Below are 288358 nucleotides of genomic sequence, written 5' to 3'. Positions count from 1 at the left end.
GGACGCCTATTTCGATTGCAGGTCAGCGAGGAACAACGTGTTCAAAAACGCGAATATTAGGTCGCCACACGCGCGGTGAACAGAAGCGGGAGGCGTAATTCTTTCGCAGCGCCTACATTTCCATAACATTTTTGTTGTATATAGAACGCCACTACCTTTCTTGCCAGCAAATACAAACGAAAAATTGAAATATTTTCTTCTTTGTGTACTAGGTGCTGCGCACAATTTGTTCCGTTAATTTTTTAAAATACAATCAAGCTTTACGGAGCAGTGAGTTAGGTCATGAACTACGTGGCTGTTGTCCGTTTACATTTTCTTTCACCTGGTGTTCATCGTCTCAGAAGGCAGTGACGGCACTTTTGTGCTTTCTCAGAACGTCTGGTTTGCGCGAGCGGCTTTAACTCAAGCACTGTCCGTACATGTCTCTACACCTTCTCTCTTCCTTCTCTATCTTCCCCTTTTCCCTTCTCCCAGCGTAGGGTAGCCAACCAGATCCTTGAGTGGTTAACCTCCCTGCCTTCCTATATTCCTCTGTCTCTCTCTCTTGCAACCACTCAAAGGCAGTGAAGAGCAATCGTTTTCCCGAAGGGTGTGCGAGTATTCAAAATTTCGAATGCGAAACGAACAGCAGGGGTTATTTGAATCGTATTCTATTGAATAGTTTACTATTAGAAGTTGTTGAATATTGCTTTCTTTCGAATATATAAGAGGTAAAAAGATTTATTGGAGTTTCAGGCGAGAGAGAATGATAAGGGTGAGGACTGTTCTGAAAGGTTCTGCTGCCGGCTGGAGGTGGTTGTTGCGTAGGAGAAGGCAACGGTTTCTGCTCAAACGCATGGGGGCAGGTAACTTGTGCTCCATAGTTACCAGTCGTTCAACAAGAATGCCTCGCTTTTAGGCACCCTGTTTACGAATTTGTTTCAATTTATTGCTTGGTCGGTCTGGCAATGTTTTCACTCCTTTAAAGCCATGTGCGGTGCTGTACACTGTAAACGAAAATAAACCCAGCTGAGAGTTTTTAAGAGGTGATGTGCCCTAAAACCTCCCCTCCTCAAATATTTACTCCGATGTATGGGAGCAAAACAGCGCCATTCCCTCGTTTCACTCCGCTGGCTAGCTGCGGGAGTTTTAACGCGACATGACGCGATTTTACTCCGCTTAAAAATCTTGTTCTCCCGTGAAACTCCGACAGGGAGTTTTAGAAAACTCCCCTCCGCCGGTCACGTGGCGCTTCCCATGAGGCTGTGCGCCTCGCCAGCGACCGGGCGCGTTCGGCGGAGCGGGCAGTGCTCATGGCTGACGGTTTGTTTACGTCTGTGAAGTGTCGTTCCGTGACAGCGTTTCGTCAATTTGTTTCCCGTATCTCCTTCCAGAAAGTGTTATAGGCATGCCTGAAGCTCACTGTATCTCAGCTTCAAGTACATTAGCTATGATCACTTTGCTGACAACGATGATTGCAAGAGCCACGTTTTCAAGTGCGGAAAAAGGCTTAGGTATACCTCGAAGCTGCTCACTGGCTCGTGATGTCGGTTCACGTTCTGACTGTGTTTTCGTGCTGCGTCACCCTGTCTTGTGTTCTTCAGTACGTGAAATGCGACTTCTATGTCCTTTTTGAGTACATGCTGACAACGTCCCGTGTAGTGTTTGAAAGGACCGCGTAGCAATGGCAACAGCAGCCACTGTTCGAGCGACGACATCCGTGCTAGTCGCGCATGAATGGCGTAACCCAAGTTCGTTGCGGTGCTGTGTTGCCAGTGAAAACGACCGGAGTGCAAGCAACTGTTTTTTATTTATCTGTGAACGGATATCCTCGCCCGAAGAAAAACGGTAGGACATAAGTATGCGTGCTGAAAATAAAGCTTCTTATTGAGCGATGTGAATCGAATTGTTATCGCGCATATAGGTTATGGTCACGTCGTTGCTTCCGATATTGCATTAACATTACGCTCTATCCGAGACACTGATTTAGACGCATGCCTGCTGGCTCCGAGTTTAGCGATTCACTCGCCAGATCAGCGATGTAGCTCCTTTTCGCAACCGAGACAGATTGCTTGGACGCAGAGCAAGTAGTGCGGTGTATAAAATGTATGTCTGCGCATTTTTTGGTGTCACGTCGGCTGCTGCGGGTCATGCTCACACGTAATAATTTCTTGCTACGCTTCCACTATATCGCAAAAATTTAATTTTGCTATGCAGCACATGCACTTACATTTTTCTTGCTTACTGTACCTAACGCACTACTTTTTGGCCGCGAACGCCGGCAGTGTGCGAAGTCGCTTCAGCACTCACAGACTGGCATGATAATTTTGAAAAATAACGCCATTAACTTTTTTTCTCTCACTATTTTGAATTAACAGTTTTGTGTTGATTAAGGTATTCTGTTAATTTCAAAGAGGCAGATCTCGTATAAACGAGCATGTGAGTCTTAATTCTGAAAACAGCACAGCTGCTCCCTAGGCGGTTTCGAGGCACACAGTATCGTGGCTATATATACTGGCACCGTTGCTTCTTTGAGTATCGCGTGTACGTGTGATGTCTTTCAAATTTGTGCATTGGGCGTTTCTGGAATGTTTATGTATGTTATGATATATGTGCTTTCATTGACTTGTTTCGTCGAATTTGACGCGGTCTCGTGGGCATATTTCTAAATTTGACCAGCAGCCTCTGCATGTAAACATGATCGCGCAAACTCACGCGATGCCTCTTTCGCCTCTTTTTATACTCCCGTTGCACCTCGAAAAAACTCCGTCAATTGCAAAGCAAAAAATAAAGAAAAGACAGAAAAAAAACTCCCATAATTCCACGCAAAAATTCCGCTCGTACGGAGTAAAAATTCTACTCCGATCATACGGAGCATAATAAACTCCGAACCGGGGGGTCGCTAGAGGACAAGCAGTATACTCCCACCTCGGAGTTATTTCCGTTTACAGTGTAGAGCAACGTTTCTCTCCTTCAGCTAACACAACGCCGCACGTGCATCTGTTTATATGTTGTTTTCTTGTTTCGTTACAGTCGTGGTGCCGCAGATAAATGAAACCAGTTTATCATTTATAAGCCCCTCAGCTACCTGACTTCCAATTTTGATTGGCAGTACATGCACGTGTCGACGTATATAAGTCTCATTTCTATTTCTTTTTTTTTTTCAATGGGACTCCGTGAGAATCTCATAGTTCATGTTCCATTGGAAATGAACAAAAATATGTACTCGATATTTGGTTCAGTGATAGTTCTCGAATATTTCTATTCAACTCGAATAGAAAATTTCATTATTCGAGCACCCCTACTTTGTTTCTGCCAAAGTTTAATCTAGTCTTATGTTCAAATTATTTTTTTTCATAGCCCTACGTTTTCAGTTATCTTATTGCGAAAGTGTTCACTGCAGGCTATATAAGGTATATCCTTCTAAGACGCGAAAACTGCTTAGACATACAATTACTTTCAAGTCGGTTCTTACGAGCGAACTCTTTCTTACAAATGTGAAAATGGAACTTTTTTTTTTTGTTTAAATACCATGGCTATTTGCTTAAAGCATTATCTTTGTACGTGGACATAGTAACCGTCTCTTCATGTTGGTTATAGGAAAAGCCTCTGTTCTTTGCTCATAAAGACACACACGAATATGTAACATCGTGTTCTGTGTAGGCAAGTTATCTCGTGGCACTGAAAACTCATTTAGCAGCTCCTTTTCGTTGTCTGTGAAGCTAGGACGGCTTATTAAACTGAAATCAATTTTTCTCTAAAGTTCGGGGCCAGAACATGACTGTACCACGTACTTCCGTACACCTCCGCAAGCATCTGACTTCATATTCGGTATAAATATTGTACGTACTTGTTCTTTTAGTTTATTTCGAAAGAGGTCTCAGGGGAATATTAATGCTGGTGTCTATTTATTTTGCGGAGAAGGGCCACCGACAAAGCAAGAACGTCACTTGATAGTGCAACCACACAAGCACCCCACGGTTTGCTGTGACGAATGGGCTGGAAATACAACATACCTGTACCTGCTTGCGGTCATGTTCATTGAGAGCTACCTCGGAATAACTCCCGTCTCGTTTTATTTTCTTTTTCACCCTTGTTTGGGTGCATTAGGTTATGTGCTCTTTTTCTTTCTTTTAACGTGGGTGTTGGTCATATTGAGCGTTATATCTGAAATAGATGGTTTTGGGGCGATTCGATTGGTATTTTGAACCCGTGCAGTTCTCTTAGACGGCTAATGCCATGCATGCGCGCACTGTACTCCCCACGATACTTAGAAGAACCAAGTAGAACCAGTGCTTACTTCCTTGAAGCGATACCCGGTGGTTTTAGCTTAGGTTACGCTGACTGGACAAGGCATGATGGAGTGTTGCGTTTGATTTATCGCCGGTAAGCCGACCGAGCAGCATCTGACAGCCTGCGCTTCTCTTTCCCCCCGTAGGAGTCGCAGACGGGATTTTCTCTGCTTATCGTCCGACATTTGGCCATTGCCTTTGGTCGTCGGTCATAGACTCGTGTGCTGGGAGGTTTGCGACCCGCCGGTGGGATTTAGTGAGACAGAAAGCAATTTCAACTGACCTGGAGTTGCGGGGCCCACAGTAGTGCCGTCTATGCAGTCATCGGTGTCTACAGCCCCTTACGCAGCGACGAAACCGCTAACTTTTGTGTTAAATAGTGTGGGGTAGCACTTATGAAAATCATCCGAGTACGAACCACCACTCGCGCAGGCACGCAAGCGGGCGGACCAGCGCGTGGAACAGGGGATTAACGATGAGCGATGATTGCTTTTGTAAGATAGGGAGGGAGCGTAGAGGAGAGGTAAGAAAGAATGTGTATTCTGAGTTTCAGAGCTGTACCACACGCTATGCGGTGTTCCGTAGAGGGGACCCGCCGCGGTTGCTCAGTGGCTATGGTGTATATATAGGCTGCTGTCGCGGGATCGAATCCCGGCCACGGCGGCCGCATTTCGATGGGGGCGAAATGCGAAAACACCCGTGTACTTAGATTTAGGTGCACGTTAAAGAACCCCAGGTGGTCGAAATTTCCGGAGTCCTCCACTACGGCGTGCCTCATAATCAGAAAGTGGTTTTGGCACGTAAAAGCCCCGGAATTTTTTTTTCCGTAGAGGGGTGTGTAGATTAATCTCGACACACGTTCTTTAACGGGCGCAGCGATTTCAGCTCACAGGTATTTCTTTATTATTATTTTTGTCCGCAAGCAGGTAAAGCGACAGCTGCTTGTCAAGTCGGTGACTTCCTAAACAGAAACAAAGCACCTCAGTCATTCAAGTGGCATGATAGGTGTTCTTAAGGCGAATTAACAACGTTTCAAGATCAACGGCACGAAGGCACTCGTATCGCGATGAAATGGTCGTGAAAATAGCTGGATTCGTGAGCCTGAGTCATCGTTGCATAATATTGGATAATACTCTCGTATTCCCACTGCGAAAAAATCTAAATGAAATGTACTATTCACAAATAGACTAGGCGAAAATAGAAAGGAAGAGGATAAAAAGAGAGACGAACAAAACAAAGATATCGTTGTAATAAAGACATCGTTGTCTGTTATATGCAGAAGTGTGAAAGCTTGACTACTAAAGCGCCGGTGTGCCAACAGATTAAAAGAAGCACATTTCTGGGATAGAAAGAAATAACAAAGCAGATGAAATTAATTAAATGGAGTTTTAAGAAAGTAAGTCGGCAGACTAATAACCGGGACAGAAGGGGGGAGACTCTACTTCAAAGGTATACGAAGCAAAACAAAGCACCTCATTGTTGTTGTTCGTACAGCCTTACGGGCACACCATTCGCGATATTACTCACTGCCAGGGCTCGAACGCGTTTGCGAGAACTAGGAGGAAATGTGCCAAACATTTGCATCTCGACGGAGTCGTGGACTGCGGCGATAAGGCGCTCCCAACAGTCGCGGTACTTTGACTGCGAGCGGCGTGACTGGCAGCGTATATACAAGCGTGGAGGCCTTTGTGAGGCAACCCCGCGGGCAGCGTGACGTTTGCTCCAGAACGAGCGAGCGTTAGGCTCCGATTGCTCCAGCTCACGCCGTGTCGAAAACACCAGGCAGTGCCTATGAATGCGCTTCGCCTGTACAGAGAGATTATAAGTGAAACACTTTCCCGCAGTGTTTCAAAGGCCAACTATAGATTGCGCCACATGGCACCGTTGTGCTGTCACGTGCCGCGTGGGTATACGTTCGCCCTCTACCGTTCATTAGTGGGGCGCAGTTTGCTGGCTATCTGATTGCATTCCTCAGGAAGGCCGAAAGCGGTTCCTACCTTACAAGACATTGGCTGCTCTCACCATCAATGATAAAAAAAAAAAAACAGCACGATGAGCATGCGCGTGCGTGCTACACAGATCGTTAAACAAGTACAGGTTTCACGGCAACTAAGCCCAAGTGGCAAAATACGTTATCTAAGGTCGTCATTATCATCATCATCACAATGTCATCGTAATATGACGTCCACAGCAAGACGAACACCCCAAGGGATCTTCATTGCCGTTGTCCGAAGTCAGCGTATACTTCATCCCTTCCGGCGCTGTTTGAATCAGTTGGTGTCGCGTGCGGCGGAAGGATTTGGAGATGTTTTAGCTCGTTCTCTGTGAAATTTACGGGATGTCAATTCATACGGCGTCGTCTACGGACCACTGTGTAGCTTTCTTGGTGGAGCGGTAAATACAGTATGTGGAAATTTCTCTCCGCTGCGTAAACATGCGGTGCATGTTATGAGCCGCTGTGTGTTTGCGTGTTCTGAACTATTTTCGCTTTATCGGTTTTTATTCAATGAAGAGCAGCGGCGTCTACGAAGTGCCAGCGTCAATTGGAAAATCTTTTCCCTATCTGATCGCATGGCGTAAGAAATGAAACATAGGAGTGCTCGCGTACGCGTCCAACCAAATGCAACACTCTGAAACATCTAAGCGCCAATCGTTATAAAATATTTGCGTCAGCCTCAGGCATCGTTGTCACGCATTTGAAGTCTCGTAGACCCGAGATCACTATTCCATGTCGACGTTAGCCTCCTTAATGACTCCGACAGGGTTGCTCAACGCAACGATTACTGTCGTTGGTAAACCAGCATAATACATATAAGTTTCGAGCTTTGGCTTTACCTTTGGTCCTGTAAGGTAGTAACATCCAAAGGGGACAGCGTAAATATAATTTGAAGGCCATTTGTGAGGGCATAATTTCCATAAAACAGATGAGTGCGTCGTATACAGAGGGCGGAAGCAACCGCACAGAAAAAAAAGGTCGCTTTTCATCCTTTTATCTGGAAAACACAAACGCACACGGACACACATGCCGGTTAACGCCGCAATAGCACCTCGCATGATCACGCCGCATGCTTGAACCATGCGTTACAAAGTACAAACAGATCTATAACCCAGCATCTACCACTGCTAGAACGCTCGCGCAGTTCGCAGCCGTTCGCTTGACCATTCGACAAGTATGATTGCCACTAAATGGTATGTTATTAGAGATCAAAACTGTTTTATTCGTGGGCGGGAACGTCGTCCAATAAACGAGATAGTCGCGAATCGTAACAATTTGAGCGACACAGATAACGATTTGACGTCTTGTCGAAGTAAACCGCACAGCTAATTCTGCAGCTGGATGGTACCCGCGCTGTTAGGAACGTCGTACGTTTCCCAACTACTCACTGCTGCTAAAACCGCAGCTTAGAATTACGCTGAGAATGCTGCAGTAAGGTCACATTAATGAAACAATTTTTCGGAAATACATAACTGATCTCGGAGGATGACTGTAGGCTCAAACACGCACGCACGCATTGCGTTGGGTGCTCCGTACAGCTCAACACCAGCAGAAACTCCGGTCATGGCAAACTTAAATCACTTCAGTACGTTTCACAGAATCGTTTCCCACGTAGAAGACGCCACGTCATACTAAATGGACTGCGCGAGCGCGAAAATAACCACCTGAAACTGCCGCCGAGTGAATGAATATCTGGCACACAACACGGAGTGCTCGCCCAAGCCACCATGTCGTCTGCCGATATGTAGCGCCAGCGGCCTACGCCATAGGGCGGTGCCCACGAAAAAAAAAAAGAGAAAAAGAAGAAGAAAAAAATATACCGCACATTGGGCTGACAACTAACATTCACTGTAGTTTTGCATCGTCAGCTAATTTTTCCCTCTTTCCTTTGCCCCGTGTCTCCCAAAACCTTTACCCCAGTTGTGGAGTAGCAGGCCAGAGTGAAGCTTCTCAGGCCGACCCTTCTACCTTTCCTATCATTAAGCTTCTGTCTCTCTCTCTCTCTCGCCCATGCTTCCTTTTGATGAGCACATATTCTGTTACTTTATTAATAGACCACCTTTTATCGATTCTACGCATTATACATCATCTGCTAAACTTTACTAGTTCTTTGAAGTCCAACTTAAGTATCATCCGCCCGCTTTTGCTCTCTAGAACACACCGCCGTCTTCCTGTCTCTTCACGTCACGGCCTCTTATTTTTCGTTCGATCACGCTTTAGCGCATCTCCTATGCTCTCCTATGCATCTCCTATGGCTTCTTTATTCCAGTTTTGACCTCATCGCCTAGTTTTTGCAAAATGCACTCTCTGCATGCTTTCAGCTGGTTCCGGAAGAGGAAGAGCTGCCACACACGCACAGCCTCTTCTTCGGCGGGTCAAGTGCAAGGCCGATATTTTCTGCAAGCTATGCCACCTCACCGTTACCCCGTCATCCCTGATCAAGTTAGGCATCTGCAACATCGTGAGTCGAACGGTTACAAACTCACAGCATTCTGACACCGGCTAAAGGATAACGAACCAAGTAGTGCGTAACGCGGCGTGCGGAAACGTTCAGCTTACCCGCTAGGGTACGGGCAGTTTTAATTCTTCACACGTCGGCCAGCCTAATCGGTTAAGATGCTTAACCTCGGCGTGCTTTTAATGATAATTCCTGCCAGACTTGTTTTGTTCAGCACTTAAAGCGCGCTCCCATGCGCCTGCACCCGAACCTGGCCACCCGAGATCAGTTCAGGAAGCGGGAGGTGCAGCCACGACTTTCGTGACTTCCCCGCGGGACTGGATGTCGGGTCATGACCGCTCGCTGGGGCTTTGAATGTTACACCCTCTCCTTCGCATCTTACTCGCCTATCTGCATGCCTAAATTAGTGCATGATAAATGCAGCAGTACGGGGGTTGCCAGAATCACACGCACGCGTGCTATGTTTACCTGTGCTCCCGGCACTTACCAGGTGAGCGAGCAAGACAATCCCAGTGGCAGGCAGAGGAAACGAGGCCTGGTCATCTTGCATGCGCAGTCAATAACGTATGATGCTTGCTAAGTGCGTAATGGTGTTTGAGACAATCTTCGGTCTTGTAATCAGCAGGTAGAATGGAGAGCTGCCCGTGCAAATGTTGAAGTACGCAAAGAGAGACACCAAATGAAAGAAAAACTGGGAAGTTAACCAGAGAACATCTCTGGTTGGTGACCCCGTGCTGTAGAAAAAGCAAAAAAAAACCCTACAAAAAGGCAGAGAAAGGAAAACAGGGGAAATGAGAAACTGAGATTGTCTGTGTGAAGGCTGCCACACACACTCTGCCGACGTGTCACATCCGTCACACAGATACTCAGTGTTACACGCAAGGACCTGCAGCATTTCAAGCCTACATTTGAAACATTGAAATGTGGGAAATGCTGCTTCGCGTCCGCATACCTTGGGCGCACACTTTGCAACTGACGGTCAGGTTGATAGCTTGAAACCAGCCAAAGGCGCAGAATCTGCCGTTCTCAGGTACCTTGTGGTGCCTCGAGTTTCTCCCACCGAGCTTCGTTTCTTTCCGCTATCAGGGGAACGTAAGTTCTTTGCATGACCGACAGCCGACCTTGTCTCTAAATAAGACGCATTCTCTCGGCTTCTGAGGACACGGACGAAGATACCTTTCAAACAAAGTTATATTCATTCATTCATTCTCGGCAGGCACGAACCCAGGATCTTTTTTTCAAAGGGAGGGGGGGGGGGGGGAGGGGGGAGGACCCCAAGGTAACTTTTTTTATGCACACGAGGGGCGGGTCTACTTTTACTAGTACAAATGTTAATACTTCCCATCGCTCGCTATGAAGGTGCGTGAACCCGCAAAACAGAAAAGAAATAAGGTGTATATATCTCACAAGTACGCCTGCGACATACACCTCTGTTTTACTTGGCGAACGAGGAACCGAACCAAATTGACTCGCGCAGGAGAGAAACGCAGGAAGGACACAGCCAAGAACAAGTAAACAAGCGAAAGCGTAAATTTCTTGTAGTGTTTTTCTAATGAGCTCTGGAGGAATTATAGTGAAATACATATTTGCGGAACAATCATAGTTATTTTGGGTCCCTCGCTTACTGTTCTACAAGGTGAAGCACTAAAGCCCATTGAGTTTCATAGAGTAATTGCTAGAGGGAGCTCTGGCGGTAATGTCCACGGAAGCTGCAATGGGAGCGGTAGAGCCAGCGTGGGAATTACAAGGATGTGCCTCAACTTCGTTCTTCCGGCTTCATACGGCATCGTGACTTGGTAAACTTGTCATTTTCAACGATGTACTGCGCAGTAAATAATTAAGCAAACATTATCAAAACTGTCCGACCTCAGGATTCGAACACAGGACCTCTAAGCACAGACGCCCGATATTGATACCATTACTCCACTGTCGCATGCATAGACAAGTGGCATATAACGCCCTTATGAATTTATCGCGGGCCCGCCAGTGCCTGGAGACGCTATATAGGCGCGTTTCAATTTGGCCACCTTGACAAGCTGAACCGTTGCAATTAGTAGCGATCGTCTGTGTTAGCAGGGTCTTCCGTACTTGGAAAAGTATACATTGCTCTTAAATTTACAACAATGAAGGCATACAAAGCGTAATAAACGAATCCACAAGCAGGAAGATCAGACTAATCCATGTACTTCCCATCGTTCCCATGGTGGTTCAGCGATTGCAGTGCCAGAGTTCCCTTTAGTACATTGTAGGGAACTCTGTGCCAAAACCAACTCGTATTGTTATTTGGGAAGATGAGTAATGATTCGTGGCCGCCAATCCCGTATAACCGCGTAGAGCGTGGGACGCTGTGGTTCTAGACGTACTGCGCCCTCCGGGGAAGGTTAGAAAAACACCCACATAAGCACAGCAGAGAAGTGCCTACGTCGGGAGTCTCGGCTGATATCTGTAAAAGCGCCATTCAAAACATGTGGAATCATTCTCCACTTCCGGCGGCATTTTCTGTACTTTCTTTTTAAATAAAAAGATTTTCATTCCCGTAAAATATTTTCAAACTGCTAAATTCGTTAATTTTTGCTTTTCTTTCCTGTTTGGCTTTTACTTCGGCTCTCTCACTTAGTAGACCGCTTAGTTTTTAAATTTCTTGCGACTCTTCTTTCCCGTTGCCACTTTTGCACGAAAAGTACTCTACAATTAGGGGGACTAGCAGACGAGGTAACGGGTGACATTCATATTGCTTATGGGTTAAACAGTTATTGCAGGGTTTGATTGAAAATTTGAAATTTTTAGGGATGATTATGAAACGCAGATCGTTGAAGAGATATCAGTGGGGCCTTTCTAGCAGCAGCACCTTCAGATTTCGAAACAAACATCGAAATAATGAGAAAGGCGAGAACATTCCGCCATTTTTTAGTGGGTAAAATATCAATCTGTATCACGCCCAGAGTTCGGTGTCTTTTCCCTTGACCCGGTCAGCGATTGCTTCAAAGCCTTGGTCATAATAATACGGTAACAGCGGCCGAGGGTTGACCGCCGAATAGCTGTCAAATCTCAAGATTGATTTGGCGGTGCTTCAGGAGTGGTGGCGTGGCTGGGGTGGGGAGAGGGATGGGGGGGGGGGGGGGGAATACGCCACATAATTTCGGGGAGGAGGTGCCCTCCCCCCCTCTGGGTACGTGCCTTATTCTCGGCGTGATCCATGTCTGCTACATGTACTTTAAAGGAGAAAACATTCTCTCACGCTTTCTATTGGTCTCTGGGCAATATATTTTTTTTTTTCAGTATCGACGTTGCACACACAAAGCGAACTTGGTATGTAGGGCACGGACACAACCTTTTTAGAGTGGTGGGTGTAGGTCAAAGATTTTAATCCTTGTTCTCATCGTTAGCGCACAATTTTGAGGTCCCACCTCTGAGTTTAATGCCACTAAATTAGGTCAAAAAGCAAAACGTTGCGTAACACCATGGCTATGCTTCGTATTTATCATTTGTGCCAACAGTACTATACGAACGACCAGAAAAGAGCCAAAGGAAGGACACAGAAGTACAATTTCGCTTGGCGCCGTTGCTCATCTGATGAATGCTTAGTTTTGCTTACTCGTTGAGCTCTTTTTAGCTGGTTTTGTGAGTTTATGCGGGCTGCTCTAATTCTTTTGGACGAGTCTGCATGTGCGAGGACACTCGTATAGAGGATGCATCGTATTCGTCGAAACACGCAACAATATTAGCCTATGTGAAGCAGTGCCATGCATCGTAAACCTCATAGGTTATATCACCACGTAGGTTTCATAAAATATTAGCGTCGCTAATATTCTTGCTTCTTTTTCTTTTTGACATGTTTTACTTCAACAATAGTTAAAAAGAAATGATTGGTCCGAAATGTATGATGAAGCAAGCACAAATAGTGGACAAATTGAAGCAGTAGACCACCTACTACGCTTACAGCTGTTGTTGTTACTTAAGTGTTCCTTTGCTTTCTTGGCGCAAGGTTTGCCCCCCACCCCGTCCCTCATGACAATATATCGAGACTCCCTTCGCTGTATTGTGTGACGATCCGAATTTTATTTCTATGATGTTTTTGCAAACTATGTTGAGGACAGTGGCTTATGCCTCCTCTCTTCCTTTTCTTTTTGTCTCTTTCTTAACTGTCTGATTATACCACCAGTTTAACAAGTCGTTTTGCACATAATAAAAGGACTGACAACCAGCCAGAATGTGTTGTCAGACGTTGACGGAAATGAAATGACCATGATTTATAATGATAGAAATACAGCACGCTGTTCGCGATTTAACTGGGACTTATAATTTTAAATTGGCATAGAAAGTTTCAAAAAGCAGTAAGTGACGAGGCCTGGCTTCGCACGTAGTCTATGAGATTACTGTATGTAAGTCGGCTGTTACTAAGTACAACATAATTATTGCTTAAAATTGCACTTGCTATATAATTCGACCGTTGTGCTTTATTCCATGCTTCGGAAATCAAAAGCGCACGCCTGGCTACGGCGATATGCTGAACTGCGTATCAGGTGTAAAAGCGTCGTTTCGTTTTCGAACAGATTGCTTTCGTTTTGACTTGTTAAATACCAAAGCAGTTGGACAGGAAACCACGAAAACACGGAGCTACTAACACAGAAATGCTTTAACACTTCGGAAAACATGAATCGCGGGGACATCGACTTGATAAACAAAATAACACTTTCTGACAGTTGCGGCCGCACTTGTCGTTTGCCTCCTACTAATGCCGGCGTATAATCGCTATCGCCTTACCTATCATCGTTTTCAGCATGCTTCCAGTGAACGATTACACCAGCAATGCGAATCGCAAAATTCTTATAAAAACTTTTCCGCGGCGTTCTCGCGTTACCACTTCATGATTAGACACTCTGACCGGTAAGCTTTCCATTGCATAAAAAAAAATATAGGTACCATGAAACTTGGTTGTCAGTCCCTTTAAGTATTGCGTTATTTCGAAGTGTTTACTCTTGAGGTAAAATCTTGATTCCGTCGCTCTTGGCATCAGTCACTGCTCTGTTTCACGTGAACACTGCCGCCAATGCTTTTCTGTTTAGGGCGCCATTCATAATGACACAGTACATCGTATAAGTGAGAAAGGGGCAAGAGCTACGGGCATCATGTTAGCATTATTGTTCGAAAAGGAGACTCCCTCCACTACAGGCCAGTACTTGTACTCGAAAAAAAAAAACTGTTGGAAGAAACTTAAGGAGGTAACTAGCACACTGCGCAGTACAAGCCATTTCGTGCTGCTCCAGTAAAAAAGACCAAGCTGTTTTCTCCGGTGCGCAGACAATGTAAGAGACGCCAATCTCAGGGTGGGTGTATACGAACCGGTAGCTGGGCAGCCTATGCCGTGAAAGTTGGCAGCGAAAGGCAATTTGCCATCTTGCTTTTTGTTCTTTCTTTTTTTCTGCTATAAAAGGAGGAAGAGCACTACGAACATCACGATCGAGTCTATCCGTCCTCCTTTTGCACACAATGGATCTCCGTCGCGTATTCGTTGTAGAACACCTTTTTTTCTTTTCATTTCTTTCATTTTCTCGTCTCGCCAGAGTGAGCTATGCGTTGGCAGGTTATAGCGCATTGTTTTTCCTATCGTGGATCATCGCCGGCGAAGAGCTCCCTCGCGGTGTTACACGGAAGTCGACACGCCTCTCGTTCGAGAAGAGAGCCGCCGTCGACGAGAGGAGAAAAAGAAAAGTTGTTTCTGACAGTAATAAATAGAAATGGGTTCTTCCGTGTTTGTCCTACGTTCAACCGCCTATCTCGGCACCCGAGTACGTACAAAAAGAGTACGTACGCAATGTCGTCTTCGTCCACTGCCGTCTGGCCTGCTGTGGCCTTCTGAAATTTGCCTGCACATTTCGGCAAGCGCCAACTGCGCGATTAATTACTTCTCTCCACCTGGCGGGTTTCCTCAGAACTACTATGTCATAAGCATCTCTGCCTTTCATAAACGAAGGTCTTTGGACCACAACCTTGAGCGCCGCTGGCATGGAAATCAACGAGAAGTACCCCAAGTAGACAAATCTCTGCGACCGTTTGCGTACTACTTTCTGTGCATCTGCGCGTATGCGATCAACTAATTTCAATGGGCCCACCTCTAAGTTTAGGTTGACCTACCCCCAGGTTTCAACTTGGCCCATCCCTAAATTTAGGTTGGCCCACCCCCAAGTTTCAAGTTGGGCCTACTCCCAAAGTTAAGTTGGCCCACCCCAAAATTTAACTTGGCGCAATCCCAGATTTCAAGTTGGCCCACCCCCGCATTTAAGTTGGCCCACCCCCACATTTAAGTTGACCCACCCCGAAATTTCAAGTTGGCTCACCCCAACTATAAGCTTCGCCCTGCATCTTCTAAGTAGTCCTATGTATCTCTATCAGTGTTCTCTCTTTATTTTATTTTTTTCCTTTGGATTGTTCCTTATCTCTAAAAAACTAACAGTCATCTACATTTACACTATAATTACGATTAAATGCCTTAATTTTGCAGATTACGCATTTTTATGCCGATACAAGGCATTAGACATTTCGCGTGACAGGACTGGGACGCTTGCCAAAGAATGCTTACGCATTAATAACAAGATCTTTCTGCCTTTGTTATGGAGTTGCGGGTTTGGCCCCAGCCGCGGCGCCCCCGCAGTTAAAAGGGAGCGAAATACAAAAACGCTCGTGCACTTATACTTAGGAGCACGTGAAGGCGTCCAACAGGTTATTAAGCTTCACTTGTAGATAGCGCTAAATGTCGGGCCTACACATAGGGCCCACAAGTACTCAAAGGTGGTGTGACAAGGCTCACTGTAGCTTTAACGGCAGTATGGAATGTGGAAAAAAAAATGGTTTCAGTGATTGATCCTTAAACTATATGTGTGAAGAAAGGGCGGGTTGCGTGCGATAGACTCGGGAGCAGGAAGCGGGCACTTGCGGGTCTTCCAAGCCCGCCATTCAGTGCCTGCGGCCTCGTAAATCATTTTACAGTGCCTCTGAGAGACTTACCTCGAGGCAAGGATTACAAGAGCGCTGCGTGGTGACTTGCAATAGGGAGCCGCCGATTACTGAGACTTGAAGTATATCTCTTGTGCTATAGCGCAGCACGTGCACCGAAAACCCGGTTTTACAGACCGTCGAAACGAAAGATAATAACTGCAGGAAAATTAACATAGCGCTTTGAGCATTTGGTACTCTGTTATGAGCTGGAAAGTGCAACAAACGATGAAAGCATAAAAACTCAGGGTCCGTTCATGATAAATTTTTATTATCACCTTGAATGCCTTCGCACATACCTTTAGTTACGGGCACTATGTAAAGGCAGCGTCGTGACAAGGAAGGCGTGGCCGTAAAGCTTACTTCCCATGCTCCAGTATCAACGCTGTCAAAATAAGCACAGCTTTGTATTCCCAGCCAAACTACCTGACCGTGCAAGGGGAGCTGTCAATGCCACCGCACGAAGGCCAGCCGGGATAGCTGGAAAGATGCATTCCGAAACGTGGTCTCTGATGGATGGTGTGGCGTAGTCCCCTCATCTAGCACGTGGCGGCTTTCTATAGGCAGGAAAAGAGGCACAGGTCGTTCGGGGCTCGGTAAGCCTTGTACGTCCTCCAGGCTTCGATGGGCCGGCGATGTAATGGCGAGGAGTGTATGACAGAATATGACGGGCCCGAGACATCGACGCGAGAGAAGTGGTTCCATAAAAGAGAAGGGCCACACTATCAACTGCCGTGGTCTATGTACTAGCGCGCCACTGGCCTTTGCGGCTAATCTTTACACTGCTTCCGATGGGCTCTTGAGATTGCTTGTGCGCGATATTCCACGATGCTTTCAATCATTTGCAAAGTTAACTAGGACCCAATTTCGTAAAATATTTATCCTGGATATGAAGTCAAATGCACTCGAAACCGTATGGAAGGGGTTTAGTCACGTTCCATCTTTCAGCTTTTGAGGAAGTTGGCACTATATTCACGTAGACCGATGTATCCTGATAGCCATGATAGAGGACAAAAAGCACTAGTTGATGTGAAAATGCAAGGAGAAGAATCGACACGGCAATGTAGCATGCGATGTTAGAGCTTCACCTCTCGGTTCAGGCAAACAAAATTCTCTTTTACCGTAAGAAATACGACACCATGGTCACTTTGTCCACGTACGTGGAGACGTTGCTTCCAACACCTAACCATGGTATTTGAACCAAAGATGGGCTTTTCACTTTCAACACATATCATTAGGTAAGAAGAACCGACTTGAGAGAGAGCGAGGACAGGAAAGGCAGGGAGGTCAACCAGGCCAGCACCCGGTTTGCTACCCTACACTAGGGGTTGGTGAAAGGGGAATAGAAATAGGAAAAAAGGGAGTGAGTAAGCACTGAGTGTGTGTGGGAGGATGTACAGGGACACTATAAACGGTCTCTTAAGCTGGTGCACTTCAAGTAGTGCACTAGTGCACGAATTGCTTTTCGTGCCAGTGGCGGGTGTGGCCATGGTACGAGTATCTTCGACTTCAATTGCAATAACGTCCAAGAGCTGTCTTCAGTTCTCAGCAGGATGTATTGCTCGAGGCCTTACAAGATGCGAAAAGTAATTTATACATCTATGCGTTACAGCAGCGTAAGAGGTGCATATTAGTTCCCGTTGGCAGACGGGAGAATAAGAGCCGCAGCGGCAAGACAGTTTTCTGAGAAGAGCTGATGATGGCTGTACATCCATAGTATTGCATTTTTTTTTTCATGCAGCACCACCTCGTTCGTCATTTTGTGACAGGCTTATCAGTTTCAAATACAGGGCTGTCAATCATACGTGGTGATCGTCTATCTATAGCTATAGAGGATCCATTCTTCATATCCGCAGCGGATCATATACCCTTGCCCAGCATATATGTCTGAGGCGCTGCTGGATTAATGCCGGCAGAAGGATGGAAATCTCAGTCTCACGTCCGGGTGGCAACTAGATTATAACAAGTGCGCATCGAAAAAAGTTAGTAGGAAGTTACTTGTCTGTGTCTGCCACGTCGTCCTTGTCATATTTAGTTTATGGGATACCAGCCATAGCCCCCTTCCAAGCTTTGCTTAAGGATGTAAATGTTGGGTGCTTGGAGAGCTGTGGGCCGCTCGACTTAAAATGCAGACTGGCGTAATGGAGATATATCTACACCGCTCTTCGGAGAGAACTAGCCCTCGCCGGAGGAAAGCGCAACTCTTCGCTATGGGACTGAGAACACCGGGCAGACGAGTAAACGAGCTACGGGATGGTCGCGAGCCTCTTGTTTGCGTTTATTGCGGGACATTTGGCTGCGTGTCTGTGTGCACGCACATGGAGAGGCGGCTCCGGCTGAGAAGTTACCGGCCTAGATTGCCGGTCTAAGCCCGCCTGTAGCAGCAACAACCGCCACATTTCCCGTCGTTTAGAAGGTCGGTCTCTGTTTCGTCGAAGTTTATGTGGTCAGCGTCGATAACTATCAAGTATAGTCATTGTGCCGTTTGGCGAGCGCGGGCCCTCTATGTAGGCCATCCGTCCTAGTTTCTGCTAAGGGAATACCACGTTGCATTATGGACAAACGATGTCTCGTTGAAAGGCTGATACGGGCGGGCGCTTTTGGGCGAAGGTAACCAGAGCATTGCTTGCACATCTCGACGATGGTCGACCTTGGACTAGCTGGTTCTTGCGGCCAAACACTGACCATTAGCTCACGCGCCCGCTCGCTCTTGAATATGCATCCAAAGCAAATGCTACATAGGGGCGCAAACATGCCGCGGGGCTTTCGTCATCAATCCGAAATTGCCTAACGCTCCGCTTACACCCTTCAGCGGACGCCCGGGCCTTCATCAGGGCTTGCAGAGACGTCTCGCGGGAGATGAGCGTGGCCCGCGGCGGTTACAGCGGCCAATTCGAGGCACCGCTCGCAAGCGAGACACGGGGGCCCGTCGCGGCGCGCTCGGGATAATTATACAAGGTGGTGCGGTTCTTTAGCGCGCAGTCTTGACGCCTCTTCGTAGTACGCCGCGCGAGAAGGACCGAGTCCGGAACGAAAATGTCGCCCGAGTTACGCCGCCGGTCTCTCGTGCACGCCGAGCAACGAGGCGTGTGCATTCGCACGCAGCAGCGCTAATCCTCGAGCGTTCCTGCGTCCCGCGGTGTCATTAGGAACACCACGCGTAGCCGCTGTATAGAGTCGAAGCCTACACACGTAATAAGCTGAAGGTGAGGAAATTGCGTGATTGCGGCTGGGTGCATGCGCCCCGGTGCCTATATAGCTTGCGAAGAAGTGGACAGCCGAAATGTACGCTTTCTTATGTGGCGGGTGAGGTTGGCTGCGCGTAATTGCGTTTAGCGCGCACGCGCGCACTGCACTTGAGCACGCTGGGGCAATCAGCTCCTACTTTTAGCTGTATCTGCAAGACGACTGAATGTGATGTGGGTTGCTGGCTGTCACCGCTCTAGGAAGTAATGAGTATCGCGAAGCGGGCACTTTGCGTTTCGGTTGTTTGATTCTCGAATTGAAATATTAAAAAGAAAAGAACTCGGACAAGAGGTTTAATGCGCCGCGATTCTTTAGCTGCTTTGCTGCACGCACATGCGTCGGAGTCCGGAGAGCCAGATATTTAAAGTGCGCGGTCTCGACTCACTTTAGAGAGAGTTCTACAAACGGGCCGAAACACGGGACAGATAGAGAAAGGGCAGGGGCTCTGTCCCCGTGTTTCAGTTCAGCTGTTGAACTAGCCTTAGCCATGAACCAGCTAGCTCAGTTGAATACCATTCTCAAGTCAATCACTTGTCTCAATGTGGCCATCAACTCCACGTCAGTTGGCCACTCGCCATAGGCCAAAACCCTGAATGTTTTATCTTCTTTCTTTCTTTCTTTCTTTCTTTCTTTCTTTCTTTCTTTCTTTCTTTCTTTCTTTCTTTCTTTCTTTCTTTCTTTCTTTCTTTCTTTCTTTCTTTCTTTCTTTCTTTCTTTCATCGCTTAAACCCCTTCTGCGAGTGCAGGGTAGCGAACCGGAGGTGTGTCTCGTTAACTCACCTCCCTCAACATTCCTTTTATCCTCTCTCTCTCTCTACGTCCGTGGGCAGAAACTGCCGCGCACACGATTTGGGAACAACTCGAAGAAATTTACAGTGACAGGCTTCGAATTCAATTCACACCTATCTGTACGTGTGTGACGGTTGATAATTTGCCTGGCCGTGCCTCCTACAACGAAAGCGCTCGGGCGGGTGCTGTGTTGTCGTCATCAGGATGAAGACGAGCTATGCAAGCCGTTGTTTCCGTGCGCGCCGCTAATGAAAGAGGTGGGGACGCGGTTAAACGGGTTCTACTAGTCGGGGAATAAGCGGCGAAGACAAGGCATCGAAAGAGGAACCGAATGAGGCGGGAACGGCTGAGCCAGGTGGCCACCGTCCGCCGGGCCGAAGAGAGCTTCGCACAATCGAGAAGTCCAGGTCACGTGACTCGTGCCTGACAGGCACCAAAACAGCGCTTACATCGAAGTATGGTGAGCGACGCAAAGTGAGAAACAGCTTTTCTGGTGTGATGCAACTGCATTTGAAACATTACCAAACTCGGTCGCGACGGTAGACCATTACGAGCATTAGATTGATGAGCTGGAGTGGTTAGCCAATTTAGAGCTGGTATAGTGTAACGCGCGTGTACCGAAGGCAATACAGAAGAAAGAAAAAGAGGGAAGAGCAAGGACAGGGACGTTAACGAGATGCGAGTATCCGGTTTTGCTAACCAGCAGGATCTGGGAGGCGGAGGGGGCATAGGCAACGTGGTTAGAAGTAATTGGACAGAGACAAAGGAGCAAGACAAAACCCATGAGACGTAAAAAAAAAACAAGAAATGAGAGTTAGCGAATGAGAGAAGTCCCAGCCTTTTTCGCCAATTCCTGATCACTTCGAGCCTTTGGCTTATTGCGACTGTTCCGTGTGGTTTGGTAATAGAGTATCGTATACGTTTGCACAATGCATTTGTGCGCCAAGAACACTAATTCTTGCACGGCCTTCTGACGGGATGATAGGGGATACCTATGGTGTAAGGTTATCAGTTCACACAGGCTTGTAGAATCATATTTTTGGACGACTGACTTTTGCGAGACAGAATATTGTCCACAGCCTTTCGGAGGTAATGGTTTCCGGCGGGTCGCGTCCACGGGCGCTATAACGTAAAACTATTTCAATCTGTTTCTATTCCATTTCAGCCACTAGCCGTCCACGATTGGTCAAAGATGTTTCAGGCTTCGCCCACTTCGTCTGTATGTCACGCGACGTCTAAAAAACCGCGAGACTACTTGATTGGTGCTGCTGTCGGGTGCTTCAGAGTAATACGATTAATTGCTGTTGAGGTATATGTGGAATTGGATCCCGGTCCCGAGTTTAACACTGTCCTCACTGAACTACAGGAACTATCCACAGGAGAGACACAACTGATCGCCGAGATAATATATGTACAAAGCAACTGCTCGCCACTAACAATGCAATCTCGGAATTGAACAGACAAATGTCTTGTAGAAAGCCACTGTAAGCCGATCGAAACCCTAAAGCAGCAGCTACAAACTATAGAGATGACCACCACTCATACAACACGCGCCATCTCCGACATAGAAACCAGTTTTGACGACGCTGAAAACTGTTCTTGTCGCAATAACCTAATTTCATATGGCTTCGATGAAGAAAACGTAGCTGAATATAGCACCCAGGTAGAGCAAATGACCATCGTACACTGTGCTGAGCGCCTCGACGTAGTCTTAGAAGCAAGGGACATCGAACGAGCACGCCGTCTCGGTCGTTAGTCCTACAGCCACAATCGTCCCATAAGTGTAAAGTTTGCGTACTTTAGCACAAAACAACAGATCCTTTCATGCGGCGGCATGTTGAAAGGAACTGGCTACAGTATTGGTGCGGATTTTTCTCGTCCGGTACAACGTTCTAGGAAGCATCTTATTGTCTTTGCAAAGACCAAATCTGCATCATCTACGTTACGTTACAAAACCTTGTTCATCGGAACGAAACGCTACATTTATGACGAGGCATCAAAAAGCCTAAAGGAAATTACACTATCAACTGCCCCGTTGTAATACACGGGGCAATAGCAACTGCCCCGTTGTTGCACTGTTTCAAAGGCTCTGGTTGTATCCAATGTGGACGTGACTTCGAATCGAAGCGAAGGGTCAACGTGAAATATATCGGAAGATTTCGAGTCCTGATCAAACCATGTCGCTTCGCAACCACGGACAGAGATCTGTATAAGTATGCCTGTGAGGTACTGTCGATAAGTAAATATATGAATTCACATATTTCTTAAGTAAATATTATAAGAATTTACTTCCAAGTTGCAGTTAGGACCCAAAATAAGTATAAGGTCCTCCATGCCCTATCAGGCTGAAATGACACTCAAACACATTTTATGCAATACACTATGTTCCAGTTCGTGGCGTGACGTCGATGTTCTGGAATGCCGTCACTTGCAGAAACGTCGAATGGTGCGTGCAGTTTGAACGAACTGCGAGCGCTTTATTCCGTAATGAGAGCAATTTGCTCGTATAACTTCTCGGTTCTCGCTTGCACAAATACATGCTTTTATTGTTATTATTTATTTATTATTAGTGGCGATACGCTCTGTGCCGCGCTTAAGACGATGTTTACTTATGCTTATTGTACCTTTTCGATGCTCAAGCCTAATAATGCGTTATCAGTGACGCAACTCAACCTGACGTTTCATTGAATCTAATAGCCGTATGAAAGACGGCGTTGAAGCAAGCTTGACACTATGCATGCAGCGGCACGATTATTTAGTTTGGCTCATCACTGTCAGAACATCTGCTCAGTTACTATAGATAACGCGATACGCAAAAATGATCTCACTCGTCAAACACTCCTTTTTTAACATGCTTCGCTGTAAAGAAATAATAACGGTGGGGTTTAATATGGGACGCCGCAGTTCAGTGCGCTCGATTACTTTTGATCACTTTGGTTTCTTTACACACGTAAATATAAGTTAAAGAAACGTTTTTTCTTGCCCCTCTTGCAAGCTTACCGCAACACTAAGTAGCATGCGGACAATAGCCTGACATCCAGGCTGGCAGTATGTAATAAATAAATAAATAAATAAAAATAGACAATGCTAGACAGGCACGTAGAACCGGCTTGTAAGAGCGAGGACCGGGCCGGGCCGTGGAGCGCGAAGAAGATAGTCCCTTTAAAAAGTAGGTATAAAAAAACTGTTGCTTAATTCAGTTAACTTTTTTTGATGCTTTCAATACGCTTTCTGTTGAGATGCAATTGAATGTTATGTATTATTTCTGGAATAGTTAGAAGATAATCAAAGAAAGTCGTGCCAATTACAATTACAATGCAATTACATTAGTAAGATACAACGAAAACGGCAAATATCGAACCAGCGAAATGCTAACCACTTCCTAATGGATTTAATAGATCAAACAAATTCGTTGTTTTCATTACGAAAGAGTTTAAAACTACTTTCAGAAAAGTAATGTTAGCTTTTGCGTTTGCACAAAAGTGTCAGTTAAATGTTTATTTTGTGTTCACGCCATCTTCTTTCCTTTTGTATTAGCATACAAATGTTTTACTCAGCACTTGTGTCGATACATTATATGGGCGGTTTATGACGTTCTCTCTCTTTCTCTTTTTTGTAGACCCACGAACACATCGATATCAAGCCGTGCATTTGTGTCGTTTTGAAATATGTATCCTCTACTCTACTGAAGGGTGCTGTGTGTAACTGACACTGCTGTGACTATATATATGTATGGCGGCTCTAGAACCCCAAGTAATGTGAGCGCTCTCGCCACCTGTAGCCAAGGAGCCATGCCACATCTGCGCTGCACTGATAAGAAATAAGTGAGAAAAAAAATTACATAACAGACCATCACTGTATGGGCAGACTCCTCACTTCCTCTTGCGCGACTGCGACCTGAGAGGGAGGAGCCACCGTCTGATGCCAGTCCACGGGGAGGTGACGTCCCGAACGCATTGTTCCGGGGGGCGCCTAATTAGAAACAGTCGTAACGACTTAGAAGGGCGCATCGGGGGCAGGGCAGGCCAGCCAATGTGGCCATGGTCGTCCCCTCCGCCGTTTGCTGCGTCCGCTTCTGCCGCGATGACCGGACGACTGCTGATGGCTGCTCGCCCCGACCGGTTCGTTGGCTCCGAGTGGCCGCCGCGGTATCGCGGTTGTTTGCGTTACGTCTCTGTGCGGTGAAAGTTGGCGCGCACTTGGGAGCTGCGGTGATGCGTGGTCAACGTCCTCCTCCGCATGGTTCATGTCCCTTAACTACACCTCATCGCGTACGATGGCTCGCGCATGCGCGCCGCGGTGATTCAGTGGTAATGTCGTAATTGTGCTGCTGAGCATGAGGTTTCGGGTTCGACCCCCGATCCCGATGGGCGCATTCTTATGGGCGCAGAATGCAGAAGCGCTCGTATGCCAGGCTTCATGTGCGCCGTTAATAGATAGATAGATAGATAGATAGATAGATAGATAGATAGATAGATAGATAGATAGATAGATAGATAGATAGATAGATAGATAGATAGATAGATAGATAGATAGATAGATAGATAGATAGATAGATAGATAGATAGATAGATAGATAGATAGATAGATAGATAGATAGATAGATAGATAGATAGATAGATAGATAGATAGATAGATAGATAGATAGATAGATAGATAGATAGATAGATAGATAGATAGATAGATAGATAGATAGATAGATAGATAGATAGATAGATAGATAGATAGATAGATAGATAGATAGATAGATAGATAGATAGATAGATAGATAGATAGATAGATAGATAGATAGATAGATAGATAGATAGATAGATAGATAGATAGATACTTTATTGTATGAGTAGGAATGCGTTCTTATGCGGACTATAGGCGTTGTCTATAAAACATTTATGAGCACGTTCTTAAATTCGTTATTATTTTCGTTATTGAATGTTCGTGCAAGCCGGCCCAGGTAACCAGGAACCCAGCTAGTGAAAACTAACCAGGCGCCGCCCCACTACGGCACCTGTCAGAAACCCACTGTTGCTTCGGAACAATGAAGTCAATAATGCAATCCTTATTCGATTGATCAATCACTTAATCACTGGATTAGTCTATCAATTGCACATGCACATGAAGTACGACTGTAAAGCGGTGGCACGCATTTATTTATTTATTTATTATTTTTTTTATTTGATACACCCTCAGGGCCGAAGCATTACAGAGGGGAGTGGGAAACAAGATATAGAAAGAAAGAAATAGATAGAATAAGAACAGCATCTGAAACTTAACAAATCAATGCAAGATTACGCAGAGATACGCGTAAGGACAATTTATGAGTGGTTCCGAGTGTGAACTTGGTAATTTGCGTTTTCGACCATTCGGGTTACATCGATAATAGCCTTTCTTTTACTCCTCAGAGTGTGCATATCGTCACAAGATTCCGCATTCGAGAAATGCGTTTTAGCAGCCGGCGACATGGAGATAAGGAAAAAACGCGGGACCACGATTATAGCAGATGGCCAACTCATCTCAACTACCTATACAATGCTGCGTACACTCGCCGTGGTTACTTAGTGGCTTTGGTGCTGCGTTGCTAAGCAAGAGATCGCGGGGTCAAATCCCGGCCACGGCGGCCGCATTTCGATGGGGGGCGAAATGCGAAAACACCCGTGTACTTCAATTTAGGTGCACCTTAAAGAACCCCACGTGGTCAAAATTTATCCGGAGTCTCTCACTATTTTGTGCTTCATAATCGGATCGTGATTTTGGCAAGTAAAACGCAATAACTTGATTTACCTTACCAAACTAGGCATATTAACATGTTAGAAGGAATTCAAAATCGCGCGGCGCGGTTTGTTTTCTCTGATTATTCATTTACTTACAGTACTACAGAACTTAAGTCACGGGCTAATCTACGTAACCTTGTACTTCGCCAGAAAGCTGCCCGTCTCTCGCTATTCCACAAGTTCTTTCATGCATCTCCCCGGTCCTCCAACATTTGTCCAGTTTACCGCCACTCCATCCGGACCAACCATAATAAAGCCGTGTATCCTCCTCCAGCCCGAACCACCACTCATCTTTCTCCATTTTTTGTTCGTACCTCAAGAGACTGGAATGACCTTCCTGCTTCAGCTGTTCTTCCTGAGAACCTTCTTCATTTTAAACGCATCATCGAAGAACTAACTTATGCTAAAAAAATGTACGCGCCCACCCCTCATGTAAAGCTCCTTCGAGGGCCTTAGAGGTATCGGAATAAATAAATAAATAAATAAATAAATAAATAAATAAATAAATAAATAAATAAATAAATAAATAAATAAATAAATAAATATTAATTTTTTTCCCACCCTGCGTAAAATTTTCGGGATAGATATGTGTTGTCCTTACGTGAACTGCCATAACAACATATACCGTGAGCTGAATCTATAGATTGCCATACAGTTAATTGGAGTATAACGCGAACGTGGGTTGCAAGTGGCGCTCCAAGATGAAAAAAAAAAAACCAGCAGGCTGGATAGTGAAAGCCAAACAGGGCATAGCGAGCTAGCCCTGCCTTATGTTGGCGCGCGTGGGATGGCTGCCGCACGTGGAATGCGGTTTTCCTTCCTTATTCTTTTACACAGCCAGCAGGCATGCGTACTCACATTATTGCGTCTGTGAACGCGTAACCGTGAATCAAGCGGCACCCTCCTGGTTACCTCGATTTGACCGCTTAGCTGGGCGCTGGTTATAATAATAATTAAGAAAGAAAACGCTTAGAGTACGAGGTAAATTACGGCGTCGTGTGCGCAAGCCGAAAACGACGTGGCACGCGATGTTGGTGGCCGAAGTGCGGCGGCGCGGACGTGAACGTGTCGTTTGTATCGTGCGCGAGCCACGGTTATCGCATAAAACGCGGTTCCCAAAGCCAGAAGTGCACTGACTCGAAAGAAAGCCCAGCCAACTTAACCCCCGTGGAGCAGCGATATAAATTAAATGCGACAGGAATGCGGTTACAGCGCTATGACTTCTCGCGCGTGTGTGATGTGGTGCACAGGTGTGCGTTCGCGGGCGTATGTGTATTTGTGTGCGTGCATACGCGCGCGTTTATCAGCGCTAATCGTTTCTTGCATCAGGTTCGGACCTTCGAAAGCAAAGGTGTCATGCACTGAAGGCATGCGCAAGGACCATAAACATTTTCTTCATTCTGTGGACACGCGGACTATTGGGCTCAGCCGCGGCCCCCAAGAAGGACACCGAGTTCACAACCAGTAGAGGTTTAATTCTTTTTGCAGCTAAGTGAACGGAACGTCCAAAGCTAAGGAGGACGATGAATATATAAATAGATTTTGGGGACGTCCCTTCAAGGCACGGTTGAGACGGTAAGTCAGCACAGCTATGTCGACTGCACTTTGTGACTTTTGGGGAAAGTTAGCATTGCGTCCATATCACGCAAATTAACAAAATGTCATCTGTGGACAACAGCAGAATGAAGGCGGATTCTTGAAATGGAGAGTTGGGATCCACACAACTAAGGAACATTCCTTGTGATGGCCCTTTTATCGCGGCACCCAGATGAATCAGGAGTCAAGCTTTATAGCTATGTGGAATTGGAAATTTTGTTCACGTTATTTCATCTCGTCTTTCTTTCCATCACATTTATCTCCCTTCATGTGGTTACCATGCCCTAATTTCCTCTCTATTTCTCTCTTTGACTCCCTTTACCTTCTTACTCCAGATCAGGGTAGCCAGCCGGTCTTTAACTTTCTTGCCCCCCCGCCCCCTTTTTTTTTCCTTGTCGTTACAACTGAAACTGAAGTATAAAAGTGGCACGTCTTATTAAGTGTTAAAATGATCAGTCCGATTAGTGCAGGGGTTCGAGCAACTTTTCCCGTCTGGTAGCGGCGGTGCACTAATCCTTGATGTGCATAGCGACATTCACTAAGAATATAGTTGACTTAAGCCTTTGCTGCTATAGGTTACACCAGTTTGACACATGTCAATAAACTTCCTTTCGTGTCGTTTTATCCTTCCGTACTGGTTGTGAGGGTTTCCAAGCTCTATAGGCTTGTGTTGCAGTGAAGTCGCAATTTGTAACGCCTTTCCCGCAGCATGAATCCGCAATTCATTTTCCCTTTCTTTCCTTCTTTCCTTCTTTCTTTCTTTTGTTCATTCAATCGTTTGCTGCTTGTCTGCGTGCGTTTTGTGACTCTGCATGCTTCAGATATAAAATTTATGGTGGACACATTAACACACTACTGCAATGCGTCACACTAATGAAGGAGGAAATAACTTTAATGTGTCCTGAGGAACCCCTCCCCACCCACTCTTGGTTTAGTGGGCGGCAGGGGTCGCGGGCCGCACCCACGTTGGGACGGGAAGCCCGTGAGCCTCCGCCCTTTCGTGAGCCCTCTGGACGGCCCGGAGCTGGGTCTGGTGGTCGTCGCTTTGCAGGGCGTCCACCCAGTCTTCTTCTTTAGTGAACACGGTGCCGCTTAACGCGGAGCATTGCCAAAGCATGTGCGCTAGCGAGCAGTAAGATTCGCCACAATCCGGACATTGCGGCTCTACTTCTGGTGAATAACGGCTCAGTCTGCCTCTCGAGGGGAACGACCCTGTCTGAAGCATCCTGAATATCGATGACTGTGGTCTAGTGAGTTTAGCGTGGGGGAGTGGGAAGGTCCTCCTCGACAGCTGATAGTGTGTTGTTATTTCGTTGAAGGTGAGCAGCGGGTCTCGGTGCTCCCTTCCCTCCCCGCCACCTCGCTCGCCACGATCGCCGCGGTGCGTGAGTCCTCGCGCGCGTCCGTGCGCCAGCTCGTTGGCGTTGGGAAATTCCGGGTGCACATCGGCCCCCATGTGGGCTGGAAACCATTTGACGAGGTGCTGACCCGCGGCTCCCTCGCTGCCGAGGACGGCCGCCGCTTCCCGGGATATCGAGCCCGAGGCGAATGCTCTTGCCGCCGCTCGCGAATCTGTGTAGACGTAAGGACGTTCGGGGTCTCTCATTGCCATGGCTATTGCCACCTGTTCGGCCACTTCGGACGTCACCCCCTTGACCGATGCTGCGTTAATTATTGTGCCATCCCAGCGTACCGAGACGGCCGCGTACCGGTCGCTGCGCCCATACTGGGCCGCGTCTACAAATGCCGCCAGGCCCGGGCAGTTGGCGATCGATTTCAGCAGTGCTCGGGCCCTCGCCTTTCGGCGCCCCTCGTTGAATTGCGGGTGGACGTTTCTCGGAAGCGGTTCTACCTTGAAAGTGCCCCTTACCGCCGCGCTGAGCGCAATCTTGTGTGCGTTGCACTCTGCCTCGGCATTTATCCCTGCTTCTTCTAGGATGCGCCTGCCGGCCCTGGTGGTCGACAGCCGCACGACCTGTGCCTTGGTCTGCGCTTCGATGATTTCTGATAGTGAATTGTGGACCCCTAACCGATCGAGCTGCTCCGTGCTTGTAGTGATCGGAAGACCTAGCACCCTTTTGACGCTCTTGCGCATCAGTGTCTCTATTTTGGCCGCGTCTCTCTTGGTCCATTTTAGCGCCGAGGCTACGTAATTGACGTGACTCATGAGGAAGGCGTGGTAAAGTCTGATGAGACTGCTCTCGCTGAGCCCTCCTCTGCGGTTCGTCACCCTGAGGATCAGCCGGAGCATGTTCTCCGTTTTGGACGTTAGTTTCATGACAGTTTGTGTGTTACCACCTTTCGCCTCAATTAGCAGCCCCAGGATTCGTATAGTGTCCACTCTGGGAATCGGCTGGCCGGCATTCGTATGTAATTTGATCGGTATTTGATCGATCGGCGTCAAATTCCTCATGCCTTGTTTTGAGGGCCTGTACAGCAACAGTTCCGATTTGTTGGGTGACAGACGGAGTCCCGTTTCCTTCAGGTACTCTTCCGTTGTGTCCAGCGCCTCTTGAAGAGCCTGCTCGACTTCTGCGTCGGACCCTCCCGGGCACCACACCGTAATGTCGTCTGCGTACAGGGCGTGATTGACGTTGGTCACTCTCGTCAGCCGGTCAGAGAGCCCTTTCATTGCCAGATTGAATAATAGTGGGGAGAGCACCGCCCCTTGTGGGGTGCCCCTCGCGCCCAGCGTGTACCAATCGGACGTGGCCTGTCCAATTTTGATCGTGGCTTTCCTGTCTCTGAGGAAGGAGCCTATGTAAGAGTGGAATTTCCGGCCGAGCCCCATCATCGAGATCGTTTCCATTAGAAATCTGTGTTTGACCGTGTCGAACGCTTTGGTTAGGTCCAGGGCCAGTATGCCCCTGGTGTCTCTGGTCATGCCGTCAATTATATGCTTTTTGAGTAGCAACATTACGTCCTGTGTGGAGAGGCCCGGTCTGAAGCCCACCATGTTATGTGGGAAGAGGCCCTCTCTCTCTATGTATCGGTATACTCGGTTATGTATGGCATGTTCGGCCGTCTTGCCTACGCACGAGGTGAGCGATATTGGCCGCATGTTCTCCGCCGCAAGTGGTTTACCGGGTTTCGGTATAAGTATGACCGAGGCCTCTTTCCACACCTCTGGTACTTCTCCCGTTTCCCAGACTCTGTTGATTTCTTCGGTTAGCTTCTCGACCGACCTTCCGTCTAGGTTCCTCAACAGTTTGTTCGAGACCCCGTCCGGGCCTGTAGCGGAGCGTCCGTTGAGGCCTTGTAAGGCATCCCAAATTTCTGATTCCGTGAAAGGCGCGTCGAGTTCTTCGACCTCTGCCCCGGCGTATTGTGGATAGTCGCCGTCGCCTGACGGGCCCAGTGGCAGATACGTCTCCGCCAGCTCATTGAGGAACTCGCTTTCCGTTTTGCCCTGCTCCTTTTGCTTTTGTAAAATCCTATCAATTGCCAATCTCTGACTTCCTTTAGATTGTTTGTCGTCTAACAGTTGCTTTAGGAGGTTCCATTTGCGCCCGGTTCTCATTTGTCCGTCTACCGACGCGCACACCTCGTTCCACTGTTGCTTGGAAAGCTCGGTCGAGTGCGCTTCGATTTCCCGATTTAGTGCCGCTACTTTCTTTCGTAGTCTGCGATTCAGTCTTTGCGTTTTCCACCTGGCCGTGATGGAATTCTTTGCCTCTAATAGGTGTGCCAATCTTGCGTCCATCCTTTCCACGTTCAGTTCAGTTTGGACAACCCTCGTCGCGGTGTTAACGTCCTCTTTGAGCCTTCTAAAAAGACTGTCTAGATCCGCGTATTCGTTTGTGTCTTCCTTCCTTATTTTGCGGAAGGCGTCCCAGTCGGTGACCTTAAATTCTCTCGGTGGTGCCGCCCTGATGGGGATCGTGACCGCCAGTATGTAGTGGTCGCTGCCGAGGTTCTCGTGCAGGTTGCGCCACTCGGCCCCTCGCACGTTCTTGACGAAGGTCAGGTCGGGCGTCGTGTCCCGCGCCACCGACGTGCCTAGTCGAGTCGGATAGCGGGGGTCCGTCACCAGCTCTAGTGAGCACGTAGTGACTGCCACCAATAGCCGCTCTCCCTTAGGCACTGGCCTTGCGTAACCCCATGCTCCGTGGGGTGCGTTAAAATCTCCTGCCACTATGAGTGGGGCCCCCCTGGCCATTGAGGCCGCCTTCGTTATTATCGATGTGAACGACTGTCTGTGGTCAGAGGGCGGGCTGTACACGTTCACTACGAATACGCTGTTTTTCAGCCAACTGTTCGGTATGAGTTCGATCAAGGTTACCTCCGCTTTCGCGTTGCCTAATTTCAAATCTCGTTCCTGGAAAGAGCATTTGTTCGCGACGAGGGTCGCCACTCCGCGCTTACCCTGTTCGAATTTCGACGAGGCGACCCGGTAGCCGGGCAGGGACACCTCGCTACCCAAAGTTTCTTGTAAGATTATGACGTGCGGTTTGTCCGCCTGTGAGGCAACGAACTGTAGCAGCGGAGCCTTGCGCTTTTTGAAGCTAGCGCAATTCCACTGCCACACTAACAGCTCTCTAGTTGAGTTGGTCGCCATGATTGATGCCTTGGATTTGTTTAGCACCCACAGGCGCCACGTGTGCTTCGATACGCGTCACTCTTGCCGCGAGCGCTACCATGCTCTCCGCTAGTTGCTGGACCATTAGCTGCAGTGAGCTAATCGACTGCTTAATTCCCAATAGGACGCTACTGGACTCGGGTTCCGCCGGGTTTCCCTCCTCCGTCAGGGGAGGGGCCCTGCGTTTGACCGAGCGAACCGACTGCTCCCCTTGCGGGGTCGGTGTACTTTGCGGCAGCTGCTGCTGCTGTTGGTCGACTAGCTGAGGAGTGGAACCGTGTTTCCGAAACGATTCGAAATCCGCCCTCATTTGCTGAATCTCCGCCTTGAGGCGCGCGTTTTCTTCCGCTAGCTGAGCTATTCTAGAGTCTTCCTTGTTATGCTTTGGCAATGCTACCTGCGTTACCTTTGATTGTGAAGGCGGTTTTGGCTTGGCCCGGTCCGCCCAGGTCGGCCCTTCTTGAATGCGCACTTGGGAGCGGGAGCGCCCCCTGGAGCGAGAACGACCTCTCGATCGGCTGCGCTGTTGTAGTGTCGGCATTGTCGAACGTCCTCCTCTGGGGGCACTTGACACGCTGGAATCACGTGATCTACTCTCTAGATGTTGCGGATGGCTTTGCAGCTGCGATTTCTTTGCATTTCTGCGTCGGCGCCTCCTGCGCCGCACGACGTAAGGGATTTGGTATCGTTGTTTGCACTTGCTGTCCGCCGTCGGGTGTTGGCCCCCGCAGAGGGCGCACTTGGGCGAGCACTGGTGGTCTGCAGCCGGGTCGTTGGCTCTGCAGCCGCGGCACCTCTTCTTGTCAGGATTAGGACAGACGTCGACTCTGTGACCCAAGTCACCGCACCCGTAGCACACGTCGTTCTGCCGCCTGTAGAGCGTGCAGCGTATTAGGCTTACGCCACACATGACGTAGTTCGGCACTTTCATGCCGTTGAAGAGCACTACCACCGTTGAGGTGTTTTTGATCCGCTTGGCTTCCAAGGCCATCGGATTTCTTTGGTTCACGATCATGGCCTGAAGCTGGGCCTCGTTGATTTCGGGGTCCACTCCTCTGATGACCCCCTTGCACGTGTTGTCCGGCGCCGCAATGTATGCGGCCACATTGTATGCGCCTTCTCTTAGGTGAAGCTTTTGAACTCCGGCGTATGCGTTCGCGTTCTTCTCGGTTGGCGTGGACACGACGAGAATGTTTTGGGTTGCGTTCGGACAAACGATGTCTTCCTCAGTCTCGTTCGGCGGGAGTGAGGCCGCCATTGCTAGCGCTTGCGCCAGGCGAATCTGACTCACTTTTTTTACGTCGAGGCCGTCTCTCGGCCTCACTATGATGCGAATGTGGTCCCTCGGTAGCCGGGGGAGCCTCGATGCGGCGACGAGGCGCTTGACCGCGCTCTGCGGGCCGGCCGTGCGGCGGCCGCCCTTCGTCTCTGCTCGTCCCTCGTTGCCTCGGTCCGGAACAGTCGGTCCCGGTGTGGCCTTCTTTTTTCTGCCCATGGCCGTCGTCCAGCCAGGGCGATTCGCTTCTTCTTGGGAGATGTACTCTCCCGGCACGACGGTCTCCATAGCGGGCATACTGCCGCGCACACGTACGAGCGAGGCCTGGGCCTGCTCGCTCCTCGCCCCCGACGATAGGCCTAGTCGGGTAAGGCTAGCTGAGCCGCGGCGTGGTCCGAACTAAAAAGCCCCGGAAATGGAAAAGAGTTCACTGACGGGAAGAAAAATCGGACATCGGCGTGTTCCTTAGAAGAAACTGCGTCGAATAGTGCACATTTCGTTGCTAGGAATCACAGAAATCAGTCCGAAAACGAGCACAGAAGCGGGAGCCGAACATTCCACATACGCACTGGTCGGCTTCTTCTTCTTCTTTTCTCACACTAATGAAGGTCGGCTTTTTTTTGGTGTGACATTAATTCCCCCTGTACGCGCTAAAAGACGAGAGAGAGAGAGAGAGAGAGAGAGAGAGAGAGAGAGAGAGAGGGCAAGCTAGAAGTGTTAGCCTGTCTGATCACCTTAAGGGCTTCTTCTGGCATCGGGTGAAAAGTGTAGAATACAATACAAAGCGATCCCACCAACATCAGGTGCACCCACGGATACGCACATACATACATTAAAGATACCAACAAAATATCGTTAGGACCGGCGGACCTTAGAAAAACAAAAAGCGCTTTCGGAGCGGCCACGCGCGGGTACTGTTTCCCTGGAATCTGATGCAGCCAAGGTGTCCTTTTTGTCCCTTAATGCCTATGGTGCGAAAATCAATAGCAAAACAAAAATAAGATCTGCATAATTACTGAAAGTTTCCTGCAAATTCTTTGTGGAACTCTCACATATAGAATTCACTGTTGCGAAAGGTATTCGGCCTGCATTACCACCTTGAGTAGTTGCCGCTATCTATAAAGCCTCTCCTCTTTCGCTGTGCATTACTTGGCATCAATATGGTCCAAATGACAACTTCAAGGTCGTGGAGAAGCGCACCAGAAAGCTACCTTCAGGTATTTGGTTTTAATACTGTAGCAAATGATGATCTGCACAGCACGACAGCAGAGAAAGGACGGAAAGGCACGATGGAGGCAAGCGCCGCCTTCCAACTCCGTCGTGCCTTTCCATCCTTCGTCTGGTGTCGCGCTGTGTACGTACATCATAGATTACCGACTTGCCCGGTCTCGCACCTTGCTGCAGTAAACAGCCGGGCTCGTTGTCTTCTTTTTGTGTGTGTGTGTGTGGGTCTTTATTTCCAGCGCGTCATCACTGGCTTTTTTCGAGGTAACTTTCGTGCTCGAACAACATCACGACTTCATTATTCTTCATTTTACATAGCTCCGCGCCTCGCATTTGGTTTACATGCTGCCCGAACTGAAATTAGTCGGCAGGGGGGGGGGGGGGGGGGAGATCCTCCACTTATAAATGGTTTTCAAACAATATATGAAAGCTCGTTCACCAGTGTACGCTTCATTTCTCGCACCACCTGCAGCGAGCTCATGGTATACGACCATTTATTTTAAGACATGTCATACCTGCACGTCGTGCCATGTTCCTTTTATTTGTTTATTTATTTTTAACGACACGTTAAAAGCTAAGCGAAAGCAGAAGCAAATAAGATGCGCACCGTGGAACCATTTATCACGTCGCTTTCACTCCGAGAAAGCGTCTTCATCGCTCACCTGTTACGAATGTTGCAGCGACAGCAACACTGGCTGCCAGCGCAAGTTGTCTCCGGCAAAGTAGTCGCTGTGTATACTAATGCAAAGTTAGAGCTGCCTGTGCAGTTTCTTTATCGTAGCAACCGGAAGCAACGTTACGTGGAGCTTAGCATACCGAAGGGGTGCCGTAGCCGAGGGTGCCAAATTATTAAAAAAAACAAAACTACCTTTTTTTTCAGTTTACCGTGCTGTAACCATCATCTCACTATGAGGCACGCCGTAGCGGGAGACTCCGGGTTGATTTTGACCACCTGGGGTTCTTGAACATGCACTTAAACCTAAGTACACGAGCGTTGTTGCATTTCGCCCCCAATTAAATGCTGCCGCCGCGGCCGGAATCGAATATCTCAGCAATGGAATGCCACAGCCACGGTACTACCGAATTAATTTGAATCACCTGGGGTTCTCTAAAAGAACGTGCATTCAAAGCACGGTACACGAGCTTTTTCTTTTTTTCTTTGTTCTTTCTGTATTTCGTGCCCAGCTGAATACGGATGAAATACGAATTGAACCTTGGTTATCATGCTTATAGGAGCTTAAAGATAAGAGGCACCGAGTCACTGCGGTGGATGGTTATATGAAATAAATAAGCGTTACGCACTCTTTAGATTGAAGTGCTGCATATTACCCGGATGGGTCAGTGAAAACTCTCTCCGGGGTCAAAAGTGCGCCATCAGATTTCTTTTTTTAGCTTTGATGTTCAAGAATTATTTAAACAGTAGCGCTGAAGCACGTGCACGACGAAAGCAAAAGACGGCGGCGACACAGGGCTAGAGTGGATTCGATAAATTTCGCCTTTCAAAGTACGTAGCAGTGGCGGATGCTATAAGGACGATAATCGCAAACGTAACTTCTTTAATTGTTACAGTGAAACTGTCTATGGCTAGGCTTCCGGGATTTCTTCGTGGTGTAACGTCGACAGAAAACTATCATCATCTATGGCTCGTATACACTGTAAATTAATTTACACCTTTAAGTGTGAAAAAGGGTGCAAATGTGTCTATAGCTCACCCCCTTAGGGTGTGATTTATTTAACTGACACCGTAAGGGTGTCAGTTATAGACACATTTACACCGTTTTTCACATTTAAGGGTGTAAGTTATTTTACAGTACTCCCAAATGACATGGCTCATACCACCGTAAGGCAAGGGCTACAAGCACTCAGCAAAGTGAAGCGCACAGTGCATACATTCTTTGGAATCCCGCATACAACATACAGAACAGCATACATTTCAGTAAGGACCAAGCTGAAAACAAGCATCTGAACCACATAATTTATTGAGGTGCTCCTGTGCCCACATGAAGTGCGAAGCACGTAGCCCTCCCCGCAGACGTTTCTCGGTAAAGATTACTGTTGCGCAAGCTGCCGTGGCGACGGCAGCTTGACTGTAGCATACGAAGCCGCGAGTGAGGTAACTACTCTATCGTACGTAAAAGAAGAACCCTCCTACCAACTGATTTGCTTTGTGACAGTGCTATGGGACGGCCACGTATGGTTAGGACTCCTGAAGCATACGAGGGCATACGAGGCGCGGCGAATTTATCTTCTCTGTCTCGTCCACTCTTTATAGGTGCACGAAGTGGCGACACTATAGCCAAGTCGCAGGCCATCGAAACGTCGTAGGCTAATAATTAGGTGAAGCGTGTGTGAGTGTCGCCACGTGAATAATTTCAACCTACGTCGCAATGGGTAGTCGTTCTAGTTGTCGTTTACACCTTCGCTGTCCAACCACCTTCGCAGCGTGGATTGGAGGCCATTTTCTTCATTGTTGGCTAAAGCTTGCTAATGAATTAATTAAGGTAAATGTCGAAATTTGTAAATTGAAACTAGGTAGTCGTGAATGCACGTCCACTGTTCAACACTGATACTGAAGCTAAAGTATAAGCTTTTATATATCTGGGCGAAAAGTCAGTGACGAAGTGTGTTGGTTTTCCACGTAGTTTTATAACCACAGCGATTATCGAAGGAATGGTAATTGGAACGCCAATCATTTGACCGGAATATTAGGGTCAGATAACCCGAAAGTGGTGTTTGTCTCAGAATAATGAAACGAATCTGTCTGTCCAGCTTCTATTCTGCAACTGCAGATTGTATGCTAAAGTAATTATTTAGGTAAGCAGAGTTATTCAGTCAGACATCGTTGGGTAAAGAGCTTACAGGTGGTTATCACATTAGTCTTTGTTTGTTCAGGTGACTTATCAAGACCGCAACGCCGATGTCGCAGTTGTCTTCGCGCCGGAGCGCAAGCTGATTTTCACAGTGATGCGACCAGGCCTATGCCAGAACGGCGAAATACTAGACGAACAAGGTGAAAAAGCAGTAACCTCACATTTCTGCAGTGAAATTATAGGATCAGTAGGTGCCGTGGTCGAGATTGCGGTTTATGCAAGTGTCTCAGATCCGCCTACATGCAGGTAATCTGATACCACGGATACCCAGGCACAGATACTTTGCCCATGAACTTTGCACTGACAGCCGCCGTAACGCAGCGACTCAATATCTACAGCGACGCTGGATACGGCATCGTTCTGGAAAATATTGCGTGCGTTTATCGAGCCTTGTAGACCGAGAATTTCTCTCTATACGTGAAGATAGTGCAATACCGGGCCGACCCGCGGCGGAGGTAAAGCAGTCTTTAAGCACTCCGCCAACTTGCGAAAAATAAGTTTAATATCTTAGGTACCAATACAACCCGTTTCAGCTATAAAGCTGATAAGAACAGATACTACACTTTGATCCGCGTCGGCCATGTCTTCGTTCGCACCGCCCTCTCTTAGCCGGCGTTCGAAGCGCTTGCGTATCTCCTTTCCTTTCCTTCCGCTCTGCCGTGGTGGGGCTGCCCGCCAGGACCGCGAACCGTCCATGTGGCCCCCATCCCGCTAACTTAGGACGTTTCACCGGAGCAACGGCCAGGTTTCAGGAGTTTGTAGGGAACCAGTTCTGTGCTGTCTGTGTTGTGCGTGACCGTCTGGGGTTTTCGAGTGACCTCACAACCATTACTACACTGCGCAACGTCGACCAACGCACGAACGCCTTGGCTATGGTGAAGCAGTGTGTGCCCTCGGAGTGCGGTGAGGTGAGTGTCTGTTACGTGCCGGGATTCGTTAGTAAAAGGCGTCGTGCCGCGTTTTGCAACAATACATGGGTATGTATATATACATACCTATATACATACCCATGTGATGATGAGCCACCAGATGATGAGGCATCGGGGGGTATACCCCCCGGTGCCTCATCATTTTCCGAGGCTCAACATCGTTGAGGAGTAACTAGTCTCCCCTCGCCTTCCATTAATGTGGATACGGCATTTGACGCGCGGCAATGGACAGTTCGCCATTAAGGGGCCCACATACACAGCTTCGCTGCTCATCCACCTTCACAGCGTGGAATGGCACCGAATTTTTTTAAAGCCAAGCTTTCTTTGCCTCTCCCTCTCACTTTTTGGGTTCTGCTATCTTGCCGAGTAGAAAGTAACTTGGCCAACTGGTTCACTGGGATCACCTGGATCACTGGGTACGTGCCCCTAGGTATGTGCTGCTGGGTATGTAGTGTGCCCATTATTGAACAACGTCTCAGATTTCTACCTTAACCCTAACTACCTCGCTAACTCCACCAAACAAGGTTCGCGCTGTTACCTCTTAACATTGCGTTGAACCTGTCCGTTTTTGTCCTCACAGTGAGCCATTATCTTCGCGACAATGGTAACAGTAGGTAAGGCTTCTCGCAAACTGCATTTTCCGGAGCCGCCGCTCTTCTGAACACGGCTATATGATGAAACGACGAACTTCGCTCGTCATTTGCCCGTCGCTTCCCCGTAACGGAAGGCGTTCCGTCAATTTCCGTCGTCCCAAGAACTGCAACAAGCACACACAATTATAGAACTAACCAGACCGATGCACTCATAAAAGGAACAACGACCGCGATAAGCGCAGCAAAATCTAGGCACGCGGGTCAGACACATAGTATGCAATGCGCACAATCCGACCGATGCAGCCAATACTCCCCGATTTCTCGCCTATACCAACCGCATCCGTCCGCTGCTCCCACGACGCCGTGGCAGCGCCGAAGAGGTCACCAGACGTCGCCTGAGGCGCGACCTCGATTTTTTTTTCCCACCCGACGTCGGCGTTCTTGCCACCGCGGAGGTCTTCTCGGCGAATAGGGCGCGGTAGGCCGTGTCGAATTGATCGCATACCGCGTTCGAATCGCTCCGCCGCTCGTCTCCTGCTGCATCTGAATACTCGCCAGGTCTGTATACGCTGGCTGCGGGAACCCTTTAGCGTTGTTGGTGAACAGCGTGTTACGATGCGCAGCGCACATTAGAGTGGATGCATGAACGCTTTGCGGCGCAGACCGCGGGACGACTTCGGCGAGAGTAGAGATTAACGATTGCTTCTCGTTCGGCAGGGCTGCAAAATCTCTTCCTCTTCCTGGATCGTTCGGAGCGCCCACACGCCAGTCGAAAGCAAAATTGCCTCTCTTGCAGCGTCGATTAAATGCGTATTAATTATTGCGCGGTCATCTTGGCACGCGGGGTCACTGGCGGCAGTCCTGCTTCAAGTTTCATTGGCGAGCGGCGTGCGCTGGACGCGCCTTCGGGGTGCCGTGAATAGTTTTGCACGTGGTTCCTCCGCCTACTTGGAGCAGTTCAGATAGTGTGGCCTCTGGTAGCAGGCCATATGTCGGGTGTTTCAGCGAACACTTAGAATTTTTTTTTTAATTGACTGTTGCGCAGATGTCACAAATGTAGTCCTGGAGCTGGCCTACTCGAATAGGTGGGATTTACTTGCACGATAAATTGACATGCATAAGCCCTTAATTAAGAAAAATGAACTAATGAACCAAGTTTCTAACTGATTACCTTATGGCACATTAGACATTTAAATTAGCAATTTAGAAACTGTAGCCGGTGAAACTGCAAGGCATATCCGCTTGAAAATAATTGTGTAGATGACATCGTTTTCGAGATGTGGCGCCATCGAACTTACGGTAAAGTTGCATTGTCATTCCACTTGCTTTCTTAACAAAACGCCATTTTATGCTAACTATTTGGTATGTGGGTGGCGTTTGAGACGCGCGTTCTTAACTGCTACGTCATCGAGCCTATTTGTCTTCATATATTTATGGGGTGGCAGGACGCAAGTCGCAACCTCTTTAAACAGTCGTCGTTCATTTCTCTCTGTCGTGTTTTGGTAGCACTCTGTGCAATGTGAAAAGGAAAGAAAACGTGCGCCTGCCATATTTCATTGATCCAGGTGTTGGGCAGGAGCCACCGAGGTCTAACAACCAATATCTTCAACTCTGACCGTCATTCTCGACGCGAGTACGCTGATTCGCGCTTTCGACTCGGCGTATAGTCCATGCTACGTAGTGTTGGCCTGCTCATTTGTATGTAATTGCTTGTAAGATATCTGCATCAAAGAAGTCGCTATTTTTAACTCTGAAACCTTCCCTGGCATCTCATTCTTGATTGAAGGACGCAACGACACCACGGGTGAGGGTGAATACTAGACTTTCGGTCGGGAATCTGACCATGTCGGCTTGAAACAGAAGCAAAGAGGACGAAAACTAACGCCGAGATTCGCGTAATACTTTCACCTGACGCTTTCCAGAATAATGGGCCCATCGTCGGCCTACAATATTCTCACGAACCGATAAAATGCCGCAGTAATTTTCTTCCACCGTCGAATGAGCTATAGACAGTCCTCTTGACTATACTTAGTTGGCTGCCTTTTCTCGTATTTATTTGCTCGCTCACCTGCTTGTTTTATTTCCTTGCACGCTCTATTACTTCTAACTGGAACTCTTCGCTTCGATTCGTATGAGCGGCCGCCTCGCGCACGACAAATCGAGTTCAGTTCGGCCCGGATCATTGTACACACCTCGAGGTGCTTTCGTAATTTCAAACGTCGACGCCGCGGGGCAGCACGCTTCGCCGCTCGGCTCCCACGCAGTAATGACTTCGTTCGTTCACTGCCACCACATGCGGGGCGTCCAGGCAGCCAGCGGGCAGCTGATCGTGTCTGTCTCGAGGCCGCGACAGTGCGAGCTCTGAATCTCGGTCGAATAGCGCAACGACTGCACAGAGCCGATACACGCTTCGGCGGGACGGTGTGCACAAGGGACCCGCTTATAAGCGCGAACCGGTGCGTGCGGCCTGTACGGTGCGCACTTTACACCCGCACAACGTCCCTTTGTTCTTGTCTACCAACGCTGCTGCCCAGAAGTTACGTCAACGTTGTTCTAAATCTTTTTTTTTTTTACTTCGTCGCCACGGCAGCTCGCATCGCAGAGAACGGGTACGCTTAGGTTAAGCCAGACGCGGCGTTGGCTATAGAGTGAAGGCTAATTACTCTTCCTCCAGGCATTCGTGACCGATTAGTCGGAGATTAGGAAAGGACTTAGAGCACTCGGGGGACGAGTTAGGGTGCGAGCGGGCCGCCGTTTTATCGCTCTCGGTAGCGCCAGAAGCGATGGCCGTTGACGGACCGCCTCTTTCAGCGCACACAGACGCAGGCAGGGTATTAAAGTTGCAGGAAGTTTCTGATCGCTAGACCTATTTGTGGTTGGGCTATGTGCATATTTTAGACCACTGATGTATTTTTTTTCATGGGTCAATTCTTTCTTTCTTTCTTAATTAAATGTGTGCAAGAGAGGTTGGCATCGTGGGCGATGCCCGCTACTCCTTCTCTCTTAGGAAAACATTACACAGAAAATATAGGCTGGGTCGAACAAACACGCACCCAGATGAGGTAGAGTAGTAAATTAATATCTAAATAATCTCGAAACGCGCTGCGCAAAGTTCACATATAAAGTACAGATTAGAACATTGTGCGTCGCAACACACAGCGTGGGCCCAACAAGTGATGTCAATTAACATTATGGAGCAGTCGCTTGCACTTCACTCGTATTTCAAGGAAGGTGCAGTCTGCAATACAACACACAAGGTTGCACCGCAGGGTAAAAGAAGACCAAAGTCAAAAAACATTTCGCGGAACCCTAAGCTGCAGCAGGGACGTTTCTTGTGAAAAAACAAAAGAGAAAAGAAAAGAAAATCGCGAGCCATTCCACTCTGTGAAGGTTGATGCCCAGCGAAGCTGTTTATATAGCACACGACACACAGGTGACACAATTTTGGACAAAGGTACGAACTCATTTATTGTCTTTATGGGTGGTCATCGTGACGAAAGATACGCACGCACATTTATTGTCTGGATCGGTGGTCATTATTTGACTCGCAACTGCAAACACGTTCTTTGATAATGTCAAATCGATGCGCGTGCGCCGCTGGGTGGTTGGTTGGGCCGGATCGTTGCGGCATCGCAAGCGATGTGTCTGCAACACGAAACACGTAAACCGCTCCTTTTTATGCGAAGCATATTACGAGGGCTCAACCCAGCTCCTCAGGCGCGGCGGTGACCATGAAATCACGTGACACCGTGACGTCACGACAGAGGAGAAGTGGCTTTGGCTCAACTCTTGCAAGACGGGCTGGGTGGGAATCGAACCAGGGTCTCCGGAGTGTGGGACGGAGACGCTACCACTGAGCCACGAGTACAACGCTTCAAAGCGGTACAAAAGCGCCTCTAGTGAATGCGGTGTTGCCTTAGAAACGCGCTGTTTCTAAGGCGTGCGTCTCTTGCTCAGGCGCACATTTCGTTGCCGCGCCGAACGCTGCTTTGCTCGACGCTCACCGCGTCCAATGCGGGGCGCGTAGTCGCTGCCCTGTAGCCCATTGTCTTACACCCCTTGGCGGGTCGACGGGAACGCTGTCGCGTTCCACTCTTGAAGGCGAAGAAGTAATGCATGAGTTGTTTCTTCGTCTAGCCGAACCAAATATAGCCAAGCAACAGCAGTTCACCAGGCTAAACAGTGGTTCAACAACTAAAATAAAGGCTAGTATGCTTCGCATCCTGGGCTTAACCTTACCTAAGCCACAGCCATTTTTTGGTTCTGACTCATCCATATTGAAATCACCGACAATGATCACAGGGGTAGTCTCATCGCAATGAACTCCCTCTAAGTGAGTAGCCATCAACCCTACGGTGCTATGAACCATTGCATATTTTGCTTGCCTAGGGAGGTATGAGCCATTGCTTACGGGAGTATGAGCCATAGATCATGACAGTTTTCAACATGCTGTTCTGTATGTTGTATGCTTGATAGGAACGAATGTAAGCTCTGTTCGCTTCACATGGCTGTGTGCTTGTCGCATCTGCCTTACGGGGCTATGAGCCATTGCATTTCTTGCTTGCTTTCGGGGATATAACCCAGTGATATAACCCAGTGATAACGATAGTTTTTGTTCACGGAGAACACAAACGCACAGAACCCTAGCCATATAGAACATCGCTGTAAAAACATAATTCATGCGGAACACTTATGTCGCTCTAGTAATTATCAGCAATTCTCCACGCTTCTTTGATTTTCCACGACGTGCTTCTCCATCTCATTCTCATAGGGATATGAGAGCACCAGATGTTGCGTAATCTCTTTAGTCTATTTCTGCAACTTCCTAGAGTTTGTCCCTGAAGACCATCCGTGGCCGGATCGATTATTGCATTACGCGTGCGCTTTATTTATCCGCTCACAATGCACGAGGGGGCTGTACAGGGTCCCGTCGAGAGTGAGTTGAGGGCGCCTGGATGGCGGGAGGAAGAACGCTTACGCAATGAATACGGGTATATTTATTTTCGATGAAAGAAAAGGTAGGCGAGAGCACCCTATAACTGCAATGCAAATGTGCGAGATACGATCACAGGAGGGTGCCTTTGCTTCGGGAGGTGCAATGATTTATCGAGCTTCTGCCACTACCTTGCTCGCTGAAATGGCAGAAGAGAAGGTAAATTGAGTTTTCAGTCGAGGTTGACTCAATGTGTCGTTAGTTCGCAGGAGCATGACGCTGAGTTGACGCGATCGCTAACGAAAACTGGTGAAAGCAATCTACATCGCAGAAAAATAATTAGCATGTATGGTTGCACGGACTTTTGAGATTCGCGGTCACGTTCCCACATTAGCGTTAGTTAAAATTCATCGGCTTGTCTTGCATTTGCTCACTGCGGTAGTCAAATGTTAAAGTGAAAGAGGGAGAGAGAAAGACCTGTAGCGGCGAGGCTTTTACACCTACAGTTTCCTCCTTTCCCCCTACCAGTTGAGGCACAATTCCTGGAGTGTGCGCTCGGAATAACTAAGCATAACTGCTGGTTTTATTAATTGTTCATGAGTTAACTCGCCTGAAGTAAACCAAGTTTCTATGCACACAGGCGTAACGTGTAACTCTTAGCATTGAACTGCAAGCAAGCCTTCCTCTGGAAATTTACGCTTAAGATATGTTCTGCTCCAGATTTTCTTTTTAGCACATGTACTAAATGAATAAACCTGTGAAGCTGAAAAGATTCAACCATACTGGAAAATGCACGGTGGTCGCCTTCAGCAATAAAAGGTTTGGCCGAAAATACATTACGCGTTTTTTTTTCTCGTTGAATCGTTTTTCTTGTGCCCCTGTAGGCTCCAGTGAGATCGCTCTAGATGATCGACGTGAAAATCTGTCCCCCGAAATAATCACTGCTCTCACACAATGCTTATATATCACCGGCACGCGTAGGCGACGAAAAAAAAAATAGCGATTTCTTCGGTGGAGTCTATCAACACGCCTGTTTTCAAATCGTTGCATTTTTCATTCTTTCTTCCTCCAGTGCACAAGGCGGTAACATCGGTTGCGTACCATATACGGTATGTGTACCGCCAGCTTACCGTGATGCGCTTCTCACTCCTGCAATACGATAGACTCAAGAGCTCTTCCCTGGTATTAAAAGGTCGAGTAAATATAATGTTCCATTTCGTAGGGACAAACAAGATGTCGCTAAGTGGAAGTGCCACTCCCTTTACAAACGTGCCGTAAGGTGCCGACAGGTAGCTGCATATTCTCCTTCTTAGAGAGAGTACTTTGAGCTGCCAATATGGGGTGCTATGCAGGATGCGTCGAGTTTCTCGTTCACCCGAGTTTTGCCCGAGTTTGCTCGACGGCAGTCAGTGAACGGAGATAGCGCGGAACGGGCCGAAGGTGCAGGCAAAAAAATATGTAGACAAGAAGTCGCGTATGACAACATGAGCGCACCCTGCGCGGCACGCTGCTTCCACGTTTCAAGCGCAGAAGGCTGCACAACGAAACGCGCCAGCGCCGCGTATTGTTATCGACGGATTATCGCAACTTAGCGATACCGTGACTGCCCCGCTGTCTGTCAGCACACTTGCCGTGAGCCGTTTGCCACGCCTTTCCCGGGCGCGTCAAGGGCGTGCCTCATCTTTCGGGCGCTATCTATCTATCCTCAATCGAATGCGAACGGGGTACATGCGGCGCATTCTTGCACCTACACTTTCACTCAAACGAATACGTTAAAATACGACAAATAAAATAACGCACATTTTTATTTCTTTAGGTATCTGTTTTTCGTTTTCAATGCTAGAAATTTGTGATGACAAACGGAGATCGAGCAAATTATTAAATTTTGCACTTCTTGCCGTGAGTGGCGACAGGGAGGCGAAAGCTTAGAAGCGGTACATTGAAGCGGGTAGCACGCACGAGGGCGTTCATACGGTGATAAGTCGCCTAGGGGCGCTGCAGTGCTATTCTCAATAAAGTCGGTCATGATCCATGGAGGGTCATGGCCACTCTTTCTCTATTAGGGGAATAAAAACGCAGCGCCGCGGTACGGCTGTTCATCGCAGGCGCTTCACTAGGCTTTAAGGCCCCCGCTTTACCGACTAAAAACGACACAACAGCTGTCGCTGTAAAATGGCGGTATGTTATTTTAGAGTGCGTAGTGACGCAGTTCAGTAAAAATGTACCAGTTTATCTTTGTGCGCGAAGCCTCTGCGATACATTGCGAAACGTGCGTGCTTCCCCAGCGACAGAATTCATCGCTTGTCATCGCTTGCCCAGTGAAGGCGCCTCTGAGCGCATGTACGCAGTATATGAGTGTGTTGTGCAGTCGAAGGTGCTTGCGGATTACCTCTGCTGGAGCCAGCAGCGATCGCAGATGGATATCGTAACGACACCGCAGCACTCGCATTTTGGCAGGTGAGGGCTCTTGTGTGCATTTATGAAATCAGATTTCGAACGGAGGGAGGTGTTGGAACTGTTGAGTGCGCAGTGCTTGTGATGAAGAAATGCCATTGCACTGGGCCTAGAAGAGCGAGCGATTCTCGGACGCTGATCGTGTTCACGACGTTGTGGCTCCGTTTCATCACCGATGACAGAGCAGCCATCTGAAACGACTGCTGCAATAAGCACTCCTCAGCATCGTCGTCCCCCTCGACGCCTCGACGCCTTGCAAGCACCTACAGTGACGTGCCGATAATTATTTACTGTGCGCTACGCGCCGCAATGCAGGCAGTGAAACCGTGTTGTGCGGCCATCTCAGCCCGAGAGGATGTATGCCAGCGACAGTCAACGCTTTGTTTTCGATAGTGGTGCTCAGTACATCACCGATGACAGTGCGTTGTGCGTGATTTATGTCGGCGGTCAAGATTGTTGATGCCTCTCAGCTCGACACCGCGTCGCTGTTGCCGGAAGATAAGTTGGGCGTGGCCCAACTGTAGTGGGTGCGCGCGCAATAGTTACATGCCTCGCGCGGGGCGTGACCTCTGGTTTTGATTGACAGGCGAACTCGTGCTAAACTCGTACATCGCGAAACCCCCTCCGAGTTCAACTCGGGAACATGGCGGCGGCAGCAGCAGCCTGTTTCATTGCATCCAGCGGCAGCAAGCGTCAGTATGACCGTCCGGACCCGTTCACCTGCATGACCGACGGGGAGTTTCAGCGTCATTTTCGCCTGTCGAAGACATCAGTGTGCTGGCTGTGTGACGAGCTAGGCGAAGACTCTCGTCTGCGGAGACAGCGTGGCGGGCTTCATTCGCTCACCGTCGTAGAGCAAGTCATCTGTGCCCTCCGTTTCTACGGGACTGGGAGTTTTCAGCGAAGCGTCGGCGCCGAGCGTTACATCGGACGCCATCAAACTACTGTTAGCCACTGTGTCAGAGATGTGTATGACGCGCTTATCGATGCGGCAGTGCGTAAGCGGTGGCTAGCTTTCCAGAATACTGCGGCGGAGCGGGCATATATAAAAGAATGCTTCCCACTTCGTGGGAACATTACGAACGTAGTCGGGTGTGTCGACGGAACGTACGTAGGAATTAAGGCGCCTTCAATGTCAGCGTTACTGTGATTAACAGACTTTTTCTCTGGTTGATCACTTTTTGTCGATTCTTCTACTTATCTGTCAGGGTGCCTTCCAAATGGCTCACTTTCTTGGGAAAGGGGTTAAGTATAAATAGATAAATGGATATCACTAATTGTGTGAAGTAACCTATGAATCCTAATCTCATAAACAACTTGGGGTTCTTCATTGGTGAAGTTACTAAGTATGCACAATGCTGAATTTTGGTCATGCGTAATCTATCGGCCGCACTATGAAACAGCGAGGCATTGCACAATTTGTTGCAGCGCGAGATGTGGATGTTGCGCCAAGCCGGTTGTGCCTATGCATTTGTGGCGAAATGAAAATGCATTGAGAATCTTAGTGTGTTGGCTTGCATGAAGAAAATACTTGAGATTGTTTGCTCTGTTCACTGTCGATGCATGTGCCAGAGGTTCAGTGCATCTTCTTTTTTTTTTGGGGGGGGGCGGCGTTATTCTGGATGGATAAATTGTATATTTTCGTCTCATAATGGGGCTCTAATTCTTAAGCATTAGAACAATGCACATCCGATACTCTGCAGAACTCTCTGTACGTGAAGATGTCATGAACCACCAAGGCATTATTACATATCGGAAGAAATGTGGTGCAGATGCCAATGAAAAGTGGGTCTTTAACCTACCATGATAAAAATAAAACTTGCAGAGCAAATAGACCATTTGTACAGGTTTAGAGCAATGATTACACAAAACGTGATATGCCCAAACGAGTAAACACTTGCCGCATTGCCAAAGTAGGCTGAGCGACATGCAGCATATATTGGCATTGAACATGTCTCGTGACTGTTATTTTTATTGTAAGCCCTCGCTGTCACTTCTTTCCCTCCAGCACTCCCTTTACTGAAACGTGGCACTGTCTTTCCATTGGTGTCATGATGATAATGGTAACGGCAGCAGCAAGGCTGGTTAATGCTTGCCTCTTTGATTCCTGTGAGTTTAGTGGTAAAGAATATGGCACGTTCATACATACAGCTGTGCTGCAAAATTTAACATTTGTGATTTTTCGGAGAACTAATTTGTGTTGGGAAATTTCAAAGATGTGCACCATTGTGGGCTAATAACTAGAGCATTGGTGAGGTTGAAGACGGTGTATTGGTATAGAAGCTTGAAGTTTAATTGCACAACAATTCGACGGGACACAAAGAGAAATACACACAGCAGAATGCTTTGCTGTGTGTGTTACACTTCTTTGTGTGCCGTTGAATTGTTGTGCGATCCAACTTAAAATAAAGCATTGGGCTTCTTTGGTGCAGGACCGAGGAAGTGTGAGCTATTCGACAACATGCCAGTGCCTTGCCACACACTTATGGAAGTCGGAAGGTTTGCAAACAAAGCTTTGCTTTCAAATCCAACTGCTCATGTAATACAAGCGCTGATTGAAAGAACCATCACACAAAAATAATGGTGAAATCAATGGCCTGTGAAAAGTGTAATTTTTATATAGACACTGTTGACATAATAGGTGCCATACCGGTGCCATACCGGCCTCAAAATTGTACTGGACAGAGCAGTTTGTTTCCTATGTGAAGCTCGACCTCCCATTACATGCTGTGCAAATAACCAAGCTCAGTTTGTTTTGACATGCTACACAGCATTCAGTGTAATCTGTTTTTGATTCTAAAGAAGTGCCAAACACCACCTCTTTTTCAAGGACGTCATGGGAATATTTGGCGAGACCTTTTTCAGCCCCTCATAATGGAAGTGTGGTCAGCCAGCTTTGCTTGGATGCCTTTATAGATTTCTGCTCCTGATCATTGTGTGCTATCAAATTGCAGAAGTCTATGCAACTGGTGCAAGGCATTTCGTGTTTCTATAGTCGAATACAACTTTAGGAGGCTGCGGAATCTGCACTTTAAGGCAGGTGAACACAAGCCTGCACCAATGGGCACGCACTCGAGACTGATATCGTGCCGCCAGACAGACTAATATTGCTCATTGGTGAGGGACTATTTCTTTAGACGTGTAGGCAATCGGCTGCTGCGCTTTGGTCATCTGGGTGGGGCCTCTCCTGTCTTCTGAAGTTTTATCCGACTGTAAAGGATGCTGCTTTTCATACAACACAAAAGGACAAAGTGTACAATTATTTGGCCTATGAAATGGATACATCAGAAGTGTGCTATGCAAGGGCTTAAGATGTGTGAAATATGGTACATGCAATTATAAGACAATGTTAAAGAATATGTGGTATCGAACATGCATGTAATGGCACATTTGAATCGGGGAGTGTTGCAGTCATATGCACAGTCTATAGGTGATAGCATTATTAAGCTCCTGCTGTTTCCTTTCTTCATTGTGAATTACACACACTGTTCATCTTGTGGTAATGAACACGCACAGTATTCTTGCACATAGAAAGAACAAACAGCATGATGACGTGTATGCTGCATTAGTGTATTTTTTATTTACATGGTCCAAGAGTGGCACAGGTTTTCTTACGTTTTTGCCTATTTTGAAGGGACACAAAGTGCATGTTATAAGTCTCCTAATATGCACAGCACAATGTTTACTGCAATAATTTTATTCATGTTCTTGAATAATAAACAAAATATTAAACTGAAAGCTCCTTTATAAGGTGCCTTCTGTGGGCTCGACAGGACAGCAGTGAGGGCACCGATACTACTGTTGCGGAGCAGCCCTCTGGACCTTTGCCACACTCTCAAGAGCACGTGCCTGGCGCTCGCCTACTGCCACCAGGCGGGTGAGTGGCTCCAGCAGCAGAATGTTTTGCTGCAAAAAAGTGTATTGGAATGAATCAGCCACATACAAACCATTATTTACAAAGAAAAATGCTCGTTGCACTATTAGTACTAAGTGCCCTTTAATGTGGAAGCCTCTAGTGTAGTATGCTTAGTAAAACAATGCATTGGGACAACATTGCTTTATTTTTCAAAACTGGGGTTTTCTTTTTCAGAGCCAATTGTCATGTTGATTAGTGTGCCAGCAGCTGAGGTAGCCCTGCACCTTCACGAGTCTCTACTGTCAGCACTACAAACCTATTTTTGTTCGCTGCAAAACAAATGCCTCACCCTACAATCCCGTCTTATACGAGCTGATTGCATCCTATGCCTACAAACATCATATTCTTGTCCCATTACGCAATTTTCTACCATCCTTGGCTGTAGTTCTCTCTCCTTGACATTAATTCTGTAATGCTTATGTAATCACCTGATATGAATTGGCAACAAGTGATCGAATACGTGCATGGCCTGCCTGCCGATTCCTTTCTTTTTTAATCTCAACTAGCATATCAGTTGCCACGGTTTACTACGCCACTGTCTTTCTGCCTTAATGCTATCTGCAACAATTTTTGTTACTTCGCTTTCTACACAGTCCTTGACATCTCAAGTTTCTTTGTTAACCTCCAGGTTTATGTCCCATATTGCATAACCGGTGGAATGCAATGATTCTAGACTTTCTTCAAGGATAGCGGTAACGTGGCGATCACGATTCGGTAATGCCTTCCATGTGCTGTTCAACCCATGAAATTTTTGTATAAGTTTCCTCCTTTATATCAGTACTTGCTATTGATATTTCACTTGGATAAAGATACTTTTCCATAAATTTTCTAGCTTAATGTCACTCATGAATTTCTGTTGCCTCACCAAGTTAGTGAAGGTTACCTTCATCTATTCCATTGTTTCGCGGGCCCACTTGCACGTAAAAGCACGAACACTCATTGGTTCTCACTGCCTTCTTTAAACTGCTGGACATTCAGTTCGTTACTACGAAAGTGACTTAATCCGTGCACTCTTATTATGCTAAATATGAAACAGTAGAAATATACTTATCTGCAGTTTGTCGAAGTCTCCTTCACTGTGTTGGTAGCGAGATCCATCGTCGGTACCACCTCGTCGCATCGTAGCTATATAGGATGTCTACCTTTTGCCCACACTATGTAATGTTCGTGACGCTCGCAGTCACGCAGAGTGGAGGAACTCAGCGCACTCGCAGAAGCAGCACCGGACAAGTTGTTTCTTCAGCACTTCGCCGTGAACAGTAGGTGCGCGTTGCGATCTGTAAAATCGCCGAAGCTATTGGCAGTCTTACCGGGTGCACGGGAAGATTGCCCACGGAGGAACAGAACTATCCAAGAAATAGTGGCCTTCGTCGAGCCTGATCACTACGTCGCGCACTGCAAGCTCGTTGTACGGGTTTGTTTACACTGGGCCTCTCAGATGCTTAGCCGCCATGCTTGCCCGGTGAATGGATGTGATGACGCCACTACAGCGCTCCCTCGTGGTATAATGCGAAGCGTACTAAATTACAAATTAGTCTAAGACGCATTCAGTGCACATCTCGTAAGCTTCAAAATGCATCTAAACCACGTTAAAGTAACTAATAATATTGTACTAAATGCATTTGTTTTACAACTTGCTTCTGCATGTAATGCACTCGGTGGAACGACAAACAAGTGAAAGAAGGCACGACCATGCACCGACGGTATGATCACGTGAGCCCCAGTTTGTCGACCGCCCAGAAGGCAACGCCCAAGGAATGATAGCCAGCCAGAGTGAATCTAGATAAACCAATGAAACTGGAGGCTTGTCGAAAGATAAACTGTGTCTCGGTACCATTCGTGCTTTCATCTTGGGGTGTCGCCAGAGCTCGTGAAGATCCCGAGTTTCGCCAAACTCGACGCATCCTGCATAGCACCCATGGAGTGATAATCCGATCAAATACTTGTTGAATGTTTGTCCAACACTTGTGGCGGAGCGAAGGCAACGTGAGTGGGGTAGAACAAAAAAAAAATGTTCCCAGGTGAAAGATCCTCATGATCCTATCTCGACAGCGTCTCGGCTTCTATGGTGCGTTACTGCCAGAGTAAAGCTCTTTCGGACCACATCTTCACCGAAGCTTTCCCCTAATCCAGTCTCCACTAAGACACTGGTCCAGACGGGTTTCGACACTCAAGGCCTTAAGGCTTTTCTCAAGTTCTTAAGGACATGTGAATTGTGCGAACGCCTTTGACTATTGTTGCGCGTAACATCGCGTTACTGTGTGCATTCTTCTTGTTTTTTTTTCTCTCTTCCTTCTCCTTTTATTCCCTTTACCCCTTTCCCCAGCACAGGGTAGCCAGCCGGTATTTATACTGGCTAACCTCCCTGTCTTTCCTTCCCTTTTGTCTCTCTCTCTCTTCCCCTAATCCAAACCAAGGACTGTAGACACGCTAAGCAGATAAGTCCTCTACGCTCTTTAGAGCAGGGCGGCTGTTTGTAGCCATGGGCAAAGGACGGCACTAGTAGTGTACAGTAGGATATGCCTCACGAAAATTTACCAACCTTAATGCTTGATTGGTGCCGTAACCGCTACTGTACCTCGGTTGTTGGGACGCTCGCACAATTGTGTGTAGTCTCATGTTTCGAAAATGGAATTGCTAATGCCGAAGAAGGAAGGAGCACGAAAGGCAATATGGGCTAAGAGCATTGGAAGCGATTCTGCTCTACCAGCTTGGGATTGGTCTCTAAACAACAGCGTTCCCTGCGGACACCCATAAAAGCATCGGTTAAACGTATTCCCACAGTGTGTGGAATCTGCATGTTTTTTCTTCAAATGCCAGCTTCAATCAGGAACACATTCGGCGGGATGAAGCTAGACTTTCGCTATTTTCTCTGTACTTCTTGGTGCTGAAGTCGGGGGTGCTGACTGACTTCATGCATTGCACTCGGGAAGTCTGCGCCGCAGCATCTATCCCCGCCAAAGGGTCATCGACATGGAAAAAAGAGACGTCGTTAAGGACATGCACTGCAGTGCAAACACCGTGGCTTCCGTGCACTCGAGTCCTTCAGCGGCCTTGACGAATTGCAGACTGCCTCCTCCAGCGCATCGCGTCAGCCAGGCATACCATGCATTTTCAGGCAACGAGGGCCGTTGCCGACGGCGAAGCCGGAGAGGCGTCGTGCGCGATTCCTCCGGCGAGAATGGCACGTCGCCGCGGTGATTGATACTTGAGAAGATGGAGAGATACAGAGAAGCCTCATTGCGGAAACATATTTTCGCTGTCGTTGCGAGCGATTATGCAGCTTCCCGCCGAGAGCATTCCTTCGCGAAATGAGAGAAGCCATTTTCTCGCGGGACCTCGAACGCCGTGGACCCGCAGCTGCAAGTCGAGGGGGAAAGGCATGCCTATATTGATAACCATGATGAAAGGAACACAAACAGCGGCAAATATGAAAAAGAAAAAAAATGAAAAACCGTTAATAACCGCGACGTTTGAGCACCGACCATTGCGAGCGTCGTTTGTGGTGAAGTGAATCACAATGCCGTTTGGACGAGAAACTTCAACAGCTTGTTGATTCGAATTCAGTACAGTTTGCAATTTCAGTTTTATTTATTTATTTATTTATTTATTTATTTATTTATTTATTTATTTATTTATTTATTTATTCCTGCACAGCCGTTTTGGATTCAAGCAGAGTGAATGAAGCAAAGAAAGGATAATATACAAAAAATCAGCGAATATATTTGACCAAGATAATGATCTGAACACCTTCTAAGCCTATTTAGTATTGAATATTATTCCATTTATTTTTTCTCAAGGCGGGTGCATTACTAATGGCAGGGGATAATAAGTAAAACGAAATACGTTTTATTAGCATATATATAGTCGAGTAGAAGGGTTGCATTGATTCGTTCACTTATTGTTGACTCACTCGACTCGCGACAAAAAGAAAAACAGAGAAGCGTTCATTTGTGACTCGTTGTTACTGAATGTGATTTGAAGATGCGCAGTGAATGCGCAGATTTGAGTGTGAAGCGAAGATGACCGGGGAAGTGTGGAATGTACGTGTTTTATTGTTCCAACTTTTTAATGTTTCTTCTTCCATGCGTGGGAACCGATCGAACGATTGATCATGTATTACAAGAAATGGCGGCTTATTACATTGAAATTTTTATTTGGCTGCCAACTGTTATACAAGGTACCTAATGCCAGCTCTCGTTTCGGGCTCGCTTTTTTAGAAAACCAGGCCCTCCTCAACATAGTTCTGTCAAGAGCATTGGCGTGGCCATTATTTCCCGTGCGGCCTATTGCACATAAGTTGCAAAAGCTTATGCGCACCTCGTAACGTTCATGCAATTGATCCCGGATAATCTTGACAGCTCGCACAACGAAAATTAAACTTAAACTACTTTATTTCGAGTTATCTGCAATGCTAATCAAAAGTTTTATGCGTCTCTTTATCGAATGCATAAACTAAGTAGCTGTATCTAGCGTTTAGGACATATATATTGTGCGATATTATAATGTGTCTTTCGTGATGCTTTGTTATACATGTGAAACTCGTGTAAAGTAGACGACGCTATTTTCTTGGTGCCAGCAACTCCTCCTTTATTCTTACCAATAAAGAAATGAAGGGATTCGTTAAATTGTGCTCGATCATTGGTTTACGGCAGTGCGCATTATGATACGACACCACTTAATCGAGAGTCCTCCTGATAGACAAGTCGCTGACCGGGCTGCAACTACAACCGGAAATTCCCTCCAAATGCACCCGAAATGTGTTTAACTCAGGTGACATTCGTAAGCAGGCAAAGTGGAACTTGCAGGCTTATTGAATTTGTTTTTTTTTTCTCATCTCTCTCTCGTTCTCGTTCTCGCGCTCAGCGAACTGGAACCTTTTCTTGCCTCTGCATAGTATTCCAGGCATGTAGGCGAGTCTCTGAGCAAGTGAATTCCTAAAGTCGGAGTGTTTTTCGTGCACCGACTCGGCTCCGTGTATTCGGGATACGGGGACGTGGGAAAGCCCGTCTGGCAGATCGTCTGGACAGTGTGCTACTCTTCTCGGCACGAATACCGCACAGGCAGCCTCGGCGCACTGCTTTTACGGCCCCCCTTGAGCGCATAATCTCTCCGCTTTCCTCTCAGCCGTATCGCCTCCTCACTCAGCTGCTCCACCCGCCGTTTCGTTCAGCTAAGGAAATCCGTGGTCCCGCGCCTATAGCGTGCGCTGCCCATAAATTGCGCTCTGCGATATGTGGAGCACGGACGGAGACATCGACGCGCACGCACGCAAGGACCACCGGCCGGTTTGAGGCGCGCGCTCAAGCACCGGCGAAAGCGAGCGAAGTGGCCTCGCTGTATAGAGAACTGTTGAGCTGCCTCTGCTGGTTCGCTTGTTTTTGGTCGTGCGGCACCCTGCAGCGTCAATTTTGTTGTTGCTTCCTCTCAATTTGTGCTAAAGAAACGGAGCTCCCAGCAGCGTTCGCTTGTGTAGTGACAGCTCAAAGTTATGTGTCGATAGAGGCATGCGAGCTGTAAATGCATATGCAGTCGTGTTTTTTTTCCTGCGAAGCCTGACGCTAAGGAGACCGGCTGTGTGCACACGCATACGCGAGGTGACCAATGATAGGCGTCGAGTGAGTAAGCTTTGCGGCCTGTATTATGTCCTACAGTCGTGTACTTCATAGTACAGAAGATCACTGTAATATGGAGGTTGAAGTGACCACCAAGCGGTAGAACAACAACAAAAATGTCGCTTGAGCCAACGTTTCGACAAGTCGACTCGTCAGGGCGAAGACAAAAGTCGACGAAGATAAATAAGTCCACTAGTCGAAACGCTGGAGCCGGCGACATCACCTGGGACTGCGAACGCAACAAAGCATTCCACAAACACGAACACCCGAGTGCGGAGCAATGGGAGAGTCGGCTCACCAGCAGCGAGCTCACGGCCCAAAGGGCCCTAGTGCAGCACGCGAGCGATGCAGCACGACTCAGTGGAGCCTTGGAATGGGGGCCCACCCTTGCTGAAGACGACGGAGACCTCGTAACCGCGAAACTCTTGAAAAACTCAAAAGTTTTCACTCACTCACTCACTCACTCACTCACTCACTCACTCACTCACTCACTCACTCACTCACTCACTCACTCACTCACTCACTCACTCACTCACTCACTCACTCACTCACTCACTCACTCACTCACTCACTCACTCACTCACTCACTCACTCACTCACTCACTCACTCCCTTCTTCCACCCACCATTGTACCTCCCAGTAAAGTACCGTGTTCTTCAGGTATGCACACGTGTGCGTAAAAGCATACGGACCCCATGGCTCAAAAAAGAAAGAAAGAAAGAAAATGTGGAAGTTATTCGTAATTTAGACACACAAACCGATATTGACGAGTGCACTAGAAACGTCGCAAGAACGAGTTTGGACTGGAGTCTTCAATTTCAATTCATAGGCGAAGAAGAAAAACGGTTTTCTCGCTGAATCCACGGTCCGTGTACTTTTGCTGAGGGTAGTACGGTCAACCGATTCTTTAGCAGTACCGCGAGACCGTCGACTGGCCGGCCGGTCAGCGCCTTCTAACGGCGCGAAGCGACAAGATCACCACGAGCAAAAGAGATGAGCGAGAGATCAGCCAAATATTGCTGATCTCGTCGCTTTATGCCCTTGGAAGGGGCTGACCGGCCGGCCATTCAACGCTCGCGAGCTATAGCTGCTAAAGAATCGGTCGACCGTACACATCAGCTAATCCTGAGAGAGAGAGCGAGAGGGAGTGAAAAGAAAGGGTAAAAGCACGCATGTCGTCTAGAATGAAAAAATTTGGTTTGCTCACCGGGGAAGCAAAGGGCGAGGGAAGTTGAAAGACAAGAAAATAGGAGAGAGACGGGTGTTTTGAGCGAACGCTTTCAAAAAATTTTGAAAGTTGCGTGTGACAGATAGCACAATTCCAGTCCATGAGCTGGTCTACTCGACGTGGGGAAGATTACTTGCAAAAAAAAAATTGAAATGCATAATTGACTAATTAACAAAAATTATTCATTAGGTATTTAACTAATTACCTTATGGCACGTATTACACTTTACAAATTCTAGCCGGCACTTCGCAAGGCGGATCCACTTGGAACGAATTCTCAGGATGGCACCAGTTTCGAGATATTAATTCCTGAACTTCTGTTGGCGCGTTCTGTTGTGTTACAGATGTACTGACGTGGTGAAATAAATCAAATCTCAAACTTTGCGGAGAAATGCATTGGTGTTCCAGTTACCCTTTGTGCTTCAATGCGTAAAACGACGTTTCTTTTTAAGAAAGTAAGTGGAACCACAGTACATTTTTACCACAATATTGATGGCACATATCTCGTAAACGATGTCATCCACGCAAATATTTTCAAGTGGACATGCGTTGCAGTCTCATCCGCTAGAGTTTGTAAATTGCAATATGTTCCATTAGGTAATTAGTTCAAACATAATCAGAAGAAGAAGAAGAAGGAGAAACTTTAGTAAAGACTAGTCCGGCAGTTCTTGGTGTGGTGGCCTCAGGTGACGGCTCGAAGTTCTTGGACTCGAGCGGCATCTTCGGCTTGCCGGACGGCCCAGAGCTGGTCTGCCAGCTCTGAACTTCTGATAGCCGCCTCCCAGCGGCGGCGACGCCTACGGAGAAGGTCCCCGGCGGCTCCCGCATCCGGGGCGGCGTCATGAAGAACGGAGCTCGAGCCTTCTACTCTGGCAACAGCCGCGATTATGTATACGCGTCGCCAACGGAGCTGCTTTGATTACCGTTGTTGCCGGTACACTCCCAGAGCATGTGTCGCAGCGTTGCTCTGCGTCCGCATGTTTTACACGCGTCTGTTGGGTACAAACGCGGATAACAGTGGTGTAAGATAGCGGGGCTAGGGTAGGTGTGTGTCTGGAGCAAGCGTAACGTCACGGCCTCGTTCCTGTTCAGTTTATCGTGTGGTGGCGGGAATCTGCGTCTTTCGAGTCTGTAGTGTTGGGTGAGGTCTCTGAACGTGGTTAGGCGATCGCCCCACGCCCAGTGTGTTTCTTGTTGCTGTGTTTCTGTTGTAGTGTCCCGATCCGGCAGATCCGATGCCCCGCTCTCGGGGGCGGAGGCGGCCACATAATCAGCGGCGGCTCGGCGTGTGAGACCTCGAGCCGTGGCGTGGGCCGCCTCGTTTCCCGCTAGCGGAACATCGGTGTGTGCCGGGGTCCAGAGGAGGAAGACCGTAGAATTTTGGGGTTGCGAGGGCGATGACGAGTCGCCGTCGTCAGAAATTTGGAGTATGCGGGCCGCTTCCCGCGAGACACGACCGCGCGCGAAGCCGCGGATTGCCGCCTGCGAGTCGCTGATCACGATCGCAGCGTTCGGCACCGCGACGAGCGCTAGGCTATCGCGGCTTCTTCGGCCGCTTCCGTGTGTCCCGTGGTCACCGTGGCGCTCGCGAGGCACCTACCCGAGCGGTCTACAACCGCTATCGCGTGCGCGCTTCTCCCTCCTCCATATCGCGCCGCGTCTACGTACACCGCCTCGTTGCTGTTACCAAACTTCTTCTGTAGGTCGCTTGCTCGTTTGTTGCGTCTCCCGGCGTGGTGCGTCGGGTGCATGTTCTTGGGAAGCGGCGGGACGATCAGGCGGTCGCGAACAGAGGCGGGAACCGCCATCTTTTCTCCATGCTGAGTGTGGTACGCGATGCTGAGCGACCCGAGGATGCATCGACCTGCCTTTGACCTGGATAATCGTTCGTATTGCGCAATGTCGTGCGCCTCGATTAACTCGTTGAGAGAGTTGTGAACTCCGAGCTCTAGAAACTTGTCGGTGCTCGCGTGCAATCAGTGCAATTTTTTTGTTGATCATGCATTTCAATTCTCTGTGCAAGTAATGTCCGCCTCTTCGAGTAGACCAGCTCATGGACTAGAATTGGGCTATCCGCCGCATACAATTTTGAAAGCTTTTTTAGAGTGTTCGCTGAAACACCCTGCGTACACGCGCCCAGTTGCTAGCTTTTAGAAGGGCTAGAGACGTATTCCTGGAAGTGCAATAGCGCCTTCGCTGCTCTCTGCTATGCTAACTTATAAGGTCGGCATTCCAAAATGATCTGTTCTGAAAGTGGCGAGTCTTCAATACGAGTAGCACAGCTCACGTGGTCGCCTCGGTAGCACCACCATGTTCAAGACGTCCGAGCTGAACGATAATGACGGCTGCGGAACTTTAACACACCGTGCTGCACTTCGTCTCGTCTATCAGTAACAACGTTGAGAATCAATTGCGCTCCGTGTACTGGGCCGCGAGCGAATTAGGTAAAGTGAACGAAGTGTCAGGAATTGGGCAGTGCTTTTCAGGTGTACCAGTGAAGTTGTGTTTGTGCACACTGCTTTCTGGACTGAGGCAGATGAGCACATTGAAAGATCGGGCCCCGTCAACTTCAATTCCCAAGCATCCGATACACCTGAGTAAGAAACAAAGAAGAAACAAACCCTCAACACCGTCGGCTTCCAGCAGCTTCATCACTTGCGGTTGAAACTGCGACATAATTACACAGATGACACGACATCGCTATTCCTAATGACCAAGGGCGAAACCCGCTACTCAGGCCCCTCGACACCTCGAAACAGCGACAGTAAGTATAACTTGCTTCTTCGCTTTGTCGCTTCCAAATTTCCTTTCTGCCTCCTCCTCCTCCTCGGCCCTCGGAAAAGAAAGAAAGAAAGAAAGTCGCAGTGCTGGGAGTATGTGAAACCCTCGGGGGCCCTTTGGCCGTTACGTCGACTTAAGGGCCTCGATACAATAGGTATTTCTCGCACGACTGTTGCTGCAGATGCCGCCGCTGCTACGCGCTGCTCTGGCGTGTTGCGCTCATTCTGCGCGGCGTGCTCTCTCTCTCTCTCTCTCTTGTTTTTTTCCTTCTTGTCAGCGCCGTAACGTTGAAGCAAGGGGTACTTTTGATTTCGTCGCAACTTTCGAGGTGAACGTGGGTTCCTCGCATGTCAGCACACATCCACTCTTGGATCAGAAATTGACCCACGCGTGGGAAAGCTCTGTTTGCGAAGTGAGCCATTGTACAGTCATTGACCTATCCTGACGTACTCCGCCATTTCAGAATGTGGGTCGAGAGTTTGACACGTGACGGACCATTTGCGAACAATGAGGTCATTACGAGCTGCGAATGATGATTTTTCTTTTCGCCTGGCCGACTCTGGCCACCTCGAGCGTTTGAGCTCACTTTCGAGCTGTGGTTTGCCGTGCCTCTGCAGGTTGGTTCCTCTGCAGGTCAACTGGATTCCTACTGCGTGGTTTGAGAGCAGCACGTTCCCAGCTACTCTATTCCACTTATCGCATTTCTCCGAAATGGATTGGCTGAATTTTAAATAAATAAAAAAATGAATGAATGAATGAATGAATGAATGAATGAATGAATGAATGAATGAATGAATAAATAAATAAATAAAATATAAATAAAACATGTGCCAATGACACTTACCTTTCGGCTTTTGCGAACATGTCGCCACGTGCATACGAGTAGTGTGCTTCGCTGTTAAACTTAGAACAAACTAGAAAGCATTATTGAAGTTTTCTACATAACAATGAACTGACCTATGTATTATTATATTATTTTATTTTTATTTATTTTTTGAAATCCGTACTTTCACGGAAATTTTATCAGTCGTTTTTCTCCGTGGCACATCATTATTTACTCTTCCTCTTTATTTCATTGGCTCTAAAATTCCTGACCAGATTCGCCAGCATTGTAATGTTTTTTCTTTAAATGGGTTAACAAAGAAAACCTTTGTGCAGTAAATAATAAATATTGCGAATAATCAACGACAGGCTCAACTTGCTTTTAGAGGTTTTAAAGAAGGTCGAAGTGCAGTGCTCTAGAAAGCGTATGCATGCTGTTTTATCTACTTAAATAACAATTCCACTGATTCCTTCGGAGATCCCTTTGTCTCGCAAAGGCAGTGACGAACATAAAAAAAACACACGAATGAACATACAACACAAGTGTTTAGGCACGTAAATATGTTATGGCTTTTATTAGATGTTTTGTAAAGAAACTGTACACATCTACTGATATGAACATGCGATTCCTTGCGCGTCAGTCCGTTTCAACACAGATGAAATAGAGAGCACACACTGTCCCTGTTGCAGTTTTCTGGCACCCTTCAGAGTACGCAGACTTCATGGAATTGAATGAAAATGTTGTAGGCACTATAGAACACGTGTAGCGACTTTTTTGTTATTGTGTGTGTCAGATGTCAGAGTTGATTGAAAACAATGACAAAACGCTGCATTTTACACATTCAGACAGCTTTGAATGGCGCGAATGACAACACAAAGGCCGACAGCTCGTCAATGATACGCATTTTCTTGCTCTCTCTAACAGCGTGAAAAGAAGTGTCTGACCTGATAGGATACGGACAAAGTACTTGAAAATATCACGACACTACGGAACGGCCTAATAGAAAGCGCACGAGTTGCCCTGACGACTTCAAGATGATGTCCCGCTCAAGGACTTCACTGAAGTTGTCATCCTTTCACTTTTTTCAGCACTTGCGAAGTTCAGCTTTTCTCGATGGAAGAGCTGCATCGCGAAAGAAGGATCTGAAGTCAAGGTGTCACTCACGCAGTTTAAAGTAAGGCTGTCAAGGGACAGAGGGAATGGGTTACTTGACTTAAAATGTGGTTCCAATAATTTGTCCAGTTGAATTTATATCAAATATAGCATTCAGGAGCAATCTGTACCGAGTAGAGAAAGCAGCACTCATTTTGCCTATGGATGATTAACTTTTCTGAATCCATTTTGTTAGTTCACTGCTCGCTGCTCTAGAGTTCACAAGAATCAGCACTTCGCTTGGATGGCATTAAATTACGTTACGAATACGTTTGTTCTTCAAGCTGTCTTGAATGATTTGATGAAATATATTAAAGAGAAATGCAATTTCGGGCTTCCCGATGTCATGCTTGGCCTCCGAAGTTTAGTACGAGAAGTCAGCGGTTAGTGGATACGATGGCGATGTACGTGATGAAACTAAGTGTGAATTTTAACTTTAGAGCCCATTGCGGTATTTCATTTCACCTGTTTAAATAGTAAGCTACTATACTGAAAAAAAAATGGAGCGCTTAGTTCTTCTGTATCATGGTATTAAGCCCACCATTCGTTCTTCTTCCACTTAAGTACAATGTGACACAATGTGACACAATGTGAAACAATGTGAGTGCATTTCATGTTTGCATTAAATGTTGTTTTACATTGCACTGTACCGTCAGTTTATAGTAGAGCCTGGCATTTCCTGCCTGACACACCCATGTTTGTACGAATCGAATATTTCGCGAGATGCACAGGTAACCTACGCCTAGTCGCATATGAAAAAGTGCTGTCCTCACACTATGTTAAGCGCTGCGTACGTATGACAGTAATCGTCTTATTTGTTTAATATACACCCATTGTTGTTATGAATGAAAACATGTTTTTAAACTATCTCTGTACTGAAAGAAAGAAAATCTAGTGAGAGGTCTGACGCGCAAATATTAAGAAATGCTCTGCATTCGCTTCCTCTCACGGCATGATCACTTCAACGATGGCATCACGGCACGCAGGTCCACTTCGAGCGACAGGCTATTCCAGTTCCAGCACTTCGCTCACTGAGAGATAAAAAAAAATGTGATGGCATAAATAAAAAACACAGGAATTTAAGTTCGCCCACGGTTCGTGAGTTCTTTTCCTCGCGTCGTGGGGCGTGTGACACTCTCACTGTGCGGAATGTGTGTGTTTTTCATTAGGAGACGAGGGGAGGGGCCCGCTTTCACACTTCACTGGAGGGACATCCGCCCTCGGGGTCCAACGAGAGGCCCTCGTTCAGTTTGCAGAGCTGGTCCTCGACCGCACCACCGTTGGCGTTCGCGTATGCGGCGCCGCCGTTGTAATAGCCCGACAGCGCGTCGGCCGCCGCCAGTTCGCTGGGCGATGGCCCGTACGACACTCGCAGCGGCCTCGCTTGACTGCTCGGCGCCGCCGAAAAGCGATGCACGTGGCTCGAGTAAGGAGGGGGCTGCGTGGGTCGCGGCATCAGCGGCGGCTTGGCGGGTTTCGGGTGCGTCGGCGGCGGTGTCGTCGTTGTCGGCGTTGTCGCCTGAGCTGTCGTGTGCGCTGTCGGCGGCGAGTCACCGTTGGTAGCCGGCGAGGGCGACGGCCGCAGACCCTCCCCGCACGGAGTTCCGTTGGTCGTGGCGGGCGGAGACGGCGAATGGTTCGGGCTGCTGACCTCTTCCTTCTCCTTCTCTTCGTCCTGGTAGTCTTCCTTCTTGTAGGTCGCCGTGAGGTCTCCGTGGCTCTTGAAATGCCTCACCGTTCCCGGAGATGCCTGGTCCGCCGGACTTCGACGGATCCCGTGTTCTCCTCTGCTTTCTGCGGTCGGGGACGGCTGCTGCTGTTGCTGATGGTGGGCGAGCAGCGCCGAGGGACTCGTTCTCTCTGCTCCCGCGTGGTCCCACAGCGGGTACTTGGGCTTCGCCCCGAGTTTCTCGAAGTCCGGCCGTGTCCCGCATGCCACCCTGTTCGCAAGGTGCGCGGGGGGCGGCGGCAGACCCACTTCGTTGCCGAAGAGCCCCGACGGTGGCGGAGCCTGCGTCGGGGGCACGCGCCCGTTGACGGTTCGGTCGTTGGTCGCATCGGCCAGTTCCTCTTCGTCGATGCCGTCTGCGCCGTTGAAGTCTCGCAGGACTTCCTCCGACTTGGCCCTGGCGACTCCGTTGGCGTAGAAGCCGTTCAGCAGCCTAGCCCTCCTCGACCAATGGGGCGGCACTTCGCTGAACCTGTTCTTGCAGTCGGCGCTCTGGCCCAGCGGGCTGCAGCGGTAGTCGACCTGCGCCACGCGCTCGCGCACGTAGCTCTGGAGCTCGCTGCGGAGCTCGGCGTGCTGCGTCTCCTGCCTCCGCTCCCGGTCGAGGCGCTCGCGCTGGGCGGCCCGCTCCACGCGCTCCTGGCACTCGGTCTTCTCGGCGGCCAGCTTCTCGCGCACCGACTGGTTCAGGTTGAAGAGCTGGTTGCGCGTCTTGCGCTCCAGGTGCGCGATCTTGGCGTTCAGGTCCTCGTGCGCGTGGTCGATGTGGTCGATCAGCTCCTGCTTGTCCGCCTCGAGCTTCTTCTCCACGTTGTGGAAGAAGGGCGCGCAGTAGCACGTGTAGCCTTTCCCGACGGGGCCCTGCGCACGGTCAGAGCAACGAATGTACTCCAGTAAACTCTGCGCTATTCTCGTTTTCAATGGTTACATCATGCGTCGCTTGTTAGGTCGCCCTGTCTAGTGACCCTACAGTTTCTCAAGCGTTGACTGAGCTTGTGGTTTACTGAAATGAATTCCTCACACTCATGTGAAATTCAAATCAAAGTGACTTAATTAACGCGAGCGAAAATTGACACTCCCCGGACAGAAGCACGAAGCTACGAAGGAAACCCGTACATGTTTCCGTCTTCCCTTACGCCTTCCCCAATGCAGGGTAGCACTGGATGTTAAACTTTCGGTTAACCTCTCCTTGTTTCGAATCTCACTTCTTTTTCTTTCTATTTCATGCAAGTTACTCAGAGTAACCCGTACGGGTTTCCATGGTAGCTTCGTGCTATTTTCGGGCGAGTGATTATTTTTTCTTTCGTGAAAATTTCTCCAACTTGTAGGTCTCTGCAGTTATTGCATTACCGTATTTTAGCTTTTGAGTATTAGAAGTATGACAAGCACAGGCCACTATACTGGATAACGATGACAAGTCAGTCATGCTGCACTTGACAGAAAACGAAGAATAAAACGCAAGAGCACAAACAAGCTTGATGTAGAAACACAAGGTTATGAAAGAGCATTTAAAAGTGCGCGACATCAGATTTGAATGGCATGGTGACAACGTTAAGCTGTACTTCCCGACTCTTCGTCAGGACGAACGGCGCATTTGTATACCTTGCGAATGTTTCCGGCCAGGTCGAGGAAGTACTGCTCCCCCTTGCCCAAAGGCTCGGCGGGCAGTGTCTCCAGCTTGGGCGAGGGGAAGGCACTCAGGTTGGGCGTCTGGTGACAGCCGTAAGGACTCAGCTTTCCTTTCTTGTCCTTCTTCTCGTCGTCGAAATGCACCTTGTGGCCATGCTTGCTCTGAAAGAAAAAAAAAAGAAATATTATAAGATCACGCGCTAGATTTACGCGCACGCTTCGTAGCCAAGCTATGCCCATCGTGGTTTATCTCCTTGCCTTTCTCTTGTTGCTTATCATTCCTACCTCTCTCCTACGAATTAGATCCGAGCACAGCACGAGTGGGCAATTTAAAAATGAAAATTCAGATGCTGAATTCAATGTTGTCAGGATTCAACAGGGTCCAAAGAACCAAAATGAACCTGAGCTTGCTAGAAAATGGCGAGTACACCAGGCTGAGCGCAGAAATCACTAATGTGGATTACTAATGTCAACAAAACCTGTCTGAGCGAAACGCTTCAAATTGTAAGAATGCAATGCGAAATGGAAACATTGCCTTGAACCGCCTGAACTTATACTAACGCAGACTTAATCCTTCCTTTCTGTGAAGAAAATAGTGTACGCAGTAGACTTCCCTGGACGCGGCGGCCGAATTCTTATAGGGTTGGCATGCAAAAACGCTCGTGTACCTAGATTTAGGTGCATGTGAAAGAACCCCAGGTGACAATTTTTTCCTGCACTCCTCACTACGGTGGCCATAGTAGTCCGTTTGTTTCTCCAGGATGTTAAACACCATTGTTTGGTTTTATCTTATCTTTTATCTCTTTGATCGGAAGCAGGCCACGTTCTATAGAAGCGTCATGTTGTAACTTCTAGTAACATACAACCCGCTGCCCGCAGTGTGCTCCCCGTATATTTCACCCGTGGCCTTCCTGAGATGCCGCCAGAGCGACATATTCCACCGCAAGGAGATTCTTCGCCGCACCATCCAAGATACATTTCTACCACGTGATTAAGCCCTCCATGAGGAGGTGGCGTTGCGGAGACTCCATGCAATGGCGGCACTTATTTAGCCAATCGGTCACCTATGCCTGAACACAACAGCTCCATGGACCGTTCGGGGATAACTGTTCATATTGCTCAGCTCTACATTAACAGGCACAATCAAAACCTTCTCCTGGACCTGCCACAGATTTAACCAGGTCTAGTGACGCCACCTCCAAGTACTGTGCCTTCATCCCATGAGACCACCGGACTACAACTCTTGGCTCCATGGGTCCAACCAGCGACCCCCACTGATGTATATTGCCGAAGCCGGCATAGGCTCGCTCACGTAATCATTTATGCCGCTGGTCAAACTTCTAAAAAAATGGGGGTGGGTGGGTAGGGGAGCACGGAAGCCATCGGAGGACCTCTCCATACCTAAATCCTGTAATCGCTTATTCTTATCGCAACGCGGGATCGGCGGCGTCGCCCACCTTCTTGTGCTTGTCTTTGGTGCGACCCTTGTTGTGCTCGCTGTCCTTGCTGCCCTGCGAGGTGCCGCTCTCCTTTTCGCGTTTCTTGCCCCCTTCGCCGGGCCTCTGCTGCTCGAGCGGCGAGGAGGACGAGTCCAGCTGGATCACTTGCGGCGGCGGATGCTCGATCAGGTCGGCCACCTCGTTGAACTCCTTGCGCCGGGCGATGTCCAGCGCCGTCTCCCCTTGCTGCGCGACGAGAACGGCATCGCCACAGTTGCGTAAGGGGCACACGAACGTTCATCGCCAAAAACAGCGAAGACCGGAGTTTATAGTAAAACAGGGCTAGATAGATGGAATTTGGGTGGATTCTATTGGCACACCCACAGAAACGGGGCGGTCCCTCATGTGACCTGGCTCATTATTTTCACATTTCGTCTGCCTTAATTATTGGTTCTAAAGATCCGCAGTTTGTTTTAACAAACCAATTATTACTCAAAGAGAGTTTTTCTTAACACATAATTTATTTTAATTCATTTAGATAGAGCAGGACATGCCATTGCGTACAATTCCTTAAAATAAATCATGCGTACGTGCTTTGCTTTGAATACCTCAATTGCTGCTGCGGCAAGATCACCTTGAGCGTGTAACTTATACAGGGTGTCCCAACTATCACGGACCAAGATTTAAAAATGTGCAAATGCTGCGTAGTTGGACAGAACCAAGGTAATGTTGTTTGCCGTCGCTTGGAAATACTCAGATTATTTCTTTGCATTCCACCTTATTACATATGTAATCTTAATTAATTGGTCAACTCCTCAAGTATTATTATTACATGAAAAAAGTCAATGAGGAAATTGTTGAGCAACATGAAAACTACACCCGTGAACTTAGATTTAGGCGCACGTTAAAGAACCTCAGGTGGTCCAAACTTCCGGAGTATCCCACTACGCCGTGCTTAATAATCAGATTGTGGTTTCGGCGCGCAAAACCCGATAATTCAATTTTAATGAAAAAGTCCCGATACAGCTTTCTGTTGCTCAATACGTACTACACGAGTGTTTTTCTGAGCGTGAAAAAAGCACGCGAATAGACGCAAAGTGCCTCGAGCGGCCAGTCGAGCGGTAATTGCATGCGTGCACACGGCGTGCGCACATTGTATGTATGTATGTATGTATGTATGTATGTATGTATGTATGTATGTATGTATGTATGTATGTATGTATGTATGTATGTATGTATGTATGTATGTATGTATGTATGTATGTATGTATGTATGTATGTATGTATGTATGTATGTATGTATGTATGTATGTATGTATGTATGTATGTATGTATGTATGTATGTATGTAATGAAGCTATTCTCCGGAAGTTCACTGCAAAAGTGGAAGTCGTCTACATTTGTGCCCAACGTACCTTGTTCACAATGGTTGGGTCACAGCCGGCTTCCAGTAGTATCCTCGTTAATTTCCGACGGCCCATTGCTGCCGTGATGTGTAGGCCGCTGTCTCCATTCTAGAATGATCAACACGAGAGGCAATGAGATCTCCAAAGACTCAAGATTTCGTAACTGCAACTCTTTTGTCTTCTCAAGTTCATCACGCAAATGAAAGGTTTCGGATGCCGTGTTCTTCGTGAGGCTTAGAAAAAACATCCTCTAGTATTTAGCCACGTTTCTTATATTACTTTTATTCATAACAATGCTGGCACGCATGTTGAGTTTTCATCGCACGACCAGAACGCCAGCGATGAAGAGTCTGATGTTTTCTTCACGCTACGTCACACGTCCCTTTCTCTTCCTTCGACGTGTTCAGCTTTCAAGCCGGTGTAACGTATACGACAAACGCCATGAAAAATGAGGGAAGTCTGCATTTAAACACAGCATGAAACATCGCAACGCTCCACGCTTGTGAGCACTTGAATCGGTTCACCGCTTTCGAAAGGCAAATCTATGAAAGCAAAGGCAGCACATTATAATGACTAAAACAATCCTCTGTTCCCACGAAGGCCATTACAGAATATAGCGCGGACAGCAAATGAAGATGCAAGGCTGGTGAGGTGTATTACCTTGTTCACTTCGCTGGCGTTGCAGAACGCGCTGATGAGTATCCGAAGCACGCCGGCGTGACCGTAGCGGGAAGCCGTGTGCAGTGGGGTGTCGCCGTACTGGAAAGTTGAAAAGGAAGAAGCGGGAAAAAAAATTAACCCTATTTCAACGGAAAGCTTTGTCAGACCGGAAGCGTTGAATCATTCCAGCCGAGAGTGTACATACGCGCAACACTCAATTACCTTTAGTTGTATTTTCTCATCAAGCAAAGCATGACCGCACGTAATATACTAGCAGACTATTCCTTGCTTGATGTTGCGGCACGGCCACTGAGTATGTTCGCGCGAATAAATTAAGAAAGCAGCATTTTCGGGTGATTTATGACGTATTTTGAACATTACACAGGCTATTTTTGTACGTATAGGACGAGGAGTCCGTACAGTGGCCGCAACTGTCGGTTTCCTTTCTTCTCACTGCCGATGGAGTTGCGCTGCTGAGCACGAGGTCGCAGGTTCAACTCCCGGCTGCGGCGTCCGCACTCCGACTAGGGCGAAATGCAAAAACGCTAATGTATATCGATTTAGGAGCAGATTAAAGAACCCCAGGTGGACAAAATTAATCGTGAGCTCTTCCCTATGACATAGCTTATATCCCAAGTGTTATTTCAGCACGTTAAACTCGAAGCCCATGCATACATCAATCATTTTCATTATGTTTTTTTTTTGCACTGCGCGCAGTTTCGAGGTTGGAGGTACGAGGGTTTGAACAGGGATGCAGCAACGCAAAATTGCTGTTAACGTTTTCGACTTCATGCGAGTAAACTGAACTGCGTCGTCTGAGAAACCTTGCGGGAAAATAAAGAAGATTGCCTCTCCATACAACGCGTGCCACTGTACGAGTGTGCTCTAAGAACAACGCGAAAGGTGCTCGTAAGCTTTAGGATCCTGTGGTGTGGTTTGAATAACGTTTCCTTACGCATGCCATAAGGACATCTCTCTTAATTTAATCTTTGCGGCTCTCATCCGCAATGTAACTGGTATTTGGGTGCGGTTGCGCATCCATGAAATATCGTAGCCCCTGGCAAACAAGTGTCAGAAGCGTACGAAACACAGGCAGGACAGTTTTCAAAACGCTTTCTCGTTTGTGTTCAGGCTTTAACAAATAACAATCCTGCATAAAAAACACATGGTGTTACCCAGCCGGCCTTCGTCTTTTCAGACCATGCCGATAGTAGTTCGTAGTGAGTGCAATATCTGGATGTACATTCTTCTGACAAAAAAGTAATGGCAATTATCTTTATTTATTATTATGCGAAGCATTAATTCTTGGCGAGTTCAACCCAGATTTATGTAACGACTCACTGGTGAGTAGACGTTTTAGAGGGCCGATCGCGAAGATTCTAAAGTCTCACGGGCACATAGCGCAGTCCATATTTTAAAGGCGCATCATCATCATCATCATCATCATAATCATCATCAGAAAGATACAGCCCGCAGCACATCACTCCGTAGCTCGCTGGTTAGGCACGTTCACAAGCGACTTTGCGCATGGTGGCTCGGTATCGCAGGTTCCATAGAACACGCTTTTCAGCACGCACGACCGAATGGACTAGCAGCCGCTTCTCATGCTTCATCCTCGGCAATCGGCCTTTCACGAATACTTTTATCAAATACGATACAACGCGGCCGGAAAGCCTTGGAAGTCGCGAAGGCCGCAAAGTGGAGACGTACGTGTGCTATCGCATCGTTCGGCTTTGCACCTCTGTTGCCCACTACAGCGGCCGTATTGCATATAGGGTAATGCACGGAGGACTACGCCGTATAGCGCTGCAAAAAGGTCACCGTGGGCAGAGGTGTCCTGGCAAAATGGCGCCGCTTGCTTTTGAAGCAAAAATACCTCACCATGCGGTGACCTCTCGCATATGGCACCGCGAACTCACTCTGTATAGCACACCGTTATATATAGTGCTCCAGACAAGTACGACTGTGCCTTAATTAATTAATATTAAGTTGTGACATACAGAGTCCCGAAACTGGCACAGTGCGTTATGCCGAGACGTCGTAGTGGAAGGTTCCGAAATAATTTTGACTACCTGGTGTGTTTTAACGTGCACCTGGCCAAAACACGAGTGCTATTCCTCCACCGAAACGGGGCTGAGGTTGCCGGGAATCGAATCCGCGACCTTTGCGCTCGAGCAGCGCAATGCCATAGCCACTGAGCCAACGCGGCGGGGCGCCTGTAGACCGCCGCCTCGTCCCCATGGTGTACATGCCATCCCCGCAATCACGCCTCGCGGCCTGCGAGGTGGTGTTCGCGGGCACTTTCCCACCGGACGCAGTGATTGGAAAAGGCGCGAATCGTCCGAGGCAGTTTGCTTAGTATTTATCACCGCTACCGATAAGATCGGGGATCGAATCCACAACACCCCGAGGGCACCAATCACTGGTCACGTAATCGAGAAAGACAGGCGGTGCTCGCTCTAGTAACGCAGTGTCCATGCAGGCGTTCTTACTTTTTTTTTAGCTGGCCATAAATTTCACCACGCGCAGTTCCGCATCTACGGAGCGACGCCTCGATGGCGTTACCTCACTAGAAAACCAAAACAGGGTTGCGGAAGTTGAAGCCGCTGTCATCTAATTAGTTGCCGTTTTTTATATAAACTTGTGCGCGCCAAGGTCAAGAGCAGCGTGTTAATAACAGCTAGCCGTTTGCTGCTGTGTCGCAAACGACCAATCTTACGCTGTAAATAATAGCCAAAGAACCTAGCCTTGCTGTCTCGCGCACTTTTCTTTATTCATATATATTTAAAAGGGAGATTAGCGCCTTTCGCTCGAGTATTAGCACACTACAGTGCACAGTGTTACTGCGGTTACGGTATGGTTACGTCTATATCCTCGTTCGATTGGGAATCCCGCGCGTGTTTAATCTCAGTGCTCGAGGCAATATAGGTTGTAGTGGATCCGATTCCGCCGCCGCCGCCGCCGTGAGCGTCTGCACAACGAGCGGATGTTTATGTTCGCGGCGCCGGCCTCCTCGGCGTGGAAGTCACGTACAATAAAGTTTCAGTTTCACCGCCGCTCGGCTGCTCGCCGGTCGCTCTCAAAGTTCGTTCTCTTCTCTCTGCGCGCGTCTGTCTATAGCGGACGCATTTCGCGCCCCTATAGCTTGGTGACCCAGACGTAGCAAGCTCACGCAATGGAAGACGAAATGAACACTACAGTAGTCAGCAACGACGCCCCGACTCTTCAGCCCCAGTCAACAGTGCCAGGCGACATCCCTGCCCCCACCGCTGCCATGGACGCCATTTGCAATGCCCAGCTGCGGCTGCCGCCGTTTTGGCCGAAGAATCCCGCCGTGTGGTTCACGCAAGTAGAAGCCCTCTTTGATCTGCGGCGCATCACATCGCAACGTGTGATGTACCTGCATGTCGTCTCAGCACTTTCCTCCGAGGTAGCTGATGAGTTCGACGACGTCATGAGAGCCCCACATCCGGCCGCGCCCTACGACCATTTCAAGGCCATAGTGCTCACACGCAAAACCGTGTCCGAGAGAAGCTGCTTGCAGCAACTCCTCAACGCGGAAGAACTCGGCGATCGCCGACCATCGCAGCTATTACATCGGATGCGACAGCTACTCGGCGACCGTACCCAAGACTCCGAGAGTCCACTATTGCGCGAGCTGTTTCTACAACGCTTGCCTCAGACACTTGTCGTGGTTTTGGCAGCTGCGGATGATATGCCTCTTGACAAACTGGCAGTGCTCGCGGACCGTGTGAACGACTACTCCGGCGCAAGCTCCGCGGTGTCCTCGACCACTGTCACATCAGACCTCGAGGCCCGGCAATCTCGCCTCGAGGAGAAAATTGACAGGCTGATGGACACCATGGCAGCAATGCAGATGGACACGCCTCATCGCTCTCCACTGGCTAGGGGTGGCTCACGTTCGCGTTCCCGTTCCCGCCCAAGACACACTTCTGACGACTTCTGCTGGTACCACGCCAGGTTCGGCGCCAGCGCTGCAAAATGTCGACAGCCTTGTCGCTGGCAGGGAAACATGGAAGCGAGTCACTAATGGCGGCGCGTGACTCAACCGCTACGGGAAGCCGCCTATTCTACATCACAGACAGGATCGCAGGCCATCGCTTTCTTGTGGACACTGGTGCAGAGGTAAGCGTCATTCCTGCCTCTCGCCAGGACCGACACCGTTGTCCGAGGACTGCGCCTTTGCAAGCTGTGAATACATCCTCAATCGCAACATATGGCCAACGCTCCCTCACCATTGACCTGGGCCTGCGTCGCATATTTCGGTGGATTTTCATCCTCGCCGACGTGCGCTTCGCCATACTAGGTGCGGACTTTCTTACCCATTTCGGTTTGAACGTGAATCTCCGCACCCGTCAACTTGTGGACTGTACGACCAGCCTCTCCGTGCAAGGTATCCTCGCACCGCTGTCCGCCTCTACGCAACCAGCTCCGCATTCGCCATCATCAGAATTTGCCTCTATCCTCAGTGAATTTCCTGAACTTACCAAACCTACCAATTTGGAACTTCCAGTGCGGCACACTGTGACGCACCACATCGTCACCACGGGTCCTCCAGCGTTCTGCAAGCCACGACGTCTTGCTGGAGACCGCCTCGCCACAGCTCGCAGAGAATTTGATCACATGCTGCAGTTAGGCATAATCCGCCCATCGTCAAGCAGCTGGTCATCTGCCCTACACATGGTGCCCAAGCGTGACCCCGGAGATTGGCGCCCTTGTGGAGACTATCGTGCATTAAATGCCCGCACCGCTCCCGACCGGTACCCGCTCCCACACATTCAGGACTTTGCTACCACTCTTGCTGGAACAACAATATTTAGCAAGATTGACCTAGTCAAGGCATATCATCAAATTCCTGTGGAACCAGCGGACATACCGAAGACTGCCATCACAACACCTTTTGGCCTATTCGAGTATGTCCGCATGCCTTTCGGGTTGCGTAATGCAGGCCAAACTTTCCAACGCTTCATCAATGAAGTAATACGCGGTCTGCACTTCGTCATCGCCTATCTTGATGATCTGCTGGTGGCAAGTTCTTCACCAGAGCAGCACGCTGACCATCTGCGGTTGCTGTTTTCGCGACTGCAGGAACATGGCTTAACTATCAACACAGCCAAATGTGTCTTTGGTGTTGACAAAGTCGAATTTCTTGGACACCTTGTCACACCTGAAGGAATCAAGCCATTGGACAGGAAGGTTCAAGCTCTGAGGGATTTTCCACGTCCAACGTCACTTCGCAAGCTCCGCGAATTTCTCGGGCTTCTGAACTTCCATCGTCGGTTCCTGCCGAATATAGCGCGCATCATTCTACCTCTGACCGACATGCTGAAGGCTCCAAAGGCACCATCTGCGATCCTGGAGTGGACATCCGAAGCAGACGCCGCCTTCCAAGAAGCCAAGAATGCCCTGGCACAAGCCACCCTCCTAGTGCATCCCCTAACTGACGCGCCCATGCGGCTCATCACCGACGCCTCCTCCAGTGCCGTTGGTGCAGTTTTACAACAATTCCAGCAAAATCTGTGGTGCCCACTCGGTTTCTTTTCGCAGAAGATGAAGCCGGCAGAAACTCGATACAGCACTTTCGACCGCGAACTCCTCGCTGTCTACCTTGGCATTCGCCACTTTCGCCACCTTCTCGAAGGTACCGTGTTCCACGTACTGACGGATCATAAGCCACTGACATTCGCTTTCCGTGGAAACCACAACACACACACGTCCCGGCTAATTCGGCACCTGCATTTTATTTCCGAATTCACGACCGACCTACGGTACATCGAGGGACCCGTGAATGCGGCTGCCGATGCCCTGTCACGTGTCGACGCGCTTTCCACTGCTGCTGTGGATTTCGACATCATCGCAGAGGCACAACATTCTGACAACGAGCTGCGTGACCTGCGTGCAGGGTCTACATCTCTCTCGTTTGCTGAGGTGCCACTGCCGTTCTCCACCGATACGATCGTCTGCGACATGTCAACAGGCTGTGCCCGCCCATTTGTGCCTTCCTCGCACCGTCGTCAAGTTTTTGACAAGCTACACGACTCGAGCCATCCTGGTGTTCGCGCCACTCAGCGCCTCATCACCTCCCGTTATGTGTGGCCCGGCATCAACGCAGATGTCCGCCGCTGGGCTCGAGAATGTCAACGCTGCCAACGTGCAAAAACGACCCGCCACACCAAGTCACCACTTCAACCCTTCCGTCCGCCCGACTCTCGCTTTGACCACGTTCACATCGACATTGTCGGTCCGCTGCCTTCATCGCGCGGTAAACGATACATCCTCACCTGCGTTGACCGCTACACACGCTGGCCTGAAGCGTTTCCCGTACACGATATTACGGCGCCAACCGTGGCGTCCGTTTTCGTAGCCGGTTGGATATCTCGTTTCGGCTGCCCCAGCGTGGTAACAACCGACCGCGGACGACAATTTGAAAGTGAGCTCTTCGGAGCGTTAACAAGCATCCTCGGTATCCGCCACATCCACACAACTGCATACCATCCGTCAGCAAACGGAATGGTGGAAAGGCTTCACCGCCAGTTGAAAGCCGCCCTCATCGCCCGCGACGCTCGAACTTCATGGGTCGACGACCTGCCGCTAGTTCTACTAGGTATTCGGTCGGCGATAAAAGAGGACCTCGGGTGTACAGCTGCCGAAATGGTTTACGGGACGACACTACGTCTACCCGGCGAATTCTTCGCACCACCTGCAGTCCCCAACCTCTCGCCTCCTGCCTACGTTGAGCAACTTCGGTCGCTCTTTGAGCGCTTGCGACCTACATCACCTCGACAGCGCTCCACTTACGACGTTTTCGTAAGCAAAGACCTAGCTGCCTCAACTCACGTTTTCGTGCGCCGCGAAGGCATCCGACCCGCCCTCACTGCACCGTACGACGGCCCGTTCGAAGTGCTGCAGCGCGGAGAAAAGACTTTTACTATTTCTGTGAACGGCCGTGAAAACGTGATTTCAATCGACCGTGTGAAGCCCGCGTACATGGCAAACTTGTGCGTTCCTCTTGCACTCCCCACTCGTTCCCCGCCCGATTCTATCCCATCCGTACCCTGCCCCGTGAGCAAGCACGTGTCCTGGGCATCAGCGCGACAGCAGCGACCTTTGTATCTACGGGGGGGAGCCCTGTAGTGGATTCGATTCCGCCGCCGTCGCCGCCGTGAGCGTCTGCACAACGAGCGGATGTTTATGTTCGCGGCGCCGGCCTCCTCGGCGTGGAAGTCACGTACAATAAAGTTTCAGTTTCACCGCCGCTCGGCTGCTCGCCGGTCGCTCTCAAAGTTCGTTCTCTTCTCTCTGCGCGCGTCTGTCTATAGCGGACGCATTTCGCGCCCCTATATAGGTTATTTGGCCTCTCTACGAAGATCGAAAGACACAGGAAGTTCTCTTAGACGAGAAGAGTATGTGTCGGGCCGCCTATAAGATCATGTGAATCTTCACTAGCAGCAAACGAAGAAACACCCCGAGCAGCTTTATCGCGTCCTCTGGGCCGGCGCGGATTCATAAGCTCCTTGAACCCGCCGTGGTTGCTCAGTGGCTATGGTGTTAGGCTGCTGAGCACGAGGTCGCGGTATCGAATCCCGGTCACGGCGACCGCATTTCGATGGGGGCTAAATGCGAAAACACCCGTGTACTTAGATTGAGGTGCACGTTAAAGAACCCCAGGTGGTCGAAATTTCCGGAGTCCTCCATTACGGCGTGCCTCATAAACAGAAAGTGGTTTTGGCACGTAAAACCCCATAATTTTTTTAAGCTCTTTGAGTAAGGGTGCCTTTAGCCATCAAAGTTGAGGAATAGGGCCGTCCATTCCATAGTAGAGCAGTTTTTGTTGCTGGACTTGTTCCAGCTTTGCTCGTTATTTCTGGATAAATTTGGAATTGGAAATTATTGCGTTGGTTTTACAGCTATAGCAGAGCTCAATGGCGGTTCTGCAAATTTCTTGTGTTACAAAGAATGATCGCGCCTTCTATGACGTACAGCAGGCGATACCGTTGACACTTACGTTGTTCTTGATGTCCGGTTTGCAGCCAGCCAGCAAAAGAACCCTCGTGCTCTGGTTGTGACCGTTCTGGCACGCTAGATGCAATGGTGAGAAGCCGCCCTATAGAAAGAAGGAAGATTAGTCCATTTTCTTTCTTTCTTTCTTTCTTTCTTTCTTTCTTTCTTTCTTTCTTTCTTTCTTTCTTTCTTTCTTTCTTTCTTTCTTTCTTTCTTTCTTTCTTTCTTTGTTTATTCATGTTTTCGTTTTGCTATACATAAATACAACTTGAAATAGCTATAGATTTTCTGCATCAGTTTTAAAGGAAAGCATATAGTACATATATTTGAAAATAACCTGTGAATAATATTGCGCCAGAATTCCTGTTTAGACATCAACTTACCTTGTTTTTTATGTACACGTTTGCCTTGTTCTTGCAGAGAACTTCAATTGTCCGACTGTAACCTTTCCAAGCTGCCTCGTGCAGAGCCGTGTTACCATGCTGCGATGAAACAGTGATCAATCAATCAATCAATCAATCAATCAATCAATCAATCAATCAATCAATCAATCAATCAATCAATCAATCAATCTTCATAATCACTCACGAGCAAAATGAAAGCTTCTTAAGAGTTTGCAAGCTACACTGGGACTGCTTTGAGACGCTCGCTGTGACAGAATAACTAAACTTTGTATCTGGATCTTAATTCAGCGCTTGTAAAGCTACCCGGTGTAGATGAGTGTAGCAGTTGCATTTTGCCGGAGCCAAGCATAGCGCTTGACCTTAAGCATCGGTTTGTTAACTTTGCGGTAATAACCTACAGATAGATGCGAAACACTTGAAAAAATGTCTGGTATGCTTTATTTTTTTTGCATTGCACGTTATAGCAGCGCAGCTTACACAAGCACACAGCTCATTGTTTCGATTTCAGAAGCGCTTGAAATGGTTAGAGATGTGGTGCCTGCACCATATCTAATGTCCTCTTAAAATATTTTAAACTCATTTTCCCTGTAGAACGATGGGTTAGTCGCAGCTCGTAATCACTAGTCCACAATTTAGGAATTGCTCTCCGCCCTAAAGCTGATATTATTAGAAAGCTTATCGACGCCAATGGCAGATCAACTGCCTCTGTCTTCGCGATGCGTTCTTTCATTCATTTCCATGCACCGGATGTGTCACTCTTTAAAAACTGAAAAGTGTTACCGATTGTCCCCTTCCGTCACCTCGTCCGTGTGGCCTGTTTATGGTATTTTTAAAAGCAGAACGTCTTTTTTTTTTTCTTTAGACAGACTGCAGCATGAGCATCAGCGATAAGTCAGCCTGGACGATCAGGCGCACCTCATCCGCGGCGTGTCTTGCAAATAGCACGCCGGCCGCCTTACGACGTAGTTTCAAGCCTTCGTCGGATCTCACGCTACCAATAGCAACCACGTGGCCACGTTTTAGCGCGCAGAGCACGCGCCCGTGAAGCTTTTACGTCCAGCAGACGCCCAGCGCAACTCCGTCCTAACCTTTCACTCGGCGATAGACAGCCCAGCCCGTCTCTCGCCGCCCAAAATGCCCGCAACGTCCACGCATTGAGTCGCACTCCCGCATCGCGGTGCCACCAGCTTCCTCCTTCCCATTCCACGAACAATCGCACCCGCGGGGTCTTCGCATCTCCCGCCGTGATATAACCCCTCGGCACGGGTTAACCTCTGAACCTTCCTCGGGGCTCACCGGGGGCCAAGGTCGCGATGGTCGCGTGCAAGTGCCGTCGTATACATAGACAAGAACGGCACCGAGAGCGGCGCTGCTGCGCCGGCGTTGAGAGCGCCGCATGCGGAGCAAAATTCTATTAGCCGGTGGTACCCCTCTCCCATCTCTCGTTCGCGCCGCCTTGATTGCCTCCTGCACTGCTCGTGTTTGGGCACGTTTCGCGCCGCGCGCGGTGTGTGCGCGTGGACATTTCCTTCGAAGGGCGGTGTACAGTCTCTCTCACATTTAGGGGAAAACTCGAAGCGCAGCAGCTCGCGCAGATGCTCGAGGGGCGGGATCTTGAACGGCGTCGTCTGCTACGGCGGCGCACGCTGGCCGCATTGTCGAGAAACGTTCTACTGTCAGGTGCAGGGCGCTGATCACATCGTTACTGCGTGAAAGGAGCCGGTATTCTTTGCTAAGCGTTGCGCGACGCCCACTGATACGCCTCGAATGTAAGTTCATCGCTGCATGGCAGTCATAGACGACGTACTGATTCCATACATTCTTGACGGCCCGTTTCTGGAAGGCGACTATATATTCTAACGCGATAGGACGCCGATCCACACTGCTCGTGCTGTGCAAGAACTGCTAGAAGAGCGCGCAGTCACTCTCTTGGAGCGGCCGCCTCAATCCCCGGGCGCCAACATCATTTAAAATGTCTGGGGCTCGTTGAAAGTATCGCTGGCGCAACATCCCCTCTATCAGTCGCCCGAGGATAGGCTTCGATCCACCATCGTCAGTGACTGAGACGTGCAGCGAATGAACACATCCCTGATCAAGTCATTCTACACTTTTTTGCCTTCCAGGATGAGCGCTGTCATCGCTGCCGCTGGGGACATGACGAGATACTAACTGAAGTTCCGAGCGTGACGTGTCCAATTCCCCACCGGCGGGCAGGGTCTGTCTGGTGTAGCGAATGATTATCGAGAAAAATCACTTCCAGCTCATTGTCTGAACCTAAAACGTTCATTTCATCGTGTCCGTTTGTTTCACCGTGTTCGACTCCCATTGTTGAGTGCTTTGTTTTCCTTTCGAGTCAAACAAAGACTGAGCACGTTGCGCGCACATCTTGGTGCGTTTTGTCGCTGCTCATTACGGTAGCACACACAGTGAAGAAATATACGTGCACACGCTCAGTACTCCGGCCCTTCGAAAGAACAAATGAACCATGTTGTCAAAAGAAGTTTGTGGAACTCCATTAGCGCCAATGAAGGATCAGAGTGTGGCGACGCACAACGTTTAGTAAAAAATATCAGCTCAGTTCCCGCAGTACCGATGAAATCGGTGCACTGCCCCTGACAGTACCACGCTTCCCGAAAATGCGGCCAGCGCGCGCCGCCGTAGCAGACGACGCAGATCACGACACCGCCCCTCAAGCGTGTGCGCCTGCTCGAGATGCTGCCGCCGCACGACTCCATTGCTTGCCGCATCGCGATGCAATACATTCCGAGTTTTCCCCTTAGTATGAAACAAACTGCACACGCTATATTTGCCTTTAAGAAGATCGGTACGCTTGACGATTATTTTTATATGGCTGCAATGCGGCGAAAGGGCAGCGTCTGCTTAACCATGTAAGGGACGCTGAGCAGGTAATTGGAAACGACATCGTATGTGCCGCCGGAAAAATCGTCAGCACATACGATGCGGCACATACATACGGCACCTACGAGCTAAAGTCATTTTTGCAATTTCTCACATTATGTTTGCTACAAATCCGTGTTGTCTCTGATGGCGACAACGGACTTCTATCGACACTGTGCGGAAATAAACAAGATATATCGCTGCATAGCACAAGTACGACATGCGCACACAACTTTAACTAGTACGTCCCCTACAATATGGAATAGAGGCAGCAATGTAGACAGCTTGGTCATTTTTTAACAGTACTCAAGAGACGGAAGTTGAAAGTCTTATTAATCATTCCTGATTCAGCAATGCCGGCGCGACCAAGACGCGGGTGTGTATCGTCCAGTAACCCGATCGATCGGTGCGATGGTGAAGCGGGAATGAACTCCGGTCATGTTCAATGCATCATGCACATATTCAATTTCTCGGCACGCGTGAACTTCGGCCACTGCTAGCGCATACAACAGACGTGGTTTCCATTCTTAGACAGCGCACACACAAACGAAACACGAGAAAGAAGACAGGACAAGCACTCGTTGAACTTAGTTTTTGTATGAATAAAAGGATTATGTACCGAGTAATTATTAATTTCACGTGGGTTAGATATAGAAACCGTCATACACTCAGGAGTGATCAATAAACGATCTCGCTTCGTTTGCCAGATGTTTACTTCGCTCGGCGCACCGCAGTAATCCATGTCTGTCGTCTGCTTCTTTCGTACCATTTTCTTGTGAATCGGTATAATTTCACTGGTGGCATCAACCTTTTCATGTTTACATTGCTGTCGTGACAGTTAACAACACAATAATAATTTCCGGTCATCCGAAGAGGCGCCGTCGCAAACAAGAGACGTTTCGCGCGCAGCGCGAACTGAACGCGGGCGCGACCGCGAAGGGAAGCGGCGACGGAAACCTACACCTTCTCGCGTGCAGCGCGCGCGAGAAAGCCTACTCGCGTGCAGCGCGCGCTCAGCCTGGCCTCCTCTGGCTCAGCGCGAGCGAAGGGAACCGGCGGTACAGACCGGCGGAAGCAAACCCCCGGGGGATTGGAAACCGTGCCGCCAGGGGAGAAACGAGCGCTGGCGTCTCGGGCGAAACTTGGCGTGCGCTCGTCTATACAGCATCGCTGCCGCCGCGGCCACTCCGAGAATCGGTGAGAGGAGGAAGACTAAGAAAAGAGAGAGGGAGGGTAAATGGGAGGAGCAGATGACCGACGCGACTGCCATTTTGTTTTACAGCCGTCGTGCGCAGCCGTAATCGCGGACGTCTGCGCACGACACGCTGCGGGGACAACAGTTTTGGGGAAGTGCGGCGGGTGATGCAGGCACGCGTGCACGCCGCCTTCGTCGCAGTCAATTTCCCCCCTTGGCCCGAAGCGCACTTGGTTACGTGCTGCGTGATTCGTCAGATGGAGGCACGACCCTTCTCCTATCTCCCTCCTCTCCTTCGCGTCTCCTTTGTTGTTTGTCAGTCCCGCCCATGTGGTTAGCAGCAGTCCCGGGACTCCGCGGGACCTGTCATGTCTTTCTTTTGCGACTTGAGGGTTAAATATGAGCCATCTGATTTTTTTCTTTTTCGTCCAGGAAGGCCACGCAGTAATTTGCAGACTGAATGTTGCACGAACTTGATCTATTTAGCACGTACTTGCTTAAAATAGTGCTTCCACACGCAAAAGAGAAGAAGAAAAAGGTGCCATTAACGTTTCGAGCTTTACGACCGTGTGCAGGATGTCACACGTACGGTCAGGCCTAATGGACCCAATTTTATCTTAAGCTGTTAGCCATAACTCGTTCACGTCAAGTTGCCTTCCCTCCCATGGACGGCTCGTAAAGATTAGAATGATTGATGATGTCTGGCAAAAGCTTAAACCTGCATTTTCGATATTCCCTGACTAAAGCTGTACATTATGTTGTATTTTGCATTAACTGCTTTTTCTTGCCTGCTGGGCGAAAAACTTATATACCTATAGCGTTGTGCTATGTTGTCGTTTGCTTTGTATGCTGTGCTACACCGAATAAGATTCAGTTGGCAGTTGACGCATCTGTTCTGTTCGTTAAAGTGTCCCGTCGTCTTGTCTGTTCACCGTATCAAATGTGAACCAACTACCCCGGCCTAAAAATCTCGTTAAAGCTGCAAGTCAGAAGAGATCTTTCTTTTTTTCAGGTTAAGTGAGGTATTCCGGGTAATCGATAACACAGACTTAACGACTGACTCACTAATTGCCTTCAAAAACTGCTTTTTTTTTTCTCTAGTTTGCCTTGTAAGAAGCAAACAGGTGCCAAAGCAGCTACACTGAGTATTTACCATAACCTAGCCTCGTGCTACAATTTAGTTCTTCTGGTTTCTATTGTAGCACTCAAAGTAGTGAAACATGTTCGGGCTACTTGTCGTCGTCGTGATATTTAGTGGCACCTTGGAACCTGTTGTAACATTCTGCGAATTACAGCCTTTTCGCGCTGTCACGACTTAAAATTTATTCGCACATTACACGATATAGTTCCGACATTTTAACAGTGTGACGCAGCCACTGTGCAATATTTGAAGTATCAGACAAGGTACAGCTGGTGATGGTATTGCTGCAGGCGGGGTAAGCCTGGCAGACATTGCCAGAAACTGCTTCGCCTGGGCGTCTCTTTCAGCGCCATATATGTCACCATTGGTCATCTGTCCAGTCTCTCGCAGAAATGGGAGAAGAATATGCGACGCTTCCTTGCGTACTATCCACGGTCCTTCCGGAAAGACTAACTGTTCTACGCTCGTGAGGAAACCATATTCTTCGCATGCTGTCCAGAAGACTCCGACTTTCAGGACAGAATTTTGAACACCCATGCAGGCCATCAGTTACCCAATGCAAGCGATTACAAGCCCATTATAAAGCATTTGTTACAGAAAACGTATACTGTAGCAATTCGTTTACGCTTCCCGATTATTTCGGTATTCACAGTGCTGTTTTCTTGAACTGTTACAAATTGTGTAACGAGTTTTATTCCTTTGCTGTACCTCCAGGCTATGGTCTTGAGTGACATACACACTGTACCTTGTATATCCTGTGCGTCAACCTAGAATGCGGAGGCAAATGTAGCGCTCTCACACTCAAAGTAATCTGTATAGATGTGGCAACCAATCATGATAGTTCTTTTTTTATGTCACGACGGAGGCGTACTTGTGTGTGTGTGTGTGTGTGTGTGTGTGTGTGTGTGTATCTATATATATATATATATATATATATATATATATATATATATATATATATATATATATATATATATATATATATATATATATATATATATATATATATATATATATATATATATATATATATATATATATATATATACTCTCGGGAATTATGTTTCGGAGCATGGAGGCACTGAGGTGCAGATGCACTACGGTCCCGTGGGCGGAGCTTGTGCTGAATTCTTAGATTGTCGCCGAATATGTGCTCCATATTTTAGGTTACCCGGATGCTAAATGAATTCTTACAAAGATTTGCAAGATATCTTGAATTCATCTCTTTTAATTGTCTTCATGAATTATACTTGCGAAGCCTGCTCAAGCTTGGGCACTAGTGCCAAACTTGCTGCGTTTGGAGTAGCGTGTACATTCATTTTACCCCACATTGTTTGACTATCTGTTTCATCGTCGTGCCTTCACTGTGTATCAGGACTTAAACTTTAACAGACCTACCACCTATTCCTGTAACGTAAATCTGTACTTTTGCTCATTGATTTGCCGCAATATATTATGTTTCTCTTCTATTTCCCTTTGGTGACTGAGCAAGTCGAATTTAATGCAGTCCTTACAGTAGCGTGATTACGCTGTACACTGTTGTATATTTGGAGGTGCTGCGTACGTAGCAGTTTCTATGTTTCAGTTCCTTCCTTAATTGATAAAAGAAAAAAAATTTAAACTTCACTTCAGTCGGCTATAGCGAAGGTGATCTAGCTCTACACTGGCCGCTGTTTCACTCCCATACTCCCCTTTCCACGTGCAGGGTGGCCAAGTGAATAGAGTTACAGTGGCCCTGCCTGTAATAACGCGATAGCGTTAAGGGTCCCGTGCCGGCAAACATCCGTTGCCGGCATCCGGCGCCGGCGCCGACCTTCTTGTGAGCGAAAAATCATTCCGATCGAACCATGCATACCGAACCACGCAGGCCCCTCCGCGTGGCGCAGAGGTGTTACTGAACTAATTTAATTTCTCAAAGTAATGTGTATTAGAAAAATGCGTAAACTACGACTTACGAACAACCTACATTCATGATAGCGCCGGATTGTAATTTGAATATACAAGAAAACATAATTTCGTTAGGCGGAAACTCAAACACAAACCCCTTTTTTCGAACGTTTCTACCATTCAGGGAGCGGCGCACCCCGCTCGGTTCTTTGCAGCACCATATAGATGATGTTCGCCTCCGTGCATGTGCGACAGCAGCGCGCGGAGGTGAAGGAGGAGACAAAATAACCTTAAAGCTCGCTTTTGTGCATATCGTTCGCAGCCAGCGTTTACCAGCGCCATTAGTAACCTATGCAGATGTAATGCAGCACTTGCGGTTATCGCGACGAAAATACCCGGGCTCTACCAAGGGATTAGATGGTTCGGAAGAATGTCATTTACGAAGATTGCAAACCATGTCATTTAATAACCCAGTCAAGCCACATGCTATTGAGCCACAATCCTATTCATTCGAGTGTAAATCATGCGGGTAGAAAGCAGATTTGTACCATGTGGTATGGGCCTGCCAGGCTAATAGTGCCTTAGAGACTATACAACAGCCAACGTAAGAAGGATGGGAGGCAACCCTGTCCAGCTCAACCCTCGAGGATCAGCAAGCCCTCGTGGAAAGAGCCAGGGCGGCGGCCTTAGACAACGGAACTTCCTTCCCCTTTTCCTGTCAATAGAACGTTTTCATCATTTCTAAACATTACAGTTACATAAGCTGCAGTTGCCGGTGAGCGTGAGAAGCAGTCAGGGATCTTTGAATGCTATCGCGTTACACTCTTAAAGGCGAAGCTTAAGCGTCCTTCAAATTTTTTCGTTCTCCTTTCTTGTCACTTTATCTCTCTCTCTTTCATTGACCGCATACTAACGGCACGAATTTGTCGCGGCGGAATGCGTCAGCTTCAGGGTCAGTGGTCTTCCACCAAATTTCTTTCTTTTTTCTGCTAGTTTCCACGTAAACTGTCGTATCTATTAGTCGCCCCTTCTAAACTGGCTCACACTTCACGGAGAAAAAGGTATCTTGAAATCAAAGCCTTCGCTGGTAAATAGTTCCCGTTGCGAAATAAGATGCGCACTTTAAAAGAGACAAAATCCCAGATTCGTTAAGCCAACGTGTCCTGCTATAGCATCAACCGTTTCGCGAACCCGAAAGGAAGGGACGTTTGATAAAAGAAAACCAGTTTTCTCTAGACACAGACACCTCTGCCGGTCTTAAAAGACAGTTGACCGAAGAGAATCCTGTTCGGCAGCCAAATAGGCGGCGAAGATTTATGTTGGATTTCGTCTCCAAGGCTGCAGGAACGGCACGAATATAAAGCGCCGCTACGAATGATCGAGCGCTTTGCGGCCAATCTTAATTATCACGCGTCGTGAGCCTCTCAGGTGTCCGCAACGAGCTCCCCAGCAGCTCGGGTCTCTGCACAAGTTCGCGCAGCGCTACTTCGCGGCCTGCTTTTTGTGTCCCGGCCGAAACGCCCGGGAGCTCTTTTAATATTTTAATCCTCAAGCACTTTGGCGCACGTGTATGTGGACAAATGTTCTGCGTCTGCAGGCCGTGAAAACATCGAATGGCTTCCGTTGGAGCAAGTAACTGCTACTTCATTTTTCAATCCATTTTTCACTTCAACTTCTTTGGACATTGATTGCTATTTCCTATTTATTTATTTTTTTGTTTCTGCCTTATACGTATACGGCCTAACCTACTTCCCCTCTTGCTTGCTTTAGTATTGGCTGTGGGCTTGTGGAGCCTATGGCCCAGATTAATTCAATTCAATTCAGTTTATCTATTTCTTATACAAGAAAGAGGAGCAAGAGCTAACGGCCATGTGGCCTGACAGAGGTTCTTGCTACTATTGACGCTCGGCATACAGTTATATTTCACGTTCCCTACAGGCATGTTTACATACATTGTACGCACTTTTTGTTACATTCTTTCTTCATGCGCACTTCATGATAAAAATAATTCACATAAATTTTACATCTGGTAAATTTGAAAAGCAACAGAAACTTTTTCTATACTAGGATTGCAATAGAGGGAGCATATTTATTTGTAGAAGAGGACACGTTTTAACGAAAAGGTTTTCATATATTGTTTAAAATGGGACGCATAACAATAAATTTCCGGTCCTACGATATTTAATAGTCGGGGTATTTGATAGTGTAATTTGTGCGGATGAATGGTGTTGTTCTCGTTAGTTTGGACATGGGTAACGTAACGGAGAAGTAGGTGTGCTAACGATGTGAAGACTATTGCTTTTTATATGTAGAAGTAATCTATATTGATAAACCTGGCTAGCTCGGAGCACTGAGTGCTTGCCAAACAAGTTGCATGTGGGTAGATCTCGCAGCCTACGATAATAGTTTTCAAACATTCGTAGTACGCTCTTCTGTAAAAGTATCAATTTTTCAAACTTTTTGCTGTCGTTGTTCCCCAAATTAATACAGAATCAGAAAGCTTAGAGTAAAAAACGGCATAGTACATTGCTTTTTTTCGCCAAAATGGAATAAGAAAATTAATTCTATACATACAACCTACTGCTTTACTAAGTTCATTGGTTAGCCTATTCACATGAGTGCGCCAAGAGAGGTTATCTTGGAGCTAAACCCCCCAAGAACTTCTGAGTTTTTACTTGTTCTATACACTTCCCTTAAAATAAAACGGTTATATTACTAATTTCTTGTTTGCTGATTTGAATATTATATACTTCATTTTATTAATATTTAATTGCAGCTTGTTTTTGTGCAACCAGTCAGCCAATAAACTTAAATACTCATTAATGTCTTCCTCGAGGTATTGCAAGGAAGCGTTCGTGAAAAAAAAAAAAAGATTTGTGTCATCGGCGTAGATGGTTATGTTAGGCGTGGAAGGGATGCTTGGTAGGTCGTTTATGTAGAGGTTATATAATAAGGGACCAAGTTTGGAAGCCTGCGGGGCACCAGCCTTTACTTTGAAAAGTGACGAGGTGAACTGTTTAAATAAAACAAATTGATACCGTTCAGTCAAGTACCTTTTCATTAGCTCCAATGGCGTTCCACGTATGCCAAAGTCATAAAGTTTACACAGGAGTATATCATGCTTCACGCTATCGAATGCATTACGCAGGTCCAAGAATAAGCCTGTCGTGTATAACCGTTTCTAAATGTTTTGTAGTATTTTATGTTTGACATTTAATAACGCATGTTCATAAGACGTATTCTTTTTTCTTTGAAAAGCACATTGTGCCTCACTAGTTATGGCATACTTCCTCACAAAACTTTCTATAAGAGTTTAAAAAAGCTTTAAACGAAGCGGCAATATCGGTATTGGTCTGAAATTGTTTACAGTACAGTGAGCACCACCTATGAAGTAGTCAAAAGTGGGAGTCATTGTGGCCTCAGAGAGACAAACAAAATATGCGAAATGCTAAAAATCTGGGCGACAAAGGTTTGAATTCATGCTTAAAAGTACGAATAGCAAAGAACAGGGCACTGCGTATATGTTTTTTCTTCGCACGGCCGTATCTTGTTGCACTTCTTAAATTTTAGAGAAATAAATACATAAAAGCTAACTTCCCTGAATTTGACTTTTTTTGTGGAGGAAGCGGTAGAGAGGTAGCAACCAATTTTGTTTGTTCGTTTGTTATTGTAAGGAAAGCTACCAGGTCGAAATAAGAAACAAAGAAATAAAGGAAAGAAGGATTACTTTCTTTTTCTGCATTCGCTGTTAATTCAAGCGGTATGCTATTCGCCATTTACACAAAAATGAAGCACAATTATTAAGACAGCCTGTGCAGTCGCCCACTTAATATAACCGCTTATTAAACCGAGTTGCTTGGCAACTCGATGTTCACTTCATCTATGCCTTAGCGCTACATAACGGTCTAAAAGAACAGGCATGTGACAGAGGCACTAACTCACAACTGTTATATTGGCCGGCTTTCACTGTAGGGGAAACAACTCATTGGTAATAAGCAGGGTATGACTTATTCTAATTTTGAGCAGAGCTGGCCGATCGTCTCCTGCAAGACCACTGAAGTAATTTCATTGACCTCACTTCCAAATTCGAACTGCCATGTAGGATTCAAAACTGATGCGGTGTTCTCCTAAGTGTGGACGTCACTGTACAGCGGGTAAATAAATATGATGTGATATTGCAATCCCTTCGCCATCGGTACACAGCAAATCGCCGTGAAGCGATGTGCTCACAGAAAGTGAGTTACACTGGTGTTTGCGCCTCTAACTTTGCAATAGCCGAGAGCCTTGCACTCGGCTATACTTCAAAATATGACACGAAACAGGCTCATAAGAAGATATGACACGAAGCGTGCGGAAGGTGGCGCTCAAAACATCGTATTTTATTGAATGAGGACCGTACCTGAATATGTTCCCTGGTGCGTAATCGGCGTTGGCATATTACCAAAACTGTGCACAAGATAATTCGCCTTGGATACTAACGGCGTTCGCACGTCAGCAAGCATGCATACCACAACGTATTATTGTGACGCACAAGTGCCTGAAAAGTAAAGGTTTTGATGACCACTTCGCTAAGCCTGAAATTTAGGGGAGAATTTTGATGATCTTACGTCGCGGTATGCACTACGCCCTTCAGTTCGAATGATATATAGTTTATGGGCTCTCAAGACCACGAGAGATTAGCTGTCGAAGCTCTACGGGCTTTTCTTGCGGACAGTCACGTGATAAATGTTTTTTTGAACAGTAGTTCATGCGCTTTTTTTTTTCAATGTTCACTTGCTACAGTGAAAGCTACGTTCATGTTTACGTTGCTCTTGTAATGTTATAGCCTTTATTTTTTTTTCCTTTCTCTATTTCCTTTTTCTGCTCTGTGGACTTGCTCTATTAGTGTTCTGTTATTTCGTTATAAACATTTGACAGTTTTTTATAACTTTATTAGCTTTTTCTCATTTTGTTCTTTTTCTTAGCCAGGATATTAAGATCGCCTGCCCTTTCCATGGCCAAACTTGTTACGTTGTACATCTAGTAAGAAGCTCGTGGACTGCGACAAATTTTTTTTTTTGTCAAATTATGTGATTTGAAAATTCGGAGCACATCCGACTGCAGAAAAACTCGGCCTTCGCAAGTGAGCCCGGAATTGAAGAGCGTAGTTAGTCGATCGCGACATCTGGCGCAGCCACTCAAAGGCTTGGCGATTCCAGGTTTCCAGAAGAGACCGAGCTTTTGTAACCTGGAGCAAGCTGCACCTTACAACACCGCACTGAGTCTATAACGTGAGTTGAAGACACTCAATTTCAATTGATGCGACTCGTGCGTTCGCAGGGCGGAAATTTCGCTTCTACTTCCTTTTATTTAAACTGATACTGGGCTACGAAAACCCTTGCAGTCAACGGCACCTGGTTATCCGTCTAGTACACAATAGTTAGCACCTGCGTACTGTGCGTGTTCGGCAACATCTTTTCGAGCTGTCCAAGCGCCGATCCGGGCGCTGGAAAAGTAACGGCAGCACCCTGCAAGTGCAGAAACGCTGGCATACCATTTCGTCTTGAACGTCGACGAGGCAGTTGTGCTTGACGAGTAGCCGCACCACTTCCTCGTGACCTTCGGTCGCGGCCTGGTGCAGCGGAGAGTAACCACACTGCGAGGATAGCAACACATGGAAACGCATTAGTCAAAACTTGTCAAATATTGACGAAGACATCTAGAAATGCGACCTAGTTTACGAGAAAAGTTTTTCAGCAGACAGACCTGGGTCGCGAAAAAGGGGAACAGAAGGAAACGCAGGTGAACAACAACGTAGAACACAGCGTTCAAACATTGTTGGATGCTTCGCGGTACGATATCGATTATGGGCGCTCCCCCAATGTAACTGCAGCAGCAGTGATTTGAAAATACATTCAAAAGTCATTGATTACTATTTGTTGTGTATTTGTCCAGTGTCCTTGCGGTACTCACTGACCGTGTCTTAACAACATGCTCTTATCAACTGCTATTTCCTCAGTGACGACAAGCTCAGCCCGCGTTTGCGCGCCAGTCTGGGGGGGGGGGTCTAAAAATCTGAACGTGTCGTTAGAACTCTAATCAAATACGCGCGTGATCAAAGTCGGTCCCAGCATCCACACGTGCGCGCGCACCGAGATAACGGTGATATAACGTAGATGACCGTTATAGAGAACCAGGCGAGCCCACTGGCTACCGAGTGGCGGTCGTCAGCGTGAGTGATTGAAAGACCGCGTGCTACGGGACATCGTCGTGCGCCTTTGCTTCGCATATGCTCACAAGATGCAGTATACCGTCACTTCCTGTTCGCGTGCGAGCGCGGGTCAGCTCTCGCGGGCGGTTGTCACGAAGCGCTCTTGTGCGTGCTTCGTCGTCTCCATCGCACCAATCCGTCTCTGGACAGGTCGCGCGGAGCGGCCCTGATTGCTTCATTTCCGAGGACCCGCACACCCGCAACGCGCCGTCTTGAAGCCTGACTCGAAGACATCGTCTCCGCCCTGAGTTGCTCCGGCTGGTTTGTCCAGGCACGCGAACCCCTCCAGCCGGAATCCTCCAGCAGGGACCCTTCAGCAGAGTGATTATTTACGACGTGTCGCTCTCGCTCTCTTTTCTTATTGCTCCCTTGTGCACTCGCAGTGAGGTAGGCCATGATTTATCTCCCGAGTCCTGCTTCGTTCGCGTCGTAGTCCTGAAGGCCAGCCTGTGTTAGCGTATGCAAAAGTAGGCGATCTTCACTGCCGCCTCTCTTTTTTTTTTGCTGCGGCTCCCTTCGTCGTCGTTATCTTTTAGCTGCGTCGCTGTCCTAAATCTTGTCTGGGTGGCCGCCTTCCCGAGACTGACGGGGTGGTCCGGGCGTGCTGAATATAGCAGGGTGTATTTGGTGCTGCGGTCAAAGTGTGGGCGGTCCGGGCATTTTTTAATGTAAACAAAACTGTACAGAGCCTCCTTACTGTCTCTGACAAACAAGCCTCCTCACGCGTGCCTGCTATATACACGCCCGGTTGTATACAGTAGGAAAGATGGAGGCGTCGCCGAGATGTGTTCACGTATACGCGTTGCACACATGCGCAAGACTTCACTCGAGCGCCTGTTTGTATTTGAAAAGCTGGGGCAATTATGTATGTACTTTTCTTTTTTTTCCACGGAGAGGTCACGAGAAACAAAGGGGGCGAGGGTGTGGGGAATCGTAGCACTCAGTTGGGGCAACGGCATAGCACTACAGCATCGCTGTAGGAAGTTTTATAAATAGGGGACCGAACGTTAAGGGCCGCTTTCGGTCAGCTGCACAAAAGAACGCAACGGGCGTACAATGGAGTTCGCGTTGTGGGCTACGTAAGTCGCTTGGGCACGCTAGTTCTGAAACTCCGGGAGCTATGTTTACATTAGGGAGTTTTATATTAGAGGACGCAAGGCGCGCCCAAGTATTGAGAGGCGCAAGCCACCGAGTGTACAAAGGAACCCAAAGCGAGCACAAAAGATGGTGCAGAGCCAAGAATGAAGTTCGCGTTTACCAACGCTTAGGTGCGGCTTTCGTCCCTTAACGTAAAACTCTCTATTAACGTGATGAAATCGTGCCAAGTCGCCTTGTACAGTCGAACGCCGGTCGTCAGGCTCATGAAAACGCTAGCGGGTCGAACTGAGCGAGCACCTAAACGAGCTCAGCCAACCCGACTTCAAGGGATGGGTTGACTGACAAAATGCATATAAACGTGGTCGATTCGGGCTCGGTAAGTTCGACTTCTGACTCGACCCGCTTGCGTCGAGTTCAGGTGAACGGAGCTCCTACAGTGTTGCCCCACTCTTTTGTCATCTTGCGGTTCCTTTGCCTCATCGGGGCAACCATGCACTGTGACGCGTTCTTCAAGTTCGCGCACATGGCTTCCACTGAGGCCGAATCACAAGGAAACCACACAATCGGTTTAGCTGTGGATGTTTAGCGCAATTGTACTCGATTTATGTTGAAACATTGTTGCAGCACTTTGCTCTGCGCTGGAAATTATACATGATAAATAAGACTTCACGCTGCAGCCTTTTACACCGACTGACTTAGTGTTCGTTGAGCTTGCACGAGGCCGGTTGTTGGTTCGCCGCACACGTTCATTGCTGCAGGAAAGGTCAAACATACACTTAACAACAAAGGAACATGATCTGATGACAATGATAATTGATTGTTTCAACAATGGCAAACGTACACCTTGGGGAATAAGCCAGGAACCACCTGGTATTATAAAAATTATAAATCAATATGGGAAAGACACCGATCATAACTAAGGCAATACGTATTATGGCGCTTGGTTATGACAACGACGATGATGATCCTCAACTACGTAACGGACACACGACTTGAGTGAATCAAGTATCTGGCGGTATAGGAAACGACACAATACGGCATGGTAACGTAAATCTTTAACTGGTGCTACATAAAGACAAGTCTAACGAGTATTTTAGCCGTCAGGACAGGGAAAAATAAAATGGCGAATAGAGAATTATATAAAGAACCGATAAAAGAGATAGCGGTGCGTTAAATAACTTGCACTAAAAGGTGCTGAAATAAGGCTGTAAAATAAATAACTGCGTACCCTTTTGCGGGCACGCAAGATATCGAATGCAACACAAGCACCGCCATTTGTACGTGTTTTATTTATTTATTTATTTATTTATTTATTTATTTATTTATTTATTACAAATACCTGCTATTACAAACAATGCTATTGCGCACTGATCAGTGTTCTGACCAGTGTTCAATCAGTGCTGAGTGTTCGAACAACCTTGAAATAATTTGCGACGCTGATTCAGTGCAGATCTCGTTCGATCGAAAATGATCAAGCGTACGAACAGCTTAGAATGCTGAGTCATTTCCCAACGAAACTGTTAAGAAGAGTGTCGCAGCAGTTTCTTGTGAGGCAAAAGTCGGCGTGCGACGACGTGGTCGGTATCAAATGTAAATGCAACGCAAGGAGTGTCATAGCCCCGAATTAGCTTTGAAACGTAATAACCAATGATTACAATATGAAAGTTACCGTACGTACAATTGATTCGAATGACAACGACTGATATACGCGTTTGTTTAAACCAGCGATTCGTTAATGTATGTTTCTTACTGCTTCTGGCACTCGAGTGAGGCCATGAGCCAGGGAATCTACAGTATACTCCCGAAGGGTGTGAGAATTTGCTTACAGCTTCGTTGTCTTTGATGTATCAGCCGTCAGACTGGTATAAATCTGCGAAAGTTTTTTTTATGCGAAGCATACTAGCCGCACAACCACGCTCTTCCCTGCTGCGCCGCGCGCGGCCGCGTAGCTACCATATGACGTCATAACAGTTGCAAAAGCGGAGGCTCAACTCGTGCGCTCGCTTGCGGCCGCGTAGCTACATAGCCGGGTCTCAGCTCATGCGCTCGCCTGCATGAGTTGTTTCTTCGTCTAGCCGAACCAAATATAGCCAAGCAACAGCAGTTCACCAGGCTAAACAGTGGCCCAACAACTAAAATAAAGGCTAGAATGCTTCGCATCCTGGGCTTAACCTTAGCTAAGCCACAGACAGACAGACAGACAGACAGACAACGAACTTTATTTAGTCCTGAGGAGCTACTTTCAGGACCTCCTAACGGGAGGCCATTGTAGCCGCTGGCCGCGCCCACCTAAAGGACAGAACGCCGTGACTGACGCTCCGCTCTTAGCTAAGCCACAGCCATTTTTTTTTCTTTCCGTCTTTGTAACCTCGTCGAGCTCACTGCCTTTATTTTACCCTTACCGCTTCCTTACCTTGTGGTCTAGCAAACAAGCTCCAGGACAGATAAACAAATTATTGGCCTCGCTTTACTTCTGTCAAAGTACCAGGTTATAGTTCGAGAGTGGCAAGAGAGGTTGCTCTGCCGAGAATAAAACTGTTTGTGGACTGCCACTTTCATTATACTAAAGTGATGTATTGCTTGTTACACCAAGATAAAAAAAAGATTCTGTGGTTTTGCGTGCAAAACCATAATATGGTTATGAGGCATGTCGTAGTGAGGGACTTCAGATATATTTGGACCACCTGGGGTTCCTTAGTTACACCAAGATGTGCGTAGTGTTTTGGCAAAGTAACTCACTACTGTGTGACCTTACACGCCCTTGCGCTCAGCACCTGTTCACTTCTCCGAATTAACTAAAGCCACACAATGACAGATACTCAGGTAAAGATCATAAGTAAAACACGTTATTAAAGCGCCGTGTGCCTCACAAGTGGTCCTTACGCGTGCAATGTTCTTTTTTTTGCTTTTTTATGACATTGCTTCACTTTACACACATATAGCTGGTATTAAGCAAGAAAAATACCGCACGTCTCCAATTTCTACAAGCTTCTCCAGGTTGTTATAACGTGCGATACTATTGATGAAGAAAACGTCAAAAGAAAAAGAAGCGGGTTGGTGCAGCTGACACAAATGTTCTGATTCTTTTTTCGCGACTGAATACTGTCGACTGCACAAAAAGCAACAAATGGAGAGGTAGGCGAACTCATTTTTCAGTGGGAAAATTGCTCGTTGTCATCAGATAATCGCTGCCAAACTGACGTTGGTCGGCGTCCCGCCTGCGTCAAACATGGCCGGGACGAAGTCGTGATTTTATAGGTCATACACCGCGCGCCTTCTTTTGATTAATAGACCCGCGAACATGCATGAGATGCGCTTGTGCTGCCATCTGCCGTGCACGATAGGCCTTGGGCCACAAAAGTTTATTGCTTATTTACTGCCACCTCGCACACCTTCCTGATGTGGCAATCAACTTAGCCTCTACAGCCACCGCGAGAAGGTCACAAAGGGCTAGCAAGGCAAGATCTGCGGAAGCAGCTTATGGCGCCTTTTCTTTTACTCGTGCATTCCCAGGCTTTAAAGTCTGTAATTAAATACAATCGAGCGTATGCAATTAAGTACGAGTTTTGGGTAGCTGTCGCAGGTTACATTGCGAAACACAACCGCTACTAATGTTCCCGATGCAAGGACATCATTGAGAAACGTTGAGCAACACTTCCTTCGGTGTCACAATACAGTCTGCTTAAATTTTGAGTCATATGACTGGACTGTCTTGATTACAAATTTGTCACAGTATTCACGGCCTGCAAGGGGAGCGGCATGCTCTAAGCAGATAAAGATTGTCACTTTTAAGACTGTAAATAAACGAATCTATATAATATGGTTAAAAAGTGATTATTGCGCATCAACTTTGAAACTATCGCCGCACTCGGCAAATCTTTGAAGGCTCAGTGGTAACGACGTTGTCACTGGTTAACAGGTGGATTTGTGTCTCGGCTATAAGAATCAATTAAGACAAAAGCCTTATCTTGAAGCGAATGAACTAGCCTGAGCGTAATGTCATAGGTTCACGAGTTGATGGTGTTTCATCTGCTGCGACCGTGGGTAGAGAATGTATTGCCAGTTTTTAAAGTGAAATGGTAGACAACGATGCAACTCTTTGGCGTTTTATTCTTTCGGCCTTTTTTTAGTCCGTCCTGTTTCTTCTATAGCATTTTTTTTGTTGTTGCTGTGGCAGCTGTTGCTACTCTTGTTGTTGTTGTTGTTGCTGTGGCGGCTGTTGCTACTGTTGTTGTTGTTGCTGTGGCGGCTGTTGCTACTGATGTTGTTGTTGCTGTGGCGGCTGTTGCTACTGTTGTTGTTGTTGTTGTTGCTGTGGCGGCTGTTGCTACTATTGTTGTTGTTGTTGTTGTTGTTGCTGTGGCGGCTGTTTCTACTGTTGTTGTTGTTGTTGCTGTGGCGGCTGTTGCTACTCTTGTTGTTGTTGTTGTTGTCGTTGTCGTCGTTGTTGTTGTTGTCGTCGTTGTCGTCGTCGTCGTCGTCGTCGTTGTTGTTGTTGTTGTTGCATGTCACTCTTAGTGACCAAGAAATTTTATAGACTCCTAGATAAGATAATTTTTTCTACATTTTGGCTCAATTAGTGAACCAATAATTTCTTTGTTGTGACACGTGACCAAATGAACCTTCCTCATTATCTAGCTCCATGAAAGGAGGTACATACACCTAGTATAAGCATACAGAAAAAAGAACACGCGCGGCATGAAAAAGCCAAACAAACATGATAAGACGCAGAATTTCGTACCGGAGGAGAAAACAGTTCCTGTATCAAAACGACCTCGAATGATTTATACGCTTAAAAATATCAGTTGCTGCAGGAAAGCTTACTCTCCGCGGTAGCAAAATCAATGCACCTTTTCACTTGAATTAGTTCACTGACATTTGCTCACGCTCGCAACTTCCAGGAAAGAAGTGCACAGTGATGAATTACCGGCAGCTCCACGTAACGCCTTTCCAGTGCAAATGGCAACACGCCCTCTACGGATGGCATCTGTGGCACCGCGGTTGACTTGCGTCGTAATTACGCGATCGTTTCTATTTGTCTTTCCTTTTCTTCTCCAGCCAGTAGGCCTTTGATATGCAAATAGGGAAATGGGCACAGCTCGCTCTGCTACCCAGTTCTTATTCCTTTCTTCTTCTTTCTCTCTCTCTCTCTCTCTCTTATGCGTCGCCCAGCACACGCGGACACGCTCGGAACTGTCGCGGCGGATGATGGATTGTCTCGGGAACCAGGGTGTCGCGCAGTGCTACCGGAATGATCGTTACGCAGTTTCGATGCCCCGCATGATCAATGATGCATTAAACGCGCCCCAATCACACGGCACCTTCGCCGCTTTCTCAACCTCCCACCGAAAAAATTACCGTTCTCGGGGGGTCAGGATTGACTAATTAACGACAGTTTCGCATCATTTCGCTATCCGAGATCGGACCTGCCGCTGCCCGCCCCGACGGTATTGGTGACGTCTACACGTACACTTGAGGGGGTCGCGCGTAATCGTCGTTAAAGCAGAAATGCCAAGGCCGCGTGAACTAGCCGAATCGTTGCAAGACGCAACTCCGTCTCGGTTGGATCTTGCCCTTGAAGTAAACCTTTCTTGCTGCTGCCGCAGAGTTGCGTGCAGCAGGTGATGATGTGCCTAGCCTACACATTTCCGCTAAAGGCTGAAGAACCGTTTGCTGCTCTGGCGGCCACATCGAGAAGTCACTCACCCGATTCGTTGCTGAAGTGACACAATAGTGGTTCGAACGCGTTACACCTTTCGAAAAAAAAGAAAGTCTGACTCACCAGACTTGCGAATATCTAACGTTCCGAACGTTGACAGTAACCAGATAGGAGTGCCATATCGAAATGCTTTAAACTAATTGTCGCCATACGAACGTTTGTTGCTTTTTCAATAAGCAGCTTAATTTTGCTTTTGCACTGTACCCATTGCAGTAAGGAGTCGAACCCACGTTTTCTCCCTCAGCTACAGAAGCCCATATTCAATAAGCGACCGCAGCGTGGGGATGAATAAGCAAAGCTGACTGCGATCCATCTTTCGCATCCTTTAGAGTGCAACGCACTTCTCTCCTCAGCCCCCACAGCATTGGCGTATAGACTGTAGATTAGTTGGCAGTACCCTACTCGTCAGCTTGCATCGCACGTCACGATGTATTGTCGCACGATGATGCACCCGCACATACCCGGTGCTTATGAAACTAAGCTCTTGCAAGTACGAGTGTGGCAGCGTGAACCAGAGTTTATTGCCAATGGTGCACCTCTACTCCGTCTATTCATTCTTAAGCTGTTATTATTACCTTTTCTTGTAATGCCTCGTGCGTCGTTTTTTGGATTCGAATGCAGGCAGTAGACTTCTGATTATTATAACCTACAAAATATGGCAACTTTGAGACACCAACTCCACAAGCATTTGTGCAAACGTTTCGCTTAGTCCGCTGCTTGTACACAAGCTTGGGTCTGTGGAATCATGTTGAAGGCAATTCAGCTATGTGAAATATCAAATCAAATTAAATCAAATCTTTATTTCCACCATGTACATTACAGATGGAGGACAACGGAAAAAAAGCTGCCAGTGGGCGGCTTGACGATATCTCTGATATGTCTGATATCTCTGACAGATCCTAACAGTTATTTTGTACGTTAGCCAGCTCGGTTTCTTTCTGTCATGATTATCACTGTGTAAAATGTTGCTAGCCGAGCACACTTCCTTTAGAGTGCCTCTGTTTCATGAATGAATTTAAGCTGTGCAACATTCGCTTAGGGCTCAGCGCGTCATGCTTGCTAGGCATTATTTGATTTCGTAGGCTCATTGAATACACTGCCGTGAGTTTCGTTGTTAGTTGCCTCATTCAATTACTATTTCTTGATTTCAAAGTGCGTGCAAGGTGATTTTATCATCATAATTATGTTTTATTGTGTTACAAATAATACATAAATAAATATAGAGAAAGGGGTCCCAGTGCACAAGGCTTTCAAGAGACACCTTTATGTAGGCCCTGTTCGTCTGCCGCAAACGTATGAAATCCGCCGCATGTTTCATTCGCTCACCACAACGCTGACACGATTTGCATTTAATGGAAAAATTTCTTAGTCGTCTTTATATATTGTTATTTTGCGTTCCCTGTGAGAGATACCACATGTTGCGAACGGATAAATCTAATGTACGCCAAATGTCCTCGTGGACGACAGACAACCGTATCCAAGTTAGCTCAAACGAAGCAAACTAGTTGGAATTAAATGTTTGAGGAAAATTTCAGTATGCATGGCTTTTTACACACAGCCAAAAATAAAGACCCGTGACGCGTTGCGTCTTGTGCGCGAGCACAGGGAATATTTGCTGGCTATAACCATTGTCAGGATTGGGGGCTCAATCCCATCGTCCGTGGTCCTTTGCCAAGATTGGAGTACGGCATGAATTGGAAGGTAGCTGGCCCATGCCGTCGTCCAACTTATTTACGCTGAGATCGTTGATCAAGTGAAGAACTGTTTCTCATCGAGAACGAGGAAAAGGGTTTATTTACAGAAATTAAATCAGTCTAACATGACTGCTTGAGAAAAAGAGTATCAGTCCAACATGACTGCATGAGAGAAGTGAATCAGTCTAACATGACTGCTCAAGAGAAGTGTCCTCAGCATTCGCACAACCACAGTTTTTATACACTCGATCCGCCGGTCATACGACGCGGCGACTGTTCGTTTACTCATCACCAACTCGCCGCTGCTCTGCAGACCAGTTTACGTACACAAAGGCAACCGCGCTCTGATGCCCGACGACGGCGTTGGCGGGGTGCCGTTCCGGGAACTATCGGTGCCGACCGAGGGTCGCTCGTTGTTCCGTGCCCCGCCGAAGCGTGAGACGCACCAAAATACGTCGTCCCCACGGCAGCTTGTCCATGCGTGTCAAATCAGCTCCGCGTTGGGGAACTCCGGAATCATTGTTCACACACGCCGAACTAGTTCCGTCACAATGTCGATGGGGCGGGTGGAAGGCGGCGGATTCCAGCGCAAAGGCCGCTTCTTTGAACGCCTCCCAGCTGCAGCGATGGAGAGGGAGAGGTGCGCGTCGTGTCGCCCTGTCGTAACTGTGTGGCAATCTTGTTTCGCAGCTCGCCATTCTTGACAGCGCCTCCATGGCCCGGAAAGTCTCGACTGTCTAGCGCTGACAACCGCTAGGCAGGAAGAGAACGGCTGCTGGTCAGGGGGGGGGGGGGGATTGATGTCTTGGCTCGCAGCGACCACTTGTGCATTGATGTCACCGCCCCAAAACATCCAACAAGGACAGGCAACTGCAAAATGAACCCCACAACACGGCTCTGCGCCGAGATGACGTGCATTGGCTCTCACTTTAGACTCGCTAGGCTTCAAAAAAACAACAACAACATAAGTGCAGAAACAAAAAAATATGCTACATTTCACTATGCCAATTTCTGAAGCAAATTCCTGCTGACAAATTCAGCAATTAATGGAGGGAATTCTGCTGAATGAGAGGGGATTTTCTTCGCCTAAAGAAAAGCTAACACTAGTAACCCTAAAATTTAGGCAGGACCCTCAAACGCAGAATTCAAATTAGCCTGCTCAAACCATCCGCATTGCTATGCAACTTTCCCTTCTTATATCTAACGGAGAAGTTGTACTCTTGGAGTGTGAGGCTCCATCGGAGCAAGCGGCCATTTTTGTGTGACATTTGATTGAGCCACGTCAGAGGACAGTGGTCGGTTTCGAAGATGAACTTCGCTCCGTACAAGTAACACGACAACTTCTGGGCGGCCCAAACCAAACAAGCGCATTCCTTCTCTGAAGCGCTGTAGGCTTCCTCCCTTACATTTAGTTTACGGCTGGCATAGAGGATAGGATTCTCCTCGTTATCGTCGCCGACCTGACTAAGTACCACGCCCATACCTCTGTCGCTTGCGTCGCATTGAACTATGAATTCCCTTTTGTAGTCTGGCGCGCGAAGCACAGGGCGAGAAACCAATAGCGTTTTCAAACTTTGGAAAGCGTTCTCTTTGTCCTTATCCCAGTGTACGTTACTCGGTGCTCCCTTTCGGAGGGCGTCTGTTAGTGGACTTGCCAATTGCGAGTGATTCAGAATGTACCATTGATAGTACCTCACAAGTCCCAAAAATGAACGAATGTCCGTTTTCGGGCGCGGCTGAGAAAATTCTCCAATCGTAGCTATTTTCAGCTCTGCCGGCCGTCTCATGTCCTGACCGACAACATGGCCCAGATAAGTAACCTGCGAACAACCGAACCTACACTTTTCTGCTTTCATCGTTAAGTCGACTTTAAACGTACGAAGCCTCGCATTTCTGTCGTAATAGAATTTGGCGTTCTTTTGAGCTAGTGCCATGTTCTTTCCGACTAGTTCTTGGGTTGCGCTTAGCCGTTCCAGTAAATTTAGCACGTATTCAACCACTGTTGGACTCTCCCCTCTTTCCTCCCACATCTCTCTTAACATTCTCAGTAGAGAACGGAGTGTCCTCCAATACACTAGTTCTGCTGGTGAGAACCCTGTCGCCTCATGTGGAACCGTTCGCAAAGCAAACAAAGTTGCCGGCAGACAGTTCTCCCAGTCCTCCTTGTGCTCGTAACAGAGCGCACGCAAAACTCGCTTAAGCACCGAATGCCACCTCTCTACACTGTTTGACTGAGAGTGATAGACAGAACTGTGTATTAACTTTACCCCGCACTTTTGCAAGAATGTGGAAGTCAGTGCGCTCGTGAATACTGACCCTTGATCTGCCTGAATTTCGGCTGGAAACCCAACTCGTGCAAACACTGTCAAAAGCGCGTCTACTACTTCGGTGGAGCTGAGCTCTTTCAAAGGGATTGCTTCTGGAAACTTGGTAGCCGGACACAGCATGGTAAACAAGTACCTGTAGCCTGATTTTGTTTTTCGAAGAGGCCCCACCGTGTCTATTACAAGTCGTCTGAAAGGCTCTGTTATTAAGGGCACTACCTTCAGTGGAGCCTTCCAAGTCTCTCCTGGTTTACCAGAACGCTGGCAGGCGTCGCATGATCTTACAAAGTTTTCTACATCTTTGAAACAGCCAGGCCAGTAGTATTCCATAAGCAATCTTTCCTTTGATTTGTTTATGCCTAGGTGGCCGGACCACCCATTTCCATGACAAAGACTCAAAAGGTCCTCCCGATACTTAGTAGGTATGACTAACTGATCTAAAATCCTACCCTTTCGATCTCTGTAATGCCGATACAACAATCCTCCTCTCTCATGTATCGTTACGTTGCGCCTAGCAATGCCTTCTTTAGCTGTGTCACGTAATTTAGCTAAGCTCTCATCATTCTTTTGCTCAGCTGCCAGTGACTCTCTATCCACGCGTAAGAGTTGATCAAAGTTCTTTGAGGCCGGTGATAACGACCCTGTCTCGCTTGTGAGCGCGTCTGCTTGCCCTTCCTGCAGGCTAGAACTCTGACACTCTAGTGCTACGCTCTCATTGAGCTGGTCAGCTGGCAGGCTCTCCTCAACTGTCCTTTTGTCCCTCGGGCCTAGCTCGGATTCGGGTATTGAAGCTATCCCCTTTTCTTCTTCAGCTGGAGGAGCTTGAGCATTTTCAGCCGAAAGCGCCGCGATCTTACGAGCTTGGCCTCTGGTCAATGCCTGTACTATGCCCTCTCCCAGTTTGAGCCCTCTGTCACGTAGTAACTGATTCGAACGATTCGAAAAGATGTAGGGATACTGCAGTGACAAAAATTTGGAAACTGCAGCCTCAGTCTCTAGCTCCCCGAATGGTCCACTGATTTTGACTTTGGCCATGGGCAGACACACGCTGTGTTCTTCTACAACCTGTTTTATCCATGCTACTTCTCCGGTGAAGTCATCTACCATCACGTAAGACGGATGGACAATGTCCAGCGTGGCGGCACTGTCTCTTAGCACTCGGCATGGTTTTCCATTAACTTGCAGGTCGTGGAGATATGGACTTAAAAGTTCCATATTCTCATCTTTTTCCTCCACGTAGGAAAAAACTACGCTAGACTTCTCGCAGTTTACAGCTATATGTCCCAGTTTGTGGCATTTGTAACAGCGAATTGGTCTAAAAGATTCGAACTTTCTTTTCTGTTCTTGTGCGGTTTCTCCGTTAAGTTTCTCCTCGCTCTTTTCTGCGGGCTTTTCCGACATGTCTACAGGCTTCGATCGTCTAGTTTGCGCACCCTTTTTGAACGGAAATGGTTTCCGCGGTCCATTTCGACCGTCCCAGTTTCCCTCCTCGGCGTTCAACTTTCTGCGGGTTGCGTACTCTTCGGCTAATTCAGCCGCCCTTTCCACAGTGTTTACATTACCTCTGTCTTGCACCCACAGTTTCACAGCTTGGGGGATGGTTTTGTAAAACTGCTCTAGACACATGTATTCAATGATCCTGTCTCTGCTCTCGTACGCTTCCGCGCTTTTAAGCCACTCGACTAGGTTGGCCTTTAAGCTATATGCAAACTCCGGATAGCCCTCGCTATCTTTCTTGCCTGTGCTCCTAAACCTTTGCCAAAAAGCTTCGGCTGAAAGGCGGTATTTCTTCAGGAGACTAGCCTTAACTTTAGCATAATCATATGCATCCTGCACACTCAGTCTGGCGATTACTTCCGCCGCCTCACACGGCAACATAGACAGCAACCGCTGTGGCCATGTACTCGGGCCGAAGTTCATCTTTTCGCAAGTCCTTTCGAAATTGCATAGGAACAAGCCTATGTCGGTCCCGACCTCAAATGGCTTTAATAGCCTGTCCATGCGGTACGATTCTGCCTCACTTGATCGTCCCAGAGCGCCTTCACTTCCTTGAGACAACTCCAAACGTTTGCTTTCAAGTTCCAGTTGCATTTTTCTTAACTCGCGATCTTTATCGTGTTCCTCTCTCTCTTGTTCTTTTCTCTCTCGTTCTTCTCTCTTTTTCAGAAGTTCAAACCCCATTTCAATTTCTTCCTCACTGGCCTTTTCGGAAATTAGCTCCAATAATTCCGATTTGAGCATTTCCTTGCGTACATCTAGGCCCAGTTCCTCACCAACAATCAACAACTCGTCTCTCAGCAGTGTCCTTAACTCCATGACTGCTGCTTTACTGCCTTGATTCTGCTCTCTAAACCTAGCTAGGAAAACACAACCTAGCTAACACACAATCTAGCTTCCCTACTGTTCTAAACAGAACAACCACAAAATGAAGCCTAGAGAGTCAAAGCAAAAACCAAGCACTCACCGCAGATACAGCACCATGTCGCAAAGTCCATCTCACCGCTGTCAGCCAGTTGTCAGGATTGGGGGCTCAATCCCATCGTCCGTGGTCCTTTGCCAAGATTGGAGTACGGCATGAATTGGAAGGTAGCTGGCCCATGCCGTCGTCCAACTTATTTACGCTGAGATCGTTGATGAAGTGAAGAACTGTTTCTCATCGAGAACGAGGAAAAGGGTTTATTTACAGAAATTAAATCAGTCTAACATGACTGCTTGAGAAAAAGAGTATCAGTCCAACATGACTGCATGAGAGAAGTGAATCAGTCTAACATGACTGCTCAAGAGAAGTGTCCTCAGCATTCGCACAACCACAGTTTTTATACACTCGATCCGCCGGTCATACGACGCGGCGACTGTTCGTTTACTCATCACCAACTCGCCGCTGCTCTGCAGACCAGTTTACGTACACAAAGGCAACCGCGCTCTGATGCCCGACGACGGCGTTGGCGGGGTGCCGTTCCGGGAACTATCGGTGCCGATCGAGGGTCGCTCGTTGTTCCGTGCCCCGCCGAAGCGTGAGACGCACCAAAATACGTCGTCCCCACGGCAGCTTGTCCATGCGTGTCAAATCAGCTCCGCGTTGGGGAACTCCGGAATCATTGTTCACACACGCCGAACTAGTTCCGTCACAATGTCGACGGGGCGGGTGGAAGGCGGCGGATTCCAGCGCAAAGGCCGCTTATTTGAACGCCTCCCAGCTGCAGCGATGGAGAGGGAGAGGTGCGCGTCGTGTCGCCCTGTCGTAACTGTGTGGCAATCTTGTTTCGCAGCTCGCCATTCTTGACACCATCCGATGTTTATATTGCGATTTTTACTGTAAGCATGCTGTAAATTGTGTATCTCTATTCATTATGAGTTGGACATATTGACGCAAGATGATTTCAAATTACGCGCCAGCCGCCTCCTGCGTCCGTCCAGCTGCTTACTGCTACCTGCGAAAGATAGCGGCAGTGAAGCGGGCAACACGGGCCCGCAAGGCACGCGCAATCGGAGCAACGTGCCATCAGCGCGGGACACGAGGGAAGAAGAAGAGGTGCGGGTCTCTTGCGAAAAGACTGTGGACGTTCTAGCGAGGCTCTCGTTTAGCTCTTTGTCGGGCACAAGTTCGCCCAAGGTAGATTGATTAAAGCAACGTCACTCACTGTGCGTTACAAATCTGGTGGAGGTGCGGGGTATGATTTCAAGCCCTTCTCAAGCCAGAGAAAGGAGCCCGGACTCGCGGCGACTTGGATCCATCGAGTTGACTCCTGTTCACCAACGCAGCAGTCGTCGCCTACGTGGTGAGCCCCCCGAGTTTTCCCCTTTGCCGGTTTCTATCGGAGCGTCAGCATCTGCTAGCGGAAACGCTACCGAGATGACGACTCAAACCACGCCAACTCACATCGTGGTCAACTCGCCAATGACGCCAGAGCCTTTCCACGGCGACACATTTGAAGACGCGGAGGACTGGCTGGAACGCTTTGAGCGCGTCGCTGAGTTCAATGGATGGAACGGAGAGCGCAAGATACGAAATGTTTACTTCGCATTAGAGGACAGCGCTCGAACGTGGTTTGAAAACCACGAAGCGACGTTTCTGTCGTGGGATGCTTTCCGACGGGAGTTGCTGGCAACTTACCCGAGTACCGACCGCAGGGAGAGGGCCGAAGCTGCCCTGCAAGCAAGAAACCAGCGTAATAACGAAAGCGTGGCCATGTATGTAGAAGACATGTCCCGCCTATTCCGCCGAGCCGATCCAAACATGAGCGAGGACAAGAAACTACGTCATCTAATGCGCGGCGTAAAACAGGAACTGTTTGCAGGGTTGGTTCGGAGCCCGCCGCGCACCGTCGCTGAGTTTCGTGCAGAGGCGACAACAATGGAAAGCACGTTGCAACAGCGGTCAAGGATGTACAACCGGGAGATGAACATCACCTCCGTAGACACAGTTCCAGCCGTCTTTGGAAATAGCTTGGAGATCATACGAGAGCTCGTGCGATCTGTAGTGCGAGAAGAGCTCCAGCGGCTACGGCTTGACCAGAACGCTCCAACGCCCTCTTCCCTGGCAGACCTGGTTCGTGAAGAGGTCAGGCAGGTCGTCCGGGAACCACAGCTCAGTGCGCAGCCCCAAGCGCTACGACTGCGCCAACCGAGCGTCTCATATGCCGATGTGCTGCGGCAAACTCCCGCACGTGCTGACGTCACCGCCACTTCCTCTATGAATAGCTCGATGCCTCGAACTACGCTGCCGCCACCCGAGAGAAGATTCAGGAAGGCTGATGTATGGCGCACTCCTGAGCGAATACCCCTCTGCTACCATTGTGGGGAGGCTGGCCACCTGTACAGAATGTGCCACTATCGCCAGGCAGGGCTTCGTGGCTTTCCGGTGAACGCACCTTGCCCTCGAAATGGTGAGCGTCCATCGGAAATCGAAGAATACCTGTCCACTCGTCAGAGCTCCCCATACACCTACCAGCAACACCAACCTCGACCAGCAGCGCCGTTTAGGCATCGGTCACCGAGCCCCCGCCCGTCTTCAAGCTCCCCAAGACGCCGTTCACAGAGCCCACTTCGGGAAAACTAGAGTCAGCGACCTCAGGAGGTAAGGTCGCTGCCGACGCGAAAAGACAAGAACCTCCATCGATGACTCCGAGCGACGACGAGGGACTCAGAAACCAGTGTCACAAGAGCGACGTTGGTTCCGATTTACGTGTGTTTGTTGACGGTTACGAAGTGAACGCGTTAGTGGATACAGGTGCGGATTACTCGGTAGTAAGTAGTGAGCTTGCCAGGAAACTGAAGAAAGTGCTGACACCATGGAAAGGGCCACAAGTTCGCACCGCAGGAGGGCACCTCATCGACCCCGCTGGAAAGTGCACGGCTAGAATAGGAATACGAGGCTTCACGTACGTCGCTAGCTTTATCGTCCTTCCCGAGTGCTCAAGAGACTTGATTATTGGCATGGACTTCTTGCAGGATAATGGCGCTGTAATCAACTTGCGGGAATCATGTGTTTCCTTTTCAACAAAGCACGCTATCGCAGCATTCAACACTGAAGAAAAATTCGACGCCCTTTACATTGCCGATGACGACGTGATGCTTCCTCCTAGATCCAGCGTAGCCGTCGCAGTAAGAAGCGACGCGTTCAGTGACTGCGAAGGAATTGCCGACAGCAACACCAGTCTCCTACTCGAAAAAGGGATCTGCGTGGCAAGAGGGCTTGTTCAGCTGCGTGGTGGATGTGCCAACGTTTTCCTCACTAATTTTGGAAATGAGGTGCAACATGTCGCGAAGGGAACCGTTATTGCCAGCCTTAATAACTTCGTCCAAGTTACAGACCTGAGCATCCCAGAGATTTCAACATCGAAATTCCAAGATGCGGATTCTGTCCTTGCAGCCATCGACATCGAACCAGGTCTATCGCCCAGACAGAAGGAGCAAATAGAAGCCCTCGTAAGAGAGTTCGCCGAATGTTTTTCAATGTCATCCAAAGTCCGGCGGACATCTATTGCCAAACATCGGATAATTGTCGACGAAGCAGTGAGGCCTATTTGCCAGCATCCCTACCGAGTGTCACCAAAAGAGAGAGAAGCTATAGGAAGCCAAGTTAAGGAAATGCTGGAAGATGATGTAATTCAGCCGTCGGCAAGTCCGTGGGCGTCGCCTGTGGTACTCGTAAAGAAAAAGGACCAGACCTTGCGCTTCTGTATTGATTATCGTAAGCTGAACGCCGTCACAAAGCGGGATGTGTACCCACTTCCAAGAATCGATGACACTCTAGATAGACTACGAGATGCCAAATTCTTTTCCTCCCTGGACCTCAAAAGCGGCTACTGGCAGATAGAAGTGGACGAACGAGATCGTGAAAAGACGGCATTTGTGACGCCAGATGGACTATATGAGTTCAAAGTGCTTCCATTCGGCCTTTGTTCCGCACCTGCCACGTTTCAGCGGATGATGGACACTGTGCTCACCGGTCTGAAATGGCAAACCTGTCTCGTTTATCTTGATGATGTCGTGGTTTTTTCGACCACCTTCGAGCAGCATGTAGAACGACTGCGGGCTGTGATGAAAGCTATTAGATCAGCAGGTCTGACGATAAAACCGCAGAAATGTCATTTCGGCTTTCGCGAGCTTCTTTTCCTCGGCCATGTCGTCAGTTCAGAAGGCATTCGCCCGGACCCTGAGAAGACTGCGGCCGTGGAGAAATTTCCAAAACCAACCGACAAAAAGGCTGTTAGGCGATTCTTAGGACTTTGCGCCTACTACAGACGCTTCGTCAAAAATTTTTCAAGGATCGCCGAACCACTAACGCGGCTAACAAAGGAAGACGCGCCTTTCGTCTGGTTGAATGAGCAGGAGAATGCTTTCAATGAGCTCCGAAAGCGTCTTCAGAACCACCCAGTTCTTGCTCATTTCGACGAGGAAGCCGAAACTGATATTCACACAGACGCAAGCAATTTAGGACTCGGTGCCGTTCTCATTCAGTGGCAAAACGGAGAGGAACGAGTCATTGCGTATGCTAGTCGAACACTGTCGAAGGCTGAAGTGAACTACTCAGCCACAGAAAAAGAATGCCTCGCGGTGATATGGGCCATCAGCAAGTTTAGACCATACTTATATGGCCGACCCTTCCGAGCTGTCAGCGACCATCATTCATTGTGCTGGCTTGCGAATCTCAAAGACCCATCTGGACGGCTAGCACGATGGAGTCTACGGCTGCAGGAATACGATATAACGGTTGTATACAAGTCCGGTCACAAGCACAGTGATGCTGATTGCTTGTCACGTGCACCGATTGAATACAAGGAATCTACGCTTGGAGAAAATGAACACGATTGCCCGTTCCTAGGAGCTGTGACAACATCGCAAATGGCTCAGCATCAGCGATCCGACGCGGATTTACGCCTGCTCATTGATTACCTAGAAGGACACCCTGTTGACATTCCACGACCTTTTGTCCGCAGCTTGCCGTCGTTCGTCCTGCGAAACAATGTCCTGTACAAAAGAAATTTTGAACATAGTGCAGAGACTTTTCTGCTCGTCGTACCTTCAAAGTTACGACTCGAGATATTGGAAGCATGCCACGACGACCCATCAGCAGGACATTTAGGAGTGAGCAGAACATTCGCACGCATCCGCATGAAGTATTACTGGCCGAAGTTATTGAACTCTGTGCAACACTACGTAAGAACCTGCCGGGACTGCCAAAGACGTAAAATACCACCATTCAAGCCAGCAGGCCTCCTACAACCGATACAGCCACCGGAAACTCCATTCGCACAAGTGGGAATGGACTTACTTGGCCCCTTTCCCACATCGTCATCGGGAAAGCGTTGGATCGTAGTTGCAACTGACTACCTAACTCGATATGCCGAGACAGGGTCTCTTGTCAAGGGAACGGCCAGTGAAGTCGCTGATTTTTTCGTCACTAACATAGTACTACGGCATGGCGCTCCTAAAGTTCTCATCACGGACCGAGGAACCATTTTCACTGCCCATTTGACACAGTCCATCATGAAATTGACGCATACGAATCACCGAAAAACCACCCCATATCATCCGCAGACAAATGGACTGACTGAACGACTGAACCGCACACTGACTGATATGTTGTCCATGTACGTGGACATGGAGCACCGAACATGGGACAGGATACTACCGTATGCCACGTTTGCGTACAATACCGCTGTGCAAGAGACGACTCAGATGACACCTTTCCAACTCGTTTTTGGCCGAACCGTCACCACAACCCTCGATGCAATGCTACCAGTAGATGAGACCTTCGAAAATGACAATGACGTCAGCGAGTTCACACAAAGAGCTGAAGAAGCACGGCAGCTGGCGCGACACCGCATTCAGCAGCAGCAACAAACTGACGCGGACCGATACAACTTGCGACGAAGAGACGTCCAGTATGCACCTGGAGACAAAGTATGGGTGTGGACTCCCGTACGGATGCGCGGCCTATCAGAGAAGCTTCTTCGTCGTTATTTTGGCCCGTATAGGATAATTCGCCGAATCAGTCCGTTGAACTACGAAGTTGCTCCAGAAGGTCAAGTAACCTCATCACGACGGCGGCATCGAACAGAAATCGTCCATGTCGTCCGAATGAAACCGTACTACGACAGGCAATAACTGCTTCCGCCTACAAACTTTGCGAATTCCTGAAAGTCTGGAAACCACCGCCTTCTGTATGCGCATCGGGACGATGCACTCTTGGAAGGGGGACAATGACGCAAGATGATTTCAAATTACGCGCCAGCCGCCTCCTGCGTCCGTCCAGCTGCTTACTGCTACCTGCGAAAGATAGCGGCAGTGAAGCGGGCAACACGGGCCCGCAAGGCACGCGCAATCGGAGCAACGTGCCATCAGCGCGGGACACGAGGGAAGAAGAAGAGGTGCGGGTCTCTTGCGAAAAGACTGTGGACGTTCTAGCGAGGCTCTCGTTTAGCTCTTTGTCGGGCACAAGTTCGCCCAAGGTAGATTGATTAAAGCAACGTCACTCACTGTGCGTTACAATATAATCAAGCTTCTGTGTGCTTAATAAAGTCAGAAATCACCACACGCGCTGTCATGCTTTGTACTCACTTTTGCATTCAGCCTTTTAGCGGCAACTCTGTCCATTAGCAAACGCCAAAAGAGTCAAGAGCAAGGCCCAATGCATGGCGTAACAGTCTGCGGCCAAGGAGCTGTGCACTGTGAGAACGAGGTCGTGTGAGGTTTCACTTGCCAGAAGTAACCGTTAACCTCTGTTGGTGGGGATAGTTTATGCCAACCTTGTGCCGCAAGAAATGCAATGACCGATAAAAAAAGCGACGCCCGATAAAGAGACGTTCCACTTCTTGCTCGAATGCGCGTCACGTGTGCGTAATCTTATGCGCTTAATCACTGCGCCGCATGGCTCTAGATAACGACTCATTAGTGGCCTCTCATTGCTAGTGCACTGAATGCCTAATTCACAGCCGCTGATTAACTTACATGAAATTGCTAGCGGCTACGGCCATTAAGAGTCGTCTCCAGAGGACGACCCACCACGCTAGACGATACTTTGTTTCGGCTAAAGCCATGATAAAGGGTTAGAGGCAGGTTTATGATTGTCAATCCTCTTCAAGACAAAAGAAAACGAAGGAATCAAGAAAAGATATACCACGAAGTAAGGGCATCTATTGGAAGGCCAGCGTGTTTTTATTTTGTCTGTCTGTTCCGAAACACGAGAAAGTCGTAACCACGGTTGTAACACTTACTCATTGTTATCTGTGACTTAGTCACACGCCTTATACACCAAAGTTCCAGCATTAAAAAGGCAGCGTTCCGAAGCCGGTGTGAATCTGCATTGCTAGCAGTGTCACGTGGGACGACGAATGCCGCAGTTACGCTCCCAAATTATATGTTACTCGTGGTCAGAGCACTCACATCGAAAAAACGGTGGCAACGATGGTTGAAGACGTGGGCATCATTGTAGTCTTTCATAAGCACGAGAAGAGGGAAAGAAAGTTGAGCACACAGCCCAGCACAACAGGGTTCGAAGAAGGGTTGATGAAAAGGCTCGCGTGAGCCCTCATTGGCATGGACGCAGCTTTTATTCGAGTGACTTCACCTAATAGAGACATAGAGATAAAGAAATAAAGATAAGGCGTCGTTTATAGACCATTCTAACCGAGAGATTCGGATGCACCAATCTTCACTAGTTATCTTGAGAGCATCCGCGCAGCCAACGATGGCACTCGCATTTCTGCATTTCTACTTGTACTGCCTCTGTTACATACTTTACGAAACAACGAACGATCAAAGTACTTACGACGCGCAATCAAAGAGGGAGCAAGGGGGAAAGCTACAGATCGCCAGAAAGGGAGAACGCGCGTGACGTTGAACGCGCGGACGTTTTGTAACGCAGCTGGCCCATTACGCCTCGGAGCTACGAATCCGCGGGGCAGATTGCTGTCAATTAAGTCGCCTAATGTTACGCGCGGCGTTGTTGGCCCGGCGATTGTGTTTCCCAGGGGCAGCGGTGCACGGAGAACGGCTTTCCGCGTGCTGCGGCGGCCAGTGCGAACGACCTATCCCGGTCCGTTGTGCGCAGAGGGCACAACCCGCGCCGCCGCTGATGCTGCCTCGGAGTGCGGTGGCATTAGCCTTGGAACGCACGTGCACGCATGCAAGCGAGCGAGCGAGCGAGCGAGCACTTTCGGAGCCGGTGCGCGTGACCTTGCACCCTTTTCAAGCGGCCGCAGTATTCGAGGCGGCTTCCTTGTATGGTCGAGCAACCTCGCCCAGAAGGGTGCTCAACTTTCAAACTGCCGCGTGCTTACTTTCGGGTGTATACCTTCAGTGGCCGCGGCCGACCGACTGCGTTGTGCGCGCGCAAAGGTGAACGATTCCTCTAACTAAACGGATAAACATTGCGAACTTGAGCAGTATGCAAAGCACTATTGCACGTGAAAGTTCCAAGAATAACCGAACACGCTGCGCACACTGTGTTCAGCACTGTAATACGCATCCGTAACCGGTTGTTCGGATCACGGTGCTGGTTTGTTTCCACAAACGGGCCAGCCTGGCGAGCTTCCGCGGAAACTGTTTCCAGTGAGCCTTTCTGATCGTGCGGCTTTCAATTTGCTTTACGTTTCCCATGGACATGTACAGCCATGCGAAGTCGTGGCTGTCGAAGTGCTCACAGTGTAATTTGGGGCCCTGGCGATACGGGCCATTTAGTTTGAACCTTACACGTTATGACGAGAAGTTTCTAAAGGGTTTTGATTTCAGGCGTTTAGGCAAATTTAAGTCAGTCGCTTGACTGAGCAAGCAGATGGCGAATACTATACGTGCTGCTACGTGAAGTGGTGAAGCCTTGTCACGATGGTATCGCAATAATTACGCGAGACACAAAGCGCAATAACACGCAGGACGAACCCTGTACCACCGGGTTAGAGCACGCGGAATACGTCTCTGACGCAACCTTTCCTGCGACAGCGTACAATGATACGCAATAAGGCGCTGCGCAGTTTGGTTGTCTGAGCTCACTCATCATTAAGGTCATAACTGGGCACAGATAAAATGAAATGCACGAACGCAAGATCCCGTCTCTAGCAATTCCGCTCACTTCGAAACCACGCTGTCATGTGTGTCGTTGGCGTTTGACTTACGATAAGGGCCGCACGTTCAGCAGCACGCCGACGTCCAACCTGCGGGGCGTAATGTATTGTGGGCGCTCCGCTGTATAACCTGGCGCTTCGGGTACACCACGCGCCGCGCCTTTCCTTATGAGGTCTTGACCTGTGAAAGGCCACGAACGAGCCGCCGCCATCGCTTTCAAACCCACGTTGTTGCTCATTGCATACTGCTCCACGTTCCTCTTTCTGCTGCTGTCTCGTGCGTTATGTACTTGCGTGGTTGTCGGCATGGGAGCTTTGAGCTGCTCGCAGAATAAACGCCTATGCCAAGGGCGGTTGGTGACCTTTCCGCTCTATGAAATGTTGGGAGTTCTTTTTGCGTGCACGCTGTGTATATGCACTGACGGCTGTGTACGCAGCGTGATTCACTTGTACTACCCCATAGGAATTTAACGTGGGCGTCTCCCATCCACACGCGGAACTGACAGGCATGGAAAGTTTGATAAAGAACGCCAGCTACGGGTTGTTCATGTGGGAAGGTTTTCGCGCTGAGATGATGAAGTCACTTCACGTCAGCCGGAGGCGAGGATCGTAAGTGTAGGAAGTAAAATAAAATATTATATCTCTCCTAGCAAGTATACACCCGACCTCATCACAGTATATATTATCATTACTCATTAGGCGTGTAATAATGCTGGTAATATCAATTGTCTCACGCTTGCACGCATGCAACCCACCGTGGCGTAGTGGCTTTGGCGTTGCGTTGCTAAGCCCGCCAGATCGAATCCCGTCCGCGGCGGCCGCATTTCGATAAGGGCTAAATGATAAAAGTGCGAGTGCACCGTGCATTGGGTCTACGTTAACGATCCCCAGGTGGTAAAAATTAACCTCGAATCCCCCCCTACGGTGTGCTTCATAATCATATCGCGGTTCGGGCGCGTAAAACCGAATGCAAATTTATTGCACGCATGCAAAAGAAAAAAAAACGAAAAAAAAAACGAACGTGGATCCTTTAACAATTCATAAAAACCGGCTGTTGCCCGTCTCAAGCTGATAGCAAGGCTTGAGATGTTACATCGGTCATCGCCTTCGTCCCAGCACTGCGGTGAAACAAATACTGATGTCCGCGGACGCATTGAAAAGTTTATTTCCCAGTCGATGCACCAACCTTCTAATTAAATCGTTCAGTGGATATACCTCCGTGCGAACAGCACATCGCTGACCTAAATTTCAGGCCGAGAACGTCGCAACGAGATTAAAATATTTCGCAAACGCCGTACTGCGAATGCTTTTGCAGTCGGTGGCGCCCCGTTAAATATAAGCTCACATTTCTCACTTGTTTGGTTCTCTTTCTTCAAGACATGAATAAGAAAAAGGTAGTCGAAAAGTGAAACCCCCTCGTGGCGCTGTGAGCCTGGCTGTTCTGTGCAGTTCAGTCACCACGCATATCTTGTAGGAGAGCTGCTCGAAGTCATCGCGACACGCGCGATATAAAATCTGTCGCGTCCAGTTCCGTGAACTCGTACAGCATGGCGAAAGCTACGCGCTAGCAACCACTCGGGAATCAGAACCAGGATGTGTCCCGAGAATTAATGAACGAAGGCTAGTCCTTTCATGATCCTTCCATTGGAAAGGCTCAGGAGAATTATCAGTGGACGACGCCCTATAGACACGCAGGTACATCGACTCGTAGCACTCGCTGCAGTGTCTTGACTCGATGTGGCGAAATACACGGTAGCCTGATTGAACGATCTAGTATCCCCTGTTTCGGTGACCATACATTTTTATCGGCCACGCGCGATAGCGTACGACCGATAAACATTCACGAGCCATGACAGGACAGCTCCGAGGTGTGTGTTCAAACGCGGTCCGTTGTCTGCGAAGTCCTCCGTCAGGACCCGATGGGCCGCGTCTTCTTTCCCGTGGTCTGACAAGAGCTCGGGCCTCCACGCGAAGCTCGTCCGCAAATCGTGCGTTACGTGTCCAGAATGCAGGAGTACCACGGGCGTGCGACCCGGAACGCGCGAGCTACTCGTGCGTGTAAACGCCGTGGATTTGTGCGCGTGTGGAACGTCTGCGCCGCGTGAGCCCAAAGGAAGGACTCGCCATGGGAAAGAATGGAAGAGCGGGCTGCACTGTGCTGCAGACATCAACATCCTGTTGCTCACGCGAGCTCTCCCACACTGCACGCGCGCCAAGGCGAGGCCTCGTAGCCCAATCGGGCAGACAAGCACGCATCCCTGGACACGGACACCCGATGGGTCAAACGATTATTGCGGATCTCGAGGAAGTTGGTGTGGGACCTGATCTGTCTGGTCGAATTCTGGGGCGTGCACTCAGGTAGCGGAGCGAGGCGAGATGCTCAGTGGCCGATGAGGGTTTCAGTGATCTTATTGGCTTCCGCGTCGTTGCTTTTTTTTTTCTTCTTGCCGCAAAATAGAGCTGGGTAAGGATACGATGTTCATCACTTCTTCTATTTTATCGTCGAGAGATGGGGTGCGTACGCAGAATGTAGAAAAGTCGGGGATATACATATCGATTTTCAGATGACTGGCATCTCAGAGTGCATAGAGCCGTCTTTGTCTGGTGCTGAGTGACGTTTCTGCTACTTCAGGATGCTAAGCGAGGCTCCTGCTTGAGGCTGTTGTTGATCGGTATTGCATACTCTCCGCATCTCTGTCGTACTAGTGGGAACAGATGCTGGCATAGGAGTGGTCTGCTGATCAACTCACATCCTAAGCTGATTGATTCTTGCTCTTTAACATACCAAAACGACAATGGCCCTATAATTGACACTGTATACTGGACAGCTCCGAATTCACTTTGACAAGCACTCTATTAGTGCGTAACTACATGAAAGTGCTACGCGCGATAGCTGCCTAGCCGGTAGTTTGCCATGTACGCCCGCCGTGGTTGCTTAGTGGCTATGGTGTTGGGCTGCTAAGCACGAGGTCGCCGTATCGAATCCCGGCCACGGAGGCCGCATTTCGATGGGCCCGAAATGCGAAAACACCCGTGCACTTACATTTAAGTGCACATTAAGGCACCCCAGGTGGTCCGAATTTCCGGAGTCCCTCACTACGGCGTGCCTCATAATCAGGTCATGAATTTGGCAGGTAAAACCCCATAATTGTTTTAGCCGGTAGTTTGCCATATACTATTGTCCCAACTAACGTACCCGGTCCGAACCGACGTAGCCGGTCATTAAATGCCATTTCGGTACCGAACAACAACTATGTCAGCCGAACAGTCGAAGAACATCTTAAATGAGTAGTGGTCCATTTACGACAAGCGTTAAATATATTGACACCTGAAGGACAGAATTTGAACGTGAGAAGGTGTACCGAGACCTGACTGTGGAAGCAAAGGGGGCAACACGAAGTGGCATATGTTCGTAGCGAGTCCATGGACCCATCGGGTGGACCAGGCGGAGAAGGTCATCCAGGCCGAGATTGCCATGCACAGCTGCAGCACCTAGCTGCTGTGCGTCGAAAGCTCGGGAGAAGTCATGCTGGACAAAGACTATACTGCGCTGCGATGAGACTTACCAACCGGGAATAGCATATCATTGCGCCGAGGTCACGCCATTTCCAGAAAGACCACTGTGCTTCCTTACTACAACCCAAGAGGCAAGTCCGAGCCCATGATAGGAGCCGCGCTGGGAGCTTAACAACTGCATATCTAACCTAACCCAGCAAAGAGTCGGTTATGCGTCTTTTCCGTTTGCGTTTAGATCTGGCAGACTTAGAATTAGTAGACCTAGGAAGCTTTTCTTTTTTAATTACGTATTTGCAGAGGAGCACAAGATTTGGAATTGGGAAGATATACTTTAGCACTAGGGTGGTTCTTGGGTGAGTCGGTGACGCACGATCTTCTACGTACGGCGCACACTCACGGAGGAGAGAGAGAGAAAAAAAAAAGAAGAAAGGCTCCAAGTGCTAGCTGTATGCGTGTGCTGTTCTTTTTTCTTTTGCGTCTCGTCCTTAAACGTCTAGTAACTATCAGATCATACCTTAGCGCAGATACCGTCTTCTACTACAGGTGTCACAGGCAGGGATTCAGCAGGATGTCCACACCCACAGCAAGTCACAACAAGAATATACAACTTATGAAAGCGTGCCATAACGCACCGCAATCCCGAATGCTACCGCATCCTCTTAGATGCTCATCAGGGCTGAGTTCTCCAGCCATCTATTTCTCTGCTAAAACAAACTGCGGCCGCGGTAATTGAGAGCGTCAACGAAGCAGCGGCGACCACGCACGCTGACACCGCTGACGCAACCGCAGGGGCACCAGTGCTATATGTACACAGGCGGGTGCACATACTATATACCGGCCTTCAAAATTGATGACCGCGATTTGTTTCCGCGGTGCCATCCAATTAACTCGCGCGCGCGCCCTAACGAGCAGGCGCCGGAACGCTGAGTGCATGAGCGTCTCGGTATATATGCTCTCGAGAGGGCGCCCGACGCAACGCGGCTTGCAGGGTGCATACGCCGGCTGCGCCGCTGCTTATCGACACTATATAGACGGCGCACCTTTGTGCAAACAGGCTCCGCGCAGCGTGGGATTAGACGAGATCGAACCGTGGCGGCTGCCGTCCGATAGATTGGATCAAGAACGATGCGCCACTTCTGCCGATTCTTCTTCTCCTTTTCACTCTTGTTGTTCCTCCGACAGTGGTGTTCCAGTTCCTATTATGTGCCCTCTCTGCGTCTCCCTTTGAAGTACACGAGCGCGTGCGATGGAATGCGCTAATTCGGGGAGCGGCGCGCACGAGTGCGTTCGAAGTAGCCGGGCGCAAGCTGTTTGACGATCAGCGTGCGCAGGCTTCTCGGCGCAACACGGGCTTAAGTAATTGCGAACGGATTGAAATAAGTTGCTGCGCGCTCCGGCGGAGGAAGGCTTATTAGACACACCTCATCGAGCACGCGTGCACAATGCGCGCGCGCTTATCTTCTTGCCATTTTTGTTGTTTGTTTGTTTGTTTGTTTCTTTATCGGCCGTGCGTGCATGTACAGCAGGCGTTGTACCAGAAGAAGGATTATCTCGCCTCTGTGATCGCGTAAGAATGAGCTGAAAGAGCGTAAAATTTTATGTTGAATATTCTATAGGTGAATGTTCCATTACACCCTAGTGATTCGCATGCGTGCGGGTTACGTTGTTTAGAACCGAATAAAAGAACGATTATCGCTCATCCGTGGAGGCTACAATTTAGAACTTAGAGAGCGGTCTTTTCTGTTAGTGGCCCTGTCTACGGGAGGAGGAGGTTGAGGAGGAGGGTGGAAGAAACGCAGGCAGGTCAACAGGACGCGCGTCCGGTTTGCTAGCTACGCAGGGACAAGGGGGTAAGATATCTATAGCAGCCTTCATATGTCGCGCTCCGGCACGTGTGTATTGTGTCTCGTGCCTTGTGCTACTAGCTGCGAGATTAGATGGAAATAGAAGAATCTAATAGCTTCTCCGGCACCTGCCATCGGTCCGAACGGTTATCAGGTCTGTCGCTCGCTCACTCGCACATCGTCGTAGTGGGCCTAACCTCGGTCCCTATACATACCACAATAAAAAAAAGGGTAGAGGAGAGAGGCACATCCACTACGAATACGTGGGGCTTCCATCGGTCACTGAGAAAATACGGAGGAGTGTTGCTCCTCCATATAGTCCGGTGGTCATATTAATGGTCTCGTACGTCACGTGTTGCTACATTGCGCCCTATTTGCCTCCAGCTGCAACTCGATTCATCGACTCGAAAGGATGAGCCACCGCCAACTCTATGTATACATTAATTTTAGAGTTATAGGCAAGCCGGTCCAAGAACATAAATGCGTCGTCTACAAAAAAAAAACGAAAGAAAAAGAAAGGAAAACATGTTTTGGATGTCGCTTTCCAAACTTTGACGGTGATAAGACGAGTAATGATGTGGTATCAATTCAAAAGCAAGTCATCCCCGCTGCCAAGCAATATGAATACCTCGTTGTAAATGAAAGACAACACATACATTTACAGTTTCTCTTTGTACTGTTGTCCAGTTCGCGAGCTTTCGCATATACAGTACGTATCATTAAGTGCACAATCAGAACGCAAATATATGCAGGAAAAAGTTCCCGCGTGCACCGACAGCTCTAGAGAACAGGCACCTGAAATCCAGTATTCACGAAGCCGATTGAGTTCTCACGCTTTTGGCTGTACCCCTCCGGGGGTTTTTGTCATTAACTAAGCTCATAGAGAGGCCGCCTGTCGACAAAAATCGCGCGATCGAACCCTTTCACCAAGACATTTATCTCGAGTTTCTGACACGTCCCTCAGTCCCTTTTGATCGAGTGGCAAGAAAATCGGTGCCGGACGGGGTTGTACAAGCAGCGCTCCTTGCGACGTCATTATTTTCGCCCTGCACATTTGCGGTGATAGGTATACGTTCCTACGGGTATAGACTTATAGCCTGCATGCCGATTCCTTGACTGCTGACTGCTGACGTTTCCGATAGTTAACAGCAAAGGGAATTTATCTCGCACCACTACGTGTTGGCGGCGGAGAAGCATCTTTAATTACTATCGGGTACGGAGGGATTTGGAGGACGCATAACGAAGCAGGCACGGAACGAAACTGGTAACGGCCACTGGCACAAGAACGACACTTCGATTGCCCAAAGGAAGAGTTGTTGAAAAAAGGAAGGGACGGAGAAGTAAAACGTGAAACGATAAATTGTGGAAGCTTACTCGAAGGAAATCATTTCTAATTGCATACCATTCGTAACAGGGATAGCTGGCCCAAGGACAAGAACGGCGATAAGTAGCTACATGTAACGGCAAATATACGACGACGGGACGGCGACGTCGGCATATGTTGGTGGTCAGTTTTTGGAACGCTTTCACCTGTTTTGCCGTCGATAAGCTTCTAAACGAGCTACTATAGAATTATCGCTATAGTGAGTCGGACTAAATATCTCAGCTCTTGTTATTTCGTTTTGGTGCGAGAAGGCTTTAACGTTGTGTCCGGAAGCGAGCTGGCATGTTTCTTTTTGCACGACTGCATGAGTTTTTGAGTTCTTTCTGGCTCGCCAATAAACCGTTAAAGATACGACGAACGTTTCTGGTATTGAAGACGTGTAACTGACCCATCCAGTTTAACAGAAGGTTCTCCTTTGTTGTCCGTTTAACAGTCTATCACACTAAAGATCGAATTATTCGGCATGTAATTAAACATCAAGGAATAGTGTAAGTATGCATGTGTGCCTAAAAAGTGACGAAGTGTTCACCCGGGGTGACGTTTCTCAGGCTGAAGTGCAAAATTCAGGATGTTTTGAAATACTTTGCTTAATAACAGTATACTTCAACCTATGTGCTTGGGTTCGGGCCTTTCATCGCTTGCCAGTATCATACATTCATGGAAGATGGAGAGCATCAGTTCAGCGAAATTCAGCTTTCTCTCTCCAGCGTGCCTATGTCTTCAAAGCTTACGCTATCATTTCGAGGGCGTAGCTTCGTTCCGATTCAAGATGGTCAGAGCGTAGGGAAAAAATGAAAGCAGGTGACTCTAAACGCGTCCTGAATGCACAAAATCTTAGGGCATTCTGAACGTTAAATCTTTAGGTAGAGTAACGCTAGAACGTTATCTAGTGAGGCGTGCCTTGTCTCAGTACCGCAAGAATACGAAACATGAACAGAGATAATTTGGCGTGATTTGTTGTGCTGTTTTGTATTAGTAGTTGAGATTGGAGATTGCCATACACATATCTGGGTTTATTGGCTGAGGATTAGCTGGTACTGAAGCGCGAAATTCAGAGCGGTAATTTCAAAAGCAAAAGACACACCGGGGCAATGGTATCGAGGCAGTTCCAAAAGAAAGAAATGAAGCCCTGGGCCACCAATGTTCAATGCCTTGAACATTGGTGGTGACGACTGCCATGAATCAGATCGACATGTTATTTGGTTGCGTTTCCAGTTTGCACAGTGTGCCAGGATTGTCATTTTCCTGATGCGCCACCGTCTTTCATGCTATAACTGTTGCTTTCCTTATTGAGATTATGACCTCTTCTTTGACTGTATACAGGCGTCTTGTTCTTACAGCAAAGATCTTAGATGGGAGTCAGTACGTGTCACGTGCTTTTTTAGACAGAACACGAGACAAAGGATATTTATTACACTTTAGTAGGTTAGAACACAGCCAGTAGATTAGAACAACACAGAGGCTCGCCGTTTATTAACGTCGTGCACCACCGGTTCGATGTAAGTGGATAGGTACCACCGATCCTCAGTGAACGTGACCCGGATCAGCTACTCGGTAAATAGGGTTAGGCTGAGAATTGGCATTGGATGACATGGGATATGTGCTGTCGACGTTCCCTTTCATTAAAGCGCTTCTCACTCTATGGTAAGAAACATCACCTCCGTATGACGTGGGGCAGGAGCTGTAGCTGTACCGGGCGTACGGAGAATGCAGGTAGCGGCAATTGGCATTGGAAAGTCTGAAAGAACTACTTCCGACAAAAGTAACAAAACGCCCACATTATTATTATTATTATTATTATTATTATTATTATTATTATTATTATTATTATTATTATTGTTGTTGTTGTTGTTGTTGTTGTTGTTGTTATTATTATTATTATTATTATTATTATTTTATTATTTGTTTTGAACACATATACACAATTAGCAACAAAGAGAAAGCGAGGAGCAGGCTGGCAACTCCCACAGAAACCATCGAAAGGGAAGCTCATACTGTTATTTTTCTCCTTTAGTTTGTCTTTTTTACTATCCTGCGCTTATTCTCTGTGGTACTTTTCTTTTGTCTTTTGAAGCGTTGTAGTCATTTTGTAGGACTTTTCCACGGCTTTTCATCGCAGTCAGGCGCGGGCATGACAGCGAGACGAGCGGCTGCGCGTGAACTTCGTTGTAAATGTGTGCCTTACCTTTGTTGGGCATACTACAGTGTTGCACAATGTGCAACGCCGGGCACGTCCTTTTTTGTCACCGACTTGAGTTGATGGTATAGGAGGTGCAATGTCGCATAGTCTCAAGCGCAAGCTGCCACTAGGGAAGAATGGGGAAGCTGGCGCGCTCTCCCCAGAGACGTACGCCAAGAAAGCACCCTTTAAAAAAACTGGTACAATGGCCTATTACGTGATTCAGTTACCTGAGCATCCCGCACTATACCTTCTTTAGGCCATGGAACGATCCTTTTCCTTATTTAATTTTTTTTTCATTCATTCAGACAGCACTTCTCCGTCATGGTTAAAAACATCCCTTTCACTGAACACTGTTTCTCCCCGAGCCTCATAAGATTCTCCCGCCGTCCGGCAGTTTTGAAAGGGAGTCTTCGAAAGGGAGTCGGCGAATTGTTCGAGAACGAACGCGATCTTCGGCAGCGAGCAATAAACTGCGTACACAAAGCGCCTCCCACCCCCCTTCTTCCCTCTCTCCCACCGCCGCCGCCTATTTTTGCAGCTTCAAGCAGCGACGTCGCGGCGACGCCAGCGGCCGCTACACGGCGCGAGGTCAGCGCCCGCGCCGTCTCAGCCGGACGAGGAGCCGGCGGGGCTAAAAGAAGAGTGAACTGTGCTCTCCGCCAGTGGTGAAGTAATGCGGGCGTTTTTACCAAACCGGTTGCTGCGCGGCGGCGCCCAGCGAGTGCGCGCACACGAAGCCTCTCTTGGCGGTTCGTTCTGCTCTCGCCCGCGCCGCCCCTGAAAAAGCGTGCGCGCGTGCTTGCCGTACACACAGCCGAAGTCGAGCTCGTGCCTCGCGTACGCGAAGCGACGTCAGTTCTCACGCTGGTAAACGTGATTCGCTGCGCTAACAACCAGCGTTTGCACTCTTGGAACGTTACTAAAACAGGTAGTAACCACTTAATTGGGTGGTGGTGGTGGTAAAAACTTTAATTCGTCAACAGAAAATGATTTAGGAGATTAGATGTGGGAAGTCATGATGGCTTCGTGAGGTGGCCGTCAGGCCGTGTCTTACGGCGACTTCTAAAGCCCAGGTCACGGCCTGCAGTTGAACCGCAGGTTCCGAGCTCTTAATTTGCCAAAGGCACTCTTCCTAACGAGCTCCGAACATATTTGTCTACAGCGCGAGAGACTCCCGCAATAAACTTCCGTGTTCAGTTAAAAAACGTAGCTAATATGCTCGACCTAACCCTGAAGTCTGTCGTTCCGTGCGGTTATGTGACGCTGCTGCTATTCCGTGTGTTGGCAATATCAAGGCCTTATGGCTATGACGCAGGAGTTGTTTGATGATGCTGGCTTAAACGTGAAGTGCCGCTTTGCTGGACACCTAACTGCTGAATTGGTTGGAAAGTGGAATAGCCATCATTCTGTGTTTGTGTATTGAGTGTTTCAATTAGTGCCTTTGAGATGAGCGCTCGAAAACGACGGCAAGGAAGAACGAAAGGAAGCAGAAGAAGGGGGGGGGGGGTGCGAAAGATGCACGACGCTTGCATCATGCGGCAACGTTGCGATCTTGTTACGCCTTTTATTGTTGGTAGGAAGTATGCATGCTGACGCAATTTGGTTTACTCCCTGACGATTTGTTGATCACGTAGCGTGAACTTATGCAGTGCACAGCGCTGTGCATGCCAATAGTGTCTTGTAAAGTTGATCCATGTTTAATTTATGCTTCTATTTTGCTGACATATAGTTTACCTGTGCTATCGTCGCCTTTACTGAGGACGTAACAACGTATAAATCAGTGAGACAGTACGTCAATAATTATTATACGGCCGCTTTCTAAAGTGTGCCTTCGAATTCGAATCGGTAGTGTCAGTGTTCTGACTCGCCATACCTGATTCACTCGAATAGCTAACCGTCGTTAAAGAAAATATTAAGTGAAAAGTAAAAGTGGTCATGAATAACCATCATCATCCTTGTGACAGCCTGATTACTAGTTCACTGCAGGAGAAAGGATTGCATGTGATCTGAAAGTCTTCTAATTATTCAATCAAACGGTGACTGCTCTGCATAGGTGGGCACGCGCAACGTTGACACGGTAGCCACACGCCGTTTTACATTAACACGCCACCGATTGTCGGTTCTAAGTGTCCCATAATATGCACTAAACCTCTATCTTTAGGTTCAGTGGCGTCGACTCCCGTCGATACTCTTATTTCCGTTCCTAAATGTCTTGAGACCTACGGGTTTATATCGTTCATTATTCTGTCCCCACTTTCGTTTAAAACACGAGGTAAATGTTATCCGGCTTACTTAAAGCGCCTGTTGGCTGGGGGTGATGTTTTCAATCCACATCTCTTGTTCGCTACCTTAGCAAATACAGGCCACTGAAGCTTCTATTGTTTACGTTCGAGCGGCTATTAGCGAGACTTTGATGCTGCCGGGCCATTATCCACCCCTGTACATTTTTTTCACGTGTTTGCACCCCCCCACCCCCAGCCGCTATTCTTACCGTAATTTCCCGTCCTTAGCCCTCCCCTAGTGTACGGCAGCAAATCAGAAGCGTAATTGTTTTTCAGGTAACGTACCCGCCTTTTCCACCTAATTTCTCTCTCTCTCTCTCTCTTAGAAGATACATTGAAGGGCACCAAACTGAATGGCCGTCCGTAGTCGTGCTGTTAATACTCCTGTGTGCGTGCATTCTTGACTCTCTTCCTCTTTCTCTCTATATATCCCCTCTCCCATTACCCCGCGTAGGGTAGCCAACCGGAGGCTCGTCTTGTCTCCTTTCTTAGCGGATTTCGTCTGCTTGCTTTTTGTGTGTCCGCTTGTACAATGTCTTAATGCTGTAGTTTCCGCAGAAGCCGTCTCTTATAAATTTAAACGGTCGCCATACTCTCGTCCCTAGCGTATCTGCTTGAGTCCCGTAATGGTGTTGTCTCCATTACCTTAACTAAATTTGGTCGCCCCGCTGACTAAGCGTAAAAAAACCTTCCTGGCTTTATGGTAACCTCATCCATCATAGCTGCTTTTCTTTCTCGCTCCTCAAGGATATACTGCGCTATCCATAACATCACCAGAAATGGGCGGGGAAACGCGCATCACCTTGTTTAATGCCCAGGTGGCGGTTTATTTCAATACATTAGCCTAGAGCTTTTCTTCTTGTTAAGGGGGGGGGGGGGTGACGAAAAATGAAGACGGAGAGTTCCTTCCCACCCTCGCACATGCATGCATAAATTAGATTTGCAAGTAGACTAAGTTATAATTTGGTTCCGTTGCAGGCGACGCAAAAAAACAAAACAAATAATAATAAGAAGAAGGAAAGTGTAGATAACCTCCGAAAACGTATGTAAATCCGAGCAGCTCTTCTTCTTTATCACATGTGAAATATGGGAGGTTTCGCCACAGACAGCTAGGCCAGCTACTCCGCTGTTCTAGCTAGGAAAAAGAATTCAAAATACAAACCCAGTCGAAAGTCAACAGCAACTCGTGCATCAGTGACCGCGAACGTGTATAAGGGAGATCGCACGCTCCTCAGAAGTACGAGGAGTCTACAAGTGCATGGCGGCGTCGCCACCCTCGCCACCGCTGCACAAAAGGCGTTGTAGAACGGTATACAGCTTCGCTATAAAATGCCGTTCTATAAATAGCAGCGCCCGTATACTCCTTCAACATAGACAGTGTCGGGCTCTACTGGGCACTCAACAAATAACTCACGAAGACGCAGCCCAACACAACAATGCTCAATAAACGATGGTGCTTCTGCAAGCCGGGTATATACATACGTGTGGTACAACATCCGCGAAGGCTTTCAAAAGAAATTGAAAACGAAGCGAAGTATATAAACGATCGGCAATATCGAGAAATTAAAACAACTAGCCAACGGCCAGAGGTTACGTATAGGGGCAATCAGATAGGCCCACGCATAAACACACACACACGCCCTCCCGCATGCGCCGAGCGCATATAGTATATCAAAAAGGCACCTTTTCCTTATCACTCACTTTGCCTCGGCATCAAGCCGGCTTATTGTTTAGAAGTCTCCGCGTCTACGAGCATCTTAATGGAGATATCCGAAAGGGCGGAGAATAAAGTATAGATCCGAGCCAAGCCTAGCCTATGCAACGAGAGCGGGCAAGAGCGGCCGCCGGGGCGGAGAGATGGCCGCGCCCTGACCGCGCTTCGGCGGCTCGGCAGAGGGACGGACGGCAGACCGTTATGTAGGTTACGTGTAGCGGTCCGGCCCGCGCGGGCAAACGAGGTTTACGAGATTCCCATGGCGGTGCGTTGTGGCTGATCAGACGTGTTATGGCGGGTACCGCGTCTTCTTCTCCTGCTGCGCACAACAAGCTTGGTGGTGACCGCGAGCATATGTGCGTGCATCACTCTTGCGCGTATGCACTGACCGCGAACGCGTGTACTGCCCACTCTCACGCGAGAATCGGGCTGGCACGGCTTATGGTGGCACGCCGTGTGAGAACGCTGGGGTCAGCGGAAGTGCCTCTAAGAAGAAGAAGAAGGAGGAGAGAGAGAGAGAGAGAGAGAGAGAGAGAGAGAGAGGAACAGTGTGGTTTAGGCAAGCTAACGTGTGTAGCGTTCAACGCATGCATATGAGTCATTCTTCCCAGCGGAAATCTGAAAGCTGAGTGCGCATCGGACGGCATTGTACGGACACGCTCGATAAGGCTTCAACTCGGGCTAATTAAATGGCACGGAATTATTCGTTTCACTAGTATTTCGTGCGAAATGAAGAGACACATTCGTTCTGCCATGCACACTAATGTATAGCTGACAATGCTGATTATCTTAAATATTATGTATCAAAGAGTGACCTCGTCAACTGATGCGTTCATGAACTAAAAGTAACTAGGCATAATCACGCCCGCACAGTTTTCGCTTGAGGTTGTTCAAGGAATGGCTAATTTGTGTGCTCAAATCATATAGTGTTCTTGATTCTGTCATCATTTCTGGGGGCATTATTAATAGCAAATTGAATTTTGCGTTCCAAAATGACACCTGCCTTGTGAGAAATGCCATTTGGAGCACTCCGCGAGTTAACATTGCACCCAATCAAAGTTGTCTGGAGAGAGACACGCCGGACGTCGTAAATTTCTGGATACGTATGCGCACGAAATAAGTGTTGCTGAATGAAGCTGAATTAGTAGCTGTCACCTGTCTTGTGTGTTTTCCGCCCCGCGTCTTGAAGCGGCTTTCGCAAGGCTTGCAGGATTTCTTTTAGCAACGCTGGATGCTCCACGATGCAAGGCGTAAGTACGTCCTCCAGCGGCAAAGCCATACTCGTGTAGACATACGCTTGCGAATCTCCGTAAGCAAGAGGACTAGTTCGAGAGTGACAGACCGTCAACACAATCAGCGCCCTGTTCCGAACGTCAGATAGTTCTCTCTCTCTCTCTCCGCGTCAACCCACAAGCAGTCTGGACTTGAAATGACGTCACTGACGAGGACGGCTCGGGTAAAAGCTTTGAATGCGCCACAAGGCAAACGCCACGCGCAGCTTACGAGCGGCGGGGTGGCGGCGCACGCTGGACGTGCGAAGAGCGATGAGGTGACGAAGCGAAGGCGTCGTTGCACGATGTTTCCACTTCGTTTTGCTCTCAGTGCTGCTTCTACGAGAAAAAAGGGGGACTCGCCGCAGGCCAAGCATTTGTCAGATGCACACCCGCTGATTTCGTGAGGAAAAGTAGCTTCACTTTATACTTCACGTCGTCTTTTTATTCATACAAGGATTTAATGTTGTGGGGAAGCCAGCAACATATTTGCAGCGGAGAGAGAGAAAAAGAGAGAGAGGGTGGGGGGGTTAGGAAAGGCAAGAAGGTCAGCCAGAAGAGTTTCTAGTTCTTCAGTCCCGTAATGAATGAATGAATGAATGAATGAATGAATGAATGAATGAATGAATGAATGAATGAATGAATGAATGAATGAATGAATGAATGAAGAGAGGAGCGACCAACAATTTTAACAAAACGGCCGATTTTCGTCATGTGCATTGCTAATGTTATTCATAAGAGAAGCAGCGGAAGCAAAACTACAGCATCACTGAATGCGTTTCGGGTTTCGGTGCCTTGAACCTATTTGCACTCAATCTCTAGCTTTATAAACCGCATGGAAAGTACCAGCAATTTTTAAATTGTTACTAAAGAACGGTTTATTGTGTCTGCGTGGTAGTGGACCCGAGTTGTAGCGAGAAAACAACAACAAATGGCACGCTTTCCACCAAATGCCCTGCAACATGTGGTGACTGTGAGCTGCTGCTTCTTTCCAGTCCCTTTTACCCTTTTATGAATTCCGACCATTTCCACCGCGCGCGAACTTTCGTCACTCTTGGCCGGTGCCGAAGTAACGCAAATAGCGTTTTCATCGCTTCTCCCACCGTATATCCTTGCATATGATGCGCATATTCAGGCTCCTTCTTGGAAGCACAAACACGCACGCATCCTCATGCAGGTTTATCTCGAGTCGTGGAACGCACGGCCCACACCCATACTTCTTTCTCCTGGTTCGACCACGCTCGTACGACAACTGCGCGATGTTGGGTTCTCGTGATACGCATTTAGCGTATAACTAACACATGGCGTCGATGGAGTATAGCGCCACTTTAATAACGGTGAAAAGCAATAAATAAAGCATACAGCGGAAGCCACACGTGCTTTGACTTGGGAGCCCAGAAATTCGCGCTTCGCCAGCGATACGCCCACCGATCCGCTTTCGTGGCGTCTGCCCGTAAAATATGCCAGCGGAAGCCGTATGCAAATGCGACCTCACGGCGGCGGTGCTCGGAGGAAGACGGCGCGCCGTTCTTTAACGACGTTTCGCTGCGACGAGTGCCGTGCTCATCTCTCGCCCGCGTCTAATATGTGCAGGGAGCGTGCGATACGCGACGAAGCAGGGCGAGCCGCAGCAACCGAAAATGAAGGCCCCAACCAACACGTATACGCACCGACTCGCGCCCCCGTAAAGCATCCCCACTCCTCCTGAATTCATTCCTCTTAACACCCCTAGAAGCGCCAATGGATGCTGCTCTCAAAGCGTGCGAGGCGGCAGTTTCGTTACAAGTGTAGCGCGCGGCTCAAATTACGCTCAGCGTGCGATGCTTTTAAGAGCACTGCGCCTCGTAAATGTTGGGTATGCCTCTAACACGGTTGTTCCAAGCCTATAGCATAGCGGCATCCAGCGAGTGTGTATCGAGCAGAAGCGAAATACAGGCCGCATGTTCTACTCATACGTGATGAGGCGTACGCGAGTCGATGTCTGTATTGCCAGGCTTCTGGGTCATAATTTCTTGGTCTCTATAGGAGCGGTGCGCTCTCCGTGCCCGTGCGTTGTTAGCGTAAGCGTTGTGTGCGAAGGACCCGGTTAACGGAGTGGCCGCACCTAACTTAACCTCCCTTGGTCTAACCTAACCTAATTTAGCGTAGTAGCTTGCAGGCGAAGGAGAGCCTGTAACTGGACGCTCAAAAGTCAAACGTGCGAAAGATGCCGAAGGAAAGATAGAGGAAATATGCTTTTGACATGAAGAAGGCAGTGTCGTGACCGCAGTATTCGCCCTGCTTTGTGCAGTAAAAAACCATGGCCGGCTTTACCTGTCAATAGGCGGTATATTACTATGGTTTGCGAGCGAACGAGCTAAATGTATTCATTTTCTGGAATTACGTTACGTGTCACCAGTGGCTATAGACCGCGAGACAAGGCTCTTGTTACACGCAACAGAAAGAAAGGTGTCGTGGTAGGGTAATTTACTGCGTGCCTCAAACAGGCGTAAACAACGGATGCGTATAAGTCGATAAGGCGATAAGGCGAGATAAGACATTATATTGGCGAATTAAGTAAAAAAAAAAAAGAGCTTAGGTGATCCGCCCGCGCCTTTGCCCGCGCGTTCACACCCATTTCGATCGTCATCATATTGGATTGTGTTCGTGCGCTGGCTAGTCAAGAAGCACACCTGTGTAAGTGATGTTTTGCGAGGCCTTGACGCAAGCGAAAGCGTACCTGTGTCGACGTAACCATATACGTGCTATATACGTATCCAAACGTACACGCACTTCAAAAAAAAAAAATCATCCACTCGCAAATGTTTCTAAATACGAAGAGGTAATCACACTGCTTAGTTCCATAGTGGATGAAGCTGTCATCGGTACATTCTGGCTCTGGAAGCTCGACTTCAGCAAACACTCACAGTCAAATTATCGCTCGAAATGTGTTCACTGGAAAACCTCCCAAACGTTTCCCAATTATCTCGCGATCACCCCGAAAGGGTTCTGAATTTGAGCCGAGTTGTCGCATTCCGGTGCGTGCGCTAGTCCGAAGGTCTCTGGCCCCCTAAAAGATGCGACTGTAGCTTCACAGACGGGCATTGCCATGCCTGGCACGTCTAACGATTCCACACAGATGCTATACAGATCCGTTGGGCCGGCCAACTCTTTCAATCTTTGAAATAGTGAGACCTGACTGTTCACGTCTTCGTGCGGCAATGAAAGCAGGAGCTTGGATGCCTATTTATAGTCGGCTATGAGAAAGATATCGAAGCCGAGAATAATAACTTAGAAGAAGAAGAAGAAGAAGAAGAAGAAAGGAAACAGCTGAAGGGCTTGCCGGAACTGGTGCCGGTGGCAAGCAGTTGACGGTCCTCCATAAAAACGCGCTCGCTTCCCCGTCTCGGTGCGCAGCATCGCGTTCCAGCTCGCAACCGTGATCACTGTATGTTATGCGGCTTTCGCGAGTGTAAATTTAACGGCTGCACTGCCGGGAGATCGCAATCTTTCTTTGCGCGACTTTTATGCGCTTCCCCTTCCTGTGGCAAAAGTTGCGCGGCCAACTCTGACAGCAGCGTCGCATCGCAGGCGTGTAGTTTAACAACCCTGAGGCAGTATACATCAGTTTATATAGTGACAGCAACTGTGGCGTGCCGGCGTCTAAATTTTCATCAGCTCTTACGCCCGCGCAATGACTTCTCTGCTTGCGAGGAGTTAAGGGAAGCGATCGTACAACGCGGGGCGTGGCATCGCTGTAATTATTTGTGGAATCGCCATAAACTAGAGGACGAGAATCCTCGCGAGCGTAATCGCTGTCTCCACCTATACACCGAATGGCTTCCTCTGCATATAAACTGACATCTAAAGCCTTAACACGAGAGTCATTGCAGCAAATCGTGGACCATCTGAGGCACCGAATTTCAGTTTATAGATGAGACATGCTTTGCCTGAAGAGTGCAGCCTAAAAATGCGGTGTGCATTGCATTTCGATGTGGAGATCGTAAGACCAACCTTGAAAATATGGACAGTGCATGTACGTGGTCGCAAATAAAGAAGCTGAAAGTTGGCGTCGCACACGGTGATGCTCTAATTGCTGCACGACAGGAATTCACACGGGTATATATATATATATATATATATATATATATATATATATATATATATATATATATTGTTTTCATAGTTTATTAAACGATGAGTATAAGCACAGATATGCATACTCATGCCTGTACACTTTCGCACGTTCGGTAACGATTGTAGCGTCATAATGAGCGTTCGGAAAATTCGGCTCATTCTGAGCCGTAGTTGGGCATACTTGCTTCATTGATTTAATGTTTGATAAGCTACGGTTCCAGAAGCTACGCTTTCAGTACACGAGGCACCGCTGTGGAGAGTCGGAATTAGATCTGACCTCTGGGATTCTTCAACGTGTTTAGAAACTGGCGCATTTGGTAGCGTCTTCGCATTCCGTTCTAATGATACCGCCGCTTCTTGCTTACAAACAGCAAATTTGCGTCCAACAGCAGAACTTCGAGCAATATTTCTAATAACCTGCGCATTGCACCGACTTAATTCTTCAATGTACTTTAATTTCTTTACGTTTACGTACGTTTGCATACAAATATTAAACACAATGCACTGCCTGTGCTTGCGGTTCTTTGTGAACCTAAATGGGGCGCTATAACATAAAGCTATTCCAAACTGTTTTTATTTTATACCATTTATGCAATCAGCCCTCCTCGATTGGCCAACATTTGTTTGGGCTACTCCAGCTTCGCCTGTCTGTACCGCGACGTCAGGAAAACCACAATAACTCCCCATCTGAACAAACGTTTGCAGACTGATTATGCATGGTTAGACATAACAGAGAGAAAGAGAGAAAGAAACGTTTATTATTCGAAACATTGACCCCAGCGAGGCCCGGTATCACCCTAAGGTGGGAAGGCTCCTTAGTCCAAAAGAAAAAATAATCATTTGTGATTCCACACATTCTTTGCCATTAGCCCTCCGCTACTGGGAAAAACATTTTCTGGCTGCGCCCACTTTGACTTTCTGTCCCGCGACGTCACAAAACCGTGAAAGATACCGCGTCAAAGCTGTGTGAATGTGTTAAATATGCATTAATATGCCGGAAAAAACTGATTTGTTTTCAGGAATAGCCGGAGGCTGCCCCTTTCCGAGAGGAATAGAAGTCGTCTTCCTACCGATCGCTCTAACACTGGCTACTCGGACCTGCGGGCGAAAATGGGTTTCTCGACGTATAAATTTTTTGGGGGGGTGGCAATATAACGTCGTCGAGATCTTTCGGCACGTATACGACATTGCTTTGCCTACTATTCTTCGCTGAGGACTCGTTAAATAGCGACATTTCTTAACCTTCCGTTGCACGCCACCGCAATTTTTGACCAGCCACCGCAGCTTAAACACAGGGAAGCGGGCCAATCTCAGACGCCGGCACCACCCTCCCCATTCGCTTATCTACTTTCATTGAGCTCGCTCGGCGCCACCGAAACCATCTCCACTTCTGCGTGTTCCTCGCCTCTTGTCAGCCAATTACACAGGAAAAACATCTCAATGTAGGCAATGCTATTCACTTTGAAATCAAACAAAGGTGACCTCCTATAATCGAGAAGAGCGTTTGATTGGGTTCTTCAAACAACGCTGCGGGTCACCGCCCAATGCTTACGTCAGCGCTTATGTAAATTTGATGTCAGGAGATCGGAATAAAAACAGATTGGAATAGTTTTATGTTATGGGGCTCCAGTATAACATCCGACGCCTGCGATAAATTGTAATCCTCGCTGCCCGTATTATTCGCCACTCCAATAACTCTGACGTTATTCCGAGTGTCTGAGGTAGTATGATTCAATGAGTTAGCACTAAAGGCGTGCTAATGGGGTGATTATTACTATTATTATTATTATTATTATTATTATTATTATTATTATTAGTAGTAGTAGTAGTAGTAGTAGTAGTAGTAGTAGTAGTAGTAGTAGTAGTAGTAGTAGTAGTAGTAGTAGTAGTAGTGGATGTGTAGCACGAGCTATATAGCCATCGACACCATCAAATATACTGGCTATTCATTTTCGTTTAACCGATATGACCAAGAGCAAAGGTAGGCTCGCTCGAAAAAAAAGAAAATAAACACAAGGATTCTAAAAATAAAGGATGAATATAAGTGGCAACACGCTCACGTAAAGTTTACAGGTTTCTCGTGAATGCATTTGCTTGCCGCCTCGCAATGACTGACAGTGCTGCCTGTAATAGTTGCGGCAGCGAGGAAACAATCGAACATGCCCTTTGTTATTGTCCTCAATACAGTTTCCAAATACAGCCGCTCGTAACGACGTTGGCGCGCCTCTATGACCAGCCGCTTCATGAGCAGGCGATCTTGGAGTGCCGGCTGACGCGACCTTCACATCAGAAGGCGGTGAAGGCACTACTGAGATTTCTCCGGTCAACCCACCTGCTTGAACGATTGTGACACTTCCGCGTTCCTTTTTTGTGTGTGTTCCTAATCTTTTCTTTCCCCTCTCCCACCCTTTTCATGTGTGTGCACTTTTTTAAGACCTTTCTTTCTCCCCGTCCCCCTTCCCCAGTGCAGGGTAGCAAACTGGATATCTATCTCCCGGTTAACCTCCCTGCCTTTCTCACCTCTTTTATATATATATCTCTCTCTATCTCATTAGTCGATCTGAGAGAGGAACATAAGCCAGTGCGTCATCACTTCATCAGAATACAAGAAACGTCGCAGTCCCGGTTACCACGTTTGCTCGCACAAAACTGTTGCAATTCACGAAGCTGCGACGCCGTTCTCACGGCACCCACCGCGAAAGGATCGAGACGTCAGTGGGGGTGCACGAAATGAAGGGTTCACCGCGTAACGAGGACAGCCTCGCCAGCAGCGTGCCACCAGACGCAGCGCGGGCACATTGTATCTCGCGCCGGGCACAAGCGGCCTCGTCACGGGCCGTTGAAAGGACCTCCGGCACAGCACATGTAGTCGACGCGTGCACCCCGTGCGTGCAGCCTCCGGAAATCGAATTGCGCATTCATGTCGCGTCCATCGCGAGACATGACGGACGGCGGTGGCCAAAAGGCCGGGAAGGAAAACTGACCTCCCTCCCCGTGGCAAACGCGGCTCTGGATTACGGGGGTGAGACGAAGCACCTAGCAAGACGCAGCGAGATCGTTGGTGGACAGCTGGCCTTCGGTGTGTAACTGCCACGGCTTCGACTATACAGCGTTGCAAGTCCTGCGCCGCGTGGATGGCGTATTATTGGAATGCGTGCAACGATTGGCGCGCGCTTCGGAGGCCTTCCAACTTGTGTGGTCTTGGACTCGCGGGACAAGCGTTTCGTTCGGCCTTTTTTTTTTGTTTGCTGGTTCCTTCGAAGGTGTGCTTGTGGGGCTTAGGGCCCTTTCGATCACGCCGCGGCGAGCGCGCAGTGGCGAGTTACGGGGAGACCTCTTTCACTCTTTCCCTCGTCGATAATTGATTACGCAGCTTCGCTCGCTCGGCTTTCGCGCGTATACTGACGTGCGCGCATGCAGGCGTCGTGTTATATGCTTCAACGCGTCCCTGTATTGCGTTAGCTATGCAGCACCTCTGTATAGGGCACGGCCGCGCGCGGTAACGCCTACGACTATATGCGCGGGCGATTTAGTAACGCGCTTCCCGTTCCTTCTTGTCCTTTCTCTTTCTCCTTCTTTTCTTAACCGCTCTTTCATTCTTTTATTGCGCTATCGCACGGTACTGAATACGTTATCGCGCGAGGCCTTCAATTTGCACGCCTACAACGTCACGTAAAGCAATCTCCGTGCCGTTGTACGGCTTGCGGGGAAGTTTCGGTCGAATGGCGTGGACGTCCATTTCGATTCCTGTGGTATCGTGAGCTGAATGCCAGCGCGCGTAGCAATGTGCCACCGTAACGAAGACAATGGCGAAAACAATGACCCGTTCTTCTTTGTTTCAGCAACGCCTGCGCACTTGAGCGCATATGCCTAGTCGGCAACTTTCGATGAGAGGTCTGTCTTTCCGTTATTTCGCCACCTGCATCTTTTGATCCTCGTTCCTTCATATATTTCTGTAATCCTAATATATTAGAGTGATGCCTATATAACGACGTTCGAGGGCCAGTAGTCATTAAGATATCATAGATATTCCAAACTCTTCGACGGAAGCTATAGTGGTGTGTCTATAGAATAATATTGACGCGAAATAACTTTGCACGTGATGACACGGGACCCTTACGGCGAGAACGACGAAGTTCGTGGTTGCGCGCGCGCTCTCCGAGGACCAGCCATCGCTAAAGGCAGACGTTTTTTTTGCCAATCTGTCGGTGGTAAACTGTTTTAGTTGTAATAGCTGGGTGACAATATAAGTAATCAATGCCAGTCAGAAAATTCTGCACGGAGCAAAATCCCCCTCAAGACAGAGAATACACCGAAGCCCACCTAATGTACTGTGATCTGGACACCTGACGTATCTTTAGCTTCGTTCAAATATAAATAGAACAGTCAGTTTCTCGACGTGGCTTCTTATAGCAGCCAATTCATATTCGAGCTCGCAAACACTTCTTAACTCTGCTATCCGTATATGATACGCACAGTTCGTTTCGCACGTTCAGAGTGCTATGCCCTGGAGCATTTAGATCACAATCATGACCGAGTTTATTAGGCTCCTATAGTACGAAGCTGCATGCAAATGAATACAGAGGAGGAGGTCCGAAAGCAGAAGGCTGTAAAGACCTCTGCAGCCACCACATAAAAACAAAGTGGGATAAAAATGCGTTGCGATTCGTGCATTGAGATGCAGGGCGTCGAGTGGACACGCAGCACTCTTGCAATCCTCTAGACGAAAGCGTCGCTAACGCTTCCTTAAGATCCGCAACACTTACAAAGAATTCGTAAGCACATTTGAGAATGTGTGCGCACTTTCAAGTTGCGGCGACGAGCGACCGCGTATACCGGCGGAGTCTCGGCCTTCCGAGGTAGCGAGCAGACCGACACGACCGACCTCTTAGCGTAGCATTGTTTTTTGAATATCCTCCAAGGCTAGCCCCTGACAGCGCGTGCCAGCGGCACCTGCTTTGCGAGCGTCTGCGTAATTCTGATGCGGCGCCGATGCTGCTGCAGCTACAAACTATTAAGCGTGTATGTGAGCTCACAGACGGCAGTGCGCATCGCGCCGGGTTTCACCCATATCAACAGCTCGTCAGGCCTGCCGGCCAGGCTAACCTGTCCGCATTCCATAAAAGTCATCGTCCACTCTCTCCCTCTCTCTCCAGCGGTCTGCGGCTTTTGCTGCTGCGAGTTTAAAATGAAAGCGGGGAATGGGTAGGTGGAAATATAGCAACTGCTTCCTTCTCTCTCTCTCTCTTTCTCTCTCTCTCTGCAGACAGATTTAGTGCCCGCAAAGCGACCGACGTGCACCGCCTATTATATAGTGGCAGCCAGCGCTTCTTGCAAAGAAGTTCGAGCAAAGGAGCAAGAAAATGTACGAAAGAACAAACTGCACACCGCGTACGGCGTGATGTCGGCGTCGCCCCCGGATTCCCAAGAACAAAAGGCCTCCCGATGCCTCTGCTTTTCTCTTCTGGCATGCCGGGGGATGGGGGGGGGGGGAGAGAAGGCAGAGGGGTGGAAGGCGTTTCGGGCCAAATATGGGTCAAGCGTGCGCCACCACAGCGGCTCCCGAACGAAGCCGCGCTCGCCGCCACCACCGTCGCGAAGTTAACCGCGCGGCGCGAACGGGCTACCGCGATGACCACCGTGTTTGCATTCCGACGCGACGTGGCGCCGCCGGACCTTAAAGTGTGTCAGCGAAGAAGAGGACCGGGCCGGTGTTTACACGGGGAGGAGAGAGAGATAGCAAGGGTAGGGAAGGCAGGGAGGTCAACCAGAACAGCATCCGGTTTGCTACCCTACACTGGGGGTGGCGGAAAGGGGAATATAAAGAGGAAGAAAGGGAGAGAGTAAGCACTGAGTACCTGTGGGAGGGACACCATACACAAGGACACTATAAACGGTCTCTTAAGCCCGTGCACTTCAAGTACTGCACTAGTGCACGAATCGCTTTTCGAGCCAGTGACGGTTGTGGCCACGGTCCGAGTATCTTTGACTCGGTGAACGGTCTCGAGTCTAGTCTGTGTAAAGTTGCCCGCAGAGAGAGGCGTTGGACATCGTAGCGAGGGCAGGTACACAATAGGTGCTCGATTGACTCCTCGCACCCACAGGAGTCGCACATCGGGCTCTCGGCCATTCCCATACGGTAGGAGTATGCGTTCGTGAACGCCACTCCCAACCACAAGCGACACAACAAGGTTGCTTCGCCGCGGGAAAGGCTAGATGGCAGTTGTAGCCGTAGCGTGGGGTCCAGTTTACGTAATCTGCAATTTATATACAAAGAGCCGTCGAGCCAGCGTGGATTAGATATCGCGGTGTGTTCCAATAATCCTCGTAGGCGGCCGATAAGCAACAGAGCAGACAGCAGCGATCTCACTGAGACAACAATGACGAATGCGAATTTAAACCATATTAGTAAGTTTCGCGTCTGCTATAGCGAAGCGGCTTCCTTTACAGTGATAGGAGGAATGGTAGCAGGGGTGTGTGAATCTTCTAAACTTTCCGATAAAGAATCGAATAGTGTCCTATTCGATTTGGTATTCGAACCGGATAGCCACTATTTGTAAATGCGAATATTTTTTAAGTTGCTCTCGAATATTTAAAGACGTCAACTGTGAGGATGTAAACATCAAGCTGAAGCAAATTTTATCCCCGCCGGCATATAGGCCGAGTCCTTTGATAGTTCTAAAGAGTGTCAAAGGGCTCTGGTATAGACACAAAAACATGAAAACTCACCCCATACGCGCTCCCCGAAGATTCTTGTGTGTGCGAACAAACTTCTTACTTGTTTCTAATGCTCCATTTGTGCTTTTAGTAACGTTTCACAACAGAGAGAAACTTACTAACGTAATAAATTTCAAAATACGAACATCGTTTTATACGAAATGTGAGAACAGACGTCTATTATTTGAAACTATTCGAAAAGTATTCGATTCCATTCGGATTTGACATTATTCGATTCGTAATCGACTTGGTCTCAAACATTACCATTCTGACAACCCTGATTGGCAGGGCCAGAAAAGCCGCAAGAACCAAAGGTGAGTGGCGACAGCGAAGTTTCGGCACAAACTCTCAGAAATGACGAATTTTGACGAAACCTTCTCGGGCTGCTTAGTTAACTGCATATTGGTGAAAAACGGCCGCGTTAGTTAAATCATGGAGTTTAGCGGTGCCAAAACCACGATATGATTATGAGGCACGCCGTGATGTAGGTCTTCAGAATAATTTTTACCACCTTGGGTTCTTTAATGTGCACCCACTACGCGGCCCGCGGGCGTTTTGGCATTTCGCCCCCATCGAAATGCAGCCGCCGCTGCCGGGATTTTGATCCCGCGCCTTCGGGCTTAGCTGTGAAAAGCCAAAGTCGCTAAGCCACCACGGTTTGGCCCTACCAATGACTACATTGCCTCCTAGAGGAAGCTAGAACCCAATTCAACAAGTTTGGAGAGCTTGTCCTTGCGACAAACCGGTCCATTTAATAGGAGGTGCTGGGAAATCGTCGGGGACGCACTATAACGTGCCGGGCTCTGAAGCTTTTTCAAGAAATTCTGAAAAGGATAGTTTAGCCCGGCTATTGTCCAGTGATGATCAGTCTTTTCCTGCCAAATGAGTGAGAGGTTTAGAAATAATAGTTTACCAGTGCAAATTAGGGTTTGTCTATAGCATTCTAGGTCGTTCCAATTCTGATGAATCCAGCAAGGAGCAGCAGAACGTCATAGCCGTTCAGTAAAAGGAGTGTACGCACCTTTGATTTAAGAAAAATATCTTGTCAAGGATAATGTGCGCCTTTAGTTCCTAATTTCAACAGAGCTCCTTCGTACCGCTGTACACTCGGCCACATATTTTTACGTAACACGAAATATGCGCAGCCTCAGAACGCAGCCTACTATTCGAATTTACAGCCTTTACCAGTATATGTGAACATTATTGTGATGTTCGGTTTTACTGACTACTGTTACAGGCTGCTCGGAAATCCCATGGTCCGTAAACTTTTGTGGCTGACTGTTCATACTTCCCGTCGGTCGTACATCTGTAAGCTTCCATGCTAAACCTGCAGGGACGCTACAGAGGAACTCTAAATCAGACTAGAAAAAGGTATTCATACAACAAATCACTTTCATTCATTTGGCGGAAAGAGGGTTGATTACTAGCGAACGAAATGAAGCGCAAAATTCTCTTCAAATTTTGCGCCGATACTTCAACACCGATACATCAGAAGAGTCACAGAATTGCTAGTAATTTCTCGTATTTCTTTGTCATTTCCGGTAAAATTTCCGAAACTTGATAGGTCGAGTCATCGGTTCGTTTGAAGCGCAATGTGGTTCTTCTTTACTGATTGACAGCTGACTAGACCCGAGCAGACGCTGTCGAAATTGGTGACGTCAAAGCCCAGCTGGCGCGGGAACTTCACAGTGGCGACGCCAGCGGTCTTTGGCGTTTGCGTCTTTTCTGAGTTATACCAAGCTGCCTCTATATAACGGCAAGAGCTGACCGTCTTGCCCCTTTATATAGGCGTAATTCGCTATATATATATATGTTTGTTTAGGTCTGGATGGACGGTTTTATGGCGTATGGCAAAACGCACACATGGACTATGACGAACTATGCACAGAACAGGGCGTCCACCAGTGGATGACCTGAAAGAATATAAAAGTTGCGCGTCACGCATTTACAGGTAGTTCCACTGGCACGTTCATCAAGCGGCGTGTCTAGAAAGAGGACGCGAGAAGCACGTATATAAACATAGATGGAAAAAAATATACAGAAGAAACAGAAGACGAAGAAAAAAAAAGATGCAAAGAAACGCGACCATGATACAGTTTATTATAACCATCGCAATTATCGCCGACCTAACCGGAGAAGTGCTACAGCACGTCGTGGGTCGGCGTGCCACGTGTATCAACTAGGAAATTGTCGTACAGCGAAACCACTGCACGCAGAGGACGGATTATTATTTCGTTTTCGTCTCGCTTAGATTAGCGACCTTAAGAAGTATCAGCAACGTGGCCTAGGTTGCGCGACGTTCATTATAGCATCATCCATCACGGAAGGCGGTCCAGGCGCGGTGCGTTGCCTCCACGATTTGGGAGCTCCGTGAGCGTGCATGCAAGCCATAGCCGCCTCTATACACACCACGCTTGGAAACCCCAGGCGCGCTCTCCAGGGCCCCAAGCAAGCTTTCGTTGGCCATCGATCTTCAGCGGCATCCTATCTCGCGCTTTCGCTTTCTCGTGAAGCAGCGGGAGCTGAAGTCAACGCTGCATTTGCAGAAAAGGAAGGACGCACCCGAAAGGGCAGTGACCAACAAGCGCCACTCAAGAGTGTCCGCTAACGGCCCTCAAAAATTGTGCGGGACGGTAGCATTGTTGTGCACCATACTATATAGTATATGCAGGTATACTATAAGATGTTATAGGTGCTTTGTTCATGTCCGTGTAGTTGTTGTTTTTTTCTTGAACTTCTTTCCGTACTTGCGATAGCCCATTATGTTGCTTGTACTGATTCGCGAAGCTTGCTCTTGCTTGAAGCCTCTTGTATGTTTTGCGTTCCCTGCGATATGTGCAATCGCGCAACAGTTCACTTGCGACAACTTAGTTATACTTTGTGTTTGCACCGATTCGGTCACATTTTACGAAACATCCTGTGTGCGTCACATATCTAAATAGGGGAAAACCAAAAGCAAGAAAAAGAACAAAAGTAACGAAAGTAGAAAAGAACGCGAACGTTTGCATCGAACTTGCGGGATAACATAAACAATGTGGCCTTTAAGGACAAAACCCACAACATTCTGGCGCAGTAGTGCTAAAGTGCGGAGAAACCGTTTTGTTCGTTTTTACTCGGCGCCTTACTAACGCGTCATTGCGGGTGCTAGCTCAACCGTGGTGTAAAGCCTATATACGACAAGGCAGTGCGAAAAAGTGCCCGAGTGTGTGGACCAACGTGGAGAGCGAAACGCCGTCCATATATACTGAAGGACCAGTACGTGTGCTCATGGCAGAAGTCGAACGCCGCAGTGCATCGGCATCTCTCCGCTTGGCTTCGCGTTTCGTATGCAGAGCACGTTCGCGTTCGGCTCGTCTTGGGGGCCTCCTCCCCAGCTGGCCGCGGAGCGCAGGCAGAAGGTTATGATCATTCGTCACACCCTGTACACCCCGCTAGTCTCCTCTCGCCGCTGGGATGCCCACGTCTATGCCTTCTCTCTCGTTCTCAACACACCGGACGCCTTGGAGCGAGTCCTTGAGTTTTTCATTCCGTCTTCCACCTTGATCTCGTCTTCCTTTCTCTACTTTTCGCTTCATACATGCTTCGTGCGTGCCAGCAGACGGTGAGGCGATTGCGCTTGCTGCGTGAAACGAGCGGTCCGTTTGTGTTTTCCTTTCTTCAATATTCCTCGGTCGTTATCGTGGGTAGCATAAATTATAACTGATAACGCGACGCCGCTGAAGCGGTGGACCTCGATCTGCCTGGTGCACGGGAGTATACGCACGTCGCAGTTCTCAGCACACGCGCGACCTACGGACGTTCCTCGTACGTTTCGCTTTTATATCGGGAGTTCTCGAGCCCGCGGAGCGTTTGTTTCACTTCTGAATGTTCGCACCCATAACCGTTGCGATAAGCCTTTAAGGCTTCGGTATTGGCGTCAATGATACCACCACGGCCACACTTCTTAATAAATTCTGGTCTTCTGAAAGACCTCTCCTGAATTTGTTTTCCTTCTCAGCCCCCATATATATATGAGGGCTATATAGATGCCGTGTCTGTGATAAGTGGATTGTGTAGGGGTGACGCTTGTAGCGGTGCGTTTTACGTTATGCAGCATAAAATTAACCTAAACTTTTACTGCCTTCTTCGACCTTTCGTCGATATTAGCAGATAGAAAAAGGACCCTTCGCCAAAGGTTAAATTCCGTAACAGTGGATCTTGCATTTCAGTGGCGGCGCCGACAAAAGTTAGGGGTTGATTGAATGGTGCGTCGCGGCAGGGTTACCATTATTACCTCCATATGACTTATTTATTTATTTTTGCTCTGAAGAACAACGAAATCTTGTAATCGAGAGATATTCTATCTCATCCGCGTCGTAGTAACCAATTTATGACGGAACGGAACCAAACAACCAACGGGGAAGAAACGTATGTAGGCTGCGTGCTACAGGGCGCTGTTGACGAGCTCAAATTTTCATAGTCATAATTTTTTTTAGTCGTGTCCCGAACAGCAGAGAGGCATGAACATTCGTGAATTTAATTCGCAGCGTACATAATTAAATATTTTCTTCGTTTGATGGCTCTGAGGGAAAAGATGGAAAATTTTTGTGGACAATGGGCCCTACAACGCAAAACTTTTCCAATATGTTTTTATTCCTATCTCCTGACGTCAAATTTGTGTAACCGCCAAGCAAGCATGGGGCGTTCACCCGCAGGGTTGTCTGAACAGACCAATTAAACGCCCTCCTCGTTCATAGGAGGTCACTTTTGTTTGCTTTAAAAACGAATAACATTGCCTACGCTGAGCGGCTTGTCTTATCTCATTGGCTGAGAGAGAGGGATTCTTGTTTGGGAGGCAAAAATTGGGGTAAAGTGCAGCGCAGTAACTGTCTCTCAGCAGAGGACACTTCAACCGCGCTGCACAGGGGAGGGGGGGGGGGATAAAAGTAGAGGGAGAGGAAGGCGAGGAGCACGTCCAAGTGGAGAGGGATTCGATGGGGCCGAGCCACTTCACTGAAAACCGATAAGCGGATCAAGAGGATGGCGCCGGCGTCTGCGATTGGTCCGCTTTCCCTTATTTAACTTGCGGTGGCTGGTCGAAAATCGCGGCGGCATGCAACGGAAGCTTAAGAATGACGCTAAAACGCATCCTCAGCAAAGAAGGGTTGGCAGAACGAGGTCGTAAACGTGCCGAAAGTGCTCGGAAACGTTACGCGGCCACGCAAAAAGCTTTATTACACGCAAGTAAACGCATTATCTCCGGCAGGTGCGAGTAGCCAGTGCCTGAGCGATCGGCGGCAGCCATCTTTTATTCCTTTCGGAACGGGGCAGACTGCGGCTATTCAGAAGAAAACTCAGTATTGCTCGGCATATTAATGCATGTTTAACGAGTATACGTCACTTTGACGCGGTGAGTTTTTGCGGTTTTGTGACGTCGCGTGAAAGCCAAGTGTGGTTGGTGCAGCCCGAAAGCTTTTGACCAATAAGCGAGTGCTAATGGCGAAACTGCGTCCAATCAAAAATAACTATTTTGATTTTGTTCGGTCAAATCATGCATAATCAGTGCGTACACTTCATATCAGATGGGGAGCTATCGCGGCTTTCGTGACGTCGTGTGACAGATAAGTGAAGTGGGGTTGGTCCAAAAAAGGTTTTGACCAATCGCGTAGGGCTGATTACAGAATTGGAATAGTTTTACGTTATAGGACCCCATCTTTGGGAACGATTAACGCGTAGCTTAAATATATACCACACGAGCAAGGTTAATACGACGAGCGTCCAACTGATCTGCCAACTATCTACAACAACAGGCTTTATGGTTATCGCTCACTTACTTTCTGTTCGTTTTCTTTTCTGGTTAACATGCCTACCTTAAATATCTCCTTGAGCGTATTCCAATCACTTCGCTTGTATAATTTAAGACAGAAAACTCTGAAGCAGTCAAGTCAGAATAAAGCAAAAGTGACCATTGACTTTCTCACTACTCAGGCCAGAGCCGTCACCGTACCATTGCTGTTGCTGTCGTAGTTGATTGATGCCACTGACGCTTGAACTAAGAGTAACTACGAGCGTTGATTTTCTTACGATGCCGAAATTCTTCAAATTGCTGGCGACGTTCTTTAATTAAATGCATTTAAGGAGAGGTTGGTGACTATGTGTGGCGCCGGCTTCTGCTCTTCTCTAACATGATAGTTATCGTCTGAAAGTTGTCAACAATCACCAAACTGGGCTAATAAACACATGAGCGAACACTCAAGCGCTAAGTCTCAGTACTACAACTCCGTAAGCAGTAGATTAATCTGACTTACAGCATCCAGGGCGTTGACCTTGGCTCCGGCTAGGATGAGAGCTCGGGCGGTGTCCACGTACCCGTTGGCAGCGGCCATGTGCAGAGCCGTGCGACCCTCCTGCGAGAGTGAGGAGGTGTGCACATTGGTTACTCGTCTCCGCACTCTGTGCGTGATGTTTGTAGAGCCAACACCAACTTCACATTACACCAGGTTTGTTCACAAACGGAAACGAAGTTCTCCCGTGTGGTCACACTCGAGAACTCATTTCACGGCACTTGAAAACAGTGCAAAAGTCACGAAGGAGTGAAAGACGACATATCTCTTCACTCCTTCGTATCTTGTGTGCTTTACTTTCAAGTGCGAGAAAAAAATAAAAGGAAGTCAAGGAGGTTAATTAGGTTGTACTTGATTTGCTACCCTACAAATGTGGTAGGGAAAGGGAGACGAAAAGAGCTATGTGCGCGCACACACAACAATGTGGACTGCTCAGTTAAAGGTGGTCGCAGAACACTGCCACCTTTAAAAAGGGCAGAATGCTATATTGGTTTTCAATGAAGGTGACAATATAGAGCCCAAGTTCCTAAGATATTTTTTTCTTCATTGGCTTGGTCGTCCTTCAGGCGTAAAGCAGTACTCTGATGTCAAGTATGTACATAACGAACCATAACGCCAATACCTTACCGAACCATACTTTCTTGCTACAGATCTTAATTTCTTTTGCGTGGATTTGGATCGATAGACCAAAGAAAATTACTTCCAATCCACGCAGCGTTCTCTGCCATTGCAACTTCACTTGACTGGCGTCGATTAAAGTAAGAGAGGGAGAGAGAGCATAAATTTCAGTGATTGCGTGAGTCAACGAACACCGCATCGACATCGTTGAGGGAGGAATGTCATTGAGAAAATGAAAATGCACAAGAGAAAAGAATGATAGTGCAAGCACATTACATAGAACATAAGGTTCGTGTTATCTCGATAGTGTATCGTACTGAAAAACAAAAATATTCTATTGAAGAGCAGGAGCTAGATCAACCTTCTTTAGAAATGATTCTTTGTCTGAATCGTCGGCGCTTGTATCACGGTGTCATGTGATGCCATGGCGTTTCTTTAGTACGCTGACTGTGTTACAACTAACCTAACCCAGCCTAACCTTTATAAATTAAACCAAACCCTAACCTTAACGCTAACCGAGCTAGAACAACAAATGAACTCTGTTTTATTTTTAAGAGAATTTGGCCAAGAGTGACTGGCATAGCCAGTTCTCAGTCGTGATCACGGTTCCATAAACGGCAGTCAAAAGTACAGAGAAGCCTAAAAATTTACAAATTGCGACGAAAGCCTGCTGCTGCGCCTCCATGGGTGAAAGCATCGGGGCGTGCGTGTACCATGGAAGCATTTCGCCTCCGATACGGTCACTTTTCGAAGCTTATCCGAATCCATTCCCGACTCCTGTAGTCCGTGGGCAATTTAAAATTCGCTCGAATATTTTTATTTATGCCACTTTTTTTTTTCTCCGCGCCTTCATTTTTTCTTCTCCCGTCGACCTAACCCCGGTCGTATGGGTGGCTCGGTAATCATCGGTTCTTATCTCCAAAGCAGCTGCAAAGAAAAATAAAACACAGGGCCACCTATAGCTCATCGCTAATTGCAAAAAGCTCTTTCCGGTCGCTAGAAATGGTCCTTTGTACTTTTGTCGTACATTTAACTTTGCTCTACGTCATAGATTTATCTCCATATTTGGCGCTATACAGGACCCAAAACGAAAAAGGAGGTCCATCCAGGAAAGCGTATATTGAGGCATGGCAGCCTCACGGAGAAACTGTTGGCCTACTAGATTGAACGGCGCGTCTTCTACCACATACCTACTGTAGGTTGCATCACGGGAGGTGCATTAACAGTCTTGCCCCATGTGGATGCGGAGTCTTCGTTCAGAGACAGTTCGTAACGCTTTGTAACGCTTGTGCAATCACCGCATTTAAAAGCAGAAATCCCAAGGCATTTCATAAGCTGGCCTGAAGAAAGCGGGCGACGTCTGCGAAGATTGCTTGATTGTCTCTCGTGCTACCGGTAAGTGTACATAAGCTACGCCATTTTTCACTCACAGTCTGCGCTGAAGAGAAAGCTATAGCCTATCTTGTGCGTTGTCAGCATCGTCGAAGATGAGCAACGTTGGAACGCACGAAGGCCCACAACTTAACCCAAGGGTCTGATACACGTGGCTTTTGGGATGCACCTGACCTGGAGGGCTTTTGATCGTCACCTCAAATTAAACATACGTGACTGTTCACTTCAAGGCCCGCCATTAACTTTGGTCTCTGGAATGTCTTTACCGCTCTATGCCGATCACGTTACAGCGCTGCCGGCATCGAGCTCTGTTTCATGTTTGGGTTACCATCGCCTGAACGGAGTTTAATACAACTGGCACCAGCAAGTGTTCAGTGCCCGCTGATCGCCTTACAGTGATATGGTGAATGTTCGGTGAAACCGCGTTTTGAAATCGTCAGATGTGCTCTGGCGGAACCATTGGTGGCCAAGCACGCCTATCTGGCTAACCCAGCCTGCCGCATCACCACCAAGGATGGGCAGCTGATCGACAGGATATTATTTAACTGATCTAGTTGACTCATAGTTAAGACGAGTTTTGAATGGCTGAAATGAAAAAAAGAAACACGTCCTTCCCTGTCTGTCTTAGTCCTTTTTTTTTTAGTTCAGCCGTTCAAGACTCGCCTCAGCTGATGGAGTTCCCGACAGCCAACTGCGAATGTCGGTTACAGCACGAACGGAGAGGATGGAATGATTATGGTGGTTATCGTCATTAGCATCGTCATCATAGGAAGAAGACAAGGCGCTTTAGGAAAACAGGCGTGCCCAACGTTTTTTATTCGTCTGCAAGTGCCCATGACTCCTCATGGTTACTTTATTATTATTATTATTATTATTATTATTATTATTATTATTATTATTATTATTATGTTTGATAAGTTTGAGGCTAGTTAAGGTGCCTTGAGTATAACATTGCTCCCCTCTTTTGCCGCATAACATCGTATATAGACTGGCTCGTAGAAATAAACTGCATGTCATTTTATTTTTCAGTGTCAGCATTTCGGTCAGGAAAATTAGCCTAATCGCAGCAGCACTGAAGCGTCGGTGAACGCGGCACTGTTGTGACGAACCACTACATTGCCGAAGCGTGGAGCAAAAGAACGAAAGAGCGTTCTGACGGAGCACGCATTGTGCGCACTTGAGCACGAACAACGAAACCTCTTTGACAGCGTGGAGCACCACCCCGCAGTGCAAAGCGCTCTCCCTGGTGTTGACGAAGGACGTGTAACGCATATGGCTCGCTTGCCTGCAAGGCGTGCACACCGGCACACGTGCCTGGCGCCTGTGTGCGGAGCTCGGACACGTATGGCGGCCACAAGGAACGCTCGCCCACCCTTTATTTATAACGGCGCGCCCAGGTCGAGAGGTGCTGGACGAAGGCAAATATTTGGACGCCGCGCACAATCGCAAAGCCCGCTTCTGCGCTCTCGGGGAACACGATGTAAGACGACGTTGATGAGCACGCCAAGTCCGCATGCACGAAAGGCCCCGTCTCGCGACGACCATTGTTGCAAGTGGGTCACGTGCTCTCTGCGGCTGGAGAGCGCATTATAAGCCGCGGGTGTCTGAGGTCGTTATAGGTCAAGCTGTATGCGCGGCTGCGCAGTCTGTGCAACGACGTGTAAAGGCGACAAAGCAGTGACATTGCGAGCGCGTGTACTTGGAGTGACATTGCATCTGAGTTTTAAGCCGATAATTAGCAAAAACTGTGATTTGAAGTTAAAACTGTGAAACCAAAATACTGCTTATTACATCGAAGCTGTTGGCCTCTTGTTGGCCTGCATTTTTCGTGGCGTGTTCACCCAAGAACAAACGGCAGCTGGAAGGCGTTGTATTTGAGTTTCCACGTAACACAATTATGTTTTCTCGTATACTCGAATTACAGCCCGATGCTATCACGTCTACAGGTTGCGTGTATCGTACTTTACTAATTTTCTGACGCATTTTATTTTGAGAAATTCAGTTATTTCAATGACGCACTTGCGCTAAGCGGCGGGCCTGTAAGAATGAAGGTGTATGCTGTGCTAACGGTACCACCACCTAGCGGCCGTGGTCACTCAAATAAACCTGGAATGGCAGCTGGAAAAAGGGCTTTGTCTGTCACTTTCTGCGCAGCAGATTTACGTTTTCTCGCGCACTGAAATAACAATTCCAAGCTATTATGTCTGCAGCTTGTGTGTAAGTTGTACTTCACGTATTTTCTGTCAACATTCATTATTAAACATTCATTTAATTCAATAATGCACTTGTGTTTGGCGGAGGGCCTGGAAGAATTAGGTTATATGTTGCAATTCCACACACGCACGTGCACGCGTGCCGTACATCGCTTGCAGTGATGATGCTTGCGTAAGGTCGTCTGACGTCGGCAACAACTTCACTGTGCATCCACTTTGCCCTTCGCATATACGACATGCTTCTCTCTGCGTTATGTCCTGCGCTGCTGCAATAGGGCTGACGTGCATCTGTACTTACTTAGCACACCCTTTTCCGAAACGCTTAGGCAACAATGAACGCGTCATACGTCACTCTCAAGAAGTGACCACGGCAGCCACGAAAACGCAGAAGGAATTTCGAATACAAGCCCTGTTTATCCAGTGCGTACACTGAATTATATACGATGGCCTTACGAGGTCTGTATTAGATGTGTCCGGAGCTGCCGGGGTCTCTCGGAATGAACGCATCCTAGATTACACCACTCTGAACAGAAATGGCGGCACAAATCAGCTGTAACACAAACGACTTATTCTTGTTGGTTCGAGAACTCAGAGGGCAACGTGAACGAGTGCCTGCTATGTTCTAGTGTCGACACATTTAACGCAACAATGGTTTGAGCGCCGTGTCGCAGAAAATCCGGTGTCGGTGCACGTCGGCGGAGTTGTCTGTTAGCGAAAATTTCCCCATTTATATTTAGGTATATGTATATACCACACCTTGCTATATGACATGCGGTATATGCGGGTTATATTGCCGCACTATCCTATCACTAAAGCCGCTCGTACCTTGTCTTACATTCTTGGCAAAGTTATTCCTCGAAATTTTGAGAATGACAGCCCACAAACAAGTGTCATGAAACGAAACACCGACAGCGCAGGCCTTTTATGTTAGATCTTCTCAGACTTACATACTAAATGCGCTAAACAATAACAGAAACCGGAAAATTGCGTAATTTTTTTGACGCGGCTGTGCACTACCACCGGGATCGGCCCGCGCAAAAGGCCGCGTTTCTACCATAAAGCTCGCCTTCGTGCGCAGGGTTCGCTACCAGCGTTTCCCGGTAAACATTACGATTACGTATACGCTGCAGTTACCGGGAAGCGTGAGAAGCAGTCAGGAGTCTTGGAATGCTATAGCGTTCAACTCTTGAAGGCCAAGCTTGAGCGTCCTACAAGTTCTCTTCTTTTCTTCCGTTCTATCTCCATCATTGAAAAAAAAAAGACATTTGCAATTTCCGTGGCAGACAACATAATACTGTACACCCTTTGCAACCACTCACTCGCATAGCCATAAGCAAGAGATAGCTCTGTCGCCCTACCAAAGAATTGTGCAGTACAAAGATGGCCGCCGGAAAGGGGAATGGATCTGTAACGCTAAAATGTTTCAATATGATCAACACTGACCAGAACATGTACACCTCAGACTCGAGCTAATGTTTCGGCAAGGAAACTCCTCTTCACTATGGTACTGACGAAGACAAGACAGGACACTAGATAACCGTGTATATAACCGTGTGTACAGGACACGTGTATAACCCATTGCATAAAGAATGGCTCCAGACTAGCGATTTCTGTGTTCGGATACTGTTTATCGCTACGTCTGTACTTTCCTGTGAACCGTTTCTCTCCTTCATGCTTCAGTATATGGTGCCCGAGCACAAGATGCCATATACGAGGCATGCTCTGGCCTTTGAAAACGCGCGCGAGCCTGCTGGCAACAGCACCCTGACGAGGCACTAGCGCTTGGACACGGGGCGTAAGGACAGGTGTCTTCATAAGATGGCGGTTTTGGTTGGACGATTCCCTCTACAAGGCCACATTAGTGTGAAAACGGAGTGTAGAAGCGTACCTGACTATAAACGCAGCCTCTACCACATTAAGGGGTTAACAGCGCACACAGACGGTGACAGAAAGAATTGTACAACAGGACACAGCACTAATTACATAGTCTGCAGACAGGTGTATCAGTATTTATTCATTTATTCATTCATTTCCTCAAAGGTCTCTGTTGAGACATTACATGAGGGAGTGGGGAGTTAGTGACAAAGAGATACTACAAATTACAAAGGGATATTTCCGATGAGTCGCTTGAATGCAAGTGGGTCGATGATAGTGGCAACTTCGGCGGGCAGGCCATTCCAGTCTCGTGTTGTGCGCAGAAAAAATGATTGCTGAAAAGTAACGGTATGGGCTTGTGGGTGATATACTGTATTAGAGTGACTGGTGCGGCCAATGCGATGCTATTCAACTTATGAGGGAAGGCATGTAGCTTTCGTGCTGTTGGGATCCTTATATAGGTATATAACTAGGGTTGTCTTGTTAGATAGGTAACCACTTTAGATAGCTAGAGTTTCAGGTGGAGAGGTTGGAAGCATCTGTTTCGATCCTGTCGTTCCATTTCTCTTCTGTATCTGCGAGAGCGCTATAAGTATTTATAATTACTCAAGAATGGTGATTAGCGTGCAAAAAATAACAAATAAACCGATTATGGAGGACGTGTTGTCATATCTAAGCGCGAGATTAAAAAAATAATAAGTTCAGACGCTTGCAGAGCGTAAATACGTTGAGTCTAGTTTCTACTAAAACAAAAACAAAATCCGCACGACACACAACGCCCTCCTTGAAATGCATGGATGAGAAGACTACGGTTCAAGAACATTCCCTAAAAAGAGCACAGGACTCCAGATTGATGTAAACCTGGCGCACAGTTCTTGCTTACGCTGTTCGTAAAGAGGACAGACTAAATCCTCATCCACGTCACCACGAGCACGCGTGATTCAGCGCTTTCTATTTTGTGTAAGAAGTGCTTCGCTGGACCGCACCAAGTCGAAGGCGATGAAACAAAGCTTCCACGTCACTCGGTAAATTCGGGTACCAGATGAATACAGTAGAATACATAAGTGGTACGCGTACCGCGTCTGCCTCAATCCTGGCTCCAATCCGGCACAGCTCGACCACGGTGTCCGTCTGTCCCGCCACGGCTGCCTGGTACAGCCTCTCCGCCAGGGTCGGGACATGGTCCGGACCCGCCATTTCCACCTCCTCCGGCAGCTCCACCACGTCAAAGCAAGGGCGCGAGAGTTTGGACCCCGTGCTTCACTGCTGCCCAGAAACGGTGGCACGCACTGCCAGCGGCACCGCGAGCCCCGCGCGCTGCCTGAGGTTCCGGACTCTGGAGCAGGAGGCCGACGAAGGAGGTCCGCCATCGCGGCAAGCCTCCCGCATGACCAGACTGGCTCCTGCGTCTGCAGAAAGGAATGACGACGCATGAGAGGCAAGTAAAATGCTCTTGTAGAGGCCGGTGCCTAAGAAAAAAGATACCTCTAAGTAGAGGGGGGCATAACAGTGTTTAGTTCTGAGGTTTTTATAAACCTTCGTGCTGTACGTTTTTGTACTCTTGCATTTCGTATTACTTATGTGTTTGATACGTTTATCACGTGAATTGTACTGATTGTAATCAACGCGAAAATGTAGTTTTACGAATACATGCAGTTCTTTGTACGCCTCGATATGAGTGGCGCAATGCAAAATTTGCTCGTTCTTTTATTACTGCCACCATATCAACTGTTTTGTAAAGGAGACTAGACTTCGTAGGGTCTGCCCTCTTTAAGCCTAAGCTTCCTGTTTCATTGAAAGAAAAGGAAATAAAATTCAGTTCAATGCAGTTAAAGATTTAATGACCTCAGAAACCACAGAAGACGTGGCAGTGAAGTGTATACTATGCAACAATGCGGATGTATAGATATAAACTACAGCAAAGGGCACTATATAAATGCAACCTTACCACGGGGACAGTCAGAATCGAAGCAAAAAAAAAGCAAGAATCGAAACGTTGCTAATGGTAACTTCTTGTTCCTTTCAACCGCTGGGCGAACATTTGCGGATCACCCCGCCAACAGAAATCACGATAATCTAGTCATGTCTAACGCCAGTTCTGAAATCCGGTGGTTCGCTGCCTCTTTCTGCAAATAGGCCGATCGCTTTTTTTCAACCGATATCTCCGTGGTTCCGTAGAATCATACAACCAACGCCTTTGTAAATATCGCCACGTAGTAAAGAGGCACACTAGAAAATAAAGATTCACGGCGAAACTTCTCTGATAGCAGTCTAAGTATGCGTAGCAGTCCGGTGTCATCATCAATGTTATGAAAAATTATTCAGCCAGTATAAACCCTTATGAACCCTCATCGGTCATTATCAACCTTATCGAACATCCAACCCTTATCAACTCTGATCGCTCCTTATCAAACTGGATGTCCAGCGAAACTGTTCCAAAACCACAATACAATTGCTGAGGAGGGTATCCAGTGCTTTATTCATGGTTCGGATGCTTGTTTTGAGCTTGTTTTTTATTTAAACGTGTGTTGGTCTGTGTGTTGTATGGGTGATTTCAATGAATTTGTGCACTGTTCGCTTCAATTGGCTGAGAACTTGTAGCGTCTGCCTTACGTAGGTATGAGCTATTGATTTTTGTGCTTGCTTACGGGGTATGAGTCATTGTTTAGGGGCGTATTAGCCATTCCATTCGTCTTACGTGACAGGTGGACAAATTTTTCGTTGGGTAGGCATAGAAATGCTTACTTCTTTAAAATGGTGTGTGTGTGGCTGCTGTGAACACGATCGCGAATTGAATCACGCCGTGGTGTGAGAAGATCATTAAGATGTTTACAGATGCCGTTATTGTGATAACTTGACTGTTCAATTTTTTTATGGAGCCAAGGTCGGCGAATGCCTCAGTGGGTGCAATGTTTGGCGGCTCAGGCGAAAGCAAATTGCAGCTAACAAGAAAACACAAGTTCTGTGTCTATACCACTTCACAGAAGTGACGGCTACGACGCAGCATTATTCGGGCAGTGACTTTGCAGCATTCGTATTTCTTCTAGATATTCTGCATGAATAGACCGTCAGGCCTTTCCTTTAATGGGTCCGACGACCGGCCGGTGCGATAACACGTCCGCTCGATAGGAACAGACTGTGGATAATACATACAGCTCCTCCCGCATGCAGCACAGCAGTTCATCACTGGCACAGACTACGACGCTGCGGTTCTCCAAGCGCCGTTCCATACCAGACATCGCAACGGGCTCAACGGACGCTCTCTTCCATCAGTCTGACAAACTTCGGAATGCCAGCATCTAGTCGCGGAGTGGCTTAAACGTTCCGCAGCCTCGCTTCGATGCTGGCTATTACAAACACAGCTATAAAATACCCCGTAACAGCACCTCTCCTCCTCTCTCTCCTCCCTTATGCAATGCCCCCTCTCCCCCTTGTGTCGTGCGCGCCACCTCGCCGAGGCAGGTGCGAGCACCGTCTGCAGCGACCGAGAGGGGCCTCACTTTTACTTACCGGGCGGAAGAGGGGCCCCAACTGCTCTTGAGCCGATCAACCCGCAGTGAAAAAACAAAAAAACGAAATGCAAGAAAAAAAATAAACAGGTCGAGCAAGAAAAATTTGAGGTGGTGGAAATGGAGGGATGCCATGCCTGCGCTGCGGCCACCGGATACACGCTACGCCCTCGGTCGACTGCGGCGGCTGCTTCTGCCGTTGCCCCCATAGAGCGGGCGACGCACCTGCTCCACTTGGTGCTTCCGAGCAGCGCTAAATGCCGGCCATGATATTCCACCACTTGGAGCAGGGGAGGTCGGTTGTTTTTTAGGCCTAACTCTGGCGCTGCTAGCTCTGGCTGTTTTTTGTTGTAGCTGTGCGACGCTGTTGCGGGCAGCGAATAATAGGCGTCCCTTCTCACAACAGGGACTCGCGTGCTTCCTTTGTCTTTCGTCAAGAAAGCGCGCAGGCTACGCTCACTGAGTCTCGCTTCTGCCTTGCCCGAGCACGGCACGCCGGGTACGTTCATTTTAGAACGTCGTCGACCATCGTGAGAGGCCCGGGCTGGGATGTCTGATCATCTAACTCTAAATCAAGTTTTTTGTACATCTTCGACCGTTGTTGATAGTCAATGCGCAGTGGGTAGCTTGAAATATGTTTCAATAATGCCAAATGTGTTGCGCAAGAACGCTGCGACACGACTCTTGGTTAAACGATAAATGTAATTCCAGAAAATTTAGTTTGGCTCTCAATATCACCACGCGCTTTATTTAAAAGTAGATTGGGGAGAAAGGCCTCTTCAAACGGCCTATAATTACTCTTGTCCTTCTTGAAGGTTCCTGGTCCTTGGCCCTAGCTTGGTCGGAGTTTTTCCAAATAATCAAGCATTCGTTTCGACGCGACAAAGATGCGATGTGCACCAAGATAGTCGAACATAAACATTTACGAAGACCAATATTGGCTTGTGATCGGAATCAGCAGAGACTATTATTAATGAGCCTTGTTCCAGCGCACTTGACGACAAAAATCAGTGAGCACAATCGAACGGCAATCCTGCTGAACACTGGATCATGTTTGCAGGGTCCTCTGATAATCGGTGTGTTTTCATGAACGAAAAAAAAAAAGGAGGAGGGGAGGAGCGGGGATGCAGCGATTATCGAGTATGAGGGAAAGCAACACGGTTATTAAGTAATCCCAATAACAGTCTTGAGTTCTTTTCCGACCAGAGGCTGAGCGATAATAGCTCCAGTAACTCCTAATGTCTTCCGCTGCATGAATTTCGCCGTCTGGGAAAATAGCGTCTTACTTAACTGCTTTGTATTTGGTACTCCGCTTTACGCACTAGAACAACAAATTCAGGCACGAAACTATATAGCACAGTCAAACAAATTGTCGTCGTCTTGCCTTAAAGATTGATGTACGCCTTAGTTAAAGCTGAAAAATATCACCCGGTCATTAGGTGTTTTTATAATAGCGTATCATTACTTTAACACTCTAGTTGAAGATGCCTTTAAGAGTAGTAGTCTCAACAATGGTACTCATCACGGATATGGCTTTTTCATACTGGCATTTACTAGAACTGCTACAGTGTAACATCGCTTGGCGTGTAAGTCAGCTTGCATAATTGTGCAAGCTTGTTTGTCAGTGCGTGCGTGTGCGAGTGAAGAGTACGTCATAGGAAAAAGAAAACATAGAGTGAGGGAGAAATGCTTGAGAAATGTCTCTTGAGAAGCGGACTTGATTAATTTCGTGGTAGCCCTAAGTGACGAAATCCCATAGTTATTGGCTGACGTGCTGAGCACGAGGTCGCGGGATCGAATCCCGGCCACGGCGGCCGCATTTCGATGGGGGCGAAATGCGAAAACACCCGTGTACTTAGATTTAGGTGCACGTTAAAGAACCCCAGGTGGTCAAAATTTCCGGAGTCCCCCACTACGGCGTGCCTCATAATCAGAAAGTGGTTTTGGCGCGTAAAACCCCATATATTATTATTGGCTGACGAATTATATACGCATTCACGAAAAAAGGTTTATTTCTTCTTCTTTCTTTCTTTCTTTCTTTCTTTCTTTCTTTCTTTCTTTCTTTCTTTCTTTCTTTCTTTCTTTCTTTCTTTCTTTCTTTTTGGTTACGCGCTACACAACGCACCTTATGGCTTGCTCACGTATAGCACAAAAGCTGTGCAAGAATATACCAAAGTCTTGAACCAAGATACTTTCTTTATGTCACCTGACGTAGTAGCGAGCACCTCGCAAATTGAAAATAAACGAAAAGCCCAGTGGACTTCACTACTAGGTATTTAGGCCCAATAAAAGAATGTGTTGTCGATAACAGCTTTCTCTGTCCGCGCTCTCCTGGCGCGATTACGTTGTTACAAAACCGCGCCCGCGAGCCTTCAAGATAAGGGCTAGCTCACGAACGACCACTCAAAGCAATGCCTTCCGGGCGAAACCGCGAATTTTCTGTCGAAAGTGCATGCGTCTTCGTGGCAGAGCTCGTGTCTGTAAAAGCGCCAAGGGCTTTAAAAAACATTGCCTGTCGATCGGTTACGGCCGAAGAAGCGCTTCGCCAACGAGCTTTCGCAACTCACGTGTTTTCGCTGCTCGCGTAATGCGTGAGCCGTAATTTTTCGTCAATGTACACGCGAAAGCACTTTCCCTGGCCAAAGCCTATAGCTGCTCTAAATTAATGTCCAGACAAGTACACCGACAGGATTGGGAGGCGGAGCTTTCACGACGCTCGTAAGTCTTACGCCTCCTTCTTTATTTTGCCTTACTTCATTGAGTTGCGAAATGGCGGTTTCACTATTTGCTTTCTTTTTTTTTCCGATCATTGCACCGAACTCCACGAGCGCGGAGAGTATTTAATATAACCTGCTGGAGGGACCAGAATCAAGCGGTGATTAGTGCTTGTTTCATCCTCGGCATGGGCACATAATCTCCTGAACACGCGTGGGGGAGGGAGTTGAAAGGGAAAGGGAGAAGAGAGTAGATGAAGTAACCGCGTGCGCAATCCAACAGTATGCAATGGTAGCACGCAGCGCTATGAAAGCTTTATGTAGGCCGTAGACCTCAGGAATTTCAGCAGCGTACATATAGCCTTACGCACGGGGTTGGCTATCCAACTTTTTCATAATCAGATCGGTCCTTAGACAACGGTGTCATCAAGCTATGCATTGGCGCTCAACCTGGATACGAAAATAATAAACAAGATAGATAGATAGATAGATAGATAGATAGATAGATAGATAGATAGATAGATAGATAGATAGAGAGATAGATAGATAGATAGATAGATAGATAGATAGATAGATAGATAGATAGATAGATAGATAGATAGATAGATAGATAGATAGATAGATAGATAGATAGATAGATAGATAGATAGATAGATAGATAGATAGATAGATAGATAGATAGATAGATAGATAGATAGATAGATAGATAGATAGATAGATAGATAGATAGATAGATAGATAGATAGATAGATAGATAGATAGATAGATAGATAGATAGATAGATAGATAGATAGATAGATAGATAGATAGATAGATAGATAGATAGATAGATAGATAGATAGATAGATAGATAGATAGATAGATAGATAGATAGATAGATAGATAGATAGATAGATAGATAGATAGATAGATAGATAGATAGATAGATAGATTTAAATGAATGGTCTAAAGGGATCTTTAACGCCTCTGGGACACGGACGTTTTTTTTACTATACGTCCCCACAGAAATGAGGCCGCCGTAGCCGGGATTTGATCCCGCGAGTTGACGCTTCTTGGCGCTTTGCAGCGCAACACCATAGCCTCTAAGCCACCGCGGCGGGTATAGATAGATAGCTATGCGCAAGCGAATTGCAGTTATAAGTGTTTATGGATGGAGTGTTACTAGGCACAGGTAGGGGGTTGCCCGTTGGTAATGTACAACCATAAATAGGTTGAGGCGGCTGGCCAAATTCCACGTCTTTCAAATGGAGCAATGGCGCCTGATGAAAGTGGAGACAGTACGGATCAGCTTCCCTTGCAGATATCTTCTTTGTACAAAGGTTTGTGCACTTCCTGTATACGACACCTTGGACGAACTGTTTGTGTACAGATTGAACAATGAGAGTTCTACCATAATTTGGTGCACGGTTCCTTCTCAATCTTGCGTACGAAGCACAAGAAAGAGGACAAAACACAACCAAGCCGTCCTATGTTGACCGCAAAGAGCCCAAGGCAGCTACACCCATGCCGAACTACAGAACGCCAGCGGAGTTATGATACACACACGTTCAAAGAGAAGCGACATGCTATATAGATGCTACACTGAGGGCCATCTGTAACGCGGCAATTACGCGCTCGAATCTCGGCGATCTTGCCACTATGTCATCGAGGTAGTGTCTATATATAAACGAGCGAGACTGTGTCGGTGAATTCGGCTCGTTCGAAAGCCATTTGGCCTGTCGGCGAAATGTTGTTGGGCCCCCTGGCGGCTGCGTGCGGTATCGAACGGTGTCATCGGCGTCATCATCGCCGCAATAGCAAGCACCGTCGCGCCGTGTCGACTTCTCGTGGGAGATTGCTCAGGCGTCCAGGATACAGCGGTGAGGCTAATAGCCTTCCTCCGCGTCTAATTCAATAGTAAATGCCAACCGTATTGAATTTAGTCCTGGTCGGTACATTTTCTTGCACTAATATTTTCGCCTGTCTCCTCTGTGGTCGCATTCCTCTTCTTTACGCTCTAATTCTACTAAGCTTCACCTGCTCGCAATACATGCTCAGCAGTGCCACGTGCGCAAGCTGCATTTTCGGGGGGGGGCGGAGGGGGGGAAGAGGGATGTGCTGCGGCACGTGGTCTATAGACGAAACGAGCCCGCTAGCCCCCCATTGCCGGGCGGCCCACGAGCTTTCTGCTGATGGGCCGGCAATTAGACCAACGTATATCACTATTACTATTATTTACATACTTACTTGGTTGTTTATTCATTTATTACGTATCGAACGTTAGTGGCACTAGAGGGCAGCGTTGTTACCGTGAGTTTTAATAAAGGGGCGCTGTTCTTCAGAATCTACAGAAGAACGGCCTTTCACGCGCGGGCCCGCAACAGCTTGAGTGTCCAGAAACATGCGCTATAGCCCGCAAGGAAGCTCGTGCTTTCTTGCAACACTTCTTTGAGAGACGCTGATTTGCAAGAGGTGCTTTAAATATCCCAGTGACACGGCAAGAGGTGGTCGGGCGGAGCAATCGCACCGGCCTCGATCACCATGGCTAAACGCTCTTGTATAGTTACAGTCCACCACCACCACAACCTCCGTGTCACAACCGAACAGCAACTAGTTCGAACTCCGCCCGGAGCCGAGGTATTTTATCCTGCTAAGAGACATTTTGCCACCACGGACCGACCAGCCAGCGCAAATACACGAAGGCCTCTTCATGGCCAACATATATGACTTGTGAGTATACCTCCAATACAAATGAAGAGGAAAGAACAAAGTGACCTTTATTTATACGTTTTAACGTTATATTCGTTGTACAAGGCTTCTTATTCACAAAAGAAAAAAAGAAGAAAAGAAGAAAGCAATGCCAATTCTGATGCTGGACATATAAGCGAAGGCGGATAGCTAATGGCAGGAGCACTTACGAACGAAGAGATTTGTGAATTCGGCTCCACATCCATGTTATTAATAATTACTGTTTGTGCAGAAAGGCAACACCACTCTTGTGGATGCCCGTGGCGCCGTGTGCATTAGAGACATCAAGAAACAAGCGCGCCGCTTTCTCCCGATAAAACGGACGCTTTGCGAACCATACACGCGTCGGTCCCGCAGCATCCGTCCTGGTACTCGGCAAGGTCACACAGAGCAGGTGCGGGAGCGGCTTCTCGTCGTGCCGCGGACGCTTCCGGTGGCTTGCCATGGCGTCGCCGGCGTTCCCTCGGGCTCCTGGGATCGGGAACGTGTGCGACGTCGAGGTCGAAAAGAGCGGTAGCTTAAGTCGCTCGCGTGCCGTGCTCTCTTTTGTCGTAAGAGCGCGCGGTGACCCCTTCGCGAAGCTCGCTGTCTGTCGCGGCCTGCTTTTATCTACGTACGTGTAGAGTGAACCGGTTGCGAGGAGAGCTGTATGCAGGCAGCCTCCACGCACGCGCAACGGGAGCCAAAGATCGCGGCCTCACAAAGCGTACGAGGCGTGCTTACCGAGGTGGGACGTGCATTTTTTTTATCTCGTGAAATAATTGGACGGCGGCTTTGAAGGACGCGCTTTCGGGAGGGCCACGCGCAAATGCAAAATGCTCGGAAAAGCTAAACGTGTCGCAACTTCTTGCGCGTTTTTCTAGGTAAAGAAACCCGTCACTGCTTTCTTCTTCTTCTTTCTTTTTCTTCAGTTCTATGTTTTTGAACCAAACCGTACGTTTGGTATGATGTAAAAGAAAAGGCGCTGACCTTTTACTGCCTACCGCACCTCCTTTACTAGCTATCTCGGTCTAAGAAAATCCAACAAAAAGAAGCCTTATGTATATAGAAAGAACACAATTGCTATACAATTGAGAAGAAAGCTGGAAGAGTTGGCCAGAACAGCATCCGATTTGCTAACCTCCTCTAGGGGAGGGTGTGATAGCAAGGAGAAGGACGCATGTACAGCGAGAAAGAGATAAACAGATCTAGCAGGTGCGTGTGCGAAGAGAAAGCGACGCTGCTCAAATCAAAGGCGTCTCGCTAGCCTCACACACAGTATGTACCAAATCAGTGGTTCTAGTCTAGAAGCTCGAGTCTAGAACCTCCACGACTTGTACTTCACTTTGTGGCAACAGACAGTCCGTACTGCTGAGCGGTACACGACGCCGTCCATTACGACGCGTAGAGGTGCGATGACCCGACGGTTTGAAGTGGTTGTCGCCGGGCGTCTCTGAATTGAAAGCAGGCCTCGCCAACCGCTGTGGCTGCAGAGCAGGTCGCGGGTGCGGAAGGACAAGCCACATTTCCAGGTAAAGTGCACGGAAGCTTAGCACATGGGGGCGAGCCGGAATTTCTTTTTTATGGGTCCTGGTGGTATGCGACCTAGCGGTGCTCGGCCTCTGATGCATGTCTGTTTCCCACAGGAGGAAAAACAGACCACTCGCTGCGCGGCAGAGCTCTTTGCGAAAGACGTCTGTCCTCCTTAGACAAATAGTTGCTATAAAAACGAGAGCCGCACACCTAAGCTGCGACAGGTGGAGCGACAGTGTTTACGCTTTCCGACACAGTACACGCGTGAAGTGACGTACCTCGTGGCTTCTCAGTGTTTGTCGGAACGCGCCTACGAAATATGTCCTCTGGCAGTTGCGGTCAACTACCGACACGTGTATGGTCACGTTGCCTATAGGACGCCGCTCTCTCCACGTAACGCAAACAGAGAGCGACGTAACGGCCCTCTTTCACTTCGAGGATTCTACTTCGGATGTCCTGCCCGCTCGGGGCTGCGTAACCATAAGCAAGTCAACAATTCATTTTTTCTTCCACCCTCTGATCCTGCGTTCTGGATCTGACATCACGGCGATGGCAAATCATATCTTCAAGCGAACTACCACCAGTATTCGTTCATGACTACAGGGGCTTAAAAATGCAAGCTGTATCATATGTCCTCAAAAAACAAGAAAAATAATTACAACGTCGAAGGCGATTAGTCCTCAAGAGTACGACAATGCAGTGACAATTAGTTCACTTCGCGTGTTCGCGCGCGTTGTCTGCGGCGCAACCAATCACGTAGTTCGTTGACACTTGTCCTGCATTGCTTTCTTTTTTTTTTCTCTTTTCGCGAAAGGGTGTACATACTTGCGGAATCTTTAACATCTCTTGCGCTACAAATATCCGGAATTCTCAGCTCCAAAATGATCTATAGTGCGAACTTCCAATAAACGGCGAAGCCCGCCCGCAATAAACGCTGCCCGTACCAGAACTATTATCCCATTCCCGATAACGAGTCCTTTTATCGCTCATTGCTGCACTTGTTTGCCCAAAATATCAGTTAGCACCTTGATTGCTAGTAATGTCACAAGATGAACTACTTATTGCCGGGCCAGTTGGTTCATACTTTTCACGATGGAAAAGACGCGAAGCCATGTGAAGAACGGACCGGACCGCCGAGAACGTCTCTCGCTATAACTTGTGGCGTAGTGGGACAGGTCTAGTTAACCACCCTGCCACTCCTTCCTCCACCCTCTTTCGCCCTCGTACCTATCTTTCTCTCTCTCTCTCTCTCACACACACAGGAGGAACATAAAGAACGGTAGCCATGAGGAAGACTAGAATGACAAAGACGACAGGCCATCCGATGGGGCCCCACTTGCTTCTCTTGCTGCGCTGCGGTGGCAGAGCCTAAAGTGACGCTGTAGCGATCAGCCCGGCGGGTATCGAGTGGCCGCCCGTTGAACCTGTAATTAATGAACCGAGCGGCGGCACTCTTCAGATAGCCGCGGCATGTTCGCAGGGTGCAGCGAGCAGTGAGGCCAGCCTACGCGCTGGGAACCGGCGCCATTTCGGCGTCGGCGGCGTCGGCCTTGCGGCCCCGGCGGTGGTGCTCTACAGCGGCGCGCATCGTCGTTGGGCGTGGCGGTCAAGGGGAGGATGAGCGCTGAAGGTCTCTCTCTCCATCCGCCCTCGGGGCATACCCATGCCTGCACGGTGATTGCACACCTATCTCTCGCGCTATCCGGCGGCATGCGTGCTCCGACGCGCCGGAAGATGTAGAAAAGCGTGAACATAGCCCCCCTCCCCAACCCATCCCCCCGACGTGGGGCCTCAGCTGTAGTACGCTCCTCCGGCCTCCCAAGCGTTAGGCTGCTATTCCTCATCCCTTCGTGACATACCCTTCGAATTATAGACCTCCCTTGTTCCTATTCAACTTTACGAACTCCCCGTGAAATACTTTCCGCGCGCAATTTTACATGCAGGAAGAATAGCAGTAGTGAAACAACGACGTCTGCGATCGCTTTCTATGTCTGTTCTGAGGCGATCCCACCTGGAGAGAAAGTGCGGTGTCCTAATGAAAAATGAGACGAAAATATGTGATGTCAGAGCTCCGTCGTCCAAAGGTCAGTCCTCTGATAGCCATACTACATTTTCTGGCGCTGCACGCAGAAGTTGTAAGAGTTAGACATCAGTTTCACACATGACGAAGGCACCAGTGCAACACGTAAAACACTTCATATTAAGGAGGGCGATTTTGTTCTGCCACGTTCAGGTCAAACCGGTGTGCGTCCCCACTGACTAGCCTGAACAACTGAGCAACGTTACTGAACCGACAGTTTTAGATGAGCGGAACGCCGACTTGTCCAATCCAGAGAGTCAACGCAGCTAAGGATCCTTCCTGGATGACTCGTCACCCGAATGAAACTGACTGTGCATTGGGTCATTCAGAACGATTCGATATTGAACTATAGGGTAACTTCATTACTTTGTCATGGAATCAGAAGGTATTGCGTGTACGAAAAACAGACTGGCGAGGACTGAAACGCAAGCACGTTACAATATGAGAATGCCTCATTACTACCCTTTTCTTTTTATTCTTTCTTTTTTTCCTCAACTTTGCGCACACATTTAGCAACTCAAATTTGCTGGCGTATCTGCAACAGTATCTGCAACGCGCGCCCAAGCAACTCTCTCTCCTCTCTCCACTCTCCTGATCCTCCTCTCTTTAGCGCAAGCACAACAGCGCATCCTCCGAGGCAGCGCGCAACGGTTCAATGCTTTGATGGGGGAGAAGGTGAAGGCACGCCGAAAACGCTCCCATTGTGAAAGGCGCACGCCGGCGATTTCGCGCCCGTCGACCTCCGGCGCAGCGCGCGAACAGACAGATACACGCGTGCGCCGTTGCTATCCGACATTCACCTCCCTCCACCGCAATGGCTGAGCAGGGATCGCCAACAGAAAAAAATGTGATGACCGCGCCGGCGCACATCGTGTATGCGTCTGTCTCCCGCTGGCGATATGGATGTTAGGCGCATGCCGAGTCAACGACCGGCCGCTCCGGCCGCAGGCGGCGTATACACGGGTTAGGCATGCACGCGATGCTCGTTTGTACGACTTGCGCACGCGGTGCGTTTGGTTCTAACCAACTGCCTAACGGACGAGAGGCGGCTATGGAAGCAGCGAGCACGACGGAAGTGACCACGATGTGGCGGCGACCGTGCGGTCAGAAGTGCAGCCCCGCAGCTCTGCGGCATCTTGAACTCTACTGCGTCGCCCATGTAGGTCGTATCGAATACACGAGAACGTGTGGGACTTTGATCATGTACTATTATCTTACGTATAAGAGGATATTAAAGCAATAGGGCGCACAGTATTGATGTGAAAGCATCAAATTACCCATTGAGCGAAAAGGCCGGCGCGTCTAGCAGCGAAACGGCACCGAAATTCCCAATAGCTGCGACGACGAGCGCGCCTCGATGGAGCAGAGCGGGTGAAACGGAACAGCTACTGCAGAGCGTTAGCGCGCCAGGTGTGGCGTGAGGGGAGGGCGCATCGCCGCGACTAAAGTCGGCGACATGTCTCTCTCTCACCCCCACTGGACTCGGCTGCTGCGCGCGCCTGCCGGCCTCGGTGGCAGCTCCCGCTTCCTCGGTCTCTCGTCGCGCAGGACGTCGGTGGCGTGTGGCGTTGGCATCGCTGCCTGCTGCTGCTGCTTGCTGGCTGGGTTAACACGGAACAATCGCCCCCATCCCTCTCCCATGTGTAGGGTAGCAAACCGGTTAAGCTAAACTGGTTAACCTTCCTGCCTTTCCTTCTCCACTTTTTCCTTCCTTCCTTTCTTGCTGGCTGGGGCAGCACGTACCGCTATGGAGTCTGAAGCATCTACATCGTCGGCGGTCACAACTTCGGCAAACGTGGCCGTCCACGCCAGTACACCGCAGACGGAGTAAGGGAGCGGAAGACCGCAGCAAAACGAGTGAGGAAGCAGGCGTGAACGCACTGCGTCACAATAAATTCACTTGAGTTCACAGCAATGCCATTCAAATGATTCCAGTCTGCAGCCAACATGCTAACGTAGAAACTGTAAAAAAAATAATAATAACACGGACCAATTTAAACACGAAACTTCGTATCATACCCCGCAGCACAACTCGAAAACATTACTCGCAGCGTAAAACTGAAAGCGCCGCTCAACGGCATTCAACTGCAGATTAATGCTTTCGCATTCGTGACTCATAAGAAGCGCTTAGGGGACCTCGAATTATTTTTTTAGGGGTATCTATAAAATTGTGGCACTGACTCGTCAAATATGTTACAATTACTTGAACAATAATCAGTTCTTCAGAAAAAGAAAGCTTATATAGCCGACTGCAGGTTCAATGATTGCAGTGGAAGGGAGCTTCAATTAAGGAGAGCGTTACACCGATCACATGACAACACGCCTCTTTTTTCAAAGAGAGAGAGAGAGAGAGAGAGAGGAAATAACAAATACGAATATTGCCACGCATGTGATCAAACTACCCGCACTGCACGGTCGGCGACGTCACGTACGCGCGAAGTATACACTCGGTTTCACTAACTGAAATCCCCGTAGAGATGCACTTGGTTGCGATAGAACGCCCTATGCCCCTTTTCAGCAAAAGCTGCGCCGGCACCACAGCGGTTTAGATAGCATGCATTTAACGTTCTCGGAGAATCGTGACCGCGCGCGCGGACTGCTTCGTTCAGGGCGATGCTTCCGGCGTCGTGTGGCGCGTGCCTTGTACGCGGAAGCAATATGTCTGGAGTCATCGCACGTGGTCTGTGAAAACAGAGAAAAGAAAAAGAAAAGATGAAGCGGGCGTTGGGAAAGGGATGGCAGGAAAGCTTGCACGTCCTCGTGTCAGAGTGGCTCGATGTGTTCAAGCGTTTGCTTGAAATTCAGAGAGAAAACATTCGGGAAGAAAGCGTCGGAGTATCGAAGTAACCTGTGCGGCAACGGATGCGCCCAACCTTAGTGAAAATGCCAACGAAGCATAGATGACGCATTTGCGAGCTTACATTACAAAGCTAGTATTGAGCCATTCTGTAAAAGAGGCGTAGTAAAGAACCACTCCGTAACTGGAGACATGAAAATCTTGTCAGCAAACACGAGGGTCATTTTTTTAAGTACAGTAAAAAGACAAGAGATGGCTCTACAATTCTGTTTTCTTCTAGGCGGCGCGCGAGAAGCACCCTTCATGTTACGGCAGAACTTGTTTACGCTGGTACCGACAGCTAGTAAGTTTCTGACAGCCATTGGCACTGAGCTGTGTGGTGATTCCCGCCAAAATGGAAAAATGTGAATTTCGAGCAGTCATTAAGCATTTTTATTTAAAACACTAGACGGCTGCCTAAATTAAAGCCGAGTTGAGTGAGATTCATGGATACTCTGCACCATAACTGAAGACTATTGACTACTGGATAAATGAATTCAAACGTGGTCGAACTTCGACACAAGATGAAGCACGTCCTGGGTGTCCAGTGGAGGTCACCAGGACAGAAATGGTATCAAATATTCATGGAAATGTCATAGAGAGAGAGAGAGAGAGAGAGAGAAAGGCAAAGGAAAGACAGGGAGGTTAACCAGAGATTATCTCCGGTTGGCTACCCTGTATAGGGGGAGGGGAAAGGGGAAGCGATAGGTGAGAGGGAGAAGGATTTAAAAAAAAAACGAAACTACACACACACGCACGTACACACAAACTGTGTCTGTGGGCACTGTCACGCAGCCCGCAAACGCGTTCCTACTGTGATGCAGTGCACCGTACAATCCTGAGTCACACAGTGAAGTCACAATCTGTCAGAAAGTCCAGTGTCTTTTAAATACCGCAGCAGCGCCTTCATGGCCGATCGCGCTGATGTTCGCGTAGGCCAGTGTCCAAGAATCTTGTTTTCTGACAGTGGGCGCTTGTCCAGTTTGTCTAGGGTGGCTGAGAGGACTGCTCTTAGAAGACCGCCGAGTGAAGGTACATGAGATAGCTGAAATTGTAGGCATCGCGGTAAGGAAAGTTCACAATATTCTTCTTGAGAAATTGCAGATGAAGACGGTGTGTGCACGTTGGGGGTGCCGCGACTGCTGACGATCGACTAAAGGCGCATGAGGGCGTACATCTCGAACCAGTGTTTATCGATGTTTGATTGCAATCTGCACGACTTTTGGCGTCGATTTGTGACAGTTGACGAGGCCTTGATGTAGGCAGGGACCTGATGTAGGTAAGGCAACGACTGTTTGTTCAGCCGGAAAGGTGATGGCGACTGTCTTTCGGGATTCGCGAGGAATAATCTTTCTAGACTACTTACAAAATATCAAAACGATAACAGGACCATAGTATGCAACACTCCTAGATCAACTGAAAAAAATCATTGCACACTAAATGACCTGGTTTAGCACGGAAAGAAACTCTTCTTTCACCGAGACAATGCTCCGCCCCACAGATCGCTTGTTGCAATGACCAAATTGCACGAGTTTGGCTTCGAGGGTCTGCCTCATCCACCCTATTCTCCGGATTTGGCCCCATGCGAAGTTTTCCTCTTTCCAAACCTGAAGAATTGGCTGGGTGGAAAGAAATTTTCTTCAGATGAAGAGGTTATCTCAGTGATGAATGACTGCTTCAGGGGCCTCGAGCCATCCTTTTTTTCTGAGGGGATAAAAAAATTGGAGCACCGCTAGAAGAAGTTTGTGGAGGTGGAAGGTAACTATGTTGAAAAATAAACTATTATTTTCCGCAAATATGGTCTCTTTCATTGCTTTTTACCACACTTATGAAACGACCCTCGTATAACTAGCGCGAGCGTCTGAAATAAGTCGGTAATGCACGAACACGTACCGTTGTCTTCCTCGTATTTCTATTACTAGTACTAACGAGTACTAGTATCGACGTCTCACTTTCGACGTCTCACAATGACGTCGCAACGTTTCTCGCCTCAAGTGTTTTGTGTAGATGAATGTGAAGCGCAAGTGACGTAGCAAGTATACCAGAATGCACGTGTTGGCTATGGCTTTGACGTCCGACCTTCTCTTGGGACATTGTTCGGCGCCTGAGTGCAGAATTGCGCAACGGGTCTGTACACGATCAGGCTCCCGCTTACACACACACAAAAACCGCAAAATGTGAGAAAGCAATTTGATCAATTGGTTGCAAGGTGGGTTAGAACGTTGCCTGACTCAACAATCATCAAGTGTCATCATCAAGTAAGTTTTAAGTCGATCGCGTAATAAATTCGACCGTGCTTCTTTTACGCGATTGCGCTCGAAAAATTCTACGCGGGTTGATTGCAATGAGCGCCAAAACCGCCCTTTTTACTGGCGCGTATAATCTCCAACGAAGGCAGTGGAATGTTTGGAAATCAGAGCTCAAGCAAAGATTGACCTGGAAGTTCGGCAGAACGAAGTAAACTTCGGAGCCATCGGTGAGAGCTTCCAACGGAAAACCAACTTGCTTACATCGCGAACAGGCACTGGAGGTCGATCGTTAATTTCCTAGGCGGATCTCTCTCTCTCTCTCTTTCTCTTACTGTATCTCTAGCATCGACTTCCTTATATGTCATTCTTTCTTTAGAAGATATCAAGCTGGGACGCCGCTAACCCACAGCCGACTTCGCCTGTACTCCTCACGTAAGGTAGATATCTGCTATATCCGTTCAATTGCCCGAAGACCAAACCAGTTCTGGCGCGCGATCGTCGCCTTATTTCTCTCGTCGTTTCATGCAGAGCATTGGAAGAGAGGAGGTCTCGGACACCCGACGTCCTTGAAGTCGCGGCCAAGCATGACAGATCGCTGATGCCTCTCTCGCAACGCGGATTCGTGCTGGACGCGAGCGAGGGGGGTGCACTTCTGCGCCTGCGCTGCTGCAAGTGCGGCTCGAATCCGCGCTTGCTAGCCCACTCGTAGAAGCGTGCAGCATTACGACGGCTATAGGACTCGCGCCAGCGAACATGCGTCGAAGTTGCGAATCTCTTCCCGCGTGAGAGCGGTTCACGATCGGTCCGTGGTGCCATTTCTTCCGAATGACTTTTCTGTATTGTAAATCTTTGGCACGGTTGCTCGATTGTTCACTAAACGTGACAACTTGATCTGTCTGCCAGATATTAGCCACCACCCTTAAGTTTCTAAGGCGTTTGCAGTTACGACAGCGTATATTTCGGTCAGGGCTTATGGCTGAGCTGCTATGTCACTCATGACGGCCTGCGGGGCAGCCTCGCATGCAGAAAAGTGCGTCTCACGCCGAAGTACGCATTGAAAAACTTCATTTCTTTTATTAACCGGTTGCTGTGGTGAGAGTGAGATAGACAGTTCCTCGGCTACGCAATAGTATATCGTTCTACAGCGAGATATAAATAAATAGAATATTATTTTATGATTTAATAAAGAAATTGAGAATAAACGTAATCCAAATAAAGGTAAGGATGCCACGACAGCGACTTAAATCAGCATCAATTTTTTTTTCCTGCGCCACTACACAAATACGGGATAATTGTAGCATCCATTCACAGTTACCTCTGTATATAATTTTATACATCGCATATATTTGGATGGATTTTTACGTACTTATCCCACCACTTCTCCTTCCTTCCATCTATCTCCCGTTCCTGCTGGCCGCTGCCCAGATGTCCGCGTCAAGGTTAGGGAGCTGCGGTGTTTTCTTCAGCTCTTTTTTTCTGCCCGTTACTTTCTTTCCTCTCCAATAAACAAAACGCGCGCATACGTAGTTTCTCTCAGGTGTTTTTCTCCTGCTGCGCTGTTATTGCGCCATAATGAAGGCTGAAACGCGTGTGACAGGGCATTCCACACGGCACACGTTTGAGCTGGGAATACGGCTCCGTCATCACGCGTCCTATGGGATCGACGCGGCGACGCCAAGCAAAGTTATGCCGAAAGCACGTCACAAGTACGCTTGGTGCGAACGTACTTGTGCCGACATGCGCCGACAGCTTTCCGAATTCGGACCTTCCACGCTGCATAGTTTTATTGGACGTACAGACCCGCCTCCCCCCGCTCTTCCGTGGCAGACGGCGAACCACCCGTCGTGTCGGTCGGTACACTCAGCGCGTCGTGTGGCTTCTTTCTTTTCCTCCTCCTAAACACGTTGCCACTGCGAAGGTCCTCCTTTCCGCGCTTTCCTCCGCCAACTTGTGCTTTTTCGGGCTCGTTAGGTACTCGCTTCGTCGCTGAACCTCGTCCAGAGGAGCTATACGTCCCTCGTTCTCGACTTGCGGTCGTCTGCCGCTTCACCGATGCGCTAGACCGGAACCGGGGTATTTCTTTCTCTCTTTTTTTTTTGTTGTCCTTATGGCGCCTCCGTGGACATGTAGAACGGACTTGGAAGTCCTTCTTGTCGCGGAGTTGGCGCACCGCTACAGCCACATCTGTGCCGAGTTACGGGGAGGGGGGGCATAGGCTGTGGCCGCGTGAACGGTTCTCTATTATTAAAGCACACGTACTATATTAAGGCAAAGCATGCTAACTTTTTTTCCATGGACTCGAATTTGTTATTACAAATTCAATAGCCGGCTCTCACGTGATATCCAGCGCCATTTCGCGAGATAGCCGAGAAGAACGAAACCACTCATCCCGCCAGCTGCGAATAATGCGACATTGGAGAACCAAGGAGTAAACCAGTCAAGGGGATGCCACGTGTTGGTCAGACAATTTGTGGCATACTTCGATTGCAATGCGGCCGCGAGTTGCGAGCAAGTAAACATTGATGGAAGAGGAGGCACCGGTGGAATGTTGGCAGCACGCGCAGCGTCTCGCTGTGACATGCATTTTGCAAACAGCCACCTCGCAGTCGTGCCCCACCGGCAACTGTCTATCGCTGTAAATCTGAGCAATGAACTAAGCGCTCTTAGGCTATTGTAGGACAGGCAGGTAGGTAAAGTACGTGGCCCACTGTATATATGCCTCCTGAATCGTTCTGTATACATTCTAATAATTCCATACTTCTAATAATTACCCGCCGTGGTTGCTCAGTGGCTATGGTGTTAGGCTGCTGAGCACGAGGTCGCGGGATCGAATCCCGGCCACGGCGGCCGCATTTCGATGGGGGCGAAATGCGAAAACACCCGTGTACTTAGATTTAGGTGCACGTTAAAGAACCCCAGGTGGTCAAAATTTCCGGAGTCCCCCACTACGGCGTGCCTCATAATCAGAAAGTGGTTTTGGCACGTAAAACCCCAAATATTATTATTATTACTTCTAATAATTCCACGCTTTCGGTACGGTTCGTATGCAGATCACACGGAATTTATGTGTAGCCGTAATATATTTTGTGAGAATTATGCGGAAAGCATTGGAATTGTTCTGATGGCATACGGAACGTTTCTGTAGGGCAGGAGATCCAGCCACTTTATAGCCTGTCACTCTGCAGTGGGCCCGTGGAGAGCGGTGAGAAATTATCGTAATGAACGATGACTAAGGAATACGACGATGTGTGCCCAATTATTCCTTCAGCCGCCCTCATGAAGCTGCCCATTCAGTCCTGCTATGTGCATAAGGCTCTTTATGCCTGCCTCGTGCATTATTATTATTATTATTATTATTATTATTATTATTATTATTATTATTATTATTATTATTATTATTATTATTATTATTATTATTTATTTATTTATTTATTTATTTATTTATTTATTTATTTATTTATTTATTTATTTATTTGCATCGCCACTAAAAGGGAGCGATGACAAATAGCCACCCAGCCTGCTTGACTTGTATAGGTATGCTATACGGGCTTTTGATTCTGTCATGTCCGTGTGCATGTCCTTAATCTTCTTTTTCTGTTGCTCATAACTTCTCCATCTACCTTAAACCGCCACCTATGCCTGCAACGTATCAGGTCGTATCAACCTCTTCGCTGCTTTCTTTCCCAGCAATACTCGAAACGTCGCTTGCTTATCTCGACTGCGGACCGGTTGATGCTTCCGTCAGCTTTAAGTCCGAGCGCTTCTGGAAGGTGCAGGTTACCTACGGGTCTCACCGGGTGTCATGGGACGAGAATATGCAGCGCCCTCCCACCGCCTGCCGAGTGAGCAGAGACGTTGTTGCAAACGGTAATCACCGTGAAAATCTGCAGACGAGGACATGTACATCTGTGACCTTACGAGAAGGACAAGAGCGGAAGTAGGTTGTCTGGCTTTGGGAAACCGTGCTGCACTGAAAGCGAAGACGCCTGTGCACAAGTGGTAAAGAACAGCGGCTTCTTCGAGCGCGTTATGCAACGTCGGCGTGTACCGGAAAACCGCGTCTGTTAAATAGCCGTCAAATCGTGTTCCACCATACGGACAGCCTATAAGAAACGTAACGACCGCCGGCGATCAGCCGGATCGATGAGGATAGCTATAGGGGCTTGTTGGTACGGCATACCTTATTTTGTTGTAGCGCAAGCTGAACAAGGACAGCAGAACAACATCTGACACACACATAGCGCTTTGTGTGTCAGATGTGCCTTTATGTTGTCCTTGTTCAGCTTACGCTACAACAAAATAAGAGAACCAAATCGTCTTGTCGTGTTACTTTAGGGCACCGAGTTGATCGGGCTGTGGTTATTCACCTCACGCGTGAACGTTGTTGTCGGCCGTAGAATATGGCGCCATTCTAGTAAGTCCGACTACAACAGCAGCAAACTGTTCGTAGGAGGCAGCAGAAATAGGAGCTGACAAAGTTACACTTATGGAGTGCGCAAGGCTGGCATGAGATAGCCCTAAATTGATAACATGCGCTGAGGCAGTATAGTTACTTCACCGCATGGTATCAAATGACTGCATGTCTGCTATAAGGACGAGCTTCACAACAGGCAGTGTTTGCAGTCCGCACTACAGAGCTTTCAGGCCACTAACACACACAGAGTGCCGAGTTTTCACCTTTAACCACCACTTACGCGAGTGAGTACAGATTGCGTCGATATGGTACGCAGCCTGCTGTGTGCGTCACCGCGGTGTCTTTATTTCACCGGTACTCATAGACAGCCACTCCAGGATGGTCCCTCCATCAGTGCTCCTTGCGAAGGCTCGCAGGAGTACGCATTTCCAGCATGCACCTCCGGTGCTTCGCGCAGAGCGTCCATTTGGAGGCGGGTGCTTACGGCTCGCCAACTTCGACCCCATCTTTAAGCGCTGCAGCAAGACGGACCAGGACATGCTGCCCAGTCATAATGTCTCTGGCGTAAGCTGTGGGCTACGAGTTTGTATTTTCTGTAGTACAGCAATATCCTTGCCTTCGGATCTTCTTCTTGATGATATTGTCATTTTCTTCTTTCTCGAGAACCGTGGAAACTTGCGAATTCGGTGGATCCGCCCCACGCTTTGTGTAGTGTTTCTGCGCCGTAACGACGCGCTCTTTTGTCCTGGCCCGTTTGGGACTAAACGTTTACGCCGCCGACTCGTAGAATGGCTCGTGTGACAGCGCGCGCTTCGTGTCCAAAAGACGGGCAGTCAAGTTCTCAAGTGCTCCTCGCGCCAGTGGGGGTTTCCGGCTTTTCTGGAAACAGGCTTCTCCACGATTTAACGACTTTGAGGCTTTTACGTGAAGAGCGAGAAGCGCGGCATAGTGCTGTTCTCTCGAGTTGTCTTATTCAACGCGACAATACAGTTCTACTGACAGCCAGTGCAAGACAATGTAGCGACGGCAACATTTCTTGCGTTCATTTGCATTAAAACGATGTCCGTTTGGTGCAGTCGAACTACAATCGCGGGTCACACTTGGTAGTGGTAGCGGTTTCTGGTTACATGATTACCTTTATTAAAGGTAATCATGTAACCAGAAATCTTTCAACATATACTCAATCAATTAACTGAATTAAATATTATTGCGCTAGATTATTAAATAAAATTAGTGAACATTACAGGTGCTTGTTTATAAGTTGTTCAAGCAAAATAATATTATGGAAAAGACAAAATGCTATAAAAGTGGACATAGGCACGCAGGTACAATCATGGCGTTAATCTATTACAAATACAGAATACATGGCTGTTGTACTTCGACCCAAGCTGATTTTATTTCTAGCGTTGCCCCACCCCTTAGAAGGATGATGACAACGCCATAACATGTTCGCCTGCTTGCTTCCATTTGCCTGGGCAGTTCATAACGCTTTTGTGGAGCTTTAAGCGCCAAATACCAAGGAAGCTATTACCTCGGGAGAACTTAAACCACCCGAAAAGATGCATGAAACATATTCAAAGGCTATGAATCAAGTCCAGGATACCAAGTAGATCTTACGAGAGGGCCTCGCTTGTAAAATATTATATTTATTATTGTGTTTCATTCCAACTATAGGCCATTGATCATATAGCACTAGCTAGCAGTATAAGGCATTTGAAACCATATGGACATAACAAAAGTGAAAAAATAGCTTGCTGTCGGCTCTTATCTCTTGAACAAATCTACACTGTTCATCAGAGGCCTGTATGGCGCCTACGTCGACCACTGATGACAAGTGGCAATTCGCTGCGGCATAAACCCATCTAGCTTGCCCACCACGGCATCTCCCACGTCCGACTAGGTTAGGTAACGACTGCTGCGTTCAATTGTGATCAGGGGCTGATGGATTTGGCGCGAGCACGACGCCGCATAATAGGCAAGTGAACTGGCGGGCCCCGTACCCGCGTAGCCGCGCACTATCGATTAAGTGCACGAACGCGAAAGCGCGCACACCTCGTGTGCACACGTTCCGCAATTCACTCCTGCCGCGAAGTCTCGCCCACGCTGCAGGCCTTCGAGCATCATCTGCGCGCGTTCTGCCCTGTGTTTAGCCGGAGTTCGTTCCACGCATCGCCGCGGTGCGGCCCTTGCATCGAAGAACGACTTCGTGCGCTCCTCGATTCGCCGTGGCGGCTGATGGGGCAGGGGCGGCTGACCTTTCGTTTATTTGCTTTTTTTTTCTTTTACCTTTCTGTTCGGCCGCGCGTCGTTCGTGGCCTGTTCTCAGTCGCCGCGCGCTACGCGCACTGCGATGCGCTTGTACTGTGAGTACGTCACCTAGTAGTTTCAAATTGTCCGTTTCGTTCGTTGCGAGCGTGCCCGAAAAGAGGACCTCAACGTAGGAATCATGGACATCTTCTGGCTAAGGTAGATTCAGTTTCCGGATGCTCGAAATCGTATTCTGAGAAGATAGCAGCAGGAACCAACAATGGTTCACTTGTCCGATAAGTGTAGTGGTTTGAAAAAAAATCGCGTGAGTCATCCTGTCAGGGGGCGATAACCATACCACTGCTGCAGGCTCTTTCTTTCTTTCTTTCTTTCTTTCTTTCTTTCTTTCTTTCTTTCTTTCTTTCTTTCTTTCTTTCTTTCTTTCTTTCTTTCTTTCTTCCTTTCTTTCTTTCTTTCTTTCTTTCTAGAGACTGTCCACGGGTCATGGGCCATAGTACGAGTTCCGAATGCTGAAGTTCGAGAGGTGAACTAATGGCGGGCATGCTGCCCCTGGCTGCGCGTGATGTCCCCGCGGCAGCAAATAAAGCATCGATGACCACTTATTGTACCAATAGCTATCCTCAATTTCATATACAAAGACACTCAATGTCCAACGCGGTCCAGTACATCGCAGAGACGATCGTCCCCTATCCGTGCAGACGCTAGGAGAGCACCGTCCCGACTGTTCATCGGCCCAATGGCAATGAAGGCACATTTGTGCTTTCGGAAGACCACTGGCTTGTGCGAGGGCCTTTGTCTGTGTAGTGCCGTCGGCACGCGTTCACAAGTTCACCGTTTCCTTTCTTCCCCTTTCTCTATTTCTCATCTTTCCCTACACCCAGCGCAACGTAGCCAAGCAGACGCTTTGCTGGTTAACATCCGTGCTTTCGCTATTAATACTCCCTATTTTACTTCTGGGATAATGGGAGAGAAAATAGTCTAGAGGAATTCGAAATCCCGAAGGTAACGCCGGAAGAAGTAAAGAAAGCCTTAGGAAATATGCAAAGGGGGAAGGCAGCTGGCGAGGATCAGGTAACAGCAGATTTGTTGAAGGATGGTGGACCGATTGTTCTAGAGAAACTGGCCACCCTTTATACGCAATGCCTCATGACCTCGAGCGTACCGGAAACATGGAAGAACGCTAACATAATCCTAATCCATAAGAAAGGGGACGCCAAAGACTTGAAAAATTATAGACCGATCAGCTTACTGTCCGCTGCCTACAAAGTATTTACTAAGGTAATTGCAAATAGAATCAGGAACACCTTAGACTTCTGTCAACCAAAGGACCAGGCAGGATTCCGTAAAGGCTACTCAACAATAGACCATATTCACACTATCAATCAAGTGATAGAGAAATGTGCAGAATATAACCAACCCTTATATATAGCTTTCATTGATTACGAGAAAGCGTTTGATTCAGTCGAAATCTCAGCAGTCATGGAGGCATTACGTAATCAGGGTGTAGATGAGCCATATGTAAAAATACTGGAAGATATCTATAGCGGCTCCACAGCCACCGTAGTCCTCCATAAACCAAGCAACAAAATCCCAATAAAGAAAGGCGTCAGGCAGGGAGATACGATATCTCCAATGCTATTCACAGCGTGTTTACAGGAGGTATTCAGAGACCTGGATTGGGAAGAATTGGGGATAAAAAGTTAATGGAGAATACCTTAGTAACTTGCGATTTGCTGATGATATTGCCTTGCTTAGTAACTCAGGGGACCAATTGCAATGCATGCTCACTGACCTGGAGAGGCAAAGCAGAAGAGTGGGTCTAAAAATTAATCTGCAGGAAACTAAAGTAATGCTTAACAGTCTCGGGAGAGAACAGCAATTTACAATAGGCAGCGAGGCACTGGAAGTCGTAAGGGAATACATCTACTTGGGGCAGGTAGTGACGGCGGATCCGGATCTTGAGACGGAAATAATCAGAAGAATAAGAATGGGCTGGGGTGCGTTTGGCAGGCATTCCCAAATCATGAACAGCAGTTGCCATTATCCCTCAAGAGAAAAGTATATAATAGCTGTGTCTTACCAGTACTCACCTACGGGGCAGAAACCTGGAGGCTTACGAAAAGGGTTCTACTCAAATTGAGGACGACACAACGAGCTATGGAAAGAAGAATGATAGGTGTAACGTTAAGGGATAAGAAAAGAGCAGATTGGGTGAGGGAACAAACGCGAGTTAATGACATCTTAGTTGAAATCAAGAAAAAGAAATGGGCATGGGCAGGACATGTAATGAGGAGGGCAGATAACCGATGGTCATTAAGGGTTACGGACTGGATCCCAAGGGAAGGGAAGCGTAGCAGGGGGCGGCAGAAAGTTAGGTGGGCGGATGAGATTAAGAAGTTTGCAGGCACGGCGTGGCCACAATTAGTACATGACCGGGGTTGTTGGAGAAGCATGGGAGAGGCCTTTGCCCTGCAGTGGGCGCAACCAGGCTGATGATGATGATGATGATGATGGTGATTTTACTTCTCTCTAGCCCCATTAGGCACCGTGAATGCTTTCGCAAAATGTTATCCCCATTGATTTAGAACACTTACCGAACCTCGCCTTCCTTGGTGACATGGAAGCACGATGGACATGCGCTGAAAACTGCTTAAAGCGTGTGCCCATTGAAATAAGGAGGTCAGGACTTAAAGCTGTCGTTCTGATAAGGTGTTCGCTACGACTATACGTGAAAGAAAGATATGAATCGCCAGAGTTGCATAAATCCGCATCAAAATGAGTACAGCAATATAAGGGGCAGGAGTAAGTTGTTATTCAGCGGTCCGCCAAATGCACGAAAAAAAAAAAGATGAATAAGATGGCGCCGGTAGATTGCAAAATGTTGCTTGTCACGCCTCCTTATCTGATAACTATCAGCTCGCCTGTTAACCAGTTTTATTAGCTCGACATATAATCATTAAGAAACATACGGGGGCGCATTGATAAAGCCGGTGAAACGCCGTCGACTGGCCGCCTTCTTTTAAACATAATCGAGGCCACTCTAGATTGGTTTTGTGACGTCAGGCGCAATAATGACTTCATGAGCCGACATCTCAATCTGGCTAGAAAGGCTGCCCTAATGCCGGAGCCTGATTGCAGACCGGAGTGGTGTGATTAATGAACCGCTCTTGCCCTGTAGGACGCACGAGTTGTGTACCGAAGGCCAAATTTGCCGAATAACAGCTCAAGAAAAAGGAAAAAGACAACACTAGCATTCGAACGCAGCTGCTGTGTGGGTACTTGACTACAATGGGCGGAGTAGCCCGTCCTTAATAGCGATTTCTTAATGTATTATTTGTCAGCTTTACTCCAATTAATACGACGATGCATTGTTTTCTACTGGAACTGGTCCTGAATATCGTGTTCCCGGCAGGCATTATGCATCGCCTACTTTTTTTATTTCTTTTGGCGTTTGGTAGCTACATCACGCTGCTCCAATCATAGCTGTTGTAGCCGGTATAACGTTTTGACCACACAGCAACCGCACAGGGTACCCGTGAAAGGATAGCCGTATCGCTGTGAAATCGGTGCACACCTACTTGGCCGCACACTTCACTACTCTCTATCACGCGCCAACTTATTCGGAGGCGAGATGGTGGTTACGAAGAAAAACAAACCGTTACGGGTATGGCAGTAGAGAATTAAAAAAAAACGCACGTTTGGATATATGCACACTGCACTCTTAGGCGCACTGACCTCGCAGCATTTTCTATCGATGCAGAATTCACGGCCTTTCTCACGCCCCGGGCTCGGAGGGTTCTCGAGCAGCCGATATCCCCCGGCCCCAAACCTCCGGCAGGAGTCGTGAGTTGCGATAACAGCGCCCCCCTTCCAACAATGGCGGCACCGTTGTTGCGCATGCGGAGCGGCGCCGTGACTGGCAGTGTGTGCACAAGGCCCCGCACAGCACGGGGTGTGCAGCCCTGCAGGAGGAACGTGACAACTTTTGCTCCCGAACGTGCGCGCGTTATGCATCGATTGGTGCTCGAGCCCTCGCGGCGTGAACAAAAAACAACACTGGCAGCAGCGCTTGCGAGAACGCAATGCCGCGAGCTTATGTTGCAAACGCTCTTCCCGCAGTGTTTGGGAAAGGAACGAATTTGCACGCGAACCAGGGCGGCGCTATACGGGTTCTTTGCGATAACGGTCTCTGCGTGCGCGCGTTTGTGCTCACTGAGAGGGCGCAATCTGTGAGCTATCGGACCTCACGCCTCGGGGTGGCGAGCGGGGAAGGGCACGAAAGGAGTTGCGTGTACCCACGATGCGAAATACCTACGCGCTGCCGTTCACTGTTCTCGATCTCGATCACCGAAGCTAGGCGCTATCTTCAGGGCTTCAAGCACGCTTTTCCGTTTTGTCGAAAAGTACCGGGTTGGATGTAAAGCGGATGCAGATTGTAAAAGTGCAGTCAGTAAGGGCTGGAAGTCAGTATAGACCGTGAGCAAAAAAAAAATAATAATAATAAACGAGGTAAGTGGTAGGATACCTGGGCTTAAAGGGCAGTTTTGATGCTGAAGAACAAACAAAGAACGCGGGCCTGTTAGGGACGTTAATCTCGCTTAAAGGGGACAACTTTTTTTTTTCTTCAACAAGCCAGAAACGTTAGTGTAAGAAGATGAGTTGCCTTTGGGCACTTGCGTTCATTTGTTATGGCTTGCGCATAAAAATGTTAAGCATCTCTCAAAAAGCGTCTCTCAAAGGTCTTCTGTACGGTTTCGCACTGAGCGTCGGTCATCCTTTCACGAGTGAGCGTCTCGTAGAATCGCCCTATAGAAACCGACACGTTAAGCTATTCCTCCAAGCCATCTTTGCCCATCCATGCATTTTCCCGTTCAGATGGTTCGTGCAGTCGCGACCGACGCTTGCCATCACACATGCGTCTGGTCGTGAATTTACAAAACTATCGTGATTTACAAATGACAAGCAAGAACGAATTGCCATTCAGTCGTGATATGGCTTAAAATGGTGTGCAGGAGAAAAAGGGGGGTAGTATATTTCAAAATACTCTTTAAATATACCAATATGTAAAACTTTTTGTTAAGTATGCGTCTCCTACAATATGAAAGCCTCAGATAAACATAAATACCTGGTAAAGTAGATGGAAAAATGGCACTGCGATAGCTAAATTGATAAAGAGCATCGCACGCGTTATGCCATGACGTGAGTTCGTGCACCACCTGCGGCCAGTTGTTTATGCATCCACTTTAATTTCCATTAATTTATCACTTTTTTTTAAAATTGAGATAGTAATTACAAGTAATTTTCCCTATGGTATCCATGGTGTCGTTGTCCATTGGCTCATTGTAATATCAGTAGTACAGATGATATGTACCTCATGTTGGTATATGTTGTTATGCAGTTATGTGACAGGTTATGTAATTATGTGTACTTGCGTTGATTATCTGCCAAAGTGTGAACTTACGAGCGTGTTACTGGAGAATTTCAAATAATTTTACTGAATTATGGAACTGGCATGCACCCCCGTTTGTGTGTGTTCTTGTACTATTTTCTCCGGCTTCCCGTATGACTGTAGTTGGCTGGTTGGTTACGATGTTTATTACACGTGGTGCCTGCCTGGCAGTCTGGGCCGGTAATTGCTCCACCTGCTCGTCTCTTTCGCTGTTCGGGTAGATGTTACCACATGTGCGTAAGTTATCTTTCACGTAGGTATGCGAGCAGAAGGCGCGAAATGTCCTTGCCAACTATGCTCGCCCTTTTGGGAGATATTATCTGCCGGCGCTTCCGCATCGAACGGAAAACATTACTTGACAGCGTGCAAAGAAGAGGATTTTCAAGCGCTGTGTGGCTTCCTAGACTCGCGTGTAGACTTTGCATGCGTTCATGCTCGTGGACTGTATGCAGTGTTTCTCGGCGCAAGAAATAAATACATACCGTATTGTATTGTACTACTGACACGGTTAATGTCAAACAGATATTTCATAGAAATAACGTTATGAATCCGCACCTGCCAATAGGGAAGATCAGCGGTTTCTCCTGTGCTTAGCTTGACCCCATGTCGAAGTGACGAAGAAAAACAGGACGGTAGAGCGAACACGCGAATGTGTACTTAGCACTGAATTATTTGGGAAACATGAAGCTGACCACGGGACTGCTCCTTCTCTGCCCGATCTCGATGTGAGTGTGCACGTGTATGCCTATCGTACAACCTATCTTTTTTTCTTTACTTTTCTTTTTTAGCTGACCGTTACGCTGTGCATCCGAGCCTGAACCATGCAGTCGATGTGTAGTTAGCACAATTGTAGTGAGTGCGCTAATGTGCAGCTTTCAGTTCATCATGGACGATTCCCATGGTGATTCGATCCCTCCTAATTAAGCCAAGAGTAAGGCGGCAATTCCTTGCTGGTAGGTTCAGGAGACGTGCAGTCATGCAAGACATGTTGAACCTATCATTAATAAATTTATCTGATTACTGACACCTCCTAATTCCTTGGAGCGGAAACTTCTGCTGCAATAGAAAACTTGAAGTATTATTTACAAAGTTTAGATGTCGAATACCTACATTAAACTATTAGCTGCCTCGGTCTAATCCTCCTCCTTGTGCTCTTACTGTGGTGAACATGACACAATGCAACACTTATTTCTTCCTGTCTGTCATGTCACCATTTTTCGTTCTTAAGAAAACAAAGCTTAGATAGGCAATTTCATGGTGCTAGATTTATTATAACAATTCCTGATATCCTATATTTCGAAGCCTCTTCTCTGGGACACTGTCATGCGGATCTTGGTTCCGCTGTTGTGAGATACATAACTGAATCAGGACGATTCCCTTGCTAAATTCTTATATTTTATCTGCCTTCGTTCTTACAGCTATTCAAGATGTCTAATAGTGCTTCTTGAGTCCTTCAATCTTCTTTATTGAGTCTCCCGATTCTTGGCCAATCCTCCACACTGGGTATGCGCCACTCGGAGAGGTAAACAGATCACTGCCCTACGTAACTGGCCAAGAGGGAACACACTTGCGTGGTTGCTCTGGAATCTAGATCAACCAACACACACGCTGCAAGCTCCCAACTCAAAGTCGCAGCTGCGCGCGAACAATATCAACCATGCGTGATACGAGCGGAAACTAATTTCATCTTGCCAACCTGTGGCGCGCATAGCTTGGCGAGTTCTCGGTCTCCCCCGCAAATGCCAGCCCAGTCGGTGAACGTGTCTGGCTGCGCCAAAGTTTAGTTGTCCTTCTCATTTCGGCTTTAAAGAACGCTGGCGCGCGCCCACCCGATCCGACCCGACCCAGCGGGGCAAGAGCGTTCCAGAAAGGGGGAACCGCAGTCACGAGTTTCGTGACCGCCGCCAGGACTGGACTTGAGGGCGTGCCCGCCCACCAGGCTTTTCCCTGGAACTGACTTCTACCCGCTCCGTCTCCTTGTGCATGTATTTGACTTATAGTAGGCGCAGGAGCCGAAGCACCGATGCTCACTGCCGGGCGTCCCTGCCGGTGTTCACGCATGCCCGTCGTGTTACCACTGTGGCCGCTACGGTTCTGTTCGGAGACCTGAACGGTCGCTGCGGCGAGCTCCGTAGAATGCTGGTGAATGCAGCCGGTGAGCAGTGGGCACAGCGTAAGACATGTACGATCAGTGCCGTGCACCGAAGAGACAGCCGTAATCGCGGTTGACGGGACCGGCAGGAAGAATGTGCAGTGGTCTACAGAAACTGATGCGAGCGCTACCTCGTCGTCTCGTGGCTTGATTTACTGAACGAGTGGTCTTTTTCTGGATGGCCGAAACAACGCTACCGACTGTACGTCTTGCTCATCTGTATCTATCCCTCCCTCTCTCTTTTAAACACACACACACACAAGCACGCGCACGCACGACGTCTCACGAACTACGCCATCTGGCAAACTAATGCTACGCAACAACAACAACAAAAAAAAATTACTTGACAACATTCCCCTGCCTATACGCAGCTACCCACCACCAGCCCTGCTTTCTTTTAAACCGAGAATGTGGAACGGCATTCCTTGCACGCATGACTGCTGATCTTGATGACGTGAGTTGCTGCGCTCGACCTGATCTGCATCAGTTGCCCTATAAACAGTTTGTACCCAATCGCTCTTTCCATTATAGCGTATCGTTTTCCCTTACGGCACCGCAAACGAAGAGCGAATTAGGAGCTCCAGAAACGAAAACGTTCCCCAAGGGCGGCAGGTGCACATCGCAGAAACTCGATATTCCTCTTTAAAGACTGCGTATTCCCGTAATGTAGGAGCAGCAGTTCTAAGATTTGTGCCATGAAAATTGGTGGGAACGATGAAGTTTCTTTGTGCTGCCTCTATAGCGACGCGGTGCTTTAGCACGCCCCAAGGCCCGTCCTAGTTGCTTGGCTCCTGGCGGCTTCTCAGGCTGGTAATTAGAGGAAAGCCGACATAATGAGGCTGATCGCATTTCTCACGCTTTGAGAGAAACGTCAGGAGGGTTTCGTACAGGCTCTAGGGTCTTAGGCTAGTGGAAACTGGTTCCCATAGGAGAAGCTAGCAGCCTAGCTTTCTCAGGTGAATAATTACTTCTCAAACAGTGTAGGGTCTACATTACGAAAGGTTGCTGAGTGGCAATATTACTAAAGTTCATGTCAACATTTCCATTAAAAATTACGATATGAAAAAGAAAAGCAAAGTAGAGGATGGTACCAGTATATCTGTGTTATCTCTATTTCATGCGAGAGCAAATTTTCACCTTGTTTGAGCTCTTTAAGAACAGCGGACTGCTTGAAGGCGTCTACGTACGCGTTAGTGATAGCTACTTTGATTTGCTTGGACTTTCAAGGAGGGTTGCCTGTGACCATTTATTACAACCTCCACGAAACGTATACATATGTTCCCGTGAGAAAATATCTTGAGAGCAGTAGTAAAACTGTACCGAGTCTACTGACCAGTTTCCCTGAATTGGAATGCCGAGACGTTTTATGGCCAAATGCACGGAGGGCATTTATTGAATAATAATAATAATAATAATAATAATAATAATAATAATAATAATAATAATAATAATAATAATAATAATAATAATAATAATAATAATAATAATAATGTTTACTTTCCACGCACTTGAATCGAAATACAATTTCTTGATCTATAAAAGCAATTATTCAATAAAGAAAATGTTCCTACGCGAGCTGCCACTAAGAAAGAGGGACAGTGAAGGAAGCAGAAGAGGCAGCTGACCAAGACACACCAACAATTTGCTACAAAATGAGAAAAGGAAAATGGTGATAAGTGGGTATGGAGATATAGAGAGAGAGAAACCGGGAGGTTAGTCAGTGTAGACCGGGTGGCTATACCCCTTGCTGAAGCAGAGGGGTAAAGGAAATAAAATATTACAGAAATAGACAAAAAAGAGAACAATCTATACACGGAAGAGTACCTACTAGATACAGGAATAAAACTATCCTCTAATAAATCGGAACTCTCACTATTTCGCAAGTCTTTCAAAGGAGTCCGCTACCTAACTCCTCTAGACAAACTTTCGATCGCACTACACACAATAGACGGACAACAGATTCTGCGAGTCAACCACATAAGCATTCTTGGGCTCCTAATCGAAGCCACCAGATGCCACGGCTACACGATCAAGCACTTAACTGCCAAAACCGAAAACATGATATGCCTCATCCACAGAGTCTCGGGGCGCAGGGAGGGTCTTTGCGAAGATAACCTGCTGCGCGTATACCGTGCGTTCCTTATCAGCCACATTAATTACGTCGCCTCTGCTCACAACTGGACGAAAATAGAAAATGCGAAACTAAATACACTCATGCGCAAGAGCATCAAATAGGTCTTGGGCATTCCACAAAGAGCAAGTACAGCAAAGGTTGATCAGCTGGGCATGCACAACAACATCGACGAAGTGATTGAGGCTCAGACTATGGCGCAAATACTCAGCCTATCCTCGTCCAAAGCTGGTAGTCTAATCCTAAAGGAAGCTAATGTCTCCCCATCTCCCTATCTCGAGCACGTGGTTACCCTACCGAGCGAAATTAGAGGCAATTACAAAGTTTCACCGTTTCCCAGAAACGTCTACCCACAACACAACGTGAGTAGGCGCCGCGCCCTCGCCCGCGTGATCCTCGACCGCACCGACGCAGATCGCGAAGCCACCGCATTTGTGGACGCGGCCCAGTACGGCAACACGTCCACTTTCGCGATAGCAGTCGTGGACGGCAACGGAACGTTACGATCATCCGCATCGGTTAAAACGACCACCAGCGATAAAGCATAACAGATAGCCGTAACCATCGCCATGGCATACCCCACATTTATGCATTCCCTCATGAACTTGCGTGCCGCAATTAGGCCTACGAAAGCGGCAGCGTATCTAAAAAAAAAAATAGCGCGAATACTACTAGCAAGCTCAAAAGAGTGCAAACGATGCCTCTCCTGGTTCCCCGCTCACATGGGGAAAGACATTCACCCGCAAAAACCCAACCTCAATAAAACGGCCCACGACCATGCGCGAGAACTGGCCCGCCGCGACGGTCCCACGGCCTCCGAGGGGCTGGACATTCAGTTTAATGACCTGCTACTCACTTACCAAGAAATCACCTCACACTTTTGAAAAGGCAGAATGAAATGCCCGTTCCCGCACGCCAAACTCGAACGCGCGCAGGCGGCCGCGTTTCGGATGCTACAAACGGACTCGTATCCGTCACGAGGCCTACTAAGTCACTACAAAGACATCCCGGCAAATTGCCCAGACTGTCCAGAACATTATTGCTCACTCTTGCACATGCTATGGCAATGTACCGCGTTACCGAAGGGTGATCTCTACAGTGAGCCCGAATGGGAAGAAGCCCTCAAAAGCCCGGACTTCAACTCCAACTCAAGGCCGTCCAGAGGGCCCAAGAACTGGCGGAGCGTCACCACGTTCCCGTCCCGACTTGGGCGTCGCCTACGGTTTCGGCCCGAGGAGCTCCCCGCGTGGGATCTCCAACGGTTTAAAACTCCTCAGGACCACAATAAAGTTCTTGACTGACTGACTGAATCTATACACAATTGCAATGTGGCGCCCGACAGCTATGAAAATCGGTCACTACGTCCACTTTTCCTCAAAAAAAAAAAAAAACACTACAACGCGTTCAGCGCCTTCTGTGCCGAGGACTCTCTCGATCTCTGTCCGAGAATTCTGGTTTCCGACAAAGGCCCCCTGTCCAGTCTGTCTAACGCGATTGAAAGTTATCTCTTAGGCGCATTGAAACGAGGACATTTACAAAGAGGATGCGCAATTATCTCCTCGCAGCCACAGTCATTGCATGTACTGTTGTCGGCCATTCCGAGGCGAAATGAATAGGTGTTTCTGAAGGCCATGCAGAGCCACAGGTGGCGCAGACGCGTGTCTTTAGCTCGCGATATCCCTGGTGAAAGGTGGAGCTGTAGATGTGGATTCAAACTGTGGCGATGAGTGTTTGCGAATTCCGTCTATTCCCACTGTGCCAATATCAGTTCGCGTATCATCATGGGCAGATCTGTCGTCCTCATCCGCATGGTCATTGCCATGGATGCCGTAGGGACCCACCATCTATCGATATGCGATGTTGTGCCCTTTGTCGATTGCATGGTGATGTTGTAGAACTATGTCCGCGACTAAATGTTCGTTAGTCCCGGGATGAAGCGGCGACACGAGACCTTGGAGAGCTGCCTTGGAGTGATGGAAGACGGACCATTCCTGTGACGGTTCTTGAATGATAAACTCCAGAGCAGAACGGAGCTGTCGATGACGTCAAATGAGATGTCCTGAATTCCGGATCCCGCACTGCCAAAATGGCCGAACTGCACCTGCTGAGCTTGCAGAGGAAACGGAACCATCCGTGTAGACGTGAAGGCATCCAGCTGCTGGAACGCTCAATGTTCTTGATGTATGGTGGCGAGTACATCGAAGTTGAGTTGACTTTTGCGTGCGTAATCTATATCTAGCGCAGCCCATTTCAGCTGACACGGCGAAAGAAGCGTGGGGCTTAGTTGTGTCACGATGAAGGCGGAATTGCACTTGACGGATTTCTCGCGACCAGAACTGGTCATATGTGTGGTTTCGTAAGCCATTCGAATGAGAAAGTAGTATTAAAGCTGGACAGTATCTGTCCAGCAATCGTTATATCACTAGCCTCTGCTCGTTCTGGTCGGTATGCGTTAAAGGGACACTACAAAACAACACTAAATAGTTTATAATTTTAAGCGGGTTGAGTATTCTATTAAATCTCGCTAATTTCTGTCCTTGGCCAAAACGACTGATAAGTAATCAGGAAAATTAAGAGAAAGCTCTCTTATTTCTTAACTTTCTCGCAAGAACCGCAGTACCTGCACGTCAGGGAAAAGTCACGGATTTTCTTCACGTTCCTGTTTATTCAACACATGTTATGCGCAGGAAATTGCTTCCGCTGACAACGCATCTTCTTTCTGTACAATGGAGCTGTTCTTACACGAACACGATCAAAGTGGATCGTTTTGGCGCAGGAAGAGCTCGCGCAGCTTGCTATCCCTCAGCTTTCGTTTCTTCAGAACCAACGTAGTAGACACGGCTATGCACTGTGAAAATTCCCCGATGTCATGGTCTCACATTATAGTTAAAGTTGCCTTTTACCTAAACAGAAGAGTAATCACTAGTACAGCTCAACTTCTTATTTCGTAGCGTAGTTTTAAAGGTATGTTTTAAATATGTGCATTGTGGACACTGGATAAATACACGTGCTGTTCAAGTAGACACGGGAAAGGAGCTCACACTCCCTGAAGCAGAACCCGGACGCTGCCCGGCTAAACGTCCGGCTGCCTCGGAACGACGCCACGCTTCCTTGTTTGCGTTTTGCGCACACCGCGAGTGTATTCCTCGTGACAGCCGTTGACATTTGTGTGCTGGCCGCTCGAGAGATCGGCCCACCATATATTTTTCGCGCTACCGTAACGGCAAGCGACGCCTTTTCCGGGACAGCCGAAGGCGACGCAGAGTTATAGTACCATACGCAGCAGGTGCTGTCGTTCGTCTTTCCCGCCAGCTTTTGTTGTGCAGGCCTCATCCGGTGAACGTGTCTCGTGAGAGCGGTATGAGAGAGAGAGAGAGAGAGAGAGAGAGAGAGAGAAATACAGCGTGGTTTTCGTTTATTTCTTTCTTTGCTTTCCTCTTTATGTCCTGGACCCTTTCGGTCTCACCCGTTGAAGCGTTACTGCGGTAAGCGATGACCCAGAAGGAAGCTAGGGGAGGACTAGGAGTACCACGACAAGGCTTCGGAGCGCGACCGCTTGTCATTTCAAACTGCATCCGCCTTCGTTTGTTCCTTACGGCGTTCTAGCTGCATTCGTTCGTTCAAAAGGCTTGCGCGTTCCAGAAGGACGCCTTTGTTCCTGAGGCCCATAATCCCAAGCAAACTTATCTTACGTGACACGTTCGAATGATTAGCAAACGTTGAATTCTGCGTCACAGCGTCGTGTCTTCTGCTAATCGGTACTTGAATTTGACCTGAGACTCGTTATGCTCTTTTCTGCAATTCTTTCAAGAGTCTCCCGACTTGCCTCTATGTTGCCCAACAACGCTGCTGTTATTAACAATCCATGTTGCTTCCGCCATAGATTAATGAAAAAGTGTCTAAGAGGCACAACACCCAGCAATGTGCAGAAGAGTAAGGATCTGCGAATTGAAAGCTCTTCGCACACTCTGTAAATGTAATTTGTTTGCCTATAAGTACAGTTCATCATACTTGTTCAACGTTTCCTGTCAGGTACTTCACCCCCGCTGAGCTACACCTGGAAACGCCACGGGAAAGGAATCGTCACTGGCCTGTTACCTGATTTTTCTTAGGTATGACGGTATCTGCTCTGGCCATCGTTTGACGTTTCTGAAACCACCGTAACCAACTAAACACCTGGAAAAGTAATTAAAATTTGAAGACACGAGGAAGTCAGCGTGAATCTTGGGGAAAAAAATGTACGACGCTATATGCTTTGTATTTCCGCACAAGTTTGATTGATTGCCACGTATTGCATATGCCGGAATTGAAATCACAATATTGTATGCCCACTTGAGCATTCAGTTTCATTTGTAGTTTGGTTGTTCTCGACGTTAGCGGAACAGCACAGATTCACCACCAATTTCGCATGCGAACAGAGTGGTGAGCGTAAGCAAGAAATCATTATCTCCTTAGTTGGCATCTTTAACATACCTGGTGTCCGAGATGCCAATGAAAGAGGTGGTGATTTCTTTTACTTCTTTTTATGTGGGACTGCAATGTGCAGCGATATTCCAGTGAAAATACGCACGCGCACCACGCACACCATGCAGTCACAAGATTTTAAAACACAAAGTAGCATGATTTCGCTTTGTCTTTAAGCTAGTGCATTCCGCTACAGAAATAGCAGGGCACGTTGCTAAGAGAAGACTGGCACACGGCGGCGTACCATTTTTCGTGCTTTTCAGTTACAGTTACTCGGACTGCTTCGCTGAGAACGAGGGCAGCAGTTTCACGTTTGCTCGCAATATAAGAGGCTCTCATCTTCAGATCTGCGTACGTGTCAGCTGCCTGCTTCAGGCTGCCAGCAGACAACTCCAACGAATAGAGCAGCCACTTGCAATTGCCGTTTCCTCTTTGTTTTTTTTTTTCTTTAGGCTGCCAGGAAGAACACATCATGTACGACCAGTCCGTCTGTCTTCCTCTTTTGCACACAATGCTTTTCGCGCGTTCGTTCCAGACACACTTTCTCTCCTTTTCCGTCTTCTCGCCTCGTTGGAGTGAGTTATGCTTGGGCCGGTTATAGCGCATTGTTTTCCCTATCGTGGATCGTCGCCGGAGCAGAAGCGTCTCGCACGCTCGCTCTGTTCCGCGGAAGTCGACACGCCTCTCGTTCGAGATGAGATTCGAGGCGTCGACCGGATAAAATAAGGTTGTCGCTGACAGCTCGCAGCGTAAGTCAGGTTCTTCCGCCTTTCGCTTGAACTTCGTCGGCAAATAGCTCCGCATAAAACAAATATAAAAGTGGCCAAACCTTTCTTGTTGCAGGGGGTGCGACTGAGTCGATCAAGTGCTTGGTTGTGTTTATGTGAGAGCAATACGTTAGTTAATATTTGATTGATTGATTGGTTGATTGATTGATTGATTGATTGGTTGATTGATTGATTGATTGATTGATTTATTTATTGATTGATTGATTGATTGATTGATTGATTGATCGAGCGAGTGAGCGAGCGATTCAATCCGATTACTGTATTTCCATCCGAGTAAAACGTTCAAAGCATTAATTTTTTAATTTTTTATTACACTCACAAATATTGGTGTTTCTGTATTTATTGGGCTCCCGTGTTCCTCTTTACGAGTGTTGTGTTTGGAATGGGGTGCTCTTGAGGAGCCTGATTTGTACGAGTACATCCACAGGCGCATTTGTATTTTCGGCAAACACATCGTATAATTGCGGCATATATTGCCGATTTGTCGAACGCCACACTCGGCCACTAAGAGCTGAATTATCAACGCATTTTCTTTTTGACCAATCGATAGCATCTAACGAGCGTCGAAGACGGCGTAATTGTCATAGAATATGCGATATTCAATTTGGTTTTTGAAAACTGAATGCCCGCTCACTCAGTTACACGAAACAAACGACAATTTCAAAAGCAAGCGCGGGGGAAAAAAAAGAAGAAAGAAAAGCCAATCACGAGGCATTCTCCCACGACGGAGAAAACACAATTTCAAAAAATCGGTCCTTGCTAAAACGTTCGGGTCTTGTTTCTCGCCACGTCCGTATCTGTCGCGTCGAACAAAGCCTCCTTGTTTGCTTCTATCACCTCAATTACCCAGCGTGGTTTTCCCAGCCTCGGCACTGATTCTTTTCAGTGGCACCGCGCTCACCGCTGCTTGCGAGAAGTCAAGAGCGGACGCACGTGCTTCGGCGGCGAACTGAGAGGCATACAACAGCGTATGCGCAAAGCCTGAAGATTGAGAGGCGTTCTTCACCGCGGGGTTCGTCTCTATTTCCGGAGGAAAAGCTGTACTTTTGTTCAGCGGGCCGTGTCAGTTTGGCCAATTAACTCGCCTCTGTGTCTCTCGAGGGAAAAGAAAAAAAAAAAGAATGACGGAACCGCCAGCACGCATTGCCTTCTTTTTTCTTTTCTTTTTTCGCTACTTAGTTCATTTCATTCTCTCTCGTGTTATCGGTCGCAGGCTTTGACCTCTCGAGTTCTGTCAAGGGGAACAATAGAAGGAATCGAAATTGGTTGCGCTGGCCGGACAAGCCGGGCGGTAAATAATTGGGAAGAGAGCCGCTCGGAAAGATAGTTTCGCTGAAGAACATGGAGCGCGGCTCTGTCTCTGTCTACTATTCTGTCTTCGACGGAGTACTCTGTCTTAACTACTCTGTCATAGATGGAGTAGTTAAGATGAATAGTTTTTCTTAGTCTTGCTTAGAAACGCGGCAATGGCGGTCCCGCAACTTACACTCCACCCCGCGTTCCCGACAAGAACCGCAAATAGCACAAGCAATCACGTAAGGTTTCCCAATGGTACATGGTACATTTCTGTGTGTTTTCTTGCGCCCTGACGTGGTAGCAGCCGCAGAATCCAGATAAAGCAATTAGAAGGACTGGAAGCCAGCTGCAAACGGGAACCGCAGGTCTTTACACTCCATTCGACTGTTTCATCATCAATCAGATAAAGCTTAAAGACGCCTCGTTCGACAGGGACCTGAAACATACACCTTCAAGAGAAGGAGGGACCGTTCATTGTTCGTTCTTGCGCGAACGTGAGCGCGAGCAATCAGTTTCTCTCTAAAATGCAAATAAGGGGGATACAGGTACACATTATACCGGGAGTACGACAGTTGCTTCTTAGAGGTGAGCAAAAAAATAAAACAAAACATGACAGTAAATTATACGGCGCTGACCGGTCTCTCGACCAAGGGGCCAGGAGAGTGCAAGATCGTACAAGAGGCCGGAAACGAAAAAGAAAAAAAAAACGGCCTGACAAAAGTAAACGAGTAGGAAATGATAGGACCCGCACGTACAGGGCACGAGCCACTGCTGAATATCGCGCATGCTATAGCTACTTACGACGGAGCACAGAAGCACGTCTCTCTCCCGGAGATAACAGAGACATAAAAACACTTATGGTTCTCTAGCGGCGCAGCAAATGCGCGCCTTCTTCTTTTTTTTCCTTCCTATTTGTTTCTTTCCTGTCCGGATTCGTTTAACCGATTTTTACTTATGTTTTGGCCCCGCTCCATTTAATGTGTGTAGTATTCTTTTTTCTCGCTAGCACTTCAGTTAGGACAATTGTGTCACACTTATGGTAGCCGCTAATCCGTTATCTCCGCTTCACCATTTTGGTCCTTTGATGGCGTTCGTGCGGGTTACAGGCCTCAATGGGACTGCGTGAATAAGTTTTGTGCTAGCGCCTTTTGTGCGTCTTTATTACACACACTGTAAGTGTGCTGCGTTTTAACTCACTCCCTTTCTTTCATCCCTCACTATCTCACCTCGAGTAGCAAGCCATATAGTCTGTCGCTAGGCTAACCTCTCCAGTAGAATTAGACTTTCTCTCTGTGTGCCTCTTCAAACATGCACGTTTCAGAATTTATGTATTCAGAGAAGGCTAACCTCTCCAGTAGAATTAGTCTTTCTCTCTGTGTGCCTCTTCAAACATGCACGTTTCAGAATTTATGTATACAGAGAAGGCTAACCTCTCCAGTAGAATTAGTCTTTCTCTCTGTGTGCCTCTTCAAACATGCACGTTTCAGAATTTATGTATTCAGAGAAGGCTAACCTCTCCAGTAGAATTAGTCTTTCTCTCTGTGTGCCTCTTCAAACATGCACGTTTCAGAATTTATGTATTCAGAGAAGGCTAACCTCTCCAGTAGAATTAGTCTTTCTCTCTGTGTGCCTCTTCAAACATGCACGTTTCAGAATTTATGTATTCAGAGAAGGCTAACCTCTCCAGTAGAATTAGTCTTTCTCTCTGTGTGCCTCTTCAAACATGCACGTTTCAGAATTTATGTATTCAGAGAAGGCTAACCTCTCCAGTAGAATTAGTCTTTCTCTCTGTGTGCCTCTTCAAACATGCACGTTTCAGAATTTATGTATTCAGAGAAGGCTAACCTCTCCAGTAGAATTAGTCTTTCTCTCTGTGTGCCTCTTCAAACATGCACGTTTCAGAATTTATGTATTCAGAGAAGGCTAACCTCTCCAGTAGAATTAGTCTTTCTCTCTGTGTGCCTCTTCAAACATGCACGTTTCAGAATTTATGTATTCAGAGAAGGCTAACCTCTCCAGTAGAATTAGTCTTTCTCTCTGTGTGCCTCTTCAAACATGCACGTTTCAGAATTTATGTATTCAGAGAAGGCTAACCTCTCCAGTAGAATTAGTCTTTCTCTCTGTGTGCCTCTTCAAACATGCACGTTTCAGAATTTATGTATTCAGAGAAGGCTAACCTCTCCAGTAGAATTAGTCTTTCTCTCTGTGTGCCTCTTCAAACATGCACGTTTCAGAATTTATGTATTCAGAGAAGGCTAACCTCTCCAGTAGAATTAGTCTTTCTCTCTGTGTGCCTCTTCAAACATGCACGTTTCAGAATTTATGTATTCAGAGAAGGCTAACCTCTCCAGTAGAATTAGTCTTTCTCTCTGTGTGCCTCTTCGAGCATGCACGTTTCAGAATTTATGTATTCAGAGAAGGCTAACCTCTCCAGTAGAATTAGTCTTTCTCTCTGTGTGCCTCTTCAAACATGCACGTTTCAGAATTTATGTATTCAGAGAAGGCTAACCTCTCCAGTAGAATTAGACTTTCTCTCTGTGTGCCTCTTCAAACATGCACGTTTCAGAATTTATGTATTCAGAGAAGGCTAACCTCTCCAGTAGAATTAGTCTTTCTCTCTGTGTGCCTCTTCGAGCATGCACGTTTCAGAATTTATGTATTCAGAGAAGGCTAACCTCTCCAGTAGAATTAGACTTTCTCTCTGTGTGCCTCTTCAAACATGCACGTTTCAGAATTTATGTATTCAGAGAAGGCTAACCTCTCCAGTAGAATTAGACTTTCTGTGTGCCTCTTCAAACATGCACGTTTCAGAATTTATGTATTCAGAGAAGGCTAACCTCTCCAGTAGAATTAGTCTTTCTCTCTGTGTGCCTCTTCGAGCATGCACGTTTCAGAATTTATGTATTCAGAGAAGGCTAACCTCTCCAGTAGAATTAGTCTTTCTCTCTGTGTGCCTCTTCGAGCATGCACGTTTCAGAATTTATGTATTCAGAGAAGGCTAACCTCTCCAGTAGAATTAGACTTTCTCTCTGTGTGCCTCTTCAAACATGCACGTTTCAGAATTTATGTATTCAGAGAAGGCTAACCTCTCCAGTAGAATTAGTCTTTCTCTCTGTGTGCCTCTTCAAACATGCACGTTTCAGAATTTATGTATTCAGAGAAGGCTAACCTCTCCAGTAGAATTAGTCTTTCTCTCTGTGTGCCTCTTCGAGCATGCATGTTTCAGAATTTATGTATTCAGAGAAGGCTAACCTCTCCAGTAGAATTAGTCTTTCTCTCTGTGTGCCTCTTCGAGCATGCACGTTTCAGAATTTATGTATTCAGAGAAGGCTAACCTCTCCAGTAGAATTAGACTTTCTCTCTGTGTGCCTCTTCAAACATGCACGTTTCAGAATTTATGTATTCAGAGAAGGCTAACCTCTCCAGTAGAATTAGTCTTTCTCTCTGTGTGCCTCTTCAAACATGCACGTTTCAGAATTTATGTATTCAGAGAAGGCTAACCTCTCCAGTAGAATTAGTCTTTCTCTCTGTGTGCCTCTTCGAGCATGCACGTTTCAGAATTTATGTATTCAGAGAAGGCTAACCTCTCCAGTAGAATTAGTCTTTCTCTCTGTGTGCCTCTTCGAGCATGCACGTTTCAGAATTTATGTATTCAGAGAAGGCTAACCTCTCCAGTAGAATTAGACTTTCTCTCTGTGTGCCTCTTCAAACATGCACGTTTCAGAATTTATGTATTCAGAGAAGGCTAACCTCTCCAGTAGAATTAGTCTTTCTCTCTGTGTGCCTCTTCGAGGATGCACGTTTCAGAATTTATGTATTCAGGGAACAGGGGGATAAAAACGAAAAAAAGAAAAAAAGAAGCGAGGACAACCATTCAGGATTATGAGTAAAGTCGATGGATCTTCAAAAGAGCAGAGCATTAAAAGCTGCGCGGTCGACAGTTTAGCAAGTGATCTTGGGCTCCGTGTGCGCGACACAAATTGACCGCTGGTATACGCCCGTATTACCAGTGGTGAATAGAATATCGGATGAAGAATAACTTGAGGCAAGCGAATAGAGCGAAACAGGGCACGGGTGTGGCGAAGCCGGTTGCAAATGCGTTTGTCTGGTGCAGTTTCCAGCGCACGTACACGTAGTACACTTCTTGAAGGGTTCATACGTAAACACACGGGTGCGGCTTTCCCGGACGGACCGAAATGAATAAGTAACGGTCGAAAAGAATACAGTGAAACGAAGATATCGAGCACTTGCCCTACCTTTCTGGGAACTGGCTCCTGCTGTGTACGATTTATCCTGAAAAAATTCAAGGCTTCTCTCTCTCCATTTCTTTTTCATATTTTTGTTTATGCGCGTTTACACTAGCTGTAAAAAAGTTTACACCCTTAGAAGCGAATAAGGGTGTAAGTCGGCCTATAACTCAAACCCTTACACTCAAAAAGGGTGCGAGCGTGAGTTATAAATCGATTTGCATCCTTATTAACTTTCAAGGGTGTAAATTGTTTTACAGTGTATTCCAGTGTTTGCACGGACTTCGCGAGCGCGTGGACTGCTGAACAGAGAAAGCATGCAACGTTAAGTGGTTTAAACTATCGGCTCTAACATTTGCATTCGGCCAGGATTGTAAGAGCAGCAGCAGCTCTCCCCAGCGCGGATACGACACAAGTCGCCGCAATAACACACAAGTGGTCTGAGACATCGGCACCATAGCATGCCGGACGTGCAACACGGCAGCATGGGCGCTTGCCCTAAAATGAAACATCTCGCGTGAGCTTGCCCATGTCTAGAAACTCCTCGAGCCACCTGCCGCGTTAATGTGCCGTGGTACGAGTACCTTGCATCATCCACGTGGTTAGAGTGTACTAGAACCTTCCTGGCTCGCGGTAACGGGTGTGCTATACTTGTATCCTGCGATATACAGTTGTCGCGTTTTTCGCGTGAAGTAGGCTTTCTTGGGGCGATGTCCATGAAGCAATTTTGCTGTTCCTTTCCTTTACTTCATAAAGCGTACCTTAAACTTCCATGGGCCAGCCTCACGCTGACACCCAAGCGTTGTGTGCTATATAACAAAAATAACTAATGTTCACCAACCAAACCGGAATACTCATTGTCCCAAAATCAAAACTGAATCGTATTCAACCGCGCCAAGGACACTTACAAGAATGACCCAAGGAGGACACGCAGCCTTTACAGAGAGATGATTCAGACCTCGTCCTGGCGCCCCGCTTTCCACTCCGTTCCGAGAGAAGACAATTCCAGAGAGTTTGACTATTCACACATATATTGGCAGCATATAAAGACATACTCAAAGAAACAAGCAAGGGCTTCTTGCAAGGTCAGCAGTTGTAGTTGGTTGTTGACAGCCAGCTTCCTGAGGAGGCGGATTATGACATTTCCAGACTTCGCGAGATAGCCTGCGTAGAACGCCGTTTGACCTAAGCGAAAACAAAAACGTAGTGCAAGCAAATCAGGAAAATACGTGGCTCTTTCATACCGGCGGTGGATGGCCCCAACCGATAAAACACTTGTACATGAGAACGTTTCGTAATAAACGACATCCGTCCGTCGTAATAGCAATAGAGTTATTGTCAGCGAAGGCGTCAGGCGTATGACGAACAGCTGTTGAGTATAAGAACATTTGCCAGTCGTATACCCCTCTCTCTCTTCTCTCTTTTCCCCTCCTCCCTTCACCCAGCGTAGGGTAGACAACCGGACCCTTGACTGCTAACATCACTGCCTTCCATTTACCCCTCTCTCTCTTTTCTATCTCTTTCTCTCCATGGAGCATTTGCTAAAGCGTGTCAACGGTGGAACAACCCTATTGGTTGCGTGTATTGTGCAATCGGTGATTACGATTGTCCTTCGCCCTCTGGTGCTCACTGCGCGTGGAAAGTCCTTGAATTTAGTTAACTCGTGGTCACGACTGTGTTCGTTTGCGCTCGGCAAACAAAGGCGGGGTTTCTAGCGACGTGAGTTGCTTGTCACGACTTCAAGACTGTTCCGCGGATTAAGAGAAGGCCCTTGTTTTGCCAACTCACGCTTGCGTGATCGCCGAAAGCTCGGACAAAACAGGCCTTGTGAACGACCTGCGCCTTACACAAAGCATGTTTGTTTTAACGCGATCGCTCGAAACAGACGGAATGGCGTGGTCGTATGCGTTATCAATCATAATATTAACTGGTCCGACTACAAGTCCAAAAGTCACACCTTGACTGTGATAGACGCCGGATGAATGACTGCTGATTACATTTTATACGACGAGCTGATTTGATATGCACAATAATCTTTTCGAACGGGCGCTTTTGCCATTCTGTCAAAGTCGGAATAGCTCCACGAAGACATGCCGTTTCGCATGACGGTCTGCAGCGTCACTGTCCTGTTTTCATTTGCCTGCAATCGAGTATTACCAATGTTCTACTTCCAGAAAGCATATGTACTTCTGTTCTTGCTTTCTGAAGACTAGCGCCTCCTTATGCCCCCAATCTGCTGCCATTCACAAGCTGTCCTATTGATAGGGTTCATCTTAATATTCAAGTGCTGCTTCACACTTGATCACTGTCTCGCTGTCGTTCGATCAGTATATGCTATGCCTCCGCATGCTTCTGCAGAGCGTACAATAGGCACAGCTCAAGCTTTATGGTACCTCTGCATGTATAGGGGCGTAAGAAATACGGCCGAGGACTCTTGCTTCCTATATACACGTGCCACTTGCGGCAGGTGTTTCGACGAGCGGGCCTTAACATATGCCGATAATATTTCCTTCGTATATTATGAATAACATGACAGCGCAATGTCCTCGTAGAACCAGCTTCGCTATCCCACCTCGAAGCAGCTGCTCCCTGAAAACGGAGTCAATAATTTTTGAGAAAAAAAGAAAAGAGGATTCGCATTGCACCGAGCGAAGATACAGTGCGCCCAAGTCGCACTAGGTTTCCATCTATACGTACATGTGCGTGAAAAAGGCTCCGAAGGATCAGTCATCCAAGTGGCTTCAGTTGTACCGGCGAAGCTAAGAGAGTGCATTCTATCAGCTTTCTAACGTACCTCTTTTCTTTTTAAAATTTTTCTTGGTGCTTATTAGATCGACCTGCCATCGTCTTTAATTTGGTGCGATTGTCTCGAATGGCTATGTACGAGAACGTTCGCATAAAAGCTTTAGCAGATCTATGTAAGCGCGGATGCGCATGCAACAAAAATAGCGCCAGCTGAGAGTGAACACGTAACGGCGCGCGAAGATTAATTACAAGAATTTTAATTTTACTGCACAATCTTTAAGAATCTCATAGCATGTGCAAGTTCGTCTTCTTAGTGCTTGCAAGTTTTCGCTTCGATACTTCTGCTCTCCTATCTGTAGCCATTCGTTGCTACCACGTTTACAAATAGCGCTCCCGATGGCACATGGATTGTGACGTCATGCCGAATGCGCCCACCCGCACTGCAGAGGTTCCTCGAAACTTTTTTGTTATGGGACTGGTGTCTTATCAGGCGCAATTTAAGGAACCTATCAGTATCTATACATGCTGTATACCAGCAATTTGCAAAGTTTAATCCCGCTGCTTTTCCACTTTTATTCACCTGTCTGTGCGAACACCAACATGAGTGCGGGCCGCTAGAGGAGCTGCTGCGTTATTGAAGAAATGCCGGACTGTGAGATGTGATTGTGCACTGTGTGGCGATTAATGTATTAGTGGGACGTTGACATTGTGTATGACTATATGTAGCGCCTTCACAGATTGTTTGACAACGCCCACAGAGCCAGTTCCGTGTCGTTGTTTTCTATTTTCTTGTTTTTCTCCCATATTTCGCACCCCCTTTCCACGTTCCCAAGTACAGGGTAGCCAACTGCAGGAGATATCCTCTGGCTCAGCTCATTGTCCTTTCCTTTGCTTTTATCCTCTCTCTCTATCTCTCTCTCTCTCCATGTGTGCGTGTGTGTGAGCGTGCGTGCGTGCGCGTTGATTCTCCTTGCTCAGACAGGAGACCGGAGTACGATGAACATACACGACAAAGCGACGTTGAGCTTCTAACAGCCAACGCTGCAAATAAGAATGAAGTGTATTGTTGGGGCGGTTAATGACATTCTTATGTTATTATATGTTAATGACATTATTATGTTAATGAGCTTGCAATGTCGTCGCATATAGCATAAGGTAAGCGCGTAGGAATACTTTATTAATGTCAACCAGGAACTATTCTAGGAAGCAGCAGACACGTTTGGTACCGCTCTCAGAAATTTGGCGACTGCCGCTCCGTGAGAACGGCAGCGAGGCGGTAACGGGAGAGCCGTAGCGTCACCAACATTTCCTGTCGACATAAAAGGTGTCGGCCAGAGACAGCCGCCCCATGGGAACAGCACCTCCTATAGGCGTATTCCTAATGCGGGTGCGCGAGTAACACGGGCCTTCCCTGATAACTGTCGGCCAATAGGAGCCGTCTGCGGGAATTTTGCATATGACGACATATGCCAGTTGCCGGCAGCTTTGGAACGGGGGAGGAGAGGAGTGGGATAGGGCTGTTTGAGAAAAACGTAACCTCGCGCTTCGATTGCGACCTCCACGCGCCACGCACGACTTCAAAATTTGGCTGAGATTTGCACAGATGGGTACGTAATCTGTGCAACGTATTTTCATCAAGTCCGATGGGTGGCTCAGGGCCTCTTTAAACAGCGTTTATTTTTTTTCTGCTTGTCCATAAATCCAGTTCACAAATCCAGTCCACAAATCCATTGTCCAGTTTCCTGGAGCACTTAGAACCAAATCTGCCCCTCATCATCTCGGCATAAAGAACGGAATCAAGGCAATAAAGGAAACAGAGGTACGCCAACAAAATTTAAACGAAGGACATGGTGAATGGAGGGTTACTTCTACAACGGGTCATTCCATCCCCGAGTTATTGAAACAGCCCTCGCCGGTGTCGCTAGCGGCTTGTCAATGGAAGACTTGCTGCACGCCGAGCCCTCAGCGGCGGTGAGGGGCAAATAAGCGGGTCAGTGCATCTTGCCTTTTGAGCAAACAACGCCTGTCGCGGGGCGTGCCAGCATGCATACGTCGCGTCGCCGCGTTGTTTGCGATCGTGGTACAAAGACACAAGCACCATTCACCGAGGTAACAACCACGTCATACGGCACAGATATTCCGGCTGACACAAACACACATGTAAGGCGCATTGTAGTACACAAATCACGGGTTGTCACGATGCGCGCCATCAGATAAGAAGGTCACGCATGCAAGTATCCAAGCAAAGCGAGTCTCGGCGTAGGTCCGTCGTCAACGTCACTGCTAACTGCCATGCTGTCACGATGACCCCGCGTGTCTGTACGGAACCTCTCGCAGTCATTTATCAGCGTACGTGTACGGGTGCCACTGGGCTATAATTTGACGAGGCCAACGCTGAACATTCGAGACTTTCTTTCAATAATGGGACTGGGCACACTAGAAAAGTTAGTATCTTCTATAATGGGCCAAATTATTGATAATGTGTATATAAATCAGTTTCATGTTCATGGGTACTATTTGCAAACACTTGGCCTTCAACGTATACACTTTGTCACTGCTGATCGCCGTGGCGCTAAATCACGGCACAGTGGGGAAAGCAAAACGGCCTTGCACGTTTGCTTGGCTATTTAGAAGTTTGCGAACTGATCCTGTTGCCAGCGCCCGCTTGTATTTAACCACAGTACTTCAGTATTTTCAGGCCAAATTGGTCGCTTTCACTAGTTGATATTAAAAATTCGCACATTAGCCCATGGACAGCTGTCAGAAAGCACGTGTGGTCGAAAGGGCCGTATGATAATGTCAAGATGTGCAGCTCTTGCCAAAGAGGTCCAAGCCACAGCGCGCGTGACTGCAGCTGACTTCGACACATCTAACCTTCTTGCTGTTTCATCCGCACTGGTAGAAACCTCGGGAAACGAAGGCGAACTCCGGCCATCACTATCCAGTGCTTTCTAGCGTGAGCCAGGTTAACGCTGACTTCAGGAGCGAAGCTGTACGCAAATGACTAAGCAACCTATATGAAGTTAGCGACTTCGTTTCTTTTGGCATTGGCTGTACGTATGAAAGCCGGACAACCAGCAAGCATTCGAGGCAGCAGAGGAGAGGACACCTCAGTGGCGTCGTCCGGGTAGTTCACCGAGCACGCCGGCAAGCACTCCGAGCTTCCTCGCAGAAAAAAAAAAAATTCAAAATAACTTTCAATGTACGCTTCTAAGTGCGCGATTCCTCTAACGCGCAGTTTTGTATCTGCATATTTAAGCAAGAAAATGCGCACGTGATACGCGAGAAACAATATCGCACAAGTAGTGCACTTCGGGGGAAAGGAGATTCCGCGAAATGGAGCGTAGCAGAGCGACCGTTCGGCCGTTCGTACTCAGAAGGGGGCAATCGTGAGACCTACTTAACCAACGCTCTGCTTTCAAGTACGTTGGAATAAAGGGCAACTTCTCATTCATAGTCAGTGCATGGAACTGCAGCCGTGCAAGCGCCGCCGGTGGCTGCGCTGTATACATGATAAACCAGCCGGGAAGCAGGCGGCCTGTGACGGATGGCCCGGTCGCCGCGTCTTGCCCGAGGCGGCTTTCCAGTCGAGCAGAGAGGGGTCCCGGTTATTCGCGATTCAATAAGCAGTGTATGCCCGCCAGGCATAAATGGATAGACAACGTGAGGTGAGAGGGCCACGAGAGGCTGTAGTGCTCCAAACACTGGAGGCATACGAGGAGCGGCTTTATATGCAAGAAGCGACGGTCGACCGCAGCGGGCTATGCTATTGGCCTCGAGATCGAACAGAGTCGGCTCCTAGCGGCGAGGTGACGAAGCTCCCAAGTGTGGATGCCGGCGGCCCGTCGCGGCTCCAGCCGCAGTGTGCAGCGATCGTAGTTCGCGAAATCACGATGGATGTTGTCGAGGACGGTTTGTGCGATGGTTAGTAACCTCTCAACCTGTTATTCTTTCATTTTTGTTACGGAAATTCGTAAAGTAAATCGCTGTACGTTTTTAGTGTACTGATGCGAAAAGCATTTGCTTAACGCGACCACACCATGTGCGCTCGTCTCCTGTCAACGTGTTGTGAGGTTAACATGCGTTCTTTTTCCGTTTTACAGCACCCTTGCCTCTAAGCACAATTCTCAACCATGTTAGGGACGGTGTCAGGTGTCTCGTCGAAGGCGACCAAGTCGTTGCGGCGGCCCACATCATTGAGTGTAGTGCCGTCGCTTCCGCCTGCTGCTCTGACGGTCCTGTGCACGTTATCGCATTCGTGCTGCAATCGTCCGCGCTTAGTAAAGACCCACACCGAGTCGACCTGACTTTGACCGACGAGACAAAAATAGCAGAATTGAACTGCACATGCCCTGCAGGGTAAAGTATTGCCTCAAGTTGTTCGGATGTAGTTGGTCGCGGCGCGTATCGCGATTTGTTTACATTACATCACACTAAGCTGACTCGCTGATTTGCGATGTGTTTACGTTATGCGATAAATTTAGAGAACTTATGTTGCTTTATCAATTTTTGTTTTTAGCCAGACCTACAAAATCACGAGTTAGTTTCAGAGTGTTACTACCATTGTAAAATGTTTTCGAGTCGCTTTATAACCAGTTGCAACCGTTACACGAAGCTCAAATAAAGCATGCAACGTATAATTTATGTTGTATCATAATCATTAGATCCCTTTAATTACTTTCGCATGCAGGCACTAGAATTTGCAGTGGTGCTTGAATGCAGTGCATCGGGCTTCAATTTTTTCCGCCCCCCTATAAAAGACAGGAAAAAATATATCAATATGAGCAGTAGCAATAAATCCGCTCGCGCATGTTCGTTCATCGCTTAATGGACCATCCGCTGTTGGCTCGCGAAACGACACTGTTTAATCTGTACGAGATCATGCGTACACACTTGCCGTGTTTCGGTGCTCGTATTTATACTTCTGAACACGGAGAACAGTTCCCGTGGCTGAGGAAAGACAACGAAAAACGTGACAACTAGTCACGCTCGGTGACGGTCGTTTAAACGAACTCGCAGCTGAGCGCGAACCTTGAATTCACTGTGCAGGCGGCGCATGAAGTTTATAGAATAAATTGCATGCGTGGACACGCGGTTAATTTACTTGCGGAAGTATATAAAAGCACAGGCAACTCATTACTGGCATCCCAGGCCACGCCGACACGAACTTTCGCGGACTGCAATGATCTTCACACGCACAGCAACCACACAGCAACTACGCATGCAGCAAACATTAATGCCCAGATTGCCGATTTGGATTCCCAAATGTGATATCATATTGGACTACTCGCCATCCTTTTTCGTCAACGAACGCTTGAACGCACCATCGTCGAAGTGCTTACTGCACACCATCGCATACTCGGAAGGGGCCTTGCCGTTCCGCAGCCTGACGAGCCATTCTCGGCGACGTGCCGCGTCAACGGGATAATAGTGAAAGCTTATCCCTGGCTCTGAGCAATATGTGCTGCATTGCCGAACCAAACAAAATCTCACGATGGTAAATGAAGCGTTTTCTGCGGGCACGCAGCACAGAATCGCGAAATGAAAACAGTAGCTCCCTACACTTCCACACACCGCACGGGCGACGCATCCACACTAACGGGGCGACGGTGCTGCCACCTATAGGTCGATCTCGCGGCCAATACACCGTAGAATGAGAAGCAAAGAAAGCCAGATCGATGTTTGCTGCGTGCGAATGCCATTTACGGCTCGCGCTGATGTGCTTTTCGTTCCCAGTACCTCGGTCGATGTTTTGCACGTTGCGAATCCAAAAGGTTGGTTCGCTCATTTCTATCCCGCTGTCGGGTCAGGGTGTGAGGCGTACGTGCCCGTTGGCAAACCGGAAGATAGAAGCTGTGGCTGCAATCCAGTCTTCAACGCAGAGGCAGCGATGATACCTATGGCCCGTCGTATACTGTAGTCGTGGTTCGCTTCGAACCCACCTCTCCCATCCCCCTGTGACAGGTATACGTTCATTCGGAATGCTACGCTGTCCATCAAAGCAGTCGCGATCGGTCTTTCCAGAGGCAACCATTCTCCGAAAGGCCACAGAGGAGCATACCGACGGGGCGTGTCCAGACGTCTTTGGTATTTACCGCTGAAAGAGCCGACCATCAACCCTTTGATGACCTCTGACTCGTGGATTCCTACTCGCTGAGCTCGCGGCTCGATCGAGTAGCGAGCTCGCTACTCGATGAACTCGCTGAGATGCGGCTATATCAAAAGCGTTCTCCGCGTTTAATGGCCTGCGGCGGAACGGCGCACCTAAAGGAACAGGATTCAGAGAGGAACAGGAAAGTGTGCGTTCGAACGGAACATGCCGGGCTGCTTTCCTAACAAATAAATCAAACACTGCAGGGGGATTGGCTTAGTGAGACTTTACAAGACCACTGCAGGTCATCGCCTTTCTTTACGCACGAGCGTAGCCAGCACCTAACGAAGGCTCAGCAGCGCGTGCCGTGCGGAAACGAAGAATGAGGGTGCACGAAAGTAAAGCACCACTTCATGGCGCCCGCGGTACATGAATCCGGGTCTTCTCGATGTGGTAGCCAAGCAGGTTTAAAAAAAAAATAATTGGACAGGTACACTTAAGGCTGCTTATGAGTGGGAATGCGAAAGCATTATACCCTTTTGTAGACCTCGGAACATCACGAACGCGCTCGCTTTATGCACTCATGACGTGCCGCCGTCATGCCGTCATGGCTGCGCCGTCACGTGCCCAATGACGCACGCACTAGGCCACACCTTTAGTCCGCCAGGTTGCTGCGACGTGACGTGAGCAATGGAACACGATCCAGGCACACTTTTAGTCAGCCAGAACCACGGGGCCGCCGTGGCGGCGGGGAAGCGTCTTGTCTCACACCCCGAAGCCCCAGGTTCAATTACCACCCACACCGAAATGTTCCTTATTTTCTTTTGGAAGCCTTAAGTTCACTTTGTTTACAGGAACCTCGCTGATCATATTTCACGTGTTCTTACTCCTTGTGCCGCCATTGTTGGTACTATCTTTCGGTCACGCCGACGCCGATGCATTTTCGCGTAATGGGGCATATAATGCTTTCTGTACTCATAATGTGTCTGATGTTATTGTTTGGTTTATTATGCCCAATTTCTTATTTATTCACTTTTTTTGCCTTAAATGCCTTCTTACGTTACTGTATGTGCCTGCCCCTGCCATTTGTACTGGGTCTTGGTCCTAATCAATCCCGTATGGTGGCTTTTTGACCACGGCCCTCAGCATCCCGAATGTTGGAATCAAGTTTGATTTGATTTGATTTGATTCGCATTAAGAGCGAGAGAAGGGAAGAAGGAAAGACAGGGAGGTTAACCAGACTGAGTCCAGTTTGTTACCCTACACAATTGCTAGAGTGGAAACGACGTCCCGACAGTGCCTTGAACTGTTGGGGCGCAGAGGCTCTGTCAGGCATTTTGCCTTTACCTCTGCCCCCTACACGGAGAGAATCCGTGAAACAAACAATAAAGAAAGAAAAGACAGTGAAACCATCTCATGATAGGCACCATAAAGCATAAGCCAAAGCGAAATAATCTACTTCCTCTTGCTCCCCACGAGTTCAACATCGCCTATGTTGCCGTGCAGATATTGATCAATGTGCGTCATTGTTTTAATGGTATTAGACTGAAACCTGAACTTCTTGAAAAATTGCCTTGGGGACAACGTCGTCAATACTCAGCCGAAAATCATACTTTTGTCGACAACAACCTGTTTTGTGTTCTTTTCTAGTTAGCCTGACGTTCACATTAACAGAGCAAAAACACCTGATCTGTAAGCGGACGCCACCCGACAAGGGTCTATTTCAGACGTGAAGTAGACGCAAGTGGTGGATTCACTTCTGATGGTAAAGAGAGAGATAGAAGAAGCTTTATTAATGAATGGTCCGCCAGTTTCGTTGTGGTGGCCTCAGGTGGCGGCTCGAAGTCCTTGGACTCGGGCGCCATCTTTGGCTTGCCGGACGGCCCAGATCTGGTCTGCCAAATCTGAATTTTTTAGAGCCGCCTCCCAGCGGCGGCGACGCCGATGGAGAAGGAATTCTTTGTCTTGTCTCCAAATACTGGCTCAAACTAACTACGGTGTATTGAGAAAGGAATTGTGCGAACCTGCAACCCAGCAAAAAAAAAATGCAAACGACATCGAATCATTGACCATGCGACAAGAGGTAATTTCCCGTGAATTGGCCGCCGTCTATAGCTTGAGGTTTGACGATGCCCATGCGGCTTTGTAGATGTTTTCAAGTCTAACATGTTCAGCAGTCCTTTCATTACTAGCAAGTGCGAAAGGTTATTAGAGTCGTAGATGAAATTGTGTAGGGTATATATATTCAACTTCCATGAAAAACATCGGTTGAAGTGTTCACCATTGCGAGAGACAGATACCGAGGTTCTCCTCTTCGAATAGAAGAACGAGAAAAAGAAGACAAAGGAAGGTGTCTCAGTTCAAGCGCGCAAAACTGTAGAGAGAGGAGGATAAGGAGGAAGAAGAAACGCGACTTTCTGCATTTATCTGACGAGGTTAAAAGGTAAACAAAAACCCGAGGCACTTGCAGTAAGGTACGCATGCAGTAAGGTACTTGCGGTAAGGTACTTGCAGTAAGGTACGTATGCAGTAAGGTAATTGCAGTAAGGTACGTATGCATCATGGTAACATCATGGGTCTATAATTAATGGCAACCACGCGGAAAAATTATTAGCGCGCAAAGGGCTAGCCCTATACTCTTCTTTTGCGGAACACGTAACAGGTTCGGATTATTGCTTAGCTGGAAAGATCCCAAACCTTCAATGCATTGTAATGCATTGTTATGCTTCAAGGCAGCCAGAGCATAAACCAATACCACAAAGAACTCACCCAGCCGTACACCCTGAGCACCTGTGGTGGTGCTGGTTATGTTGCTACAGGCAGGGTTAGCCTGGCAGACCTGGCCGGCAATTGCTCCATCTAAGCGTTTATAACTCGACGCTTCAGTATGGCTTAAGTTGTGCCCACACAAAAAGAAAAGCATCAGCGCCTGCATACCTCCCAGTCGATCGACTGTCGAGCAAGTAGCGCTCGCCTACTGCGACACAACATAAACTCATCCGACGCTCGATCGCACGCTCCCTCGTACACGTCAGCACGCGTCAAGGGCTTAATCCAAGGGCGCCCGAAGATGTCAAGCGAGGCTGCAAACGGCCTGCGGCGGTTACACAACCTGCCGTTTCGCGGTCTGGCTTGCGTATGCATGGCCCGAGAAGGTGCGACGCCCGGTTCTCGAGGTAATTACTGCGCAGTGCTCCTTTCGTACGGTGTCCGAGCGCGTCTGTTTTAGCTTTTATACCGCCGGGGAACGACGAATAATGAGGCGTGATTGTCGCCCGAGTTAGGCCGGCGATTTTCTTATGCTGCTCACGGCCACTACATACACAGTGCGCGCCCCTGTTGTGCGGCTGCTCGTTCCTCCTTATGGCGCACCATTTCCTCCTCCTCCACCTCCTCGCCTCTTCCTCATCATCGTCTTCTTCTTCTTCACGCGCAACTGTTAGCCGAGCAAAGCTGCGCGTAGACTCGCACGCACTGTGGACGTGCCCGACGCGGACACGCGATGGGAGCGCTAAGCCCTGAGCGCTTCTGCACATCGCGGCGCCATTACGACGCCACACGCCTCTTATACAAAACCGGCGCAAGAGGGGCAGTGGTTGGGATGCGTGCGCCTGCATCCATAGGAATGATGGTACTATTTGAAACCAACGATTTTCAGTGCGCACGAAAAAGAGCGAGTTGAGCGCGCGTAATTGCGTTTCACGCGCTAGGCGCGCTATAGAGTATAATCGGCTATTGCCAATCAATAATGCTGTGTAGCTATACTCGTTGCTTCTACGGCCGTATTCTGGAGCTCAGCGTATGAATGCAACCGGTCGTCGCCGCACTGAAAACAAATGACGTTACAGCTCGGCAGGCGCTCTGCGGAAGCGTCGCCTTATTTGTCGGGTCGCAGCGCGCTTATGTTCATAAGAGGTTCGACAGTCGATGATTAATGCGTCGCGTCGGTTCGCTCGCCGCCTTGTGCATGGTGCACGTCCATTCCGGTAGCTCGCCGGGTGTGGAAGTTGTGACTAGTATGAGGCGTAAGGAAATCTGCTTCTGGATAGGAACTGCCGCGCGCGATTTGGAAGTCATAAATTAGGGCAGCTCGGCCTGGCATCATGCACACTTTGTACTTCAGACTCGTAGTACACTGGCGGCCAATAAATTATGTGCTAGGATCTACTAGATAGCACGCCTATTCGGAAGATAGTATCTCCGTAATGTTGATAAAAGTGGAAACGGGTTGTTTGTTTGTTTATTTGATTAATTTCTTGGCTCATTGATTTATTTATTTAGTTATTTATGTATTTATTTATTTATTTATTTATTTATTTATTTATTTATTTATTTATTTATTTATTTATTGATTGATTGATTGATTGATTGATTGATTGATTGATTGATTGATTGATTGATTGAGAAGAAATATTGCAGACAAATATGCCACCGGTTCCTCCCTAACCTCAAATTGTTGTATGAATGAAAGGATGACGTGAAGTAAACCCTTACGGCTACTAACAAGTTTACTACAGCCATACGAAACAATCATTTGCATGAATAGGAATGGCACAAAATAAAAGTTGGAATATAGCACCTTTCAGCATAGCGTGAGGCAAGCAAAGAATAAAACAGTCCCCTTATATATACGTGCGCAGCCTTTTCTAACACAAAAAAAGAAAATAATTGAAAGAATGAAAAAAAAAACGAAGGAGGAATCGGAAGTTTTGTATGCTTTTGCGATACCACACAACAAATATCCAAGTTATCATGAAAGTCAAACGGAAACCCACAAGGACAAAATTGATCTTCTGTTGACGCGAAAAGAATTAATCTTCCTTTGGGAACTAAGCGAAACAACCCGCCACCTACAGAATTAAACAACAGTTAGAATGATTAAAAAAAGATGCCTTTGAGAATTAGCTTAATGAGTTCCGTAACCGCTTCCGAATGTGGGTTCAGAAAGCAGTAATGATAAATGAGACGAAAATGCGCAAGCATGCACGATCGAACGGAAAAGAAACACGACCTGGTTTTCTATATGCCATAACCACGACATAACAACGTCGCATAACCTGTTTCTGAACTTGGATTAGGCACGATTCCGCAGCTATAGTCATTCGCTTCACCCGGTCGTACAAATGGTGTCAGTCCACGTTTAATACCGTACCAGCAGGCTTTAGCAGGCCTGAACACCTGTCCTCGTTCGAAGAGGCATATTTTCTACGTACACGCTCGTGTCCTAAAGCAGCAGACCCCGCAACTCCGTTTCTTTAGTTTTATTTTTGCATCAGCTGGCGAAGACATCGTCATTTGGAGTGGAGAATGTTGTCCAGACGTATAACTACACCGTAAACTAAAATTAACAGTGACATTCCGCCAAGTGATGCCCAAATGGGGGTTAAAAATGCTGGTGGGTATGTTTCATTTGTCTTGATCTTGTGCGGGGTGTCCCTTCTCCGTCGCCAGCAAAAACATCTGAACGCTCCGTTACATACACGACTCGAATACCGGTTAATTTGTATTATGCAAAACTGTCCACATGCGCCTTTGGCTGTATGTCATCAGTAAAGCAACACAGTCACGCGCTATTTGCAATAAAAAAATGCAAAATTCAGGACGAGTGATTGAGGGATGTGTGGGCCTTCTTAAAGATGAAAACTCAATTATGTTGTTTATGCAGGAGGATCTGGACTGCCCACTCGCCTGATCATTGATGGATCAATGCAATTTGGCCATTGCATAAGTATAGCTGCAGTTGTAGATGTCCGTCCATCACCCTGCCACACGCTTCTTTGTTCAGGAACAAGAACATAAAACTTCCATCCTGCGCTGCTAACTTCCATTCGCGTCTGCTCGGAAGGCAAGCTCGCTTCCTCTGCAGCTCAATTTTCCAAAGATTACAGTAACACCAAGCAACAGTCGCAGCGGAGGACGGCAACCGAAATGTGTAACATTCAGACTGCCACGCAAGCGTGGCGAAAGAAAACCGTCCCGACGTGAACTAAAACAAAAGCCACGCCTCAACTCAAGAGCAGACGGACACAGCGACCACGATGGAACAGGAACAGGGTGTGACACTTCCTGTCGCTCGCACGCGACCTGATACGCCAGGCGAGCAGAGACTGCCCCGTCCCTCACCGTGGGCTGGTGGGGCGGTCTTGCCCGCAAAGCCATTGTCTCGACCACGTAATTAGGGCCAGTTCCAGTGGCAGGACGGAGGGAGGGGGGAGGGGGGCATATATAGGTACGAGGAAGGGGTTGGTCAGAGCGCCACCCTTTACTCTACGCTGCAGCGTCCCTTCAAATGTCGCAGCGTAGACATGTGAGTGGTGGTCTTGCGCCCACCTCGGTTCGTTGGCTTCGAGTGACCTCTTCATGGAGGCCGGCGATCTGAGCTTAGTACTTGTGCTTAATGGTGCACGGGGCGACGCTCACGTTAACGCGCGGTCTCCGTCCTCCTCACGCATCATCGACACCTCACTGCCGCCAACAAGCGCGAATTACGAAGGCTTCGCTGACCTTGCCGTTGCAACTGCGCTTACGTAGCTCTGTTCACGGATGCTGCCGATGCCTTGAAAGCGCCGTGAAGGAGTGTCGGGACGCAGACAGCCTATGTAGTCCGAATACGTTGCGACGTGTATACGGGCTGTTTTCCGTGTGTGATGATGGGAAATCCTTAAGAATCTCAAGGAAAGAAGAGAAGGTCGCAGATGTTCAAAGCTCTGGTAGAGTACAGCGCCTATATAATCAGGCGTCAGAATACAGATGAAGTAAAGGACGAGATAAAATTCCAGCAGCTCTAAGCAGTAGACGGAGCAAGCAGAAGCCACGCGGCAAGTTTTTTAGCTCTCGCTTCCGAACATTGAGAAACGACCACGCACAAAACGACAAACGCTTCAACGCTGTTCGTGCAAAAACCTCTCAGCGGATCATTTCTTGTGACCTCTTCGCGAGACACGTTTCCCACTGAGCGTACTGACGAGTCCGCTGTGTACGGAAATGAACGGAAAGGAAGCGTCACCACCAAAAATGAGATAGAAAGAGAAACGCTGAAGCGAAATAGAAAGAGCGGTCAGAAACTTCGCACGCTGACCACCGTGACCACGGTTCGCTGCCTCCTATTTCTGCGCGCAGGAAGAATGAGCCAGGCAAGTTGTATTTCGAGCATAGCTATAGCTGGATCTCACGCTGTACTTCGCAACCGGCTATATATGCGATGAGACGGGCGCTTCGTGAGCCAGAACTGTCGACATGCACGAAAAGCTCTCTAAAAGCGCGTCGTCGCTGTATAGCTGTCACGAAGCCTGCCTGACCGGGAGGTTGCATGCCTCCATGAAGCTCGCCGTCGCAGACTGTGTGCGTCGAGCACGCTTAGGATGCGTGCGCGTACATGATAGCAAAGTAAGCACTGAAATAGAACGGCAGCGGGGAACGCGAGAACTCCTCACGCTTTAATACGATTCGCGCTGAAGGCGATGGGAAACACGCATGCAGCGTCTTCGCCGCTCCACGGGTGCATGGATATATATACAGGGCGAATGCAGGAAGCAGGAGTCGGCGAGCGTGCGACTGTCGTGGAACCGCTTCGCGCCGCGTCGATTCAAGTTCGATCTCGCATCAACGAACCCATTAGCCGGGAGGAGCGCAGTCACCCGCGGTATAGATCCCCAAACGCAGGCAGCGTGACGCGTCTTCGGCTTGCGCGGAGAGAAATACGAATCACGCGCTCAAGCCGCGCGTATAGCGTAGAGTGTCTCTCGATAAAACCGTACAGCGTGTTAGAAGTCAGAACTTGCCTCAGTCGATCGCGAGTTCAATTCACACCCGCCGCGGTTGCTCAGTGGCTATGGTGTTAGGCTGCTGAGCACGAGGTCACGGGATCGAATCCCGGCCACGGCGGCCGCATTTCGATGGGGGCGAAATGCGAAAACACCCGTGTACTTAAATTTAGGTGCACGTTAAAGAACCCCATGTCGTCAAAATTTCCGGAGTCCCCCACTACGGCGTGCCTCATAATCAGAAAGTGGTTTTGGCACGTAAAACCTCATATATTAAAAAAAAAGTTCAATTCACAAAACGGTTTTGCACGGTATACAAAGTGACTTGGACGGCATTCGCGTATAGTATATATACGTTGGGCAGTGGTGATAGCCACGACTCCAGTCGTTGGAAAACCGTTCTTGCCCCTCTGGAACCTTTGTGAAGTGGCGGGTCCTCTTTGAGTGCGTGTAAACTGTACTGTCATTTTTCGCAATCTAAATGCCTCTAAAATTTTTGATAACGCTGCAGCGTATTCGTGAGATAACACACAGCGGGTCCGCATTGCTTGCGAGTGCGTGCGCATGTATTCGAATAGCAAGCAGTGCGGTGACTTGTTGAAAATGCTTTTGTCCACGTCTGTCCGCAAGTGCCGACCATGGCCGGTACATATAAGGTTTATCAGGTTTTCCAGTTCTAGTGTTTGTTTATTTTTAGTTTTGTTTTCATTATTGTAAGACGGGCATTTTATTTTTAGACGCGCATTTCAGTGTCAAATTCAACTATTCTCCTGCTGCACCAGAGGGCCTGGGACAACTGCTCCGCTGGCGTTATTATTATTATTATTATTATTATTATTATTATTATTATTATTATTATTATTATTATTATTATTATTATTATTATTAAGAATTAGTCCTTTGGTTGTTTGTGTGCCTTTCATATATCCTAAATGTATATTTCCTACAAATGATGCCTTCAGAGAGTGCGATCCACGAATTGTTTGTCGGGATGAGAACTGCTTATGGCATTTGTCCGTGCACAGTCTGGAAACATTATATCGCTGAGAGCACACATTTATAAGAAAGCAAAAAAGAAAAAAAAAGTCGAGCAGGTCTTTCCACATAAATTTTTTATTTTCAATTTTTTATTAGCGTGGTCTTTTTTGTTTTGTGCGTGCTTGCGTGCGCATCTAGCGCCTTTAAAGCTGGCGAAGAAGATCGGCCCGCGTGCATGTAGCGCGAGAATAGAGGACGCTAGCGCGCGCTCGACTTGAGCGGCCGCGGCGTCGGCCGCTCCTGAGATCCCGCTGCCACCACGGCATGGCCGGCCTGAGTAAACCATGGCTACGGCGGCTACCTCTTCGCGCCGCCTCCCACTCATGCTTCACCGTTCACGCTGTAGAAATCACTGACAGGAGCGTAAATGAGGCAGACCTATAGCGCAGCCGTAAAATTTAGCCCCTCGTTAACGAAATATGTGGCGGCACTAAAATCGGCACGAAATGAGTGCCACGCCACGCCACCCCGTTGCAAGCCGCAACGCGGTCATGCCGGCGGCTAGTAAAAAAAAAAAAAGCAAAAAGAAACATCGTGCGCGACGGGGCGAGCCTGCGGTCAATTACTTTCCGCGCGGGCCATGTTGTGTGCGTGGGAAGCCGTGGTCCCCATTTGTTCTTCGTTGTTTGGCCACAGCCAACAGGCGAGCTCGCGCGCGTTACTGCCTCGCATACACGCGTGCAAGCGCACGCGCGGGCGATGTATGCAGTGCAGGCCGGCGCATAATCCCGCTTACCTCGATCGGCCCGTTTTGGTCGCCGGGACTAATCGCGCTGCGTGGGCGCGAGGTGGGGACGAAGGAAACAGCGCCGAGTTGCCGGGTGAATTACGGGCTTCCAGCGCGCGCGCGGGCGAGTGCGAGTGGCGCCGCGCACGAAGATCGCGCACGCCGTGAGCAGGGCAGCCCTAGCTGGCCGCCGACGAAGGTCTCGTTTGCATCGGGGCGCCACACGAGACGCGGACGGCGCGGCCATGGAATCGTGGCCCGTGGCTTTTGCGCGCGCACGCTTCCGCGGACTCGGGAATTAACTGAACGGCGAGGGCAGGCCCCGAGAAACTGACATCGGGGAATTGGGATATACATTATTCCCCGTGTGACGCAGAAGCAAGGACAGGACATTTATTTAACGTGTACCCTTGATCTTCTTTTGTTTTCTTGTTTTTGTTTTTACTTTCTTGCGTACGGGTGAGCTTTTTTTTCTCTTTCTCGCTATCTCTTTGTGTAGTGCATGCGACGCAGAAAGCCTGTGCGAGACTATACAATTGTATTTTTATTGCAAAGAAGCAATCTTGCAAACCCACTCGAAGCGGAGCCTACGAGCACCTATATAAAGTTTATTATAACATACACTTTATCTCCACATGCTTTCTTTTTCTTTCGGACATCTATAACGAAAGAAACATGTACTTCTCCATTCCATAAAATTGTGAGCCGTCGAGCCGTCAGTTCGACATTTGTAGGCAACGCTTTACGGAAGGGGATGGCAGAACAATCATACACGGCGTCGTCCATGTATACGACATCATTTTGTACACCAGAGAATAACATTACACATCGTAGACACTGGAAGCATGTCAGCGTTCGCTTCTAGGAACATGAATGATAACTTTGCATACGCTTAACTACACGCAACAGATAGCGAACACGCCTGCCACGTACAGTCAAGCGGCACGTATGTGTAACGATCCTGCCGTTTAGCAGAAAGGCCAACCCGAGTCTATATTTGAGTAGAGCAGAGAAGCTTATGTAACTCTTGCTTTAGAATAAAATGAAAGCTGAAGAAAACGGCAGATGCGACTGACGGCGCTTTTGCAAGTCCAACAATACCTACTAAACAGCTTTCTAGGCGAACTCTGCCGGACTTCGATGACCATGGCGGCTGCTGCTGCTGCTGATTATGATGCTCATGATGATAATAACGAGAAAGAGGGCTGGTCCCGAATATAGTGTTATCTGAGGCCACATGGGTCGCGCGGTTGGAGTTACCGCGTCTCATTGATTTAGCCCCCGGATATAGGCACGTAATCGCTACGCTGAGTAATGCTTTACTGAGGCATCCATATGTAAGCAAGCGATGCTGTATTTTCTTTGTTCTTAATCCACCTGTCCTTACCGGCCTTTCCTTTTCGAAAACACCGTGAGCAAAAGCGCAGGTGCAATTTACCTTTCATGTGTATTATAAAGGGATAGCAATAAGCCATCGAACAATATAGAGAGCGAAGCAAGGCCACGTACTCGCTTCTGGAGTGAATCCAGCGGTGTTGCTGCCTAGACAACAGCCAACGTGACTGCGTCTTCAAAGTTGTCATACTGTGGCTGCTGGTCAGCTTTCACTCATGGGCAGCGAAGGTACTTCTTGATTGTTAATACAGCTTTTTTGCTCTTTCCCATGAGCCGTTACGCGGAGAGAATCGAAAATACAGACTATATATCCTGCTGGCATACTCCAAACTCTCAAGCAACCGTCATTATCGTGTCACGGCCGATGTTCAAGTCACCTTCATTGAAAGCGAAACGTACGCGCATACAGTGTAGTTTCTTTTTTATTTATATATAAACCGGTCACTCGTGCGCGGCAGCAGGAGCAGTAGCAGAACAGCGTTACAAATAACGTAGTCTACGACCACTCCATCTACACATTCTGGTCTGGCCAGTGCAACTGCCTCCTGTCTGTCTCGCGCTGAAGCTGTCTCTTCTAGTCTCGCATATGACGCAGAGGCAGCTTCGAGGTCGCCGGACACTGCCTGCAGGCGCGACCACAATATTTCCTTTTTTTCTTTTTACACTGCGCCGCTGTATCCACGCAGCTCGTTATGTACGCCGGTGTGCTCCTGCCGCCTTCCACGGAGGTCTTCTCCGGCGACTCTGGCGCGGTAGGCCGTGTCGAATCGATCGCATACCCTACCTTCGGGTCCTCGCACATCGCGGCCGCCCCTGCTGTATCCAAAGAGGCGCCGAGCCTGCGTACGCCCGCCGCGGGAAACGCTCGATGCTGCACTAGCTGCCGGCGCGTCGCGTATTACAGGGCGTACTCGACATTAGTGCGCATGCATGAACGCTTCGCGCTGGCCGCGGGGACGCCTTCGTTGTAAGCGGCGAGATTAACGATAGCCGCTGCAGCGCTGGGGGCCGCGTTCTTCTTTTACTCGACCGTTCGGGACGCCCACACGCGGGGAGAAGGCCGCTCTGCTGCTGCAACGCCGATTAAAAGCGTATTAATCAGCGAGCGGTGATTTCGGCATGCGCGCGTTACGGGGTGGTCCCGTTAGGATGTACTCGACGGCACAGAGCGGTGGACGCGCCTGCAAGGTGCTGAAAGGTTTCCGCGGTGCTGCGTGTACATTCGTGGGACCACTTAGCGGCCCTGTTTCTCGTCCGCCACCGTTATTTTATGAAAAAAAAAATCGCAATCCGGCAAGCATCCACCTCCCTCTTATCTCTCTCTGTGTATGGGACAATGCAAAGGCTTCTTGTGCAGCGCATGATCACGTGGCATGATCAATATATAAGGGCTGTGGTGGATGGGCTTTCACAGTGCCGTCTGTTTTCCATCGAATTGTGGGCGACTTAAGTTTCTCTGATTTTGTCTGCTCCATTTGTCGGCATAACTTCTTTTCTATCCACCATTGCAGAGTAGCGAACGTGATGCATCTCTGTTTAATCACCTTGCCTGCCTCTTCACCTCCATCTTCTTTTTCCTATATGTAAAGCGATGCAGCCTCTCGCCTCTGTCGTATTCCATAGATAAATACAGGTAAGAAATATGATGTTCTGATTGCGTAACCAAAACCATGAATAAAGAAACAAGCTAAGATTCAAGTGCAATGATAAATGAGAATCCTGGTGATGATAAAGACATGTCGTTTCCCTAAAACAATATTTTTTTTCTGTATAAGTTAAATGGAGTAGCCGGAAACGTGGTGCTTACAGCCTTTCCAGTTGGACACCATTTAATCTCACACCTGTTTACGCAACCATCAAGAACTCGCCATTATGCTTCTTTCTCTCTTTTTTTCCGTGCCACTTGTTAGTCTGATCAGAGCAGAGAGAGAAAGAAAGGTAAAGGAAAGACAGGGAGGTTAACCAGAGATTATCTCTGGTTGGCTACCCTGTACTGGGGGAGGGGCAACTTGCCATGATTTGGATACCCGAGTCCCACTTTTAAACCACTGCCACGCTCCTTCGCGATTCTTTTTACGCTTTCGATTCCAAAGTTCAGGGGCAGCAGTAAAGTTTTGACCATCTTGCTTGCCTCGTGCACAAGGTTGAGCGACTTCCATTCCAGGGACATTAGTAGAGGTCCGTTCCTATACAGGGGTGGTCCCTCACCAGGTGCCTAACGGAACGGGGCATGCGCAGAAGCGTCTACGTATCGCGTTGCCTCTGGCGAAAGGCGCGCGCTGAACGTTTCTCCATCGCGCCATGGCGACGTGAGGCATGATCTTCCTAATGCCGCCAAATTGTTCTCGAGTTTGATAGATGATTACAAAGCAACCAAAGTGGCACGGTACAACAGCGCGCGTTTATCGGTCTCCGGCGATGGTATCTTGCTTAGAAGACCACCGCAACGACCGGCTGGAAGGCACAGTCATTTACTAAAGGCGAACGTCGAGAACCGCCGGCATTCCGGCACCCGCTGCTAGCGCGGCTACCCACGCAGGGTTTATCTTTCCCTCTCTTTATCGTCATTTTGCATGTACGCGGAAATACGATAATATGAAGGCTTCTGGCGGCAAATATTGGGAATGCTCCGAGTGTCGCCACCTACGTCCCACAATTCCTCACCATGGACACATGAACATAAAACCCTCCTATAGAGAAGGAAGGTGGGGGGGGAGGGGCCATCAATGATGATGTGACGAAATCTATGAAAGAAAAGCGTTCGAGCCACGTCTACGTGAATCTTCACTTCCGTTCTGTCGTATACTGGCGCTATTGTTTCCCGCCGAGAAATGTGAAGTAACCCTTTGTAAGTCGCAAGAAAGTGATGTCCTTAGGACGTCTTAGTAGTCTGTGCAAACCACCCAGCATTTGCAAGTGCAGGAGCGAAATACTTTCCCGATACTGAACATTGTTCTGACTTTTAGGTAATTAGGTCATTGCAGTGGTGCCTTCACTGTAATAATGTGATGTGAGTGTAAGCGTATAGGACAACGCCATATTTTATTCAATCCCATTTCGTCCAAGTTTATTTCATATAAACCACAAATGTTTAATGCCAGGTACATTACACGTACAAGAGTACAAATGGAACATTACTTATTCGTGACAAAAGGGGCAGCGAGCGCCATGGCGACATCATGCTCTCAGCTTGAACGTATTGACCATGTATACACGTTAGAGACGCGCATCAATCCCAAAATAATTGTTCTGGCGAAGCGTGGCCACCGACATTTTGCGAACCTTATCTTTCTTTTACTACTTCGTGTCTATCAACACACTTTCGCGAGTGTTACGTCTGTGGTGTTTCGTTTCTTTCGCTTTGCACGCGAACGGCGCCTGGTGCCGCGTATCAGCGACACGCAACAGGCGCAGATCAAGCGAGACAGCGCCAACTCGAATGAAGGCTAATTGCGCGTCCTCGAGGCGTTCGTGACCGATTAGTCGCGGATTAGGGGAAGGAGCTTGCGGCGCTTTTAGCGGACCACTTTCTGCGCGCGCACCATCGGCGTCGCGACCACGATTTCCCCAGAAGCGACGCGATCGTGGACGGTCCGCGCCGCGTACACAGGCACGCGGCGTCAGACATGCAGACATGCAGCGTCAAAGCGTGACGGTTGCATAGAGATTACTCGGCGTACTTACTTCATAGCTTGCCTGACCCTGCCTGCCTGCTTCTTTCTTTCCTTCTTTCTTTCTTTCTTTCTTTCTTTCTTTCTTTCTTTCTTTCTTTCTTTCTTTCTTTCTTCGATAAAACAGGCACCACGCCTTATTTTTCTCTTATAGGCAGGTGCTCCTTTACTATATCTCTGTGTTTTCCTCATGTTTTGCATTCGTTCGGGAACGGGGAGCAAGTTTGGCTAGTCGTCAAAAGCGACAGCTCTGGAAAACGGCACAACCTGGGAGGCAAGTCCCGCGGGACTCGCGGTTAGCTTCACGCGATGCAGTGATGCAGGAAGAACCTATAATCTTTCTTCCTTGTTTTGTGCTGGAAAGGGAAAGTTCAAACGCTGCCGAAGTTCCTGACGGGTGCGTGAGATACGATCGGAGGGAACGGAAAGCTGCACGAGGGCGCAGCTGCGATGATTTATTAAGTTTCCGTCGCTCGCTCACCTGGTCTATATAGCAGAGAGCGCCACAGGGTAAAGGAGGCGCAGTTTTCACTGGAGGCCGCCGAACCTTCATACCTCGTTAGTTCATTAGAGCGTGACGCCGAGCTGCCGCGATTGCTGAGGGAGACGAGAGAAAGCGGTTCGAGGTGTAGAGAAGTAATTGGCGAGGCCGTCTGAAAGCCCGGGACCGTGATCCGCGTATAGCTTTGCTGAATTATTCACTTTTCCTGCCGTGATTCTTACTTGCTTGAGGAGCTATAGGCGTGAAATATGGACTGACTGAGTTGTCGCAGCACCACGGAGCTTTAAGGTTGTGGTGCGAACAAGCCCAAAATCTTAAAGCAGGTGGCACCAAAAGCACGGATAATGTTTAAATACACAGGAAACTTCGTGCGAGGACAATTAATCTTGCTGACTGGGCCATAAAAGCAATACGACCTAGAAGGAAATTATTTTTTTTTAACATTCAAGTGATTGTTCACGTTAATGTTTGCGGAAACAGCTTTATTGCTGGAATGCTCCTATGTCATGCCATCCTATTAGTCTTTAATAATTGAAAAAAAAATGTACTGCTTCCGGAAAAGCCGGCGAGAAAAATGTAGCCTAGTTTTCCAATTACGTCCTAGTATGTAATTTACATATTTAGTAAACTAATTGCTGACTGGCATCAGGAGATGTATTCATGGAGGAGGAGGATGTTGACTGCAGGCCGAGCTAGCCTTGCAAAACGTGCCAGCAATTGCTTCGGCCGAGCGTGTCTGTTCAAGAACCGTCCCCGTTCGGAAGCGCAGCGCGAAACGAGTGAACAAGACGGCGCGCAAAGCGAGGCGGAATAGGACATCAGCTCGCAGCCTGCTATCCAGCCGGCGTCCATTCCCACGCCGAGCCCCCCCCCCCCTCTTCCCCTCGGCACAACGTCCTCAAATGACTCTGCCAAGCGTTACCAATCATTAGCTAAGTCTACATCACTTAACAGGGGTCGAGGCAACTCCGTCCTGAGTGTACGTTGTACGTTGCCCAGGAGGAAGCATCGTGTCGCTCACACTATAACATGTGGAGAGCTTAGACGCTGTAGTGCGTCAAAGAAAATCTTGAGCTCCGTAACAAGTCCAGGGGTGGCTTGGACGAACATTTAATAACGAAACGAATAAGGAATTTAAGAACGCTTACTTAAATATTCCCGAGACAACTCCTTGCCCGCATTAGAACGCGTTCTTAAATTTGTTACTATTTGCGTTATTGAATGTTCGTGCAAGCCGCCTCAGAATCAGAATTCAGAATCAGAATCAGAATTTATTGTTAGAATTTGGGTCATATTTCAAGTATTTAGTATGCAGGAGGAGGTCCCATAGTCAAAGACTGTATTGGGACCTCCTACAATAAATAGCATTCAACAGATAGTACCAGGTCATCTTGTCTTGCATTCTTTTTCTTTGTCGGCTTCCAAGGTGAATTCAAATCAACAAGCACAACCCGCTGTTAAGGTTCAGTTAATTAAGGCCGAATTAAGAAACTGTTCGAGGAAGCCCATAGCGTATACTGCGGTGTTGCATATATGTTGCACCGGAAAAAAAAGGGAGCTGCTCACATAGGGGCGGAATAAAGTGTCTCAACGAACAAGCAATCAAAAAGAAACAGTGACACAGCTATGGCTAGCAACATGAAAGAGTAAAAAGCAGGTCAACGATGAAAGCTCCTTCGCCGAACAACGCCTCCGCCGAGCTGTCTCTCGCAACAAAGGCTATTATTAGTTCATACGGGGCCCGTGATGGCCAACGCGGAAGTCTATCTCGTGTACAGCCCTTATACACCCGAACTAGCGACGTGCTATTCATATTTTATTGCACGCGTCGAGCGTTGAAAGCGAAATAATGGTTGCGTCAATCCACAGTCAATCAGCTCTCACGTTTTCAAAGCGGAGCGCTGTTTGTCTACCATGTACGTGACAGCGCCGCCTTGGCCGCCATGTTTGTGTACGACCGGTAAAGAGGTCCTTCCTCGCGTCTCGGAGGCGATGTATTGGACTCACGGGTGCTTCACTCGTAATCGACTTTTCCGGATGGAGCTAACGAGGTCCGCGAGGTCGAGTCAACAACGTTGTTTCGCAACGATGACAAGCGAGAACCACGGAAGTGGGAGGGCCACCCCCGGCAAGGTCCAGCACGAGGCCTGCGCCCGCGCGCGCCTTCGTAGAAACGGAATTATTTTATTCGAGTCCTTTGAGCGATGAACGGAGCAAACACTCATTGTGAGCTCAGTGGCGACAGCGACGCTGCGCGAATTGCGGGCGAAAAATTGTACGCGAAGCTGATAACAACAGAGCCACAGAATGGGAAAGGGGGGAAACGCTTCGAGAAGGTAGCTGACATTTCACAGCTTTCGCCCGTATTATGTGCGGGTAAAGACATGCTTTTGATAATGTTAGGTACACACAGAGGCTAGCGATTCGGTCGCAGTAACTTACGCGTCCTTCAGGCAGCACCTACTATAAATGTTTTCCGGTAGATAATGTCTGCAGCCGATTGCACGAATCTTTTTACAGCGAAGCTGTGTATGGCTAGGTCCTGATGAAATTTGCGTTCATGGGCAAGAGCCGTGTAGAATGGGAAAAAATATATATAGTCATCCAACCGTTTCCCCGTGATGTTATCAGTCGCGGTGGTCGCTCTGAATGTTATCATCTTATCGACCAAGTTATGATGCATGACCTTCATGGCCATATAAAAAATGTGGGATGTCGGCGCTTCCTCGCTCTCATTAGAGGGTACAAAAGTATAATAAAACGCAATAGTGTACCTACGAATCGTCGACTTTAACGTCGACCTAGCGCGCCACGACGGCAAGTGGATTATATCCTTCCTGTTGGAACGGTTTGGAATTGAGTGCTGCACGGACGTCGATGTGCCGCCCGCGGGTCGCCGGTCGTGTGTAGATTTAAGCTTTGGCAAGAACGTGTCTAGCATAGCAGCACACCCGGTCGAGGTGTACCACAGTGACTACAAAGCTATGGTTAATTTGGTAAGGAACGAGACAAAATAAAGACGCTAACAACCACGAAGTTTCGTATATGTGTCTTTATTCAATCAATATAGACATAACCATATACATTAATATAGTTGTTAATATAGTCATCCCAATACAACTTCGCTGGTTATCCTTCACAGAGTGGAAGTACACTAAATTTTTCCATCCTAAGCACGGTTGGATATTGGCTCGTCACCCTTACCTTTAATGATGGCGAGCGGGAGAAGAGCGTGTTGCTCTGCTCATTTGTCGTGAGGCCGACCTTGGCACTTGACTGCGGTTGGGCAAGCCACAACACTGAAAAATTTACACCCCCCAGTTTTACAGTTTGTCATTCGCGCATGTGCCCCTTCGCCAAAACTAAGAGCTTTCGAAATAGCCAACGAAAGTGGCTTTCGGTTCCTCAGCTCCACCTCCGCCCCCCCCCCCCCCCCAAGACAAAGCATGTTTCGAAAGTTTAAACAGCGCCGCTGTCATTGCGCATGCGCAGAACTCAAATCCGGTACGGTTTCTTTCGCATGGAGAGCTGATGTGTGCGCTAACCTTGAGGCAGCCACTTTGGAAAATCCATCTGTCTATTTACACAAAGCACGCGTGCCTTCGTTCGACGACCATAGAGAGATGCTCGTAAAGTAGGGAGTATACGCTCGAAGTACATAAACCCATCTATACGTGGCAGTTTGTAGTAGCGCAGCGCCGGACAAGAGAATGCGCCGCACGAGGGGTGACTTTGCCGGCCATTTACCATCCTTGACCCCGTAGGCCTGATTGATGCGACGACCATTTCCGCGGAACTTGTTCGTCGGGACGCCCGCGCCAGAGAGCGTGTGTGTGCTCTCCAGCTTCCGAGAGGTCGTTTGCAAGGGCCATTATGAAGAGGATGGGAGCAAAGTTGGTCCAAGAACGTTAGACGGAAGCGCGGGAGACCGGTGGGCGCTAGCGCTTTTCAAGATGGCATCGAAAAGGACCAAAGCCGCGCGTTCCACACTGCTGCTCTCTGTTTATCCTTGCTTTATATGATTATTTTTTATAACGCTTTTCTGTGCCTTCTGGAAGCTTGCGTGGCCATACAGTGGCCCGTTGCAGAGAATTGCGCGAACTCAATTGGAAGCGCCATAGCTGGTCACTTCCGCGAGGTGCCATGAAAGCCCGCTTTTGAGCGAGTGGTCTTGAAGGCATGCGTGTACGACCCCTCCGTGGATGAGTGCCCGGAGAGCACCCGACCTTGCTGTGCGTCGCAGGCCAATTGCAGGGGTGAGTTCGTAAGCATTGAGCAATCCTGTGCCCTTTCTTTCTTTCTTTCTTTCTTTCTTTCTTTCTTTCTTGCTTGCTTGCTTGCTTGCTTGCTTGCTTGAGTATCTTTTAATAGGGACAGGTGTCGTGACCGCTACTGTGATCGCCTACCTGGAGGAGTCATTAGCATTTGTATTTTCTTAAATATGTCGCGTAGCTGCGCTATAGGTCAGCAACCAGTGGCTGTATATACAAACCAGAGAACCTCGCTTGCTTCAGCTAGCCCAGCGGCATCGTTAAATTGTTTCGCTCAGTGACTCACTGGAGGCGCTCGGGCAAGGAACTATTGCTTTTACGTACTGGATGCTAAAACGATGTTCATTTATTGCGATAGCAATTATACGGACACTCCAGGCGCATTTCTGCAATCGCCGTCGCCGTCGCCGTGAGGTTCTGTATAACGTACGAGGGCGATAAAACCATCGTGTGCTCATAACGTATGAAGAAGCGCATCATAACGTAAGAAGCGCATCAAGAACTTTCCCTTCATTACAATTTCTAGTAAGAACAAGAAGGAAAGCGGTCTACTGTGTTGACACAACGCACAAAATGTAGCCTAACGCCATGATGTATCGTCTCACAAACCACATCACCTCTCTCCCCCCGTCCCCCCTAAGCAAGCTTCCAGACCAGCTGTCCCTCCTTGTATCATAGCAATGCTCAACTGCTCGACGTTATCAGCGTGTCTATTTCGGTGCGCCTTCGTATTGTACATGCAGTCGTTAGCGGAGTCCACGAAAAGCGCCAAGTCCAATAATGAAGCCGGGGTGTGCTGTGTGACAACGCGTATCGCAAGCACAAACACCCGGCGTGACAGCTCTGGCCGTGAAGGTCGTTGGCTCTCAGAAAGCGACACCGCCAAGGACGGTCTTTGCAGGCACCGCGCGGCTTCTCTGCGGCCGAGCGGGCGTTCGGTGACTCTGACGGATCGCCGACTCCGTGGACACGACGCGTTGGCGGCTCGGCGCATAGCAGCACGACACGTAACGAAGGCCTCTCGGCGCTGAGCGTAGAAGGCGGCGCAGGCAATTTATGCCGCGGGGTATCGCACCCGAAATTGATAGCCGAGGAGGTCGAGAGATGTAAACATACAGCGTAAACTTGCGCATCAGCCGCACCTTAAGATTTCGGCGAAGTTGATGAATAGCCCGACTACAGACACTCTGCGCCTTCGTGGCGAACATAATCAATCTGAACTGTTGCTCTCTCTCTCTCTCTTGCCTCCATATCTCAATCAATCTGAACTGTTGCCTTTTCTCTCTCTCTCTCTCTCTCTCTCGTTCCCTCTTGCTTCCATATCTGCACGTGCAGGGTAGCCGACTAAACAATACCTGATGTCTGCCTTTCCTGTCTTCCCCTCTCTCTTTTTGTGTTTGCCATTGCTGACCATCTCAGCTTCTACTACATGTAAACGACTGCGTACAGAAGTTGCGGAAGCTATCTTTTCCTAGAAAGAAAGTGCAACAACGCTTTCGTAACTTTTCGTTACCCGCACCCCTTGTTTTGTTGAAAAGCCGAGGTTTTGTAACCTTGCGCAAGTAGCTGACAAGCAAATGCTACGGGACAGATTGAGTTTCCGTTCCGCGGAGCCAGGCTCTTCGCCTTGAAGTCGCCCTTTTCTTTCTCTGTCGGCACGTACACTATTCCTCCTTGTTTTCTTGCCTATGCATACGAGTCTGTGCGGCGTTTACGCGGTACTTGCGGGTGATTGCACATCTTGCCTTGGACATCATTCCCTCGCGAAATGAAACGGCGTACTATTCCACGCGTCCTTGAACGTCGCGGTCCACCAGCTATTCTCATTCCATGGAGGCGAACCGAATAAACGTCGTCAGGGACGCGTGGGCGCCCATTCAAGGCCTGATCGTCCGAGTTGCCGTACTGGGAACGACCGTGATCACAAAGAACACAGCAGTGATTTCGAAGAAGCCATCAGGCATATCACAGCCCGATATGACCTCAGTTCCTTGTTTTTCTCGAACAAAAACCAGTAAAAGAAACCCCCAAAACAAAGGACGTTTCAACATTGCCTTTACAACTATATTTGGAACTCGGTTGTCCGAACAGTTTGGGAGAACACGGAGAGCAGATGAACGTTTGCGATGAGGCGAATTTTTGTCGACCCGCTGAGCGGTAATTTGAGCTTTCTTGAGTCCAATGCAGTCGCAGCAGACCGCAACTTATAGGCAGCCGTACAGAGGGCAAAAGGATACGAAAGTGCTCCAAAAGCTTACTGCGCCAGCTTCATAAGACTGGATACGTGAAACTTGCAGGCACCCATCTTTTAAGTTATTCATATTTTAAGTTATTCCATCAACCCCACAAGACGCAATCCGCTGTTTCTTTACCGCCACTGCCGTTCAGGTTCGCACGCAGATAGCTGGGCCACGGCGAGTCCTGCATACACGCTTAAAGTTTTGTGCTAATCGCTAATCGACGCTGCATTCTCCGCGTATGCAAGGACGCGGGAGAGATGGTCCCGGTTGCCGTATGTCGCGTGAGCCCCGCGGGTAGCCCTACAGCGCACCGCGATTGCAGGTTTGGCTTGCACACGTAAACTTTATCTGATCCCCTTCACCCTTACTCAGCCTCAGATACGGCCACGAGCCTTAGCATATGCGCGCGGCCCATAAATCGCGCGCACTGATATCTGCAGCACGGAAACAACGTCGCGGCACGCAAGGGCCACAGGCCGGTTTGAAGCACCCCCCCCCCTCTCCCCCCTCCCTCTGCCTTCTTTTTGCGAAGGAAAAGTGATAGCGCCGCACCGGAATAGAATACTAACGTCGGATTGCACACGGAGGCCTGGGGGCGTAGCCATAGCATTCGTTGCTGCGTCAGCGGCTTCCTTTCTCGCAAAATGTTCCCGCAATGTTTCCTTTATCTCGTTTATTGGACGGTCCCCATGCATTCGCACGCTATATGGGAGAAACTAGTAAACGTCACGGCGCGCATGCGCACTGTGAGTGGTGGGGAGGAGTCGCCCACGCTACGAACGTTGCAGCACGCAGGGTAATGTCCACTTTCGTACAGCTGTTCGGTCGGAGGGTGCTCAGAAACATTTGTCCCGTACACTCGGGTGGGCGACGTATTTACTGCGTAGATCATCTTCCTTTAACTCTTCCGAGGCATGGGAACCAAAGGAACTTGCGGTTCAGTTTACAAAAAAAGAAAAAAAATGTATGTGGCTTATCAACCACATTTCCAGTGATTAACGCAAAAAATTGCAGCAGGCAAATAAAATAGACCTACACCTGTTCTTCGCGCAATGTAAAATTTGGCCCGAAAAGCAACAATAAAAAAAGACATTGCATATCTTGTTCTGGTCGTCTCTCCGTGCGGAAACAAACTCTCTATTCACGAAAGCTGATCTATACTTGTGGAAGCTGAAGAAAATAAGTGCGGTATTCTGGAATACATACCATTATATCAATAGCAAAAAAATGGCATTCTTTTCTGAGCCCGTATTTCGTTTTTGCTTTCCTCACAAAAAGTTGCAATTTGAAGCAATCATTTTTGGAACAAAACAGCTTGCACTATATCAAGCGCTTTATTGAGTTTTCCTTTCTTTTTGAACAATCAGTTGCGCCAGAAGCGTGCATTGGTAAGCCGTCTATATTTTATTAACGCTTCCAAAGTTTACGGAAGTGCATAATACATTTTCCAGGCTGTTGTTGCTGCACCCCCGTATGACTTCAGTCGACCATAATCATTTAAGGAGAGAAAACGCACTCCGCTGTTCCCGGTTGTTTCGTATTCAGAGGGAGTTTTATTTCGCACGTAACGACCGCTGTTCACCTAGCGCCGTCACAATAACAAACGCTTCCTTACGACGAAAGACTTAACTAGATCGTCAGTTGACGCTAAAACGGTTCAGCAGTCACGGAAACTTGACCTCCTTGTGTGTCCTGAAACTCCTTTTCAGGCCCTAACCACAATTATGTCTATCCCGTGACAAAAAATACTTTCCGGCAACGAAGTTCACTCCAAACCGCTGACCGTTGGGAAAACGACTTCAAATTCTCATTTATCAATATTTATTTCTCTTTTTTTTTCTTTCTTTTAGAGACCGACTTCCTTACGCTTCTTTCGGTTGTATGACTGCCGTTCGACTCATCAGCGTGCCCTTGAGATTCGCTATTAGTGAAGCGACTCACGAAGACCGTTCCGCCCCGAAGTCTCAGCTGCGCGGAAGATACGTGCACTGCTTGCTACGCATGAAGCCTCCACCTGGCGCTGCTGGCGCCCAACGCGTGTGGTAGCTGCTAACGATCTGGAAGAGATTAGCATAACAATAGACGAGCAAAGCAGGATGCCACCGCAGTATAGGGCCCACACCACGCAACCTGCGAATGCCGTAGCCGCAGGGAAAGAATACAAAATAGCTTGTCCTGCACCGCATGCGGACGAGGTGAACTGCCGCCGCCGACACGCTCTGGCAAGCACGCTGAGAATCAAGCGCTCCGGTTTAGGTTACGTACGGTAACTTAGGCGAGCTTAGCGCGTAAACATAGCGAAATACCGGCACCAAAATCCGGCAAGGATAACTATAGGGGAGATTCGGCGTATCTGTGTTTGTATCTACGTTCACTAAGCCTGCGTAATAGTAAGATTTGTGGAAGTTTTCATCTTCACGTAACAGTACTGCCCTATCTACCTCGTCTATATGCAGTCTCCTATATCCCTGGGTATGCCAGTTTCGACTCATTCACTACAGACGATTTTCGAGCTTGTAGTTCCAGGCCACACGTACTACACGTTGTGATGAACAGGACAGTACAGCTGTTCATGGCGATCAAACATCTCTGTAGGATAGGATCCCCGAGTCTATGTTCTTTTGGAGTTTACAGCAATTCATTATGCATGGACACTCAGTGCTTTACGCTACGCTCCGGTGCTTGTACTAGTGTGTCTCGAAATTTCGCGGGCACCTTTGTTTATTACGACAGCCTCACTGTGAAAGTATTTCAGCAGTAGGCCTACTCTAATGTTCAAGCTATCCTTCTGTGCAGATTTCGGAGCGCTTTTGACGACAGCGGTCACTTGCACGAACAATTTTACTCACGTTAAAGTCTACATTTAAATAGAGTCGCGCGAAATGAGAAATGATTGACACAGAATAGCTTGTTGATGGCCATAGACAGAAAGTTTCTTCCAAGAGTTACTCCTTTGCCAGTGGACTGTTTATTGTGCAGATACTTGCTACCATTTGTGCGAAGCTTGCTAACAGTCGGTAAAAGCGAAATACTTAGAATGCCCTAAGCGGTCAAACCTACGCTGAATTCTTCGCTACTCTGAATTATTCATTATAAGGTCTACTGCAGCCCAGATAGATTTGGCATTTGAGGCAGATCGTTGTACAGCTGCTTCGCCTATTGCAATGGCGTCGGCACGCAGTTCATGCATCCCGTCGCCACAGTATCTTCAGGTAATGTACCGGGCATCGCTACCGGGCCGAAGTTCAGACAACTAAAGAAGCCAGCTACAAAGGTTCCGCTCGCCACCATCTAAAAAAATAAAAAGAAAAGAAGAAAAAGAACAGGAGCTTACTATGGAGGTGCACTAATACTCTTCGGTAATGAGAAAAAAAGAAATCTTGATCTGGCGTCGGAGTATCAAGGCAGGAATGCACAAACGCCGTCCGCACATACGCGCAACGCAAGAACGGTACGGGATTGCACGGCACGTCTCCTATAGCATCTGAGGCTATCGTGAGTGGCGACGCACGGGGGTCGGCCATTCTCGGACCCTTCTGATACTTGGGCACAGGTTCGCGCACGCGGAACGGCTGCCGATTAGCCAATCTGACTTTTAGCTTCCGCAATGCAGCGTAGATTTACAAAGCGCACAGGACCAGCTCTGCAGCCGCTTCAAGAAGTGAGTCCAAGGCCGAATGAATGCCTTTACTGGCAGGCGCAGGGGTAAAGAAGGGGGGGGGGGGGCACGAAGTGAAACGATCCTTCCAGCCACTACAGACACTGCTCTTTTGTAGCGGTACAAATCACGCGATAGAGTCCCTCGGCAATGACGAAAAAAAGAGGATAAAGAGTAACGAAGGAAAATGGAAACAGCAGTGGGGGGTGGGGGGCGGGGGCCGGAAAAGAGAGGAAGCTGGGAGAGGGGTAATGTTTAAGGGTGCTGGCGCATGCCTGCTGCTTCGTCGGCGGCAGCAGGGAGTCGGAGACCCATCCGTCGGTCGACAAACACAGCGAGAGGCTACACCAGCAAACCAGTCCTTCTCCTGGTCGTGCCCCGGCCGGACGACCTTCAACTTGACTTGGTTCATCTGCTAAACGTCCGGCAGCGGCATTATTCGTCCTTTCCTGCCTCCCGTTCTCCATTTTTTTTTCTTTTTCAAGAACGATCGACACTCCCTTTTCTCGTGGCTTCTCTTAGCTTGCGAGCTCCCTTGACATCAAGGATGTACGGTGTTTGCGTTTCTTTTTGCGCCTATATTTACTCGGGAATCTTGTAGCATAACGCGTTTGTACATTTCATCCATTCATGAGCGGCGACGTAATCTGCCCAGACGGCGTTATCGTCTTGGAACGAACAGTGTGTACAGGCCGACTGCGTTTGTCTCCATTAGCTTTCTGCTCTACCTGAGTCTGCGTGCAAGGCTATGTGCGTACCCGTACGCACACCTTATGGCTCTCCTTGTCAGCCGGAAGAGAGAACCTGGCGCCAGACATTCGTGTATGTTTTGAATGTCTCGGATATTTAGCGGCGCCAGATAATATTCGCAGCTTCCTATACGAAAGGCAGAACTGGTTTCCGCCGGCGAACTTTACGCCATTCGTCCGAAGAGGAAGTTGTACGCAGAGCATCATGCTATTGGATCTGTAAGAACAAGGCGGAAGGTGTTCAGTCAACGCCACAGGCAGCGATGCTGGTCCTCACGTTAAATTTCCTCTTTGCATTGTCAAGTTGCCTTGACATTTGGAGGCCTTGACATCATCTCACATCGATGTGAATATGTCTCGCGCGTAAGAATTGGGTAGTTTCGCTGGAAGCATGAAGAATTGAAAGCGATGGCAGGGTTTAGCGTTGCGCTGATGTTCTCCAGGTCGCAAATACACGGGCAATGATGTCGGCGTGGCACAACACATGGAACGTGTGCGTGCGTGCGTGCGTGCGTGCGTGCGTGCGTGTGTGTGTGTGTGTGTGTGTGTGTGTGTGTGTGTGTGTGTGTGCGTGCGTGCGTGTGTGTGTGTGTGTGCGTGTGTGTGTGTGTGTGTGTGTGTGTGTGCGTGCGCGCGCGCGCGTCATTGCTCACTCGAGCTCGAGTGATGCTCGAACTCGAGCATCATGGCATCTCGCAGTAGCGTTGAAGGTCCATCTCAACATTATACCATAGAAAATTATACTGATTGTAAAGTCCGGTTGAATACGTTAACCAATTACCAAACAGGTGCAACCACAAGGGTCGCGCAGAGAGCCCATGGAATTTATTTTAACCATTTACTCGACAGTTGGCGGATTCATATAGCGCAATAACAAGATTGTAGTATTTGAACGCAACCTATGGCTCTATATACATAACGCAGAAATACACGGGGCAGGTTCAAAGCACGGTTTAACGTGTTCGAGGATGTGGGGTGGTGCTAACCTGAGCGATTATGGAATCTCCACAGAATGCAACGACACGACGCCGCCAGAGTGCCACGGGCTGCTACTTGCCATAGGGGGTGAGGTAATGATTTATTTTGCTCCAGGTACGGAGCCTTGCCATAGGAAGTGTTCGTTCGCATACGCTTTAGCTCACGTAGGCGTGTGTATATAAGATTCCCCAACATGCTGACTTGCTCCAGTGGAGCAACGGATGCAAGCGAAAAAAAATATGATGAAGAACCAAGCCAAGTTGCTATCCAAGAGTGTGTTTAGCATGTTTTGGGAGGTGGTTATTTGTGGCAATGTGTGGCGCAATATGTTATGGGGAAGGGCCTTACGCGCACGCGGGAGCCAACCGCTACTTCGAGCGCCACTGCCTCAAGGAGTAGTTCGGAAGCCCGCGTGCAGCATCTGCGACGAGAGGCGCAGCGTCTCAAACGACAGAGTCGGCTTGTTCAGCCGGAGGCACGTCGTCTTAGCAATAGTGTTTCAAAACGCTATAGCTGTCAGGAGAGAACAGTACGAGAATGCTTCCCTTACTACCGGTGGTACCATCGCATGGCGGTACAGGAACAAACGGTACCACCATGCCGTTTTAGTGAGCAGCTCGTAGTCGCCGGTTCATGGGTTGAGTGCAGCGCCGTCCCTCGGTGTAACAGCGCTAACGCGCTCGTGCCACTGCATGTCTCGAGTTTGCTGGGCGGCGTGGTTAGCAGCATGGCGCCCGGCATTGCCGCTTGCGAGTATTCTAAATCATATTGCTTTAAAATTAAATCTGCCCGTCACGTAAGACAATAAATGGCTCAAACCCCCTCAAGCAATGGCTCATAGTCCCGTAAACGCGGCCTCCCCATTACGACGACAGAAGTGTAATTCTACGATTGAATGACGAGCGGCAACGCAGTGAGCTATGGACAAAGACGACGACGTGGACGAACGCAGAGCAGTGGCACGAGCGCGTTCGCGCGGTAGCGCCGAGGGCCGCCAAAGAGCCAGCGGTGGGAGAAGACGATGCTCGAGCCATTTCTGATGATGGCAGTTTTAGCGAAGTCCGACAACAAATGGCACAGGGTCCGCATAAACAGCTTCGCTGCAAAACGCCTTTATTATCTGAAGGGCCGTAAGACCTGCAAGGCGATGGGATAAGAATATCACCACGCCCGTCTACTCACACGAGGGAGTCGAAGCCGGCTTCCCATAGGTAAGAGGGGAGCGTTTGGTACGAGGTTCGCTTCAGTATATATATATATATATATATATATATATATATATATATATATATATATATATATATATATATATTACAACTGACAGGTCCGCTCCGGATTACCGTCAGTTGCAGTTCCCTCTTCGAAGAGGCAGGGACGTGTGTCGAGTGAGCCCCTGAACAACAGTTTCCAATGTGTTGAACGCAGTTTAAATCATGGATCGGGGATCTCAAAGAAATATGCGACGTAATGCTCACGCATTTCTCTCGCACTGGTCACTGAATCGCCTCTGAATCTTAACTTGTGTACATGCACCTTTCATCTCCATTCTTCTCTCGACAAGCATCATATATCACTTTCATGTTCGTGGCATCGATGCCTCGATGTCTCACACGACCAATCCGCCTGATTTTCGTGTTTGTCGTGTTTGCGTTGAAGTATAGCTTGCCAGTGGCATAATGCATAAACATAAACATTATATGCGGTTGTACGCTGCATAGGACGAAAGTAAACGCAATCGTGCGCGCACCATTGGTTACACACGGTTTAATGCACATCACTTGTCTAGAACTTCGCGTCACATATATACAACGTGTTCGTTGGTTGATCTACATATTTTTTATAACTATAGGTTCCTTCAAAGTACGCAGAAGTGCGCTGCAAGCTATTTAAGCTAACAGCAATAAGTACGATTAACGTCCCTAATATCAAGGATTCTAGAACGACAAAAGCAGCACTGTTAGAGATGATAGACTGACATGTACATGAACGGCAGCCTCATTCAACAAGAATGTTAAATTCGATCGCTGAAGTGAGGCTCACACTGCACGTAGTAACAGTCTTCCTCAACGCTAATTGTTGTTGGCTATAGTTCGTGCTGACGTTTTGTTTTCATGCGAGAAGAGAGTACCCGCTATCTCTTTATTCTTTTGTACTAATGATGACGTTGAAATGTGTCTGGGAGAACCCACGGAACTGGGGAGGATAGGGTGTGAGGGTGGAGGAAGGCTGGGCAGGTGGCATTCTGGTTCACAGAAATTTCGGGGAGGCCGCGCACGTGCTTATCGACGTCCCCCCCCCCCCCCCCCCCGCCCCCCACTCTCCGGCTACACTCCTGATATTCACAAGAACTCATCTTACGTAAGTCTAATCCGTGATTGACCATCGCCGCTGTTGTGATCGTCATCACGCCAATCAGCATCACGAGTGGCGTGCGCTCGACCGCCTGGCCATTCACGAAACGCTTTTAAGGAAGAGAAGCCTGCTGAATACCTGTCCATGTATTTCAGCTGTGGGTATATCTGAGGAACTTCGTACGTGTTTCTTGTGTCATCATGACAGCTTCACCTGTTAACTGATTAACAGCGTCATTGTGGACAAAGACAAGAAAGGTGACAGGACGTGCCGTTATTATGTCTTACTAACCAGCCCGAACCAGCGCGCTCCCTTAGCTTCACCTACTTTTCCCACTCCTAGCGACCGCCTGTTTTTGACTCATTGACCGATACTAAGAACCACGTAGATACCAAAGCTCGTTATTGCTTTTTGCCATGGGTACTGACACCATTACTACTAACAGAAGAGAATGCATTAAGGAGCTAGTTGGTGCGTACTCATATATATAATTCATGTTAGCGCAAGCAGGACGACGCTAGAAAGGAGGCAGCACAAGTGATTTGCCCCTGTGTCCTTTTCTGTGCCCTCTTGTTTGCGCTGAAATTTATTATGAACTAACACGACATAGGAAAAGCTTAAAACATCTCTGGACATGGCCACCCATCGCAAGGCGGACTTCTCAGCACAGTCGAAATGATTATAAACATTTAGCGATCCTCAAGTAAGTACGCCAGCACGCTATCGTGCTGTCACTCAGGCTTGCAGGCTTCCGAAGTAAGCCTTGGATTGTTCCTCGTTATCCACTGGCAAAAGAAACCCCGCATCGACTTTTGAGAGCGCAGTGCCCGCGCCTAGGCCGGAAATGGCACGCCAAATGTCAGGGCGGAGCCGAAAGCCAGACGGATGAGCCCAACGTGTGGGCTCGCTTAGAAGGCCCACATCACACGGCCTGGAACGCGAACCGAGAAATTGGAATGCGCCAACAGGGAAAAGACCGGAAGTCGAAGTTTGAATGAATTCATCAAGAAAGCTGGCATGAGAAGACCATCTTGCGCGTTCGTACAAAACTGACCACAGGCGGTTCACGACGGCGCGCTTTTTCCTTGCTGTATATATTCGAACATTGTAGAAGGAGACTGAGCAGGAGGCTGCAGTCACTGCAGTCCAATATTTGTTGCCAATATTTTCACTACGCTGAACAACAAATTTGCGTGCTTTCTAAGAGTCATGGCTCAACCAGCGTGGTACTGAAGAATGTTTCTTCAACTGCGAAGCTTTCTCTCCGAAAAAGCCATATGGATTTTCCTTTGCAGCTTCTTACTACATTCGGGTGTGTGACAATTTTCCCTTTCATGAACTTGCGGACACAGTGACTGACACTTTACAAAATTTATCCGCTGGACGCACCAACATGACGTGCACACTACTCACACATGAAACTGTCCATGGGAAGTGTAGGTGAACTTAATCGCTCTTCAACCAAAAATTACTGCGTGGTCGAAAGTTCAAACCCGACTTGCTCATACTTTTTAAGTAGTTTTCCCTACTGAGAAACTTACGCCGTTTTAATTTATTTAGTTCAAAGCTAATGGTAAGACAATGTACTTACTCAATTCAAAGCACCTCTTCCAAGTTATGTGAGCACCATCTGCGATTGCTGCTTTCCGAAAGGAAGCTTAGCACTATTGTCATCACTAGTTCGTGTTCATGCACACAGTTGCATTTGGGCACCAAAAGTCCGCACCATGAACGGCGTTGCATCATCTAGTTCATCAGATATAGTGCACGACGCGCTACTAAAATATTTCAAGGGATCTAGACACCAAGGGATAAAAACTCACCTGTTCACATGCCTACATCCACAAAAGAGAGAATCCGGGGCGCTGTAACGCGCCGTGGAGGAGGGAATAGAATCACGGAGTCGTCGCACAAAAGGCACAGTCGTCGGCTCTATTCACGGCGCGCGCCCAGTGCCACCGAATCAAAGGTAACGAGGACACAAACACAGAAGCACGCTGCGATTCTTTCCTCTCCGCAGGGTCGGCCTTGAAAATCCACGCGGCACCGCCACGAAGGAGTCGACACTCACGAAACGACCGCACACAACACTACCGCCAGATCCCGAAGATCGCGCACGAGCTTATACGAGATCTCGAACCTCGCGCACTCTTGAGCCCCCGGATTATCGCGCACCGCCTCGGGAAGAACACTGGACACACATTCCTGGTGGTTGGGTATCCGCAAGAACGCGCCGATGCTCCTCGTATCCGGCCGGGAGTCAAGAACAATTATAGCGTCGCCCGGAATGAAGGGGGCATATGACGAGCACGAGCCGAGCAGAAGGCACGCTGGAAGCAGGCATGGCCAGCCCGGACGGCGAAGCCTGCCGCGGACGAGCGAAGCACGTCGACCGCCTCGCGACTGGCAGCGTGTCTTCGGTACGCAGGTACCCCCGAACCAACGACGGCAAGGGAGGCTCGCCTCCCTCGCTCCTCCTTTCGTCTGGTTGTTTTTCGGTTTTCCTCTCCTCCTCGTTGCTCGGTGAAGAAGAAGAAGAAGCCGTCCGTCCGGCGGAGTGGAACCATGCTCGGACGGCTGCCGGAGAAGACGTGTCTCTTCCCCCTCGCCCCAACGCGCGCCGCCGCCGCGAAAAACCAGTTGGAGCCTTTGTTTCTTGCTGAAGCTCGGGTCGGCGCTGCTTCACAATGGATGGTCTTTCTCGAGCAACTGCTGCTGTTGCTGCAGGCACCGCTGCCGCCGCCACTCCATGCTGCTGCTGCTGTTATTGCTCTTCTTGCTCTTCTTGCTGTTCTTGCTGAGCAGACGGCAGAAAACGAGCACGCAGTGCTCGTTTTCTGCTGTCTGCTCTGCTTTTTTTTTTCTTCTTTTCTTTTTTGTGCTCCCAGCCAAAACGTCTGCGCGAGAAATCCTTTTGATTTCGTCGGGGGGTGGGAGGGAGTCTTGGCACCTCGATGCATACCTAGTCCTGAATCAGTTCAACTCGCTAAAGCAGCACCTATGCGAGCGCGAGGAGAAGTCTTGTTTGCGGAGTCGGCAAATGTGCAGAACTCCCACCGCCTCTCTCGAACGTGGGCCGCGAGTTTGACACTTGGCGAACTTTTTGCGAACAATGGGGACTATGCACGAGGCGCCAATGATTACGTTTCTGCCCAATTATTGACCCATCGTCTTGTCCAGTATATTAGTGAACTTTGGATGGTCGCGATAATGGACTGGCGAAACTTGGTAGACAAAAGAAAAGAAAACGAAAAGAAAAATCATCCTTTGCTTCGAAGACGTTTTTGCGTGCTGTCTATGTCCCAACTAAGTCTCACTTCATACGAAAGACCAAGCGACACGTCTGTCTTAATTGTTGCGTTAAAGCCCACTTGTGCACTTATATTCAGCTCTACGTTATTTGTAGTGTTACCTTACGTGGGATAGCAGGCGTTTTGCCATAGTCTTCGGATTTTGCTCGCTGGATTCCGGCAGAGCCATCACTGTTTTGCAAAAGCAAATATATTCTATAGGACGGGACTGCGAACTTCTTGATTTGTTACTTCGAATTTAGGAAGAAATAATCTTCAACGCAACGGCTTTCAACCAATTGACCACGATGGATGGATGGATGGATGTTATGAGCGTCCCCTTTGGAACGGGGCGGTGGCTTGCGCCACCAAGCTCTTGCTACTATGCTGCCTAATATCCTACCTAGGTTAACCAATGAGAAAAAAAAAACACACTATGAACTACCACGTACAAATTTTCTGCCACTTGCAGAAGTCAGAGCGCCACCTAGCACGAAAAACGGGAAGCTTGCGCCTCGCCGCTTGGTTGGAAAACATCCCGGCTCCAGCCTTGCTTTGGTACGGCGGCATCAAGTGGCGACGTTGTGTTTGCAGAGCTTCTTTCGCGTTTTGTGAAAGCGTCGACGTTCTTTGGTAGTCGCCATATATGACCTGCCTTAAATATGATTGAAGAGGACTTCATTCTCTTGCCGTTTTTGCAAATGGGACGGACAGCTGACTTCTCAGAGCGCTGGATAACGAGCGACAATGCGTGGGGTTATCTTCATGCCAACACTTCGTCCGTTTGTCAGGCACACCGCTGATGGGCTAAAAAAAAAGAGGGTTAAGTTAAGCACATAAAACTTAACGTAAACACCGTGGACCTTCCACTTGGCCTCATAGGAGCTACGTACACACCATCCATGAAGTCGGGCATCTACGTGGTTACAGCATGGTTCACAAAAGCCATTGGCGACATTGCCGGAGAGCACTGTGAATGTGTGGCCGGATGAGTGCTTTATGCCTGTCGCATTCCCCGAACTCTTAGTTGTAGCATGGAACAACAGATGTACACGTTCTAGCTTGCAAATTTGATATTCATCTCGTGCTGTTTCGCCAAACTGCTGTGTTGCATGCTTGTGGTTTACGAAGCCGTATCCCAAATTTCGCATGCGGTACATGTACGCGGTAGGTTATTCAGTTTGTTTTTGCGAGCGCTAAGGCCTCAAAGCTTACGCCAACCTATTTTATTATATGTTATATTAGCTTAAATATGGGCAGCGCGTGCGTCCGCAGGCCAGTACGCTCCCGCTTACTCGCGAGTACTCATCAAGGCAGATAGTTTGACGAATTGATTCGAAGTCATGGTGGAAGAGAGCGCAACACAACTGACATGTACGGAAAAAAAGAAGACGAGCGCAGACTCACAAATGACATGACGTACATAGACTGGCCGCATCTGTTTGTGCGCTGTTCTTCACAAATCGCTTAATCGTATTCGCATCTACTCAGGGTCACTCAGTGACGAGCGCGAAGGAAAACTGCATTCTTTATATTTTAAAGCCTCAGCGGGCCCTGCCAGCACGTCGCTGGCCTTCTGTTCAGCGTTGCAGAACTGGCAGGAGATGACAAGGGTATAGTGCCTTGAATATACTTCTAGAGTATAATTCTAGGCACTATAACAAGGGAATAGAAGTTGCCTGCATAAGCCACAGATCCTAGAATGCACTGTTAGCTGCAACGGCGTGCCGTCCGGGTTCGACCGCTTCACCGCTGCCGTCCGCAAACTTCTCCACATTAACCTTCGCGGGCGGAAATCTGAAGAAATTACTATTTCCATTTTCATAATAATAGCTCGTGCAGCCGAAAGCGACTCAGTTGGCCGGCATGTCACGCCCGAGCAGCGCAGTTTGCTTTCCAACCACGGAGACGGCGCTCACGAAGCGCCGCCCCGCGGCCGGTTTTTGCGCATGCGCAGTCGTACTTCTGCAAGTGGTCAATTTGTTATTTGCTGTCATGCCATGTCGTTTTCCACCTTACAGTTGTAAATCGTGCAAGTCATTGTTTCGTAGGTCCGCTGCGCTTCTTTGTGAAGTCGACGCCACGCAATCGTCTTATAGTTCTTGATAGAGAAGGGTTAACACTACGCGTGTATTTCGGAAGTGCGAAGCGGTTGTCGCTCCGGCCGCCGCCATGACGAAACGTTCGCGGCAGCGTTTTCACGTGTTCCTCTGCCCACTCCCAAGAGGTTCCGTCAGCAAAGCCTTTGAAATACCAACGGTTTCCCCAAAGGCGGCAGTGAACGAGTCGCTTCCCCCCCGAGAATTTCTCGGAAACGTGGTCTTGCTAACCGCCTCAGGATCCTCCTATGGGGTTAGTACCTGTTTGCCGCCGCTTGCATGGCTCTCATTCTTTCTCCCTTCTTTTTTCTTTCTCCTTCTCTAACTCCTCGCGCTTTCTGGAACAGCGTGGCAGGGACGGAGCACGTAAGGGGGTGGGATGGGAGGGGGTCGAGGGGAGGATAGTCCCTCGCCCCCCGCGGCTCAGTCCTAAGCTGTCCACGTTTCAGGAGGAGTGTCCGATACCACGTCCTCGGCGGAGACCCTCGCGCCACTGGTGACTACCCCCGCAACGAGCACAGGCGGCAGCTGCCACGCGGATGGGGCACATTTGAGGAGCAGCTCCCTCGCTGGTGCTTGTCGGCTCTCGCAGCCCCCCTCGCGTGCTCGTCGATAATTACCTTTCTTTCTTACTTTCTGGTTTGCTTGCCATCTCCACGTTTTTTTTCTTTCTTTCTCTTTTTCTTGTCCCATCTTGCTCCTCTTCCTCCTTCTCACCACTGGCATTCGCCCATGTGCGAACGTTTACACCTGAGCGCTTCTAGTTTACCTCTGCTTTCCTCGACGGCGAGGGTGTTGTGTAAAAGTGTGCAGCGTTTCGAAAGCGTTAGAGTCAGCGCCAACTAGTAAGAAATCGAATTCTCCACTGCATTCGCGCGTGTGAACAACTCGTGACCAACCAGTTCCTTTGCACAGGCCGATCAACAACAAAAAAACTGGCAATGCAATTCAGCTGCCAGCCGCAACACTCTGTAACGTGAATACAGCAGTGGCCTGAACTTGGACTATGCGTGGCGAGTTCACGCAGGCTCTAGCTCTTAAGGCGATGCACGGCATTTGCCGAGACGGAGCGTAGACCGAATGGGCGTCCCCCCTCCTCTTCCTTTACTCTTCCTTTCCTGCTTTCTGGATGGCTTCACTTAAGGTCGCCGTCTCCCGCTTGGCTCGCTTCACGCGTTAGCGCGCAGTCCGCTGTCCGGCGAACGTTCCAGGCGAAAGCGTATCACGGACGTTGTTTCTCGCGATATAAATTAATGATGCCGCTAAATGAATGCGAGGCAATCTGCACGCAGGTGTACGAGCTCTCGCGAGGTGTCCGAAGTGCCCTGTCACCACCGTCCGAGCATCGATCTCTATATAGCCGAGAGACACGGAGAGTTAGATTGGGCTAAGAACGTGGGAAGAGCCGCGCCGAATGACGCCGTCTGGACTCCGTAGGAAGGTGGTGGAAGGCGATGAACTTGGCCGTTAGCTGGTAGCTACAGACTGTCGTAGAAAATGCTCGCTGCGTAGGTGTATGCCACTGTATACGGTGAAATGCTGAAGAAACAGCATCTCTGAATGCTGCATAGTTCCGGTACTATACAAACAGTACAGCGTTAGAAACGAAAGTAAGTAAAAGTGATTTCAAAGAACTTGAGCACGACAACTCGAGCACCTTTTCTATGTAATTGAGCCATTTGGTCAATAACGCTTTATCAACACAATTGTGATGTCGAATTTTCTAAAGTTAGATTGCTTATGTCGAATCACCAGAGAAACAGTGCAGGTCGCCTCACCGTCTCTTACCTGAAGCAATTTAAGGAAACAAAGGAGGAATTCTTATTTGAAGGATGGATTACCTTACTGAAGTGATGTTGCTTGTGACTAGTATACATTATTTAGCACGCATATATGTGAAGTACAGAAAAATGCGTTGTCCGTCGTCATTTATAGTAAAGACGCGTTTACAAAGGGAAAGCATCACGGCCCATGACACTTGCGATTCGCTTGCCTATCAGTTTATTCTATAGGCGCAAAGTTCTCAAAATAATAGCGATAACGTTTTGCGCGTAAGGAGTTTGACAGCCGAGAGGGCAGCTCGGAGAGTGTTGGTTTTAGAACGGAAGAACCGTCGGCAAATTATGTTTGATCGAAACCATTAAGGACTTCGCATTTTATTTATCCAATCTATTCGCTAATTAGCGTCAGGTACCTGCACCGACGCCCGCTACCTCATGATAACCTCTCCGCAGCTACCGAAGCGGCCTGTACGGAACGCCGAGACCTTCGGCGAAGAAAGTTGCCAGTAACGGCATATTCAAGTATACAGCGCCTTCATCTCTCCCATGCGCTCGCTTTCCTGGTCAGTGTATTAGATCGACGCTAGCGGTGGATCAGTTGAGGCGTCAGAAAGCACTTTGTTGCAGAGCCCGTTATTTACCCTTGGGCGAAGCATGTTGCGAAGTCTCTAAACGCCATGAGAACGTTGCCAAACTGTCAGTTATACAATGCTGATACACTGATAGCTGGAACCTTCTCAATGTAACACAAACGTCGCTTGAGAGACAAAGCACAATTTTGTGAGAATGTTCCCAAGGTTACCGTCATGCTAGTCCAAGGTCATAGTCATCTCGCGCTGGTCTACGCACATCTCTTATAAGGTTTCCTTATGGAAATCTTTCTCTATGTATGTCTCGGATCACTCAGCCTGATTTATACGCAGTGCTTTCTCGTATACTAGTGTGTGCTTAGAAAATCCGAGCCTATAGAGAAAGAAAAGAAGAAAGAAATGATTGCTGAAAGCGTGGTCAAAAATGCCCCACTAGGTCGAGAGTGTACTCATGTTGACATATTCAGGGTGGTAACGGACGCTGTCATACGCGCATTAAAGTTTTCTTTAAATTTTAGTGCACGGGTAGGTGATGCAACGCGCTGCACCATTAAAGAGCAGCAACCAATAACGCCAGAGTGCCGAGGTGCAGGTAAGATGGCAGTAAAGTGTAGAATACTGCGGAGGCGAGCCGTCACACCAGCCGAGCTGCAACTGAATTGCAATGGAAAGGCTTCAACGTAATTCCAGGCCTTCAGCGCACTGATCCCGCCAGTTGCGACCGCTGTGCTCCAAGTTCATCCAACGCGCACATGCTGCTTCTGCGGCGCGTTGCCGCCCCAATCGCTTCGCGTTAGTACTCCGCTGAAGGTGCCCACACAAACATACTTGCAAACATTCAGTAGGATGCGAAAAGAACGACATCCGCATTCATCTGGCAGTTGGCAGGGGGACAACAGGTTCATACGCCTACGCCTGCAGCTCTGATTGCATGCAACGACTCGTGTTTTTTCCCGCACTGCGCAGAAGTTGCGAGCCGCTGTACGGGAAATAACGAATGGTTACAGCTAGTTTCCCGCTCGCGCGTGCATCGGGGATCCGCGTGCTGTGCTCCATCTTTGGCCCACCCGCCGGGCTCACCATGCATCACGCACGCTCTGCGGCCGTTTTGCCTCTCCCTGCCTATTTCTTACCACTCACTTTCTCTCTCCTTAAGATGGAGTGCCCTCCTTTCACCCGACGGTACAAATACTCCATTCAAACGAAGCAGCGTTATTGTTCTTGCATACGTATATGACGGGTTTGTCGGCTGAGCCATTTCTGACCGGAGGCTATTCACGTCAGAGAGGCGGAGGAGGAGTTGCGTCGTATGCGGCCAGGAACACCTGGCTTGACAAAGAGGAAAGGTTTTTGCAACGATCTAAAGAATACTACAAGTCTCAAAAATTTCATGTCGTAATGCGCTTGGTGCCTCACATCTTCAAGGAACTGTCCATCAAAAGTCACTGGTCGTTCTTCGAGCGCCGATATCGCTCGCTTGTTTCGTGCGTAGCAGTCTCGCTTGAGACCTTTAATCAAGCGCGTTCTTGAAAGTGCACGAGCGATATTTAACTGTACGAGATGGGCTGCACTGAATGCCCTGGAACGAAAATAGCGATGCCTACCGAAGACAATGCATACGTCGCAATAATGACATGTGTACCGCTGATCAATCTTATAGTCGGCGCCGAGCGATCAAGAGGGAATTTTTCGTGTCCTGTAGGTGAGTGGGGCAGAGTTTACTGAAGGCTGTGTTTGGTTATGGTGGAGTAGCGCGGCAAAGCACATTATCAACTGTTTGTGGCAGAGTTGTGAAAAAAAAACTTAAGCGTTAATCCTTGTTCTGCAGCTTCATATGGATAACATTTAATGACACTTCCTCTACCTTTCACGACATCAGTCGTAGGTGTAATTGTCATTTTTACGCTTCTCATGTTTCACCCTCAGTGGTGGCACAGTGGTGGCCACGTTGTGTTGTCGAGCATGAGGTCCAGGCTTCGACTCCCGACCTGAGCAAGTGGCGTAAGGCATAGTGTGGGCTTATTGAACAAACAAACAAACAAACAAACAAACAAACAAACAAACAGGTTCGCGTACTATGCTTCTGGTGCTAGTTAAAGAACTCCAGGTCAAAATTGATATGGAGTTCGTTACTACGCGTATCTGACACGCCCGTGTGTCTATACCCGGCTACCTTTCCCCCAGCGTAGGGTAGGTAGCCAACCAGACGCGTTTCTGGTTAACATCTTTGTTTTCCCCATTTCGTTTCTACTACTCTTCCTAAACGCAACAGTCAATTGTTCGATAGATAGGCGCATCCACCCATCGATTGCCGGTGCTTCCTCTTCCTTAGCTAAAATGTCGACCGAAACGAACACCTCTTTAGTACTTATCCGAGATTCTATCTAGTGTTCACCACCCGTGAACTCTTGCACCATCGTCAGCGTCACTGCCGTTGCCCTAACCGTTGCACCTGGCGCCTTCAAGCTACTGTCGTCGTCGTCGTTGTTTTTTCAACCTGTCGCTGTTGCTATCGGCACTCAAGATGTTGCACTGTGTGCTCCTTGTGCATTGTTTAAGCTCATATTTCGCTTGTCTGACTCCGTATGCGACCTCGACAAGCCAGCCTGCGCACAAATGCCATGATGGGTTGTCTTCGTGGCGAGCATACGAGGCATTCGTGCGTGCCGGTGCTCTCGTATACGTTCGCGTGTCAAGGGATTCTCATGCTGCACCGCACACGGGGCGAACTCGGTCAAGGGCGAATAAGGTGCATTATGCAGGGGAACTGAAGAGGCGTACTCGGTAATGTTGCGCGCGTTCCTGCCTCACAGGAAGGTGTGGCTGCATTGATTTTCACGTAGCTACGCCAACCATGCAGGTAACTGTTTTTGATGCCTTTTGCCAGTAACCGTATGACCTATAGGACACTCGTCAAGGCCATTCCCACGTGTCGAGGCCTGGGATGAAGCCATTATCGGTACACTTCACGCTGTGTGCCCGTCATCGTAGGTCGAAATGCGTGGGCGTGAAAAGACGCAAACTTTGGCTATATTGATGAAAGAGCGACGATAAGAAGAAAAGAGGAGGGGGATTTGGCTCAAGCGGTGTTTGCTCGAATCCTTGGCTTGAGAACGCAATGGTCGAAATGGGAAGGGCGGGGGGGGGGGGGGGAAGGGCTCGTGCATGTATATATGTAAACTTGCGCTTTCACTGTTGAATTACTTGAAGGCATACCTTGTCGCACGCTGAAGCGCTGGATGGATAACGTTTGCCAGCACTAATATACGCTTATGCATATTCCTACAGTAAAAAGAAAGAGGCGAACACGTCCGTTCGCTTCGCAGATGGTCAGCTTTATAAGAGTATAGGACACTGCGGGCCCCCTCCCCCACCCCCCCTCTTTCTTTTTCACACCCATTTGGTCGTACAAAACAGAGCATATTTTTACGACCACGCGATAAAAGCGTATTCAACCAACGCGTATCTACGCGCTCTGTAGAAAGTCAGTTCACGATATAATATATGCACTGGTGACAAAAACATGTTCTTCGGTAGGAGCCCATTCGGTAAACAACTCCTTATATCGAAAAAAATTCGCAGTTTCGTCCGAAAGACGAAGCCTCGATTGCGATAACAAATTATCAGACATATATACGAAGTAAGGCTAACAGTTTTATCGGCCGTATAAACTCATAAACATTCGCTTACTAACTAAATTAGCAAGCATGGTTTCACGAGCCCACAGGCAAACATAAACATATATCACTCGACGAGCACGGACAGTCGCTCTCAAAACGCTGGCGTGAGCAAGAGTGCCAGAAGCAGCGAGGGAATGGACCTTCGTACTGCCTCTCGCTTCAGCGCGAACTAAGCGGCGAGAGCATAGCGCACATGAATTAAGTTATCAGCCGTCGGCGTACCTTGACTCCGTACTCATCACAGATCACTTTCAACATAGGGATCGCGCGGCCGTGCTGGAACCTTCCAACCTTGCGCGCGCGAGATCAAACCATCATCCTCGGCACACCCTCGCACTCTTTCACTCGCACCCATAGCATAGGGCGCACGGCCCCATTGTTGTCGCACTTGGACTTTGTACAGAACATCTCGGCGACCCCAACGGCGGCAATGCGCCTGCATGGATTGTCCATATAAGTACTATCGGAATAAAATGAGCGAGGTTAGTCCATTCCCAGAAAATCTACTGAGATTGGTTACCGCCGAAATTCTCGCCGCGGTACATTCTTAAAAAAAAATTATGGCACAGCTCACCTCAAGGTGACTGTCGTTGGTAACGCGAATAGAATTCGAGCAATCTAGCGGCAGACCGTATTCCTGAAGTGACATTTACTTAACGTACGTAGTGGTGATTCTCAGACATTTGTTGACTCGGCTAGAGCACTGCACGGGCCTGATTTTATGGCCCGTGCCCGGCCCGCTCCCAGCCTAGCCCGGGCCCGTCATACCAAGGGACATAGTCATACATGGGCCCGGGCCCTGCCCAGGCCCGGGCGTTCATTACTAGGCTTGGCCAGGACCCGCGTGTGTATGACCAGGCCCTGTCTGTAAATAAAAAGAAATATTTTTTTTACTTACAAATTGTACCGTGTGCGTCAGCCTCACCTTCTCGGGGTCTAATCAGCTGCAGTGTATAATAAATAAATGACCGGAACCTTTGTTTCTCCCATGGGAACATCAGTGATCTGGTACATAGCATGTGCCGGTATTTTTCCGCTGGTGTGCATGCATTGATCGTATGATTCGGTACTATGAGGTGCTTTTACATGAAGGTGTATATGTGTGTATATACAAACAGCGAATGCATCAGCACACAGCTTAAAATAAACGCGCAAATAGAAAACGACACCCCTTGCGTTAGCGCTAAATATTATAATAGTTGAATTAGGAAGGAACAGTGCCAACTAAGACGATCACGAGAGGGAGGACGACACAGGACAAGCGAATGTTGTCCTGAACCATGTTTCGAAAACACAGGGCCCTTTTTTGTGCACTATGTGAGAGCACAAGCACTATGTGAGAGCATTGGCGCTTGTCCTGTGTCCTTCTCCCTCTCGTGATCGTCTTAGTTGGTGCTGTTCCTTCCCAATTCAAGTATGCACCACCTAACCCAAATGAATTTTCTCCGGAACCATAGTATAATAGCATCGGTGAAAGTTGCAGGTGCAATCGCAAAAGTGGTAGCAGGGAAGTGATTTGAAGAGTAGTTTTTTGTATAAGATATGGGGAAGCAATGTTCGTTTTGGAGGAAAAAAAAAACATTAGAGCTTCATCTGTTTTGCTATTTTCTTTCGTAAGGTATACTGAGAGCCAGCTGTTTGCTCGTGTTATTTCAGCTTGGTGCAGAATACCTTGAACCATGCAAAGCACAATGTTCGCGTGTGCTGTAACGCACTACTTAGGCCATTTAATCAGCGAGCGTGAGTTCGGCCAGTGCCCCTGGCTTCAAACCCGGCCGTGGCCCACGACTACAAGCTTCAGTCTGGCCCGGGCCCGCTGATAAACGCTTCGGGCGACCCGGGCCCGTGCATTGCTCTAGACTAGGCTATATTCCGCATACTACGATGTAGTCCAACATTGCAGGTCACCCATGAGCATGTGGTATGACTATACGGAGCCTCCCACTACGGCGTGCTTCATAATTACATCGTGGTTTTGGCACGTAATTAAAACCCTATAATGTAATTTTTATTTTAACCAAGAGCCCATTTCTCAAAGAATAAGAAATGGCGGCAGAAACCATCTCTCGCTCACTGTTCACGGAACTACATCCAATCAACGTGGCCACGCAACTAATCGTCGCCGTTAAAACAGGTTGTGGAAAAGAATTGAACTCACTTCAATAGAATACGAACTTATTACAATGAATCGAGAAAAAAAAGTGGCGATGTTCTGAAACTCAACTTACCGCGCGAACCATCTCGCCCCTTCAAGCGATATGTCAGCTCATGCCCTGATCTTAGGCTTTGGCGAACCTGTTCGAAGCCCAAGCCCTGACACGAATTCCTCGGTCAGCCTCGGCTGCACATGCCACCGGTGGCGAGCGCCATTCTCACTTTAGCGCCCACTGCCTACCGTGCCACAGGCTGCTGCTTCTTCATGTACGCGGCCACGGCTCCGGTGACTGAGCTTTGAGTTACTCTCAGTTATATGACTACAAATTCCCAATTGTTTCTCAAAGAATAAGAAATGGCGGCAGAAACCATCTGTCGCTCACTCTTCACGGAACTACAACCAATCAATGTGCCCACGTAACTTATTGCCGCCGCGAAAACGGGTTGTGGAAAAGAATCGAACTCACATGAAGAGAATACCAACTTATTACAATGAATCGAGAATAAAAAAGTGGCGAAGACCTGAAACTCAACGCGCGAACCATCTCGCCCCTTCAAGCGATATGTCAGCTCATGCCCTGATCTTAGGCTTTGGCGAACCTGTTCGAAGCCCAAGCCCTGACACGAATTCCTCGGTCAGCCTCGGCTACGCATGCCACCGGTCACGAATGGCACATGCCACATGACACGAATGGCCCTGACACGAACGGGTTGTGGTCAGCCTCGGCTGCACATGCCATCGGAGACGAGCGCCATTCCAACTTTAGCGCCCACTTCCTACCGTGCCACAGGCTGCTGCTTCTTCATGTGCGCGGCCACGGCTCCGGTGACTGAGGTTTGAGTTACTCTCAGTTATATGGCTACAAATTCCCAATTGTTTAACATAACATAACATATCACGTTGATGTGAAGGTGCGTCTTTTTGCGGATGACTGCGTGCTATACCAAAAAATAAACACTCATGCAGACCAAATAAGGTTAAACACAGCTTTGGGCAACGTCATAATGTGGTGCAATACATGGCAAATGGCAATCAATATGGAAAAAACTGCAGTGATGTCTGTCACAAATAAGAAAACAAAACTTAATTTCCCTTACGGTACTGGCAACGGCGCTCTCAGAACAGTAACTGAAAAGAAATACCTTGGTGTGATTATCTCTGATAATCTCAGCTTAAAACCCAAGTATAAAACATTACCAAAAAAGCAATGAACAGTTTATACTTCCTTAAGCGCACCTTGCGCTTTGCGACTTCAGATACCGAGTTACTCGCATATAAAGTCCTTATCCGTCCAATCTTAGAATATGCAAACGTCCTCTGGTTTCCATATATGCAAAAAGATGTACACATGCTCGAATCAGTTCAACGAAAAGCTGTTCGTTTTATCTACCATAGATATCGGTGCACTGATTCTCCCACAGAGCTGCTTTCCTACGCAAGCGTAGCCACCTTATCAAGCCGCGTCACGCTCCATAGACTCAAGTTTCATTACCAATTATTTCATAACGCATTTAACATGGATCCTGCTACTTACATTAGTTTTAATTGTTCCAGAGAAACACGTCACAAGCATGACTTTACGATTAATGAATACTCTTGTGCTAACAACACATATTACTTTTCCTTCTTCCCTCGAGCCATAAGAGAATGGAACGGCCTAGATAAATCTATAACTGCGCAGGATTCCTTGAAAAAGTTCGCTGAGCTCGCAGCCTCGTCAGTCTTGTCAACAATCCAGACCTGATGATCATGTTCAGACTGTATTGATTTTGTGTTGTTGCCCACTCGGTGTGTAACTGGCGTATTACTGTACTGTACTGTATACCGTATTCCTGTATCTTGCTGATAAATCCACTCCTGTAACAGTCCCAGTGGGACTAACGGTATGTTAAGTAAAAAATATATATATATCTAAAGACCCAAGCTATTATACAGTGTGATGAGGGATGATGATGACTTAGAAAGAGGGATTTTTTCTACTCTATAAAGCTTTTATTCGACCCACTCTGGAATATGCCGGAGTGGATCCAACAAATGCGTCATAGGTTAAACCATTGTGCCAGGTGGTGCTAACTGTATTTGTAATTGGTAGCTGCGACCCATTAGTAAGTGATTACCCTGTTTAGTTAAAGGTTCACCGACGATTACCATACTCCTTAATGCGAAATTTCAGCGCAACTCTATGCCTGTTTTTATTTCGCGATACATTGGCTGGCGTGGGCGATCTGTCTCGTGCGGCACGTCGCAAACGGAGCGAAGTGTGGCGCGACTGCCTCTCTAATCGGGAGATCGCGAGAGGCAGCGCGTGGGTGAGGCGTAAGGGCGATTCGCAGCAGCCACCCCAGACAGACCTCCGCTCATGTGACGCTTTGTTCCCATATATGGTATCGGTGGACGCGCTCGCCGCATGCCTTATCGAGGGCGTCATCGGTGAACAGACGACGGCGCGCTACTCTGGCGCCATCTCGTAGCGGTCGTCGCCGAAGAGCCCGTCTTGTGCGGCACTACGCTTTTATTCTCACGTTTTTGCCGTACCCTCCTCCTCCGCTTTTCGCCTCATGGTTCCGCTGCTTTGAGCGTCGGCGTCCTCGGCGTAACCCGAGCGAACGAGCACAGCGAAGGATGAAAGAGCGAACGCGGAGCACAGTGGGGGATGAAATACGGCGATAGCGAAGAGAGCGCGCGACGACCAAAGTGGAAGAGGAGAGTATGGCGAAAGGGTGAGGACGAAAGCAGAGTGCCGCACGGGACTACTAGATGGCGCCATAGTAGCGTGCGTCGTAGTGCATCGTAGTGAGCCGATGACGTCATTTCTAAGGCATGAGGCGAACCCGGGGCGAGCGCGTCCACTGATACCATATATGGAAACAAAGCGCTGGCACGTGCTTCGGACGCACATCGCATGTGCTGCTTCGGCCGTGCCACCGCCGCTAGGGGATGCGCACGAGACACGCGTTCCCGTTTTCGCGCTTTCTTTCCGTACAGTGAAAGACACAAAGGGTGGGTTCAAAACACCTGAAGAGCTGCGCTCAAATGTCGTATTAGGGAGCTTCTTAATTGTTGGTGAATTTTTTAACTTTACATTTACCGGGACAATTAAATCAAGGTTGTGAATGTTCTGACAACAGTTAACAATTGCAAAAACATTTTTTAAGAGTGTAGAATCTAATTTACTCTGACAATTTTTACTATCCGAGTACTGAATTATGGATAACGCTGAGGACAACGTTGCATGTTTTTAATCATGCTAGCGGAGTCAAACGAATACTACTTCTTTAATTATAATAATTTAAGAAGCAGCCGCACTCTTTAGGCGGTTGTCCGCACTTCCTCACAGGGCAAACAAAAAGATTGAACGAAAGAAAAAAGAACTCTTAACAACAATGAAGTCAATGAGCACAAACACACGCAAAGTATTGCTCACCGGTCAAGGAGTCCAGAGAAGGGACTATTATTGATTTATTATATGGTTCGAAAATAAATAATGCATAATTGAAATAGAGGACAAGAAAGCAAGGGGCAGGCATTTGAAGGGGCACAACGCCTGCCTACCCTTCAGGAAGGAAGTGACAGAAACATAAAAATTATATATAGGAAGAAAGGAAGCAAATAATAAAGAAAGAACAAGATGACAGACGCCCCAAGGCTGTGCTCACAAATATGCACAGTTCCACAGATAAGTGAAAGTAAACCGAGGGGAAGAGAGAGAGAGAATTAATTTCAATAATTTGGGTGACTCAGTTGCCCAAGCAAGCGCGAGGGTCATTGACAGCGATCATAAAATAAATAAAGAAACAAAAAAATACTTAAGAACGAACACGATCGTAACCCGATGGTCAAGCAGGCATCGCGCACGAACCGCCGCAAACGAGTTTAAAAGGTCTCGAAGTTCTCGTTAAAAGTTCTCGTTTTTGCAGACGGTACCTAATCACATACAATTTTTTTTTGTATTTAGACGCTCGAATAAGTGGGCTCAGCCACCGAGATTAATTAATGAACTTAAGCTGTCGCTCTTTTCCAAGAAGATTTCTGGAGCGACAAACGCTCGTCAATCATCTTGATTGCATTTGCCTCCTTTTGAAGAGTGAATGCTGCTGACCGACTTTCGACTTTGCAGACGTTGTTTCAGCAGGCTTTTCGGAGAGAGAACTAAGAGCAACGTTCCGGTTCTTATGCAGCGAAAGCGCGCGCTTGCAGCGTTTACGCGCCGCAAGGCCATTCGTCAACCCTTGACGCCGACATCTCGACCCGTTCTCGGAAGAGCAAGCAAACGCGGCCTCTGCGGCGTCCTTTCTTTTCCTTCCTCTTGGACCACCCCTGCAGAAGTTTACGTCACCTCGATCCCAACTCATGTCGACCTACAAAGACAGACGTACGGCGAAGCCGCACCAATGTTGGCTTTGGCCCAAGCTATCTTCACCTGCGTCTTAGAGCTCTGCGACTATTGGAATTCGCTTCCGCTTTGGGAATGAACAATGGTGTACTTGTTGCACATACAATGTAGCGACGTGACAGGCGACGTAGTCGCGTTCGTGGGTGTCACCAGGGCAATGGCGAAATTGCAAGAACACGCCCCATGCCCACGCTTAATTCTTGCCGCCTGTGGGGAAGACGCCTGCCTACGTACGCGAGCTCTCCGTGCTCGCTCGGAAATGAATACACAAAGACCAGACAGTCAGACAGGGCACTCGTCAGCGCCCTATCTCATCATCATCATCATCATCATCATCATCATCATGGTTACGCCCACTGCAGGGCAAAGGCCTCTCCCATACTTCTCCAACTACCCCGGTCATGTACTAATTGTGGTCATGTCGTTCCTGCAAGCTTCTCAATCTCATCCGCCCACCTAACCTTCTGCCGCCCCCTGCTACGCTTCCCTTCCCTTGGAATCCAGCCCGTCACCCTGAAAGACCATCGGGTATCTTCCCTCCTCATTACATGTCCTGCCCATGCCCATTTCTTTTTCTTGATTGCAACTAACATGTCATTAACTTGCGTTTGTTCCCTCACCCAATCGGCTCTTTTCTTATCCCTTAACGTTACACCCATAATTCTTCTTTCCATAGCCCGTTGCGTTGTCCTCAATTTAAGTAGAACCCTTTTCGTAAGCCTCCAGGTTTCTGCCCCGTAGGTGAGTACTGGTAAGACACAGGTATTATATACTTTTCTCTTGAGGGATAATGGCAACCTGCTGTTCATGATCTGAGAATGCCTGCTAAACGCACCCCAGCTCATTCTTATTCTTCTGATTATTTCAGTCTCGTGATCCGGATACGCGGTCACTACCTGCCCTAAGTAGATGTATTCCCTTACCACTTCCAGTGCCTCGCTACCTATCGTAAACTGCTGTTCTCTACGGAGTCTGTTGAACATTACTTTACTTTTCTGCAGATTAATTTTTAGACGCACCCTTCTGCTTTGCCTCTCTAGATCAGTGAGCATGCGTTGCAATTGTTACCCTGAGTTACTAAGAAAGGCAATATCATCAGCGAATCGCAAGTGACTGAGGTATTCTCCATTAACTCTTATCCCCAATTCTTCCCAGTCCAAGTCTCTGAATACCTCCTGCAAACACGCTGTGAATAGCATTGGAGAGATCGTATCTCCCTGCCTGACTCCTTTCTTTATTGATATTTTGTTGCTTTCTTTATGGAGGACTACGGCGGCTGTGGAGCCGCTACAGATATCTTTCAGTATTTTTACATACGGCTTGTCTACACCCTGATTCCGTAATGCCTCCATGACTGCTGAGGTTTCGACTGAATCAAACGCTTTCTCGTAATCAATGAAAGCTATATATAACGGTTGGTTGTATTCCGCACATTTCTCCATCACCTGATTGATAATGTGAATATGGTCTATTGTTGAGTAGCCTTTACAGAATCCTGCCTGGTCCTTTGGTTGACAGAAGTCTAAGGTGTTCCTGATTCTATTTGTGATTACCTTAGTAAATACTTTGTAGCCAACGGACAATAAGCTGATCGGTCCATAATTTTTCAAGTCTTTGGCGTCCCCTTTCTTTTGAATTAGGATTTTGTTAGCGTTCTGCAAAGATTCCGGTACGGTCGAGGTCATGAGGCATTGCGTGTACAGGGTGGCCAGTTTTTCTAAAACAATCTGCCCGCCATCCTTTAACAAATCTGCTGTTACCTGATCCTCCCCAGCTGCCTTCCCCATTTCCCCAACGCCCTATATGGCTGTGCTCAAACAGTTAAATTCGGGTATGCGTACGTGCTCGAGTATGTGTTTGTGTGTGTTCGTGTCTATACGTATTTGTGTACGTGTGTGTATATGTACTTGAATCAGTGTGTTTGTGTGTATTGGCGTTTGCGTGCATCAGTGTGTGTGCCTACGTGAGTGCGAGTTCTATCATTTTCTCACGTCACTTTTGTCAGTTGAGATGACAATCAAATGTTGCATAAAGGCAGGAGACAAAATTTGCCAATATGTTTAACGACAACGAATATATAAATCACTCAGTTAACCGATGTACAGTGTTTTCTGGCCACTGCCGCTGTGCACATTAATCGAGAAGAGCCTCGCGGACAAAATATTGGAGCGAATGAAGTGTGCACGGCCCCCGCTGAAGCAACTGGGGAAGTCGGAACACATTAGTTGTGTGAAAGGCGAAAATAAATGAAGATACCTGGTAGTAGAATCTTGTTTTATCCCTGCTTAGTGTACACGTTTTTTTTTCTTATTTTTTCATTGACACGCTTGTTGATATAAATTTCGTTTAACTCGATTACACTTTTCACAATACAAATTTCCTTTAAATCTATTTTCCTTCCACGCAAAGGCCCCATCTGTATCAAACGTGCTGCATACGTTTCTTTCTTTCTGTCTATCTCTTGCTTCTTTTTGTTAATTTACGAGAATAAGGCGTGACGTCCAACGTTTGGCTGATCTCGCGCACAACGGTACTGCGTTCGCGAAGCATCTTCTGCATAAAATTTGCCGCCACTGACAGTTCGCTAACCAATTCTGGCCAAGCGGATGATGATTTTTTGCCTTCTAATGGAACAGGGGCCTCCAAAGTATCGCCCACGACCGTTAACGCTCCTTCAGATGACTGCCTGCAAGCAGGCAGAGCGTTTTTCATCACAAAACCTGCGGCGCCTCATCCACCTGATGGAGGCTCCTACGTGAAGTTTTTGCCCTGTTATACCTTTCCTAGGAGCTGGCTTCACTGCAGTAAGGAGATCACACCCCGTCCTAGGCAGCACCGACGAATCAGGAGCCTCATGTAGTCATCGTCTGAGGAATGTGTGACGCTCCTGTTGGTCGGTCCATGTCACTACGTCAGAAAACGTGCTGAGCACTTCACTCCACCAAGCGTGCTGGGGCCTGAGAGTGTTCACCAGCTTTTGGCACGCGAATACAGAGCATGCAAATGGCTCAATAGTATAAAGCCCGTTTCTTCGCTCCTCGGCGCCTCGTTCCTGCAGCCTGTATTCTCGGTACGACAGCCGACTTGGACAGCCCCAGTCACGCAACCCGTAGTCTCAACGCTAGCTGAAGCAGCTCATCAGAGCAGAAACCGTGCGCAGTAATAACAGATGGTGGTGGTGAAAAGCCTTTATTACAGTAACGAGAGGTGTGAGCCCCATAGTGCGGCTTTACATACTAGGTGAAGTTCCTAGTCCGGGACACCATTGGTCGAAGCCGCCAGCCTGGCTCTCTGGACCAACGCCTTCAGGAAGGACTGAACAACCAAGTAGGGCCGCCTTCCAGTCCTCTCGGGTAGAGGGAGAGAGAGAGAAAGATAAACGGGATGGGAAAGGCAGGGATATTAACGGGATAAGGTGCTGGTTTGCTACACTGCACTGGGGGAAGGGGAAATGAAAGTCGGAAAGAACAGCGGAGATGAAAAAAGCGAAGAAACGAAAAAGAAGGTAGGAAAGTTGGTGAACGTTCATGAGAAGTACAGTACCTCCAACAGGCCACTCGAACGTAAAGATTTCAAGAGTGTCTACACTGTCTTGTGGTGCGACGACTGCATAGGTCGGCGTTCAATGACTTTGCTCCGAAAATGGCTGGTCGTCAAGACGCACAAGCGTGGTCGCGAGTGCCTGCCTGTATGCGCTATATCGAGAACAATGTCAAAGAACATCTTCGATATTGTCCTCGCCGCCACAGTGGTCACACGCAGCACTATCCTCCCATCTGATGAGGAAAGCAAACGACTTCGTATATGCGAAGCCAAGCCACAATGCGTAAAGCACCGTTGTCTCGGGTCGGGATAGTCCACGTGGAGGATAAAGTTGCAGACATAGGTCCAGCCGATGTAGACGTGTGTGCTGGAAACTAGGTGTGTTCATCAGCGTTTGTGTGACATCATTCGCTACCAATCGAAGTTGAGCTGCTGTATCTGTTCTTGACAGTGGGATTGGCTCCTGCACGCAGTCTTCATGAGCAGATCGAGCAGGTTCATCGGCTTGTTCATTACCCGTTATGCCACAGTGGCTAGGGACTCACTAAAATGTAACGCCATGTCATTGCTCAACGAGGCGATGAAAGAGCTCTCGGATTTGTAGCGCTAGTTTTTCGTAAGGTCCACGGCGTAAGGCGGCAAGCAAGCAGTGTATAGCTGCCTTAGAGTCGCTGAATTTGCTCCACTTTTGAGGTGGTTATTCTCGAATTATGCATAGTGTGCTACGAAGAGCAACTAGCTCCGCGGCTGTCGATGTAGATGATGCGATGTCTTGAACTTCAAGGTGGTGGCTTTCGCTGGAAAAATCACTGATCCTGCAAAACCGAGCACGTGCCTCTTTTTGTCAGATGATACTGCCTTATCGTGCATGAAACCTGCCATCAGATCCCACAGATGCGGTGAGAGTTTTCTTTCCCCTTTGGTGCTTGGCTCAGCCACAAGTTCGACTGACAGTAAAAGGGATTACAACGAAGGTACAACTCCACTCAGGTAGAGAGAAAGAGAGAGAGAGAGAAAAGAAGATAGGAAAGGCAGGGAGGTTAACCAGACGCACGTCCCGTTTGCTACCCTGCACCGGGGAAGGGGTATGGGGATGAAGAGAGAGAGAGAAAGAGAGGAGAGACAGAGAGAGCACAGTTGAAGGTTCACACCGAGTCTACACACGGTTCCCAAGACCTCTCAGGTAATGCTTGGGTTCAGGGTTAGGGCTGGATTGTATTGACAGGCCCGGACCATGTGGTACGTATCGGCCACTACCCCCCCCCCTCCCCCCTCCCCCCTCCCCACTACAGAGCTAGCACCTGTCATTGACCATAAGGTCTAAATGTATCACGATAGCGGGGCAGAGCATCGTGTTAGTACACTAATAACAGGCGGCGACATCACGGGGAAGCGTGAGCCCGAGGAACGTCTCCTATCTTGTTTTCAATGTGAATACGTTTCTTTGGCTCTTTCGGTCCGTTTTCGAGGTCAGAGGGCCGGCAATTAGCGGACTTCCGTTAAAATCGCGTGCCCTCACGCAACTGCAGTTACCGGGCGCGTTAACTTCTTAGATGGCAGTGACGGTCGAAGGTCGACTGCGGCGACAAATGCGTGACTAGCCCGCGGTGCAATTTCGTCACCGAACGTCGACTAAGCTGATTATAGTTTACGCACGTGCTGTTGTGCGATTTGTGGCGTTTGAGAGTTTGGGTGTTGTAGTCGGTGGTGGCACTGTGTCGCGTTTCTGCGCCACTTTAATAAAAAGAAATAAATGAATAGTGAAATTTTACGAAAGGACAAGGGCGGCGAACTTTGCAACACCAATTCGATCGTCCTAAAAATCTTCGTACTTCCTAGAAACAGCACGCTGGCCATCATGTGAAAAAGAAAATGGCAAGCCTGATTACTCGGCAATATTTTATATTTACGCGGTCCAACAGCTCGAACATAAAAACAGCACGCACACCATGTATACGGGCCATGGGCTAAGCTGACTTTATGCATTTTACGCAACCGGCGTTCATGTGAATCTGTCTAACCCCTTTATATTCACTCCTACGTCTTATTACAAGGCCTTCTTGCTCGTTTGTGAAGTTATTATTGTAACTGTGTTCTTATTCTGTTGAGTGAATCTTTTGTACTGTTTTCTACTGCATATTTATACATCTTTCTCACATTCTGTATTCATTGTTTGTGGATATAAGTAGCTAGCGGCCCACTAGCAGGCGTTAAGAATTTCTGACAATTACCGACCAAGAAAAGAACCGTACATCAACAGTTCATAGCCAACAGTAGACAGTGCATTATTACTGCTTGCCTCAGCACGGCGAAGTTACTTTTGAGGAAGGCTCTAGGATAAGCTGAGTGATGAAAAGTGAGAATAGCGATTGAAATGAGTACTAGCGGTCACGTAAGTTTGCATCTTTTCCCACTTCGACATGATTTCGACCCGCACGCACACGCACGCGCGCGCACTTACCCACACACAACACAACACACACACACACACACACACACACAAACACACAAGAACACACACACACACGCACACACACATGCACACACACACGCGCACACACACACGCACACACAAACGCACACACACACTCACACACGCACGCACAAACACCCACGCACTCACACACACACACAAACACACACACACACACGCACACACACACATAAACACAAACACACACACACACACACGCACTCACGCACACAAAACACACACACACACGCGCACACACAAGCGCGCACACACACGCACACACACACAGAAAAACACACACACGCACACACACACAGAAAAACACACACACGCGCACGCGCACACACACACAAACACACAAAAAACACACACACACAAACAAACACACACGCACACACACACACACACGCACTCACACACACAAAAAAACACACACACGCGTGCACACACAAGCGCACACACACACGCGCACACACACAGAAAAACACACACACGCGCACGCGCACACACACACAAACACACACACACACAAAAACACACACACACACAAACACACACACACACACAAACACGCACACACAAACACGCACACACACACGCACACACACACGCACACACACACACAAACACACACACGAACACACACACAAAAACACACACGCACACACAAACAGACACACACACAAACACACACTGGCACACACACAAAAACACAAACACACACACAAACACACACACACACGCACACACACACAAACACACACATACACACGCACACGCTCACGCCCACACACAGAAACACACACACTCGCACACACACACACACACACAAACGCGTGCGCGCGCGCATGCACACGCAGCGACTTCAAGTTCAAGCGGCTGAGAAAGGCATGAGCTAAAGTAAAAAAGAATAGAAGCACATCGAACCTTGATATAAATTGGGTTAATTCTACTTTGTTAAAATTCTACAGAAATTCTATTCTTATCCTACTTATTGTATTCTACCTAAATTCTATTTCTTAAAATTCTACTTACCACTTGTAAATATTTCAGACATCTTAAACGGTAATGGCACAGGCCGTGTAATAATTCATTTCATTCGGAAACGCGAGGAACTCCAACTCAGGGTCAGAAGGAGCAAACAGCATGACACATGTGCTTAATATTTTATGGCCACGGCCGTTGCAAAAATAGCCCCAATAAAGAGTATTTCAATATATTAATCTCCACTCTATACATCCTTCGTCCTATGCATGGCCAGCAGTAACGGCCATGGTCTCATATTTCATTTAGTTGCACCACCTGTCTTGTTTCCAAATGCAGAACACTTAAAGTCAGAACGTGAATGCGGTTTTCATACGTAGACAAAAACGCTGAGCGCTTGTAAGCGGAGGCGTTGTTTCTTGAACCGAACACCGGACAATCGATGTTGAAAGAAACGAATGAGAACAAGTGAGGAGAAAAATAGTAAGCGAGCTGGTGCTAGTTCTTTCAGCAGACGTGGCTGAAGATGGATGACTTCGTGCAAGCATATATCTCTGAAATCGTGTCCGAGAGAAACGCGCTGTAACCATTCGTTAGCTGTAGCCTCTGCGTGCATGCGCTTGATATATGATAGTGTTCAAGTTCACCGGCACACAATGTCCATTATTACGTGGCATCGATCCTAGCTGGGGGTAAGAAACTGCGTGACTTCAGTGATATTTTGTTGCCGGCCCGGTTCGCCACAATTTTTCTATACTTATGTTTTGCGCTCGTTTCGCAATAGATAATGAAAGAAGTTCTGCGTGCAGTGAGAAATACAATGCCCAATGAAAAATTTGGAGGACGCATAAGCTTCGCCTTTAAGAGTGGAACGCCGATAGCATTTAAAGATCCCTGACTGTTTCTCACGCTTCCCGGCAACTGGAGCGTATGTAACCGTAACGTTTAGCGAGAAACGGTGGCCTCGAACACTTTGCACGATGGCGGGCTTTGTGGTAGGAGCACGGCCTCTTGCACGGGCCGCGATGCGGCGGAGGCGAGCGCCAGCTGGAGGTATTGCAAGGAACCGGGCGCGCCGCGCTCCGTGGCCCCCGAGACACCTATGCGCCGGGGTGCGCAAATGGCAGGCGCCGCGGTCGGTCTGTGAATTGTGGCAACGCTGGAAAAGGGGTTTCTTTGAGTTCTCGCGTAACAGAATTACGTTTTCTCTCGTATAGTCAAATGACAATCCGAGAGCTATAATGTCTGTATGTTGTGTGTATGTCGCAGTTTACGATTTTTCCGCGTATTTTAGATTGAGAAGTTCGATTAGTTCAGTAAATTCCTTGCCCCACATGGATGGCCTGGGTATGGACAATTCACAAATAATTTTGCCTATACGGTGACTGTCGCTGAACGCTAGGCGCCGACGCGGGCACGTTAGCGCTGTCGCGTTAAAAAGCGACAAAAGAAAGATAAAGAAAAAGGAAAGTTGGAGCCTGCGAGGGCGCTAACCACATTAGGAAAACAAGGCAAGAGTGGCACATACGAGCAAGATGGGTTCTTACGTCTACAGCTGCCTTGTGTTTATACTAGTCGTACGTGCATGTGTAGAGAGAGAGAGAGAGAGAGAGGAAGGAAAGGCAAGGAGATTAACCAGAAGCACGTCCGATTTGCTATCCTTTACTGGGGGAAGGTATGATGGGTTGAAAAGAGAGAATGGTAATAAGAGAGAGAGAGAGGACCAGTCGCACGTGCACTGGAAGGAGCACACCATGCTTGCCGCTGAAGGCCGTCTAGAAATAAGGGCCCTGCAGAAACATTTGGTGGCGAGGTTTACTTCTAACTCTCCGTAATGTCAGACAGCTGTGGATCCTAGGAGGAATACGCTACGTTGTCTCGAGTCTTCGTTTCACAAAGTTGTGTTTCCGGGCTTCGAGTGCTCGACTATTGCAACCTCGTGCTGCTATATCACGTACTGCCTTCGTTGTCTGTTTATTTCAGTTGATAGAGTGAGTGCCATGGAGATATATATATGAGAGAGAAGTCATAAGGTGAAAAGCAGGGAGCTTAATCAGGCTGAGCCTGGTTGGCTACCCTGCACTGGGGAAAGAGGATTGAAGGAGGAGAAGGAAGAAACAAGGTCTCAGTTTGCACTGTTGTACATACGTACAAGCGTTTGTCGCTGAGGAAATCACAGGCGGTCATACAGGCTGGTGCATTTCAAGAAACGCCCCAGCACCTTTGTGGCCTTGCACAGACTCACGAGGCATAGGCCCAAGATCTTCTTCTCTGTGAAAGGACGGTCGTCTAAGTGCTCCGAAGCTGTATGAAGGGCACTCTTCGCGTTTTCGTAATTGGGGCAGTCACACAGGAGATGTTTCGCCGTTTCTTCGACACCATATCTGCTGGAATTGGGACTGTCCGACATTCCAATTAAGAACGAGTAAGCGGCTGTGAAACTCCTGCTGGCAAGCGGCACAGTAGCGCTTCTTCCCGTCCGTTATAACCAGGTAAAAGTTACAATGTCCTATGCGAGTCCATAGCATATAGGCGCTGGTTGGTGAACTCAGGTGTGTTCCATTTCCTTACAGTAATAATATGGGCAAGACTGCTAAGGTGCCGCGCTGCATCCATTCTCAACAATGGTATCTTTTCGCATTCATCTTGTGCCTCAGGGACAGATTTGTCGGCAATTTCAGTGCCAGTAATGTTGCAGTGCCCAATTATCCACTGAAGTACAATGTCGTGGCCTCCGTCCACCGCTTGATATTAGCATGATCGTATCTCCCCCAATAATTGTTCATGTGGGCTGCGGCGCAGAGCTGATAAGATCGATTGCATGGCTGCATTTGAATCACAGAACATACCCCAGTGATTTTATGATTGTTGCTGCACATATAGCACTGCACTATGAAGGGCGGAAAGTTCGGATCCTTTGATGAGCTACATACGCTCTAAATGCGCCTTTGAAACCATGGAACGTAACTTAATATATTTTGTCCATTCGCGGCGAAAGTGGCGGCCCCTGTACAACACAGCTCTCAAAATGAACTCTATCTGAACAAATCAGTTGTGATTTTTTTTTTTTCGCTTGGGTTGCCATGTGGCATAACGTCACAGTAGAGCTAAATATGAGCTCGTATAAGCATGCAGGCCAGATTCATAGATATACTGCAATAATAACTTATAAAATGTGTTGTCCATAGTACATCTTTCATTGTCTTCAGTTTGATCACTCAATTTTACGCTTTTGAGCACGCTTCCGCGAATTGTCCTTGTCGAGTTGCTCAAGCTATTCACTTCATAAACTAGAATACACCGAAATCAAGCTCATCATTAACGGCTACAGCTTCGTTCTTACTGAAAAATGAAATGTGCAGGTTCAGCACGCGTGTTTAAATCTATGTAACGCGAACCTTTAATGCAGCGGTTAACTAAATCATGTTCAACTAATGGTGGTACGTACAGTTGTATTTACTTTTATCCTGTGCAACGTTCAACCTCATGCAATGTTTATGTTTATCCACCATAAAGGTAACAACTTTAATCTCGGGCAGCGTTTATGTTCATGCACTACACCACTCTCAAGCCGTGCCGTGATGCTATAACACCAAATCAGGTGGATGCATAGTGTGGGACGTCGACGCACTGATGTCACAAGGACGACGGCGATGTATGATGCTCGTCGATGGAAAAATGTTGATGGAAAGTGTATGCACAGAGAAGCGCGACACATATGTAGCCACATTCAGGGGCTCTGTACCTTTTTTGTCACAGTGGCACATCCTCGTTCTGGAGGATTGGCCAAGAGCGGCCATGTACCTAGTGGCAGATACCGAATCTATGAACGACTCAATATCACAAAAAATCCACTGAATACAATTTGCCATTCTAGTCATCGTGCTTTAGAGATACCTGTGAGCCGAAGTTATTTGATAGGTTTTTATGTGCGCTTTTGTTTTGCTGCGCCAAACACAGGCGTTCTTACTCGGACTTCCTTGTCTGTCAGCGTAAAAGGGATATGTAAGCCTGTTCGCTGGTACTAGCATTCGGTACACACACAACCTTCGTATATGTATCCAGAATCATATTCGCCGAGATACTGACTGGCCACGTCAAATGCAAGAAAGTAGGCAAAGAAGATGTCGCGAGAAAAGAAATTGTTTAATAACTGCATTGTCCTAGGCACGAAGCTTTGCGTTTCGTATAACACTGCGTCCGCTGATACGTGTAGAAGTGGTCAAAATTTACAGCACCGTCGACCTACTTCCACAACGTTGTCGCCTGGGCAAGGATATATAATGGTGAGGTCTTAAAACCCAGTAGCCCCTACAAAGTAGCAGGCACTAAATTCGGCATAATCAATGGCTTCGAGCTGGTAGGTGCCAATGACGACACCGGAAGCTAGATAAAGACTCGTCCGGGGGATACTTCTCAGACTCTTAAGCAGTTCCCCTGTCGTGATCAACACGACAGCCAGCTATAGTGTGGTCTCCAGCCACAAGACGCAGGCACCCCTACAGTGAATCGCTCGAAGACGGTAAATGCCAAGACGGATTCTGGGACCACCATGATGGGTGGATACTGAGACGTCAAGATGGATTCTTCCGCAACAGTTCCCTACGCACAGCTTTGGAAAACGTAGATACGAACATAGATACCGCGAGTCTTCTCCCTACGCGCCCTCCCACAGCGTTTTCATCTTTATCGTGCCTGTGTCTCACATCGTTTCAATGCTTGGCTCGCCGAAGTTGCTTTACATAACCTAAACCGAAAACACCTAATCTGCTGCGTGCTCTTCGGAGCGTGTCGGTGGCAGCGTTTTTGCCTCGTCTGTATGCAGCGCAGGACGAGTCATTTGCATTCTTTAAGCACGCCACTAGCACCGCTGCGGTTCTGTCCTGCGTGCTCCCCTATTGTTATGCTAAACCCTTCGACATCGTTAGCAGCTGTCGCAAACGTTGCGCCCCGACTGTGGTCGGCGAGGGTGGTGTGTGGAGAGAAGGAAGCAAGTAGTGCACGTATCTTCCGTGCAGCCGGTACTGCGGGGCGAAACTTTCCACGTGAATAGCGTCAATAATATCGCATCCAAGGGCGCACCGACGGGCCGAACAACGGCGTCGATTCCCACCGCTAAGAAAAAGTAAAAAAAAAGGCAAACGTTCAAAGAATCATTGTGGTGGGAATATTTAAGCTGAATTCACACGGGTCAGCTGTGTGCAACTTACTAGCGCGTAAGTAAATAGCCTTTTACACGTGATGGACAAAGTCACGAATACCCACTGAAGGACGGCAAAAGAACCCACAGTTGAGCTTCTATAGACAGCGCACAGTCGCAACGCGCACAAGAACGCACGCACGCCTCCCCACCTTGAGAATAACTTCTCTGTAACCATATTGTGAGTTTTTCTTAAAGCACTTAAGGCAAAAATTTGCCTGCATATAGTTTGCGAGTGTCCCGCATAGCAGAAAAGCTTTAAACGCGCCGCAGCAAAGCTTTGCACTGTCGTGTGTGCCACCATGGCATGCAGCGAAGCCGCCTTGTGCTTTCGTTTGCGTTTGTGCGGTTCGCAGTTCCATTTAGACCCGCGGGCTATATGCCACTGCTACTGCACCAAGCAAGCGGGCCTGTCGAACCAGCTGTGGTGGTCCTCGCGTGTGCGTATACCTGTGTTTCCGTGCTCCACACACACTGCTGCACGCGATTTATGGACCGCACGCGTTAAGCGAACGCTCGCAGGCATTTGTAAAGTCGAGAAATAAAGGAGAGAGAAGGATCGCGCTTGCGAACGAGGAAGCATGGCACTGGGAGAGCGTCCCGCCGAATTCATGCCACGAATGCCAGATAGCTCGCAGACGCCCGGCGCGATAGAGGCTTTCTCACGTACGTTCCTTCATATGCGGAGGCGCTGGCAGAGCCGATTAAGGAAACACTTTCAAACTCGAAGCATACGGCACGCGGCTCTGCTACTTACATGTCCGCATGTAGTGCGGTTGGTCTATAGAAAAAAAGAAACACAGCTGTGACAGCTTTTCTAGTACTCCCATCTTCAAGTATGTTGAAATCGGTTTAATTAATTTTTGTTTGGTTGATTTAAGAACATTTTACAAGCGTTTAGTCCCGTTAGGGAATAATGGAGACAAGGTTAATTAAGGGCCTTCACTTCCACTAGAGATTGCTTTGTGTGGAACTTGTGCACGTGTTACAGATCAAACAGCTTTGGCTAACCAAATTTTAAAGATGCGCTATAGAGACTGATGAGTAGTTGCATTTTGCCGTTCGGAGTTCACATAAAAGCTAAAAACCTTTTTTGTGTCACTCTGTGAAGTCTTTTTCCCGTGCTCTTTAGCATCACTGTTGGTCCTTTTGGCATCGCGAACCGCACTGATCCCTAATCTAACTGGAACCCTTCACTTAGAAACGCATTTAGGAGTGCACACCATTTTTACTTAGAGAGAGAGAGAGCAAGGAGAGGAAAGGCAGGGAGGTCAACCAGACGAGCGTCCGGTTTGCTACCCTACACTGGGGGTGAGGGAAAGCGGAATAAGAAGAGGAAAAGGGGGATAGTGAGCACTGAGTGCGCGTGGGAGGATGCACAGGGACCCTATAAACGGTCTCTTAAACCGGCGCACTTCAAGTAGTGTACTAGTGCACGAATCGCATATCATGCCGGTAACGGGTGTGGTCACGGTCCGAGGGTCTTTGACTTAGAGAACGCTCCCGAGTCCAGTCGGCTTCAAGTTGTCCTGAGAAAGAAGCTTTGTATGTCGTAGCGAGGACAGATACACAATAATTGCTCGATAGTTTCCTCGCGCCTACAGGAGTCGCACATTGCGCTTCCGACCATTTCAATACGATACGAGCAAGCGTTCGGGAACCCCACTGGAAACCTCGTGTTGACGTGGACGGGGAACCATACGATTAGGCTCCGTTGGTGCGTGGGGTTGCGACTTCTCTTAAGGATGTTGGCTTTGAGCGAAATACGTCATTCGGCAAAGTTTCTTACCGCCGCCTGGAAGCCGCTCAGGACGGTGTTGCAGTCCGGATTCGAGAGGGCCAGGGTGATAGCTAGCTTTTCGGCTTCCGCTGGATGTTGGGCTTCAACGCTACACGCGTTGTCGGTTTTGTAATTGGCGTCTATTACTGCTACAGTGAAGCGTCGGCCATCGGGGTGTTCCGCGGCGTCGACGAAGCGCGCGTCGGTTACTGGTGTAGGATGGGAGGAGGGCTTTGGCTCTTACTAGTCGGCGACCTTCGTTGAAGTCCGGGTGGACATTCCGGGGGATGGCTTCAACGTGTATGGTTTCTCGAATTTCCTTGGGTGTTTGCGCTTTGTGTCCGTGGTGGTTGTGGTACGTGATGCCCAGTCGGTCGAGGATGTATCGGCCTGTATTAATCTTGGTGAGTCTTTCGAGCTGAGATATGCATTTTGCTTCGGCGATCTCCTCGAGCGTGTTGTGCAGTCATAGCTCTAGGAAGAGCTCAGTACTGGCGGAATCCAGGAAACCGAGGGCATTCTTGAACGTTCTTTGGATCAGGACGTTAAAGTTGTTTCTTTCGCTAGTTGGCCGGTTGTAGAAGGCCGTCACGTAGGCGATATAGCTGAGAGGATTAGGATTAGTCTGCTGGCGCTTTGCGCTCTCATGCCTTTTCTTTTGTTTGTGTAGATAATATTCTTCTTGCTCGCTTACGGGGGTATAAGCCATTCATTGTCTTTCGTGACGGACAAATTTTTCGTTGGGTAGGCGTGAAAATGCTCACACATTTAATAACAGAGATGATACTAGAATGTGTATGCGTACATATCGTCCCGATGACCACAGATGAGGACAATAAATGTGTTCGCACCTTTGTTAAAAATTCAGTGTCACCTCTGTGTTGTATGTTAACAGCTTCGCGGATCATCCACTTTCATAGAGTGGAATGGTTCATGATTTACTTTTTTCTTATGTACCCCGAAATTCAGATGACAAATGCGTGTGCACTATGCAATGACTTAGCGAACTTACCTCACATGCTCTGGCGATGCCCCGCGTTACGCGGCAATGAAAGTAACACTTCTTCACGCTGGGATGCTGTCTTACACAGCCCCAACCTCGAAGAACAGTTATGGGCTGTCCAACGGGCCCGCGACGCAGCGGAGAGGCTCGGCCTCTCTGTCCCGATGTGGGAGCGGCCCGCTGCACGCTAGGGCGCGCCCTAAAGGACCCTAATAAAGTTTTTCATCCATCCTTCTGTTGATTTATTTCATTTTTAATGGTGCCCTCCGAAAACAAAAATGGGCTGACTTTATATTGTTTAGTAATTGGTATTCCATCTAAGCTCTTGTTTTGGTTATCGGTCGTTATTAGCTGTGATTCATGAACTTGGCTCTAACGTCCGTCTAGGCATGCACACATTCAAAACTGCATTCAATTATGCATGCTTCAATAAAAGAAAGAGGAAATGTGTCCCTTCTAAATCCATTCCACGAACTTCCACAGTCATCTGCATTGTTGCACTTGAACGCTCGGGCGGGGCAATTAACGGCGACTGCTAGGCTAGCCTCGCCTGTGGCAGCACTACCACCCCCATTGCGAAGGGGCACAGAAGTCTGCTTATTTTTACAGAGAATGAGTTTGGAGTTGTTCGTGAACTCGTTTCAGCAAATCACCTTTCCTCAAAAAAAAGAGAAGAAAAAACTTCACGTGCAATGCGAGCACTCAACTGTGCTCATGCGTCGTGCCCACACCCTTTGAAACCGTTCACTCAAAAGTGGCTATTTCGGAGCTACTCACGGAAGCGACAATATGCAGCGCTTCCTATAGTTCTCACACTACTCTGTAACGGGCCATTGGACGGCCACCGGACCTTTGAAAAGCACGCAGTCAAAGAAAAAAAATAACAAAGAGAGAAGCAGAGGGGGACAGAGCTGCACTCAAGAACGCGGTGCTTCGGTGCTTCGTTGCCCTTCGATGAAAGAGCCCGCGCCTCCACTGCCGTCCTCTTCGTAATGGGCATTCCAAATGACCTCTCGGAAGACCAAGAGCACACACACTGGCCGGCGTCGCTGAGAACAAGTTCCGCGGAAACGGTCACGGCATCAATCAAGCATGCGGGGTCAAGGATAGTAAATTGCCGGCTGGGACCTCCGTCCACTTCTGAGGGCCCGTGTACAAACTGCTGCCGACTTTTGTGTGTGCGTGTTTGTGCACTCTGTCCTTAACGATGGTCTCACTAAAGAGCGCGGAGACCAGTGGAATGTGTCAGCGTTCAAGGTTACGACGTGAGGCGCTTATGTTTTTAGCACACATATGTGGTCGGCGTAAACTCCTTTGTGACACCAAGCTGTGACAACAAAATCTTTGTGAGTAGCTTTACTTGTGTATGTGCGTCTTTAGGTGCATGTGCTGTTCGTGCGTTTGTGTCGTCGCCGTGTATGCGATAGTTATCACCCAGCATCCGAAGTATAGCCTGTCAGGCAATCCGCCAAGCTAACATCTCCAACATCCCGTTAAAGCCGGCAACACTCCCTCTGCCATCTGTACAGGAAAACGCAAGATATGCCCACTTGTAAGCTTCCACGAATGATGGAGCAAATGTGAAGCTGAAATTAAAGGCAACCTTTACCAACAACGTGGCGATATGTTACGCACATTCCCGGTCCCCAAGAAATCTCCACATGTCGAAGACTTAAAATCGCAGCTTTTTCCACGTCGCGCCCAGTTCTACTATTTTTTCTTTCATATTTTTTAAATTTGCTTCTGCCCGCATTGGCATGCACCCTTTCATCTTACGCAGTCACTTTTGCACAGTCGCTGCCGTCACTGTGAAGAGGAGTATTTGCCCGCGCTTGATCGCTCAACTTGCTCGGCTCAGAATGCACCGCTTAAAAAGGCGCGTGGTGCAGGCCTTGGCATCATGCTGCGTGGAGGGCCACCACCTTCCCTTCATCCCTATTTGCTCGTCATTGTTAAGAAATGGAGCACTACTGACTCGTACTCGCGCACCACCTATATAGACGGAGAAGCCTAATACACTTGAAGAGCTCTCAAGGATGTGATCTTTGAGAAGAGGGCCTCAACTATGGCCGGCGCTGCGCAAACATGGTGCCAAAACCAGTGCCGTCGCGATTGCGGAAGGCAAACAGTGCTCCGATGTGGAGACGGTTGCGCTGATTGACTTGACTGACGCAACCATTATTTCGCTTTCAGCGGCTGACACGGGCTAACAGACGTAGAGCGATGTACTTCCGCTTTGGTCCTCACGGCTGAACGAGTAATAAGCATGTATACTGCGGCGCCAGACAGCCCTGCGCAGACGTTAGGGGACAGTGGGGCTTTCGCAGTCGGTCTGCTTTATTTCTTCATGTTCCTATCAGCTGTGTGTGGTGGTTGCATTACGCGTGTTTTTTTTTTTTTATTCCTTCACACGCGTGCACTATCCTGCGTGCTGCATGTTGTGTAGAACAGCTCGTTCTTTAGGGCTCATACTTGGAAATGCAAAGAAAAGAAAGGACAGGTGAAGCCTTACCTTCCTTGGGGGTTTTGCTCTGTTATGGCGTTGCGCTGCTAAGCGCAAGGTCGCGGGGCAAAATCCTGGTCACAACGGCCGCATTTAGATGGGGCCGTTGTGCTGATGGATGTACAGTCAACCACAAAATTTTGCGGAACATGAGGTCAGAAAAAAGTGAATATCTGCGCAGCGCCACAACACAACCTATTATTCGCATTTACGACTTCTACCAGTGTATGTGAACAACAGTATGATGTTCTGTTTTACTGACTACTGTTACAAGGCTGCTCGGAAATTGAACGTTTTCCTAGATTCCGTGGTGCGTAAACGTTTGTGGTTGACTGTACTTGGCAGCAGCACGTAGTGCGACAAGCTATGTGACGTTAAATGTCGTTACCTGGCACACCTATGATGGATGTACTTTACAGCAACATTAAGGGATGCAAGCTATTTTATTTATTTATTTATTTATTTATTTATTTATTTATTTATTTATTTATTTACACCCTAAGAACCCGTAGGGGCATCACACAAGCGGGGAGGGGGGGGGGAGTTTACACAATCCAAATTTCCATCACGTACAACAGAAGAGAAAAGCACGCACAGAAAACCCGCACATCGTACACTTGCAAAAGAAAAGGAGAAAACCATTACGAGCAATGCAACATTCGGCTTTGCATAACACAATTCGATAATTATCTACTCTGCTAACATGAAAATCTTACATGAATCAAGTCACAGTCATTACATTCAAATTACTGCACTGTTCTTGGTTCAAGATGGGCAAGAAGGGCTTTCTGGAAAGAAGGAGTTTCCCTTATTGTCACAACGCTTTCCGGTAACGCGTTACATTCTTCGATTGATAACAAAAGGGGGGAAGTTTAGCACTTTACTGTTTTTGCGAAAATAGGTGATACCTTGTGTATGTGATCGATACGTGTGGAGATATGATGCTACGTATAGCCGCGAATCCAGAGTCATGAAAATATAGAGAGTGGCAAAAAGACAAACGTAAAAACTTGCGTCTAGCGCCAAGGTTTAAAGGATTAAGTGTGCGCTTTAAACTCTAAATGTCGTTACATGACACTCTTGTAACTTAATTGTGACAGGTACGGCCGGTATGACAACGACACCTTTAGAACATGGTGAAGAAGACCATAAGCTCGACGAACACATGAACAATTGATCGGTTATAGTTCTCCTGTGCATCCTCCCACGTGCACTCAGTGCTCTTTCTATTCCCCATTTGCCTTACCCCAGTGTAGGGTAGGAAACTGCACACTCGTGTGATTGATCTCCCTGCCTCTCTTCTTCTTGCTTTCTCTCTCTACCAGGTATTCAAGGTTAGGCAAATTCTCTATAAGGTTTTGTGTAATGAAGATGACATCATGTTCCGATGGCTGTCGGGTCACTGTATACTGCCTTGGTCACTGTAACGACCTTGCTGATAATGTAGCCCGGTAAGCCCCCAAAGTAATTCGGATAGTTCCGATGCTTTGTTTGCTCGCTGAGATCAAGGCGCAAACTTCTTCCAACAAACCTATTGCCTCGAATTCTCGCCTATTCAGATTTGACCTTTCGTTGAATTACTGTGCCGCCTCCGGCTAGGGGTGACGTTTACTAAAGCCTGCTCATTCCTTATCCCAACAGCAGGTGCATACATTGCGCTTCCCGTGTAGTGAAAAGACAATCAAACACGTGCTGTGTTTTCGTACTCGTTATGGCATCGAGCGCAGCATTCACCAGCCTCTGTTAAACCAGTTGTACTCGAGACTATATTCGGAGACAAACATTGTTGGACAAAGGTCTCATGCGCCCATGGCTCACAAAGGAAAGCGACCATTGCTACCATTTCTGACATTGACGGGCCTCAGTGACTGATTGTACAGGCGTGGTGGGCCGCCCCATGTGCAAACACGGGTAGTGTCTTCCTTCATCACTCCTTTTCACTCTCTCTCTCTCTCTCTCTTATTTATCTCTTGAACTCCTTTCCCAGTGTAGGGTAGCAAGCTGGATCAGCGCCTAGCTTACCTTCTTTTATTTTCTTGTTTCTCAGTCTAAGTCGCCATGTTTTCCCGTTCACTTCTAGTTCCAACGAAGACGAAGATCGGAAGAGGAAAGCTGTATATAAGAGTTACTGCAAATATCGAGCGCAGTTTATAGCATGTGCAAGCTCTGCTCGGGGCTGCACACGTTAATTATTTTTCTGCCCCGTCAAGCGCGTTTCTTGTCTTCCTTAACGATGGCGGCGTCACGGTCCGACTAAGTTCCCCCAGCTGCCGCTTGCTCATTTTTTTTTTCTTTTCGCCTTCGCGTTAGCACCGCGATTTGAGAGATTAGTAATGACAGCGAGTGTATAAGTTATCGCAGCTGGCAGTCACCAGAAAAAATCGCTCCCCCTTTATTTCATCTTCGATCGTTCCTCGCACGCTTTCCATGCCAGTTCTGGAGCACTTTAACTTTCCCTTCCTTTGGAAAAAAAAAAAAAACATGAGTCTTTTCCTACGCCTGCGTCACGCAACCTACGCATGCTAGACTTACTTCCCAGGCCAGAACACTCTCCACACCTTTCGTTCTGGATGAACGGCTTATTACCAATAGCTCCGCTTCGGTCTTGGGTTCGGGACTCATGGAAAACGCAAGAAGTAAAGGCGCAACGGATAGGTTGAGGAAGTTCGCCGCTCGTCTATAAGAAAAATATGGAGCAACATTAGGCGCCCGTTATGAAGAAGAAACAAAGAAAGGCAGCAAGTGGAAAGGAAGGCAAAAGGAAAGATGCCACGCACTCAAAAGCGCGCGCGCAGCCAGTCAGTTCGATGTTAGTGTTACACGATGAGGAACTTCCTGCTACGTTGTCACTGTCCTGCGTGCTCACGGGGTGCAGGTCGTCGATGATCGACACCGCTGGCGCTACCGCGCACGCGACGTTATAAACGAGAACGGGCAGAAACTCGTCCGCGAAGCGCCTTAAGCTGTTTCCTAATCTACGGATAATCTGTCACGGCCGCCTTTCGGGTGAGTCATTAACCTCCATTCGAGCTGGCGCCGCGCTTCCATTGAATTGAGCTTATTCTTTGCTGGTGCTAGGAGGTAGCATGGGGGTCGAGATAAGCAAGCAAGCAAGCAAGACAGCAAGCAAGCAAGCAAGCAAGCAAGCAAGCAAGCAAGCAAGCAAGCAAGCAACCAAACTATAAAACGGATCATTGTTGTGGCAGCAATATTGATAGAGCAAAGAGAGAGAACGATTACAAAGCGTGCGCGATACTTCGCGTGGTGATTCTAACCATGCGAACCGTTAGTCAACGTCGAATCGATGTGTGTATCAATTGCGCCAACCCTATGCGCTCTTCACTCGGGATTCGGAGCTCGCGCCGCCGTTGCGGCCTCGAGACAGACATGACCGGCACCCATCATTATTCTCTACGCGTATCGACGTGAGGGATCGACAGAAGTCACTGTTGCACACGATCGCCGACAGCCCAGACGAGTGGCACCCTGTGTGTATTCTTGGAGTCACGGCTGCGCCAGAAGGTGTAGCGATCTGGGCTTTACCAAACTTGGTCGTGCTTCGAGCGACCATGCATAAAACCGGAACGAATAGGCTGCCGTTTCCCCTGATTTTCCTGGTGCATTTTCCTCGGCGATAAATAATTGAGACACAATACAGAGAACTAAGTAACCAAGGACAAACTAGCAAAATGAACCAGGTTACAGGGGTCAACCGAAAACGCGGTTAAGCTGAACGTCAATTTCGGCCTACCGTAGCAATTCGTAGTTGCAAGGAGAGCTACAGTTTATTCAAATATGCAAATGCACTGTATATAGCTAACGAACGATCTGCTGGTAGTTTTATTTATTTAGCGCAACATTGGCTAACTAGGGTACGCTGCATACCAAATTCAGTACGCGGTTTGTTTGTGCTCGTTTCTCTTTGTCTCTCTCTCTACCTCTATCTCCCCCTTCCACTCTTTTTCTCTTTTTATCCCCCTACTTCTTTCCCCGTGCAGGGTAGCCAGCTGGAACTACCTCTGGTTAACCCCCCTGCCTTTCTATGCATCCTTTCCTCTCTCGCTTTGGTTGAATTACTACTCGCGCGAAAAATGTATTTTGATACTTACGCTGTCTATGGGCAATGTGACGGCGATTGTGGAGGCATTCTTGAGCTGAGCACGAGCTTCAAATTTCGCCTGCTGTTCTATAAAACGGCTGGAAGTTTCACCAAATGTCTCCCCATCACAAATTAATATCGCACTGAAGTCTATGGGTAGGCTAGAATATAGTAATATGTGAAAAGATCAAAAACAATACTAAATAGTCTATAAAGGGAACAAGTCTTTGTGATTAGCCGCCGCTTGTTGAAGCTGATCATGGGTCATGGGTCAACTTGCAGTGGAATAAATATATCAGCTGCTCAGCGCATATGGCGCTCACTCCTACAACATCAGAGGTCGCTTATCGACATCTTCACCCTGCGATGCCCAATGTGATGCCGAGTTTCTCACCTCAAAATTACGATTTAGGCACGGGTCGACACTTAATGCATGGCCTGCAATTACATTTTTGATACTCTAGAGCGAGGCACGACAGACTAAGAATGCCGCCCCCTACCGCTATGTAGTGTACGCGCTTTACTCGTGCTTGTCTCCCTTTCTTTCTATCTCCCCCTTCCACACGGTTTCTCTTTTATGCGAAGCATATTACGAGAGCTCAACCCAGCTCCTCAGGCGCGGCGGTGTCGCCTTCAATACCACGTGACACCGTGACGTCACGACAGAGGAGAAACGGGGCTCCAACTCGCGCCGTCGCTCGCGGCGTCGCGGCGGTATATAAGCAGCTGCGCTTGCCTCTGCTAGACACTCACGAGGTGAGATGCCTCCTGGAGGCAGAGTTGCTCGTTGGAATGAGAAGCGAAGGTTGCGGCGTGCTACAGAGACTGATTTTCTACGTGGCTTTGGCTCAACTCTTGCAAGATGGGCTGGGTGGGAATCGAACCAGGGTCTCCGGAGTGTGAGACGGAGACGCTATCACTGAGCCACGAGTACGATGCTTCAAAGCGGTACAAAAGCGCCTCTAGTGAATGCGGTGTTGCCTTAGAAACGAGCTGTTTCTAAGACTCAGGCGTGCGTCGCTTGCTCAGGCGCACATTTCGTTGCCGCGCCGAACGCTGCGTTGCTCGACGCTCACCGCGTCCAATGCGGGGCGCGTAGTCGCTGCGCCGTAGCCGATTGTCTTACACCCCTTGGTGGGTCGACGGGAACGCTGTCGCGTTCCACTCTTGAAGGCGAAGCAGAGTAACGCATGAGTTGTTTCTTCGTCTAGCCGAACCAAATATAGCCAAGCAACAGTAGTTCACCAGGCTAAACAGTGGTTCAACAACTAAAATAAAGGCTAGTATGCTTCGCATCCTGGGCTTAACCTTAGCTAATCCACAGCCATTTTTTATCCCTCTTAACCTTTCCCCCTTCGCAGGGTAGCCAACCGGAACTACCTCTGGTTATTTCCCTGCCTTTCTCTGCATTATTCTCTCTCCCTCTCTCTAGAGCGAGTTTTCAGTTGTGGATAGTTCAGCAAACCAATTACTAATTAGTTCTTTACTATGCTAAGTAGGTATTTACTAAAACAACATCACATCCTTTCATTTTGTACAAATGTACACTTAAGAAATAAAGGTGAACAAGTTGTTCTACTTCTCCTTAATGTGTAACTGTGTTAGGTCTTTAAAGTCTTAGAGAGAGAGAGAGAGAGAGATAGATATACAGAGATAGATAGATAGATAGATAGATAGAGAGAGAAAGAGAGAGAGAGAGAGAGATTTACAGAAAGGCAGAGAGGTTGGCCTGAGCTATAACTTGCTCTGGCCTGCTTCTCTACACTGGGGAAAAGCGAGGGGGAGGGAAAGGGCTGATAAATAATAATAATAATAATAATAATAATAATAATAATAATAATAATAATAATAATAATAATAATAATAATAATAATAATAATAATAATAATAATAATAATAATCATGATGATGATGATGGTGGTGGTGGTGGTGGTGGTGGTGGTGGTGGTGGTATGAGGTTAAAGAATAAATTGCGTCCACTCTGTACAACCTACGAGTACGAGCCTATGGGGACTGCAGTTTGGAGGGCAGCAAGCAAGCTTGAGAAGAAGCTAAAGAACAGGCAACGAGCGACTAACAGAAGGCGATAGGCGTAAGCGTACCGTCAAGAGCGAGGAAAATGGCGGTACGCATTAGGGAGTAAAGCGGTAGTGGCAAAGTTTGTATATTCAAAATTAGGAGAAAAAATTTCAACTTTGGCAGGTTTTGCAAAGCGTAGTGCCGGTAACCGGTGGTCGACTAAAGTAATAGAATAAGAGCGTTAAGAAGTGAAACGCAGTATAGGACGGGGGAGAGATAAGTGGTCTGATAGAACTGCATTTATTGCAGGCGTATGATGGTATGAGCTGACACAAGGGATCTAGAAGTGGATATTTCTGGGCCTTAGTCACGCGGTGGGCAAATAAAGATAATGCTCTAGCATAATAATGAGAATGATGAATGTTCTAGACCGAGAAGTTCCTCCAATTAATGAGGACGCTCGTTCAGTATCTGCTGCCACACTCACGAACATTGAGTTGTTCGTGAAAAAAAATAAACACTTCAAGTACACAAAACTGAACAATGCAAGACGCAGTATTACAGGAATTGAACTGCCTGCTTAAGAGCGCTGTTTATGTTGTTTTGGGCTTATAATGCCACGCCTACGTATGACCCTAATCAGTAAATCGCCATTTAGTAGCTAGTGACGACATCAGGGTGTTACAGGAGCACCAGTCTGTACCAACTTGTGCAAGCTGCAGGGCTACAGAGACAATGACGTCCTTACTCTTTACGTTTGGTTAATGCGCAAATAATATTGCTAGTAATACGCGCCTTACAAAGGAATTCGTTCTTCTTAAGGAAGGGCAGGTGAAAGCAAATGACTGGAACAGAAATCAGCCACTTCTGTGGATAGCACGGGTTTCACGTTGATGTCGTCGTATATTTCTTATCCTTCGGGGTTACGACCTGGCTATTTTTGGCTCGTTTATGCGGGGTGGCCTCTGAAAATGATAGCTAACGCTGCGCACCAGACGACAGCACTCTCCAGCATTTCGTAACCTCTATCACGAGAAAGAAATTACGCTCATCTCGCGCGCAAACATAACGTTCCCAAATCGTCCCCGAGGAGTCTCACGGAGAAAAACGATCAGGGAAATGCCGAGATGCGGCGAACAGCGGGTGCAGGTCCGCATGGGTAGCGTGCAACCAGCGCCCACCCGAGGAGCGCAAAGTTCACAGCCGGTAAATTGACTGCACTCGCTGGCTGTCCGTTGCGATGATCTTCGCCAAGACAGATGCCGTCGGCGCGCGCGGAAGGACGCGAACCGCTGTACTGCGCCGCCTCGGCCGTTTTGTAATCATCGATCACACTCGAGTACAATTTGGCGGCATTATAACGATAATGCTTCACGTCGCCGCGAATGCGATGGAGAAACGCTCGGTGCGTCGCGTTCACCCGTGGTCTGCGCGATACGTGTACGCGCCTCTGCGCCTGCGCGGGGTCTGTTCGACACCGCCGAAAGGACCACCCCTGCGGGAACCGGGTTCCATGTCAGCTTCTGGAGTGGAAGCAAGCCGATTCTTGTGCGCTCGGCAGCCGCGATCCGGTCAGAGAGAATCGGTACTTCCGAAAGACTTAACGTTGTTGATACAATGAACCTTAGCGCTGCACGATGCAGTCGAGCCTGCAAAAAATGCTGAATGTATTTAGCCATATGAAATAATGTGAACGAAGAGCAGCTACAGTGAACAAAAGCGAGCAAGATTGGGTCTCTTCATTTAAAGGCACAGACGAGCGACAATTAAAACAATAAATATATAGAGAGCGAACGGCATAAAGTGTATTGGGATTTGTTATCAACTAAGCACTAATGACCACTCATAAAAACGCAATGACTTCGAAGAATTCCCGTAGAATGTCGCGTTATCTTTATTTTCATATCCACCAGCAACAGCCATGCGTATATAGACAACAATTTTCTTAACTACTTCGTTGCACGTGCAGGGTAGGCTCTTCGTCCACAACCTGTGAGTCCGTACATAAGCGACAATTTTTTTTTTCAGGTGGTCAGTTACATGCACGCGCACAAGGGTGCCGAAAGCGCTTGAGTTACGCAGCGGCCGTATATCTGCCACTCTGCACCACGAGTGCATCCTATTGGGACCACCCCTACTACGTGCGCTTACCAAAATTACCGTACACTGATTAATACGCTTTTAATCGCCGCTGGGAGCCGATCTCCTTTCCTTTCTTCCTGCGTGGAGGCGTTCCTAACGGTCGAGGAAGAGGAACATGAAAAAAAAAAAAGAACGAAGCACGGAGGTCTCACGGCCCCATACAAGCAGCAGTCGTTAATATCCGCGCTTACCGAAGGCGTCTCCGGCCGACGCAAAGCGTTCATGCGTACCACTCTAATGTGCGCTACGCCCCGCAATACAAAACGGGCCTGCAGTGCAACCCCGAGCGGTTCCAGCAGCTACAGCGTTGTCCGGGCGGCTCTTCAGATGCAACGGAGGTGGCCAGGGCCAGGATTCGAGGCTAAGGCATACGCGATTGATTCGACCCGGCCTACCACACCCGAGTCAGCGGAGGATAGCTCCGATGTAGCTAGCAGGAGTGCATCACGATGTATCATGTGCAGTGTGTAGCCGTGCAGCGGGCTTCGGCAGCGATGAAAAGAGCAACAAAAAATTCAGGTTGCGCCTCAGGCACCGACTGGCGACCTCGACGTGGCATCCGCGTATGGGGGGTTCCTGAGATAGCTGACGTCAATGAAGTTGGATAAATTGGTGGGATGCCGCTGCTTCGGGAGCAATGTGTCGGGAGTTGCCGTCGGCTTCGTTGTGTCTGTAGTAGTTGCTGCGTAACTGTAAAGTCTGTTTCAAAATTGGTTCTAATGGGCACGTAGCTTAGCGACGGAGACGACCTGCACGTGGCGCTTTCGACGCCACCATATGCATCATCCCAACTTCAATGACTTTCGTCACAACTTCAACCCCGCATGCTGATGGTTATTGGAATGTATGACAGTTTACTGGAGTGCTCAGCGAGGTCTATGCTTCTCAAAGCAAAGAAAAAAAATCACAGCAAATTCCACGTGCTCTTTTATTATATTTTTCTAAGCATTTTTGTGGTTTGTATAATTCTATGGGCGCTGCCAGATTCGCATGAACATTGGTTTCGGCGACAGTTACACGCCCACTTGCTTTCCGCTGGCAAGATTTCTTATAGGAGCAGTCTCCGTTTCGTCCAGCGGCAGCGCGTCGCCCGTTTACACATATGACTACGACCTTGAAATTGGTCCTCATGTTTTGTGAATCTATTTTAGCCGTGATATCTAAGCCATCATCACTCACTCCCTTGTGTGTGAAATACTTCAGGTGGATGAGTGTCCCTCCTGTTCACCTTGCTTTTAGAAAAAACAGAATTACTATACGCCCCTTTTTTATGTTACCGTGAACTGTACTTTTCGTTCCTTTCCTGACAACTCGTTGTATTGCTTTAGCGTTTTTGTTTGTAACGTTGTTTTGCGAGCACGTTATCATTGTAAACATTTCTAGTTCTCACATTTTAGCTCTCGTGTATCGGTCTTCTCTTATCATTTGTTCAACGACGCCCCCCCCCCCCCCCTACTCAATGCTCCCCTTGGGGCCTGTAAGGTACTTTGAAATAAATAAATAGAAATAAAGAATGCCCACTGCATACGACATCCAAAAGAACTCTCGTCGAGAGGCTCCTAAATAGCTCGAACGTTTAGTACAATTAATCTTTTCAGTATTGCTATGAAAACGTTAACTATAGACAGGCTCTGGCGCATGCATTAGCTGCTTCGGCGAATGTCCCAAACTAGACTGGTGTTGGATGACGCTGCCATCAAAGAAACAGCAAAAAGTATGAAACCTTTTGAGAACGACTCGGAGTAATAAATTCTGTCACGGTGCGCACCATGACACGTTGGTTAGTGTTTTCATCTTGCGCCTCTAGCACAAGCCGCAAGTACAAGACGTCAGCGTGCGGCCATGCCAGATGTGAAATAAATGGTTCTGTGCCCGAAACGTGTTGCTGCTGGGGCAGGAAATGGATCGTGTTTTGCCTGCACAATCTTTTCTTTTTTTCGCATATTTTGTTCGCAATCACTCGGCGCGTCAAGCAGTCCTCGCGCGATACATAACGGGGCCGACATTTGTCCAGCGAAATCAATATAAGAGGGTAATACAATAAAGTAAATGTGAATACAATAATGCTCATGTATGTTGCTTTTCTTTAAATATGCTCTCGAAAGCATGGGCAAAGAGCGAAGGAAAATGGGCTAGCATCATACGTTCCGTGAACCTATGCATGTTGAGAGCAGAGGCGTGCTGCAAATACGCATCTGCTCTTTCTTGCCCTTTTTTCATCCTTTAAGAAGGTCTGCTGAACTGCTGAATAGACAAACTTATTATCTAAATAATATATTAGGGTAACGGAATGTAAAGGCTGGTGCAGGCCGTTTTTGTTGCCGCTTGTTGCATCTTCCGTTTACGATGGTACCTTTCTCATTCCATGATGTCAGTTGAACTGTTCAAGAAACAAACGCTTTAATCATATAATAATTATGTGATGTAAATATATTTAATATGTAATTCAATAGTAATTCTGTACTCCTGCTTTTTGATAACTGCCAACAAACCCACGCTGTACGTATACAACTCAGCCATCAACAATGAAATTCAAGCATATCTAGCCCAATGTTACGAACTCGAACAGAGCATGGGCCGGGCCGCTCAGGCTACCGTCATGGTATACTGTAAGCCTCTTGCATTCGTTTCTTCTGTGGCTCTGCATACCGTCTGCGCAACGTAGAGGCCACATGAAAGTAATACTGAATACTATTATCATGACTACTGCGCATTTCCAAAAGTTCCGACTTGAGATAAAAGGGCTTGCACTGTGGTGCAGGAACGCTACATACATACATACATACATACATACATACATACATACATACATACATACATACATACATACATACATACATACATACATACATACATACATACATACATACATACATACATACATACATACATACATACATACATACATACATACATACATACATACATACATACATACATACATACATACATACATACATACATACATACATACATACATACATACATACATACATACTTAAAGAAGGGAATTGCGCTAAAAAAGACACGGACGAGTAAGGACATGGACGGGCATACATACATACATACATACATACATACATACATACATACAAAATATGCACGTACTATACGTACGCATACGTACAACGTCCACACCATAGAGCTTCTCACTATACCGCCTAGAGGGAAATTTGGCGTCACCGTCTATAGGAGTTTCTTAAGGGGCGCTGTGCTGTCATGGGAATGATGGTATATATGTGTCTATGAGGCTTGTGTTGGCTGGTGTTGTAAAAGGCTTCGTCTAAAACGTGGATACGGCTACACAAATAACGCGTTCTTAAAGTGAAAACTTCATAAAAGGTGTTCATTCACGCATATTACATTTTCCAGCGAAGTTTACGCACCTACAGTACATAACCAAGCGAAGAAAAGCAAGAACAGACGACAAACTGTTCCAAAGCGAGCGCGAATCTCGTTGTCTGTACTGTACTGTCTGTACTTTAGCAGCCCACTAATACTTTTTACGTTTCATATACTTGTACATGCAATAACAAGTTATCATAATTAAACAAAACATATTGTTGTCTAATATTAAGGCTAAAACAGCTTTTCACGTGCTGTTTTAGTGCAAAATGAATCATTGTGACAGACGGAACGGTGCTTGCCAGGCGCGTCTTCAAGGTGTCCTGGCTCTCCGAGGACGAGGCCATTCCGAAGTCACAATATACTGGCATTCCCATGCATACCACAACGCAGCAGCGCCAGATTTCCCTCTAGGTTTAGTATAGTGAGAAACTCTGGCCCACACGCCTTTCCTTACTATACGTAGAAAAAAAAATAAAAAGCGCATCCGAACGCCGCAACAAAAGGTCACGGAATGGTAAACGCTCAAGCAGGCAAGCGAAAATACTACATTGTTGCCTTCGTCGCGTCACGCAAATTATATATATATATATATATATATATATATATTGCTATTTCCCCCGGTGTCGTCGTTTCGGGCCCGCATGCAGTTCGGTTCATTCCTGCTAGCACGTGACCGTTCACGCACAGATCACCACGATTTACCTATGATATACGGTTTTCTTTCGCCAACAGCCGTCACGCGCGCCCTGTGCGAACGAGACCTTAGCGCTTGCACTTGATCGAGCCCACATTGCGCCAGAGCGACCCTGCCTGTTGCACGCGAAGACGCATTTCAGCGCGGGGATCAGCGATTTTCATGCCCAGCACCCACGCACAGCGATTAGCTGCCGCCTGCAAAACGGCTCGAACGAGGTAAGCGGCGCCCGTAGCTTAACTGCATGTGCAGTAAGTGCGCGAAATAATACACGACAGGTTCTCTGCGCGCTGTACGCCAGGAAAAAAAAAGAAAAGAAAAGGAAAGAGAACAGCACGTTTTGGGGACAAGAGCCGTCCTTTCCACTTATCCGCGCGGGAAATAATTGACCGCAAGCTTGGCCGCCGTGCGGTGCGGTGCTGTCAGTCGGCCTGCCCTTTTTGCGCAATGCATTTTGCAGTGCGTGTCGCCCATTTCGCTTAAGAAGGAACACTGATTTAGCGGTGGTTTACGCGCAGCCTATTTCTTAAGGGGCCAAATGTTACGGCCTCCTTCGATACGCGGACTATACGCTAACCACGCGTAGCTTCTTATAGCCCGAAAATATTAACATTTAGTTATGCAAACTTTCCCTCCGTCACCCCTTTCTCGATTCGAAAAACGCGCAGATTGAGCAATAGTATACTGCAGTAAATACGCTAAAACGGCGGTCCAGTAAAAATATCATGCACGCGCCCCCACAGTGTGCGATTAGATTAGTGAATCAGATTTATGAGCAATGAGAACGTTAGTTTCTGTAGTTCCATAATGATTTCATATTGTAAGAGTTGCAATACCACTGTCATATTCCGGAGAGTAACGGCGAACTTTTCCGCATTAGATGCCTGCTTCTGTGAGGAGCACGTTACGGAGCTTAAAAATACTCGAGTCGAATCCACAAAGTTTTCCGTTCGTAAGCGTTGGGATATATCAATTGGCCGGCTGCCATCGCTAATGATGTGTCCGCCATTTCTGGCATATGCTCTTAATAACATTTATACCGTAAGAACGTTTCTGTGAATACAGGTACCGGTGATGAAAAGAAAGCATTCGCTAGTGATTTGTCAGCTATCACGGATGGCGTGCGCGCACCCGAACGCAGAAGAGTTGAACACCGTTCCCGCCAAGCGCGCTTTTACGACGCGGCACTCAGGTGCGTCGCTCACGAAAAGCTCCGGCTCCCACAAGGTTTCCTGGGAGGCGCCATTCGTACACCGCTCGCTCACGTGACTTGTATTTCACTCCGCGCGAGTGGAGCGTGTTTCACGGTGTCTGCTTTTTCGCGCTACCGCGGTCCACTGCACGCCTCTCGGCTAATGGTCCCGCGTTGATGCGAGATCGAAGTCAAATCGAGCCTCCGCGAAGCGTTCCGCCACAGTCGTCTCGCTTGCCGCCGCCGCCGCCGGCGTCCCGCATACACAATGTACCAATACGCACGCAGCAGTGGGAGCGACGAAGACCTCGAATGCGTGGCTCGCATCGCCGTCAGCGCGAATCGGATTAAAGGCGGGAAGAGTTCTCGCGCTGATCCTTGCGCTGCTTTCTTTTTTGTTGTTTCTCTATCGCGTTTTTCGTCCGTCAGTTTGTTGTTGCATTTCAGCACGTGTGCTGTGCACTGTGCTAGACGATCGCACGGTCCGGCTCAGGGACGTTGGCATCTACAGGCGGCGTTCACGAAGCACTTCAGCCTGGTCACGGCACATAATACAATTTGCCCTACTCTTCGGCAGACATAACTTTAAGCGGAAGTACCAACGGATCACTTCAGACTAGTAAAGTATTGTTTCATAACTCTGTTTGCTCTGATTGGGGGTGAAAATGCGCAAGAGAGAAAGAAATGCATAAAACGAAAGGAATGAAAGAGAGGTTATAATCAGGTTTCACCTGGATCGGTGCCCAATATTGAGCTATAGGGACGGGAGCGGGAAGAAAATGACAAATGAAAGGACAAGTGACGCTCTCGCACACCCTACAGCGTGCACCACGCAATCAAAGGGGGTCACAGAGCGTATTCGTATTGCAAAATTACAGCAGTGGTCTCATGGCCCCGTGCGCGGAAGACGGTTGAGTCAATGTTCCTAGTATGTATGTTTCTTCTGTGAGCGCTCTGTCGTCCAGTCTGCTTAAAGCGGCAAACAGGTTCTGTATTTCATTGTCAAAATAAGGTTAGTAGAGGCGTATCGGCTGTATGGTCTCGTCGCAATCACGAAATTCCGATGCAGAAACAGAATTTAATTTGAATTTCACACTGAAACCTCGGGGCCCGTACAGGTCAGTGCGCGCGCCTATACTGGGCTAGCGTTCTCGAATGTGGGTTGTTGTGGCACAGGGAAAAGCTGAACAACTGGAAATTGCTTCCTTAGCAATTAGGTACCATCCTTCTTAACCAAGAATCAATTAACTAAATACTGATTACGCTGAGCGAGCTATTACGTGGGAAATTCATAGCGGCGTAGACACCCGTATATTGTGCTTACGCTGTTCTTTTATTTTTTCTTCTTTAGCTTATGGAACGCCTCATGTTAAAATAAGATTAGACGTTTTATATCGCCGAGGGGTATATTAGCAATACAGCTTGACTTAATATTTGTCTCATTTGTCCCTTTAAAGGCTCAGACAGCATACGAGAGGGGTGACTCTACGACGAGACGCAGCTCTGTCCTTGGCGAGGTCAGCGATGACCTTCGGAATGAACAAAGTGCGAAGGAAGCCTGAGCAGGGCCACGCAGCGAGGTAGCTTATGCTTGCACGAGTATGCATAAATACAAACACGACGCGCTGGCCGACGCCGTCAGGAGAGGTCACTCGAAGCCAACGAACCGGGGTGGCCGAGCCACCAACGCTCGCTGATCTCTGCGCCGCGGAAGAAGAGACGCTGCCAGGTGGCTGAGGGTGACCGCTGCCTCTCCCCTCCGCCCTTCGAGGACGCCGTCGCTGGAGCTGCTTCTAATTACGCGGCCAGGACAATTGCGTCGCCGTCGCGAAGTCACCGCCAGCGGACGATGAAGGAGCAGCTCCGCACGCCTCCATCTCGGGTCGCGTGCCGGCGACAGGAAGTGGGCAGCCCGTCCCTTGTAGTCGCTCCGCCTCACGCGTCCCCTCTGCTTTTCATTTTATGGCTGCTTCTTGCTTTTGTTGCCTCCTGACAACGCTACTTTTTTTCGTCATGGCACAGCGACGCCAAAATGTTACACATTTCGAAAGTCGCGCCTGTTGTATCTATGCCGCCTAATATTACCGTGTGATTTCGCAATGTACGATCGACGCACTCGAAGCAGGTTCAGTTCCTGAATAGCGCGAAGGAGGTTTTGGCTAGAAGATGTTAGGTTGAAGTTAAGCATTGATGGCGAGATGAGGACAGAGTAATGGATTTGCACAGGGTCGGTGAGGCCACGGTCCCATGTAGTGGAGAGGTGCAAATTAATTAAGAACTAAATTCTGCAGTTTTACCTGTCAGAACCACGCTATGATTATGAGACACGCTGTAGGAGGGGGGTAGGGGGATACCGGATTAATTTTTACTGCCTAAAGTGCTGTAACCTGCATCCAATGCACGGTACACAGAAGATTCTGCCTTTCACCCCCGTCGAAACGCGGCTGCCGTAGTCGGGATTCGATTCCGCGCCCTCGCACTTAACAGCGCAATGCCATAGCCACCACGGCGGTTGATGGAGGCGTATTGCAGCTACAGGTGGGTTTAGCAACGCAATCGAGGGCACGCCGATTGTTCCGCCTGATCGTATTTTGCACTGTCACTTCGGCATCTACCAAAGCATCAAGAAAATCAGTTAAGAGTCAGCGACGGGTTGTATCCCCTACTTTTTCTTCTTCATTAGTCACGCTGTTGCAGCCAAGAAATTCGTTTGTTTTTTTAGGAAACACAAAGAGAAAATGCGCAACTTCATTGCGGGCAATAGCAGATTCTTCTGGAAACATAAGGTCTTGCAGCCGCGCATGTGGAAGGTCTTTCTTTTGTAGGTTCTGAGGCAAAGGGTCTTGAAAGAGACACTTTTCTTCAGAACCACGGTATCTTGGGGACGAGCGCAGGAGGCGTTCGATGCCTCCTGTTAAGTGCTCAGCGGAGAATCAAATCGAGTACGGAGCGAAGGCAGGTACATTTCCCAGAATGTGTTCGGCCCTTCGCATTCCCACATCAGGTGGCGAACATCTCGAGTTACCTCCTTTGAACATGCGTAGCTTTTCACTTGTAAAGGGAATTGCGAGTTGTAGGGGTCATTGCGTTGCCGTCTTCACTGCCATAAGGTGATAATGTCATCTCTCATGGCGTACCTTGCTCTTGCCTTGCTTATGAGAAGGTCATGCTCATTCTCGATAGAAATGACTGTTAGCGTCGGCTACAGTACCCGTCCCCGCGAAGAAACTGCAGGACACCTTTAACGCCATACTGTCCGTACCTCGATATGCAGGGGTTGCCCTGCGAACTGCCTCCACAATACCTAACCTGAATACATTTCTTGTTGTACGAGATATTGAGACAACGGTCTCGCATATCACAGCTGCACAAAACAACAATAGTGCTGCTGGAATTCGTGAAGGCAACTGACCTGAGCAGCCGTCTCGCACGCACAGCTACCGCTGAGAATTTCCATTACGTCAGCGACGCCAGCGCGCTGCAGCTGCGCCCCTTTCCTCGGTGCAAGATAATCAACCGGGCTCACTTCGCGGCTAACCTTCCTGGTATTCATTTATCCTTTTCTCACTATCTCTCCTGACGTAATGCGTTTTCATGATCATTATGTCGCACCAGGTAAGTCCTAACTTCTGGTCAATCTCTTTCTCGACCTTGCTAAAACGCTTCCTGACGCAAGGACGCACCATCGAAGCCTTGGCTATGGAACTTACTGGCCACTTAAGCAGTCCCGTGCGAGGCGCGCATATATCCAGTCTACCACCCTCTTCGTGGTCTTTATTTATGGCCTCCAGATAGCTCGCGCCAGTTCCCGTCCCACAGACACCTTTGCCTACTGGGGAATGGCGGTGCGCGCCGTGCTACCGTTGAATTGATGCCGCCGATAAGAAAGCTAACGAACCGACGGGCTGCATTAATCCTCGACCATCCGGGCGGATGTTGCAAGCAAACAAAAAACCGCCAAATTCGCAAAGAACGTACCCGCCTATGCTCATTAGTTGGCTGAGCGGGGATGGCCAGTCCTCTTCATGTTTTCGTGCATCGTACATGCGATGCAAGGTGCCTATATTCTTCAGCAACGTTGACAGGACCTCACTGCTTAAACGCAATTACAAAATCCCAAGTTTCTTGCTCTAATAAAACCCCAAAGTCTAGATTAGAACGAATAGCTTCCGAGCAAAGGACAGAGACGCGCGCACCGCAATCACGCAATATCCGTGTCTATATGCACTTCTTATTTCGTGTCGGCTTTGGATCTACACGAGAGCTGCGTGACTTTGAAATGACGCCGCCGCCTGTGCAGGAGCGCTCAGGGATTACCGTAGTCAACTGCACGCGCATAAAGCATATACGTGCAGCGTTATATCGTGCTAGCAAATTTTATTACACCATGCTACAGCGCCGCCATGGTAATTATGGATCGTTCAGGAATTTGTTTAATCTTCTTGCCTGCGGGCTTCAGATATTTTCGTCGCCTTCTTACTGCGCTTTCTTTCTGTTGCTAAATTTCCAAGAAATCATATATTCCTATACCCTGGAAGGCAATGAGCCTCTGCACACGCAAATAATCATTGCAAACCGTTGCACTTGTGACGTAATATTTTGTCGAAAATTGACACTTTTCAAAGTCCAACAATGTCCTATTGTGTCGTGCGCGTGCACGTGAAATCGCCGATGTCACTCTCCCTCTGTGGTGACGTCGATCCTTCTTTTTGATAACTTTGTTGGGATGCGTTCGGATGGAGCGCGAAGGAAGGCGTTGTGGCGCAATTATACCCCGCGCACCGAGCATCGCGGGCAAACGGGCGAGCCCGCAAATTGGTCACTGTACGCCGCAGGCCGCGTTAAACCTCGCACGTCTTCGCGCGTCGCAAGAAGGCGTCGACGTGTACTGCTGTGTGTAAGCGATTGAACGAACGAGTGCGCGGTAATTTCAGGGCCTCCATGGCCGTTTCACCATACCGTGCATCTCTCAGGGTGTATGTTCGGAATGGGACATCCGAACGCTAGTGGTCGCAGTGAATAGAAATAGCCCGAGGAGTAGGTCGTGATTTGAATGCGTAAAGTCTGTAGTGGTTACCCATTTTTGAATTGCATACGTGTCCCCGTGATTACACCGCGAGACTCCGCACGTCTACGACACAATTAACCGTCCCGTTATTACTGCTTCTTGCGGAGGACTGGTCTTAGAGACTGACTTTAGGCAGTGCCGTGTTCTACATTCCTCTTTCTATTTTATTTTTGCACTTCCTTCCTTATTTCCTTCTTTTTTTGTAGCATCTCTTTTCTGTTATTTTTATACACCCTACGCCCTTTCCCCAGCAGGGTAGCCAGCCGGTCTGAGAATTCGCTAACTTCCCTCTTTTCCCGTCTACTTCTTCTCCTCCTCCTCCTCCCGTTATTACTTGGGCAGGAGTGCACCAGTATGGACAACCGTTTGATAATCTGTGTTCCTTTCACAGCACCTACTTGAATTGTTGTGTTGCTGTTTTCGAGCATGACCATGCTCTACATAAACACGAAAATTGAAAGAGCTGTGCAACCCCTTATGCGAGGCACGCCACTGCATAGCCATTGTTAGATTCAAAACGCGAGCGTACTACTTACAATATATCTCCTGTAGATAAAGGAAGCTAAAACGTTCCAGTAATACTGCTTTGCAAGCATTGGCTTTTGGTAGGCGTCTTCACAGAGCTGGAAAAGGCTTGCTGTTTACAGCTTACACCCGTTAAATAAGACCGATAAATTTGTGTCTACCGCACCCGCGTTGAATACAACACTACGTACATCTTGGCTAGACGCTGATCCGTCGTATATAAATCTTGCTAAAATATAATGACAGATGGAGTTGCCGTGTGTGCAAAGCAACTTTGTAGATGCCGTTGCCGTAAGGCTGTCGTTGCGTTGAGCGTTGCAGAAAACTCACTTGACCAGAACGACGCCGCCACCGCACGAAACAGGAATCCACGGGTCAGTGGTCACACAAAGGCTGCGACCCGCCCTTTCGACAGCAATCGCCAAAGACATCCTGAATACGGCTTGTCAGATCGTTCTGCTGTGGCCTCTCAAAGAATGAATCTACTCACGGAAGAGCGATCATGACCGTTTGATGGACATCGCAGCATCTCCAGTGTAAGAACCCGTCACAGGGTGACGAACGAGGCGGAGCCAAACAGGAGATTGGACATTCTATACATGGCCATCATCACCGCCTCTGCGTTGAAGACAGGCTTGCCTCTGTGGCTGATATCTTCCGGTCTGCCAGCACGCATATATATACGTATATCTGCGTCTCATGCTGCGGCACCCACGGGGCAGAAACGAACAAGCCACACCTTTGACTTCGCCGCGGGCGAAATATTGGGCGAGGAGTGAGGAAC

At 48.1% G+C, this 288358-nt stretch overlaps 1 protein-coding gene and 1 pseudogene across 2 annotated transcripts; both read right to left on the bottom strand.

The window, feature by feature from the left end:
- Window positions 1-37466: 37466 nt before the first annotated feature.
- LOC135917283 (U2 spliceosomal RNA) lies at window positions 37467-37648 on the bottom strand (annotated as a pseudogene).
- A 23240-nt stretch (window positions 37649-60888) lies between these two features.
- Window positions 60889-235605, bottom strand: dgo (ankyrin repeat domain containing protein 6 diego). 2 transcript variants are annotated; one of them, XM_065450788.2, is made up of 11 exons: window positions 234837-235605; window positions 151075-151406; window positions 143864-143962; window positions 89432-89533; window positions 76757-76855; window positions 76378-76476; window positions 68352-68450; window positions 67701-67799; window positions 66305-66532; window positions 64821-65009; window positions 60889-64079 (listed from the first exon to the last, which is right to left on the bottom strand). In XM_065450788.2, the coding sequence occupies exons 2-11, from the start codon at window positions 151192-151194 to the stop codon at window positions 62682-62684; spliced, it is 2532 nt and encodes an 843-aa protein (XP_065306860.1). In that variant the 5' UTR covers window positions 151195-151406; window positions 234837-235605; the 3' UTR covers window positions 60889-62681. The 2 variants fall into 2 exon arrangements, with proteins under 2 accessions (XP_065306860.1, XP_065306861.1); XM_065450789.2 differs by lacking the exon at window positions 234837-235605 and adding an exon at window positions 234605-234739.
- Window positions 235606-288358: the final 52753 nt, after the last annotated feature.

This window comes from Dermacentor albipictus, chromosome 5 (genome assembly GCF_038994185.2).
Source record: "Dermacentor albipictus isolate Rhodes 1998 colony chromosome 5, USDA_Dalb.pri_finalv2, whole genome shotgun sequence".
Taxonomy (NCBI): domain Eukaryota; kingdom Metazoa; phylum Arthropoda; class Arachnida; order Ixodida; family Ixodidae; genus Dermacentor; species Dermacentor albipictus.
This window is presented reverse-complemented; position numbering and strand designations above follow the sequence as displayed.

Bases quoted from the DNA above. Each gene is read 5' to 3' on its own strand.
- dgo (XM_065450788.2), bottom strand. From the start codon at position 151,194: ATGGCGGGTCCGGACCATGTCCCGACCCTGGCGGAGAGGCTGTACCAG. The intron at 76,477-76,756 runs GTAAGTTGATGT...TTCTTTCTATAG, and splicing joins ACGTGTACATAAAAAACAAG to GGCGGCTTCTCACCATTGCA. The intron at 67,800-68,351 runs GTAATACACCTC...TGATCATTCTAG, and splicing joins ACGCCAGCGAAGTGAACAAG to AATGGAGACAGCGGCCTACA.